The sequence below is a fragment of the Sciurus carolinensis genome, chromosome 3 (genome assembly GCF_902686445.1).
Source record: "Sciurus carolinensis chromosome 3, mSciCar1.2, whole genome shotgun sequence".
Lineage (NCBI taxonomy): Eukaryota > Metazoa > Chordata > Mammalia > Rodentia > Sciuridae > Sciurus > Sciurus carolinensis.
The window spans coordinates 137,120,394-137,408,751 of NC_062215.1; the positions used below are offsets into that span (position 1 = coordinate 137,120,394).

Sequence of the window (288,358 nt, forward strand, 5' to 3'; positions counted from 1 at the left end):
ATCCTGTTCCATCTCAAATCCCACCCATTTGCTCTTCCAACTTAAATCCTATGTTAATTTCACAGTCTTTCCTCTTCTCCTACCTCACTTTCAAATTACTGATCACTTCATAAATCTTAAAATCACACTACAATAAACTGACAACTTGGAGGTATATTAATATCCAACATATTATCAAGTCATTTTAGTATCTGCAGATCTAGCAGCAAAATAGTTAAGTAACCAGTTATCAGACAGTTGACTTCAAATAATAAAATTTGACTAACTCTCATTTTCTTAGGTTAGCATTTTATAATATGTCTTTTTTTCTCACATTTTGCTGCTTTCTTTCTTTCTTTGGCATGGGGATTGAACTCAGGGTCACTCCACCACTGAGTGACATCCCCAGCCCATTTTTATATTTCATTTAGAGTCAGGGTCTCATTGAGTTGCTTAGGGTCTCACTGCTTTCTTCAGTTAGGAAATAGTTGCTATAGTCCAAAATATCTTATGTAAACAGAACTAGAAGAAAAGTATTACTCTAAAATGTGATATGGAATATTTTAATTCAGACAAATAAAAATATCAAAGCTCAATAAAAAAAGTAAGAACATGTTCCTATGTAATTTTTTTTCTGTGTTTTAAAAATTGTTTTGGTGTAATGATTGTTTTGCTTTGTTTTTTTGAGTATGAATTTAAGTTTGCCGATGTGGCATGAGAGAGAAAGTTCTAGTTAGTAATGTAAGGAAGCTGCTCATCAGCACATTTATCTTAAGCATGAAAATCGAGTTTAGTTCTCTAACAATACCAGATGGTCTACTATCCTGCTACATGAGCTCATGATCTGAGGAGAATTGTAACACGTAGCAGACTCAGCAAAGAGATGGATTCCAAATCCTCAGCAGAGTTCTGAAAGATGGCAATAATATTTTTGACAAGGAAAAATGATACACATGGTCTTGGAGTCATTTTCGTAAGCTCAAACTTGTTCCACCCTTTTTCTTCATCTACATTTCCAGCATTGTTTCAAAGAGGTTGTTGCAGTTTTGAGAAAATCAAATAACAACAACAAAAAAGGGTCTCTTATCAGGCTACAAATCCATGGAGAAGCACTGCCCTCCTTGTCTGAGGCACCACTCCCAGTTCCCCGCAGACAGATAACTGGAAATATTTGCCTCTTTATCTTTGAAAGACACAGGCAGATAAGACATTTAGTCCAAGCTCAGGGAAATAAGAGGGGAGGCTAAGAATTTGTTTTTGAGTTGACTGAGAAGTCTGGAAGTATTAGAGGTACTGGGTATCCCAGAAAGCCTTATGTACCACTATACCAATACAAGTAACAATAAATGCTGGCAAGGATATGAGGGGAAAAGGTACACTCATACATTGCTGGTCTGACTTCAAATTGGTGCAAAAACCCTGGAAAGCAGTATGGAGGTTCCTCAGAAAACTTGAAATGGAACAATCATTTGACCCAGTTATTCCATTCTTCAGCATATACCCCAAGGACTTAAAAATCAGTATACTACAGTGACACAGTCACATCAATGTTTATAACAGCTCAATTCACAATAGCTAAGCTATGGAACCAGCCTAGGCACCCTTCAACAGATAAATGGATAAAGAAAATGTGGTATATAAACACAATGAATACTACGAGCCATAAAGAGAAATGAAATTATGGCATTTACTGGTAAATGGATGGAAATGGAGACTATCATGCTAAGTGAAATAAGCCAACCAAAAAACCAAAGGCTGAATGTTCTCTCTGATATACGGATATTAACTCACAATGGTGAGGGGTGGGGATAGGGAAGAATAAAAGTACTTTGGATTAGACAAAAGGGAAAGGGAATGGAAATAGGAAAGATAGTAGAATAAATCAGACATTACTTCCCTAGGTGCATACATGATTACACAACCAAGGAAATTCTACATGATGTACAACTAGAAGAATGGGAAGTTATACTTTATGTACATATAATATGTCAAAATACATTCTACTGTCATGTATAACTAATAAGAACAAATGTTTAAAGAGAAAGCTTTATGCAGGTAATTTTAGAACAATTGAGAACATGCCATAAACAGAACTAACCACTTGTGGACCAAGAGTTGATGCTACCTGAGAAAGTAAGCAACTGAACAGTGATTTGGATAATAAGTAATTAGGATAAAGATAGTGTAGAATTCCTTGGTTAAAACTCAGTCATACTGTGAGAACCTCTGAAACTTTTCACATACATTTCTACTCATGGAGTCATTCTTAGTCTCATGGTGAATACTAGGTGGCAGGGACTACATTCTGGCCTGCAGGGCATGTTCAGCACTCTCACTAAAACATAGTAAAAGTATTTTGTTTATCCATTTATTTATTCTGGTCCCGGGGATAAGATCCGGACCTTCCTCTGTGCTAGGTGAGCACTTTACTACTGAGCTACACCCCAAGCCCCAATTATGGTAAATGTATTGATCATATAATCTATGTGTATTCATAAAGATGACCTCTTATCTGACAGCAGCAAGGGAGAGATGTGCATGTTATTTACTATGTATTTATTTAGTTCCAGTTATGGGTTAAAGGGTATTTTGATTATTAAAATAAGAGAAGGACTTCATAACTTTTGAAATATCTTTGCTGAATTTTAGATATACTATTATTATCCTATTTAAACTTTCAGACAATTTATTTTCCTGGGTAACCTAAGCTTGTCATTTTTTAAGGATAGAATAAAGTTTCATTCCACAATCCCCACTTCTATGCATTCTTACACTTTCTCTCTTTCACTGTTGACAAATATCCAGCACAGCTGGCCCTCTGTATCCAAGGGTTCTACATCTGCAGATTCAGCCCACTGGGGAATTGAAAATATTTTAAAGAGTACATCTTTCCTGGATGTGTGCAGATTTTATCTTGTCATTATTCCTCTAACAATACAGTATAACAAGTATTTACATAGCATTTATGTTGCATTACATATTGCAAGCAATCTAGAAATGATTTAAAGTATACAGAATGGAGGTTTTTCAGTGGGTACAGTCAGGGGAGAAAGTTCTTATGTGCTCAGCACTATAGGAGGACTACACATAACAAACCAGTAACTATATACTTAAAAACTAGAAGAAATGATTCTTAATATTTTTGCTATAAAGATATGATAAAGGTATGAGGAAATAGATCTATTTAACCTTACTAAAATATTACATGATGTATGAAAAAATTACATAGTATCCCATTAATGTATATAGATTGTATGTTTTAATGTATCAGTTAAGAAAATAAATTTTTAAAATAATGTATACTGGAGAATATGCTTAGGTGATATACAAATACTACATAATTTTATATAAGGGAATTGAGTACTCCAGACTGGTTTTCACAGGGATCCTGGAATCAGTCTCCCATGGATAATGAGAGACAGTCCCACATACCATAAGCTACAGGTTATATAAGAAACTTTAGGAATCTGTATGTGAGCAAAACTAACCAACAGAATACCTGGAGTAATAATCACCTTAAATATCGCTTGATGACTGCTTTGAGAAAGTACAAGTACTAAGTAGGCACTTACTAGGAACAACTGACCTTTCTGTGCTTCAGGGAAAACTTCTCAGGGCAGGGCTATACTAACAAGGAAGGATGAATTAGAGTCAGTTTGCTCCAGTGGGTTCTGAGAAGAGTGTGTCAACAGGCAGTGATGATCACCAGGAAAAAACTGGGGAGTTAGAGGAATTAAAAGTAATTTAGAATGGTCAGAGTGAATCCTGGAGCTTTGGGAGTGAAGCAGGAAAGTGAGATAAGGAAGAATAAGGTAATCTTTCTTCAGGTGTAGGTTTTTTATCCTGAGAGTATGAAATGCCATTGACAATTTATAAGCTGGCAAATCAAATGGCAGGAGCAATTTTGGATTTTAAAACAAGTTCTCAAGAAAAGATACAGAAAATAATTGTAAAAAGAAGAAAGATTAGAATCAGGGCTAGAAACTCAGGATGTTACAAAAATCTAGGCAAGAGATGTACTGTAGTGATAATTTCTGGGGTAGAGATGTAGATGGATTTGAAATAATAAATAAAATTTTGACAACATAGAATTCAAAGTGCTTGGGACACAACTAAGTAGATGTATTCACTATGTCATTGGATATACTATTTGGCATTCAGGAACGAAATCAGAGAATTGGGTTTATTTAATCATACATTCATTTAAAAATGTTTTTTGATAATCTATCATGTTCAGTTCTTGGGACTGAGTACTAGGTGCCAGAGAGAGAGAGAGAAACAAATGGAAGTCCTGTCTGAGGTGGGACTTGTAACCCCGTTGTAGGAGTAGAAAACATAAAACGTTAGAAAATATGTGATATATCCGAGAATTATAAGTGATAGGAAGAAAATAAAGCAGGAAATAAAAGAATCAGTAATGATGTGCAAATTTTGTTTATTATTTTGTTAATTTTTAATTCATTTTAATTAGTGCATTATATATAATCGTGGGGTTCATGTTGACATATTCATCAATGCACAGAGCATAATTTGCTCCATTTCAATCCCTAATACTATCTTCACACTCCCCACCTCCACCATGCCTGAACGCCTCCCTCTACTCTATTGTTCTTCCTTCTCTTTATTTTTTATCAACGTGTTATAATTATACATAAAAGTGGAATTCATTGTGATATTTATTTATTTTCTTTATGATGCATTATAATTATACATAAAAGTGGAATTCATTGTGATATATTCATACATGCACATAGCATAGTTCCGTCAATATCATTTTGTAGTTCATCCCCTTTCCCATTCTTCCTCACCTTCAACCTTCTTCTCTACTCCACTATTTGCCCTTCTATTTTCATGAGATCCTCCTTTTAAAATTTCTTATTTTTCTCTCTGTACATGGAGAAAACTTTGAACCCTTGGCCTTCTGAGTCTGGCATACTTCACTTAGCATGATGCTCCAATTCTATCTACTTATCAAATGCCATCATTTCATAATGGAACTGTCCAAGAAATACTCACTAGGGTTGTATTTGAGTGAAGACCTGAAGAAGTTAAAGGAGAAAAATCACACACATATCAGGAAGGAATGATTCAGATGAAGGGTCTGGGAAGTGTAAAAGCCTCGGATAGGAAATGCTCACTGTGTACATCATGCTGGTAATTAAATCTGCAGGATATGCAAAAAAAACAATATGAAGAAGGAAGGAAGAAAGGAAAGAGAGGAGAGAGAAAGAAGGAAAGAAATGGAAAGGAAGTATCTGTTTACTTTAGGTATAGGATACCTCAAATCTTCAATTTTATGGTCTGTGATTTCAGTTATCCCTGTTCAACCATGATCTGAAAATACTAAATGATAAGTTCCAGAGAAACAATTGATAAATTTTAAATTGTGCTCTATTCTAGATCACATATTGAAATCTCAGACTGTTCTCTTCTGTCCTATTAAGGGCATGAATCATCCATTTTCTCCAGAATATCCATTCTGTGAATTCTAACCATCCACTAGTCACTTGGTAGCCCTCTCTCTCACCAGACTGACCACTATCAAATTGCCAAGTCAGAGTGCTTATTCTCAAGTAACCTTTATTGTACTTCACATTGGTTCTAACACACAAGATTAGTGTTTCTAGCTATTTGAATATACCAAAGAGATGCTCTAAAGTGCTTCCTTTAAACAAAAGAATAATAAATAGGGGAAAAATCGGTATGTTGAGGTCACTGAGATCTCTAGTAAGAACAGATCTGTCCATGAAATTAAGAAGAAAAGAAATCTATGCTAATTTTGCTGGCAGCAAAAGTAACAGTCACAGTTCATGATAAGCACTTAGTTAAGATGGGCAAAAAAAAGAATTAAATTCTTTGGTGAAGAAAACCTGTTTTAATTGATGGCAATGTGTTGCACCAGAAAACACTAGCCTACGCAAAGAACTCAGCAAGGGATTCTCTTATATGTGACATCTAACCATACATGGCAAGCAAGGAATGATTACACAGATTAAGGAATAGGTTTAGGCTGAACTATATTTAAAAAATTACTAGGAGACTTTTTCTACCAATGAAGAAATTGCTGTTGCATTTCCCAAAGAGTTTCATTTGACTAAAAAGAAAAGATATAATCTAAGGTAAGTCTCCAGGCTTTTCTGGAAGAAGATGCCCAATAGAATCTACATTCATAAAAGTGAAAAGGAAGAATCAGGGAATAGAACATGGAAGGACAGATTAACTATGGTACTATGTGATAACTACTGGGCATATGATAAAGCCAAGCATCGTGTGCACAACAAAGAAGACACATACTCTCAAAAACAGAAATAAAAATTATAGTGAGGAAGAAGACCATATTCATGTACTTTTATTTATACTATAGTATTATAATTACTATATTGTATTATTGGTTATTTGTAAGTCAAACTTTATCAAAGGTAGATATGCATAAGAAAAATATAACATATGTGGGGTCAATCAATACTCTGTAAAGTTTCATCCATCCACTAGTGCTCTTGAATGTATCTCCTCTTCAAGAAGGGGACCCTATTTTACTGCCAGAATAGACATTTAGATAAAACTCTGAAATGCAGGACAAAATTATCAGTCTTCTTAAATAACATCTCTGTATTACTGGAAAACATTGACAAAAATGTGGTATAGGATATGTTTAGCTTTTATAAAGTATATGCTCAAATTCTGAACAGTTTCAGATCTGTAGAATTAGGGATGGTTGAGAAAGCTATGGACCTTGTTCAACTATTTCAAATAATGTAGACAAAAACAAGGGTAGCAGGATTGTCATAGAGCAGGTTGAAGTTGGGATAACTGGACAAACACATTCTTTATGTGAGATAGACAGAAAATATGAGGTTCAATCTTATATACCACTTCCTCTGAAAGACCCATCTTGACCTTTATAGATTGAATCGTGTGCCTTTTATATGTTTGCAAACCACCTTTACCAGAACATTTATCACCCACTCTGAGTTGAAATTATTGTTTTGTCAGCCCTCCAGATAAGACTGTGGTCTTATGAAGGACATGAACTATGTTTAATCATTAAAGCCTGTTCTCAGCATGTATGCTTAGCATATGAGACACTCAATAAACAAATATTTAATATATTAACAAAAGCATAAGCCAGTTTGGCAGCTGTATTTTCCTGCTAGGATCAACTAAGACTTATCTACTATTTTTTTTGTTGCTTTGTTTGTTTTTTTCCTATCAACTACTATGTGGCCCTATTCTCTTCACCATATTCTTGTGAAATCAATATTTTACAAATGCTTTCCTTTTTATCTCTCACACAATTGCATTGTGTTAGTTAGTACTGGTCCACCACTATGAAATCCTAACATTTTTCTGTTATCTCTAATGCTCTCATGTAGCATGTAATATCTCCTACAAATTTGATAAGAATATCTGATATGTCTGTTATTCACTATGCTATATAAATATTAGGAAAAATGATTTCATAATCTTATTTTGATATCATCCCAATTGGAGATCTTAATTCATCTGTCAAGAATAACATGAGAGATCACCAAAAGTCAGTAATATTAACTGTAGTACCAGATAAATTGAGCACATCTGTGTAGCCACAAACATGTAATTATTCAACTGCAGGGTACTGATTTTGATATCTATGCCCTGTCAATTTAAGTGCATTCAGTCTCCTCTACACAAATAAAGGTTACATCATTGTCAGCACTTTTCTAAGTTAGTAAAGCACTTGGTTAAAAATGCCCAAAGATGCACTAAAAACCTTTTAAAGCTTTGCATAGTTTGAATATTGTATATCCCCTCCAAAGCTTGTGTTGAGGCTTGGTCCCCAAAGTAAGGGTGTTGAGATGTGGTGGGATTTTCAGAGGTGTTTGGGATAATCAGGCACCCAACTCACGAAGGGATTGTTTTTCTCTTGGTATTGGGTTACCTGTTGCAGGAGATCAACCTCTCGTCCCTGCATGTGTCCACCTGCTCTTCCGCTTCCTGCCATGAAACAACACCTGGCTATCAACCAAAACCCAGTAGAGACTATGTCCCTTGCTTTTGAAGTTCCACAAGTGTGAGCCCAAATAGCCCTCTTTCCTTTATAATTTTTCCTACCTCAGGTTTTTGTTATAGCAACAGAAAATAGAGCAAACTTTCTAAGGACAATATAAATGAGATTTGATTGCTGTGTCTAAAAAATACAAAATTTGACAGTTAGATGAAGAATATGCCTGCCATAACTCAACAAAGCCACCTGATCACCCTGCCCTTGGATTAAAATATTGGCAATTCTAATTTTTGTTAAGTGGCTACCATTATTTTTAAAAACCCTTCATATTCTCATGTGAATTTCATTGAATTCTTGTCATAAAAATATTATGTTGAAATGAGAAGGTAAGTTTCTTCTTTTTTGTTTTTCCCCACTTAAGTTTATTTCATTAAACCATAAAAAATGGAGGGGGTAATGAATGTTAGTCACCATTAAGGAAAGTCTATAAATATATAGCCATTCAAAATTACATCCTAGAACTTAATCATGTTACTCCAACAGGAAGTAAACCTGAACTTAGCATGATAAATAATGAATACAGAGCATTATAATCCTCTGCTTTTTTAAATTTTGGTTTTAAAAAACTACATATATGAGACCTACTCTCTCACACTTTCAAGTGTGAAGTCTTTAACTCTGCTAACTTTAAGCAAAAGGTCATACACCAGATCACTAGAACATTTTTCATTTCCCTTTTTTAAAAAAAAAATCTATCATGACTTTTAAGTGGAAAACATTCATATATCAGTTCCAGAATGAAAACAATAAAGTGATCTCATTTCAGTGACTTAACAACTGAGAAAACCCTTCATGTGCAATTTTTTAAAAGACCAACTTTGGGTCTCTTTATCTGTTTTAACATAATGTGCTCTGAGAAAAGGGATGGTACTATTTTCAACCCAGAAAACAGACATACCCATTTTTGTAGGTGCTGTTCAGAAAATTGAAATTTGATTACAGATAGAAAATACATTGCAGGAATAGGAAGAAAATTTGAGAAAATATGTGAAATTTTTATTCCAGGGGAAAATGCTTCTTGGAAAGTTTTTAGAATGTAATGGATATTTGAACTAGAATAAAATATATCAAATTACGTTGATGTTTTCACTTCATAAGTGTGAAAATTTGTACCAAGTGGCCAAATAAATTGCTCAATATTGAGTAGATTATGATCTGTTTAAGATTGGGAGTTGTGCATTACTTTTTTGTTTATACCCTGACAAACACAGTGTGATGCTTGGTACCAGAGATTGTGTTCTGTTCTTGGCTCTCATGTTCTTGCATGAGGAAACTTTAGACTTAGTAAAACTACAGAAAATTTGTTACAAGAAAAAGGAGAAAGGGAAAAAAGAAACTCTCAACAGAAAGAGTGGGTCCTCTCAGAGAGGAGAGCAGTGACATTTCCCCTTTGTTTTCCAGTTTTATTGTGGGTCTTAGAGATGTTTCCAGAGAGTCCTGCCTAGGTAGTACTTACCTGACAGTAGTTTTGTGCTAGATTTTTAAGTCCCTACTGAGCATGGTCTTTTCTACAATACTCAAGTGAAGAGGGAACTTTATGGTAACATGCTAAAGCTCTAAAGGCAACTCTGGGTCACCTGGCTAGGTTACAGGATTCTAAACAGAGCTTGCATTTCTATACATCATATGGTTGCTGAGCTTTGTTTTTAATTAAAATAGTTCTGCCGATGGAAGGTTGTTTGCTAAGAAATATAACATTCCCTATCAACTCAAGCCAGGGCAGAGTCAGAATGACCCTAGGTAAACTGATTTTTAAAAGAAAGCATGGAAAGAAAGTGATAAAGATCAAACTGAGAAATATTGAAAATTCTAGGAGATTGTTTTAATAGTAAGCCCAGTCTCTAAAATCATTCCCTTGACTTCATGTTCCTTCTGCTCACTTCCATCTGCTACCTGTCAGTGCCTTGTACACAGTTTGTATTAGAGTAACATAATTAACTGATTAAAACCTGTTTGAAACATAAATCAGATACCATTATCTACCTATAGGCATTACATGAATTGTTGGAAAGCGATTTGGAGGAAATATGAGAAACTGAAAAATGTCCTTAAAAACCCAGATCTAGGACTGGGGAGATAGCTTAGTTGGTAGAGTGCTTGCCTTGCAAGCACAAGGCCCTGGGTTCGATCCCCAGCACCACAAAAAAAAAAAAAAAAAAAAAAAAAAAAAAAAACAGATCTAAAAGTTGAGAGCAATGGCATCTCTCTCAAATGAGTAATGTCAAATAAATAAATAAATAAATAAATAAAAATTGAATAAGTGATCTTGATGTATTTAACTGCTAATAACCCTCAGGGTCCCCCTAGTCTTATTTTTTCATTTTCTTCAACTGCTTTGGCAATGAATAAAGATCTACCTCAAAAGAGTTATTTGAAGAAAAAAATTTTCTTTAAAGGAACTGGGGATTGATCAAGCTTACTTTTGAAAAAACTGATAAAGAGAGAGAGTGATAAAGAGAAGACCAAGCTGAGAAATGTTAAGAAGTCTAGGGAATTGGGTTTCAAAGAAAATCCTATGATCCTTTTGGAAATATTTGCCTAAGTGTGTCATTTCGGGACAGCTCCCTGCCACATATGTAAGTTTTGTTGGAAACTGTTCATTTCTGCACTGTCAGGATGGGATCATTTTGTACAGTTTACAACATGACAGGCCCTGAGGGGAGGGAAAGCCTAATTTTTCACTTTCTGCTTTTAGTTGACTAATTCAAGCTTAATATTGACTACAATAAAACTTGGATTATCCTCCCAGATTCTGAGAAAGACAAAAAAAGAGGATTAGAGTATGTAAGTTGGTAGACTGATATCTACTTACTTGGATAATGTCTATATTCCAATTTAAATTCTCACCATTTCCACTCAAGAAAATATATTTAAGGGATTCTTCCTTTGACTTTAAATCCTACACATACTGAGTTTTTCTCTTTTCTAATTATTTGCTTTTATTTTTACAAACAACAGAAAGAGTGCATCTTTGACTGAATCTCCTCATTGTTTTTTCATGAAACACTTTTGTATCTATTTGAATGGTAGCTTTTTAAATGCCTTTATGGTGATACAAGAAAATCAGGATCATTAATTTATATTCTCATTTTGTTTTTTGATACAGTGTTGCACAATTTGTTAATACTATTTATGCAATAGAAATGTCAACAATTTGTTTCTGGCATTTAAAGAAAATTAAGCTTACCCTTAATGGATCCACCAAGAGAAGCATTCAAATATTTGGGACAAATACATAACTGAGAATAAAATTGAACTAAGCATAATAAATAATTCTGAAAATTATTCCATTGAAGACAGAAACACTAATTGAATATATAGTTTCTGATATATTTAAAAGCATTTAGAATTACTAAATCCCACATAATATATGAGGATTAAAAGAATGAACTCTGAACCAGGCTTGTGGTACACACCTCTAATGCCAGCTATCCAGGAGGTTGAGGCAGGAGGATTGCAGGTTCAAGGACAACCTAGACTGTAAGGAGACCCTATCAGAAAACTTAATAAAAATGACCAGGGATGTAACTCTCAATGTTAGAGTAATCCTGGGTTCAATTCCCATTAGAATAAAAAAAAATGAATTCTGGAACCAGTCTTCCTGTTTATATACCTTGGCTCTGCTTTTACTAACTCTGTGATCTTAGACAAATCAGTTTACTCACCTATAAAACAGGTATAAAAGTAGTACCTGCTCACAAGATTGTGGTGTAGATTAAATGAAATATATATCATGTATATTAGAATTATATTATATATTACAAATTTCTATATTTCTAATACAGGACTATTTAAAATATGTATTTTAAGATATACTTCATGTGCATGTATGTTAGGACTTAATTGTGTGTGTGTGTAGTGTTTGCTATGTGCCAGCCCCATCCTAAGTTATATATATATGTATCCATCTACATATACATTTACAATAAAGGCATATATTTAAACTTAGAATAGGACTAAATAGTAAGTACTCCATAAAAATTTCTATTATTATAATTAAGAAAGGCTTTATTGTTTTAACTGTGGAAGTCATCTACAGTTATTTTTCTATGACAACAAATTTCATACTAATAAAATCAAAACATGTAACCACTACCTAATTCATTCATTAAATGGACATGCATTGAGTACCTTTCATTCCAGGAACTGCATCAGACATTAGATATTTAAATTTGTTTAGGTTCTCTGGGGGTGGGGGTGTTAGTTGAAGCTCCTTCAGTAACACTTTTTTAGGATTAATACTTATATGGCACAATCAAAAAAAAATCCTGACACTATTTTACATATGGGAGACTCTTTCCTCTTCCTCACTTAATCCCACTCTTTGTCTTTATTATGCAAAGTAACATTTTCTTAAAAGCTTCTGAGGAAAAAAAAATTATCTTTTGGATAGTGATCCAACATAAACAGTTCAAATAAGATATGCTTTGGGAAAAATGTTCATAAACTTGCTTCTGGCAAATTGAGTTTCCTTGTATTTCTTTCACTTGGCAGGGATTTTATTTTGATATTTAAGAATAAGGAATGAAGAAAAATGTCATGAGTCTTAAAGATAGATGCTCTTATTATAAAATGATGGTTTTCTCACAAAATTACTATTCAAGTTGAGAACTGGGAGTCCATTGAATTTAAATTTAAATTATTTAAATTAGACCAGAAAAATAATGAAATTGCCAGAAAACTTTGAATCATCAGTGTTCAACTAGGATCTGAGCATGTCCTCAGTGGGCAGGTCCTTTCTGAGTGCTTGCTCCATCAGAGGGTATGCTGTGTGCTAGAGAAGCAGTGACCCCAGAGCAGACACACCCTTTCCCCGTGGAACTTATGGTTGTGAAGAAAACACAAAGTAGCAATAATGAGTAACCAAGTAAATTGTCATAGGAAATAAATTAGAACATGTAAATAAGTCCCTTTGGGAATATGGTTATTCAATATGGTTCATATTTTGGTAGTCTTCCATTTTAAAAATCTTAAGATTTCTTTACCCCAAACTCTTGTTGCCCATTTCCTCTAAGTTCTAAGCTGTTAAGAGAAAGAAATGAGAAATGTAATCTTTCTTTCCTTCTCCCCACACCCACAAAGAGAAGAAAAATTGACTACACCAGTGTGGTTCTGTAATAAAAACCAAGCAAGCAAGCTAGCATGATGATGGATACACACAGACGACCCTACAACCCGAGGTGTTGATTAACTATCGTTATTACTGTTGTTTCCTCTGGTTCACTTGTCACCCTATCTTCTTAATAACAGCTAGTAAGAATTTTGCTAACTAGTGTAGTTGCAGTCATTAATGATTTGGTGAAATTCCAAAATCTACAACCCCTAGGAATTTTCCTGGATCCCCTACTTGGAGAAACATTGCAAGCAACTTACAGCACACTAAATCAGAAAGGTTGGCCTGGAAAACCATTTATGTAATTTCTCTGCTTTTGTTTTGGGGAATCTTCCAAAAGAAGTGTCTAGAGAATCAGATACAATTTGAGCAGGGTATGCTAACGTGGCTTCAACAATGACTTTACTTTTCTTGTAATTTTGTACTCGACAGTCATTTTTTCCAGTACTGTGTCATACTGTCCCAATTGACTGTCTGGCCATATTTTGCTCTGGTGTTTGCTGTAGCAAGAAAGTGCAGATATAAAATTACCCTCTCCAACTTAGTGTTAATTTCAGTGAACTCTCCCAAGATGCACCCCTTTCCTTTTTTCCCCCTCTAAATCCATATTATTTCAAAAGATCCATCAGTTCTTTAGTTTTGAATGAGAAATACTAACACTTAGGTATTTTAAACTAATTCAAAAGACTTATTTTAGCTATTTATTTCTCTTTAATTAGCTAGTCATCATAACAAATAGCTGGCAAACATACTTATTTTTTTCTTTTCTTCCCCTCCCCACCATAAAAGTGTGTTGCTTGTACCACGTTAAGTTGGGAGCTGGGAAAAGTCAGGGAATTCTCGCATAAGCCTCCCCAGTTTGATTACACATTGCATCCAACTGCAAGCCTTCAGCTGTTGACCTCCCGGTGCCAGCCACACCCAAATTAAAAGTTCAGCAGTGATCGTTTCAGCTGGATACCAGGCAGTCATCAGCCTGCCTGGTGACACAACCCTGATGCTGAATCTAGGTCAATGTGGCTGGTTACTCTGAAGCTAACCTTCCTTAACCATCAGAAACCAATCTAGAGACCTCTCTAGAGCAGTGTTACCTGACTTGCATGTGTCTTTGGCATACTCAACCAAACAGACTGAAGTTGCCACAATTCTCCAGGAAATTTAAACCAATAAATCAGGCAATAAAACAAAGCTTTAAACATTTGTCTTACATTATGTGTGGGGTGTCTGTATCTGTGGAAGGGTAAGAAAATTTCAATTTTGATTTGTTATTTCTATCAGTTTTCTCCTTTCAACAATATTAACTGTAAGGAAATTGGGTCAAGTGGTGTGCAAACAATTTGAATAAAAAGTGTAAGAATTCCTCTTTGAAGCAGGTTATTCTCATGATACTCCCTTATATATCATTTTATAAATTTTTACCTTCAAAATAAAGTTATGATGCATTTTAGTTCAATTTTTAATTCATCTTTAAATTAACTTCTGACAGTTCTGTCACATAATCCTCGGTGAATTATCTGGGTTTCTTACCATTTTACAAATCGCATCCCTTTTAGTGGTCTCTTACTTGTGATACTACGGTCAACAGAGTTTGACTGTTTTCCATTTGTTTGCTAATGTTTCTTTGTTTTTTTTTTTTTCTATTTTAGAAATAAATTTATAACATCTGGTGATTTTTAAAATTCATTATAAGTCCAAAGACTTCCTATGAGTGATCTTCCTTTTTCTTAGTGATGGAAATACTGGAAATAATTACTTTACTGACAATTACAAGAATTCTAAAGGATACAAAGAAAAAAAATCACTTTATATGTGTTTTGATGAATAAAGTGTTTAATATTTTAACCCACATGCCATTTGATATTTTTTAATGACCTATTATATGCAAGACCATGTAAAAGTTACTGTGGGTTAAAAATGATAGTAAAGACCAATCTTGCCCTACTTTCAGTTGCTTTCAGTCTAGTAAGGGATATCAAAAATTAAACTGAAAAAAATTAAGAGCCACGGGAAAAGTAAGGGTGATTCATTTTAATAGGATGAATCAGAAATATTTTAGAGATTAGGTGATTGGGAGCAGAGTTCTGAAAATACAGTATGATTTGAACACATAGAAATAAGGAAAGATCATTTGAGGCAGAAAGAAGAAAACAGGGCATGGAAATTCATAAATATAGATGGGGCATTGGAGGAAGAGTGTCATTACATTCATTAAGAAGACAGTGCCTGAATCAGAACGAATTGTACATGGGGTATTACCTAAAATTGTGTTTAGTATCTTGTTGAGATGGGAGTGAGAAATGGAAAGAATAGCTAGACATGAAAGAATAGAGTAATGATTTATTTAGTATAATCATCCAAACATTAGCATCTTGAATAATCAAGGTAGAATAATTTTTATGTGGAGACTTTCTACTTGGATTGATTCATTTTCATTAGTCAGGTATTTTGACTCAATCATTTCATGAAATACATCTAATATCTGTACAATGAAGAGGTGAGAGTAGAGACTGATTCAAAATCTTGATCCCATGATTTTTAAAGAAATACTTGCATTACTAAACATCAAAATATTTAAGATACTTCTATTTCAATCCGGTCATTCTCTTTTACATTTTGTCAGTGACCATACCAACAGGAACTGTGCCTACTGCTGTGCATGACTTTATAGGGGGAAATAATAAAGGCCTATAAGTGGTAATAAAATGAATACATAAATAAACAGATAAACAAGGCAAAGCTACCAAATTGAGCATTGCCTCATGAATGGTAAGACTCCAGACAGCAATGCCAATGTCCTTGGCACCAAAGAAGCAGTTTCTTTCCTCCAAGAGTCTAATGTTGCTATTATACCATGGACCAATAACATGCACAAATATAGAGCTTCTTTAAACATTATTTAACATAGAGACAAAAATGAACTCTTCATAGAATTAAGCAGAATATTTTTCACATGGGCAATAATATTAACTCAAAGAGGGGTAACTGTGGAAAATAATAATCATAATAAGGTAAATATGAAAAGGTCACATTTACTTCCATTTATTTTTGGAGACGCAGGCTGATGAGAATTTTAATTTCTGAGTTCTTAATTATGTGTTTTAGAAGACTCTGAACATGGGATCCCATTGAGTATCTAAATATAGAGAACATTGATAGGAATTAAAATCAATTTCTATTTAAAAGCATGCAAATTCAGTAAGTTTGGCTTTGCCTTATCTCATACTTCTATCAGAAGATCGTGATTTGGGACTTCTTTTATCTTCACACAGAATTGGCTACATTTGAAAAGCTATTGCAGCTGTGTTGGATACTGCTGAAAATTCCAAAGTCTGACTCAGATGACAAATTATATTTGATAGAGAGTCTAGTGGGATCTGCAGAGTGGAGCTTCAATCCCAAGAATAATTAAGTAAACTGAAGACCCCACAGGGAACTCCTGAGCTCCTACAAGACCTTGCATCCCATACTCTCTCACTCTTGCAAAATTTATAAAGTAATCACACCATTCAGAGATGAGTCATTGTGTTAGGTAGAAAGATGTATTTTAATTTTCTATGAATTTTCAAATATAATTAAAACAATAATGATGATGGCAAAGCCACCACTGAAACACAAGTATATAAAGACTTCATTTGGGAAAAACAAACTTCAAATTGAAACAATTCAAACTGCCTATCAGTTTTCCTTCCAGTGATCAAAAGTCGATCAAGTAAATAACAGGTTTCTATCCATATAAGAGGAAACTCAGATGTTTATCCTCTTCTGTGAAGGAAAGTTGACAAAACAAATACAATTGCATTGCAAGCATTTAAGACTATTTCCAAACATTTTATTTTCTCAATTTTAGTCAATCTTTAAAAGTATTTACATAAATATTTAGTTTATTATAGTATTTAAACACACATTCACCAACACACATAAACATGTATGCAAATTCTTTCACATTCCCTAAGATTGTACTCCATCATTAAGTATAAAGTCATGAGCATTTACTTGAGATTATTTAAATTTTACTTAAACACAACATTGACAATTATTAAAGATAAACATTAAGCTGGAAATCAGGAAAATGGGGAGCTTTTAAAAATTGACCATTAACTCTATACATTATGCTTTCTCTCCATTTTTTTTACAATACTCTGTAGATAAAAAAACTAAATTATGCGCCAAATTTATAGTCATCCAATTCTAAATTGTATAAAAAATATAATTACCACAATCAGTGACTAATCCAAGTGGAAAATATTGTAAAAAATATTTCTGGAAAGTGTGCTACTTAATTCCAATTCCAGTGAGTAATTCTGAGAGTCTCATAACCTCTTTGAACTTTCTATTCAATCTTGGGGTAATATTCAGCTGTCTAATACAAAGATAGAAATACAAAGCCTCAGGTTTAACAATCAAAAAATATAAAATGAACAGATAGGAATAGAGATATTTAGCATTTCCAAATGGACTGCTTTGTGGCACACAATTTTGTGGAAAGTCAAGGAAATGCGTGTCTTGTACAAAGAGAAATTTCTAGAGTAAAAATAAATGATTATTAATACAGTAATATAAAAGCAAAAATAATGGAACAATGAACTTTACCATGGGTACTAAGAGGAAAATAAAGAAAAGGATTTGGAAGATTTGGTCATGGTAATCATTCAAATACTCAACTATCATGTCCCACAAATTCTTGATGTCATGTCCCAAAGTCAGTTTCTCATTATCAGAAATATCTATAGTTTTATGTGTTCAAGTTCCTGAACTACATCATGATTATTTTTTCACTCATATATCTGGCTTCACTTTGCACATATTAGTATTTGTTTAAATTATTTTAAAATGAATACAGCTCTTCACTGGGCAAGGTGGTGCATGCCTGAAATCCCACCCAAAGGGGAGATTGAAGTAGGAGGATCACAAGTTCCAGACCAAACTGGGCAATTTAGGGAGACCCTGTCTCAAAATGAAAAATAAAAAGGATATGGGGAGGCAGCTCATTGTTAAAACGCCCCTGGATTCAATCTCCATCACAGCCAAACAAAAGGAATACAGTTCTCCAAATATGGTTCCACCCATGAAGACCCACCTCCCTAGGAATAACAACAACAACAACAAAAGACTTGCACTATATCCTATGATTGTGTTGGTAGTTAACTAATCTAGGCTGTAACTCTGCTATGAATTTGTATATTTTTAAGCGAATACAATCACAGGTACATTGTAAAAGGTAGTACAGTTATATGAAATATAGGAAGTGTCCATAAAATAAAGCATTCCCTTAACTTTTGGAAAAATTAAAAAAACAGACATAAAGCAGTCCAATGAAGGAGAGAGGCAGAGAGAGAAACTTCTGCTTCATGTGTTTTTCATAGTGGAGATAATTGATTTTCTTATTACTATTGTAGAGAGCACTGCTGACATTCACTGGCCTACTGAGTTCATCACAGCTGTGCTAATGCAGCTCTCCCAAACTCCACTTTCCACTGAGCTGGGAGACTTGAATTTTTGGTTGATAATCTGCCACACCCTTACTGTGCCTCATCTTTTCAGGCACTCTCTTTGTTGAAAAGAGAGCCAGATTAAGCAGTGCTTTGGTTGTTATAGATATTTAGATTTGTGTTAAAATTTCAGATGCAATCCAGAGATCAAAAATGACATGTTTATGAATCCTAGTTAACAGCAGTAAAGTCAGGGAGATATAGAAAAAATATCTGTCTAGATTACATCAGCTGCTGGATTGCAAAATAGGATTCACCAATGCTCCACCCAGTTTTAACACCAGCTCAGACCCACACCCATCAAACACTGTATTAAGAAACACTTTGACACAGGAGAAGGAATAGAATCTGGGATGCAGAATACAAAGAATCCCAATGTAGGACATCTAAATATGCTCAAGGTGGTAAAGAATGATAAATCAGAAAATCTGGAGAATGAGTTCTCCAGATCTCCACTGTAAACCATAAAAATCTAACAACGCTTCCATCTGCAAAGTATCAGTTAACTTTCCTTAATGAGCACATCCATCAGGAATTTTACTTATATGTATAAGACTTTTAGTTGAATGGCTAAACAAAGTAAGACATTTGGGAAAAACTAAAAGTGCAATAATAAGTTTACATGTCCTACCTGAAATAAAGCATAAAAGATATATTTTTAAAATAGTATTTATGATTTTTCACACTGGAAAATTATTCTAATGAAGAAATTCAATAAATTTCAATTTTCATTGGCCATCTAACCAATAAAGGGAAATCTCTTTAATATAGATATATGGCTTTTTTATGCAGATGGCAGACACCATAAGAAAAAGTAATCACATTTCTGAATTTGAACAGGAGAATTTTATAAAAGTATAGGATGAAGATGACTGGATGATGCATATGACAATTTTTTCTCCCAATATATCCACCATGACCCAGTAGAAGAGCTTACAGTCAAGACCATCTCAATAGTTACTATTTTTCCCCTCAAGCAGCAGCCCTCTCATGTAAAAACAGGACATGCACAAGAGTTTGGCCTTGTTCTAGATATCGCAATGTGAATGATGTCACCTACATTGGAATATCTTGGTTTGTGCTCCCCATGACTAAGATTATAAAGAAGCAAGTGTACTATTGCCCATGCTTACAAAATTTATGGTGTATGTATGTATGTATGTGTGTGTGTGTGTGTGTGTGTTGGGTGTGTGTTATAAATTGAGTAAATATCAAGTACCATGAATCAGGAGAAAGAGATATAAAAAGATTTAAAAGACATGGTTTCTCTAAGGAGGAAACTTTTGAGCTGGGTCATTGTAAACTGACTTCCCTTAGTTGGTAAAAGATAGGAAGAATTTCATGTGCTCATGCATGGAGATGGACATGGTTAAATTACCATGGAAAATAAATGCAGGTGACTGATGAGAATTGAAATGCCCAGGATAGATTATAGAGAAGAATTAAGGAATAATGAACTGAGTATTAGGGTGTCAAGAAATATCTTGATTAAGTAGAAATATCTTAATACTGTGAACAAGCACATTTTTTTCTGCAGAAATTTATTAATGACATATAAATGGTATTTACCCCCTTTTACAGTATGTTTCAGTAATTAATCCTTAGGTAGACAGAAATATATTTAAAAATCTATGTTATTAAGGACCCGGAAAATATAAATCTAGAAATATATATACTAAACTTTACACCAAGGCAGACAAAATGAGAATTTTTTTCTTGTACTCTTACTATTCCATGTGATAAACTCTTTCTCTTCCAGGTTTTTACAAAGTCAGAACATGAAAAGTCTGAATTTTTCTCTAGAAAAATTTGTTCTAGCTTTCCACAAACAGCATATAAATTGGAAATCTCACAAAGAAAGCACTCAGAGTTGCTAAAGAAATTTGTGAGAACTGGAAACAGCTATAGATTAGTATCTAACTGTTAGGATTCCTTTCAAACATAGTTCAGATACTTAGTCTTCTGACAGTGCATGAAATTTAACATCCTGGACCCAGGGTGGGTGGATAAGTGAAAAAAAGCAAACAGATGCATTTCTTCCAGCTAATCTCTTACAGTTCCCTATTTAAATTGACTTAGGGTAGATTCTGGCAAAATCTCAATATAAAAATCTTCTAGGAAGATAAAGTTTTTAAAATTATTCATGCCTGAGAATGTTTCAAGCAATTTCTCAAAATTATGCAGTTGTTAATGTTAAAAGGAGGAATAAACATACATTGAGAATTCTCATACTATAAACACAAAGCAAAGCATTTCCATATATGTTCATAAGTCCACAAACGTGTATGTAAGGCTAAAGTATGTAACAAACTCATACATAAGCAGATGCACACAAGCTCCAGATGTGCTATTTTCCTAACTCTGTGGGTTCTGTCCTCTATAAGGGAAAAAGAAATATTAATCATTTCTTTTACTGCTAAGGGGATGGGTGCTGCTCTCATATTTCAGAAAGGGGCTGGAAAGTGAGGGAAGCCAAACTTTTTCCTATTTAAGGCCAGAGCAAAGGAATCTCAGTGGCTGAGTTTTATGACGGGCCTGGTGCTGAAGGGCAGGGAACAACTGATGGTGCTACTTTGAACTGCTTTTCTTTTCTCCTTTTTGCACAAAGAGTCTCATGTCTGATATTTAGACATGATGAGCTTTGTGCAAAAGGGGACCTGGTTACTTCTCGCTCTACTTCATCCCACTGTCATTTTGGCGCAACAGGAGTTGGGTGAGTAGGTATTGATTCCAAGAAACTTTATGAGGCTTTTGTCTTTATTTTTTACAATGAGGTATAAAGCCTCCTGAAAGATTTCCCTAGGAACTCTCAATTGTGACATGTTAAACTGAGCATAATTTTGCTTTTTACATTTGTTCAAAAAGAACAATATCATGTTTGTTTTTAGAAGTTCTCTAGCTGCTTAAGATAAAGATTTTCTTGTACTAACTTGTTTTCATGTTTAAGGTACTGGAAACTTTTAAAAATGACTTTAAAAGGCTTCCCTCCTGGACTGTTAATGTCTTGGAATGCTTCCCTCTGCAGTCTGGAAGTTATTGGTTTCTTGAAATAATTTTATGTTCTCCTTGGTATGCTGGATTCTTTGTAAGGGTAGAAAATTGAGCATTGTTTCCTCAATAAGAGATTTTAAAAATAGCATGCATTAAGAATAGTCTAAAGGAAGGTATTATGAATCATTAGGATAGTTGTATATATTTCTATAAAGTGGCAACAACAGAATATTGATGTTCCTTAAATGGATTCCGAATGCTAAAAATGTTTTTTATTGTTTCAAGCACTTGAACAGTTGATCAATCCATATCTTCTAATAGTTTATGGTTACAGATCTAGTATTTCCTGCATGTTCTGCACTTTAGCTGCATTTACATTAATGAAGAGAATATTTTTAAAAAGTGTTTTCAACAGGAATGTTTTGACTTTTCTACAAACAAGGTAAAGACATTGTCTTCAAAAAACTGATTGTATTCGCCAATATTTGTATATAGTAAGTTTTTGTGTTTAAAACACTCATTATTTTACATGAAAATATTTTTGTAAATTCATATGCTACTTATAGCCATGAAAATATTGGACGAACTGATAGAAATAAATACTTAAATATTAAACTTAAAGAGAGCTAGAAGAAATCATTAGATAATTTTTTGCACATACACTTGTTTATATTTTAACCTATAGTTTTTGCAATTATTGTATGAGAAAAAATTTTTAGTTTGTGATATCAAATATGTTTGGCGTCCTCACAAATAATATATGCAAATGTGGGTGGAGGCAAATACCCAATGACAGTTCATTAGTTATAATCAACCATGGCCACAGAAGAAGAGAAACACCCATATTCCTTGTTCCTTAGTTTTCTCTCTCCCTTGATTCTTCTCTCCCTTCCTTTTCCCTCCTTCTTGTCTCTCCACCCCTTTTGGCCCCTTAAGACATCCCCTGCATTTTTCTTCCTCACTCATCACCCCACCTCCATCCTAGGCACGGCTGTCGATCTTCATGGCTGCCCTTCCTCTGTCACTCCTTCCCTATCCCCCATGTGAGCACCTCTACCTACACCTTTCTTCTTTCTCTCCCTTTGTCTCCTCACCCTTTCTCTCAAGCACTCCATTTACCTTCCTTTCTCTCTTCCCTTTCCCTCCCTATCCTGTCCCTCCTCAAAAATACTACAAGTCCCAGTCCTCCCCTAAGATAACCAAATAATACGCCCCACCCCCAATAAAGATTTTCAGCAATTTTCTAAAGTTCTTAATTTCTACTGATTTCTGGAAGGGAAACATCACGGAGTACTCACTTATTGACAAGACCACGAACTTGGATTTTAGTTCAAAAGATAGGTTAAGTGTTTGTAATTGCCTGGTGATGATAAGAACTTTGAGATGTAAGCACTGTCTATTTTCTTCTGAACTTTAGGGAGAAAAAGAGTGCTTGATACCTACGTTACCTTCACATCACATACGTTCTTTTGTTCGCCTCTTTACCTTTGTGTGCTCTTAAACTCAAAAGAAGACGAGACGGATCTTGTTTACTTCGTTGTTTATGTCATGAAAAAAAAAAGTTTAGATGCTTTTAAGACACTGTGTCTTATGTTTCCTATAGGTTATATAAGAAAATCCTGCTGATGGATAAGCTTTGGGGAGGATGCAGGAGGTGACTGAATACATAGCTCACTGGGAGTTATCCTGTAGTGCTGGGGTGGGAGTGTCTTGCAAATGCTCAGCAACTCCAGGCACAGTGTTGAAGCACACCAACTGTGGTCTACTCAGAGGAGGTTTTCGGAGCATTAAAACATGTCTTCACAAAGAATTTTGGTCTTTTTACAAATTTGTGAAAGTTTTATTTTATACATGTGCTTTATTCCAGCAATGGAAAAACGTGGTCTGTTTTATATTTCCTGTGGTTTATAAACATGCCAAACTTTAGGTGCAAACACACGCCACCTAGCGGCTGACGGAGACTCCACTTACATAACCAAAACCAGCATACAGGGAATTCAGTACCTTACAGTTAGATTTTAAAATATCATATTGCGAATTTTAAATATTAAGTGTTCTTTCCCAAATATATGAAATGTTACCAATAAAATGTTGCCAAGTACATACAATGATGACAATATTTAAAGACATTGGAAATAAAATCTGTTGAAGATTTTCAAATTTTTACACTTGACTTTATAAAAATATTACTGTGGAAAAATTTAGCAACTCAAAGAACACACTGAATTACAACTGTTTCTGTCCCTGCCTGAATGAAAGAGTTTTAGTTAGTAATATTTATCTATACTTCTATCTATCTAATAAGCAGTGAGTAAAATGCTTATGTCAAGTAAGAGTTACATCAAAGTCTTTGAAAGTCAAAAAATATTTTTATAAAATGAGCTGTGAACCTTTGTATGTTTTTAGATTTCAAAACTAGAGATTCATTTTCCCATGTCATGAGAGTCTATTTTCCATTATGCCTAAAGAAAAAAATTGTAACCTATCAGTTACCATTCAAGTTTTCTGACTTGTGCAGTCCCTATTATTAAACATACTGAACTAATGGAAAAACAGAATAGCATTAATTCTTAAGAAACGACTGTACCTTAAAAGGACCTCTTCTTTTACATTAGTGTTCACAAATCTGTGTCACTTATCTCACATGGATCTAGTACTTTTGTTGAGATTATGAAATTAGGAAAGGACAGAATTAAGACTAGAACCAAAATCCTGTTAGTCTTAGAGGACACAAAACATAAATTCAGAGCACCTGAATTCTCTTATTTTTGTAATTATTTGAAGAGTGATGCCAAAAAATGGCACACTGTCCTAAAAAATATGTGAGTTAATGTATTTATGAAGGTGAAAGGGATGGGTATTTTTCTGTTCAGTACTCAACTTTGAACTGTAAAACTGTTTTTTTTTTTTTGAACAAGAGACTTAGAGCTTATGCTTTAACCAGAAATTATCATCAGTCCTGAGAAAATGTACATTAGCAGTAAATAAGGAATTATTGAAAGAAAATTTTGTGAGTTTTACTCACAATACCTTGCATTTCCTTACTACCTCCAGAATACTCAACATCAGATGATCTGAAGGCCTATATATAGGTAAATATGTATCTTTGCTTCAATTCTAAACACATAAGACAAAAGATCAAAGCCTCTGAAACAATGCAGAGAAAGAAGGAAAGATTGAGAGTAAATGCCTTTTAACTAATTCAGATTCCTGGGTTGATGTCTTATTCATGGATTTATTTTTTAAAATCTTCAACTATTCTCTGTGATTTTACCAGAATTATAGTTAAGACTAAAAGGTAGTTCCTCATGAAAGCCACTGTCCCAACACCTACAGAGTCTTATGCCAGGTCTTAAACTGTCACTCAGAAGAGAGTTCCATGGTTTCCATTGTGGATGCTGCTGCTTCTGTGCAGAGTTCCAAAGATTATGTAGCCAGTTCTTTCATTTTGTTACCTCAAGTGATATCACCACCTTCAAGTGATTAAAGTAGATTACTTATGAGTTAAAACTTTAAAGATGAAAGACGTTATTGCTTTTGCTGGACAAGGGGAACATTTGTAAATTTTCCAGGTCTATGATAAGTTTCTGGAAAGATCTCAGTGAATTGTTTCTTATAAAACAGTTTCTCTAGGGGCTTTTTTTTTTTTTTTTTTAACTCAGTCCCATCATTTGCCACACTCAGAAAACTAAGTTGCATAGTATTTTTAAAAGTCCAGAACTTTCAAAAGGGAAACTTTGCCTGTTTCATGTCAACATGACAATGGAAAAAGTGAGTTAGCTATTCTTACACAAATCATTTTTGAACTGCAGTTTGGAGAATTATATTAACCACTAGAATTTCTGTCTGTGCCTAATGAAAACATAGCAGAAGTGGATTCCTTTCAGATTAGCTAATAAAAGCCCTGTTTTTTCCATGACTGAGGTCAAGCATTGCCATTTACAATGTAATCTTAATGAACAAAATGAAGAGTCCAAAGAGGACAAAAGACAAAGATGCCTAAAAGATATCACAAATAAAGGATCCAGAAATCCCTAAAAGTTAAATTTTCCTTGAAAACTAACCTTGAGAAATTGCTACTTTGGGAAAATGGCGTGTGTTTTTCTGAAACTCTTTTTGTTCCCCTTGTGGTATTTGGTTGTGGAGGATTACAAGCAGACACTACAGTTCTTAAGTAAATTAAAATCATAGAAACAGTCTTTGGAGTTGTATAGCATGTTTATAATGTCCAAATATCATTCAGAGGAGAATTCTGATAAAGTTAAATATTCATTAATGTGAACCACTTAATAACTATATTTTCTGAAAATCAGCATTTTAGTAAGACATCCTAAATGTTTTTGCATTAGATGCAGAGACCTTGTCTATTTGTTATCATTGTGATTGAAATCTTCCTTCTCTGTATGTAATAAAATGGATACTGTGCTCCTGAATCACATGTTGATCCTGTTGGTGGTCTGGATGCCATCAGGGTGGCCTTGGAGATATAACTCTTTTCATAAGGTCAAGAGAAATAAACAATAGAATTTAACTCCAGATGCTTGTTTTGGGACCAGAGAGAAAAGACATTTTGCAGAGAAATCTTATCCCTTAAAAAATCTGCTTTTTAGACTCTTATTTTAACCTTGCAGGGTTTATAAACCACATGGGACAGAGTTTTGAAGCTTGCCTCTGTAATGCTACCCAATCTTTGAAAGCAGAAAGGGAATAGAATGTAATGGCTAAGAGTATTGAATTTAAGAGAAAGTCTTCCTAGATTAAAATTGTAGCTTTACCCCCTGATGATGTAACCGTGGAAAAATTACTTAGCATTTGTCTCAGCTTCTTCATCTGTAATGTTAGGGTTATTGCAGGATTCATCTCATAGGGACTTGACAGGATTAAGTCAAATGGAAATAAACCTCTCAGAACAGTGCCTATGACATAGGAGGTACTATAATGTTCTGCTTGACAATTCCAGTAGAATTACTGGCAAGTAAAATGGCCTAAGAAAGTAAATACTTATTGACTTAGTGGTAATCAAATGTAATTTTTTTTTTGTTATCAAGGCATAAAATTTAAAGATATTTGTCAATTGTAACAGAACAAGTAGAATATTCTTCAATGTTTCCATATTTGACATTAAAATATATTACAGATACAATTGCTTTTAACTTTCTATTACCTATTTTTACTTTAGGCAAAATAAAAAATTAGTCAACTTATAAGAAATTTTTATTAGAAACACAAAATCATCTATCTATAAAAAATTTCTAGGAAATACCTAGAAATTATAATTCACAAAGTTTTCTTTCTTCTGATGGGAAAAAGAATAAGCAAAATCTACCTTGCCCATGAAAAATGGAATTTTTAGATTGAAATTATCCTTCTATATCATCTACAGACTTTTTCGTCAGAATTCTTGTTAACTCATCTAACATATGTAACTATAATATGTAAAATAAATATGTAAGTAGCAAAATAATTTCATAAAAATGTATGTTTCCCAACACTAGTAACATAATTTTAAAGACAAAGCAAACTTATTTCATTTAGAAGCTGTATGAACTTCAAATATCCACACTTATAAAATATTCAAAGTAATGGTAAAAATGTTATGGTAATTTACGTATCACATCTGTGATTTTTATTTTTCCAGATTGCAGAGCACCTTTTCTCAGATGAGAATTCAGTAAGAAGAGAAAAAAGAATCACTTGTTACTCAAGTTAACTATTTATTAAGATGCTTCAGGGAATTTTATTTTTGCTTCAAAATGGTATTGAGATAAGCATACATTGCATTATGTTTTAGTTCAGCAATTAGATTATTTCAAGTTAGCATGATTTAATGTTAGAAAAATGGGAACAAAAAAGAGGGAGCTTTAAGTATATTTAAATACCTAAAATTATGTTATTGACTTTATTTTTCTCTGAAGTTCCCAAATAGAACTAGGAAAGCAAAGAAAGTAGGAGTGAATTATGTCATGTGTTAGCCTCATTTTGTTTCATAATTTAGATCTCAGCAAGGAGATGATTTAGTATAGTGCATTGCTTGTGTGATTATAGGTAAATGTATTTGAGAACCTTACTGATCAAATGACATGAGAGGCAGAGTTTTAAATTAATTGCCCAATGGAACAGGAAGACTACCTTTAAATAACAGCAATAATGGAAGTAATTGCAAAATCTATTACCTTGTCCAGTAGTAAAAATGACAATGTTTACATTTTATTCACTATTTTTTTCAAAAATATTCAACTTATCCTTTATCAAAGCTGCTCTGAATATAACTAAGAAAAGAAAATGAAATGACTTACTTCTGAATCTTATTTTCTATTCTATTTTTAGAAGGTGTTAATAGTTACCAAAAGCATTTTATTCCACTTGAAGATAAAACACTCTTTTTCTTGGCTTTTCCATGATTTTCTCATGTATTGAGGGCATGAGACATCCATGTAAGAGGTTGAGCTTTGGTAGAACATATTGCTAACCATATATAGTCATGCACAGAATTGACAAATTAGAGGATCTGCACAAAACTCCATTCTTTTAGCAAAGCTTAATAGAAAAACAGAGAAAGGGTTGCTGTTCAACCACAAGTTTCTACATAAGACTTTTCAAGACATTGACTTCAAAGCGCCATCTTTGTTTCAAGTGGAAATGCAATAAGTTGTGGTAGCAAGCAAGACTACATCAATTCTTATGCTATTTTTTAAGCATTCCAAATTTCTTTTTTAACTTAGAACAACATGAATTTCTAAATCAAAACAAAACATATACACATCATGTTAACTGTCATGAGTAGATCAGAGGAAAAAGAGCAGAGAGTTGATCTCATAGAAGTTCAGAGTAGAATGGTGGTTTCCAGGAACTGGGAGAATCAGGGAGTGGATGTTGACTGATCCATGGGTACTAAGCTACAGTTAGATGCAGTCGGGTATCTATATATAACAATAGTGCACTGTACATTTCAAAAAAAACTAGAAAGGATTTTTAAAGTTTTCACCATAAAAAAATGATAAATGTTTGAGGTAATAAATATATTTAATTTAAATTAATCATTAAGCAATGTATACATGTATCAGAACATTACATGTACAATTTTATGCTTTAGTTATCAATTTTAAATAAATTTGAAAATATGTTAAAAGAAAAAAACAGTAAAAAGTATACTAAAATAATATTTATATTGAGACTTCTGTCTTTACAAGAAACTAAAGGTTTCTAATAAAATTTGGAAACAAGTGAAATAATAATTTCCATTTATATAACACTTGTTTTTAACCCAATTCTAACAAATACATTTAAATTTTTAGACAATATTTTGCTCTTTTATTTAATAGTTTTCAGAAAAAACAGAATATACTGTGTTTCTCCTAATGTGAAAATACACACAATGACACATAAACATAGGAGGATGGATACATAGGATAAAAAAATGATTTATGCTGATTTCAAGACAAATTAAGAACACAGAAAGAGAAGCTATTTAAAATATGAGCTGCTTAAACCCCTTTAGCCATTATCTTCATGTATCTTTAATATGCCATGGGTATTCAATAGCTATTTTGTATATCCCACTTACTGTACTAAATGCAGTAAGATATTTCTGATCCAGAGACAAAGAGCTGAAAGAATCCTTAGCACAATCTAGTCGTATGTGAAGGGAGTGGGGTGTGGCATGAAATTTGCTTTTTATTGGAAAGATTTTGAACTGAAACTAATCTGAAGGAATAGTTTATATAAAGTTGATACAGAGGTCTTAAAATCATCCATTTTAAGAAAGAGGAACCAATGCAAAGAAGGAAGAATCTTTAGATCTTTCCTCTCAAAACTTTCAGATTTTTTTTTCTGCAAACCAATGAATTTAGTTCTTTCAGTTCTGCTTAGAAAATAAATGAGTAAAATGTTTAGCCCCTCTTATGTTGTCAGTGATCATAAAATGAAAAAGATTGTCAGTCTTCTTTTAAATATGTTTTCCATAACATCATCCAATGGTCCTACTTTCCACTGGTAATAAGCATTTTGGCACTCAGCTCTTATAATCACTAAGAATAAAGAAATGTTTCTTTAAAAGCTTAGAAAATACACCTTTCCCATGTTCTCATGTATCTGTTTCAAATATGGAGAAGGAAATACAGTACCTTTTCTAAAAAGATCCTTTCTTCCTATGTAAAATTTCAATAAAACAATCATTGCTTTTTCATTTATTAACTCTAGTCCACTCTGGGAAGTTGTAACACAAAAAGACAAATGGGTTTTTAAACTTCTAGAATTGATCAAGTTTCAAGGTGTTTCACAAGATGACTAACTGTGTTTATGCACACATGCATGGAAATGAGAAATAGAAGCAATTTCAATTTCCATATCTGCAAACTCGCCACATCTCCATTTTGATGAATTTTTAGTTTAACCTCTAAACTCAAAGTATTTATGAATTTATTTATGAATCTAAATTATTATTACTTCAAAAAGGCAGATGATGCAGAAGATGCAAGAACTTGAAAAGGTGATCTTTGAAATTGTGTATAGTGTCAGGTGGTGAAATCTCAGGACCACTGAAAGCTCTTTTGGCCATTAGGCCACAATGCAACATGTAGTTTTTTTGTGTTTTTTTTTATTGTAAACAAATGGGATACATATTATTTCTCTGTACATGAAGTAGAGGCATACCATTTGTGTAATCATACATTTACATAGGGTAATGGTATTTGATTCATTCTTTTTTTCTTCCCCCCTCCCCTCCCACCCCTCTTTTCCCTCTATATAGTCCCTCCTTCTCCATTCTTGCCCCCCTCCCACCTACCATTATGTGTCATCATCCACTTATCAGCAAGATCATTCGTCCTTTGGTTTTATGAGATTGGCTTATCTCACTTAGCATGATATTCTCCAACTGCATCCATTTGCCTGCAATGCCATAATTTTATTATTCTTTATGGCTGAGTAATAGTTTTAAAATACTTGTCTCTTTTTCTGAACCATGCCTTCTTCAGACCACATTTAATGCCCTTGTCTTTAAGAAAATAAAAACTTCACTGTCTCAAAAAATGAAAAACTTCTCAACAGTATATTGTTTAAAAACACTTTTGCAGGTGTTTAGAAACTTATTATTATTTACTCAATTACTTGCAAACTATCATAGTAATCTTCAAGAACTGAAGCTGTAAGTAACCATAATCCCCAACTAATGCTCTAAGAATTGAGACCAGGTTTTATTTTGGCAGTCCCTGAGCTGATTCATTGTTAATAGCAACTGAATTCAGTATCTTGCATAGAATTAGGAACCAAGACTAAAATTTTGGTTGAGGCAAATTTTTTACCATTTTAAGCCACAAATACACATGGTCATGATTCATATTTTTCCCTTTTATTTTACTCATCCCTTGCCAATATTTATTGTAAAAACATCTCTCTGCCTCTCTCTCTCTCTCTCTCTGTCTCTCTCTCTCTCTCTCTCTCTCTCTCTCTCTTTCTACTTCCATTTGCTCTCCCTCTCTCTCTTTCCTCTGCTCTCTTCCTCTTCCTCTTCCTCCCCCTCCTCTAAAATCACCACCACCACCTCCTTTTTGTGAGTTGGAAACTTCTTTACAACCACATAGAGTATACAATATATTGTGTTATATAATGTTGACTGACTAATGCCCAACAGAGCTAGCAGTGACATACAGTGTATATAATAAATTTTGTTAAAAGTCTTCCAAGAAATTTTGAAAGAGTTTTATGCTGCCAAGATAAACTCTGCTTTCCTCTGAATTTCTCAACTAGGTTAATAAAATCTAGAAGTTCTTCTGAGTTAGTAACAAAATCATCTTCTTAGTTTAATGCTCCCATCTACTGTTAAACCCAAGAGTAGCAATTTGGGCTTATTTTCAACTGAACAATTAATGAATAAATAAATGTTTAAATGCTTGCAAAATATCCATTGATGTTAAATTTTTAATATAAATGAAATTTAAATATGTTATTTTAAAATTGACTATTTTAAGAAAAATTCCCTCTGTTGTGCCAATTTTATGTTAATTAGCAGATTTGGTATTTTAAGCACTCTCTCACAGCTTTAGCAAATTATGTAGGAAAAATATGATTGTCTAATGAAAGGGAGAAAGCATTTGTTCCAAACTCTCTCTACTTGGGGTCTTATAAATAGTCATGACTGCATAAAAAAAAATAACATTGCTCCCTGTAATCTATTCTCTCCCTGTAGAAGCAAGCTGCACCTATCTTGGTCAGTCCTATGCATCTCGAGATGTCTGGAAGCCAGAACCATGTCAAATATGCGTCTGCGACTCAGGAGCTGTTCTCTGCGATGACATAATATGTGATGACGAAGGTTTAGACTGCCCCAATCCAGAAATCCCTTTTGGAGAATGTTGTGCAGTTTGCCCACAGCCTGCAGGACCCGTGAGTTCCAAGACAATTTGTACATCTTCAAGATTCTTGTTTAAATATGTGAATAACTCCTATGTAGGAGTCTATAAAGAAATTCAAGTTGTCTTTCAAATAGCCATTCCGTTATTAGAAGTAAATAGCAAGCATTCCAATTTAAAGCTGAGGGATTGCATGTAATATGATTTAACAAATAAACATGTAAATTGTGACATAGTTCTTGGAAAAGTTTTTCTGTGACTTGTTAAATTGTATCTTTTCCACTTATTAGACTACTGTCCCTACTGCTGGTCAAGGACCTCAAGGCCCCAAGGGCGATCCAGTAAGTAAACATCCTTCAAATAAATTAATGTAATGATAGTTCTGGGAATAGTGGACTTTTTTTCTTTCCATATCCTTTTCAGATTTGAACTTTAATTATTCAGATATTTTTCTGTAGTATTCCATATTTGAATAATGACACCAAATGATAAACTAAGAATTCACAATTGTGCATGTCAAGATTCAAATTTTCCAAAATTTATGTCTTTTAATTATACATTTTAATTAAGTCTTTCACAAGTTTTGCATAAAAATGTATTTATTTACTAGAAAAGGTATCACTTGCATTGATTCCTGATGCTATAAAGTAGAAAAGCGAAAATGTAATAATGATTCTTAATCACTAGGATGTTTCATTCTTTTGTTTATTTTTACTCTGAATTTTTTTAGGGCCCTCCTGGTATTCCTGGGAGAAATGGTGACCCTGGTATTCCAGGACAACCAGGTTCCCCTGGTTCTCCTGGCCCCCCTGGAATCTGTGAATCATGTCCTACTGGTGGTCAGGTAATGAATTACAGGACTAAAGATTCTCCTTAAAACAGAACCAAGTTTAGGAAAAATTAGAAAGCGTATATAGACAAATCTTTATGAGTTTTAAAAAGTGCTTTCCAAAAAGCAATTCAGCAAGAAGCAAATAATATTGTCTAATGTATTCTTTTCCTGGTATCCAAATAGAACCTTTCTCTAGACTGGAACTAAAATTAAAATAAATTCCAAAAAATTCAATAAGTATATGATCATTCTAATAAGAATGCTTAATTTGGGATGCAACTATTATGCATGTTTAACCATAAGTCCAGAGATATAAATTCTCTTGTTTTGTTAACTGTTTAGAAAAGTAATTTTACCTATCCATTTTTCAGTACAAAATGAGAAGTTTGAATTTTATGATCTCAACACTCTCTGAGCTTCAAGTCTATGATTCTATGTAATGCTACAAATACTACTTAGTAATGATGGTTTGAATAAGAGTATATAAGATCAAATTTTGGGCATTAACCTTGAATCTGTATTTAACAATTTAGTTGAAATATTCATGCATTCTATAAGCAAGTATTTTGGTAATATCTAAAATTATAGAGATACAGGATAGGCATAATAATTAGTACCTATCACCTCTGACTTCCGTCAGTGAAGAGTAGCTGTTGCATGAACATCTTCAAAGTGCTTTTGAAAATAACTGTGATCTGTTAAATGAACATGTCTCTCTGTTTTTTTGGCTGCAGAACTATTCTCCCCAGTATGACTCTTATGATGTCAAGGCTGGAGGTTTAGGAGGAGGAGCTGGCTTTCCTGGTCCAGCTGTAAGTAGAAATATTTCTCAGCATTTTAGAGTATTGTTTAACCTTTCAGTTTCTTAAATTTTAAATAATGTTCAAAAGGTATAACATTTTTATGCCCTTGCACAAAATAGTTTATCCTCTATTAAGGTTGCAAAAGATGTTACATTATTTCTTCTCTCCTCATTTCTTCCTCATATCCCTTCCCATCATGCCTGTATTGCCACTTCCTATGTGACCACCTGAGTGGGTAGGGATTTCACCTACTTTCATGCTTGGGTCTCACACTTGTGTATTTTCTAATTTTAATCTAATGTCACATTTTACTTCCACTTTTCATCTTTCTCACCCAAGTTGTTTAGTCTTATATTTATATCTTTTATTCATTAAATCCTACTTTCTAGATAATAGTCCAAGTAACAACTGTTTAATAGCTTAATCTGCCTCACCTCCAATTCTCAAATCAAATAGAAATGTTTCCAGAATTCGTTGATTTTTTATCATCTACCTTAAATAATAACTATGTATTTTGTACCTGAAGGACTTTCCTCCATGTAAATGACTTAGAGTTTTCTGTTTTTGTTGTTTGAATTTTTTTTTATTGTTTTTTGTTTTGATTGAACTCAGGGGCACTTGGCCACTGAGCCACATCCCCAACCCTATTTTGTATTGTATTTAGAGACAGGATCTCACTGAGTTTCTTAGCACTTTGCTTTTGCTGAGGCTGGTTTTGAACTCATGATACTCCTGCCTCAGCCTCCTGAGTCCTTGGTTTTACAGAGGTGCACCATCGCACTCGACTAACTTAGAGTTTTTTGTTTTTTAATTTTTTTTAAGTTGTAGATGGACACAATGCCTTTATTTTATTTATTTTTATGTGGTGCCAAGGATCGAATCCAGTGCCTCACACGTGCTAGTCAAGTGCTCTACCACTGAACTGTAACCCCAGTTCTGACTTACAGAGTTTTGATAGAAGAAAATAGCAAAAAGCATTGAAACCTGGGCACCTATGCACAAAAAGTGATTAACATGATAATCCAAGAAAATGACCTTTGTTTTGGAACAGCCTTTCAGGAGGATCAGTAGTAGAGAAGGTTATGATTTCATTCCAAGTATCTGACACAGGAGTGTAAATGGAACATGGCACTGAATTCTCTGGAATTGTAGGGGACTGCTGCACAAATCACTGGACCTCATATTGTGACTTCCAAAACAAGAGAACCCAAACTTTTTACTGATCCAAAAGGTCTTTTAAAGAAAGGCCCTTGGAGTTGGTAGAAAGTAAATTGCAAAAAGAATTTTCTACAAATCTATAAAGTTTTAGGGGCTGTGATTCTTTTTTGTATATTTCAAAGCCACAAGGAGAATTTATGTGACACTGCATCTCAGTTATATTTGCATTATGAATCCTATTCTTTTAATCAGGACTGTATGATTCAATAAAACTACCACTTACTGACATTTCAGAAAATTGATTACAAGAAAAATTTTAATTGCATACTGTTGTTTTCTAAATCTATTATCATTATTTAGAAACAGCATACTACAGAACTGGTTTTCTAGTTTAGCTTTTATTTCTGAATGATGATGATCCATTTGTTATAATTTTATAAATTATTATTTTACCATGTGTGATGATGATTCTTATGTGCACATCTAAATCTCCATGTCAATGTAACTTGGTGATATCTCTATCAATAGATACTTACAAAGTTTGGGATTGATTTACACTATTTTTTTAGAAACTCAGATCATAGGATTTATAGTATGCAGATAAATATTTTCCCACACTGAGTTTGGCTACCAGACAAGAAACTGTATCCTTAACCACTGCAGAGTTAGTCAAACACTGCAGGGATTCTCATAACATTTTGTACTCATTTTTCTAACATTTTAATTCCTTTCTTCAAGGATGGGAGTTAACATTTTATATGATTTATTAATAATTTTTATGAATTCTGGGATAATTTCATTTGAAGTGATGTTTTCTTATTGAGATCTTCATTACATATCTTCTATGCATATAGATAAATGTATCTATATCAGTGAAGTTACCAGATAATGAGATACAGTTGTTTGAATTTTAAAAAGAACCAACATCATATCTAAATAGTCATCTCTCTGATGAAAAGGTACAGTATATTTCATAATAATTTACTTTATATTCACTTTCAAATTTATATTCCAGGGTCCTCCAGGCCCTCCTGGTCCCCCCGGTACATCTGGTCATCCTGGCGCCCCTGTAAGTATGGCACTGGGGTGTTCTCCATGGGTGTACAAATCAATGTAGATGCTGCTATCATTTAGCCATTTCAGCCTGCAAAATCCCAATTAAAGGAAGTTTCAACCAAGAAACTGATTATTTTTTTAAATGAAATTCCAGATTTCATTCCTTTACAATAATCACTCGCTATAAAAACTTGGTAAAATTAAATCATGTATTTAATTTGTTTATAATATGCCTTTGAGTTTAAAACAATTCAGTTTCAATGGAATGATATGAATGGAATGGAATATATGACCTTTATTCTAGTATGAAAAAATTTTTGGTTTCAATACTTATAAACTGGAATAAAATTTGTTGGACTGCATTCACAAATCCAGATTTCTTACTATCTTCAAAATGTAAATGGCTAATATGAAGATTTTGTTACTTTAAAAATATTTACATATTAATCTATTCACCAGGGTTCCCCAGGATACCAAGGTCCCCCTGGTGAACCAGGGCAAGCTGGTCCTGCAGTAAGTAACAACTAAAGCTATATTTAATAAATTGACAACTCAAGGTACACAATTCAACTTCTGTATGGAAAAATCTCTTCATTTTCTAAAACAGCCATAGATCCCTACAGAGTGGAGATTACATTTGTATCTACTCTACTGGTGTGCATGTACATATACATATTAATAGGAATTAGTATAGTCTTTCAGAAGGACATGCCATGTAAATAACCAAGAAGTGGAGCTATCTTAATATAATATTTCAAAATATTTAGAAATATATTTAGGTATATTCAGCATTGCAAAAATGTAAGATTACATTTTAATATATAAATACATACACATAGTATAAATATAGATACATGTGACTTAATTTTCACTAAAATAAATTTAATTAAAAGTAAAAATCGGATATAATAAATGTATAATATTAACTCAATAAATCTAAGTTTCATGATGAGAATCATTGAAAGTATTTTCAAAATGGAGGTCCCTTTCAGGATGCACATAATGTATTATAATAAAATGTAACAGAAAAGTTTACAAATGTAATTTTTACTTTCTTATTATTTCCTTATTTCAGGGCCCTCCAGGACCTCCTGGTGCTATAGGTCCATCTGGTCCTGCTGGAAAAGATGTAAGTTTTTAAGAAGTGAATGAAGATATAGCAAAATTCTATTTGGAATATTCTAAACAGCATATGCTATATAGCAGAATCTCAGAAGAAATGACATTATTAAAATTTTTTATGTCTTTTCACTTTTAGCTTATAAAAATGATTAAGAATTTGCACTGTATTTGCATAACTATATATACCATTTGTTGAATTCTAAACTAAATAAATTCCCAAAGGTACTCCTTGACTATGAAGAAGATTCATCCAGTGAATATATCATATATATCACTTAGCTAGAGGAGTTATAATTTTCTTGTGTGTGTCTCTTGTAATGAAAACAATTGATAACAGTACTTTATGAACTTCAGATTCACAAACACCCTTAATATTATGCCTCTTTCTTCTAATTTCTGGTGGTAAATTCTTCTCGATAGGTTCAGGCAAGGGCATGATTATCTCAGTGATGAGAGGCACCTGTATCATCTCTTTACAAGTTTATGTCAGGGTAGGAGAAGTCCTCCTCAATCCTTCTACTAATATAACTGATCTAAAAACTCTGTGTTTAATCCAACCATTTTAGTGAGTCCTTCATGAAAAACAAATTAATCAGGTCACTCATTGGTTACAGTGTATTTTCTCACACAGAACTCTTTTGTACTCTCTTTCTCCATCTAGGGAGAGTCAGGAAGACCCGGACGTCCTGGAGAGCGAGGATTGCCTGGACCTCCAGTAAGTCTGATAAATTAATCACAATTGCTTAGCTGGAAAATTATTCCATATCTAAATGGAATTAACTAAAAAATAGAAAATATTTTGCTGCTAGGCTGTGATTCTATTTGAAAGTTTGTTAATAATTTTTCCCATGCATTACTTTTAGGGTATGAAAGGCCCAGCTGGCATGCCTGGATTCCCTGGTATGAAAGGACACAGAGTAAGTAGAATTTCTAAATTACCTATGAGGTGCTCCATTTGGTTATGTTTACTTACTTGCCTAACCAATTTCATTTGGACAATTTAATTTGTACCAAAAATAGTTGATTCTGACAACTAGGTGTTTTGATGTTTACAAAATACTAACAAGATCATTTGTTAATCAAACTACTTTATGCAAAACAATCGAGTTGATTTAAAGTGTACGAAAATGCTTGGTAAAGAATAATTTACTTTTCTTACCCTCACTATCAGAAAAAAGTGAAATATATTATTACTTAGTCAATATAATTTATAAATTGAATTGAGCCTTTAACCTATGCATGCATTAAGTAGATTCAATCAAGTCTAAAATCTATGAACTAATGGAAATAAAATCTAGTGTTTTAGTCAATAGTAAAGGCAACAAACTAAAATCAGATGAAATGGTACTTTCTAGTTTCATATTTTTGACTGTAAAATCAAATATCTTTAACCTGTTTAAATATTTTATATTATTTAAATTAATGTTGTGAATAGTGCTATATAGAAAAAAGCTAATAATACAAATTCAATGTAAAGTTTAACAACCCTTCTGGATTGCACACAAATTTAATATGTTTACTATTTTTATATATTTTATAGGGCTTTGATGGACGAAATGGAGAAAAGGGTGAAACAGGTGCTCCCGGATTGAAGGTAAACCATATTTCCATATGATTATTTTCATTTGATCATAAGTAAATTTAAATTTTAAAGGCACATTTAAATTTTTTTTGTGGGGCTTAATTTTTTCCAACATTTATCATAATTTTATATGTTAGAAGCTGAATAATAGTGACTATTCCTGTTACTCTATTGAAGTGTCCATGAAACTGAGAGCTTGAAAAGTCTAGATTAAATTGGTTGAACATTCCAATGCAACTCGTCAATTACTTATGTTTAGTCTTTGTGCTTTTAAAATGCAGAAACTGAGCTTTCTGATAAAATGCTAATGAACATTTGATATCATTCAGATGCATCTTTGTATTAGGCTCATAGTATTTTCCATATCATAAATTTTTTAAATAAAATACTCTGTTGTATAAAATGGTAACATATTTTATATGCTTCTAGGGTGAAAACGGTCTTCCAGGTGAAAATGGAGCTCCTGGACCCATGGTAATTATGTTTCTTCATAAAATTCTCAGTATTACAGTCAACCTCCACCTAACCCCAAACTTGCTTTTGCTCCCTCCCAATTACTGTTACTCATTTCAAATTTAAAGTAAGATCATATTTCCTGTTTCACTCTGTAGGGTCCAAGAGGGGCTCCTGGTGAGAGAGGACGGCCAGGGCTTCCTGGAGCTGCAGTGAGTATCCCTACGAACACAACCCAGTTACATACCAGAGTGACAGATAAGGGTCTCAGGTAGTCAGATTGTGAAAATCTTCAGGAAAATGTCTTTTCTACAAAACTATATCAAAGTCAACTGAGTAAAATTCTGGCTATAATTATACAAACATGAATAAAATTTTGACCATTATTGTATCTGTTGATAGTATTTCTTTTCTTGACATATTGATTTAGCATATGTCTTGAGAATTTTATATCTGAATTCAGTTCTCAAAACCCAGAATTCAATACTTCTACATTTGATCAATGCTGTACATAACGGAATTTTAGCAATTTGATCATAAAAATATGTAATTAGTAAGTAGATTTTAATATAATAGAGGAAATTTCAACTATCTTGAACTTGAATTTTAATCAAATGTTATTGTCACCAGTCTTTCATGATGAAGAATATATTTGAATCAAACTTCTCTTTTTAGGGGGCTCGAGGTAATGATGGTGCTCGAGGTAGCGACGGTCAACCAGTAAGTAACTGTGCCTAAGCCTGATTTTTTCAAGGGTAATGATATATTCTGGACTGTAGAATATTTTATAATTTATATATTTATATATATGTGTGTGTGTGTGTGTGTGTGTGTGTGTGTATATATAAGATTAATGCACACATTAGATTCTAATTGGCTATTTTTATAATGTAATTAATTTTTTTGTAGACCCAATACTCAATATTATATATGTAATCATCTGATTCAAACTGACACCAAGCTCATAAACAAAATCTAGATTCTGACACTTCTGTTGTACTTAATGAATTGCTAACATCTGTATGGTCCTTACAATGTTGGCCAATATTCAATATGAGACACGACATTTGAAAGAGCCCTACCAAAATAGGTAATAATATTATGTTCATTTTGTAAATGAGAGCACCAGAGCTCAAGCCTAATTAACATGCACAAAGTCACAGAATTTATGGCAGAAGGGGGGAGAAATCCAGATTTCCTAACTCTTCAGATTTCCACTTCTTATTGTGCCATAATGTTTCTCTATAAAATATTCCTCCATGAATAATGAAAACTGTTTTTATTTGCATGTCTTCTGTATTTTATATGTGCTCACTTATTATTTACTTGGAATATTAGGTTTCATTTATTTGATTACGATCTCTTGAAATTTTTTTCAGGGCCCCCCTGGTCCTCCTGGAACTGCAGGATTCCCTGGATCCCCTGGTGCTAAGGTAAGCATGTATTTCTATAGAACATGAAAATATCTTGGAGACAACAAAAAGCATTGGACTGCTTCTTGGAAATGATTTAACTAGTCAAATGGATTGCTTTTGTCTATATAGAATTGTAAAGTTCTATTCATGATTATAAGAAAAGTATTACCCTTAGCATTCAGCTATCCTGATACCTCTTCTAATTCCTTTTCTCTTGTCCTGTACTCTTTCAGGGAAACAAAACACAGTCAAATATTTACCATTTTTCTCTTCTTTGTGATTAATGAGTCTTTGCTTTAACTACAGTATGTAGTCATAGTACTACAGCTTTGGGAAGATGGTTTTAAACAAGGTTGAAAGGTGAATTAAGCGATTAGGAATGGTGAACACAACTGACTACTTAGGGTTTTCTCTCTTAGGGTGAAGTTGGACCTGCAGGGTCCCCTGGTTCAAATGGCTCCCCTGGACAAAGAGGAGAACCCGGACCTCAGGGACATGCTGGTGCTCAAGGTCCTCCTGTAAGTAGTAAATATGGCCATTGAGAGGAAGAAGTCTTTCAATGTTGCTAACAATTAGGGGAAAAGTTGTTCAATTCTCTGCAGTGTTTCTACTGTGACAAATACTGATCTGATTCGTAGTGAAAATGGTAGTTTTGAGGTTTGTACTATTCTAGAATGCATGAATTTTAAGTTAGTATCACCCAGAATAGATGAGGATGGATAGGACAATTGTCTGAAACTTTGAAGAATGTGCCCTAAACTAATAATCAGAAAAATTCACAAAAGTAACAAAACCAAACACTTCTCCTACTTATGTATTATTTAATAATTTAGAAAAAGTATATATTATCTCTAATTTATTTAAATAACGATAATTCTTTTGCTTATATTTTATATTTTTTGATGCATTTTGGGGAATCACCTCATCTTAACAAATCTTACTGCCTGCCAATAAATATATTTAAAAAATAAATAAACAGGGCTGGGGATATAGCTCAGTTGGCACAGTGCTTACCTTGCATGCACAAGGCCCTACGTTCTAATCCTCAGCACCCAAAATAATAATAATAATAATAAATAAATAAATAATAAAAGACTCTAAATATATATGCACTATTTGCATTATTAATAATACGTTGCCTTTGGTGTGTCCCCTAGGGCCCTCCTGGGACTAGCGGGAGTCCTGGTGGTAAAGGTGAAATGGTAAGTTCCCTGACCCCAACATACACACAACTTGCTCTCAGCTCATACACATACAGGTTATATTTGTGATATTTAAGTGAAATATTCTGAAAGGAAAGTTCATATTTTGCTAATATTTATGTTCTTGCATTGTTCTTAGGGTCCTGCTGGCATTCCTGGAGCTCCTGGATTAATGGGAGCCCGGGGTCCTCCAGGACCACCTGGTACTAATGGTGCTCCTGGACTGCGAGGTACTGCGGTAAGTGGCCTTTTTTTTTTCCCTCTCCCTTGTTGCCGGAAAGTTGTGGCTTAATTCTCACAATAAAAATATTAATCATGATTTTTTTGTTTTGCTCCTATTCAGTTGAATAGATTTCACTTTGGTGAAACACTGAATCATGTGTTACTGGTAATGATTTTGTTAGTTGACTCTTTCCTGTTTCCCTAACCTAGATTTTGTATCACTTTAGGGTGAACCTGGTAAGAATGGTGCCAAAGGAGAACCAGGACCACGTGGTGAACGTGTAAGTACTACCAGAACAGATTTGGTTATTTCTTAGAGAATGAGCACATAATTAGAAAGTAAACAGATAAAAAATTTGCAATTGAATTTAGTCATAATTCCTTTACTTTGTCATTATTTTTTAGGGGGAAGCTGGTTCCCCAGGTATTCCAGGACCGAAGGGTGAAGATGGCAAAGATGGATCACCTGGTGAACCTGGTGCAAATGGAATACCAGGAGCTGCAGGAGAAAGGGTGGGTTATTCAGGCATCACCCATAAGAGGCAGCCACTATTTTTCTTATGTTGAATATTACGTTTAGAGCATTTTATAGCATGAGACTATCTATATTGCCACTCAGGAATTATGAAAAAGTTTTAATCTCTAAGACAAACATATTTGACTCATTATTTTCAGGGTGCACCTGGATTCCGAGGACCTGCTGGACCAAATGGAGTTCCAGGAGAAAAGGTAGATAACTTTAGTTTTTACCTTCCTAGAGGCTGGTACTACAAATAAGTATTTCTTCAATATAGCTTCCTATCAATGAAAGCCTAAATCTCTGAAAGGTATTGAATTTAAAATATTCCAATGTAAAACAAGTTCCTTCTTAGCCACTTTCCTGGCTTTGTAACTAAAGAATGTTATTTAATCTCTGTGGTAATCTTTTAACTTAACTGTGAGTTGCAAATCACTTATCTCAGCATCATTGCTAAACTGAGATTAACTAAACTACCTGAAAATCCTTTGAAAACTCTAAGTAATATGAAATGTAATTTCATACCTCCAAATATACGTGACTTTAAGTGTTCAGAAGTATATTGTTAAGCCAAATAAATACTGTTTGTTTGAAAGATGCGATGTTCTTCATATTTTTAAAAAAAATTTTTCATTATGGCAATTCATGCTAAAATGACTACTTTTCTAAAGAGGATGTCAGTAACACATTAGCTGTCTTTAGTAGGCCAAATAAATTCTATAGTTACAACTTAACTATTGTTGATGTCTAAGTCAATGCAGTCTCTTTCAAAGTTTTGTTTATTTATTTCACTATTTAGGGTCCTGCAGGCGAACGTGGTGGTCCAGGCCCTGCAGGTCCCAGAGGAGCCGCTGGAGAACCTGGTCGAGATGGTGCCCCAGGAAGTCCAGGAATGAGGGTATGGATTTGTTTGAATGACACTTTAACTTGATAAAAAGAAAGGCAAGATAAATGACTTTTTGTAAGCTCAAATCAGAACAAAGCAAAATTCTGTTAAGGAAATGAAGGCCAGGGCAGATTATGAAAGAATGAAACATAGAACACTTGACTAAGATACTTTACAGACAGAAAAAAATCAAAGTGTCAAATATGAGGTTACATATGTAGGTAGAAATATCTTAACTTGTATAAACAGGTTATGTTGTATTGTTTAAAAAGTTTAATTTAAATCGCCTGACAATTGACTTCTTTCATTTAGGGTATGCCTGGAAGTCCAGGAGGACCAGGCAATGATGGAAAACCAGGACCTCCCGTACGTACATTTTTTAAAAATCTTATTTTACAAGCCCAGTTAAAAAAAATGTATACTTTGACCTATCCTTGAAGATATACTTTTATATATTGGATGTTTTGATCAGGTATTTATCTAACTTTGATTAATAAAATTATTTATTTCATCAGGGAACACAAGGAGAAAGTGGTCGCCCTGGTCCTCCTGGGCCATCTGGTCCCCGAGGTCAGCCTGGTGTCATGGGTTTCCCTGGTCCTAAAGGAAATGATGTGAGTTCCTTAATTAATTTATTCAAAAATTATATGACAGAAGGCCTTTACTCTCCATCTGAGGGTGTAGAAATGGCCAAAACAGCCCTTCCCTCAAAGCATGGAAAAGTATATAAAAGTCAATTAGCATGTAGAAAGAGGGCTAAATATATAATTAGTTTTACGTGTGTGTGTGTGTGTGTGTGTGTGTGTGTGTGCTCGCTCATGTGTGTGTTACAGGTAGATCAAAAATAGGAGGGAACCATATTTATGTCATTGGTGATTTTTTTTAAATTGATAAATATTGGCCATTTTTTTTTCTTTAGGGTGCTCCTGGCAAGAATGGAGAACGAGGTGGCCCTGGAGGGCCTGGCCTTCCAGTAAGTAGCTTTCATCTACTTATATCTAGCCTCCTCACAGATGCATTCATGCCCACCTTTAGGACTTCTCTTTGTTATCTAATTAACTGTGCTCCTCTAACTTGTCTTTAGGGTCCTGCTGGAAAGAATGGTGAAACTGGACCTCAGGGTCCCCCAGGACCTACTGTAAGTTGACTCACATAAATTAGAGTTGGAAGTGGGATGGAGTTTGGGTAGGGGCAAGACTTTGGACACTCTCTGACACTGCATTATTTTTTTTTTTTGACACTGCATTATTATAATTTACCAAAGTAATTATGAAATTTGTTTAGTTATCTAGCTAAATGCTTACAATAAGTATGTATTGTAGTGGTCTTCTTTGGATTGCTTCCACAGCCCAGAAGACTCCTCTTCACACCCTTATATTTTAAATTAAGCTATGAGCCTGCTGAAATGTCAACTGTAGACTAAGATGAAATGGTATTTGTAATGGAGTGTATCATTATATTTTTCTACACAGGGGCCATCTGGTGACAAGGGAGACACAGGACCCCCTGGTCCCCAGGGGTTACAAGTAAGATCTTTTTCTTTAAATTTCATTGGGTACTTGCTTTTAGCAGACAATCCTATAAGTTGCTTTTATAGTTATTTTGTTGAGTGAATTGACTGTTCAAATTCTTTGTGAACCTAATAGATTATAATTTATCTGAAGTGTAATTTGTAATTTTGTCTTCTCTCCTGAAATGTTGGTCAATGTTAACAGGTTGACATATCATCAATACCTACTCCAGAATGTACACATTAAGTTACTATGAAAGAATTAAACTCATGTAACTCTATGTGTTCAGACTTATTTTTCCTCATAACATAAATCCACATAGCTAAATTCATCTCACCATTTTCATCAATTCATTTTTATATATAGCAGTAGGAAAGAGATTAACACAGACTTAGAAGATATTATCATTGCATCTCTTGTCATTGGATTTTGAGTAGTGCAAACTGTATATCTCTGAAAAGACTATGAAAACTTCTTTGAATACCTTGAAGAAATATGTTTACATGGAAAGCATTGTTTGAAGTGATCACATAATGCAAATATGTTCCTCTGTAGGGCTTACCTGGTACTGGTGGTCCTCCAGGAGAAAATGGAAAACCTGGTGAACCTGTAAGTGCCATTTCATTTTATAAACTAAGAAATAAATAGTAATCACTTATCAGTTACTAACTTTTACACTTTTTCATGCTATGGCATCTAAGTTTTGATATTTAGTTTTGAAATATGCATTATCAAACAAAAATGAATAAAGGTCGCCTAGAGTGTTTGAATCTTACTATAAAATGAAGGAACTTACTTCAATATTTCAACAATTGTACAATATAAACTAACAAATTGGATGTATTTACTTCTTATATTTGCATAATGCATTCTGATATAGACTTCATCCTGTAATCCCCACTTTCTAGGGTCCAAAGGGAGATGCTGGTTCTCCTGGAGCCCCCGGAGGAAAGGTAACATTTCAGTTTCTCTCTAACTTTTTCAGCATGTTATACAACAATTCATCTGTAATGCATTTTTAATATATTAAGCCAAAATAGCACTTCTTTAGAAAACCAACACTTCAAATGTTTGGTGAATCCATTTAGGGAAGCTCAGACATTTCCGATACATTGAATTTGCTTCATCTAGAGAATTCAGTTCTCCGACAGTAATAATAAACAGTATAGAATCAGTCACAGACTTGAAATCTCAAAAGGCAAATACTGGAAACACATTAATTCTCTACAGAAAAACTGTTTTTGTAGAACTTTAAAATTTGACCAAGTGAATACAATAATAATAACTATTTCAAAGACAACTAATACTTAGGACAGACCAAGAATCTGAGTTTCCTTCTTTAGACTCTTTAAGTTTTCAGTTTCTATACAACTGATCAATATTTTTTACAAATATAAAAATTTCCAAACTGCTCAAAAACATCTTAAAAACCTAGTGGCCTATATCAAAATTATATAATCTAAGGTGATTTTGTTTTGTTTTGGGCACTGGATTTTCTAACTTGGATATCACATTTTCCTATGACAGGGTGATGCTGGTGCCCCTGGGGAACGTGGACCTCCTGGGTTGGCAGGGGCCCCAGGTCTTAGAGGTGGAGCTGGTCCCCCTGGTCCTGAAGGAGGAAAGGTAACTCCATAGAATTCAATTCCCCTGTATTTTAGAAAACACATTTCATTTCTTTCTTTCCATTGACTATTTCTCCCACAATTTCAGGGTCCTGCTGGTCCCCCTGGGCCAGCTGGTGCTGCTGGTTCTCCTGGTCTGCAAGGTATGCCTGGAGAAAGAGGAGGCCCTGGAAGCCCTGGCCCAAAAGGTGAAAAGGTACTGACTCCTTTTCTCTTAATTATGTAATAAAACAGATGTAAATTAAAGACAAACCACACACTGGAAATAATCTATTTTCAAAATTAATGTTAACATTTTATACTAAGTAAAATTTGAGATGGATCAGAATGCCTCATATATATATATATATATAGCAACAAAGTCTAAGAGTTGCTCCTCTTCTTACTAGATTTCCACTGAGGATATTTGCAATCTGATGACGATGGATTTTATTTGACAGGGTGAACCAGGTGGTGCTGGTGCTGATGGTGCTCCAGGAAAAGATGGTCCAAGGGTGAGCATTCACATTTGGGAGTAACAGGCCTTATTCATGTGTGGTATGGGACAGTCCCTTAGTTCAACTCATAATAAATTTAGCCCATATTTAACCCTCTTCTGGGAAATAAAAGAACCCACATTACTCAATTATTTAAGTTACTAGTTCACTTCTATCACTACCTGATAGTTCTTTGATGACCTAAAAATGAAAACCTTCAAAAGTATGCTAAAGGTCACAAATCAACATCATAAAGAGACCCTAACATCCAAAATAATCAATATTACCAGTAAGAAACTTTTTATTTTAAAGAACATTATAATTCTATAGTACATTCATACCATGGAATGCTACTAGCAATAAATGGAATGAAATGTTGGTGTGCGCAACTTATACAAACCTCAAGGACATGGGACTGACTGAAGAAAAGCCACTGCAAAGGGTTACGTAGTGCATGTTCTCATTCTTGCTTGATAGTCATGAAATAACATAATTAAAGAGCTGGGGAATATGTTAGTTGTCACAAGGATTTAGGAATGAGAAGGAAGTGGATACGGTCTAAAAAGGTGGCACAAGAAAGCAATAGAGTGATTACACAGTGACTGACTGTGGGGGTAGTCATGCCAGGCAGCAAGTGATAAAATGATACAGAACTATACGCACATGGCACACACAAGACTACAGAGGTAACTCCTGAAATCTGGATGGAGGACGCCAATGTCAGTTTCTTGGTTTGATATCTTACTATAGTTCTGTAAGGTGTTAATTGTGGTGGACAGAACTTCTTCTTATACATTTGTTTGTATCCTTCTGAGAATCTGTGACTATTTCAAAATAAAAGTTAAAAACATACAAGAAATTGTAAAAATTCTATTCACATTAACAAGCATCTAGATTAGGCTGAAGCAAATATGTCATTTTATAGACATATTTACTAGAATCATCTTAAAGAAATTCATATACCCTTCAATTTGATAGACTAGATAAGATAAGCCATCGTTCAATTATTTTTTAATTGCCTAACCATTGATGTAATATGGGTAAAACTAATATTTGTAAGTTTCAAAATGTAATGGGAATGATGGTACTTTGAGTAAACATTTTAAATGATCAAGCAGTTTAATAAAGGAATGTAATTTTAAAAAGATATTATGGTAAGATCTCACATCACATCCTATTTATCTTCTACAACAGAGATAAAAATGATGAATGAATCAATAAATTGCTGCTGAATCCTATTGTCTTCTAGTATCATCCCCAGAGAATTTGCTATTTACTAAACTTTTCAGTCACTACAGTGATTAGTATAACATTCAAACCATGAAAGAAAGTATATTATCTAGTTTATTTAATGTATAGATATAAATATTCTCTTGGAATAATATTAAAAAATTAGATGTTTTATCTTCAAAATTAAAAGGTATATTTTTATGTTCCCCAGGGTCCTACTGGTCCTATTGGTCCCCCTGGCCCCGCTGGTCAGCCTGGAGATAAGGTAACCTATAACACTGTTTGGTATCAAGAATAAAATGCCTTAGACTTTTGGATGCAGGATGGAGATGATATTGTATTTGTTTACTCTCTTCTCAGGGTGAAGGTGGTGCCCCTGGACTTCCAGGTATAGCTGGACCTCGTGGTGGCCCTGTAAGTGTTAAAGACATTTTCAACCTATTTTCAAATCTCACACAGGAAATAGCTACTTGTTCTGCCCTTTTTAACAATTCTGCCCCAGTTACCCCAAGCTTCAGTTTGGGAGTTCTATCTCTTCCTAGAGACATAAAAGGGAATACAAGGGAATAGTAAAATTTTAAAATATAAAATCCATAAGAGACATTTATAAGCCACGCTTTCTTGCCCAAATAACTCTTGAAAAAATAAAAATTGCACAAGTAACATACATTTGTAAATGAATTTCTTAAACCTAAAATATCTTTGCCTGACTGTCTTTCTAGGTTAAAAATTCTCTACCTCCAGGTTTTAAGACTCAAGATAGATATCTAGTAGACATTTAATTAACTGACTTTTCATTTAATGAAATGTTTTTTAATGCAGAGATTTCTGGAAGTGATGTAATCAAATGTGCTAAATATTTCAACATTTTAAATGTTTTTGTTTTCTTACAAATAACACCATGGTCAGAGGCATACAGACTCAATAGTTGTGTTGTCTGCTCTTAATTTTGCTGAGAAGTGGTAAAGACTTCAGAAGTTAAACTCTGTGTTATCATTGCACATTTCCTGTTTAAAAGAAAGATAAGATGACACAGGGGACGGTGTGCATTGCCTGGGGAAAAGGTCTTTGCTGTGTCTAATGAGGTTATTTTTCTCTTCAGGGTGAGAGAGGTGAGCATGGGCCTCCAGGACCTGCTGGCTTCCCTGGTGCTCCTGTAAGTATGCATGTTTAAACATGCATGTCACACAGCTAAAAAAAATAGAAGTATAAGTTAATATTGGGTTTTAGTCTTTCTTCAGCCACTTATTCCCTGTGAAGATATTTTACCTCCATTTTCCTTTAATTTACATATATCCCCACTCTTTTAAAAGAAATAAAAACACCTGTCCTGCCTTTATGCCTGGGTAGTGAGGCTAGAACAATACCATAGACTTAAAAGCACTGAAAGTTTTTAAAAGTTCTTTCATTATCAGATGATGTTCATTAAAATTTTCTCTAAATTGATTTTTTTCTCAAAGGAATTATTTTCAAATGCATAAATCCTTGGAAAGACTTTCTCCCTATTGGCAAATTATATACACCTCACACTTTCTTAATAAATTGTTTCTATTGTGGGGATATTTTGATTGCCTTTACTTTGGCATGACTTCAGAGAGCTCTCTGTTCTTATTTTATTTCAACTTCTTTCATCTGAAGACTGATATATGCTGAAAAGAAATAAGGATACGCCAAGTGTATTGTTAAGGATGTCAGCCAACAGGCCTTTGTTTCTGCATGCAGGGACAGAATGGCGAGCCTGGTGCTAAAGGAGAAAGAGGTGCCCCTGGTGAGAAAGGTGAAGGAGGCCCCCCTGGAGTTGCAGGGCCCCCTGGAGGTGCAGGACCCGCAGTAAGTACTCTCTCTAAGCCTTCAACAGAAAATTCAGATTTATCAGGAATTTGATACTTCACACAGCATGCCATGGTGAAAAAGTATAATTTTCATAGAATAAAATTCTAAATTTGAATTGTGGCCCCAGCAGTCTAGATAGGACCACATTCAGGTTATTTTAATTTTCATGAGTTTACTGGTTATTGAAGGTTAAATGCTTCTCTCAAATTCTTATTTTGGTGCTATATTAAATAACCCTTTTTTCCTCCATTTATACAGGGTCCTCCTGGTCCTCAAGGTGTAAAGGGTGACCGTGGCAGTCCTGGTGGTCCTGTAAGTATTGATCCTCTTAACTTTTATTGGAAAGCATTGAGTGACATAAAAAACTACGTGAAAGACATTAGAGCCATAAATGAATATAGAAATTGTTAATCACTTATTTATGAGTTATAAGTAAATTTCAAGGAGATAAAGGTAACCATATATGACTTCAAGGTAGAATGTAGATGCCATCACGTTTATTATACTTTATATTTGTTTCCAGTGAATCATTACTTTTGAAATTTAAAAAAAAATTACTATTATTTCACAGGGTGCTGCTGGCTTTCCCGGTGCACGTGGTCTTCCTGGTCCTCCTGGCAATAACGTAAGTTTTTTGGAACTCTTTTTTTCATTATGTACTTCAGAAAGAGCATTCATATAGCTGTAAGACAAGAAACACTTATTGCTACATATCTCTTGATTCCCATACAAAATTACTTGAAAGAAGTTAAAAAAAAAAAAAGGAAAGAAAAAATTCACTTTTTCATTAATACTTAAATTTTCACATTTAAGTTTCAAACAATTCTTTGTAGGGTAACCCAGGGCCCCCAGGTGCCAGTGGTGCTCCAGGCAAGGATGGACCCCCAGGTCCTGCGGGTAGCAGTGGTTCTCCTGGCAACCCTGGAGTGGCTGGACCAAAAGGTGATGCTGGTCAACCAGGTGAGAAGGGACCACCTGGCGCCCAGGGCCCTCCGGTGAGTGGCTTCATTGCTTTATTGATTGACAGTACTATTTTGCTCTCCATCATAAATTCATAATAGAAGAAAACGTAGTCACATAAAGATGAACTGAGTCTTCATTATCTGTCACAACAGGGAGCTCCAGGCCCACTTGGAATTGCAGGGATTACCGGAGCACGGGGTCTTGCAGGACCACCAGGCATGCCAGGTCCTAGGGGAAGCCCTGGTCCTCAGGGAATCAAGGTGAGGGCAGTTATCTCTCCCTGAACTCTTGCTTTCTTGGACAGCATTCAGAGATCTTCGCATCATATCAAAAAAGTTTCATCTCATAGGTTCAAACTATCCAAGGGTTCACCTTTTTGTAGATTTGCAGAAACACAAATTTTATTAAGTGATCCCAGGACACAAAAACAGGCAAATAATTACCAAGTTTTAAATATAAACACAAACAAATTAATATCAAACAAAAATAATCTTGCCATCTCAAATACTTCTGTTAAGAAAGTTGTGAACATTCTTGAGCTTGTTGTCTGTCAGTCTTGAAGCGAGTAATACTATTAGTTTACAAACCTTTGAAAGTCTTTAATTGGTACCTATTATCTATCCACTCAAGTCATTTTGCAGTCTTCATTTTCTTTTATTAATATTACCATAGCATTCTAGTGCATAGCATTTAAAATATTCATTTGGTAATTAGGGTAATAAAATTCCATTTTTATTTGTGCTCACATTATGATACTGTAAGCACCTCTTTTAAAAATGTCAGGTAATATTGTCATTAGACTAAAATTTAACATTAAGTGTACTCAATTTATATAGTATAATCACTAAATGTATAGTGTTCATATAGCAACAAATAGTCAACGAAAGCTAGTCCTAACAGTCAACATAAGACTATAGTTCCATGATGACTCACCATTACATTTTCTTGCATTACTCATGTCTACTTATACATCTTACTTTAGAATGTACTTTGAATAAGGTAATCAGTGCAATTACACATTCTTTTGATATCCCAAGTCACTGGACAGGTGGGAAAATGCAAGAAGCTTGCTTTCTCTCCAACTTTTCCCCATGGTGGATACAGTGTAGGGAAAAGAACTTTAGTAGAAATTGAGTAAAACAAGATATTTCTGTGAGAAATAAAGAGCTATGATAGCATCATATTAATGGATTTATTGAGTAAAGATAAAATATCTTTTACTTATCTGTACACAGGGTGAAAGTGGGAAACCAGGAGCTAGTGGCCACAATGGTGAACGTGGTCCTCCTGGACCCCAAGGTCTCCCTGGTCTAGCTGGTGCAGCTGGTGAACCTGGAAGAGATGTGAGTAGCAATTCTCAGGAAATATTCAACAAGTTGGGTAGAATCTGGTCACTTACTTAAAGAGAGATACAACTGAGCCTTAGTATCTGAAGTGTAAATATGGCCAAGTTCTCTTTGCTTCTCTAACAACATATTCTGTCTATTGCAACTTAGAATAGACTTTAAGGGCTGTGATCCTTAATATTGACCCAATAAATAATCATAAGAAAGTATGATCTATAGCTAAATTAAGAAACAAGTTAGTAGAGAGAACCCCAATTTACAACATTTTTTTTTTTCTGGATGAAAATGTTCTGCAGTTATCTGTGATTAGTCCTTTTTTCTTTAGGTTTTTAAATTAATGTCTTAAATTGACAAATCTTAATTGTATATATGAATAAGTACAATGTGATATTTTTTATATATGTTTAAGATGTGGAATGATCAGTAGATTTCCATTATCAGTTTAGATCACTGTTTCTCAAACTTTTTTCCTAATCACATCTCCTCATTCCACCTTATAAAATTTTAGTATCACAGAAATACTTCATATCTGTTCAGGTATTAATGACTCTTTGAAGGGTCAAACTGCATTGTAATTTCTAAGATTTATTGCCCAAGACCTGATTTTCACACCTTGAGAACTATATTGCCCTGTTAGGAATGAGTGTTTTATATTGTATATGGTTTGAAGGAAATTGATTTGCTTTTTCTCTCTTTTTTCTTTTTTTCAGGGAAACCCTGGATCAGATGGTCTGCCAGGTCGAGACGGAGCTCCTGGTGGCAAGGTATAACGAACACATGAATCATAGGTATGTGTAATAAAAGCAAGTGATCATCTCATTTATTTTGGATCTGTGAATTTGTCTCCAGGGTGACCGTGGCGAAAATGGCTCTCCTGGTGCCCCCGGTGCTCCTGGTCATCCGGGCCCACCTGGTCCTGTTGGTCCAGCTGGAAAGAGTGGTGACAGAGGAGAAACTGTGAGTTCTAATGAGCACCATCTCTCTTTCCTTATCTATTCCCCTCAGTGAAAAAGATTTGCAAAATAGAAAATAGAATGTCAAATCTTCTGACCAAAAATATCTGTTCCGATTTTTGTTACAGTGCTTACACTAGTCATTCTTAGGCAAATGCAATAATCAAGATTTAACAGGAGTTTCTAGCATTAGTCAATGAAGAATTCACACCTAAAATCTGAAACAGTGTTAAGCAGAACAACTCTCTGTACGCTGAGTAAATGTAAAACTGAATTAATAGAACTCTAGTCTAGTTTTCCTGTTTAGAACCCCTTTGTAAAGATGCAAATAGGAAAAGAACCTTGAAGGACAAAGCAATTTTAAATTTTAATAATGCATACTATTGTTCCATCACAATGAAATTATTAACTTTTCAAAACAAAATTGTATTAAAGAATATAAACAATTCTATGTGTATTTGTTCATTTGTTTGTTTTTGTCCCAGGGCCCTGCTGGTCCTGCTGGTGCTCCTGGTCCTGCTGGTTCCCGAGGTGCTCCTGTAAGTTTTGTTCTGTTTTAACTCATCATACAGTGTAGGAAATATTCTGTTATTTGGCATGTTCAGGAAAAGAGAATAACAAAATATATAACTTTGGAACAAATATAAACTCCCCTTTGGTGATACAGAAAACAATTCAGGTTCTAAAAATTCCTTGAGGTCAAGGATATAAAGATCAGTTATTGGGACTCCATGCATTTAGTAGTGCAAAGTTAAAGTAACCACAAAAGCAATCTTTAACTATTTCCTGTATGTAGGAGGTGTCTGTTCATGTGGATTTCTAACTAGAATGCCATAAAATAGATTTAAATTCTATTTCTATAAATTCCAAAGTATATGTATGTAAATGGTCTTAATTTGAAATAAATTTCTAAAGGGTCCTCAAGGCCCACGTGGTGACAAAGGTGAAACTGGTGAACGTGGCTCTAATGGCATCAAAGGACATCGAGGATTCCCTGGCAATCCAGGCCCCCCAGGTTCTCCAGTAAGTACATTCATTGTTAGAAAATCTCCTTGGGTCCATTTTAACTAATGACTGGGGAAATTTTTTTGTTTTTGCAGTGCTGGGAATTAAACCCAGAGCCTTGTACTTACAGGGCAAGCACTCTACCAACTGAGCTATATCTCCAGCTCTTGCTGGGGAAATTTTTAAAGATGGAGAGTAGAAATGTTTCCATCTCTGAAAGTGTATGGGAGAAGAACTTGTTTGAAATAACACTGGGCATAAACCAGTGAGGAAATTGAAAAGAAAACCATATCTCATCATGATCACCATGGTTTTTTTGTTCTGATCATAAATGTACAGTTTCCTAAAAATTTTTAAGGATGTCACTTATATTTATCCTTCTTTTCTTTCTAGGGTCCTGCTGGTCACCAGGGTGCAATTGGTAGTCCAGGACCTGCAGGCCCCAGAGTAAGTACCACAGATATAGATTGGAAGATCCATATTTTTTAAATGTTTGCACTATAGAAAGTTATTCTAACTTTATGATCTCATGGTAATTTCTTAGGGACCTGTTGGACCTCATGGACCTCCTGGAAAAGATGGAACCAGTGGACATCCAGGTCCCATTGGACCACCAGGGCCTCGAGGTAACAGAGGTGAAAGAGGATCTGAGGTAAGATGTCACTTGAGCACATGTGTATTTAATATTTTGCGATCTTCACATTTTCAGAAATTCTATACAATATTTTTAAACAGTGAGTTAAATACAATGTAATAAATTTGATTTAAAAAATGAACAATGGCTCTAAGACATCCATGACTGTATTAAAACTTTTTCCACCAAACTATAAGAACCAGGGAAAAAAGGTTTTTATAGTTTGATACCTGGTATATGAAAATAATAATATCTGCTCATTTAACCAAATGAACCATGCCAGTGTTGATCTCATTCTCTAGACCTTACAACTGGGATAATCAAAACAATTTCATGTGTGTAGTCAATTTACTTCTAAACTTTCACTTTCATGATTCCTATTTTGCTACTGATACCATCTCCTAATACATTCATTATTATTTATAATGAAATAAAACCCATTATATCTACAAGTTATGCATGCAACAATGAAAACACAAATAAGTGATCAGCCCAAAGACTCCAGGCTAATGACAAAATTTTGTTCCCTCTGTGATGACAGTGTTAGAGTTGTATTCCATGGGCTGTCTGCTGATGTGCGATAGAGAAAAATATATTCTTAAATACTACTTATGCTTACACTATGGAATGATACATTTCTTGGTAGTGAATTATAGTTATTTAAGTTGATAATAACGTGACTATGAAAGCACTCAATTATTTGTTAAAATAAACGTATGAATTGTTTTCAATGCATTTTTCTGGACAAGTCATGTAATCTTTCAATGACCACTAAGCAATAACACTTCAATGATCCATGTTTTTACTTACTCTAGGGCTCCCCAGGACACCCAGGACAACCAGGCCCTCCAGGACCACCTGGTGCCCCTGGTCCTTGCTGTGGTGGTGGAGCTGCTGCAATTGCTGGGGTAGGGGGTGAAAAATCTGGTGGTTATGCACCATATTATGGAGATGAACCAATGGATTTCAAAATCAACACTGAAGAGATTATGTCTTCACTGAAATCTGTTAATGGACAAATAGAAAGCCTCATCAGTCCTGATGGTTCTCGTAAAAACCCTGCTAGGAACTGCAGAGATCTGAAATTCTGCCATCCTGAACTCAAGAGTGGTATGTTTGGGAGTCTTTAATACTCATGGTCATAGGACTAAAGACCAAGCTGCTTATTTTAGAATTTGACAGAGTAAATTTTCACTGTGAATGGAAAATATTTTGAGGACAAAATAGTAAATAGTATTAATTGAATTGAAAATGCTTGTGAGAGAAATATTTAAAGTACATTTTTGATAAAAAAATTACATTAAATAGTCATTCATCTTTAAAAAAAGAAGTGATTTTAACATGTCGAATACATCAATCAAAAGTTCTTGGCTTAGTATATCACCATTATTCAAAAAAACCACATTATATTTATTTCACTGTTTTCTATAAAGTTAACTTTTTACCTTGGTAATTTCATTCTAAATATTTTCTAGATGCTATATATAAAATACAAGACCATTAGCAGTTGACACTATTAAATATATCACCAATAAACAAACAAAAACATTGTTTCAAGTCTCATTACTGGATTTTATGGCCAATTCTTATTGTTCTTTTTTTTTTTTTTTAACTCTTCAGGAGAATATTGGGTTGATCCCAACCAAGGTTGCAAGATGGATGCTATTAAAGTATTCTGTAACATGGAAACTGGGGAAACATGCATAAATGCCAGTCCTTTGACTGTTCCACGAAAGAACTGGTGGACAGACTCTGGAGCTGAGAAGAAACATGTCTGGTTTGGAGAGTCCATGGATGGTGGTTTTCAGGTAAGAAAGGACATACCTTTTAAAGTAAGTCACCCTTACTTACCTGAGATATTCTGTTCCTCTATTGTTCATCACAAAGCTAAGTTTGTTAAGACATAGAGGAGTACAAATGATGTTGCATATTCAGATGACTATACTTTTAGGACTTTCCTCTTAATAAGAGCTAAACTAGGTTGAATTACTTTGCAGGTAAACCTCTTTCTTTCACTTCTTAAGAATGTTTTACTCTGGCATACCATATAAATATATTCATATTTATATATGAACACCTCATATTGAGTCTTCATGCTAATACTATATGAAGCTCTTACCTGAAGGTAAAACTATAATGTTTGATCATTTTTACTTATTCACTATTACAGTTTAGCTATGGCAATCCTGAACTTCCTGAAGATGTGCTTGATGTTCAGTTGGCATACCTCCGACTACTCTCCAGCCGGGCCTCCCAGAACATCACGTATCACTGCAAGAATAGCATTGCATACATGGATCAGGCCAGTGGGAATGTAAAGAAAGCCCTGAAGCTGATGGGGTCAAATGAAGGTGAATTCAAGGCTGAAGGAAATAGCAAATTCACATACACAGTTCTGGAAGATGGCTGCACTGTAAGTAATGAGTTTTATCTACATAGTTCATATTGCACCCAGCATTTCTTGATTAATCATGCTAGCTACTTTGAAACAAAAAAGAAAAGAAAAGAAAAAAAAAAAAAAACAGGGGCAAACAAAATTCATAATTCACACATTTGGTGTGAATTACATAGCTTCTACTGATACACTGCAGAGAATGTTACATACCATAAAAATAGATCTTAACTTCCAGGTGGAAAGCAGTTGAAGTTGAAATCTGTAATATGAATTTTACCAGATAATTGGGATGGTTCTGCATGATAGATATTATAGGAATTCAATGTACAATCTCTGCTCTTATAAAACTTTAAAGGTTAACTTCAAATCTATCCTGTATTATCTGTATTTATGAACAAAGGGAGATCTCACTGCAAATGTTAAGCAAGTTCCACTGGGGGTGAGCAATTTACTTTTTAGTAAACCAACTGTATGCCTGGTAACAAAGACCAGAACCTGGCCTCTGGAAAACAGGCAGGCCTGTGGCAATCTCCCTGCTGGGTTTACCCTCCAGTGCCATAAGACTTTTGACTAAGAGTCTTCTTTAGCAACTGGAGGATTACAATTTTAAAGAAAGCAGGTCTCATATGTATAGAAGATAACATAACATACTAAAACTTCCTTAGTAAAGAAAAGTTTTTTTCAACTTAGTCATAGGAAATGTCTAAGTAACTGTTACATCATGATCACTTATACTTTTTTGATCTTTTTTTTACAGAAACACACTGGGGAATGGAGCAAAACAGTCTTTGAATATAGAACACGCAAGGCCGTGAGACTACCTATCGTAGATATTGCACCCTATGATGTTGGTGGTCCTGATCAAGAATTTGGTGTGGACATTGGCCCTGTTTGCTTTCTATAAACCAAACTCTATCTGAAACTCCAGCAAAAAATTTCACATTCCATATGTGTTCCTTTTGTTCTAATCTTGTCAACCAGTACAAGTGGCCAACTAAATTCCAGTTATTTATTTCCAAAATTTTTGGAAAAAGTGTAATTTGACAAAAAAGGATACTTTTTTTTTTTTTTTTGCTGTTCTACCAAATACAGTTCAAATGCTTTTTGTTTTATTTTTTTACCAATTCCAATTTCAAAATGTCTCAATGGTGCTATAATAAATAAACTTCAACACTCTTACAATAACACTGTGTTACATTCTTGAATCCTAGCCCATCTGCAGAGCAATAACTGTGCTCACCAGTAAAAGATAATCTTTCTTTCTGAAACAGACATGAAATTAGAAATGACCTCCCTATTTAACTACCTCAACTGGTCAGAAACAGATAAATTCTTGGAGTCCCAGAAGACCAAATGATTTGTATAAAGTGACAAAATTTATGAATCTCTTTGATTGATTTCATAGAATATTGGTGAAAAATAGAGTGTAGTGCAAAAATTTAAGTAAATATTTTCTAAGCCACAGTTATCTATCAACTGCTATTCAAGGTGCTTCTCTTCTTGTCATTGCTGGTGAAGATGACAAACATATGGGAAGGCTTTAAAGACACATGTTATGGTGCTAATGAACTTTCACTTTCAGAACTCTACATTAGAATTGTTGACCTGCTTTAGACCATGAATGCACAATGTCTGTACCTGTCTCCCATCAGAAAGATTAATTGGCATGCCACAAGGAATGTCTCCCTTCATCCTGTAAAAGTCAACAACAAAAATCAAGTTATGGGGCTGCTTTTGTCACAATAACACAGAGAATGTTTTGAAATTTTCTTTTGTAAGCTTGTATGTGGTTGTTGATCTTTTTTTCTTACAGACACCCATAATAAAATATCATAATGAAACACTCCTGGTTTTTGTCACTTTTCACAGATCTAACAAATACATGTCTACACCCAGGAACTCTTATGATTTTCTTGAAAAATAGATTCTATTCTAATTTCTAATTTTCAAGCTTAATTACACAAGGATTTAAGAATACGAAATAACGTGTTCAGAATAGAATGCTCAGTAGGTAATCACGTAGATTTTTAGAGCATATTTAGTGAAGTGCTTGAAGCATATTGAAAACTGAGGGCATTGTGTTTGAAAGGATCAGACCCCAGAAATGATAACATAGTAAATTAGGGTGTCCTCAAAGTGGGAAAAATCAGGAAGGAGGATGCTGGTAATTCATCAGAGAGTTAGACAGGTCCAGCAAAACACTTTAATATTCCAAATAATGAACAAATATCATATAATTTCACCCATATGTAGAATCTAAAAAGTTGAACTCATAGAATAGTAGTAATCAGTTAGTAGGGTCTGTGGGAGGAACAAGCTTGGAAAGATGTTAGTCAAAGGAAAGAAATTAGAGTCAGATTATGGGAATAAACCCAAGAGATCTTTTGTACAACGCGATGACCATAGTTAGCAACAAGGAATTGGATTCCTGAAAAGAATAGATTTTAAGTGTTCTCACCAAAAAGAAAGAAGTAGATGAGGTAATGAATATGCTAATTAGCTTGATTTAGCCATTCCACAATGTATACCTATTTCAAAACATGTTGTATATGATAAATACACACAATTTTATTTGCCTATTAAAAATTTATCTAATACTGTTCTAAAAATGTTTAAAATAATTTCAAGACTAGGAATTTTCTACCATCTCTAAACATTGCCACCTTGACCTCTTGGGTTAGCCCCTCTCCACCATAAAATTCTTATTCTTGTAGTTACCATGAATAAAATTAGTATGGTCTTGAATACTTGGCTTTATAATTTGAGATTTGTTCACCCTATATCACTAAGAAAAACAATAATGCTTTCAAAATTGAAAATGTTATCGAACATCAAGACTCATTGTCTTCTTATCCTCCAACTTACAAGCAACCAATGTTTACAGTTTCTGATGCATCTTTCAAGAAATATTTTATTTACATGAAAATAGCATACATTTATTATGTATTATGTAATATATTCAAAAACATATCACAATGTTATGTATTATTTACATATAAAATTTTAATGCTTATAAATGTGTAAATATATACCCAGAGAGACAGTACACACAAGTCAGTTGTGCAAATTAGTAAGTTATATTTCTTCCTGTTTTATTTTAGACAAAAATAATCATATGAAATACAATGTTCCTTCTCCCTCATTTGTAATTAATTTATCTTCAAGAATAGTTTGTTTTACTACATACAGCTTTAGCACATTATATGCAATACATAATATTCAGATCAATTAAGACTTAAAATTATTATTTTTTGCTTATTCATTTATTTAGTTGTTACCAAGCATTTAAAGCCCTATCTTACCACAAGAAATTTGCAATCAATATTTTATTTGAGGTTAGAAGAAATTTGGCTTTTCCAGTCTTGCACTGTTTTAGTGTTTAGGCATTTGACCTGAGTTTGGTAAATCTGACAGATGCACCCATAAGTTTGAATCTGGAGATATTTGTATTAGCTTCAAATCGCTGCTGTAGCAAATTGACACAAAGTTGGTGACTTTCTAAATCACATTTTTTTTCACATTTTGGAGTCTAAATGTTTTACATTGCAAAAGTCTGAACTAGGTCTTATCTAAAATCAAGGTGCCTAGCAAGGCTGTGTTCCTTTTGAGAGACTCTAGGGAGAAACTATTTTCTTTCCCTCTCCCAGTTTGTAAAGGCTTCACAGAGTCCATGGTTCATGATCCATTTTCAACATTCAAAGCTAGCAATATTTGGCAAAGTCTTTCCCACATCACATCATTCTGGTATTGATGTTTGTGCCTTCCTCTCACCTATAGGACCTTTATGATAATGTGAAGCCCAATTAGATAACCCAGGATAATCTCCACATTTCAGGATCACCCCATGGCAGCCTTGATTCTAACGTGCAACCTTAATTCCTTCCTGACTCAGGCAATGAAAAATAGTCGCAGGTTCTAGGAATTCAAAGGTGAATTTATTTAGGGAGGTATCATTCCATCTAACATTGTAGTAACACAAAAAGTATGGAGAATAGAAAATCCTTTTTGGTGGTTGTCACAGATGTAATTGAGTCAGTAAGAGTCAGATTTCAAAAGGAGTTTGACCAATAGTGCTAGAAATGGCATCTAGTATCCAGCATTTATTCCAAAAGTACTAGGTGTTTCTGGAGTATTATTTTGAAAGTTCCCTTGAAGATAAGCACCCACTTCATTTCTGTACATTTTATAAATTTGGTTTCTACAGCTTTGTTTGAATTGCCCTGAATAAAATGCATTAATCACATATCAATATACATCAGTCAAAGTTGATTTAGGTTGTTTGCAGTTAAGAATCATAATGAGGTCAACAATTGGTAACTGCAGAGATGGCAAACAGCATAAATGCAAGAAAATGAAAATAGTTCAGGATCAAATATTTGTACTTGTTGGGCTAAAAGTAGAAAAACCCAGCTCACATTCAGGAAAGAGGACTTCAAGTCCATAGAAATAGGGTTATTCTTCTATGATCACACAAAGTGTTTTGCATTTTAAAGTCAGTGCTCATGGAGACAAGTGTTTCTACTACACAACAGTACATTTGATTTCATGTGAAATTTCAGGGCTGCATATGAATGTGGCTGTTTTTACTCAGTAATGTACAGAAAGAAAATGACAAGTTCAAATCCCTAACTTCTTGGCTCAAGGCACAGAAGTAAATCTCTGCCCTTCTTCTGACTATGCTAAAATAAAAGCATAAATATTTTTTAAAGGTTCATATCTTTGCCCAAGAGTTGCACTAATAAAAAGTCAAATATAAATTTTTATTCTGCAGATCACAAACTTCAACATAAATCTAAATTTTCTAATTCTCTAGTTGATTGCTCCATGTCTGGGAAGTAGCAGGACTCTTGAAGTTTGAATGAAGCTTATGGAAGAATTCTTTTGAAACATTTCTGTTTCACATTAAGTGTCTTTAGCTATAAGACCCCTATAAAATAGGACCCCTATTCCCTGTCTGGTAATATTTCTGCTGTTTTTTAAATGCAAGATGTCCATAAGAAAGGACCAATTCCCTTCATGTCTCATTCCACTCACTGTTAACTGTCTCCAGATTTATAACTAAAATCAGATTCCAGAATGAACTTTGAATTCCAAAACGTCAATCTTAGGAGGAGATTTTTATATGTATAAAGACTGGTAGATGAATACTTTGGCTTTGAAGAGGGAATGTAGATGGAACACCACATGATCAACTATAAGTTATTCCATGCTAAGCACTAGAGAGAAACACATGGTTGCTTCCCTTTAGAAATGTGTTGTCTAGAATAGATAAGTTGAACCCATATGAAATAGCACAAAAGCATTCAAGGCATACAACTAAGTGCTTCCTTTTGCTGGGCTAATCATAAGAGATAAAGGGGGTAGAACAGAAAAAGAGTTGGTCAGTGATAATTATATTGTCTGGACAGTCTTATTTAAGAAGAAAAAGGTTATGATAAAATAGGCATATTATTTAGTTAATTGGTAAAGAAAAGGAAGGCCACTTCAGAATAAGATACACAAAAAAGAGGGGAAATAGAAGCAGCAATGATTCCTATGTCCGTGAGTGAAGAATCCAGGCTACCTAAATTCATTCAATTCAGCAACATTATTGAATAATTACTAAAGGCAAGGTTTGTAACAAGATGCACAAGAAGATTGAAAGAGAATATGAGAGCATAAATTATAGCAAAAATATGATGACATGTACACTGTAACCATGTCACATGATTCAGTATGTGTTATATTAGAAAGATAGAATGGGTTAAGAAGGTACGAGGAAGAAACAATCACATTCATTTGGAAGCCCTCAAGAAAAATCCATGCAGTAGATGGCACATGAGCCAGACTTCCAGTGATAGAATGCTTTTGTTTAGAGAGAGGGAAACAAGGACCACAGAAAATACTGTAAGGAAAGGGGTTCAGATTTGGGAGGAATATTTGGCAATAATCCCAGTTTCAGATGGAGTATGGTTTTCATGGGATGGTATTATGAGTGATAAGGCTGGAAACAGAGTATGGACCAGAGAGTATAGAATAGCAGTGATTAAATTTTATTCCATCTGCTTCTCAATGCAGAGTCATGCAAAGATCTTGAATATCAGAAGGCTGTTGCTTCAGGTGAGCAGAAAGTCAAGGAAATATGGGAGCTGTGATCAGGCTTACAGGCAATGAAGAGATACTGTCTTTGTTTTCTATTGCTAATAATACAGACTGAGTGGGTCATAAAGAACAGAGGTTTCTTTTCACTCACAGTTCTGACTCAATGTCAAGGCCGTGCATCTGATGGCCAGTTCACTGACAGAGTCACATTGTGAGAGACAAGGAACAAGAGAGAGACTTAGCCAAATTGGCTTTTATAACAGAACCACTCTCTCAAGAAAACTGTTAATCTATTAATCCCATGGATAGGGATAGGTCTATGTCCTCTCCTCTTAAGGATCCTACCGGGTCTCACTTCTTAATAGCTTCCAGTGGAGATTTAACATGAGTTTTGAAGGGGACAAAACATACTCAAAACATAGTAGATATTTGCTGTGGAAGAAAGAAAAATGAAACTTAGAGAAGAAGATGAAACCAAAGAATCTTAACAAGTAGTACATGTTAAAAAGTAGTAGCATGTATTTAAGGACTAGACTGAAGAGTCCCAGAGTAGAAGGATGTGCTGGGAAATTAGGTTAAAGAGGGAAAATGGGGACAGCTGAAGAAGGACTTCAAAAATCATGCAAGAGAGGTTTCCTTTTAATAAGAACTAAGTGGAAAGTTACACAACTCCAGTATTTCTCACAGCTTCCTACGTGGCAGTTGGACACCACAGTGATTCATTTGGAAGGGTGGCTGAACATGATAAAATATGTGACTGATTAGAGAATACTAGGTCAGAGGCGGCTAACTAGATTTGGAAATCATCCTTATACAGATGGCCGATGAAATCATCTGGCTCCAAAAAGAAATCATTAGGGAGCAAAACTTTCAAAGGAAAGGGTAAAAGGACAGCATGGTGTGTATGTGGTGGAAAGGAGGATGTGGTAAAAGCATCACCAAGAGTTTGATTTGAGAGCCTGGAGCCTTGCATGAATTAGGAAAAGGAGGATTTAATTTGTAGGGCCAACATGGGCTATGAGGCCAGAGAGGAACTGTACAGGAGGGCATCATTAATGGGATTAACACAAATGACCTGGGCCTGATTTTCAAATTTTGTCTTGAATTTAACCTGCCTGGAAACTATGCTCGGTGGAGTCAGCAAGAACACAATTTAAAATAGTAAAGGCAATCACAGTCTCTAAGAACCCTCAAAACAGCGGTGTGCAGAGAAAGAAACATGTCAGATGTCTCAGGGAGGGGCTTGAACTTCAGCATCCTCTTGAATCTTTAAGGCTCAAATTCTGACTACAGATGTTTTCAATTTATGTTGCATTTTTTTTCTCATTAAATTGACTAAGGATTGTGATCATTCTGTATCTCCAGCTGCCTTTCATTATAAGATCTATCTCATAACAGTTTCAACTGCTGGGAAAATTGTTCTACTTCCCTGTATTTATTACAAGTTGAATCTCCCGTTTTTATTTTACATTATGTGGATGGGGACCAATTTCTTGCAATATTGATGACATTCAACCCTAATTGTTTATATGCCTATGTGTCTGGTATGTACCCCATAAATTTTGATGAGTCGTGTTCTCTGAAAAATATAAATACAGTCTTCAGAGTTGTTTAATTTGTAAGAAAGTCACATAAGATATTAATGGGAATTAGATATCATTTGAGAGTTTGGTTTATGTCTTCAAAATAAAACCCAGCAGAGAATTAATTGCAAGCTAGGATTGTGCTAAATTAGTACAATTTCATCTCTAATTTCCCTATTATAACAGTCTCACTGCTGTTTTTATCTAGTTCCATTTTCAACCAGAATTTTCATCTTCAACTCTATTTTTTTCTGTTTCATTGAGTTTAATCATGAAACTGTGAAAATGAGAATAAAAGATGCAGTGTAGCATCAGAGGTGGCTTCAAACTTTCAAAGTTCACAGTTACCTTTAACTACCAAGGTTCAGGATTCTATGATTGAAAGATAATGTTTCATCTCCTTTTACAACCACCATGAATTTCCCATCCACATCAAAAACCCCAACAACTACCCCACAGGATGGCACCCAGGTCTTTAAGTGTAACCCTGACCTACCTCCCAGTGGATGCTCCAGCAAACACAGCACATACATCCTCAGCCTGCCCCCTTATCCATTCTGTCTCAGTAAATGCCACCACCTTCCTTCTGGTTATCTAAATCAGAAACTTGTGAATTATCTTAAAATCACTGCTTCTTCAATTCCACTCTTTCATCAGATTCTTTGATTCTGCTACTTACAAATCTCCCAAATACATCTCTTTCTTGGTCTATAGTGACATTGATTTTTCATTCCCTGCTTCTTTTTCTCAAACATTGTTCTGATGAATCTCTTTGCTTTCGGTCTCATTCTTCCTGAGTATTGCTGTCAAGGTGATCTTTCTAACATGCAAATCACAACATGTGTCTTACTTGCTTAAAACAATTCAATATCTAATATCTTTCAGTAAAAGTTCTGTTGATTCTCTTTTTTTTTTTTTTTTTTTTTTTTTTGGTGTTTTGGATTTTGTTTGAAGATATTGGCCTGCGGGCAAGATATTCATCATCCTTGGCCCATCCATGAAATGTGTAAAATATTCCCCAATGTCACAAACACACTTCTCATCCTTTCCAAGGGCTCTCTACAGGATATGATTAGACTCTTTGTTGAAAATCACAGTTTTCTAAAACCACCTTCAGAATAATTTTCAATCTCTGTAACTTTATAAACAAGTTCCTTTATGGTAACTCTTCCCATTTTTGCATCTCCCACCAACCAATCCTTTGCATGCAATTAATTGCCTTGACAGCCCACCAAGGGCTCCCCATGAAAGCCAAGGTTTTCAAGAACTCCATGCCTTTATTTACTTTTATGTCTGGCATACTTTATTTCTCAAGACCCTGTCTTTATCCATCAAGATGCATTAAGAAAAAGCATCATCCAAGTAGACTTCCTTTGCTTCCTCTCCTCTCCAAATCCCAGTCTATTTTAGGTACACAGGTCCTATGTTTGCCCTGTACATTTCCCATTAATATCAGTTACATCACTTATTTATTTAGTTCAGCTGGTATGTTGGATGATTTTTTTACCCACTAAATGGGAGAGAGAGTATATAATGCATATCCTTCCCATAGCATCAGTTGGGTAATTATTCTACATTCCATAGCAAAATCACCAATATTTGCCATGAAATTCAAATGGAAAATGTGTATCTACAACAACTTCCCACCTGGAATCTAAATCAATTTGCTGCCATTGTATAATTGCTTTTGTCATGTGAGTTTTAAGTTCCACTCTATTTTAAACATCCATGTCTATGTACATACAATCTTTACCAGTGATGATTTAAGTTACTTGAATTTACAGGTAAAATTGATAGCTGTGAGATAACACTATTATCCACTGCTCTTTCTCCTATCTCCCCACTCATTTCCCACCCCAGGGCCTTCTTACATTTGTGAAAACTCTGGAAAAAGCAATTTGAGAAGATAACTTTATACTTCCATAGTTTAGTAGAAGAAACAGACAAAAATGTTGGTAAATATTTTGCTGCATCTTCTTTTATACTTAATTGTATAAAGCATTTTTGTATTTAACAAATTCTTTTTTAATTTTTACAGACTGCATTTTGATTTTTTGTACATAAGTGGGGTACAACTTTTTATTTCTCTGGTTGTGCACAATGTAGATTCATACTACTCATGTAATCATACGTGTACATGGGGTAATGATGTCTGTCTCATTCCACCATCTTTCATACCCCTGCCTCCTCCTTCCTTTCATTTCCTCTATATAATCTAAATTTCCTCCATTCTTCTCTTACCCCCTGCCCCCCACACCCCCATTATGTATCATCATCCACTTATCAGGGAAAACATTTGGCTTTTGGTTTTTTGGGATTGGTTTCACTTAGCATGATATTCTCCAATTCCATCCATTTATCTGCAAATGCCATAATATTATTATTCTTTATGGCTGAATAATATTCCATTGTGTATATATGCCACAGTTTCTTTATCCATTCATCTGTTGAAGAGCACCTAGGTTGTTTCCACAATCTAGCTATTGTGAATTAAGCTGCTATAAACATTGATGTGGCTGTATTACTGTAGTATGCTAATTTTAAGTCCTTTGGGTATAAACCAGGGAGTGGGATAACTGGGTCAAAAGGTGGGTCCATTTCAGGTTTTCTGAGGAATTTCCATACTGCTTTCCAGAGTGACTTCACCAATTTGCAACTCCACCAATAATGTATGTGTGCCTTTTTCCCCACATCTGTTCTTGATGATAGCCATTCCAATTGGAGTAAGATAAAATCTTAGAGTTGTTTTAATTTGCATTTCTCTAATTACTAGAGATCTTGAATTCTTTTTCATATATTTGTTTATCACCTGTATATCTTCTTCTATAAATTGTCCAGTTCCTTGACCCATTTATTGATTGAGTTCTTTGCATTTTTGGTGTAAAGTTTTGTAAGATCTTTATACTTTTTCTTCTATTTGGTCCAGGGTCTCTGGTCTAATTTCTAGGTTCTTGATCCATTTTGAGTTGAGTTTTGTGCAGGGTGAGATAGAGACTTAATTCCATTTTACTACATATGAATTTCCAGTTTTCCCAGCACCATTTGTTGAACAGGCTATCTTTCCTCCATTGTAAGTTTTCGGTTCCTTTGTCTAGTATGAGGTAACTGTATTTATGTGGGTTTGCCTCTGTGTCTTCTATTCTGTACCATTGGTCTGCCTGTCTATTTTGGTTCCAGTACCATGCCATTTTTGTTACTGTTCTTCTGTAGTGTAGTTTATTATTGTGATACTTCCTGCTTCACTTTTTCTGCTCAGGATTGCTTTGGTATTCAAGGTCTCTTATTCTTCCAGATGAAGTTCATAATTGCTTTCTCTATTTCTATGAGGAATGTCATTGGGATTTTAACTGGAATTGCATTGAATCTGTATAGCACTTTTGGTAGTATGGTCATTTTGACAATATTAATTCTGCCTATCCAAGATCATGGGAGATCTTTCCATCTGCTAAGGTTTCTTCAATTTCTTTCTTTAGCGTTCTGTAGTTTTCATTGTAGAGGTCTGTCACCTTGTATTTATCAAATTCTGAAAAATTAAATTTTACATATTATTGTTTCTCTGGATTTTTTATTTCTTGTGATATTAAATACATTTTATAGTTTAATGGACTTTTTGTACTATGACTTTTGTGAATTACTTATACAGAACGTTTTACATTGGGTATTTTTTTCCTGTTTTCTCTGCAAGTAAACTGTACTTAATTTTTTCTGTAATTTATATTACAAAATATACTTTATACATACTTGTTGAGACTTTTACAATACAGATTTAAAATGTATTTTGGGAGCTGCTATTTCAGCATTTCATTTTATTATTAAATATTTGTTGTCATTCCATTTCATGATTATTAAACTACTTGATAATTTTTATACTTAATGTGAGTGAGCATTCTCATATCAGAGAGAACATTAAGTCTTTGGTTTTTTGGGATTGACTTATTTCACATAGCATGATAGTCTACAATTCCATCCATTTACCAACAAATGCCATGATTTCATTTCCCTTTGTGGCTCAGTAGTATTCCATTGTGTATATATACCACATTTTCTTTGTCCATTCATCTGTCAAAGGGCATCTAGGTGGGTTCCATAGTTTAGCTATTGTGACTTGAGTTGCTTTAAACATTGATGTGGCCACATCACTATAGCATGCTGATTTTAAGTCCTATATGCTGAGGAGTTGGATAACTTGGTCAAATAGCGGTTCCATTCCAAGTTTTCTGAGTAATATCCATACTGCTTTCCAGAATGGTTCACCAATTTTCAGCACCACCAACAATGTATGAGCATACCTTTTTCTCCACATCTTTGTCAACATTAATTGTTATTTGTACTCTTGATAATTGCCATTCTGACTGGAGTGAGATGGAATCTCAGTGTAGTTTTAATTTGCATTTCTCTAATTGCTAGAAATGTTGAACATTTTTTCATATGTTTGTTGACTGTTTGCATCTCTTACTCTGTGAAGTGCCTGTTTAGTTCCTTTGCCCATTTATTGATTGAGTTATTTATTTCTTGATGTTAAGTTTTTTGAGTTCTTTGTATATCCTGGAGATTAATGCTCTATCTGAGGTGCAGGTGGCAAAGATTTTCTCCCATTCTGTAGGCTCTCTCTCTTCATGTTCTTGATTGTTTCCTTTGCTGTAAAGAAGTTTTTTAGTTTGGTACTATCCCATTTATTGATTCTCAATTTTACTTCTTGTTCTTTAGAAGTCTTATTGAGGAATTCAGTTCCTAAACTGACATGGTAGAGATTTAGACCTACTTTTCATTCCAGTAGGTGCAGGGTCTCTGGTCTAAGGCCTAGGTCCTTGATCCACTTGGAGTTGAGTTTTGCGAAGGGTGAGAGAAAGGGGTTTAATTTTGTTTTGCTATGAATGAATTTCTAGTTTTTGCAGCACCATTTGTTGAAGAGGCTATCTTTTCTCCAATGTATGTTTTTGGCACCTTTGTCAAGTGTGAAATACCTGCACTCATGTGTCTTTGTCTCAGTATCTTCTATTCTGTACCATTGGTCTGTGTGTCCATTTTGGTGCCAATACCATGCCATTTTTGTTACTATAGCTCTGTAGTATAATTTAAGGTTTGATATTGTGATACCTCCTGTTCACTTTTCTTGCTAAGGATTGCTTTGGCTATTCTGGGCTCTTGTTTTTCCAAATGAATTTTATGATTGCTTTTTCTATTTCTATAAAGAACATCACTGAAATTTTATTAGGAATTGCATTAAACCTGAATACTAGTTGGTAGTATGGTCATTTTGACATTTAGATAGGCTAATTCTGCCAATCCAAGAACATGGGAGTTATTTCCATCTTCTTCAATTTCTTTCTTTAGTGTTCCCTAGTTTTCATTGTAGAGGTCTTTTGCCTCTTTTTGTTACCCAAATATTTTTTAAGGCTATTGTGATTTGGATATTTTTCCTAATTTCTCTTTCAGTTGGCTCATTGCTGATGTATAGGAATGCAATTAATTTATTGGAATTAATTTTATTTCTTGCTACTTTGCTGCATTCATTTATGAGTTCTAGAAGTTTTCTAGTGGAGTTTTTTGGGTCATCTAAATATAGAATCATGTCATCAGCAAATAGGGATAGTTTGAGTTCTTCTTTTCCTATTCTTGTCCCTTTAATTTCTTTTTTCTGTCTGATTGCTCTGGCTAGAGTTTCAGGGACTATGTTGAAAAGAAGTGGTGAAAGAGGGCATTCCTGTGTTGTTCCAGTTATTAGAGGGAATGCTTTCAGTTTTTCTCCATTTAGAATCATGTTGCCACTGAAGCTTTTAAAGATAAGAGTATGTGTTTATGTGTGTGCATTGTGTTTATGGGTGGGGAGAGTGACAAGTCACAGATGCAGATTTGTGTTTCAAATTGACAATTCCAGCTATCATAGGAAGAATGGATCAGAAGAGGGCACAAATGGATGCCTGGAAATCTGTTGTAGTAAGATTTTACTACGTAAAGGCTAGAAAAGTGTCCAGGCAAGATATAGCAAAAATGTAAACTCTGATAGTGGTTAGAAATGAAGAGAAGAGTATAATATTAAAAAAAAATTTTAGGGTAATATTGAAAATATCATGTCTGTGGCTTGATCAGTGAGAAAGAGAGGTGATAAGAATGACTCAGAGGTCCCCAGTCCTCCTAAATGGTGGATGATGAAGTTGTTGCCTGAGAGAGGGGACACTGGAAAAAATCCTTTTTTGAGGTAGAAATATCACTAATTTGGTTTTGAATATATACAGTTGCACACCTCTGGAACCCAAATGAAGATTGTGAGTTCAACATTTACAAGTGCATTTCTCAAGCTCCAAGGGGGTGTTTGTGCTGGATACACACATTTAGAGTTGTTGACATATAGATGTTAATTAGTCATGGGCATAGATGAGGGCAGGTGATGACAGAATGTGGAGTATGAAGATTAAATGACCCCTAGGGAAGTGCCACAGTCACGTCACTGCAGGAAATGATGCCTTAACAAAGGCTAAAAAGAAAAGTTGATTTTTAATGAGCTGTCCATTTTGATTTTGAAAAAAGATCAACTTACTGGCCTGCCCCATGCGCTATAGGTTTGGGTGTGGTGTGGCTGGATCATATCTTGGTTTGCCACTGTTGGAGCTCAGTTCCAAAATTGACTTTTAAAGGAGTTATTCATCTCTCCTGAAACCTTCATAATTTCAAATTTTAAAAAAATTAAAAAGTTGTCTTGAGGTGTCCTTTTCATGGTGGGATAGGGACTCTGAGTGTGATATTTCCCATCATCGTTTTGTTGCCAGACATTTTGCAGTTGCTTTTTGACATATAAAACCATTTCCTTGAAACTATATGTAATGGAATTTGAAACAAATTACATTCATTACACAAGGCCAGAATTTATCAAAGTTCATGTTATGAATTTGAGACTTTTAAAGCATTGTTTGTGTTCTTTCCTTTGTGTTTTCTTCCTTTCTGTTAATTTTGGAAATATTTTATTTGTGTATTTTAATAAATTAATAATTAACACCACCTTCTACTCAAATGCTAAGCATTTCACTTTTGATTGTGTAATGTTTGAGGTGCCTATGGGATATGAAGGAGTCCAATAGTCTAATTGGACCAAGAAATCTACAAAGTAGGCAAGAAATCTGAGGGCTTTAGAATGGTCTGAATAGCCTTTTATTTGTACCATTCACGAGTTCCAAATAAGAATGGATATTTCTGTGGTTGAAAACTCTTAGCGTTTTTACTAAATATAATCACTACATATTTCTGGCTCACCTATCTGAATTTGTACAACTTGTGTACGTTGGACTTACAGAAAATCCAACAAAACTTTCAATTTTTTTCAGCTACACAAATATCCACATTCAAGATACAGAGCTTAAATACTAACCAATTTGGAAAAAAAAATATGTTGTGAAATAAATACTGAAAATAAAACTGAAACATTTAGGTTAAATTCATATGTGATACACATTGAGACATGCTTTATTAGCAGTCTGTTCAGCCATGCAGAATTCATTTCTTTCCCTTTTTTAATCAATAATGCTACTGTTACCAGTGCACAGGCAGGGGTCCTCCTGAACAAAGAATTAAGTGACATGTGAAAGGCTGGCAAGCAAAACAAAGGTTTATTAAAAGCAAAAGAATTCTCTGAGAGAAGAGAGTGGGCTGAACTGAGAAGTGTACCTCAAGGCCTGGTCTACACAGTGGAACTGGCTTTTATGGGGCTATGCAGGATCTACCCCTTCTCCCCTGAGTAGACCTGGGTTTGATTGACATCTTGATTGACAGCTGATTTTGACAAAATTTCTTCTCTACTGCTCTTCCATACATAGTTTCTTCCCCCCAACCCACAAATGCACCCTGGGGGAGCAAGCCACAAAGCTAATGATACTTTAACTAGCATGAAGTTAACTTTAGGTCAGTCCCTCCCAAGATAGGGGACTTTCCCTTTAGGGGCTTGAATTCCCCTTGTGCGTGACTAGCTTCCCCCTTTAACCCAGAGTGTTCAGTGGGTCGCAAGCATAGGGACATTTCCCTAACTTCCATTTTTTCTCTTTCTCCTTTCCCCATACCCTATCTCCTACCTAATACCACCTTGGCATTTTAAAAAGACTAGACATTGAAAATTAGTGCCCCATTGACTTTGTGGATAATTGTCGCAGATAGAGTTTCATTTATAAGCTAGTACATATGTGATGGAAGATTTTTGTCATATCTTTCAAACAAAGGGAAAATGCAGAATACCACAACACCTTACTTTTCACTATTGGAAATTGTATCGATCTATGTGTTTAAAGGAATTCCAAAAAACAAAAAAAGACTGACATGACAAAAGCGTGCATTTAATTCGATGCTTTGCAGAGATACATAACCAAAGTTGTGTGCATGGCTTGTCCTTTGGATGGCCCCGGTTGTTTATTTTTAAATAAGAAATAAAAATGGAGCCAACAAACGCAATTGAGAAAAAAAGTACCTCGAGACACAAGGGACCTACATGTCCTGGTCTAAGAAACATGCAAATGTTACAAAGCATTCCAGATACAGTATGACAGAGGAACAGCAAAAAGGCACTGGAACAATGCTCTTTCAGAAATGGGAAGTCTAACAGATACATTTTCACAAATGGCACTGATGAAACAGTATTGGTTTTTAAAGAATTTTGTAGAAAGAATTTTAGCACCATCATTAAAAGAAAAAAGAAAAATAATACTTTTTAGCCCTGCCTATCTCCAGTCTCGGAATAATAACAGAAGCATAGCACCTTTCGGTATCTAAAATATAAACAAGAATACTAAGTCCATCCCAGCTTCTAGAGATGAGGTAGCTCATGCTAAGAAAAGTTGGGTCTTTTTTCCTATGAAAGTTCAAAGGCCAAATAGTCTAATTCCAAACATCACATTTGATTAGAGTCGGCTCCACATCTCTGGGTTTCTAGAGCTTTTTCTTCATGATGCACTTCAGGATGATGAAATTGTATCTACGTGGAAGAGTCTCAACCTTGGGTCCTGGAAATGTGTTTATGAAGTTGTATGTGTAATTATTTCACATTCAGTGTCTTCTTAAATAAGAAGAAGGAAATGTATTAAGCGTTATACCTGTGTAACTTCTGTCAGTATTAATAGATTGCATCAAAAGGGAAAGGGACTTTAAAAATTGAATGAGAAATGAGTATACACATATCATATTTTGCAAAAATTTGAGAAGTTGAAGAAATTCAATTTTTCTCCTGAAATTGCATTGAATATGTTATTTAAAAATTCCATTTAAGACAGTGGTAAAATGGTATTTTTTTTAAAAGATCCTCTTTTGACATTAGTAATACTACATCAAGACACACATGTGGGTTTCAATCACAAGTTTAAACATCTGAATTTCATTTTTCTTTGATGTTTTGGGAATGAGGGATCCCAAACGTGTAACAAATTTCTAGTTTTCAAACTGTAGCAAAGCAAAATAAACATGTGTTGTAGTTTTATATACCCCACTCTTTAAGCTACCTGCCAGGAAGAATTTCCTCATAAATACTAAGCAACCTTTTTATTACATTGAAATAAATTGAAGAAAAGAGATATTTATTTATTTAATAAGTTTACTTTTTTTTTTAAAGGTGATCATTGTCATTGGTTGTCTTAATCCTAAACTGTGGTATTGAAAAATATTTTAAGTCAATTAAAACTTGAGGATTGTAAGTAAAATAAATATTTTGAAGGATAAGGAGGCCAGGCACTTAAGACCATATATACAGTGCTGATGTGTAATCAGCCATTTCTTCAAGAGTCTCAGGATCAACTTCAAACAGTCAAAGTTCTTGTGAACGGTGGTGGTCGTCATTGATGGTGGTGCTCACTGTCAATGTCTGGGCTTATGTTACATAAAACAGACTGGCCCAATTTCAATGCCAAATTCCTGGTCTGTGCCGCCAACATCCACAGGGGCAAGATCTATGATGGGCAAGCGTGCCACATTCTGTGTTCTATATTCAAAGACGGTCTTGCCCACATTTCCGTTTCGCTTCTAGAAGTAAATGGTGCAATGGATTAATAGTAGACACAATTTTTTTTCTAAGAATGTTAGACATAAACCTCCCCAGCCAACTTTTATAACATAAAAGCAATTATTTTTAGAACACTACTTAAATGCGAGAGCACTGGTAACATTAAGTGAAGTACCAGCACACGTGGCAAGTACTTCTTTCTATGTAAAAGTTCCTTTTATCTTTTGCAGTTTCCCAAATAGCAGCAATATAAATTGTAAAATAATTTGTTTTGCTTTTCACAAAAGAATTCATAACTTATCCTATAATATCCTCCTTATTTTATATCTAGGTATACCAGTGGGGAGACAATCAGTGATTGATTATACATTTTATAATCAAGGGACTCTATACATAGAACTGAGATTAGGAAGTTAAATGACTTGCAGAAGAACCAAACCCATTTGCAAAGAGTTGGATCCAATCTTAGGGTTCCAATTCTTTTTTTTTTTTTTTTTTTACTGTTTTATATTAACACTTCTATCATGCTTCATGTGCTAACACACATTCATGTTGACCCCACACAGCAACTCTATACAAAATGCAGCTGAGCTTATATATAAGGTAAAACTGACCTCACTTAAAGTACAAAGATAGTATTTTTTTAAGTAAATTTTATCAGTGTATATCAAAAAGTACTTACAGAGCAAGTATCTTGAAGAACTGTATACCTGAATCTCACATTCCCTTCTCCTTTGATTTCTAAGTCATTTGCTCCTTTAAGAACCACAGCTTTCTTGAGGCTTTTGGCTTGCTCATCCATATATCCTACACTGTTTTTACAGAGGTAAGTAATGTTCTGGGAAGCTTCTTTTGATAACAGGCGCAGGAAGGTCATCTGAGTGATGGCTGTATTAGGTGACAGGTGGTCTCCATATGCAAACTAGAAACAAAGATTTTATATGCAATACTGAAGGATTTCATAATGCATTACAGATAGACAAATTGATTTCAGCAAATCCTTAACTCTTACCATATAATAAGGTGGTCTAGCTATACAAATAAAATGATCTTGAAATTTCGAGCATATTTGCAAGTAAGAACCTTTATCCTTACTATCCTATTAATTAGAATAAGAATTAGGAATTAGCTGTTAGAATAAAATCTTTACTATTATACATTCATAGGAAATATGAATTTAAAACATTTCCACTAGTCAACAAATAATTGCCCACAAGTTCTTTTTTATTCATCTTCTACTTTAAGCTTTCTTTTTAATGCTCCCATTTGAGTTTTTTACATAATGTCACATAAGTTAAATTACATTTCCACCGTTTAGATTTTAAAATTTTGGGCTGGGGAGATAGCTCAGCTGGTAGAGTGCTCGCCTCGCAAGCACAAGGCCTTGAGTTCGATCCCCAGTACCGCAAAAAAAAAAAATAATAATAATAATAATAATAATAATAATAATAATAATAGATTTTAAAATTTCTTGCTCACTAAATAATGGTAGGTTCTAGTATATCTTGCACATACACTCAGGGGTCTTGCATTATGTTGATTCTGAGTTCTGGGGAAAGATTAGGAGCAGAAGTGAGAAGGAAATTTCAGAGTTTGACCATCAGAAGGAGATCTGGGATGAAATATTAAAATGAGAGTAGCAAGGCCTGGTGAAAGTTTGAATACTAGACCATGACAGGAACAGAGGGTAGATTGGAACTCAGAAAAATATCAGTCAAATTTATATGATTACACAAGTGCTTTAAGTTTTAAAAATACTACAAAGTTTATAGCATGAGTTCATTATTAGAGATTATCTAATGTTTATATATATATGTATCTCACCATATTCTAGACATTACTCTAAACACTTATATTCATATGGATACTCTGGGATCTGAATTATCAGTCTCACTTTAAGCTGGCAAAACTGAGGCTTCAAAAAGTTTAGTCACTTCAGAAGGCCCAACATCAGTAAAAGATCTAGCTAACAGTTACCCAGGTCTCCCGAAGCTGGACACAAGACTGTCATTCAATTGTGGCAAGATCCCTGCAAGTACACTCCACTGTCACTGCCGTATCAATTAGAGAAACCAATCCTAGAAATAATGACTTCTGTACATTTTATCAATGGCAAAATTATAATTCAAAATTTATGCTAATCTAATGCCCAGTAAAACTTGGTTTATGCCTTGGTATTGCAATTGTAACTAATGAGAATATGTCACTTTAAAATAAACCTGGTCAAAAAAATAATAGCATAGTTTTAAATAAATAAAAAATATATAATCTTGAATAAACAATTTAATTACCTGTGATCCTCTATTCATATCAAGACCGTACCAAACAGGTTTATTGTCAGGAGATTTGCTGGCCCACCAGGTTTTACGAGGCACACTGGATGGGTTTGCTGAAATACATGTTTCTCCCGTTTCCATATTGCAGTAAACTTTGATTGCATCTTCAGCAGATCCCTGGTTGGGATCAATCCAATATTCACCTATTTTCCAAAAGACAAATATCTATTAAGTAAAGAGAATCTCAAATATGTTTATGACTCTCCAAAATAATTAACACAGAATTTGAAAATATGAAATTATTGATGAAGGACTCTTTTAACAGAGAACATTCTTTAAAGAAGAAAATAATTGTTACACACATGGGGACCTTCTAAACACTTGTCACTGTTCTAAGGCATTTTGCTCAACTATGAACTTAAGGCTGAAAACCTGCATGTGAAAGAAAATTTATCCCACTTTACAGAAGAGAAAAAATAACAAAAACAGATGATATATTTTAAGTGGTTTTGCCTATATAGGTGTATTCTCAATAAATTTACAAAGCCAAATTTTTTTTTTTTTTTGCAGTACTGGGGATTAAACCTAGGGCCTCGTGCTTTTGCAAGGCAAGCACTCGACCAACTGAGCCATATCCCCAGCCCACAAAGCCAAAGTTTTAAAGAAAATTATAATTAGAATGTAATAATGTATTATTATAACTATGAATAAAGTAATTAAATGAGTTGAGTTACAATAGGATGTTATGAATCATCTCATCAGTCCTTTTTAAAATCAATCTGCTTATATATAAAATTTTTAAAGCAGAATATACCAAGACATATGCTTCACATATAATCAAATACACAAATACAGATTTGTGCATATATATTTGTGTACATATATATATATATATATGTAAACATGTGAAAATCAAGTTTTAAATAAAAAGAAAGGAGAGTGGTGGGATATAAAGTATACAATTAGAATAAAATTGCCTACTTTTGAAAGATCACACTTTTAACCATCCTTGTCAATGTCATTTCACAGTTAACTGAAATTCTTGACTATTTCTCAGCTCATTCCTATGGTCTAGGATCCCCCAGATCTTATTAGAACAAACAAAATAATAGAATAAGGCAAAGTTTAAGTATAGTTCACAGTTCAGAAACACTATTTCATTCCAAAATGCCTTATAACCTTACTATAACTTGTTCCTGCCTGCAAAAAATTCCAGACATATGATTTAGAACATTACATGAATGGATTTCCATATTCAAACAAATTTGGGAAATAATATATACTGAAGTTGACTCTCAATGATCCCACAATATGTGGTAACATATTAAAACTCTGAGAGTCATGCAGGTAAATAAATGTTTAATTGGGCTTCAGCAAGTATATTTTTATCGTATATATATATATTTATATATCATATATATGTGTGTGTGTATATACTGTATATAACTTTGAAATGATTTCTATTACCCAAAATTCCCACTGTTTTAGGACTTCTGGATGGAAATGGAACTATCATCATGAAATTAGATTATTAATAGAATATATGCTCCATTATAATACAAATCATCTTGCTCTATAATTTTTTATGTCATTTACTTTCTCCACAACAAAACTATAAGTTCTGTGGCATGTTTATTTCTTCATCTCTGTGTCTATCACTAATTAGAAAATCCATAAATTATTTTGGAATGCAGGTGAGAACATCATCATCAGAAACAACACCTTCTGCTCAAATGGGCCACTGTCCACTCACCACTTTGCTTTGTGGAGTGGCAAAGCTTTAAGTCATCACAGGTCCGGGCTGGGTGCTTCTTGGAGCCATCAGGGCTGCGCATGGTTTCAATCTGACTACTGAGTGACTTCAAGGTTGCATGGACCCCTGGATCAGTTTTGTTTTTGTCATCAGGAGCTGCCTGATCTTCAGTAAACTCTGGAAGTGGATCTGGCATGCTCTCATCATAGTGACCCATGATATCACCCAGGGCAGCTGTAAGGTGACCAGGGGGACCTGGAGGGCCTGGTGGTCCAGGTTCACCAGGAGGACCCTAATCAAAAAGAAATCAGAAATACGTTTAAACTGATGCTTTTATTTTTAATTTTCCAAATTAGTGGGGTGTGGTGCACAGAGTTATGATGTGACGCTCCAATTTGACAGTTCTGGGAAATCTGTCACTCATGCCCTTTTGTAAATAGATGGTGCTGCTAAACTATAGCTTTCCAAGGATGAGGAATGATGCCTGTTTTTCAGGCAACATATCTGCAAGTCAGCATCTGAGAAAAATAAAGATTACACCACAAAATATTTGCTTCAATGTCTACCTTGACGATACAATATATTTTATATTAAAAATATGCAGACATGTGCATCATTTCAAAATTATTTTGAGCAAGGTACAGCTGAAATTTTTTCCAAAGCATTTATGGATAGAAGATGAAGCAGGGCTGCAGGGGCACTGTGGGTGCTGGTTCAATAAAGCTGATGTCGTTACCAAGGAAATCCCCACAAGAAACACCCACAAGAGAATTTCCCCTACTTCCCAATTAAAGGGAAGCAAAGGAAGTCTTTTTATATGTATGAATTACTGTGCACATAAAGATTCTCTGTACTAAACAAAGTGGAAGAAAGTTCTCACTAGCCTTTTTTTTTTTTTTATAGATGCAAGTAGAGAGCTCTCCTACACTTTTGTCAAATGAGAACTATTAGATTAAAAGGAAGATAAGCACAAAAATGTGGCAGAGACTACAAAGGTCTTCTCTATTAATTTCCTTCTGCATTTCCCAAGGACAAACTCCACAGCTTGAAAGAAGCAGGCAAAAACCTGAAGAGACACACTCCCACCACATGGAAAGCACAGCCCTGGGCATCAGAAGGTTGGAGTCCTAACAATGGTTCTGCCACTTATTATGTAGCATCACAAAAGCTGCTTCAGTCCAATCCAAGTTCCAATGCTTTCTCATCCTCAAAAGGCTCTTACAAATAAATTCGCGGGTCATTATGAGTCCATGCATTCCTTTATGGTCAACTCAGGGAATAAGATGCATTTTTTATCTACCAAAGACCACTGAACAATAAATAAAATCACTCAAGAGTTACATAAATTCAGTGCATTCTAATTAGATAGCTGTTTTCTATTCACAGAGAAATAAGTAGGAAACATTCTTCTTGACCATAGAAAACATGAGCTTATTTGACCCACATAACGAATAATAAATATTTGGTATAATGGCATTGGCATTGAGAACAAAGACAAAATAAGGAGAAGAAGGTAAATTGGATTAAAGAAACACCCAGGAGAGAAGCATAAATTCATGTGCACACGTGCCCACTAGTAATTTGCACATGGAGACAAAAGATGTTCTCCAAAGGTCTGAGAAGGTAGAGATTAGCTAATGCAGTTTATAGCTATATATCATCCTCAAACCAATACTATAAGAATTTTTAATGAAAAAAATTAATTGAAATTCTCTCTGAATGTCATTTGCAATGTAAAAAACCTCAGTCTCATGTTAAGTGAGATAAGACAATCTCAAAAATTCAAAAGACGAATGATCTCACTGATAAGCGGATGATGACACGTAATGGGGGGTGGAGGGGGGCAAGAATGGAGGAAGGAGGGACTGTGTAGAGCGAAAAGAGAGGTGGGAGGGTGGGGGGGAAGGAAAAAAATAACGGAATGAATCAAACATCATTACTCTATGTAAATGTATGAATATGCAAATGATATGCTGTTACTCCATGTACAAACAGAAACAACATGTATCCCATTTGTTTACAATAAAAATAAATTTAAAAAAAAGCCTCAGTCTCATATACTTAATTTTCCAGCATTTTCATGACATAGTCACCACGGCCCACAGATAATTAAAATATGTAATTTATAGCAAAGCAACATAAATAGAATTATAACTTGCTATTTGCTTTAACTGGTAGCACATGAAATCAAAGTCTGGTTATCTTGGGCTCTGATGTTATATACTCTAAATTACCTACATTAAAATACTTGAAATAGTTACTTTGAAATTTGTTTTCAGGGTCCCCTTAAGTTCCTTGTTCAACAGGCTGCTGTTCTCAACAGCATTTCTTCCATGTAAACCCCTATGACTTTACCTCAGGTCCTGCTTCTCCTACACTGCCCCGCACACCAGGAGGTCCGATTGGCCCAAGTGGCCCAGGGTTTCCTTCTTTGCCTAAAGGACCAACTGGGCCTGGAGGACCCTGAAAGAAAACAATGACTGTTTAGATACTGTGAAAACTTTTTTTTTTTTACAATGCCCCTCTCTAATCAAAGAACTATTGTGCAGATGGAGCTATAACAATGATTTCTCAGATTCGTTTCCTTAAAGACTAATAAATGGCCTTCTGGCACTTTTCAGTCTTTACAATTTCATCAGACATGAATTGTCCTTCGTCCATGCATGGTAAAAGACCAGTATACATTAAAGACTTTAACAGACTAATCATCTACTTTTATTGGTAACAATTGTTTCATCAAATCTCAAATAAACTTAGTTGGGAATTCAATTAATTCAGAATAAGGAAATGACTAAAGTTGAAGGATTAGATATAAATTAATTTGGGGTGCTTATCCTGTAGAAGCCTAGTAATTTTATACTATTATTTCTGTTTATCTGATTTATTTATAATGTACTTAGATATAGTACAATTCATTTCTAACTAATTTTTCTAATTTTTTCTGAACTTCTTTTTCTATTTACCTAAATAATTACTGTGTCAATTGCATTATGACATTAGTGACTTATTACAGGCAGCATTAATATGAATATAGGCTTTCTAAAAGCTTCAAGTATTGGTTTAATTTTATGATTTGTTTCCAAATTAGCCTTATACAAACCATTTCTAAGAAACTATTATAATTACTTAAAGGACAAAATATATCCAGCTTCAAAATTTTTTTCCATTTCACGAGTAGGTCCAATTACATCACCTCAAAGAGTGCAAGCTTAATGGAAGTTTTAATTAACAAAAAGTAAGAAAATGAATAGATGATTATCTACAAATCCTCTGTAAGAGATTCCAAAGGGGGTCCATATTATGACATTTGTCATCTTAGAGGATATTTCTACTTTAAAGTAATTGTTAAATAGTTTGTCTAATATATTTGATGCTAACTTCAGAGAACATGAGCCAATCTCAGTTTCAATATCATGAAAATGAAACATGAGCATTATATCAACGAAGTTGTTATTATTTACATGTGCAACTTATTTATTTTTGTTACTTACTCTTGGGCCAAATGGACCAGGGATTCCAGCACTGCCTTGTTCACCATTTGGACCCTGAACAGGAATAAAATTAAAAATGTTATTCAAATATGTAGATCTTGCATTGTGCCATTGTCAGTTTTAAAAATATGTTGTCATTGACTTCAGCAGTATACACTACTAAGTCATCTATCTCTACAATGTCTCCATGAGTTGGCCAATATTAAAGACAACTCTCCATAGGAGTAAAAGTACAAATAACATTTTGCTTTATATCTACCCCACAAAATTGTAGCAATTATATTGCATAATAGGTAATTTTGAAATTAAAATGGGATTAAAAAAATTCATCTGTGTTAAAGTCAGAAAAACTTAAAGAATAACTTACAGGAGGTCCAGGGAGACCCTGAAGACCAGTGAAGCCTCTGTGGCCTTTCTGACCCCGGTCACCTCGGTCTCCACTATCACCTTTGTCACCACGGGGTCCTTGAGGTCCCTAGAATTATAGTCATGACATGGATGCCACTTCCCAAGACTACAATTTGCTGAAATTCTACTTTTGACAACTGCATTTACCATAACTTTGAACACTGTATTTTACATGAATGAACATGTTTACTTATCTAAAAAGCATTAGAAATAGGATTTTTGTCTATTATTTCCAAGGAATGATAGGTGATCAGTGATGCTTTTCTAAAACTTCAGTTTTTAAAAGTTTATCCCTTTTAAGCATAAAGGTTAATTCATACTTAAATGAGATATTTTAAGTTTGATCTAACCCATCTGAAAGAATTTCAAAAAATTACATTTTATATATTTATCTGATATAATAATATAAAAAAATTTCCCTGTAACTAGGTTCTTTGAAATTAAAACCTCAAAGTACTTTTTTTATTTGCCATGTTTCCTCTAAGGATAAAATGTTCATTAAATTTGCATATACAAATAAACTAAATGACAGCTGTGACTATATTAAGAAATGGGCAAAAATTTGAGCAAATGAAACCAAAGTATCATCAGTAAGTTATTCTTTTCTAAAGAAAATACAAAGAAATCCTATGTTATTCTCATCATCACTGCAATATCTGTAACCAGATCCTGAATTCCTGGTCCTGAAAAACGAAAGAAAAATCTATAGTGAGGAGATCTTATTTTGTCGTAGAAGAGGGACACCCAGGGAAGAGGTGAAAATTATCTCACTGATCTGAGCTACTTGGTTGTTACTTGGTTATTGTGGCTGTTTTGGTTTCTTTTTTTGTTTGTTTGTTTGTTTTTTAGGTTCTAAGGAATAAAAACAGGTCTAGGGGTTCAGTGGTTCACAGTAAACTGACAAGTGCCATAGGGTTCCCCGCTATGGAGTCAGCTTCTGCTGTCTTTAGAGTTCCCCTAAAAGAGAACTGGAATCCTGTTAATCTGCCTTTGGAAGATGGATGAAATCATCAAATCCACTGTTTGTCAGCTTAATGTTTTCCATTATTGGTTTCTTTGGTTTTATTTTGCATTTTGTTTTTAATTGTGATTACCTCATTGTTAGATAACATAGAAGCCTTTTTACAATAAAATCAAAACTAAATTTTAGTAACTTTTACATATTTTATATACCAATGTAAAGGTGAACATCAAAATTAGTCTGAATGTTTTCATAATGTTATAAAGGTTCCTTTATTTTGAAGTTTTCCCAAAATTTCATAATTTAAAATAAACTACAACAGAAAACATCTATTTAAATTAATTAAAATTCATTTTTTCATGAAAAACAAAGTTACAGTGTTTCTGTTACTGGTTAGAAACCATTCATCTGACACATAGTACAACTATGAAATCTTTACCAGTCAAGCTCAAATCAAAGTGGGGAACTTAAAAATATGATCATGGTTTTATGGATATAATGGTTCTTCATGAATAAAGACATTGAGGTATGGGTATAAGAAACATGATCTATTAGACTGCCATAAGTATAAACAATAGAACATCTGTATAATAATAATTAAAAATCAGTCAAAAGCAAACAGCATGAAGATCTGAATCCAGTCAAGACAGTAAAATTAAAAATAAAACATACTATATAAATGATGCTTTTCAAGTATCCAAAGAGATTGCAGATTTGCTTTCCTATGTGATTTTTGAGGACATCTTGGAGAGAAATACATTATTGTACCTATTATTCTAGGAGAAAATTTTAGTCTTATTGATAATTGAAAGAAGTATTAATGAGGTACTCTCTGATGTTTTGATACATGGACATATGATGTAATGTCTAAATTAGGATAAATATATCTATCTTATCAAACATTTATATTTCTTTTGTGGCAAAAACTTCAAAAATTCTTTCTTTTGATTTTGTGAAAAGTGCAGTATATTATTTTTATCTATAATCAGCCCACCATTCAATAGCACACCAAAACTTCTTGCTCCTATTCAACTATAACTTAGTACCCATTGAACAGCATTTCTCCATCCCTCCTATTTCTGAATCTTTAAATCATACTTCTTTGGAAACGTATGTTATGTAAGAAAGCATGCATTTGTTAAGAAAAACAGAGGACTTACATGTAAACCACGTTTTCCAGCTCGACCTGGTGGTCCTATAGGACCTCGAGAACCCTAGAAGAATATTTCCCACAGGTTGGTATTTTAAAAAAATACATATATTACATAGATATAGGATGTCAAAAACATATGTTTACAGTTCAGTGCTTGTGTGTGTGTATATGTACATTCTTATGGCTAATCCATTGAGTCTGGTGAACATCTGTGTGTAGGTAAGAACTTGCTAACACCAATAATATTTTTAAAGTCAATTTTATTAACTGATTTCACTAAATGAAGAATATCTTAGTTGATTATAAAAAGATATTACTTGCATAATCTGATGCATACTTATTACATTTCCTATAAATCAAAGCATTTTCAGTTTAGGAAAATCAATACATTAGGATCTTTGAACCTGTATTTGAAATCAAATGACTTTAAGACTAAAATATATATTATTTCATAATTGACTCCTTATCATTCTTTGTTCAGAGTCCTTAACCAAGTACACATGTGCAATTATTTCCATGCATATATGAAGTTTATAATACAGTGCTTAACTGTCAGTGAGAAACTGACTCCCTTCTTACCGGATCTCCTCTTTGTCCTGCATCTCCTGGGGCACCCACAGGGCCAGGAGTTCCAGGGGCACCCTGAGAGCCTGGAAGGCCTGCAGGCCCAGGGTCTCCACGGTCACCCTACATAAGAACAGTCACAATATTATTCTTTGAACACTTATTCTAAAGCAGCAGTATTCTATTTGTTCAAGCTCTTCACAATATGCAAATATATATATATATATATATATATGCCTTTTAAAACATTTTACTTCTTCTTTTACTTATATTTATTGTTTTGTTTTGTTTTGTTTTGTTTTTGGGTGCTGGGGATCGAACCCAGGGCCTTGTGCTTACAAGGCAAGCACTCTACCATCTGAGCTATCTCCCCAGCCCCCTTTTACTTATATTTATTAATTAATAAATTGAAGATAAATAAGTTTATTATTATTTCTGCCCAATTTCAGATTTCATCTTTCCCTTCACCTCTACCCTATTGCTCCCACAGAGAAGATTACTGACATATAGGAGGGGACACTTTCAGAATTTAACATCTTTTCTGGACAAGCTGTCTTCAAACTGGAGTGTCCAGACAGTTGAATACATAGTCTTTCCAAAGAGTATAAAAATAAAAATAAAATTTTAGGGAAACCACCTTCCAGATCTGCAATACCCTACATCATCTTTCAGAAAATTCATTTTTGAGCATCCTTTCCCACTTCCTCTTGAATAGTCATCCTTCTCCCATTTTATGAAAGAAAAGCAAACGTCAAACCATCTGAAAACTAATTATGGTACAATGTCCCAAAGAGTAAATATTTCTTGGCACCAAACTAACAGACATTTCCAGAATAGACCATATATTTGAAAATAAAGCTAAGATGGATTTGGGAAGGAATGGGCTGCTCCTTACTATATACAGATGACCCAGTTATGACAAGACTCCCAATAATGCCTCCTTAAAGTCAGAGGTGAGATGATTTTGACATGAACATATGTGAGCATAATTATTTGACTTGAAAAATTGAGCCATACTTTATTTTCCAACAGAAATTAAGTCTTATCTGACGGATTGATTTAGCAACCAAAATAAACTTTGGCAATTAGGTTAAAGAACAGACACATCATAAACAGAATGAGCTAAATCAGAAACCCCAAGAATTTCAAACATTTAAAGCAAGTTTACATTTAGAATTATCTCCACTACAACTATGTAAACTTGTGATTTTTTTAAAAAAAGGGGGTGGACAGCAACTTAAAATGTGAATAGGGGCTTATAGATTTTCAAAATTATTTCAGGAAGTGCTGCAGCAAGATCTTTAAAGGTTACTAGACTACATGTATATACTGACAAAGGGAGAAGCCACTTAAACCAAGAGAATATGCAAGCCCGAAGTTATGATAGATAAAAGGAGTCAGCACAAGGTTTCCCTAACTTCCCTATTTTTTCAACATGAGGATGTTCTTAAGTGCCAACCCTGTGCTAGTTTTTAAGCATGTTATTTAGCATAAAAGTACTTAATGGGGCTGGGGAGATAGCTCAGTCGGTAGAGTGCTTGCCTTGCAAGCACAAGGCCCTGGATTCGATCCCCAGCACCGCAAAAAAAGAAAAAAAAAAAAAAAAAAAGTACCTAATAACCTAGGTTTTAATCACATTTAAAGTATTTGACAACAGTGCAGAAAATTTTCTCAAGATCACATGGCTGGTTACTTTCAGAATCAAGCCTCCATATCAGGTCTGCCTGGCTCCACAGTACATTAGGCTAATGAGGAGACTTTCAGGTGAAAACCCATTACATCATAACACATTTTGGGGTAAGGAGTGATTTTTGCCTTCAGTGGCCCAATATTCTAAAACAACTATGCAACTTCCAAATGAGACTGAGCTTCAGATAAAGTCAAGGAAATTTTCAGGTCAGCCAGAGACTAATTTTAAAATAAATCATGCAATAGATAAAGCTTAGAAAGCTTATATCCTCATAAGTCATTCACTTTAGGGGGTGAGTAGAGAAATTTAAATGTCATGCAGCTCTATTTCAGCTTTTAGATTTTAATGAATCAGTTTGATATTTAGAACACTCCATACGTATCCTTGCCCAAAGTCTTTATGTTGCACCAAAGATGAAAGTAATTTGTTTTCCTGCTTTGAATTAAATATGCCATCTTAATTTGCCATGTATTTAAATGTCACTTCACTTACAAGATTTTCCAAAATTACAACCTTACAAAAAGGTTTGTTACTATCAGAAAAATCAGAGCTGCATTGGAGTTATGAGAATAAAGGGTGTTGTTTTTTTTTTAATGAACTAAAATTAAAAGGATTCAGGTTTATATGAGTCTTGATTGCTTTAATCAGTGACATTGTTCTTACACGTTCTCCAACAGCACCGTCCCGGCCTGGAGTACCATCGTTACCTGCTGGACCCTATGAGGAATCACATGTTAAAACCAATTAGCAGTAGTGAAAAAGAATCTCATCCTAATGTCAGAAAAATGACAGCATGTCTTACACCTCTCTTCTTTAAACTATAAATTAGCATTTATGGAAATCTCAGTAGAAGAAAGGTTTCTACCATTTTTTTACTACTTTGAATTGCTTGTAAAATTAACACTCTTACTTAATCTAAAATTGTTCCTGCCTAGTTCTTATTTTTAAAAAAGGAAAAAATTCTCAAATACCTTGAAATAAATAAACAATAACATGCTTGCTGTTTTATGTTTGTTTGCATTACCAATGAATGGTTTTTCTTCTTACTTTTTGAGTTTATCCAAATAATATTCTTAGGGTTTTAAAACCAAATGACTTATTTAGATGATGCTACATTGCATTTGAAAGTAGATAGTCTACTCTCCCTCTTATATTTTGATTTTCTTCAGGACCATAGCTTTGTTATTTGATTTTGAAAAATAGCTCAAAAAGTCCTTGATTTCTTTCAAGAAAATGTGACTGATGAGTCACTCACTAAAGTGCTGAACAGAGGATATTCCAACTTTAACTTCTCAAGTTGCCTGTTTGAAACTTATTTCCTCTCAAAAGAGCCTAAGGAACATGACATCAATAGTGTTACTTTATAGTGATGTTTAAGCAAAGTGATCTCTACTTACTTTGCCCTTTTAACATGATGTAGAAGCTATATTAATCCTATCACCATAAAACTTGGCAATCCCATTACAAAATGAAATAATAACAAGGGGAAAGATGAATAGCTGTGTCCTTTCACCTTGAAAACAATTTAGCAAAAGCTAAATCAAATGAAGCACCCAGCTCCAGACTAGCCCAAGGTCAGTGCAGACACTAATTTTGTTCCTTCTTCTTTATCCAATCATTTAACCAACTCTCTGGGGAAGTGGAGTACCTCAAAATAACATTACTGACCAGCTTCCTTAAGGTCATATGTGCAATCAGTTTCTAAATGATACAATTTTCATCATGCCCAGATAACAAAGGAGAGCGATGTTCGCTGTGGCACTCACTTCTGGTCCAGGTTCACCTACGGGACCGTTTGAGCCAGGGGGTCCCACAGGTCCAGGGGGACCTTTATCTCCTGTTGCACCAGTTGGTCCTACTTTTCCTGGTGTGCCCTGAAATTGAAGTATAAATATGTCAACCACCTCTGAAGACACTGAAGAATTCCAATTCCTATAAAGACTCCATTTACTGAAATGGTGCCTTAGTTCCTTCTTCTATAGCAATAATTGTCCATTATCCTACAATACCCACATTGCTATAATGCATGCTTAGCTACATACCCACTTCTTCTCACATTCCTCCTGACATACTAAAGGGACTAAAACACATTCTTTGCCAGCAGCTCAGGAGTGCCTTTTGGTTTTGAATCACATGTAGTTAATTCTGGCTGCCCTTCTAGCATCTGTATCACTAGTAACATAAACTCATTCCATTTCACTCTCTCCTTTTCTGCCCCATATCATACTGTTTTCTGGTATTTTAGTCTCACTTATCAAGGAATTTTACTTTCAGGTCCTTGGTCCAATTCTGAGAATAATAAGATATTCCTTAAATCCTAATTGACTGGTTTGAGATTTCTACCCATATGTCTTAATTCCAAGATCCCAGCAGTACACCTCTCCATCCACGTTCCATATAAAAACATTATTAATTTTTTCTCAAGTACTGTAAACTTTCAGTGGTAAAATTCAGTCTCTTCGAAGCTAATACTGAATCAAACTTTCATCCATACTTCAAAGAATATGAGATTCTTAAACCCCCTCCAGGGAACAGGAGATTGTCTTCAGAGGCCTTCTTGATAATTCACCCACATCCACCTCTAACATTACTTCAGCTCAACTACTTCTTCCCTTTGATAGTTTACTGTGAAATATGGATGTTTTGTTAAGCATGTTTATTTAAAAAGACGCTACCTACTCACCAGGAGATTATCCCCCTTCTCTAGCTCCATGGATCTCTTTTAATCTTTGAAGAAAGATTTAAGAGTCACCAAAAATCCAAATCCTTATTGCCTACTTCTTTAGCCCCAGGGTTAAACAAATACATTTTTCAAAGACTTTGAAAGGTAGTTAAGCATTTGACACTTAAGATCAAATGGTTCTTGAGATAACTCAGATTTATGTCCATTCAAGACTGTTTAACTCTATTCATTAAGAAAAAAATCAATTTTCTCTGCACAAGTTATTTTGCATACTTGACAACTACAGAGACTCACCGCTGGGCCTGGCAGGCCGGGCATGCCTCGTTCCCCACGTTGTCCAGGCATGCCAACAATCCCTCTCTGCCCAGTTGTTCCAGCTGGACCAGGAGGACCATCTGGACCCTAATATCGAGGATAAATTCTAATTAAAAATTCTGCAGAGTAAAAACCATATCCAGGGAATTTATAATTCAGTGATTACAGATTTATAGGTTTATGGTATGAAAAAAGTTCTGCCTCACAAAACCATACTATACATGAGCAGTCATAAATTATAATCCACAGCCTCCAACTCTATTTAAAGGTGAAAACAGCACATCAGTTGAAAATGACCTTAAAAAATGTGAATATTGATTGAAAAAAAGAGAGAACTATTTGAAAAAAATTTTTTTTCTTTTAAAAGGACAGAAAGAAATTTAAAAAGTAGAGAAATAGTATCTAACTAAACACATTAATATTTAGAAGCAGTTGGTTGTTAGTACAATAATATATGTATGTGTGTATATATTTAAATGAAAAATAATTTTCTGATTTAGTTTTTGAAAACTATGTCCATTAATTTCTGTATATTTATACAGATACTTTTAGAGAAGAGAATTTTAAATTTAAAAAAATCTATAGAGCTTTATGCACTTAAATGTGTACAGAATAGCATTTAAGTATTAAATATTTCTTTGTGGCCATGATTATTAAGGGTTTCTATCTGCAATATCTCAACTGGAGGTAGTCAGAAACAAAGATGTCAAACTTACAGGTTGCCCATCTTCTCCTGGGTCCCCTTTGTCTCCTGGGCCACCAGGTGGGCCAGCTGGTCCACGATCTCCCACTCGCCCATGAGAGCCAGGGTCCCCACGAAGACCCGGAGGTCCTTCCTTCCCGGGCTCCCCTATGGGCCCAGCAGGTCCTGGAGCTCCCTAGTACAACACAGAAAGGAAGAGCCGGAGGGCAGAGCAGAAGCCAAGTCAGAGGGATTGGTTCAGTGGGCTCTGTTTCAAATGCAGATGGCTAAGCCTTGCAGGTTGGTCTTCCTGTTAATCATTAAGTATACTTAAATAAAATAAAACAATAGAAAGCACAACTGCACATTCATTTCATTTCCCAGGAGAAAAATCTAAATATCATTTGCAGACAAGTCCCTTTGAATCATTAATAAAAGAGTGGTGAAATTATTTTGAAATTTTTTTCACACTTAAGTCTCTGTTCTAGTTATGAATATTTAATATTTTATTCTGTCTGACCTGCTCTTATAATGACAGAATAACATTTATTACAGAAAGTTTCATAGATTCTTCTGAACTGAAGAAAATGATAAGTACATAATACTATTAGTATTTAGTACTCAAATGGAATAATTGTGAAACTTTAGGGCTAAAAATGACTCACAAATAAGCCCCTCCAAGAAATATTGGTTTATTAAATATGAGTTTGCTTTGATGAAACACTTATGAATTATTGCAATAGGAAGGGTTAAACTAATAAACGAGTCAGTAAGGAATTAAATAGAAATAAAACTCAACTGTATCAAGTGTCTATGTGTAACTACAATATTACCAATGACTTGAATCACTAAGTTGACTTACAGCAGGGCCTGGAGGTCCAACTCTGCCAGCAGAACCAGGAAAGCCTGTAGCACCCTAAGAAATAATATTATATGATCAATTGTTACATAATATTAATTAGTTATACATATTTTCCTGAGATCCGTTTTTTTTCAAGGAAGACGTTGGCCTTTAGATTCCCTTCCATGTTGTGATCATGTATTTTTTCTTCTCATGAATCATACATTTTTGAGAAATAACCTAGATGAATTGTTGGATAGGGCACTGTTTTTCCTTTCAACTTTTCTTTTATCTTGAACATACATAGGTAGGGCAAAAAACACAGAAATATTTTATATAATCAAATTTTATTAAGTGCTTCGACATGATTCATTTACCCCTTTACTTGGGTAATATATTATTCACTTGGGTAATATATTATTTATGTTTACATTGAAGCAGCTGGGTCTCCAAGATTACAAGATTTATTTTAACCCAGATCTCCATCTTAGTCAAGTATGTTTTGCTCTACATAATAGCTGATACCTGGAATAACTTACTACAGTTTCTGATGAAGACTAACTTTTACATGGTCAAACAGTACAAGATAACTGGAACTAGCTATACATAATTCCTAGAGTATCAAAATAACTTACAGGTGGACCCTGGGTTCCTCGTCCACCTTTCAGTCCAGGAACACCATTAGGGCCCTAAGTTGGAAAGAAACAAAAGATTACTGTAGTAAAGTGCAATTAATTTAACGATCACAGAAAACATTAAGTATTGGATTCAAGTTATGCATTTTTGGTTTTGATTTTGTTTTTCTTTGTCTTGTTCTTTAACGTACATGAGGACCAGGGGATCCTGCTAGCCCTTGTGGTCCAGGGGATCCAGCATCTCCTTTCTGTCCTGGCTCTCCAGGTTCACCTTTTACTCCAGGCTGCCCATCAGGACCCTATATGCAATTGCACAAATGAGCAACTGATTATAAGATTTATGGACAAAGTATTTAATGTTAATTGATACAAACATATTATTTAGTCATATATTGTGAAATAGTGCTTTGTGTACAGTATTAAATTACAGTAGAACAAAAATAAAAAACTTAATGAAATATTTGAAGACAGTTAAAAAAATAAACTATAAATTATTGAAATTACAGTTATATAAGTAAACTGAAATGTGGCAAATCATCAACTTCTGTGACAGTTTATGAATAGCTGTATTGAAAATGGGAATCAGGGGTGGGGGGAGGGGAAAAATATAATAAACATCATTACCCTATGTAAACGTAAAAAAAAATAAATAAATAAATAAAAAAAAAACCTTAAAAAAAAAAGAAAATGGGAATCAACCTGAAAAAAAATACTATATACTTCTCAAAATTTTAATATACTTTCAAAAATATGACAATGACATTTTAACTCATTGCTATAACAAGAGGAGTGTTAATTTATAAATTGGGGATATTTGAAAATTATACCTGGGGTCCTGCAAAACCAACAGCCCCAGTTGGGCCATTTTCACCACGAGAACCCTAAAAAAAAGAGAAAGATTTACTGAAGCTCCACACATACTTTAAGCAAGTACAATATTTTTAAATAGGGTTTAATAAATTCAGTGTACTTTGAAGCATATATATATAAAGAAATTAGACATATTGCTGGAGGAAGATTTTTAAGGGTAGCACAAAGATGGTGGTCATAGAACAAAATTCTCAACATATAGTCTCGAAATTTCTTAGTAAACAACGTGCCTACCTAGACTTACAAGATTGTGTAGAGATAAATTTTCAAAGTTTAATTAGAAAAGTAAATGTTATAAGTAGCCTAACCCTGTAGGTATGGAAATCTCTATAAGTATACATAGATAATAGATAGATAGATAAATAGATAGGAAATGATAAGTTGTTTTAATGCTCAATCATATAATAAAAAGCTTCAAAATATTGTTACTTACAGGATTGCCACGGGAGCCAGGAGGGCCAACTAAACCTCTAGGACCAGGTTCACCCTAGAAAGCAGATTTGAGACAGTGATTGTCCAAAGCAAAACATAATACAATTGTAGAATGTTGGGCAACATGTGTGGGTAGATAGTGGGTGACAACTACGAGATCTTCTTTCTCAAAAGTTCATGAAACAGCCAACATTCAGACCTTTAAAAAAAAATGATGCATAATAATCATACAGAATAGTGGGTTTCACTGTGGCATATTTGTACATCTGTATAAAATAACCTGAGGAATTTCACTCCTAAATACCTCCCATCTTCCTTTCTTCCTCCTTTCCTCTACCCTACTGGTCTCCTTTCTATTTTCACAAGATCCTTTTTTTTTTTTTTTTTTTTTTTTAATGCTTCTGAGTGCACAAAACAACAATTCATGACTTACCTTTTCTCCAGTGGGACCTGCAGGACCTGGAGGACCCAAGGGACCTGGAAGACCCTGTCAATTAATAGAACATAGGCATATTGACCAAAGAAATGCACAGAAATCTCCATAATTCAGTAAGGAAACAAAGAAAGATTATATTTACTTTTTTTAAATTATCATCTACAATACATGACATAATCTGTATATTTTCAAAGTTTTTCTGTCTGCCTCATTACCATTTCCACCAGATAATCCAAACAAAAAGTTTCAATCTTTTTCACCCAACTCAACTTATACACACATAAACTATCTTTAAACATTAGTTCTAAATTAATGTTACTTTCAAGAATGTTTCTATGTTTCTTATCCTCTTTCATTTTGCTAGTATTTATTCTGAAGATTGAGTTAGATTGGAAAAAGGCTTTTCTTCTTTCATAATATATTCCTAAATTATAATTACAAAAATAGCTAACATTTAATTTTCTACCTGCTTTTGAAGTGAAAAAGAGGGTCACTACCCAGCTACACTGAAGCTAATGTGGCACTTTACACTTGGAGTGTGGGAATTCTTCCTAAAACAAGGTCACTACCCATATTTGTGTATTGTCTCTTCATATGCAGCTCAAATATTCTTTCATCATTTAATTTCTGTATGTATTGATGAAGAAAGTTAGGGCACAAAAATGACTTTTAATTTCATATTTTTGACAAGAACATGAGAAAACTGTGTTCTTACATTCTTCCATTAATTTGCCTAATGTAGTTCTTTAAAAGATTTGATTAAATACAAAGTTTGCCTCAATACTTATATTCACAGATGCTTTGTTCATACAGAGAACACTCTTGCTATTAATTTTTCCTTTATTTGAGATTCTAGTAAATGTTCTGTTCTGCCTCTTTCCTAAATCAACATACAGCCTTCGCTACAACTAAAGCAGTCATTGCTTATGTGCCAAGGCTACCATTTGGCAATTCACAGGCCCAGCAGATATATACTTCAGATTTAAACTGTCAATGTAACATTCCTTCAAACAGTCCTGCATTATTACTATACATTACATAATACTTTTGATGTAGGATACAAACAATATTCTAGATTTACTTAAATTGCTTTTGAAATATTAAATCAAACATTAGTTTTAACTAAAACAGCTTGTGTTTGTAATGCACCAAGTTTTTCATAAGAAGGATAAAGGGATAATAACCCTAAGGTAAAACTTTTCTCTATTTTACTTAATTGGAAGTACCAAACAGTGACTCAGTGTGATCTTTTTTTAATGGTACAATTGCTATTGTCGGAGTACAACATAACTAACAGCAAATCATGTCTTTCTGACACAGGAGAAATTCACAAAATATCAGGAACTATTACAGAAAATGCTGAGCATTTGAGCCACTGTGATAAACCACTCTTCCATGAGGAAATCGTTCATGCCTGAAAATATATTGTCCTACTACTTTGTCCTTGGAACTGAAAGTATATTCTAATTCTGAAGACCTAAACTTTGTTAAATGTCAATTTTTGACATGACATTAAACAATGCTTTGGTGTCAGTCATTCTTCATGACTTGACATTCCACTTATTCAGCCTCTTTATTGATAAAAGCATTCGTGATGAGTCACTGTGCAGTAATTTTCTCACGGTATATTGAGAAATACTTAACACATTTGGTCGCTATAAAATCCTACTTGCCTGTACTGGAATGAGGTCTAGACCAGCTCTTTAGATCCGCATTGTAACAGAAATAGACATTGCACACAAAATAAAAAGATGACAGAGAAAAATAAAGAGGGACCCCACTCCCTTAAATCACCATTCCACAGACACAATACATTTGTGTTTTATTTCATTTTTTCAGCAATGACTACCTCTTGGCTTTCAGTAATTCAGGGTAAGCAAATAATTACCCGTGACTGATCCACATCACATTTCAAATACCATCATTCTCTAAAGCCCGACGACCAATGAAACGTGATAAACTTTATTTTGAAAAATTAAGGCGTATTCACATGTTGGTTCCTCACCCTGCTACAAAAATATGCTTTCACTTACTCTTGCTCCATCGTTTCCAGCTGTACCTTCAGCACCTTTCTCTCCAATGCCGCCCTGGAAAAGCAAACAAAATACTTTATCCATTTAATTATCTCTTTCCCACACCTGTGAGTAAGTTCCATGAGTCCAAGGGCTTAACTGACTTTTAGCTATGTCCCTTGAGCCTAGAACAGTACCTGGCACTGTGCATTTTCTTAATAAATATTTATTAGAAGAATAAATGAAAAAGTGACCTGAGACTCAGAATGGTAGAAGGAAAAGTCTGCTTAAGAAATCATTATTAGTATAATATCTAAAGAAATAAAGTGGAATAAATAGATAAATGAGCCAGACAGACTTACTCGATCACCCTTGGGACCAGGAGTACCAGCAATTCCTCTTTCTCCTGGCATACCCTGAAGACCTGGTGGACCTGTGTCTCCAACAGTCCCCGTCGGACCTGGACTGCCCTAAAATGGGCAAACAAGAAGCGACCATGTTAAGACTGAACATGTGAAATTGCTGTTTCAGTAGGTCCATAGTAGTTAAATGTCAGCAATTTCACATAGTTCAACTTAATGTTTACATTTTTCATTTGGGAAAGTTGTCTTCCACTTGGTTTATGTGAAATTGAATCAGATTTGATTTTTAACTTTTGGTTTATGCTTCCAGCTTTTTTCTTTAGTGAAAATTAAATACCAATTAAAATAAAATAAACTAGAATTGCCTTTTTCTCTTTTTCCTTTATTGGCAACATCATAGGGATATTAATAAAGATGAGATTACATTTAGAGGAAAGAAATGTTGATTTCATTCTCTCTTTAGAAAACCTGTGTTACTAAGTTTTTCTTTTATCAGTTAATTTAGTGGTTAAATTAAAGTCAACCTTATTCAATCACTCTGTACCCTGAAGATGATAAGGGCTCTCATGCTACACCACAAGTGTACTTCAATTGTGCATACTGAAGCTAGCTGCATTATCTTTTACCAATGGCACTTAAAAGGAAAGGGTGATGATTTTTCCCTTATAATGTATTCTATCTTCAAACTTCAAAAATGACATATTTTCACATGTGTAGAAAGAACTGTATAATGAGAGACAAGGAAAATGGAGCATATGATTAGGAATAGCTTTTTTAAAAAATGTGATTTTCTATTTCTCTCCTCTACTTATGCATGGAAGCGCTTAATAAAATGTGTCTAAATAAAGCATTAGGAATGTGCTTGTGCATGAATGTACCATCATATGTCCTGGGCCATCATCTCCCTCACAGAAAAGTCTTTTGAGCTCACTCTTTATTTGCCAGGAAAAAGCCTAGTAGGCACTCATTAAATATTTGTTGAAGAAGAAAATGATAAAGTCAAGTCATCTTGCAAAACAAGTGAAACTCGTTCTAGTACCATCCAGTACCTGCTGGGCAGTATAGAGCTGTTTAAAGTATGGAGGTCAATGTGGTACTTACTTTTGGACCATCAGGACCATGTCCTCCAGCCATTCCCTTCTCACCAGGGAGTCCAGTTATTCCAGGTTCACCTCTTTCACCAGGATTTCCTCTTTCTCCCTATGATAACATTAGAATGTCAAATTATCTCAATAATGGATCTAAAAATGGTTTTAAAATGTTTCTATAAATGGCCTCTACTGGAGAAAAATTTAGAAATAGCCACTTTCATGGTTCAAGCTTTCTAATTTGGTGCTTAAAGTAAAACTCCTTTTAAGATGAAAGATGCTTTTAAAACATTGAAGCTAACAGGAAGCAAAATTAATCAAGAAACAGAAAATATACTTACTCTAGGTCCTAACGGGCCAACTGCTCCAGGGTCTCCAGGAACACCCTATAAATACAATTTTTAAAAACAGAAGGAAAACTTTGAGATAGTTCTAAGGCATTAGTAGAAATCTTTTCAGATCATACATCCAATTTATTCCTGAGTACCATTTGAAGGCTGAATAAGCCCATAATATTGAAGAACAAAAACTACATATACTTTTAAAATAAAAGACTATCACATATATTGGACTGGAACATTTTTCCAGAAAAAATTAAATTGTACCTGAATGTTTGATTTTTTTGGCAATGAAAAAAATGCAAGATATTCTTGCACAAAATCAGTATGTTCTATTCTTTAGCAAGAGAATATATCCAAAAGTCTTTTACATCCCAAAGGAACATAAAAAAAAAGTTTACATAAAGGGAAGTAATATGAAAAACATTGAAGAGTTGATCTTCTAAATAGTACCAATTCAATTCTACTTAATTTAGCAAATACGTTTTGGGCTTATGATTTGGACAAAGCCCTACAAGGAATTATGAGTTCTTCTGAAACAGCTTGTCCTCACTGTGGCATGATCTTCCTAAAACCCAATTTGATAGTATTATTTCCTACAGAAAAGTCCCCCATTTGTTTCCTGGTACTCTAATGACGAAGAAAAATTTGGATCCAAATTGAGCTTGAACCCCTCTCCAGGCTCCTCTCCACCTTCTCAAGTTGTACTATGCACTCCTTGCTTACTGGACATTTTCAGTGCTTCAAATTGGTCAGTAAGCCTTTGTACCTGCTATTTCCATTTCCAGGAATATTTTCTTACTTTCCCTCCTCTGTCTTTGGCCTCATTCATCCTTCAGATTTCATACAAGATACGACATTGTCTCAGAAACTTTTCCTAGACTCACATGTCTGAATTAGGTGCATCTTTCACGTTTTCATACCTATTGTATCTCCCCTATTACTGCTTAGGACATGCTGTATTGTAATTGTTTTCTTCTTTTCTCCATCTCCTACTAATCTTTTTTGGGGGTGGATGAATGCTGGGGATTGAACTCAGGGGCACTTAGTCACTGAGTCACATCCCCAGCCCTATTTTGTATTTTATTTAGAGACAGGGTCTCACTGAGTTGCTTAGAGCCTCGCTTTTGCTGAGATTGGCTTTGAATTCACTGTCCTCCTGCCTCAGCCTCTAGAGCTGCTGAGATTACAGGCATGCACCATGGCCCCCGGCTCCTTTTCTTAATACAAGGGAAAGATCCATATCCATTTTGTTGTTCTGGGGAAGAACGGTGCTCAGTAGAGCCAAATACAAGAAATGTTCAGCAAATACTTGTTGAATGGTAAGCAACAAATGAATCACTCAAAGAAAAATAAATTAATCTATGTCCAATAAAATGACCAAAATAAAATCGTTATATGTGTTTGTAACCATTCATAAATCCTCCAGTAAAACTCTAGGTCTGTGGTAAGGTATATTTATTGGTTAAGAGCACAGTCTTGGAAAGCAGAAAACCTTGGTTCAAATACTATCAGCTGTGTGATTTTAGGAACGGTGTCTAACATCTCTGTACTTCACTATCCTCATATGTAGAATGGAGATAATAATAGTAGGTGCTTCATAGGATTCTTTTGAAGATTCACAGACATAATTTATGTTAAAAAAATAAGAAGAGATCCCTTACTCATAAAAAGTAATAGCATGAGCCAGTCATTTATATTGTTGATATTTTTGTTATTTTAAAACTCACCTGATCTCCTGGCTTTCCACCTTCCCCAGGAGGACCTGGAGGCCCAGGAAGCCCCTAAAATGGAAATAAGGAAATAAAATTTTGAATCTGTGAAAATATATAGGCTACCAATGTTAATAATTCACCTTTTACAATTCATGGATTATATACCCAGCAAAAGATATTGTATAGACACATTAAGCAAAACTTATGTACAATATATGTAGATAAATCATGAAAATTTGTCCAAACAAATTTTAGTGACTATGCCCATAAAAATTATAAGTCTTTAAATAGTTTAATGAGCCTTGTTCAGAAATCAGGAACATTTTTTAAAATTTTTCAATAGTTTTGTGTTTAATCAGTTTTTCAGGAATTCCATTCCTTATCTTTGAACAAAAGTGTTTGATTTTATCCAAATGTCTATCCTATCTACTCAAAGAGGGATGACTTCTTTGAAAATCTGAGAATTTCACATCATTCAACCTTATTTTTTTACATCTAAAAACCATTCAATGGAGGAACAGAAACCTGAATTAGTGCATACCTGAAAGCCAGTGGGACCTGGGGGTCCCTGTTCTCCTCTTTCCCCAGCTAGACCCTAAATCATGAAGGAAAGAAAGTCATGAAGACAGCTAGATTTGTCAGCTTCTTGTTTATGTAAACTCCTTACTTCCAGTATTTCTTCTAACCACATGTTTTTCACTTTAGCCAGATAACAGACTAGTATTAAAAATCATCAAATGGTATTATTTGAAGTTTCTGCTGGTGAGAAAATATCTTCTAAAGCCAGTGAAGAGACTGATGGCATGTATTTCTTTTTTCATCCAGACAGAAAATGTCTGGAGTCAATTTTCAAATTAGGAGGAAATTGGGTAAATTGAGCATGGAAAAAAAACATTATTTTCACATATCTAATCTAAAAGGATAATATTTTCTCTTGTTTATTTCTAGGGGTTACAAGAATTATTAATCACAACTTCAAAACTAGAATAACTAAAGAAAGCACAGCTGACATTTTAGAAAGACAATTAAACTGTCCCATACCAAAACAAGCAAATATGCCAAAGTATTTCTGATAAACACAATTTTAAAAGCCTAGAATAAAAACATAATCTCAAAGAATATATATTATCTATTTTTTTATCCTTTCAAAAAAAAAAAGTCAGCTAAAGTAAATTTTATAAGATATGTTATTGGAAGAAGGTTGGTATAATCAGTATTTAAAATTTTAATAAAATATAATATAAAATATTTGTCAAACTCGACCATTACTCATAAAGATAATAAGGTAGTCTTTATAATCAGATTTTTAAAAAAATTTTTAAATGAAAAAACTAATCATTTTATTGTCAAAAGATGGAAGACACCAGATCCCAAGGAATCAGGTGATAAGATATAACTGAAATTCTTCAATCCCACACTTTCTTATTCTCTTCTGAAACTTATTCAATAAGTATTCATAAATCCTGGACAAACATCACTAAGAAATGCAATTTATAAATATGATCACTAGAAGATCACATACCGGAGGGCCCACAGGACCAGAAGGACCAACTTCACCATCTTTTCCAGGAGCTCCCTAGACACACACAAATAATTCATGAGATGAGACCATGGGAATTGAAATAGTTTCATATTTATTTCTTTAGCAGAAAATGGATAGTTACCCTTTGCCCAGGAACTCCAGCATTTCCTGCTTCTCCAGGTTTTCCAGGGTCACCCTAAAGAATAAATTGAAGTTATTCTAAAATTCAATCAGTTTCCTAAAAAACATACCCTGGTCTTCCAATGAATATTCTGCTGAGGTGGCAAATAGTATACACTGTACTCACACTGCTACCTTTCGGGCCAGGAAGACCCATACTCCCAGGCTGCCCTCTGATGCCTATGGAGCCTGGAGGACCTGGTCGGCCATCTTCCCCTGGAGCACCCTGTGGGATAGACAGGAACCATGTAAGTTGTATGTAAGTTCTCTCTCAACGTGCCATTCCAAAATTGCCATTTTCCTTTGCTTACTATAAAAGCTGCATAAATCATAAATTACCCTATGGCTTTTTTTAATGAATCAGAAAAGTTGGATGGTTTTTAGAAAACCTCTTAATTATTTAGAGTAATTAGAGCACAGATTCTATTCTTACTGTATGCATAAGCCTTGTCCTCACATTTCCTGAAACATTCATATTAATAAGAAGAATCCTTCTTTCTTCTTTCTTTTACTCTAGTTTGTGGTAATGAAAATTCAGGACTTTATTTTACATTGCAATATAAGGTAAGGGCTGAGAATATATCACCTCTTAAGAGTCATAGTTACTCATCTTTTAAATATATAAAATCAGAAGAACATCAGGAATGAGAACATTGCTAATAGACAAATTTCACTACTATCAAACAGCATCATTTCAACACTCTTCACTTATGGAATTACAATCTCCATCATTGATTCCAATGAAATTTGATCTGGATTTTGCTCAATTTGAAAATAAATAGGACCTTAAGAATTCACTACCAGCAGGGCATTGAAACATGAAAACATAACATCCATGGGATCAAAATATTAACTTTAAATAAATGTCATTTAAATTGCATTTCTATTTAAAAATATCAAAGTGATAGATTTTTGTTTAAAATACTTACCAAGGGTCCAAGTTTTCCTTCAGGACCTTGGACACCAGGATTTCCTGTCAGACCCTGAAAACAAAAAGTAACTATCAATTTGTTGCTAAACTGATATTTAAGATTCTAGACAGGAAAAATAGTGTTGCATTGTTGATGATTGAATAGACGGGCAATTCTCGTGTCTAAATATTTCCAGTGATATTTTGTTAAAATGAAATTTATCAGGAACTCTGTACTAAAGTATAAACAAGTTGATTTTTTAGCAAGTAATGAAAACATAAAAATTTACAAGCAGGATTTTTTTTTCTCATGTCAAGTGGTAAAGTTATTAATACATACTCCTTTAAGAGAGGAAGGTTACAAGTTAATGTGTTGTCTATAAGTGAAAAAAATAACAAACCAGTATTTAAAACAATCAATCAGATAAATGCCATGAAAACAAATTGCTCTAAGTTGAGTAATCAAGCAACACAAAAACAAAAGCAAAAAAACCTTCAATGAATACCCAGGAGGATTTATTTTGGGTTCATATACCAAATAACTCCAGGTTCTTACCCGAGCACCTGGAAGCCCAGGTTCCCCTGGACGTCCTGGGTCCCCCTGGCCTCCTTTAGGTCCTGAAGAACCTACAGGACCCCGCTCTCCTTGAGCACCCTGTTCCAAAGCAAAACAGACAAGTTAGAGGAAGAAAGGAGTTCCGGGAAACAAAAGCAGAGAGAGGTTAAATTCTTATTTTCCAAATCCACACTAATATTCAACTATTTTGTCAAAGATGTTACAAAGACTTCTTTGAAACAATGTTACTAAACATTTTGCTCTAACTTGTAAACTTTCCCTTATCCCTGTAAAATAGTGGTTTTTCCATCATTAACTTATCAAAGGTGTGTTTAGAACCTCGCTCTAATAATTCAAATTTTTCTTAAATATAATCTTAAAAGATCTAAATTTCTGAATAAAAGATATATCAGCTAAAGTAAAAGTCTATAACTTTTTCTTTTCAGAAATGTGCCTGGAAAGCCTGAAAACTAACTCCCACAATCTTCAAACCATCCTCCTCCTGAATTAGACCTCTTAAAGCAAAACTATTACATAAGATGGGTTTGGGGACAGGTCTGATTCTGCATCCACCTCTTTCTGAATCTGGATTCATGCCAGATTCCTCACCACACTGTACATGGACTCTTAAAAACCACCCTCGTGAGCATCAGCAATGTGGCGTAATCTCACCTTTGGTCCAGGTAAACCATCAGAGCCTGGAAAACCACGATTGCCAGGAGCACCCTGCAAAGGATGAAAATGTAATCTTTACTTGTTATCCACAGTTTTGTAATATAACAATTAGTTTTCATTTTAATTACTATAAAGTTTTAGGAACTATGATGAAGCTAACACAGCAATAAATAAGGAAAACTATCTGATCAGAAAGAATCAATTTTATATTTTGAAGACTTTATAAACACTAAGCCAAAAAATTCTTCAAATCAAGAAATACTCTAGCCAGATGCTATGGCGTACATCTGTAATCCCAGCAGCTGGGGAGCCTGAGGCAGGAGGACTGCAAGTTCAAAGTCAGTCTCAGCAAAAAGTGAGGCACTAGGAAACTCAGTGAGACACTGTTTCTAAATAAAATACAAAATAGGGCTGGGGATGTGGCTCAGTGGTTGAGTGTCTCTGAGTTCAATCCCAGGTACTCCCCCCAAAATAAAATAAAATAATAAAAAGGGCTGGGGATGTAGTTCTGTGGTATAGCACCCCTGAGCTCAGTCCTCAGTACTGAAGAGAGAGACGGAGAGGGAGAGAGACGGAAAGAAGGAAGGGAGGAAAGAAAGGAGGGAAGAGTCCTCCTCTAATAATTCATTATAAAATAAACAGAGAAAAACTAGGATGTAGACATAGGGACAAAATCACCATCTACAGAGATCAAAATATCAACAATAATAAGCATTAAAGTAACAATAAATCCCACTATTATGTACAATTATTATGCAAAAATAAAAATATTGAAAAACTTAATAAACTTAAAAAATTATTTGACCATATTGAAAATAAAAACAATAACAGCATGAGCACTGTTTTAAACAAGAAGTCATTGACATTTCTGAGCTCTGTACAGATTTGAGATTATTGTTGCCCCTTTCAGATCTGTTTCATTATATTCCAGTCACAACAGCCTCTTCTAGTCTTTAAAATGACCAAATTCTTTCTGGTCTTCTGGCTTAGCAGTTGCTTTTTCCTCTACTAAGAATGTTCTTTCTTAGGTCTCAGGCAAAATTCTATCTTCTTGGAGGACCCTATTTCCTAAGAATCTAATCTAACATTACATCACTGTCATCTACTCAGTTAACTCTCCCCCGTGCCATCCCATTAGATAATAAGTGAATGTGTAAGTATGTTTTTATGTACCACTGACTTCTTAATTGTATCTCCCCCTCAAAGTAAACTAGTGTCCACACAAGGATTGAGACCATAGGCTTCTGCCCACTAATTTTACCCAAGCACCAAAAGCTCAGATTGGCATTCAGTAATAATTCGATCAATATTTGTTGCACAAATGAACAAAGATTCGTTAAGCAATTGGCTCTTTTTCTACACGACAACCATATTAAACTGCATCTCTTAATTGCTTTAGTTTTCCTGATTATCCCAAAACTTACTCATGCAGTTCCCCCATAACCATAAGAATGTATTTTATTATTCAAATTCACCCTTTCTCCCATTGGGCCTGGAGGTCCAACTGTTCCTGGATCACCTCGAGGACCTCGTTTGCCTTCCTCACCAGGTGGGCCTATTGGGCCCTGAATACCATGTGGCCCCTGTTAAAACAGAAGGAAGTTACCAGGAGGAGCTCTTTCCAGAGTGGGTATAGGTAGAAGACTCATTTAATGAAGTCAGTCACAAATTCTAAAACATAATTTAAAAAGTATTTTCATCCAAAGCTATTATTATTCCCATTATTTTTTAATCTCTTGAGGATTTTGAGTTACACACTTCTAGATAATATTTATACTCTTCTATTCATAAAAAAAATTAAAAAAAAAAAAAGTGAAGGCTTACCGGTTCCCCTTTTGGGCCAGCTTCTCCTTTGAAACCTGGAACTCCTGGATCACCCTAAAATACAATATCAATTGTTGTAAAAGCCAGGACATTTAGCCAGTCCAACCTGCTCTAGTCCATTACCATGAATAGGCCCTAAATTTTTTTCAGTAGCTGAATCTATATTTAATTAGTAATATAATCATTTTTAAACTTGGCAAGTATTATAAAATATATCTGAATTTTCACCAAATCCAGGATAATTGTTATCAACAATCTTCAGGAGTTTGAGTTTTAATATCATTTTTTTTCAAACATACGAAAATACCTAAAATTATTCCACTACTTTTCAAATTTGATCCTTAAAATTATAATTACCTATAATAACTTCTATAAGTAACTTTACTTAGGGTTTATATAGACTTGTTTACTCAAAATCAAAACCATTTTGTTTATCTCTTATTTCTTGAGAATTTGGCAACTCCAAGTAGGGTGTTTCATTTTTGGAAAGCTCTGGGGGGGTGTGTATATGTATCTTTAAATATCAATTGTAGTTTATATCAAAGGAACCAAACTGCTAAATTGAGAACACAGTAAAATACATTGTGGCATATCATCAACACTCATATTTTAATAAATCTTTCACCAGCAATTAAAAAAAAGTTTATCAACATGACCACACTGTTTGTAACACAATCAAAAATATTTGTTTTAAGTGGTACTGGGAAAGAAAACATATTTTCCCTATCAAGGTAAAAGCTATAAAAGCACAAGTTCTCAATGTGTTTATTTCTTAAGGACTCATCACAAATATATTTCCTAATAATTTCTGCAAACTCGTTCAATAGAAACAGCATGTTGGACTCATTCTTCAAGAATAACTCTCAAGAAATATATGTTGAACCTAATTTTAACCGAATCATCACATAAATCCCTATTAAGCCTCATATTTCTTCTCACTGGCTTGTAAAATATTTCCATAACATTTATTATTTAACTAATCATAAAATTCTATGAGGTGAACTATGAAGTGATGACCTTATTAAGTTTTTAAAAAACGAAATTTAACTTAGGGCAGTAATGTTTAACTTAGAATTTAAACACATGGATTGCACATTAACATTTGGCTTTCGGAGATTGCAAAGATTCCAGACTTCATTTCCCTCACTTGGACAAATCACATTGTCTGCTTTAAGGCTTCATGTTACATGTTATTTCTCTAGGCACTCTTAGTTTGATAAGGCTAAGGAATGACAGCTTTTTCAAAAGAAAATACCGGTTGTCCTCGAATTCCCTGAGGTCCAGTGCTACCCTGAGGGCCGGGAGATCCAGGGGGTCCTGACAAGCCAGGAGGACCTGAGGTACCTGCAGAGCCCTGTCAGATAGCAAAAGTGGCATGATGAGCAGAGGCCTACGTAGTATTCTAGGGTCAATATCCAAAGGATTAGAACTATTTGAACTTCACCTGATATAAACACACTTACTTACCGTGGGGCCTTTGGCACCAGGTGTCCCATCAGTTCCCATTGCACCCTAAAAGGCACATAAAAAGTATGAAATGTTAAGCTATATCTTGGCACATCTGGGGTGGCATTCAGATGTCCAATCATCTTCCCAAAAGAGAAAGAAAAAAATGCAAAAAATTATATCATCCACCATTACATCATAAGAATACTGTTATGACTAATTGCCTTTTCCACAAATTAAGCAAAAGATGCAGAGTCAATATGGGAAATTTTTTTTTTCATGAGTTTTTAGCACTCATTCAGAATTCAAAAAGAATATATTAAGACAGGTTGCATTTGTTCTGATGCTATAATCAACGCCCATCTTTCTGGGCTAGTTCTTAGATACACCAGGAACTTACAGGAAGACCTTGAGAACCAACTGGACCTGGTGGCCCAGTTTCACCTCTCTGACCCTGAGGACCTTCAGGACCTCGTGCCCCAGTAGGACCTGCTTCTCCCTAAAGGGATACAAAGGGAAATGTTAATTTAAGAAAAATATAACAGTGTCATGGTACAAAGTTAATCGCAAGTTTGTAGTTTTTCATTTTAAACCCAAATATTTCAGGGGCCAAGAACACAAAGAGATTTATCAGGGATGTGGGCCTAACCTAGGTTAAGGAATGGACTTACATTTCCACCTGCCTCTTATGTGATTATGCTGGGGACCTCTTCTATGAGAATATTCTCCATATCCTAATTTCCAGCTACAGGAATCTGACACATCTGTCTATCAGGGTCAACTTAAGTTGCCCTTCTCAGAACCTCCACAAAATTTGGAATTTTTTTACCACATTTATCGGATTTTTTTTTTACTTATTATATTTAACATTTAACATAATCTAGATTCATAATCAAAAACTGGGAACAACCCTATACCAAGTAGCACCAAACTCTAAGAATGAGAGTAGATATTCTAACTCCCGCACAGTTTGTTTCTAATTTGTTCTTATATATTCAGATGCTTCAAGAGTACTCCTGAGAAAACAGAAGCACATCCAGACTCTAAAACACATCAATCAAGGAGAAAAATTGAACAGATGCACTGTGTTTGCATAAGTTGTTTCTGTTTAATGTAAACCTGGACATTTGAAGTCCAACAAGGTACCACACAATTAAAGTTTGATTTGTCATCCAAAAATAAACCAAACTCTCTCTTAATATCTTTAAAACAACCCAAGATCAGCTAAAATGTGCTGCAGGACCCAGACAATAGTTTTCCAATTGACAGAAAATCACAGTTAAAAAAAAAAAAAAGTCTGTATAAAAGTTCCTATCATCATTAGAGGGCAAGACATTGTTTCCTTGTTATATAAGCAACATAGAAAAATTTGTTTCTTAGTGTAACTGTTACTCAATTTATAAAAATTCAATTCTATTAAACTTCAAGAAATCATTAATTCAGTAAAATGTACAACATCAGGGTTACAAATGTCTAATGAGCTTGACAACTTTTGGCAACACAAAAACAAACCAATACTTGTCAAACACACACACATACACACACACACACATTCTTTGACATGAATTAGGTTTTTTTTGAAAAATAGCATTAAGAGCAGAACTAAGTTTTCAACATAATGGTCCAGATAGCAGTAAAACTCAGGAAGCCTAGCTAGCTTTTATTCAGATAAACAAACAACTTTTAGTATAAGTTTTTCCCATGCCATATTTACAACATACCTATATTAAAAATGTATACTTTGTTTATCTGAAACTCACACTTAGTTCCTGTATTTTATTATATACCTATGTAGTCTATTCCTAGATTAGAAAACCAAAATTAAGTGGCTCATTATTATCAATTAAATATATTAAAACTCTTTTATTCTTTATTGGAATGTAAAGAATTGGATGCACAAGTTTATTGATCCAGAGCATCAGAGACCATAGGAGAACCTTACAAGAATAGCAGAATTCTGACCCAAAACAAATATCCAGGAATTTTTATAGTGGGGGAGGGTGTGGGAAGCAAAGACAGAGAAACAATTTCTTAGAGAAACAGGTTTGCTAGCTGTTTGAGTTTTATTAAGTAGCATTCCATAACTGACAATCAGTCTTACAAAAATCTGGGAGGAGAGGGGAGTATCCAGAGTGATTGCCTATAAAAAGTGCAATTGCTAGTGGAGTTGAAACTGCTGCAATAGGAGCAGAAACCCCTTTCTGCTAATCCAAAGACTTTGGCCCTGTAAGTATTCTTTCCTTCTTACCCAACCCAGTGCTCAGTTTCAGGGTAGAGGGTCTCATGTGAAGAATGAAGGAATATTGGGTGTTTTCATAGGGATATAGAGGAGGTTAGGGCAAGAGTCAATTGTATTAAGATACAGACTTCAGAGCTGGTGATAGCTTAGCATGTGTCGCACTGGATCCCATCCCCAGAACCACAAAAGGAAAACATTTGGACATCAGGAAGCAGATCAGAGTCAGAAGGGAACACAAAGGTGCTCAGGGAAATCAGGGACTGGTTAGCGAAATGACTTAGAACAACATCTAAAGGCAGTTCCATCTCTGTGGCACAGAATTCAAAAAGCGCATTAGAGAGAGGCTGCAGAATCATTTGACTGATGATCCTGATATTTCAATGAGTATCTGAAATGTCAGATCTTTTTGCTCTAACTTGAAATCCCATTTAAGTAGCTCTATGCCCTACTAAAAAGAGATGTGAACCTATATTGAAGGAGGTCCAATATGCTAAAGACTTATAGAAATTATCTCACTTAATTCTAGACAAAATTCCATGAGAAGCAAGGATTAGGGGGTCAAGTACCTGCACTTACCATAGTCCTTTTTGTAAGACTAAACCTTGTGAGTAAATCTATTCTTCAAGATGTAAGTTTTTGCCATGATTTCTTAGGGTGGGGGGCAATCAAATATGTTGCTTACCATTTGAAAATAGTGTTCTGAATTTATTCACAAGTTCAGCTAATAAAATCTTAATGCACTCTGCTAGGTTTAACCAAATGGTGACTGGTCTGTGGGATCTGGAAGATTTCACTGAGTCCAAGCACAAAGCAAAGATGAAAATTATTCACTTCCCAAGGGAGGAAAGGGTTCAGACCCCACAGGCAGCATCAAGCGCAAATGGTGAGGGCGGGAGGCTTATAAGCAGGTCTAAGAGCAGAACAGAGTCAGGTTGCTTTTATTTATTTATTTTTCCCTGCAGTTTTGGCTCTTGTCTGGGCCAGGAAAGTGACCTGGGGACTTTCTAGTTTTCAGGCAGAACATGGGAGGGCTTGTGGTTCTTCTCTGACTAGCTTTCAGATAACTGAACAGCTGACTTGGAAGACAACACAAAAGGTGGAGCAACAGCTTCTACAGACAGGATGGAGTGAGATCCCAAAGTGAAGTCACTTATGTCAAGGGTCAAGTTTGGTTTGAGCTTACACCCTCCTACTGTAATCCTTGCATTTCTCCCAAAATACAAGAAAGAACAGACTATGACTCATTACAAATGTAAGTCATCCCAGCAGAATACTTCAGTCCATTCCCACATTGAGAGCCAAATATTCTCCCTGCCCACTCCTCCAATGGCTGCAAGTGGGGTGATGGAGTGATGACCAGTATTGTGTGAAAGAAGGGCCTTTTCTAACAAGTTATGATTTGTTTTAACCTTCTATTGTGCATTCTGCTGTTTATGACTCCCTGGTGCTCTATCCAAGAACAGAATTCCAGTTCAGTTCAAAACTCCTTCTTATTCCATATAGCTGTTAGGCTAGAGCCCTAAAAGGATAGATTCTTTGAATTATAATTGTATGGTTATAAGTAATTATTCCTTATTACATTTTATAGAGTTACTTTCATTTTTAAATTTTATTTCCCTATCATAATGGACAATGAACATACTACTCTAGGCTCTTCACTTAATTGAGAAGAACTTCCATACTCTTCAGTCATTCTTTACTTTTGTCATTCTTTACTTTGGGACTCATGTAATCAAGTAGAGTTAAATGTATCAATTATCTTACCTTCATTCCAGGATTTCCTGGAAAACCAGAAGAGCCAGGTATCCCAAGAGGACCCTATTAAAAGAAACCAGAAAACTCATCAACTAGGTATCTGACACCTAACTACGTGAATTTTTTCATTCTCTGATAACAATATGTATTTTGACACATAATACAGGAATAATCTGTTTTGTGTTTTAAAACCACAAAGGTGATAATGTAATTTTATTACAAGTATCTTCTAACATTAATCTAAAATAATTTTAGGAAACAAACCCAAAAAATATTAATGATAGTTGGATTTCTTTACTGTGCCACATAAGATTCAGTCTCAGTTGCAAACGATTCTGAAACATTGCCTCTTGAGATGTACTTTCTCAGGATTAACCAAGAGCAAAGATAGTTTTAAAAAAGTTATAATTTGTACCAAAATCTAGAATGTCATTCTATAAAAATAATGCTTAAGAATAATCTGGATATTTTAGAGAGATTTCTTGAAGAAATAATAAGTGAATATTTATCACTATCCTACATACATAGAGTTTAACCATTGATTTAAAAGCTAAATTTAAAGAAATTTGGGTAAAGAAAAATTCTATTCTAAGTTATCCTGGTTCTTCTTGAGCACTGAATTTTAATTACATCAATGTTGAATTAATGAAAGCCCTTTCAAAGTATACTTATTTATTGTCCTACATTTTGTTTCCTTTTCACAAGTAACAAGGGAGTAATTATTCTCAGGGCAAATAAATTACAAAATAGTAGAATTTCTGTTCTACTTTTGGCATATGGAAAAACTGAAAACTTTACAATTTTCTGATTGATCAGGAATACCACACACACACACTTTCTCTCTCTTTCTCTAATTTTCTTTCCATGGAGTTGTATTAGCACAATTTACCTTGTGGAACTTGACTCAACTTTTTCTGTTTCAACGAGATAAAATTGTACAATGGACACCACTATTTTCTAATTTGTTTGGAAGAGCTTACATTTTTAAACATTTATAATTTTTTTTACATTTATTATTGCATGTTAATTACCCAGAACAGTGGGTTTCATTATGGCACAGTATACCTGCAGGATTTTGATCATTTCTCTCCTCTATTATCCCCCATTACCACCCTTTCTTTCTCTTCCCCCTTCCCTGATCCCTATCACTATAAAAGTCATGTTATTTGATGAGAAAAACACATGTATGAATCAATTATTCTATGGTTTAGAAAAGAACTTCATATTTTTAGGCTATTTGAAAATGCTAATTTAGTTTGGTTTTGCTTGTAAAGTTATAATTTAAGTATCCTTAACAAAATAAAAATAAAGACTCTGATCCACTGGCTACCACTACATTCTGTGTTATCTCCATAAATCTCTTGAGATCCTGTATGCCTCTGGGACCCTCAGCAGATAATGAGCAGCAATTGAGGCTATCTATACAAGTAAGGAAAATAATTATTAAAATGCATAATATGTTAAAAATTTGTGAAAATACCAATTTTGCTTTTGCTTATATTTTACTACCCATAGCCAAATAAATGCTCAGATTTTCATCTTCTAATGTGAGTTAAAGATTCATAATTTCAAAGGGCACCTATGAAATAGTATAAACCCATCTAAAGCAAAATGCCATAGCATTATCAATACTAGACACAGAAAACACTCTGTGTGAAATATTAGCACTCCCTGAAACCTTTTCATTTCTCATTCTACATTACACTTCTATTCCTATGGCTTTACTTATTACCGCTATGCTAAAAATTCCCAAATCTACATTTGCAATTCAAATCTCTACCCTGAGTTCCACTCTTGCATGTCCAATCTCAAAACTGGACAGATTTCTTTTCATCCTAAACCCAAACTCACAAGCTGTAGCCTGTTGCTCTTCCTGTATTTTGAATCTCAGATAAATTTTATCTTCTACCAAACTCCTCAAACCAGTAACCAATAAGCTGTGGCATGTAGTCTTTTTTAGCTCATAGATATGCAGTCTGCATCCACTACTGGTAATAACTTCAGTCCATATCTTTATAATTTCTCCCTAGGGTTATATATGTCATATTGAACTCAGACTTTTGTCTCAGTCATCTTCATGTTATCTCCACATTACCAGCAGGTGATCTCAGGTCTTGACACTGCTGTGTTTAAAATTCTACAATGGTCTTTCAGTAACTCCTATAAGGAAAACTTCAAAAACTCTTTAATAGAGTAAATGTAGCTTTTCATGATCTAGCTTCTGCCTCCCAATCTAATTTTACCCTCTCAGCATTTTCCTGAGCTCGCCATGTTTTTCGATCAGTTGTATAGAATGAACTATATTCTTGTCTATTTTATGTACTCATCTTTCAAGACTTTGCTTGAAAACTACTCCTTTTAAGTCTTCCTTTACTTCCTTCTTCTACTGTATGTTTAGGTAATTCCTCCACTATCCCCTATACTTCATGTTATATTCTTTATTACAGCAGTTAGCAATAGTATTATACAATTACATTTGTTAATATATCCAGTTTTCAAGAATACAAACTGTGTGTTTTTCATCTTTTATTTTAAGTGTGTGGAACAGTGAATATTCTGTTAATGTTTATAAATATATAAATGGAATAATTAATAAATGAAGAATAAATGAATGAATATTAACGTACTACAACTCACCATTGGCCCAGGTTTTCCAGGCATACCATGAGCACCTCGTTGTCCCTAATTAGAATGAAAAGGCAAGGTAAGATCATATTATTTTACTTAGAATAATTTTTTATCTTTTTCCACTTTCCACATAAGGTTACATTTTAAAGTATTTTATCATAATTCATTTGCTTTATAAATAATTTTGATGTTAAAAATTGAAGAGTAAATATTAAGATAACCAACAACAACTGTCCCTGGGTAAACAGTAATAAAAATACACATCTACAAAAAGCTGATAAGGTAGTAATACATACACTATCCTTATAGCAATAAGAAATAAAAATCAAAACTGAGAAGAATGAAACTGAGTAAAATTTATTCTTTTTACTTTAATGTATCACATTCTATCACATAAGCTTTGGGATAATGAAAATTTGAACTTCTTATCCTTCTTAACAGACAGATTAACTTAAGGAAGGATTAACTCCTTAGAAAAACAAACAAACCACCACTTTAAAATGTCACATGTGCACACAAATTAAGTTGTGACGGAGTCTGGTCTTCACCCAGATTCCCTTCAGGACCGAAGTACAATTCCATCAGCTAGAAGTACTGAGGGTTGGTTTATGGTTACTCTCCCCAGGAACTGTCCTCAGTAAAAGGAGTTGGCTTTCTCAAAGTCTTGCCCTTAACTTGGTCAATGTAGGGGTACAAATGATTGACTTCTATTCAAGACAAGTCTGAAGAGCTCCACAATTCTCCTGAGATTTGCCAAGGTCTCTGTTGCAATTGCAACAAAATTCAATTTCTCCCTCTCACAAACCCAGCTTCTTTTACTCAATCCTCCACAAGTATAATTTCTAAGAGCAATCCCCAATGAATTTCCTGTCTACAATTGACTCCTTTGAAGCTGCTTCCTAAGAAACCTGACCTAACACCGTATGGCCAGAAGTGTTTTTTTTTTAAAAAAAAAAAAAAAGCATACTCTAAATTGAGTTTTTTAGCTAGATTCCCCACTGGACAGCTGGTGATAAATAGAGTAGGAATCAATGGCACACTTCAGGAGTACTGGAGAATATATTTTCTCCAAGAGTGAACTGAAATAGGACACAAGTATAAGGGAATGTGCTAAGGATGCAACATCTCAGGCATTTGAGAAGGTTTAAAAGGGAAAGCAACCATAAATTTTAAGGAATTTCATGGACTGTGTTGAATGTTTCTATTGGAAGATATCATAAGGATGATGGTGATCGAACCTGGGTAGGAGGGAATGTTCTAACAATTTTCTTCACAGTTCTTGGATTGTCAGGCTATGTAGACTAATATTTCAAACTTGGAGTTTATTCCAAATTTTTTAAAAATTATTCCAAAATAAAAAGAAAGAAAAAAAAAGATGACCTACTGGAAATTCCTCATTTAAAAGATATATTCAATAAAGCAAACCAGAAAAAGAGTTGAAATGCACATCTCAGCAGTATGGATAAAAGCAGGCATACTTACAGGAGCACCCTGGGGCCCAAGTCTCCCTCTCTCCCCTGGCATTCCTCTTGGACCCTGTAGATGAGACAGAGAAAACATATATTAGAGTCTAAATTGAATTCTAGGCTGGGGACTACCTATTCCATCCAACGGAGATTTAATATAATTAGTTGCCAAATAGCAGTGTTTCCAGGAGTCATTTTAAGTGTGAAAATACCTGTGGAGACACCTATCCTACCACCTCTTATATAAGCAGAATTCACTTAACCTAGCTTTAACAGGCCTAGTACATAATACTGATTTGTTCATTGTGATTAGAAAAAGATGAGGTCATTTTACACCCAAGAAAAACAGTAAAATGAAGGAAGAGTCTTTTTCCTTCCAAAGGGCCCAATTTTTTTTTTTTTTTTTTTTTTTTTGTGGTCTGTCAGCAACTAATCAAGATTATGTCACTGACTAATGGACATTCTTTTTATGTTTTTATTTTTTTCTCTTAAACATTCTCTTAAGGTAATCTTGAAAAAAAAAAAATAACAAAACTGATACATACCAGAGGTCCCATGGCACCCATTGGACCGGTAGGGCCAGCTTCACCCTAAAGCAAAATTGAGATTGCCCAGTATGAGAAACCTAAGTCAAGATTAACATTACATTATTCCATATATGTATGATTTTAAAGAGCACATTTACTTTCACATTTTATAATCTTTCAATGAAGGATCTCAAAAGTTTGTTTCATTGCTTTTCTGTAAAATTAAGTGAAAATTTGATTTCACAGAAATAAGTCTAAGATAAAATTGGGGATTTAAACAAGACGGACAGAAACTATCACACCTAGTAATAAAGTAACTATATGTCAATTTCTGGCATACCTCAAGCATAATTTTACGAAGCTAAAATTAACTCATATTCTCTGAAGATCTATTATAGAAAACTTAGAAATAAAACTTTAAAACCAAATGCTTTCTTATGATTATATCTCATGATTCCTCCCATTAAAACTTATTCTGTTCTTCCTTGATATTTTCTCTCCATATGGAAATAAATAAATTTGGGGAATAAGCAAGGCTATAAGACCCTGAAATTAAAAGGGCGTCAAACAACAGAGTACACATTATTTACCTAACTATTCATTTATTTAAATCCCTCTTTTCTCCAGAATTAGTTAAGGAGGTTCTGAAAATTATGTAGGTACTCAAAGAAGAACAGAAGAACTACAGTGATGGCAGTTTTGGTTTTGTACAATTACCTTAGCACCAGTTGCTCCAACTTCACCTTTAGGGCCTTCAAGACCTTTGTGTCCCTGAGAAGAAAAATATAAATATGTATATGTATGCTGGGTTTTTGTTTTTTTTCAATTTTTGAAACATAAAAGAAGCATAAAAAATATGTTCAGGGCTGGGGAGATAGCTCAGTTGGTAGAGTGCTTGCCTTGCGTACACAAGACCCTGGGTTCGATCCCCAGTACCGCAAAAAAAAAAAAAAAAAAAATGTTCATAGAAAGTGCCTTACGAATCCCAGCAGCTCAGGAGGCTGAGGCAGAATGATTGCAAGTTCAAAGCTGGCCTCAGTAACTTAGCAAGATTATCTCAAAATAAAAAATAAAAAGGACTGGGGATGTGACTCAGTGGCTAAGTGCCCTTGGGTTCAATCCCTGGTTACCCCTGCTACTGCCCCACCCACAGCAAAAAAAAACAAAAGAAACAAAAAAAAACTGTCTTATGAAAAAAACCTGCAATTTTAAGTTATCACTCAAAATATCTCCTAATTCTCAAACTTTTCTGGAAGTTTATTCAAAGAAAATTAAAGTAGGGTTTTCTTATTTTAAAACTATGTTCAACATTCAGTGTTATCAATTGTCGAACATTCATGACTTTATAGAAATTTAATCTACAGTTACAACTAAAAATTTACATTAGCCTTAGAGGACACACAAAATTATAAAGTCCACATAGTTACAAAATATGAGTTATATTCAGGAGTGATAAACAAAATACAATTGATCTTCTGAATACACAGATTCTACATTCATGTCTTTAACCAACCAGGAATCAAAAATTTTCAAAGGAAAACCAACTTCTCTTGTTGTGACATATACTCTGCCATTAGCCCTACAACGGTCGCAACCGTACTAAACACATATAGATGTTTTTCTTATCATTTTTCTATATTTTTGTATATAAAGGGCTTGAGCATCTATGGATTTTGATATCATGTGCAGGGGGTGGGGGGATACAAGGGGGACTGGAGTTGCTCTCCAGTGGATATAGAGGTACAACTGTATTTAATAACGAGACCAGCAGCACCAATCATCCTAATAGAAACCAGCTACTCAAAACAGAGACTAGTCAGTGTATTAGCTTTGCTTTCAGATAAATAGCTAGACCGATTCTCTTGTGTACATAACATAATAGTTACATATTAATTCTCTTGGGCTATGAAAGAAGCATTCTATTGCCTTCCAAATCTGGGTTGGCTGACCCCTCTGGTTATCAATTGTCAAACATTTGACGTGAAGTAAAGTCCTTCAGCTCTGCACACCAAGTAGTGCATTCTCTACTCAAGTCATGTCACTTATTCCACTATTTACTAATTGCTTATTTCCTTAGGCAATTACTATTTCTTAACTATATCTTTTATGAGCTAAACCTACAAGCCAAAGAATTTTCTTATTCATCACTGTGTCCTCTTTTGTATCACGGTACCAGGTATGTAGTAGAATTTTTTTTTTTTTTTTTTTTTTTTTTTAGAATCAAATGAAATTTGAAGGAAATGTAAAAGAGAATTGTGATTTCAGTAACTGCAGATGAATATTGCAATCACAGCCAGTTAAAGAAAACTGACAAGCGGAACTGTGAAGATTTAGAAGGCAGTGTTCCCCACATCCTACTGGGTGGTAACACATAGTATCAGAGAGGATTGAACTTACTCGGTGACCCTTCAGACCTGGAAGACCAGGAGCCCCAGGAAAGCCTCGTGCTCCCTGGGGAAAAAAAAGAAAGTGTTTCAGAGTCATTAGTACAAATAGGAAATTGTTTAATATGCTTCTTTTTCAAAAAAGAAAATCTAAATGACAGTTTTCACTGACACACTAAAGCAGAAAGAAAAGACCAGTATATTTTATCTGTCAAAATATATCTGGGTGATCAAAAATTAACAAAACAAATGCACTGTTAGAAGTGGAAACATGACTTCCAGACATGGAGTAATGCCAAGTATTCATTCGATGACGTTTGCAAAGTTTCACATGATATCACTATATTTTAAGTAGTAGCAAGAAAAAAGAACGACGAGAAGAAAATACAAATGAACCAATGTGTTTAATGTCTGAATTGACTTTGTCAAAGCATAAAGAAAAAAATCAGGAAAAGAATTTAAAGGAAAACATGCTTTTCCTCCTTAATTTTGTATTTTATTTGTGGTAGACAAATAAATACATTCATAGTTAGCCAATGCTTTTTTAAAAATTTTTTTCTGAACTTGTGAACATGGGCAGCAGAATATGATGGGAAATATAGTATTACAATGTGGTTGGTAATTTTTTTAATGAAGTATTCACTGCAATCTTTGTAGATGTATGATTGCTTAAAAAATAAATGAGGAAATGAAATATCTAACAAAAAGAAAGATCAGGAAATGTGAGAATGGTTTGGTGTTTTTATTTAATAATTTATACATTTCCACTATTTCTATGCATACTCAACCAAAGCACATTAAATTTTAAAAACAATAAAAATACAACAGAAAATCAGATCCAATGATATGACTATTTTGGAGTGATGCTTGAAACTTTTTTCTCGTTCTCTTAAAATCGATAATGACCCTGTTGACTTGGCTTGCTCTTGTTGCCTACATTAATTTGGTTTTGCATTGACTTGCCATTATCACTGCCATCCGCACATTTGCACCTTGATTACATAGGTAGATGTGATTAGTATTAATTTTCTATTACTACTATTATTATTAATCTTCATAATCCTGGCACTTATGACTTCACTCATGACTGGTTAGTGGGATAATCAGTGAACAATCATTGGACAACAACTGAAGAAATGGTTTAATATTTCAAGTTCTCACAGCACTTGACCTAAACCTTTCCTAAGGAATTTCTCTGTCTTAGCACCATCTTACATTTGTAGTAAAATCCTTCAACTCTGCACACCATAGGCTTCATTCGCTATTACTAAACGAATGAAGAGGCTGCTCAATAAATAAAATTCACATGATCAGATCAAAGCAATAATTCCTCTGTGACATCTTGCAGTGAAAATATTTCTTTAGTGTTTGGAGGATATCACAGTAAGGGTGCATCAAATCGTGCTCTCTGAACAAATGAAGTCTCAGTAATTCTGTTTACACAACCCCGCTTAGGAATTCCTTCACATCAAGAACTCCCTTTAAGTTTTTTGATTGAAGTCCTCCTTTACCAAGATTTGCCTCCCTTCCATCTGGAACAAGCAACTCAGTGCACAGGCATCTGAGCCCAGAGGAGAATTACTGAGCGATGTTATTTCAAACAATTAATTCACTTCAGTTTTTATGGTCTGTGAGGAGAATCCTCATGTGATTACATATCCCAAATATAACAAGAAAGTGGAGCAGATGTACTAATGCTCATAAAGAATTCCCGTTCTGCTGACCTAGGCCTGTCATCACAGCACAGTCACACGTTGTAACACTGAGCTTGCAGAGAGCATCTGTGGTGTGCTGGCAGGGCACCTTTCCTCCCCACAGAGGGCTGTGCTGTGAGGGTGTGCAAGAGTGCAGCAGGCCACGGAGGGTCGAGCAGGGATGGGGGGAAAGGACATCTGTGCTAATGACTAAACCTCATGCCTTTGTCTGCATTTACTTCCTGGGCAGATGGAGGGGCAAAGGAAAGACAACAGGGAGGTAGGAGAGTGGTTGTAAATTTGAAACTAAATAATCCTTAGAGTCCTGTAAATCTCTGTTAAAGATCAGCATTCTTTTTTTTTTTTTTAAATAACATACTAGCATTGAACTTCCTCAAGAAAATAAACAGTAATGTAGCACTGTTACTTGCACTGAGTGGTAGAAACATTAGGAAATTATAAAAAACATAATATGTAGTTGACTGGATCTGTTTAGGGGATGTTGAGTGGGAAAAACCACAAGAAGGATGTTCCAGGAGGATTTTTACTTTCTTATCATTTCGCAATTTTCCTCCTTCCTGTGTAACTCAGGAGAACCTAGCAAAGCAATGTGAGGAGGACAGAAAGGTGGGTTCAGAGAATGTTCTAGTGGCCCAGGTCCTGGAATCTGATGGAGTAAATTGCCATGGTTCCTTCGATGAGTTGTGGGGGAAGAAAACAGCTTTGTTAGAATGTCTGGCAATTGTACATTAACTTGTCATGAAATTTCAGGGTCCAGAATATTAATCAAGAATTTCAGCCAACATTAGGATTTGGGGAGCAGCCAAAGAAACATCCTGTCCACATTTATTGCCCTAGCCCATAAAATAACAGTCAACAAACTCTTGCAGGCTATTCTTTTAGACATATGGGCTAATAGAAAATGAAAAAGGTTTTAAAGATAAGCAGGATTCAAGTGTCATAAACTGTAAATAAGTCAGACCAGATTCCTCTGGAAAAAAAAATGTTCTCTTTTTCTGAAAATTTGATATTCAATTTGGAGAGTATCCATGTGAGGTTATGACATAATTCTCTGGCTCCAGGAGAGTTATTCATATGGTTCCCATGCAAAGCTGGGAACTGGAATTAGCTGTAATTCTAGCAAAATGTCCTGTGACAATTTACTTTTAGATAGAAAGGAACATTACTAGATTGTCTGCATTAACTTAGTATCTAATGCACATGCATACAATGAATTGCAAGTCAGTGTTCCTTATGTTTTGAATTTTGTCTATATGTTACTATATTGGTAAGTGTAAACTTACCGGCGATCCTGTAAATCCCACTTCACCAGTATTTCCATTTCTACCAGGTTCACCCTATATGGAAAATAAATAAATAAATAAAACAGCAAGAGGTGGGGGAGGTGTAAAGGGATTTGAGTGTTCTCTGAGACTAGATGACAAATAAATTGCAGATAAAATGTCTTCTTTAGAAAGTTCACGTGTGAGTATCTAAGCAGCATAAAATAAAGGAAACCTAGATTCTTTTTCTGAGAGCCAGTTATGCTACAATTGATTTTGTAGAACTTTCATAGATTTACAGAAGAAATGGATATGAATTATCCTAGTCTGTCCTAATTCACAATTTTATGAATTTCAATTATTACGTGCATGACCATATATCTCTGAATTAAAACATTGCTTCTTCAAATACTACTAACCATTTCTTTTCTTGTGACAAAATGAAACAACCAGAGATATTTTCTTTATGGCCAAATTCAGTGTAATATGCTTAAATGTATATCACAGTTCACAAAGAGAAAATATAATACTAAACTTAATTTTGTGTCACATAGAAATTAATGGCCTGCCCTAATCTTATCCTCAACTTTGTTACAACTAAGAAAAGAATCTAGCAAATCAAATCTGTTTTTGCATAATTCATTGATCACACATTACTTATGTTAAAATTTATAGTTACATCACCTTTAATTAAAAATTCAATTGAAAAAATTACTTTTAAAGCTTTGGGGAGCCATATTGGCACTATACTACTAACGCAATTTGAAAATTTCACTTATTAAGAATTCATAATGATACACTGCCACCAAAACCATATAGTTTCTTCTTTTAGATTATGTCAGTGATTCTACCAGAAAAGGTTATAGTTATTGTGAGAATAATTCTAATATCTCATGGAGAAATCTGAATGGAAATCCTGAGGAATGCAGGAGAGAGACAGTACCTAATAATATTATACAATCAAACTTGAGAACTCCTTTAGATTTTTGTAAAAGTTTATTCTCAGTTCTCAAGTTTAGATGGAATGTAATGGAGGACAAAAGCATTGGAAAAAGTGAAATTTATTATTACAGGACATTCTTGTTAACATTCTAGTTCCTTCTTAGGCTCTTTAGAACTTAAAAGCAAAATGGAAAACAGAAGCTTACATCTTCACCAGGCTTGCCAGGAGGGCCCTCTGGTCCACGTGCACCAATTGGACCCTATTACAAAGCAACACAGAAGGGGGGAAGAAAGAATATTTACTTCTAACTGCCAATAATATAATCCAAAATTTCTTGAAACAATGAAAATATATCAGAAAAAATATTTTTATTACAATTTAACTCTTATAGCCCTCAGATCATGTACTCAAAGGTTCATTACACAAATACACATATCTCAGCATTGTCTACTGTACCTATCCCTTTGAATTTAAATACTCTGCCATAAAGAACATACAGCTTAAATACCCCATGATAAAGTGCTTCCAAACTAAATTTTCACTTCTTACTTCTTTAGAGAAGATGTGGAAAAATAACTGACTACATCATTATCAGGGTGGACCAGCATGTAACTGAGTATACATGCTTACTTGACATTTACCATTGGTCCAGGTTCACCAGGTTCACCAGGAGGTCCTGTTGGTCCTACACCACCCTAAAATTGAGGGGAAAAATGATTATATACAAACCAAAGGAAAACAGAACACCAAATTGTCTACTCTATGTGACTATTCAGATGGCTGGTCACTTTACAGCTCTATCATTTTGGGCAAGTCACTTAATCTGTCTATAACTTAATTTCCTAATCTACAAAATGAGAAGAGCAATAGAACTTACCCATCAAGCCATTTAGATCAAAATGCATGTTAATGACCTTGAACATTGCTAGCAGAGTCAGCTAACTTTGACTGAGCTAAATTTTTTTCTTTCTTTCTTTGCAGAAGTCTCTTCCTGATGGGTACAGTGTCACATCAGTTCAAGACCACTCAGGCAACATAGTGAGACCTTGTCTCAAAATAAAAAGTAAAGAGGACTGGGGCTTAGGGATGTAGTTCAGTGATAGAGCACCCCTGGGTTGAATCCCAAGTCTGCCCCCACAAAAAAAAGAAAAGAAACTATTTCCTAATTCTTGTGAAATCATTACAACAAATAAAATAGCTCTATACACAATTTTATTGGTATTTTCTAGGCATTGAAAAAAAGCATTTAGTACTATGTTCTTTTTAAAGATTCCATTGAATGATCACTTTGACTTTTATTTATAAAAGACCCCATGGTAATGACCTGATATAATCTGTTTTCATAGTCTCAGAGTAGGTACATAATCAATTATGAAAATTTTCATTGCAACCTGAGATAATGATTTGTTATTTCAGGAGCAAAGACACATAACCTCTGGTATTGGAGGGAAGTCACATAAAGAAATCAGATGATAAAAATTTAGTACAATGAAGAAACTTTGAAAAAATACTGCACATATTTTAAGTGAGTTCAAATTATTATTAGTAATCTAAAGTGATCATTAGAATTATGCACTGTAAAGGCCTTCCCAAAACAGTCATCTCACAGAGAGCTTATTTTCACATATTTCTTTACTGTACCATACAATTTAATTATAAAAAGACTTACTTGTTGTCCTTGTAAACCTTGAGGTCCCCTTGGGCCAACAGGACCCTTAAAAACAAATGAGAAAAAAAGTTGCATAGTATTCATAATGATTAATATTTTTTAAATGTTGACTTGGCTTTAGAATCTGGAAAAGTGAAACTTTGACAGGGTTAGGATGACATTATTCACCTGCTCTCATCTGGAAGGCAGACAAATTCCAGGAAATAGAAGATTGAACAACACTTGGGACAATTTTATATACACCCTCAGTGTCATAAAGAGAAATAAGCATTATGCCTGCACCCAGTGTCTTTAGGAGAAGAACACCTGCTTGTATAAACCAGAACATCTGAAGAGGAAAAGCTTGGCAGGTATGAAATTTTCACACTGTCTGTTTAGTTCTTCAACTTTTCTACAGAAGATAGTTTTTATAATGTAAATGCACAAGTCAAATAAAACTTTATCAGGTCAACAATATTGAAGACATTATTTTCAATGTCAGTTTAAAATTATTCAGGGAACTGAATTTTCCAGATTATTTCTTTATCTCACAACATAACATTGAAAGGATCAGCATAGGCATTTCTCACTTAAACTTGAAATGATTACACTGAGACATAGCAAAGGGAAGTGAAGTGTAATCTAAGAAAATTTAATACTATAAAAGACTACACAGTCTTCTAAATGTAAGACAGTATAAAGTCAAACTGATTCAACTAAAATCAAGTTTGTTCTTATGGCCAAAAAACTGAAACTTTAATTTGAATTGATCAGATATTTTAGGAAGTAAGAAAATAAAATCCCCTTTAAGAAATAAACACTTACATAATTTAATCTTCCAAAGATATATGGATCCTAATTCACATGGGATGGGGGACTGGGGAAGAACAGAGTTACTTTTGATTAGGTAGAGGGTATTGAAAGGAGGGGAGGAGTATGGGGATAAGAAGGATAATAGAATAAATCAGACGTTACCTATGTACATATGTAACTATATGGCCAGTGAGATTCTACATCATGTATAACCAGAAGAATGAAAAATTATACTCCATTATATATGATGTATCAAAGTGCTTTCTAGTCATGTGTAACTAAAACAAATTTTTAAAAGTTTAAAAAATTCATATGTATTGGGAAAAAATCCCAAGTGAGAAAGAAATCAGGAAGACAATTCCATTCACAATAGTTACAAAAATAAAATAAAATATTTAGGAATATATGTAACCAAAAAGGTGAAAGACCTCTGCCAGGAAAATTACAAAATGTTGAAAAAAGAAATTGAAGAGAACACCAGAAGATGGTAAGATGACACCAGAGATGGCTCCATATTCATTGATAGGCAGAATTAATGTTGTTAAAATGGTCATACAATTATATTCTTCACAGGACTAGTCAAAACAATCCTAAAATCCACATGAATGAACAAATGACTGGGACAGTCAAAGCAATTCTGAGCAAAAAGAACAAAGATGGAGGCATCACAGTACATCACTTCCAAGTATACGACAGAGCCTTGGTAATAAAAACAGCATGGTACTGGCATAAAAAGACACTTAGGCCAATGGAACAAAATAGAAGACACAGAGACACACAGCCCAAGTCATTCTTCACAAAGGTGCCAATAACGTTGGAAAAAACAAAACCTCTTAAACAAGTGGTGCTGAAAAATCTGGATATCCATAAGTAGAATAATGGAACCAGATTCCTTTCACACTGTACAAAAGTCATCTCCAAATGGATCAAAGACCTAAATATAAGACCTGAAGTTTTAAAACTGTTAGAAGAAAAAGTGGGGAAAACACTTCAACATACAGGTTCCAGGCAAAGACTTCCTAAATAGGTGGTCCCATACACCTCAGGAAAAATAAGAAAGAATCAATAAATGGGACAGCAACAAGTTAAAAACTTGCATAGCAAGGAAACAGAGTGAAGAAGGAACCTACAGAATACAAGAAAACCTTTGTTAGCTCATCTTCTCACAGAAGACTAATATTCAGAATATATTAAAATCTCAGAAAAGTAAACATTATGAAAACAAATAACCCAATCAATAAATGAACAAATGAACTGAACAGACACTTCTCAAAAGAAGAAGTACAAATGGTCAGCAATTACATGAAAAGATGCTCAACATCTTCAGCCACCAGGGAAATGCAAATCAAAACTACATTGATATTTTATCTCACTGAAGTTAGAAGAGCAATCATCAAGAATACAAATAACAATAAATGCTGGTAAGGATGCAAGAAGAGGAAACTATTATACACTGTTGTTGGGAAGGTAAATCAGTTCAGCCACTATGGAAATCTTCCCCCCAAAGCTAAAAATAGACCTACCTTATGACTAGCTCTACCATTCTTCCTCAGTATTTTCCAAAAGAATTAACCAGCATACTTTAGAAACAAACATTTCGATGTTTAATAGCAGCACAATTAATAGCCAAATTAGGGAACCAAGTAGGTATCCATCAACAGATGAATGGATAAGGAAAATGTGATATATATACACAATGGAGTTCTATTCAGTCATAGAAAAGAACAAAATAATGTCATTTGCAGAAAAATAGGTGAAACTGGATTTTGAGTGAAATAAGTCAGACTCAGAAATATCATATCTTTTCTTTCATATGTGTAAGCTAGAGGGGAAAAAAAATCAGAAAATAAAAGAGATTCCACAAAAGTAGAGGGACACTATTAGAGTAAAGGAAGGGAATCAGGGAGAGGAAGGAGGGCAAGATAGTGGAGGTATTAGGGAGTAAAATTGGTCAACTTATATTGTTATGTATGTATAAATATGCTGCCATCAAACCCAACATTCTATACAATAGCATGCACAAATAGAAAAAGAAAAGAAAATCTTAGGATAATCATTGAATAACACCACGTATACTAGCAATTTTAAAAGTGTGCAAAAAACATTTAAGGTATCAGTAATGCTGGCCTTAGAGGTGTGATTATCTATGAGGTTTGACTCTACATTTCTTATTGCCTGGAATTCCACTAATCTGGAATGATTTTGAATTATGTTATGATCAAAAAAGTATGGTATAGTTGGTTTGAAAATTGTTAACTCATTCAATGAGGTTTCATTGCTTCAAATACCTGTGTCAAAGTACTTGCCCAGAAAACAAGAGAATCCTTTGAATAGCTGACAAAATTCAAAAGTGCACAGGGATAATGAGAAGGCCCAGCAAGAAAACCATAGATTATTAGAGTAATAAAACCAGAAAAATATCAAAATAAGTAGGAAATAAAAGAAATGAAAGTGGCAAAATATCTCTAATTTCAAAATTGTGCCAAATTAATGTTTCTAATAGCATCATAAAAGATTTTTTGTTTAAATGATAAAGGAAATATTTTGTTGTGACAGGTAGTTATATGTCTTAAAATCTGTTTTGTTCAAGTGTGAGATGAAGTATACAGACAGTTCTTCCTTAATTACCACAAATGCTTCGCATGTTTATGGATGGAACACCACTGGGCTTTTAGCTGATACTTAGTAACCTTTGATAAATGATTAAATGGAAAGATGGATGGATGGATTTCAGAAGAGCCATGCTACTTCTTGAGTAGTTAACTCATGCCTTTGTTTTTTATTATTATCTTTTCTACAAGTACTTTGATGATCAGTAAAATGTAAGCTTACCACAGAGCCAGGCATCAATCCTACTTGACTCCCAAGTCCAGATTTTTCATCCAACCCAGCCATCTGAGCTGAAAACGGCTGTAAAAGCAATGTGTTGACATTATTTCCACAGTAAAAGATATACATGGACATTCTTTTTAAATTGAGAAATGCACTCTCTATAATTCTTATAGAATGGTGCTTCTAAGAATCATTTTAAACTTTGACTTTAAAGCATGGAGAAAGATTGGAGCTGCTTTCCATTGTATGTGCCCTCATCGGCATTCTTCTCCAGAGAATTTCACAGGTACGCTGCTTCAGAGCAGCTGCAACAGGACACCCGTCTGATATCTGGCAAGTCATGGATCGTGCTGATAAGTACTTAGTCTAATTGATTTCAGGTTTAAACCTCTTTATCTGATTTCCTCCTGTGGGTTAGAGAATGCCAAGTACCCAAACAAAGCCTGAAAGAGGACTTGAAAACATTTGTCCTGAAGATGCCAGAATCCACTTCAGAGTATTTTATGCAGATGGCATTCTTCTTTCTTTGTTCATAGAAAGTAAACTTTTAATTGCATTTGTGTAATCTGAAAAAAATTATAATCCTTTTAGTGAATCTCAGAATTTCCCCAAAACTAGGAACAGTTCTACCTACTGTCTTTCACGGTTTAAAAAGCTCTGGTAATCAAATTGACCAAAATTCTTCCTTTATATTCCAGCAGTTATATTAATTTTGAGATTTTAGTGGGAAAAAGTTGCATGTATTTTTGAAAAAAAACAAATTGGGGCTGGGGAGATAGTTCAGTTGGTAGAGTGCTTGCCTTGCATGCACAAGGCCCTCGGTTCAATCCCCAGCACCACAAAAAAAAAAAAAAAAAAAAAAAAAAAAAAAAAAAAATTGGCCATCCCTTCTACCATCAGTTGAGAGCAGATGTATGAACTGTTAAGAAATAAAAATGTTTTTCAGACTCCATATGTTCCCTTGTTATGCTATGCAGTCTATTGCTAATTCACTATGCTAGCCTCAAAGAATTCAAAGAGAGACACGCACACACATTTTATTGTACTTCAGGCAGGAAACTAAAACTTGAGAAATAATTAGGCAACATTTTTAGTGTTAACTCAACAGTCTTATATTAGTCATCATAGAAGTGTCTCCTCTCTTGGTGGGAGGACATTGGGCAGATTTTGTCAGCTTTCTGAGCCTGGAGAACAGCAAAAGGATAAAGATAGAACTCTTCTTTAGTTCATAGGGGGAACAATGCTAGTGGTCCTTTAGAATCAATGGGAACAACAAAGTTCATAGAGTCCAGAACTTATATCAAGTAAAATAATCTGAAGTAGCACTTTAAAAGATGCTACTTTGGGTTTCCCAATTGTGACTTAATTAGTTTCATTGTGGTTCAGAGCAATGCTACGTTTGCTTAACAGTTCTCATGGTCCATCATCAGTGTCTGAACTGACACAATCTAAAATCATAATGGTAAATTAGTAATTTAATATATTACCCAAATATGACATTGACTCACCCTGCTCATGCCATCAGGTCCTGGGTGAGATGGATGGCCAGGAGGCCCTGGAGCACCAGGCTGACCGGGAACACCTGGCTCTCCATCAATTCCCTGAGGACCACGAGGACCCTAGAAAAATAAACCAGTGGACATTAGAACCCACCACCACACATGTACTTAGCATAAAGTTAAAGGCACAAATGCCTTGGTGGCAATTGTGTTCATTATTCTTTTTTTAAATCAGTGGCAACCTAGCCATTTACAGTAATTTCATCAGCTATGTCTACACTGTTGATTTCAGTACTGGTCGGAGCTTCAACCACTGGGACATAGTCTGGGTAAGAATTGTACTTGATGTGTTAAACCCCAAGTAATTAGTCTTCTTGGAATAATTATAAAATTTTTTTCAGTTCAACAGCATTCTAGAATGAGATTTTTTTCTTTTTAATTTCGTTGAGTTTGGTTGCTCAAGGTTATTTAATCATCAATTTCTAAATTCATTCTTCTGTCTTAGATTACAGTTAAGTATGTATGTGCCTGCTTAACTTCTTTTCCACCCCACCCCTCAAAAATGTGAGGGCCCCTTCATTGGAATTTGTGGGTTTTTTTCATCTAATTGTTTAATGCTTTACATAGTTTCCAGTGTATAGTAGACACTCGATACATGTGAAATACATTTTCACATGTCAGTCTTCTTTAGCAATTCAGTTCTGGCACATTTTATTTTCCCTTCCCACTGAGAGACTAGACTACACCAATGAGAAAGTATAGGCAAAGGCACTGTGATCAGGCCAAGTTCAGTCCTCAGAGCAGTGTGCAATGACTTCTAGCTGCCAAATTCCACCCTTCTAACCCACATTCTGAAGGCAGCTTGGGGAACAGCCACATCCTCAGCTCTGGAAAAACTCCACCCACTAACCTCAGCAGTCTCAGCAGTCTTGTTAAGTTTTTTTCTGGTTTGTAATCTTAAGAATCTTAACCAGCTTTAAAAGGATAGGAAGGAGCAAAGAAGTTATGACAGTGTGCTTTTTATCATTAAAAGCAGGGATTGAGAAAAATATGGAAAGTGAGTTAGAATTTAATAGGAAAAGAAGTTTCCCATACTTGAATAAGAGAGTAACTACTGGCCCACAGGGAGCAATTCATACATGACCTGATAATGCAGTCAGAGAGAGTACAGGACAAGCTGAGGTGGTGGCCAGGGCAGTTCCCAAAGGATGACTTTGGGGAAGGGTGGTGTAAAAGCTACTCATAAAGTAGATTAAGCTATTCGAATATATCCAAGTATTCATACAGACCTGTTCATTTCTTGGAATAGTAAGATAAATAAACACATTTATATTTTCAAGTAAAAGTAGAAAAGATAGCCTGAAAATTTTGCATTTTAAGAAATAATTTCTTGGAAAATTATTCTCATATTTTACACATCAAATCCCTTCTGACTCCTTAACTGCAGATAATGCACTTCACTCTTTTCCTTACACATAATAGAGGCTGGTTTTGATTGTTATCTAGGATTCCTTCACCATATGCATATGGAAACTTTTGAAGTGTGTAACCTCAGTGGTGGCACCAAGTGTGATGTTCTCAGTGTGGAAGACTCTTACTGTGCTTTTGCAATATTCAACTGCTGAATGATAACCAACTTTTAAAATATACAAAAAGTGACCTAAAACATAATCTCTGTTCCCAATGACTTTTCCAAAGGCAAAATGTAAAATTACATTTAGTGTCCATGCAAATAATCAGAAGTTTGGGCAATATTAGTTCTCAAGATAGCTTGTGCATTTCTCCAATTTCCGATGATTAATACTGAAAGCCTCATCTGAAAACAACCCACATTTTCATTGATGGTTCATCTGTTTCTTCATGGAATTCACTTTAAATAGCATACATGTATTAATTTTATACAATTTGAAATAAAAGCTAATAAAAACCTGATAGTGAAAGTTATCCAAAGTTAGGTGAATATAAACAAGGTTGCAAGTGAAAATAAGAGAAAATATATAATATTGAGCATTTTACTGATAAATATTGCAAATAAGTTACAATTTGGGAATCTATTAAAAACAAATTTTATATTTCAGAATGAACCGAATCACATAATTCTTTTAGTAAGGTAAATGTTCTGAACATTTTCTCCCATCCCCCAGGAGACTCTAATGTAGCTCTGGCAGCCATCTATAATAAAAAGTACTTGTAGACGGCCACTAGGTGGCGGCCTTTAAACGTTCACAAGGAGAAAAGATACTAACGACCTAGAATCATCAATTTTATTTGCGGCTGGTTAATAGTATCACACACAAATGTATGCATGTGCACATTCACACATTTACATACACACACACACACACACACACACACACACTATAGAAAGTTGATCTGGTAGCTAGCACATTTCCCAATTTACAAATGAGAAAACTGTTATCTATAGAGGTTAAGTGTCACATGCGATTGGAACTCAGTATACCATTGACTATCTCCTGATAGTTTGCTAGTTTGTCACTGTGGGCTGACCTGGACCGTATACTGAAAACTAAAGGCTTGTGATGAGAGACATGGTGATAGTTGGCTAGTGCTAAAGGCTCCACCAGAGTGTCTCAATACCAGTAGTTCTTGACCTAGAGCAATTTTGTCTGGATCTGGCAACATCAAGAGACATTTTTTTAGTTGTCTCAATTTGATGGGGTTGGGGGTTGCTACTGGCATCTAGTGGGTAAAGCTGCAAAATATTCTGCCATGAATAAGGAGTCACCTGGCCCAAAATATCTATAGTGTTGAGGTTGAGAAACTGTACTGCACATCATTAGCCTTCTGAACTGTTTGATGATATGGAAGTAGGAGGAGAAAAACGGAATTCATGATTCTTTTTTTTTTTTTCTTTTAACTGGCTATTATTGTTTATTGGTACATCATATCTATATATGATAGTGGAACTCATGATGCCTTATTTGCATGTGCACATAACATAATCTGATCCATCTCATTCCCCAGTACCTTCCTTTCTTTCTCCTCTTCCTCCCCCAATTCACTTGCTCTCCTCTATTGAACTCCCCTCTGTTATTGTGATTGTTGTTTTACTTAGTGCATTATAATTACATGGTTCATTGTGGATATTCGTACATAGACCTAGCATCATTTGGCAGACCTCAGTCTCCAGTGCTTCCCCATATCCTCCCTTCCTTTTTCCTTCTATAACCCCTTCCTCTACTCTATTGGTCTCCCTTCTGTTTTCATTTATTTTATATTTATTTTCCCCCTTTTCTCACTAGCTTTCAGATCTGAGAGAAAACATTCAATCCTTGATTTTCTGAGTGTGCCTTATTTCACTTAACATGGTGTTCTCAAATTCCATCCACTTTCCCACAAATGACATAATTTCATTTTTCTTTATGACCGAGTAAAACTCCATAGTGTGTATATACTATACTTTTGTTTATCCATTCATCTGTTGATGAGTGCCTTGGCCAGTTCTTTAATTTGGCTATTGTGACTTGTACTGCTATAAACAGTGCAGGTATTGCTATAATATAATAATTTTAGATCATTTGGATAAATTCCAAGGAGTGGAATACCTGGGTCACATGATGAATCCATTCGTAGTCCTTTAAGGAATCACTATACTGCTTTCCAAAATGGTTATACTAATTTGCATTCCCACTGCCTATGTATAAGTGTAGCTTTTCCCCCCACATCTTCATCAGCAATTAAAGGTCTGGGAATGTAGCTCAGTGGTAGAGCCCCCCTGGATTTGATCTCCATTACTATTTAAAAAATTAGGGAATTTGTGATTCTAATAACACTTTATACTGTCACAGTGATAACTTCAATTCAGCTAATCAGTTCCTAGAAGATTTAGGACCTGAAGCAAAACACTCTGCCTATCAGTTTTCTGTGATATGCTAGTGGCTGGAAATCAGTTTGGATAAGACTATTTACACCAGGAAAATCAGCAAAAGGCACAAACAAAAAAGAAAAATTTAATTTTAAAGAAAGCTAATGGTTTAACCCTTGCCATCACCACACTGCCTGCTAGGATTAAAAGAGGAAGAGACAGGTACTTGGGTACCTGTCAGGATTGTCTTGCTTCCTCGTAAATAACTACTCTCCACTCCTTCACACTCAAAAATACACACACACACACACACACACACACTCTTACCCAATTAGCATTAACAGTCTCAGGCCTAACCAAGAAAGAAAATGAACTGCATCACATACAAAAGGAGAAATAGAAGAAAAGCAAGACGGTTGGGGAGTAGACCCACTGGATACTAACAAGGAATTCTAAAAGTCTGACCACTATTCTCATAGCAATTTCCACCCACAGGTGGACATGTGTAGAAGCCTAAAACAGTAACACAGATGAAGCCAGCAGCAAAAGTGTCCAGAGACATGATATAAAATACATTTTGTCCTCATTCATATATTCAAAGTTGGTTGTTGCTTCCCATTTCAATTTGGGTAAATACATACTTAAATGAACAAGAACACATTGAGAGTTAAGTTCTAGTAGATACCATCAGAGAAAAAAAATTAAGCAGCACATTTTTTTTTCTGATGGAAATATGGGATAATGATAGCAATACATAAATTCAGTTATTCAATATGTAAAAGACATTATTAGGGGTAACATATAAAAAAGAAAAAGAATAGTACTCCTAAGACTTGAGAATAATAAATATTCTGCATAGATTGGTAATGAGAGAAAAAAATTGGTAATATACAATACTCTCATGTTTTATCTCAATGGTAAAGAGGCAATTATTTTAATTTAAAAGTATCCCCATTTTCTGGCAATAGAACTGTTGATTTTTTAAATTATTCCTTGATATCCTTGGAGCAGCTAGTCAATAAAAAAAGGCAGAGTGCTACATGGGAAGGAATTTTTTGTGCAAACACTCAAAGGTGCATTTTATCCTTTCACAATTCTTTTCCTCCATCCAGTTTCATTATTCTTACAGCAATGATAGATCACAAAATTTGACTATTTTATCTCAACAGTACATTATTAGCATTATTTACTCATGATTGACAATTTCTGAAAACAACATGATATGTTCAATTGTGTTTCCTTAAATTTTATTTTAATTTGACTTCATAAAGGACATAAAATATAATTCACATTATCTATTAAGATAAGAAGCAATTATTAATGCACAATAATTTCCTTTGAATTAGGAGAGCTACACAATCACTTCTTGACTTGAGTTTTTTGCAATTTTTAATGAAGGTGACAGAGGAAAGGTGCCCTTGCTACCCTCAAGGAGCATGGCATAGAGGGACCTGCTTAGAACATGTAAAGGAAGGTTCTTGTCAACTCACAGGTCTTCCTTTGGGGCCTCGCTCTCCTCTTGGACCTTGGGATCCTGGAGGTCCCTGAAACAGAAATGATGATTAGGTACGTAAACATTTATACTCTGAATGTCTTTGCTTTAAAGACTTTTTTTTTTTGCTAAAATGAGATTGGAAAACGGAAATATCACATTTTTAATTCACAAGACTGGCAAACAAAGCCATGGATCTGTGGAAGTTCTGTATCCACAGAAGGACTGTTTATCTTAGCAGTGAAGTTGAAGTCTTTAGGGAATTAGTGCCACATTCCGGCATCAGGGAGTTCAACAAGCTCAATACATTAGCTTGACTGGTAATTGCAAATTTTTAAAGATCATTTTTGCTATCTTCTACTAAGTAAAGCTTTTGCCGTTAAATTCTGGGCACAAAAATTTACAGTTCAGATTTGAAGGAATGATCAATTATGTGGGGGAATGTATGAACTCAAAATGGTATATGATACCCAAAACTTTATCACTCCTGAGGCTGCTGTGATTGCTTTATATACATCGACATCATTCTTTCACTTAACTTTAAATATTATATCATTTCCATTGTATATTTAAGACATACTTATAATTTTCCAAAGCATAATTGCCATCATTTCTCCCTTAAAATGATAAATTACTATTATATTTCAAAAGTGGTCTTATTATACTAATACCTTAAAATAGTTGGGTTTTTTGCTGTTGTTGTTGTTGTTGTTGTTGTTGTTGTTGTTGTTTTTTCAGGGAAATGGTAATTGCCAGGGGTTTTTAATTTCTCTTCAAAAGATAATTTGAATTGAGTTCTAAAGATTCCGCATTTACCTAATTTACCAAACAGCTTTTTTTTGTTGTTGTTTTCATCATTGTTTTTGTTTTGTTTTGTTTTGTTTTTTTGAGAGAGAGAGAGGGTCTTGCTATGATGCCCAGGCTGGTTCCAAACTCCTTAGTTCAAACAATCCAGCTGTGTAAGTATCTGAATATAAGTACATGCCACCATGCCTGATTCAACAGTATGTCCAGAAGCAAAAGTTTCTGAAGGATTATAGATGGATGTTAAAGCTGTATTAATATTTTATTTAAAATATTACATGGGGTATGTATTTTACTTAATATTTACATGGGATGTGTGAGGAGGGGAATGTTACCTATCTAGTTAACGCCATATACACTGGTAATCCAACACTGAAATAGTCTTTTATGCAAAATCAAAAATATAGTATTTGGATATATAATTTGTCAAATTCTACAGCCATATATGATTTAAGTGGGTAAAAGTAGTCCGCACTGATGACGGTTCAACAACAGACAAGTATGCCCTTGTTTCAGTGAACGAGGTCAATCTAAAATTAACAATGTTAATAGATTGTCTTTCACATAACCAGTAAGCAACACTAACACATGAGAAGACATCAACTTCAACAATTTTAGAATTAAATTTTATCCTATGAGAAGGAATGCCTAAACTTGAAGATGGTTCAAGGCACACTGTTTCAAGAAACCAAACATCATTGTTTACATCCTTCCATCTTCTTGTGGACATCAATCGTATCTGTAAAGATTTTCAGTATCTCAAATTTTGATCTTTTCTTGGGCTGGTGCTATGTGGTATGATACCCTCTGATGATGCTGGACAGCGGCAGTCAGCAACGTGATCACAAGGGGAACATCGGACACTCCACAGCAAACTGTGCTACTAAGCTGGGGTGCTCAGTAAGCCAGTATAGTAAATACATTTTTCAACTTATGATATTTTCAATATATGCATCATGCATTTATGAAGACATAACCCCTTGCACATTGAGGAGCATCTGCACTAGTAAAGACATTTAACCATGTTGTGGTTTGCCAGGAGATTGCCATCATTACCTTACAGTCCACAAATTCTCCTCAAAAGATGATGATTATTTGTGGCTTACTTCCTTGTATATGTCATAAAAGCTTGTGGGACACAGGAGCTTAATGATTACTTAAAAACACTGTCTGAGACAATGAGTAAAACTAATAAGATCTGTCACATTTACCTTTGAAAATAATTTGAATGTTAACAAAATCATCTCAAAGAGCACAATAGTATCATGAAGACTAAAGGAAACTACTTACTGCAGGCCCAGGACGACCTCGTATGCCTGTTACCTAAATAACAAATAAGAAAGTCTGTAAAGTTTCTACTGAGATTCAGAAAAGTCAGTAGTCATAAACAGGAATAACAACAAAAGTGTAAAAGCACCATAAGTTTTATGTAAACAAATCGATGTTATCAATTGATACCATTTCCTCCTAGCCTTATCAGTTGAGATATTATCTAATTTAAATTTTGATATAGGGAGGCAGTACTGATACAGTGGTTAAGAGTACCAGTGGTTAAGAGTACCAGTGCTTGAGCCAAGAGAGCTGGGTTCAAATCCTGACACAGCTCCTTATCATCTGGACTGAACTTGGACTATTACTTATCTTTTCAACACCTAAGTTTCCTTAAATGCATCTTAAATATAAAATGGCAATTATGAAAAGACCCCTTCACAGAATTGAGTAGATAAATAAATGTTTGTAGAAGATTTGGCACCAAAGACAGTAAATACATGCAAGTGCAAAAACAATGTGAATGATTATTTTTAGGTAATCACTGTGAAAAATTAAGAGTTAAAAGCAAAGCAAAAATGCAAACACTGCCAAATAAATCAGTGTGTATAAATTTTGTCCTGACAGATAATAACTCCTTTAAAATCAGTAAGAATGGTGATTGAATAACTTTTATCCTACTCAATAATATACTTTTTGATCATCTGTAAAAGAATAGGTAAGAATTCTTACATAAAATGGAATTTCAATCAAGATCAAAGCATTACATATTTCCCAAAGTGTTGAATATTAAACTACTATAGTAATACCAATATTAACTATCAATGTATATATACATGTAATACACTGCACTGTGCAAAACTATGATTTTATACCTTTAGTCATAGGATTATAAAAGGTAGAAATTCAGATCATTAATTACCACATTAAATGATCTATTTTGGCTTGCTTGTGTAATACTAAAAGCATAGTTATAAACAATTAATTTCCTTTTTTGAGAAAAAGAAATAATACACAACTATATTATAGTTATGTTTGAAAACAATGTATGTACATATACTTACAACAGGCACTAATCCTGGTTCTCCTTTTTGTCCCTAAGAAGTGGGGGGGGGAAAGTTCAGTCAGTAAACTATAATGTCTTGTTGGATGTGAACATATCATACCAGAATACGCCATGAACACTCTGGATTTCTAAGAAATGTAAAGAATGAGAAAAGATGAAAAACTGATGTTTCAGATATTTAATAAGACATTATTCATGAAAACATTACTACTCATCAAGGACATGAAAAAATTAATACAATATGTTTGAAAGGTATAAAGTTGGTTCGCTTCAGTTTTTATAAGGATCAAATACCAAAGAGTTAACTAGAGTGTGAAATAGTTGGATAAAAATGTAAAGACAAAGAACCATTGAACAAACTACCCAAAGATGAAAGATATTAAGAAAAATGCAGAAATGTTTGTATATTTCAATTTCACTCTCTTACTATATGGCCTGTGGTTTTCAGTAACTTGTGAGATACCACTCCTGACCCGCTTGCTTTCCTTTTGTAGAACTCACGGGAAAATATTAAAAACTGCAAGAGGTAAGTGTACTAACTTGATAAAAGAAAAATGCAAAAATTCTAGTTATGTAATTCTCAGTATGTGAAAAAAATGTTAAGAAACATCAATTAAATAGGAAAATAAAAATAACATGAGATTATCATAACTTAAATTACATAAAGTCTAGTCAGTTTATTTGCTTTCATAACAGATGTAACAAATACAATAGATACAATGGAATTTCTTTTCATTCCGAGAATTATACATCCAAAATATCTCTACATTTTGAGCTCCAGTGAGCTCACACATGAGCTCTAATGTGTTCAATTTCTTCCTTTCACATATGTTATTCTTTTATCTTATTATAAAAATAATATGTGTTCATAATAGGGAATTTTTAAAGTAGAGAAAATATATGATAAAAACTAGACATCCTCCTCAACACCCGGAAGATAACCACTGTTAATATCCTGGCATTCTTAGTTTTCCATATATAGATGGTAGGAGATTTCTTTGAAATGCTGAAAATTTTATTTGCTTAGAAAAGGTACATTAATTTGTACCCAATGAATGAAGAACTTTATGAGAACGATATTGAAGAAAAAAAAATGCTCCTTCTGAAATAAGTCTAGAAAAAAACAAATAAAAAGGGGGAAAGTTATTTCAGTCAAAATGAGAGAAGTGGAATAACCTGAAAAGATAGTGGTAAAATTTCCATTCTGTGAAACCCACAAACAAATTGCAGATTTTACTCTAGCTTTGTATTTAGGAGTATGGAATTCTCTGATAAATATTTCTTAAGTAAATTGTAGGCTTTTTGATATCTTATACGTGCATTCCAAAATAAGATTAAGTGTTCAATAATATATTTTTGATAATAAACTTCCCATGATTGCATGATACCTCTTGTTTTGGATATATGCCACAGAGACAAATATTCATTTTCACTGCTTTCATTAATATGGGTTTTACATACATTACTATATTTGAAATGAGGATTGTCTAAAGTTTTACAGAATGTAATTTTCATATTTACTGAGAAACATGAAGTTTATGTACTCTGATTTCAGATGAGAATTACACTTACTGATAAGTTAATGCCATGTAGACATATTTCATAATCATCATAGGATGGCTTCACCATGGAGGCAAACAGTGTTTTTCCCACCCTTGCATCATCTGTATTATTTGCCTCAAAGACATTTTAAAAGACTCAGTAATTACTTGGGGGTTAACTTGAATGAGTGAATGAGAGTCATACGTGAAAATCAGTGTGGACCTAAACCAAGAACAAACTGAATTTTTAGAGCATTGCTGTGCTCTGATGTTTCTGATCATTCCTGATAATAAATGAAAACAAGCAAGCCAGACAGTGGTACATAATGTGAGTACAGTGAATTGGCTGCTACTTTGAGCATATCCTTCACCCAGCAGTCCCACGTGGCCCTTAGGGAAAGGTGTGAATAACTCAGCCTATTGGATGCCTCTTGAAAGTTGGGTAATTGCTACCAGAACAAAACTGATTATTTAGTTATTTTTTTCCCATTTCATAGATAGATCTATCTATCTATCATTTATCTATCTATCCATCTATCTTTGATCTATTTATTTAGCTTCCTTAAGGCCTATATCAATCTTTTAAATTTCACTTTATTCTCACTTTTATGTATAAATTAGAGTTAGTATTTGGAGTCCCTCTTCTCCAATAAATATTCAATATAAATAACTTTATTTGCATTTATTCCAAGTAAGATACATTTATGGTATTTCCCTCTGAACCAAAAAGTGTTAAATTGGCCAGCATCTGCCCCAAACAGTATCATTCTCATTTATCATGAAGCTATAGCATTACTGATTATCTGAGTAAATCACTTGAAGTTCCATTCTATGCAAAAGCAAATAAAATTTAAAATAGCTGGTCATCTGTCTAATATCTGCTGTGAAAATTGGATTCAGCCAGGTACAGTGGCACACTCCTGTATTCCCAGTGGCTAAGGAGGCTGAGGCAGGAGGATCTTGAGTTCAAAGCCAGCCTCAGCAAAAGCAAGATGCTAAGCAAGTAAGTGAGACCTGTCTCTAAATAAAATACAAAATAGGGCTGGTGATGTGGCTCAGTGGTCGAGTACCCCTGAGTTTAATCCCTAGTAGCCCCCTACCTCCTCCAAAAGAAAAAGAAAATTGGATTCATTTCTCATTTCTATGTTCTTGATCCTGGGATAGTCATATTTGGATAAGATCCAAGCAAATACCATAACTTCTAAGAAAATTAGGAAGCTGAGAGAATGACAAAGGGAGACGATTTTGATGAGATGGTGTCCTGATGACAGTGGCTATGCTGGTCAGGGTCAGGAGTGTCTCCCACCTTGGTCTGCATGACTGCGAAGCTTCTCTCTGAGATTGTAGTTTATGTAACCTCCCTGAAGACAGGAAGGGCAGAAGAGAGTAAGCTATGTGTTTTAGTAAACTTTTCAACTTAATACTCAAACAATAAAAGAGAAACCACAACTCCACCAGAGTAGAGCTGACATTCTTTATTCCTTCCTTCTGTCAAATGGGTATTGAGCTTCTCATATGTGTAAACTGTACAGTAAGACCAATGATAAGGAAAAAAGTACAAAGCTTGATAAGACACATTCTTGGTGCCTCTAGAGTCCACAACTTTCTGACAGAAACACATATAAGAACAAAAATTAACTGTAACAGAAGCATTTGTAGTCTACAAGCACAGTAGCTGGACTGTGCTCATTTATTTTTCACAATGAATTCGCATGGTTCTTTGTACTTTACAAAAGGTTTTCACACATTTCAGAGTACACTTCTGTGTGGATAGCATTAGAAAGAATTCTGCTTATGAAAAAGAAACTATGCAGAGTAAAACTTACCTTTCTTCCTCTGGCTATAAAAAGAAAAGAAAAGAAATACATTATTTTGTGGAGAAACACTCATTATGAACATGCTCAATATTTAATAGGATTCTTGTGCATTCAGAATTCAATGTAAACGGATTGTGATATCACCAGTAGGCAGTACTCAAAACCTGCTATGAATCAGTATTTCCATCAAAAGCAAAATGATTCATCTTGTTGGAAAATTCTGACATGATGTTGATACTCTTCACATCACTTATATGACATTTAATCGAATTGGAAAATTACTTATAAAGTTATTATGAATTATTTATAATCACTGTTCTCTATTGTTTTCAATCTATTTAATGAATAAGGTTATTCATTCATGTTTTAAACACAAAATGTATTAAAGGTGTACAGTTACACAGTGAAAAATCTTCTGTTCTGCCATCTCTTCTCTATCTCTGATTTGCCCCCCATTAGAAGCAGTCACTTTTTTTGTATATTGTTTTCAAGTTTCTTCTTGCATGTATAAAAGTTTCTTCTAGTTTCCAATCCTGTCTTTCACTTGTCTGTATATCTCATAGCTCCTAAAATCTTAGAGATATTTGCAGATAAATAAATGGTTTCCCTGCTATTTTTTTATTAAAAAATTTTCAGGATTCCATTGTACGAATCTAATACAAACTATTTAATGGACATTCCCTTAGTATGTCATGATGGATATTTGTGTTGTTTCTAACCTTTTGCTAATTTATTACTCAACTAGGACTGTTTGAAGTATGAAAGTGAGAACTATTATTTACTATGCCAGGAAAGCTGGTATAATCTGGGGTTTTCATAGGCAAGCTAGGATGGATAATCATTCTTTTATAAATAATGCTATAACAAATAATGGTTATACACATGGCTACATGCAAGTATATTTGTAGGATAAGCTTCCCAATGCTTTTTTGAGTCCAAGGGCATAAGACTTTGTAATTAGATATATTACCAATATTCCTTTTATAGAGGTTGACTACTTTGCACTCCTACAGTCAATGCACATATTTCCCCATGGGCATTACCCAGTTACCATTGCCCAATCAAAAAGCAAACATTTTGATTTTGGTCAATCTGATATGTAAAATATAATTTATAATTATTTGATTATAAGGAATTTAGGCCATTGTCATTTTGAAAAAACAATGCATTTCCTTTTTTCTTTTTATTGTTAGATATCTTCTTGTCCTATGTTTACAGGTTTTTTCTTTTTAATTTGAGTGTCTGGGATCAAACCCAAGGTCCCACATATTCTAGGCCTGTGTTCTTCTCCTGAGCTACACCCCCAAACCCTTCATGGTCTACTTTTAAAAGCACACTGAGACTAGGGATATAGCTAGAGGAAAATATCATTGATATTTTAATTATTTACATCTAGAACTTCTTTATATGTAAAGACCATTCTTCAACTGATCTATGGTATCATACTTACCAGTGTGTTCTTATTCCCATGGATTTAACTGAATTCGATTTTCTTTTTACTCATAGTTTATTTCTATAAAACTGTTGTCAGGAGCTTTTCATCATTCATCTTAGAACTCATTACACTTTTATAGAGACCAGCTATTTTCAGGAAGTTGTATGTTTTGCTGATTTCTGATATTTCCTACCATTGTTCCCATTTACTCTTCGCTTATCATAACCCACAGGTTTAATGTTACTTCATTCCTGGGCTTGTTTGAAGATCATATCTGCTTCAAGTAGCCCAAATATGTCTTGTTTTTAACTTTTTCCTATGATTTTTTTATCACAGTGCTGAAAATTGAGTTTAGGCATTTTTTCAAGGTAAGCTTTTACTACGGGATGATAACCAAGAGGAGAAGAGGTAAATTTAATATCAATCTTACCTAGTTCATGAAAGAAAACACATACCACCTGCTAAAACACAGATACATTTTCTTCAAAAATATGTTTTAAACCAGAAATTTATATTGTTCTTTTCTTCTGGAAATTCATTCCATTCTCTTATTTTTAGCAACATTAAAAAAAAGCAGTCTCATTTATGGGTTCAATGTAATAAAAGGTGCTCTGGCACTTAATTACATTAGGAAAAATTATTCTATTTCCTAGAGAAGCACTGGTACCTGGGAAGATAAAGCTGTTTTTTTAGGTCTCCTCTTCGGCATTAGAGGATTTCACAGAAAACCAAACACTTGCCGGGTGCAGTGGTGTATGCCTATAATCCCAGACTCTCGGGAGGCTGAGGCAGGAGGATCTTGTGTTCAGAGTCAGCCTCAGCAATTTAGGGAGGTTCTAAGCAACTTAGCAAGAGCCTGTCTCTAAATAAAATATTTTTAAAAAGGGCTCAGTGGTCAAGCATCCCTGGGTCTAATCCTCAGTACTAAAAGAAAGAAAAAAAGAAAATCAAACACTTTCTTAGAGGGACCCACTGTGAATATGGTAACAAATGTCCATCTTAAGAGGTGCAAGGAATTCTTAATTTAGACATAATCACTCAAAATTCAGCAAAAAAATTCTTCTGCATATTTACGAAGACAGGAATTACTCTCTGCTTCTACATAACATAAAGGTAGGCAAGCAAAATCATTCACCCCAGAAGCCACTGAATAAATTACTTTAGTTATGCTCTTGAATTGTTGAACCCTGAGAGCAAAGAACACTGAAACTAGAAAGGTGATTCATGGGCTCAATTCTCAATTGGCCCTGAGCGTTCTTACCAACATTGGTGTTTCCACCTCCAGATACCCCTGGACAGGCAGGACAGCACTCCCCAGGGGGAATCACAGCATCAGCACAAGGAAGATCTTCTTCACACTGTATCTTGTCACAGAGAATGGCTCCTCTGTCACAGACACAGATATCACAAGGAGCAGGCTTCCAAATGTCCTTGTTTAAGTAGATATGGCCATTTTGATTACAGGTCTCTTCATAACCACCTTCATCTAAAATAAGAAGAAAAAAAAAAAAAGGAGGTTAGTTATCTGAAATTTGGGAAATATTTAAGATGAGTCATTTTTGGAATTCTAAAAAATTCTGAACTAAGAATTTAATCCTAATCCTTCTAAGGATACAAAACAGAGATAAACTTACTCTACTTAGTAGTTACATCAGATGGAGTAATTCATTACCAAATGATGATAATACTTACATCCTCCCATGACAGAAGAAAAAAAATGATCCCAAGTAGGTATGATTCTTAATGAGATAATGCTTTCAACAGATTGTATTTTTAATGATTTAAATGATCAAATATTAGATTAGGGAAGAGGGATGAAAACAAACCACTTGTAAAGGGAGAGAAAAAATAATATTTCAAAAGAGAATATGGAATTTTAGTTTTTGGTGAACTCTATATGACCTTCAACTCAAATTTTAGATTAGTAAACTCTAAATCAGGAGATGATACGTTTGCATGGACCAAGGGAAAAAAATTCCAAAAAAGGTATACAGGCTTATTAAAATTATTTCAAACATAAAGTAAAAAAAAAAAAGAATAGTCACTTCCTATTTCATGGACTAGATTTCCATTAGTTATCCTAAACTAAAGGTATTTAATAAATTGTAACAGAAATGCAAAGTTTACACAGATAATGAATCAAGTATCTTTGCATTGAAATTAATTATGGAAAGTTATAATCAAAACAAAATAGTGTGTTATTATGTAATATCTGCCCATACTTTTCTATATTTAAATAGAAGTTAAAGAAAGATTGGGAAAATATATACACATATGCACACACAGGAGAAATAGCTGTTATACATGAACATTAATATCAAGTAAATACATACATTACATCTTTAACTGTGTGATTTTTAAGAGAAACCAAACAGCAGTATTTTAACACATAAAGTTGCTCATGTCATCCTTGCTTACATCATTTAGGAGCTTACCATTTATTTAAACTCAAAACTCTTCTGTCAAGGTGAAGGCCTTCCTTTCCTGTCCTTGTACAGATGGATCTGTTGCCTGGTACGACTTATTTCTCCTTCCTCCCATGGACAACTGTCATGACTTGCTTGTCACCTTTCCCCCACATACTTTCCTCACTCTCCAATATGAATGAGGCTTTCCTTACTGCATTGATATGCTTCCCATAACTCTTGAAGGAATGCATTCATTCATCCACTCATTTGCTCTTGCATATACATGCAAAGTAACTGAAGAGTTACTAAAATGTGAACAGATAGGCAACCATCACTGCCCTATTGAAACTTATTACAATTAGAATGATCTAAATTATATTCACTTTATTTTTTTATGTCCTCCACTAGAGAGTGAACACCATATAGTTATGAACCAGGTGTACATTGTTGCTCATGGCATTTCCAATGCTTGACTCCACACCTCCACTCAACACTTGTCAAATAGAAATGGGAGGAAGGAATCTAAATTGTGGTTCTCTGTTTTTTATAATCAGGCTTTTGTTTTGTTTCCTATGTTTTTTTATTTATTGGTCCTTTTTAGTTATACATGACAGTAGAATCCATTTTGATATAATCATACACTCATGGAATACATCCTATTATAGTTAGAATCCCATTCTTATGGAGGTACATGATGGTGGGATTCACTGTGTAGTTTTCATATAGGTACATAGGAAAATTATGTCAGTGGAATGATTCTGATATAATGGTTCACTAACTTAATCACATGTCATTAACTTTGGACTTTGAAAAAGTGAAATTTAAATATATATTTGTGAGCCATTTTGAAAGATATCATTGGGAACACAAATACACTCAAATGATAATCAGAACTAAATGAGGATAGCCACGTTAACTCAAGAACATACCTTCTAGGATTTGTATTTATCAATTATATTTCAACAGAACCAGTAAAAAAATTTTCTCACTGCTTTATGGAATACTTCACTTCATACATTTGGTCTGTTATGAGAGATATTTAGCAAATAGAAAAATCATTTTGGAGAACAATACTACAGACACAGGGTTTGTGAGCTATTTTATAAGAAGGATGCTCTTTCTAATCTGTTTCATCTTCATCAAAAGACTTTTACCACTTAGTACAAGACTCGTCAACAAAATATTGGCTTCATATACATAAAGCTATCATAAGCTTTCAAAACCAAGAGGAAAAGAGGACTAATGTTTTCATCTGCTTTTCTGCAAGGCTATTATGAAGAACAGTAAGAAATGTAAATATCAAAAAATAGCATGACAATTACATGAATAATAAACAATGTAGTTCCATAACGAGTATTTCCAAAAATATGACCTGGATTAAAAACAAAAAGCAGGGGTGGGGGCTTATACCCATAGTTATTTGAATAGTTATAATTAAGCAAATAAGAAATAAGTTAAAAATAACTTTGTTTATTCAGTTTTATGTTTGAGAAGGAAATAACCATTCAGAAGTGTTAAATACCATTGTCTGAAAAATGCAATACACTGTAAGTACAGTTAGCTTGTTTCTCCCTTCCACACCCTGGGTGACAGCAGGTGTGGGGAAAAAGTGGTTAACGTTCAAACGCATTTATGGAGGAGTAAGTGGGTAAGTGCCTAGAAGTGAAGGTACAAAATATTGAAAGCAAATGTGTTAGGTCCTCAAAAATATGTATTACCATTGTGGAATGTAATGTGTGAAACATATTATACATAACATAGTAATATATGCCCTATATAACATCATGGTATTACATTTGTTTACATTAAAAATAAAAATAATATATAAATTATATATTTATAAATATTAACTAGAATCAACATACTTTTAGAATTATAAAATAAAATGTTATTATAATAAAATGTAATATCATTGGAGACATATGTAGACTTATGCTCTATCACTGATGAAATAGATATTAGGGATAGAGAATACACAAAAACTATATGGCATGAAATAAGGTTGTCAAGTAGATATCATTAAGAAGCGTGAGAAACTTTTCAGTGAGTGACTTAATGCTGTTCTTCATGGCTCCTTCCAGGTTGAAATAAAAAGACACACTCTCTCTGTCCTGTGCTAACACATAGAAGGGCAGTGTCTTCTGGGAAATTTAGGACAAGGTGACCTCAACCCAAGGGGCAAAGAAATAGGTCACTGTATTACTTTCTTTAAATGGAAATGCTAAAAGGTAGTTTTATAGTCTGATTCATCCCTTGTCTCTCTCCCCTGAGAATTTATAATTAAATTTAAGATGATGTGGAAATTTAATTCGAATGCCTTTCAATGGCAAGGAGATGAAAAGCCACATTCACTGCCTTCTCTTGACCTGCACAAGAATCCACACACATCACAGAGGGCTCGAAAACTCAGCAAACTCTCACTGTTCATGTCTGAATGAAAGATATATGCAAAGAAACAGTGCTTAGAAAATATAAGGTGTCCAGTAGTTTTCATGTTTCCACGTGGTAGTTTTGTACCATATGATTAGATCATCCCTTTGGTTTTCTACACAGACGTTTATTTAAATGAAAAGTAAAATAGAAAACTAAATCGCAGCCAATTTGTTGAGAAAAAATTACAGTGAACTTGTAGCGACATAATTATTCACTATCACACTATTACTATTTCACAGTAAATAAAAATAACTAAGAAATTTCACATAATATTCTCAGAATTTCAAGGCTGTCCTCTTGGCTCCTCTATCCAAATCATAAAATTAATCCACGCTGGCATCTAAAGACTTGATCTAAGGTCCAGAACTTAAAAAAAAAAAATACACACTACAGATTAAAATATTTGAATAAGCAAATATTTTATATAGTGCAAAAAAGAGCTCCAAAACTGTAATTTTCTGCTATTTGTATATTTTGCTATTTCTGGTTAACTTTCCCAAAGTTCAGAAGGACAGGTAGAAATCTGATAGTATTTTCTCTGTTTTGTAGATTCTGTGGTTATACTTGCACATTTTATCTTCCAAGCTACAAGATTCTTTTCCCCTAACAACATTCCAACAAATTGAATCCATTGTGACTTCATCTCCATGAAAGTCCTGGCACTGATATCTCAGAAAAGATGTATTTTATTTGACATTATTTTATTTGAAAGCAACCCAATTGTCCTACACGTCTCATATTCTCATAGACTTGTCTTTCGTATATCTTATGCGCTTTTAAATTTAATCATCAAAATTCAGTTCTTAATCACTAGATGGCAGACCAAATCCACCATCATATTATAATAGACAATTGGAAAGTTCTCCAAAAGGCTGCTTGCCAGCTATGGGATACGCCCTGCCTCCCCATTCCTTCATATACAGTACTTATATGTATGCAGAAAATCCTATATAAACATGGCCACATTGAGACCTTCTGACTGACCCAGAGATAGGTGATTCTAAATTTCATGGTTAAAGTTCTCACTTGCAGAAACAAAAGGAAAAATTTGTATATCTCTGTTCATAGCACAATTATGCATTATAACTAAAATGTGGAAGCATCCCACGTGCTATTAGCTTTTAAAAGTTAACTAAAATTCTTCCTTGCACACATAATGTAAAGTGCTTGTGTGTTACAAGAATGTTAAATCTCTTGCACAGATAAGAGTGTATTCAAATAGCGTCCCCCCCCCCGCCCGCCCCCAAATGGGACTGTGAGTTCCTTGGGAGCCAGAGCAGTGCTCACCTCAGCAAGCTTTACACTTGATATCTTTGATATATGCTTTTGTAGCATGGATGAATGCATAAGGGAATGAAGGAAGAAAATAACTATTTCATCCATATGTTTATTAAAAAGTTAGCACTTTTAGCTTTATTTCATGAACTTCCTACAAAGGATGCGCATTTTGGGCCCTTATTTAGAGTAAAAAGGAAATGGGTCACATGGTGGTTCTTGCCAAGCATGTTTCTGATGTCCAGACCTCTGTGGCCAGAAAAGAGGAAGACTGTCAGTCATAACAGCTCATATTTTAAACAATCAATTACCTTCCTGACCCAGCTGACCTATGTCCCTTCTGGATTGTGAAGGTCTGGATTGACATTTTTTTTTTTAAATTTCTACTCTTGTTTTTATTGAATTTCTCATAGTAACACTTTTTTTTTTTAACCAAAGTACGACATGTTACATGCAATTTATTTTTCCTTATCCAATTAGGATTTTGCTCTATCTCATCATAACCTAAACAAGAAATGTGTGCTTTTTAAATAATAGTTTTAGTTACAAATATATAAATGAAAGAAACAGAACTAGTCTGGTTCAATCTGTTCCCTTTAAAAAGAAACAATAAACCCATGGACCAGGCTGTTTGTCCCTCTGGAGATGGCCAGCACTCTGCCTGGAATGTGTCTCTGCTTTCCTAAAGAAAACCTTTGTATCCATCCTGTACATGTATGATTACACAAATGGTGTGACTCTACTTTGTGTACAACCAGAGAAATGAAAGTTGTACCCCAATATTGCACAAATGAATCAAAAAAAAAAGTGGACCTTTAAAAAAAATTATGATACGTAGTCTAAACAATTAGGTGCCTTTCAGTTGCAAGTAATCTAAAAGACAATCTTGGTAAAAATATAACCTTGGTTATGGTATATATTAGAATGATTTATTCAATATATTTATCTCAAGAACTGCCTCCTTTTGAGGCCAATGATGTTTGCTGCTAAATGAAGTTGACTGAAAAGATGAAGTGATAGGAACAGTAAATATTACCATTATTCTCAATTTTATGTTGATATGCATTAAATGTTTATTTATGTAAGAAACCATGTAAAAGGAAACTTGGAAATATTTGACCTTGAGGAAAAGAACACATTTCATAGTGAACTGAATGCCCAGAGACTACCAAGGGGAAGAAGAAGGATGAGGAAGAGGAAGACAGGTCAGGCCAGGCCAGGAGGATTAGAGCATGTAGTTTGGCCCAATGGGGTGTTTTAGTTCTTAATAGGCTACTGAAACCTCATCAGCCATGTTACATGTTTTACATGGAAAATAAAATTGCAGGGATAATACAGATGTGTGTTCTATAAGGCCATCACAAAATCATTTCTAAATCATCACCTTAATCTTATTTATTTAAAAAAGGTTGCCATTTAGAGAGACATTACTTTTCACTAATGTTTATATTCACTAACTTACATGGGCACAATACACAAGAATTCCTTTACAAAGCCATCTTGGAGACTGAGATTTTTGGTGTGGAAAGCTACTTGAGGGGTACCCTTGAGATCAACAACTTTGAGATGGGATTCAGGAAATGCTGGCCCCACGTCTGGCGCCTTGGTGTATAGAACATTTTAAACAGAGAACATTTGAGAAGTGGCAGGAAGTACTCTTTGATCTGACCCTCCCCTTCGCCCTGAAACAAGGTTTAAGGCCTTCATGTTAGAGGTACCTTCCTTATACCTGGAGGAAAGGAAGTTCCTTGCCTTGGAAGACAGGGGGTCATTGAGGAATCTGAACCAACGGCCCTGGATGAAGTTCCCCAGTTTACTTGACTCTTCTGTCCCACCATATTCTCTCCTGTCTTTTCCATTCTTCTTCAAACAAAGCTTAAAACATTCAGTCTTAACAATTTCTTTGATTCCTCATTTCTTTAAGGAGGCTCCCAGGACATGTAAAACTTACATTAAATCTGTACCTTTTTTTCCCATTATTCTGTCTTTCATTACTGGAACTTAAAAGAACGTAAAAGTTTAGATGGAAAGATTTTTTTTTTTTCCCCTGCAGCTTCAAGAAGCTGATGAAAATAAGATAGGGCTCATCCACCTTTCCAGCATCTGTGGGAGGCTGTGCCTGGAGTAAAGGGTGAATCCGGAAGGCCTTCTTCTACCATTTTTTTTTTTTTTTTGGATTGACTTATTTAAAGCTTCCCTGACTGCAAGTCGTGAAGGACCCACCCACTATCACAAAGGAGGCAGCAACAAAGCATCCCATGTATGACTCTGGACCGCCACAGTCTGCCTTCAGCAATGTACAGGAAAGCTCCAGCTGCTGGGTGAGTTCCAGAGACTCTTCCAAGGAAATCTCTCCCTTCCTTCTGCTCTGGAGCAGTGTTGGGCTTCATAAGGGAAAAGCAATGAGGGAGAACATTGTACAAATGACAAGGATTCTGCCTCCATTATTTTTTTATCTAATCCTCAAAACTTTTAAAAGTTAGAAACATATGAAACAACCAGTTGAGAGGGTCAGCTACATATTTTGATAATTTCTTTCCCGCCAAACCTGAAGGTCTGTGGGATGGTAGGAGCTAAGTGGGTAGACCTGTGGAGTTTTTATCTTCTGTTCTTCAATCTACTCCATAGATTTAATTTCTAATGAGTACCCCATATTCCATCTATTTCCAGGCTACTTATCCAAATTATTACTTTTTAATGTTCTCCTTCTTTCATTGTATCAACTCAGTAACAGCAGGTATTCAATGATTATTTGAGCTGAAATAAATTTCTGTTCCACTAGGGGAAATCATATTTTGCATTATAAGACAGTAATAACGATTAACTTTGTTTGTTTGTGTGGTATGAGGGATTGAACCCAGGCACACCCTACCACAGAGTTGCATCCCTAGCCTGTTTTTTTGTTTTGTTTTGTTTTGAAACAAGGTCTCTCTACATTACTGAAGCTGGCCTTGAACTTGCTATCCTCCCACCTCAGTGTCCAAAATAGCTGGGATTACAGGCATGTGCCATTGTGTCTGGTGTATTACCAATTAACTTTTAAACATTTTTTTTAAATCAAAGAAAGTAAAAAGAAGACAAGTCACAACATTTCAGTGCACCATACACATATAGCAAGTTTAAATAAATTATGAAGATGGTAGTTTCTTGAAAGAAGTCATTAAATGCTTTTCAATCTCATATCCAAAGGCTTTTCAGTGAAACTGCTGTTTTTACTTTACTTAAAATAGAAAATATAAAAAGGGAAAAAAACTCATATTAGGGACTGCTTTAGTTTCTTTCCATGTATTATTGGGAAATCTAAATATGGTCAAAATGTGAGACTAAAACTACAGATATTGCACGTGCAATCTTGTCTACAATTCTGTCTGGAAGAGCAAATTTCAAGCTGCTAATGCATTTGACATAGATTTTTTTTTGTCCCCCAAACACATGGCCAGAACTCCTGCATAGCTGCAAAAAACACCACAAAGAGAACTGGATCCACCTTCTATTCTACACACTAGAAATCTCAGTAGTAACAACTATAGCAAACCCTAGTCTCAAACTTAAATGTAATCCTCAAAGAATAAGTCAGTGCATGTGCTATGACAAAAGTGTGCGCCCACCTAAATACATGAACAACTTTGAGTTGTTTTGAATGAAGTTTGTTTAATCTCTCTCCACCATGATATTGCTTGAAACAAAAAGGAGAACTGAAAATCCGTTTAACTATTTCAAGTATCAAGGCTTCCATGGAGTCCTTGATAAATTACATAAGTAACAAACTCAGCATTGTATAATATCCACATTTCAGATTTCCTTTATTTCCTGTAAGTCTTAGCTCCAATGTTACTTTCTCCATAGAGCCTACTTTGACAATTTTACAAAAAGTGGCAAATACACACACACACACACAAAACCACCAATTCTTAGTCTTTTTCTCTTCCTCTCTCTCTGTCTCTCTCTCACTCTCTTTTTCTTTCTTTTTTTTTTTTTTTTTCTGGTACCAGCAGTTGAACCCAGGGGCACTCAACCACTGAACCACATCCCTAGCCCTTTTTGTATTTTATTTAGAGACAGGGTCTCACTAAATTGCTGAGGCTAACTTTGAACTAGAAATCCTCCTGCCTCAACCTTCAGAACCACTGGGATTACAGACATGTGCCACTAATCCTAACAGTCTTTTTCTCTCTTATTTCTTCTTTTTTTCTTTTAATGTAGTAGTTATCACTATTACATTATTTGTAGTATTTGATTCATTGTATTTATTGTTTGTCTCTTCATGATGGAATCAAAACTCAGTAAAGACAGATCTAATTTACTGTTTTCCTTCACTGATGTCCTGATAACTTAGAAATAGTGTCAGGATTATAGTAAATACTCATTGAATTAATTTAGTGAATATTAGTTGTTGCTCAATACATTTTAGGTGGTAGAGTCATTTTGTAAAACTCTTTGCTAAATAAAAAGGGACTTCCATATCTAAAGAAAATTGTAAGAATACTAAGGAAAAGATTCAGACCAAATTGGATGCAAAATGATTTGCTTCAGTCCTGGACTATTACATGTTTTTTAAAGGAAATCTTGTTTTTGGCTGCTTATTTGGATGAGGGCCATACCTAGAGGAATATGAAATACCTTGAATTGTGAGATGACTTATTAATATTACAGATATTTTATCCCAAGGTGAACACAGAGTTTTACTCATTTTTATAACTTAGAAGTACTATTGTGTTTTAAGATACTATTCAGTATGGGATACACACATGTCAAATGTTTTTAATGATAAGACATCATCAACTCAGTATCTCATGATTTCTTCACAGTTTCATTTTGCCATCTTTTCCCACCCTCCCTGTCAGGGAAGAGCTGGGTCTCTAGAGAAGACTAAATATTGTAGTCAGTTTATTTCTTCCAGTCCATTTCTTGTTCATCTATTCCTTATTCAGTGCCCTTGCCTTTACCAAATCAAAATTTCTTTTGCAATCAACTAAACATTCTACAGTTCTTAATGGCTTTTTGATCCCATTCATTTCACAACTGACGGTCCTGAAATATTTTCAAGGAAATTTCTAAAGAGCACTCAAAGGACTGTCTTTCTTCACCATCCACCTGGAAATGTGTTCTGGTGGGGTGGGGTGGGGGGACAGGGAGCTGCAGCACTAGTATTTCCATCTGGAAGGTGTAACTGCTAATTTTATCCACCTGGATACAACTAATACCCAATTTTGTTCTGATCTACATAGATGCAATTTAAATCTATTTTGTAACTATTAAAAATTAGGCAGTCAGTGAAGAATTGTTTTAGGCAGTGTTTTCACTGCTGCAACCAAAAAACCTGATAAGAACAATTGTAGAGGAAGAGGAAAAGTTTATCTGGCCCTCCTGGTGTCAGAGGTCTTACCCATATAGATGGCCGACTTCATTGCTCTAGACCCAAAGTGAGGCAGAACAAAATGGTGGAAGGGTATGGTGGATGAAAGCATCTCAGAACACCGCATCAGGAAGGAGATAAGAGAAACTTCTCCCATCACAGACAAAATATAAAGCCCAAAGGCGTGCCTCCAGTGACCCACCTCCTCCAGCCACACCCGACCTGCTCACAGTCGCCACCCAATTAATCCACTCAAGTGGATTAATGCACTGGTTTAAGTTAAGGCTATCATAACCCAGTCATTTCGCATCTTAATTTTCTTGCCTTGTTTCACACGTGAGCTTTTAGGGGCCATCCTATATCTAAACCTTAACAAGAAGAAAAAATAAAAATGGATGTTTACCCTTCTTTCTGATATTTCCAAGTCACTTTCACAGAAGATAACGGACTCTACGTCACACTATAATCACTCCAGAACCTAACTCTACCTTTCGATCTTCATATTTAATGTGTCCTTATAAGGAATATTTACAATGGTTAAAATTCAACTTATATATTGTAGGTTTAATACTTAATGTGTACTGAATCTTAAAATCAGTTGAATGTCATAGCAAAATTTGATAAGAGAAAGAGAAATCGTTGCCTTTACTAGAAAATTATGTTAGTAACTTTCTAGATATACCGCAAAGATCTTCATTGGGAAATTTCGTGTTTGTAGGGTGAATAACAGACAAGAAAATTGAAGGGAAGAGGGAGAGAGATAAGGGAAGGAGACCAAAAAAGACCAACAACCAAAATATTTTCTTCCTTTATAACTCCACTATATGGATGAAGATTTAGAAGTTTCTTTAGCAAACAATAGAATTCAATTTGAGATATTTCCTTATCCTATGGTTTGCTAGGAAAAGTACAAATAATGAAATCCAAAATTTTGACTACAAATTCATGTGCTTATGAAGAGTTCTATTTTCCTTAATAAATAAATGGAGACAAAATTAAAACTATTACCAAGATGAAATGTGAATATAGATAAATTCATAATTTCAAAAGCTTTAGGTTATGAATAATTAATGTTATTCCTTTTAGGATTTTTAAATTTCAAATTTAATTACTATCATTTAATTCATATTTTAATTTTGTAATTTTCTTTACATATTTGTGGGATGATTTAGAGTTTTCAAAAACTTGTAATAATTTGTTTATCCCAACTGCAAAACATGTTACTTGTGCTAACATGGTGGTTAGCAAGTATTGACATCAGAGAAGAATATGCATCATTTGTTAAACTGAGAACAAAACAAAAAGACATATTAACTAGATTGTTTGCCAGCTAACTACTCATTACTAAATTAATAAAGTAAAAGTATGAGTCAGTTTCTCTACTGATTAACATATAGGAAAAGATAAAATTCACGAGCCTTCATTTTTTGGGAAAAAGAAATGTTCAAAGGTATCACAAATAAATTTGCCATAAAGTCCTGCTGCAAGTTAATCTCAATAAATTGACAATCTGGCAAAAGAAATAGAAGCTTTGCTTAATTTATTTAGTCAATATTTATCTCTCCAGCAAATTTTAGCATATACTTGTCTACTACAAGAGCTTGGATCAAGCAATTAGCCATTAGGAATCCATCTTCCTTGTCAGAAACAAACAGTATACACAAAAGGTGCAAAGGTAATGAAATGTTTGGATAAAAAAATAATTTTGCACATATTCATATTTCAGTAGTACATTCTAGAAACTTTACATACACATTGATATTCACAAACTCATTTTTTTTTTCTTAGCTGAACAAAAACAGAAATTTATTTTTACCATTCTGGAGACAGTGTATTCAGGTAGTCTGGTTTATAGACAGGAAATTCTTGCTGTATCCCCATCTGGTTGAAAGGGTAAACAAGTTTCTTTGCACATATTTTATAAGGTCACTAATCCCATCCATGAGGACTGTGACCTCTTGAGCTGATCACCTCCCCGAAGCCCCTACTTCCCAATGTCATCACCTTGGGGATTAAAATGTTGGCATGTGAAATTTTTTTCCCATTTTTATATTTGTTCTTATAGTTATACATGACAGTAGAGTGTATTTTGACATATTACACATACATGGAGTTAACTTCCCATTCTTCTAGTTGTACATGATGTGGAGTTACACTGGTCATGTATTCATTCATAAACATAGGAAAGTTATGTCTGATTCATTCTACTGCCTTTCCTATTCCTGTCCCCACTCCCTTCCCTTCATTCCTTTTTGTCTAATACAATGAACTTCTATTCTTCCCTCCACCCAATTATCGTGTGTTAGCATCCACATATCAGAGAGAACATTTGGTCTTTGGTTTTTGGGGATTGGTTTATTTCACTTATGATAGTCTCTAGTTCCATCCATTTACCAACAAATACCATAATTTCATTCTTTATGAGTGAGTAGTATTCCACTGTGTATTTTATACCACATTTTCTTTATCCATTCATCTGTTGAATGGCACCTAGGTTCGTTATATAGCTTGGTTATTTGTGAAATGAGCTGCTATAAATGTTGATATAGCCGTGTCACTACAGTACACTGATTCATAAATTCAGTGCTATTTTCTCATTAACCTCTATGTCTATGGGGATTTTCAAATTAGTGGTCTTTATTCTGGCAATCGTTCTCTGTGTTTTGAGAGCTCTTTACCTATCGCTGTTTATTTTCATTATTTACAACTGAGTCTTAAGAACACCAGTATGAAGATTTCCTAAACTCCAAAACAAAAATAACCTTCAATTGTTTTAGGAATAAAGATCTTTCATAAAAATAAAGATCTTGACAAATAAGTTAGGAGTGAAAGAAATAAAGAATTCTGAATGACACTAAATTATTGTAAGACCATGTCAGCTATTTAATTGTCCTTCAGTGTCCTTGTTCATAATGGAACATATTTTAAACTGTTAGGAACTTGACAATCTGGGTATATAGCTAGGAGAGAGGCGAAACCCCCAAAAGCACATCATCCAGTGAGCCCTCAGGATATAGCTGCCAGAATGTCTAAGACCCCTCTGTGAGTTTAGTTCTCTCTGGATGTTTTAGTCTTCCCATGTCTTTGGTATTAAGAATGTTTCCAAATTATGAAATAAATGCACTTACTCTTGAAACAAACATCAAAATAATATAATGCATGCATTTTGATAACATCATTGCTTTTATTCAATACTTGTTATCGATCTGTTACCTTGCCAAGCACTGAGAACACGGAACTAAGGTAATGAATTCCTTCCTACCTGTAAGGAGCTTAAAGACTGGAAAGGACGCCAGGGCAGTAATAAATCATTGAACACCATTCTTCATGTATAAAACTGGAGGCAAACCCAGAGTATTAAGGAACTTAGGACAGGCATCTTCTCTGTCAAGAGTCGTATGATTCAAGTTTTGTCATTTCCTTATTTTCTTTCTTTAATTTATTGTTTTGAGGGTTACTCTTTTTTTAAATGAGAAAATTAAAATCCACAGTGATTTCTTCCAAAAATTCACTTCCAAGCAGTATAATATTGTTATCCTTGGCTCACTCCTAGTAACTGGCATGGATTCCTTTTCACTGCCAACTGAAGAAACACGGTACTTCCTTAAACCCATGACTCCTATTTCAATTTCTTTACCATTTCTCCCCTTGCCTGAGGGTAAAACAATGGCACTTTTGTTTCTAAATCAGTCAATGTGTCCAGGGTAGGTGCCTTGGGAGAAGAGCAGTGTGGCCCTGGCCAGCCTTCCAGAAGCCATGACAGCCAAGCCCAGTAAGAAGGGAAGGATCATTTGTTGCCAGTGACGAACTCGGGCAACACTAGGATAAACTGTAAACGTGTTTTTCCAAGTCCAGGTCCACTGCCATATTTTAAGTTGAGGTACAGAATTCTGGATTGTACTGCCTTGACATGTTATTTAAACAAAAAAGAATAATGTATAATTATTATAATAATGTTTGAAAGTAGCTGAGTTTCACCCTTGGATGTTAGTTTATAATTTAGTAAATACTAATAAGAAAAAGGATATCAAATACCTGTACTTTTATACTTAGAAAATCCATTCATACCCATTTGAGAGACTACTTAAGTACTTATTAAGAGTCTAATTACTATATTCTTAATTATATCCCAGGTCTGAGAGATTCTAAAGTAAAAGATATACAGTCTATTCCAGAAGGGGTTTTATTGAGAAAATAAAAGGAAAATATTTAAAACTTAAGCTTTTAATAAATACTCACTAAGAATTTTCCAAATGTATTTTCTTTCCAGTTATTTTCCTATTGATTACAATAAATAAAGGCAGAATATAGTTTGGATAAAATACTAGGTTTGAGGAAATTTGTATAAGAAATCTGAAAAGATGAGATCACTATAAGCTGAAATTGTCCTTGGAGGGGTGAACAGAATTGGGTTCTTGAGCAGGCCTTGAAAAAGACGAGGAATTTGAGATGAAGATGAGGAGACAGGGAACCACATCACAGAGGCAGGGAGAGAATGGAAACCACGTCATATAGGCAAGAAGGTTTTTATGACTTGCCACCTGGAACTTGACCTTGATCTCACCTTGTCCACACACCCAACAAAGTGCCTGTGACATTCTAGGATACTTGTTTATTTTCATATAATCTCTACTGGGCTGTATATTTATTGAGAAAGAGAACATTTAATTTCTTTGTATATCATATGTAGAATAATGCCAGATTCATTGGATGTTGAAGTCATCTAATAAATGCTTATTGAATCAATGAATAAAATTAATAGAAGAATGTGCAAGTGGCTTTCAGGAACATTAATAATGAAATCAATGACAGATTGGAAGCAGATGACACCAAAGGCCACTAGTTAAAATGTTATACTGGAGTTAAGAGAAATAGTAATTCTAGGAATAAAGAGACACAATAGGTAGAAAATAAACAGAAATTGGTTAACAATGTGAGTGATAAGTTACAAGAAATTTTCAAAAATAATTTTGGAGTTCCAGGAATGAATGGGGGAAGTCATATTTATATATTGAAGTGTGTCCCCCAAAAAAGATATGTTGAAGTCATAACTCCCAGTATCTCAGAAGGTAACCTCTTTTGGAAATAAGATCTTTAAAGATAAAATTAGTTAACGTGAGGTTTTACTGCAGTATGGTAGGCCCTTAACCCAGTAAAGCTGGTGTGCTTATTAGGAGAGGAAAGAAGAGACCCAGAGAACTGAATGTATATTTTTGCCATTTTAAGTCCCCCGGTTTGTGGCATTTTGTTATAAAACAGCCCTAGGAAACCAATACAGATATCTAGAGCATGGGAGTATGTTCTAGAGATTAAATAAAATAAAAGTTTTGGAAAGATAAATAAATTTGATCATAAAAATTCTAAATACTATTTAAGACATTAAGGAAGAACAATTAACTGGAAATATTCATAGCTGCTATTTACTGTGTTCTAAGAGTTATATTAATGCCTTCTGAAAATTTTAATCCCAATAAGCATCTTGGGAGACTCAGTGTCAACTAAGATCACAAAGCTTGAAAGAGACAGAGCCAATTGCTGAGCAGTCATGCAGTCTTAAGTCTCACAACTCTATCTTGACAATCAGACATCTATTTTAGCAAGAAATTAAAGCAAAGATGATCTTGCATAGATACAATTTTAAAGCCAGATACTGTGTGGATTTGAATAAGTGAATGTGATAAACTAAAAGAGCCTATATGAAGGATATTGAGCAACAGAGTCTGTATTGATTTCAAAGGGAAAAAAAACAGGTGGAACATGGTTTACTTTAGAGATAAGAAAAGGGAGAGATTAAGATGAATTTTGCAAAAATGAATTCATAATCAAAGGGAAGCAACTGAAACATACTAAGAATATGAACTCCATTCTTTCTATTGAGCTCCCAACTCTTAATGGTCAACATTTCATTTCCTGATGCTTTGCTGTGTAGCCACCAAATGTTACCATCCAATATCCGGTGAAAATTCCCCTAGCTTTCCTGAGGCCTTGCAGGATATTGATGGGGGGAAACCATCTCTATGACATAAATAAACCTTCAAGCATTTTAATGAGTATGGGTTGCATACCAACTATTATTTTATTCTTTTTTAGATTAGTTTATAGGACACAGGAAATGAAATTTTCCCCAGAATATTCAGTTTACACTATAATAAACATGACTTCCTTCATAGCAAATGATACATGTTATTTTATTTTAATTAAGCAGGTGATGCTGACAACATCACTGGGGAAAAAATTCAATAAAATTCAACGCTGAAAGATCAATTTAAAGTAAATCATTAACGATCCACTTTTTAAAAGTACATTACATTCAAGTCTCCATTTTCTTTCATTTTTCTGAAGTCTGAACTAGTCTAGAAAAGTTCCCAACTGTATTTCCTTTGTTTTGTTTTTTAATTTACTCTTTACTAAAGGATTCAAAAACAGAAACATTCTCCAAGGACCAAGCTACAATTTTAATTTTTTCTCTTTAATAACTGTCAGGTTAGTCACAATACATTTGACTGGTTATAAGGATTAGAAATAAAAGGAAAAACTGGACTAAGTGTAATTGCACATTTTGTCTTATAATAATAAAAATGGCATGTGATCTAATAAAAATCTTAATCTGATAATATGAATATTGATATAACAGAAGATAATTGGGCATATTTAAATGTTTTTATGGTATTAGTGGAATTAGCAATGATTGAGTTCCCTAATGGAATTTTACTGGCTAATTGCCATGTATAAATGCATGGGATTTATTATAAGCTCAACAAAACTCATAACTATACTATCTTATCAAATGATATTAAAAAAATGTGCCAAATACAAACAGAAACTTATGTCTCCATCAACACTTCTCTGATGTTGTGGAGGTTCAACCATAGGGGAATAAAGTCATTTGCATGATTTAAATTGCCAGCAGAGCAGTAGACTTGAAGGCTTTATTTGCCTACATTTACCAGCGATGTTTCTAGGAGTTAGAAATTCTAAGAAATAGACAATTTTTCATATCCATATCAAATTGCTAGTATAGTGCTATGCATATTTATTCAGCATTATTCTACTTTATCTCATAAAATTAAAAGAGAATTGTTTATCTCTTTTGAGCTCTGGGCTTTGGATTCCTTAGACTCTCTATTGAGTGAGTGAAGAGGATAACCAGAACCTAAAGGAATGTGAAATATGTGCTAACCAGGGGCCTTGAAAATGCTGTGGTAGAGTCTGGGGTCTCCAAAGAACTATCCGTAGGAATACACCAACGAATTCTAAGGCCATGAGCAAAGAGACTAGAGGGTCTTTAGCCAACTAACAAATACTGAACACCTACTAAGGTCATGACTTTACTCCAGCCTATGTATGATGAATTATAAACTCCATTATATAAAGTTTTCTTGAAAGTCATTAACTTAAAAATTGATTCTTTTATAAGAATTAGTTTAGACTTGAATTCATTCTGGTTTGATTGAACTAATAATCATTGAGCTCATCTCTCTTTTTTTTTCCAACAAAACTGCAGTTTAATTTCAGAAAATGTGTTAAAATATATATTTATACATCAATTTCTGACATACACTTAATGTGTTAGTATATACAAAATGATGCTTTCTCTTGAAACTGTATTTATGAAATGTACATTTTAATTTAAATACTCAGTATACACTGCACTTAATCTGCATGTTGCATTTATTAAATACATTAAAATCTGCAATGTAACAAAATGTTTTCTACATACAAAATTCAAAACACCATTTTAAATGAACAAAAGATGGCTCATTTCATTTGCTTTTGTACAACTGGTGTACTGCACACCAGCTCAGCTCCACCACACTACCTGTTCATTCGTTTTTATTTGACATTGTTCACAGACTAGTACATATTACAATAAGAGTGCTGGATAAAAACATGAGGTACGAAAGTAGTTCAAAGATTATAGGTCATGCAGATCATGCTAGACAGCAAAGAAAATTGTGACCGAGAAAACACTAAATAAAAATACATAAAGAATGTGCATTATTAAAAAAAAAAAAAAACAAAGAGTTCATCTCTCTTTAAAGCAAGTTCAAAGCCAGACTAAGCAACTTAGTGAGGCCCTAAGCAACTTAGTGAGACCCCATCTCAAAATAAAAAATAAAAGGTCTGAAGGTCTGGGAATGTAGCTCAGTGGTTAAGTGGTCCTGGGTTCAATCTAAGGTACCAAAAAAAAAAAAAAAAAGCTAAGATTACTAGTACTAGTAAGAAGAAAGTCAGTGGAATAATAAGTTTAAAAAATGCATGTTATCTAAGTAAGTACATGCAGACTATTTACAATGATAGTATTTCACATAATGGGAAGAATTCAAAGAAAACTTCTAGTAGATATGATTATTAACACCAAATTTGTGCTTTGTATTTTAAAATATTGTTAATATTTTATTAAAAATGTATTCCTCTTCCTTAAAATTTAAAGTCATAAAATTTTATTTCTTTCCATGTTGCTAAATAAGAGTGAATTTCAAGAAAATAATGTAGCACTTAGAAGACATCAAGTAGAATATCCTGCAGAATGTCTGAAGAAGAAAGAGGAAATTAGTTCTTTGCCTTCCAAAACTTAAGAGGAAAAAGTTGTTTCCTAGAATGAAAGTCAAATCTAATATCCCTTAGAGAGGTAGCATTAAAATAGGACAATTTTTAAACTAAAGGACTGATAACAGCAATAACAGAAATAGCTATATTTAACAAATGAATTGTTTAACTTAAAATTGATTCTTTTATAAGAAGTAATTTAGACTTGAATTCTAAACTACTAGGGTGCCATTTAGGGGCCCACCCCTTGGCAGAATTGGGGAATAGATGAGGGTCTCCAAAGAACTATCCTCAGGAATACTCCAAGAAATGCTATAACAAGGAGCAGAGAGAGGAGAAGGCCTGTATCCATGTGAAAAGTATTGAGTACCTACTGTATGCCATTTCTCCAGTAGGTACTAAAAATGAACAACAACAACAAAAAGACATCATTCTAATTCCATGTAGCCCCATGTAGCCATAGTCTAAAGAGGAAGACAGATAATCAAGCAATTAAAGTACATAATGACAAGTATACAATTAAATACAGGATGCAAAGGGAGCATACCAACATTGTTTAAGGCATTTTGTGAGAGGGTGAGGTTAGCCTTTCTGGTAGAAGCAATGAGTCAACTAGGAATTGAGAAAGAAGTTGAATTTATCCAGCAACCATATGTAATTCACTCTATGTAATTCACTGCGATTAGAAGGAAGACGGAGAAATAAAAAAAAAAGAAGAAGAAAAAGAAGAGGAAAGAGAAATTGATTGGTGGGGAAAGGAGCAGGGAATGGCAGCCTCAGGTATATGCACCAGAAATTTCTGATGCATTTTGGTGCTTTTTCTTCCATTCTGTCTTTAGTGTGAGTAGGACTCTGCCAATCCATACCAAGAGAATCAAGAATGGAGAGAGAGCAAATTTGCAACTCTAATTGATAAGCCTTCCAGATATATGTCTGACTATTAAACTGGTCACTGGGAAATCCTAAAGAGGTAAAATGAGGTAGGGGGAATGGAAATTAAGGAATAGAGGAAGCCTAGTTTTTTGTGTTATTTTGCTTTTTACCCTGGCACTGAAAATAGCTTGCTATGGCAAATGACTTTCTTGAGCATCAAATTTTTTCATCTTAAAAATAGGAATAATATATACCTCTCCCAAGATTGTTCTCAAAATCAAATAGATGTGAATGGTCTTTGAAAAAATGAATATGTACTATTCAAACACAAAATCTTATTACTTGACATAAAGTTTCCCAGAGTGTTTTGCCTGCCTCGACCTCATTTACCTATAGGTATATCAAGTACAGATTCATGTTCACCTCTCTCCCCTTCCCAGGAGCCTATCAGAATCTGGAGTAGAATGAGGAAGAAGAGAAAAATCATACATTACATTATATTGGCAGAAACCCATTCACACTGGACTATGATCACAATAGAGGAATCCTGCTTCTTCAAGTCTGCTCATGTAAATAATATCACAAAACAAAAGACTTCAAAAATGACAGTGCTAAGAATAGGGAACAAGAGAAATGTGTTCTGGAGGGCAAGAGAATTTTTTCTGATTTTAGCATATGATATCCAACAAAGCCGTTGTAGCAATTAATTGATCCTGTTAATGCCACAATACCTTGAGTACCTGCCGGAAGCAATACACCTGTGTTTAATTTAATAACAGATGGAGTTCTGAAGCCAATTATACTGCACTGTGACAAGAGGCTTTTAAGTCAAAGAAGAATATTTTGTGACTTCTGCCAACATGACCCATATTTTGTCAGTTATAATTTTAAAAAGTAGGTGGCATTGTGCTTGCAAGATTGTCTTTCAGAGCCATGTAAAGTTTCAGGTTATTTTTAAAACTATATATTTATGATCTTTCAGTTCTTCTTTAATTCAAAGATTTTACCCAAAATCCATCCCATAAAAATTATGTGTTTTGTGATTTTAAATACTGTGTATCCCTCAAATTGAGGGTTTGAAATTTTGTTTTAAATTTCAGCCTTGATTTTGTTTTAAGTTGATGCTTCTGAAACCTAACTTTGCATCATAATCACCAGAGGATTTTTTTTAAAATGCTGATTCTTAGACTCCATCTCTAGGGATTCTGATTTTGCTTTGAAACTGAAAATCAATATTTCTTGGAAGCATCTCTAGTATTTTGTTGCCACAGTCAGGAGTAATTACTCTTAACCTTACAATAAGCACTTCCAATAATGCACTATCTTCTTTAAATGGAAGAAACAAGAAAATCATCATTCCTTGTGTCCAGTTGGGACCTTTCCTTCCTTATGTCCAGATGTTAGAGAAAATGTATTTTCTGCCTGTTCTTCATAAAAACAGAGCTAAGTGGTATTTTTTCTTCACAGGAAAATTTACCACTGAGATCTACTATAAACCTGAACTCTCAATAATCATCTTTTAAGGTGTAAACACATTTAAGTTAAAATCATTTTAATCATTAAGACCCCTTGGTATATTAGGAATGAATCTCCCTGAATGGAAAAAGATCCAATTTAGAACAGTTCAGTGAGATTTGTGTGTGACTATAAAGAAGTACCAAACCCCCCTCCAGAATCCAGTTGTGCCTTTATGGTCCCATGTGAATTTTATCACTGGGAAGAATTCACAGACCAAAAAAAGAAACCTCAAGAAAAACAGTTCACACAGAGTCTTTAACAAGAAAATACAACTACCTTATAGAAAACAGATGGCTATAGTTACTAAAGCTGAAAGGTTATCAACTAAGTCCTCAACCTGTTTTTCTATGTCTTTATAAACTGGCAGAAAAAAAAAAAAAAGAAAAAAGAAATTCTTTGCATTTTACCAAAAGGATTCCATTCCATACCTGGCCTGCTAAAGTCTGAAAAAAGTGTGTTAAGTATAAAATATGTATGATGACTGAAGGATATTTTTTGTTCCTTTTGAGAAATAATTCTGACATATTCCTTAAAGTATACAAGAAGAGACAAAGAGGGAAAAAAGGTGTAGATGAAATAATAGTTTAATGCCAAAAATATTTTCTCATTTTAAAAAACTTTCATCTTTATTTTACATGCAAAAATACTAGGTGAGGACTGGGGCTGTAGGTCAGCGGTAGAAGCGCTTGCCTCACACGTGGGTTTGATCCTCAGCACCACATAAAAATGAATAAATTAAATAAAGGTATTGTGTCCATCTACAACTAAAAAAAGACTTGAAAAAAAATACTAGGTGATAGGTGATGTTCACTTTCATACATTGTCTACAATACCTAATTTCAAAATGGACAACTTATATAGTACATAGTCTAGGAAATTATTTTCAAATTAGGAATCAAAGAGAAAATTAACTGTATTACATATTCATTCAAACTCTGTTTCTGCTAAGATTTAGGGGAAGACATTGGATTACAATTTCAATATTTATCAATTAAACATTATTATTAAAAGACAAAATGTCATCTTTAAGTACTGTAACTATAAAAGTGATTTCAAATTCTTTGAGTGGTTATAGCAAATGACTGACAGCCAAGTGAATTATAAAGTTCATGTAATGGGGCAATGACTGCTTTGACTATGAGGTTTTCCATCAAATAGCACACAAAAAAAGGCATTAAAAAGGATTCCTTTTTGCCCTTTAAAAATGTTTCCCTTCATTTAAATTTTTTTCACAAAAATAAGGCAATTCAGTGAGAAAATTTTACTTTTGCTTACAGAGTTCTTGGCTATATTTTTAAAATTAATGAATTAGATTGTCCTAAGATAACAAGTTAGATAATCTTGGAATCATTTATTGAACAAAAGGCTTAGGGTCAAAGATGGGCTTTGAACTGCCATTAGATACTGAGGATATCTGCTGAGCAAAACCAGCAACAAGTACTGGAGCTCTTAACAAGACAGTCTATCTGCACCAGACCACCAGGAGAGAGAATGTCTAGGGTGATTTTTTCATGCAATTAGGCTCCAAGAAACACAATTTTATCCAAAAAGATACAAATCCAGCAACCAGCAACATTAATGGTGAAATGTACATTAAAGAATTGAATCGTTAACAAAAATTCTTTGGTGTGAGGATAAAAAATTTAGATTATAAGGTATCCATTCATTCAGAAGTTCATATTTTGATTGTCATATATTAAAATGTCTGTTATTTGAAAAAAATAAGTCATGGAGATGTACAGACTTTTGATTAAACATGCTCATGGCAAAGTTATCTGACCTCGAGAGGCCAGAATAGCCACGTTTGGCATCTATTTTTATGATATATAATCATGGCCTAGTTTCTAGAGACATAAGTAGAAGTTTCCTACCACATCAACATTCCAAAATAACAGTATCATCTTGGTACAGACAACTTCATAAAAATCAGAGAAGAAAAGGGAACTTGTTTTTGGAAGATTATAAACCTAATTTCATATTCTTTTAAAAACCCATCTTTCTATTGGTGAATTTAGTGCACTTAAAGAAATTGAAAAATAACCTTACTATCCTGTTGGGGTTTCTAGAGCCCCTGGCCTTAGACATGGTCAAGATGGCGCCTGACGCTGAGCCAAAAGCAGCCAGCTATACAGTAAACAACCAGCGAATTCCAATGATTGGCTAGTTAACGATGTGATTAGAGCATGCCCCCCTCGTGTACCCATCCTGTGCCTGCAGCTGTCTGCGTTTATCTCGTGTACTCTCCCCTGATTGGTTGAAGTGTATATAAGCCTGGTGGGTGGGAGAGTAGGGGGCAGAAGCTGAGGAAGGGACGGAAGAAGCTGCGGCGACGGTGGCGGCTACGGCGGCGACGGCGGCCGCGGCAGCAGCGGGAGCGAAGCTGGAAGGAGGGAGTACGCGGGAGTGGAAGGAGCTGGGAAAAGGGAAGCTGAGAGTGCGCAGAAGCTAGGGGTAAGAGAAGCGCAGGAAAGAACCTGTGCACAATAAACTTCCAAAGCTTCAGACGTTTGCCGTGTCTCTCTCTGCGGCAGAGGGGACGCGACACTATCCATGGCTTCAAATATTAAGTAATAATTGGTATTTCCATTTAAACCAAATACCATTAATATTTTTATAAGAGTAATAGTAAAAAAAAAATGAGTGAAATCAAATAAAGTACAAGGGGAAAAATGCATTTCAAATCATTTCTAACCATTCATTTAATTTATTGTTGAAATCAATAGAACAATATTAATTGAATGTTCACTGCCTATGAATCCCTGGTTGGGGTTTTGGAAGGACAAAGAAATTGAAGATGAGATGTGCCTGCACAGCAGTTTAGACATTAGTCTGCCCCATTCTGAGTATGCTATTTAGGGAAATAAGTGGAAGAAATGCCAGAAATTGTCAGCAGCCTCCAATCATACAAATCCTGAACACCAACCAATAGCGCTGCATTTGACTTGGTTGATGGTGATGTGATGGCATTGAAGTCTTTTCCTTTGTGGATCTGCAGAATGAAAAGAAGAATGAAACTCCTGAGATTCAGGAGTAAACTGAACCAGAGAGGTAGAAGAAATTCCAGGGAGCAAATCAGTTAGGAGGCTTCATATGAATTGAAGAGGGTCCAGAGGACCCTAAGGACAGAGGAGAAGAAAAGAAAGAAGATAGAGAAACCAGATTACCATCCAACCATTGATGACAGAATCAGGGAAGTTCAGAAACTATGTTTCATATGTTTTTGGAGCACCTTGTCCTGCCTTGAAGAGTGGAGTGATGATTTCTCTGTTTTCTTTCAGGTGTCTCTTTCTGAGCAAGGAAGTAGAGAGAGAAAAATGCACTCACTGCCCCGTCTTACAGTCTATCAAAGTCACAGCCATACAGAATCACTTCACCTTTCCCAAAAGATCTTTTTTTTCTTTTTTTCCTAATAAAAATGAAAAAATACACCAAAATCACATACTATCCAATGTTCTCTGGAATCAAGACGGGCTGCTATACCTGGCACCTCATTCACAGCATTCTGAGAGTTACTAGCACTCCGCTGTTAGTACCACATCATCCTCTCACCAGCCAGGTAGCCTTCACTGAGGTGACAGCAACTACAACTAAAACCTGAAAATTCCTGGTAGTTGACAATAGAAACATAACTTCTTAGCTATTTGCTCTACCATATTGAAGTACATAATTTTCAATAGTTTTGCATAAAGCAAATGTACATTTTTTTTTAAAAGGCTACATAAAAACACTTTTCTGGAATTTCAGAATTACCAAACACCAACTCAATGGCAAATTCTGGGAAAATGAAACAAATCATATCATAAATTGCAAGAAAAAATGTTCTAAGTACATCTCTTAAGGCTGGCTTTGAAAAAAAATGGAGATGGGATGAATAATCAGCTTGAAGGCTTACAAAATGAAATCCTCCTAATCCCAATTAATTTATTAGTAATAACACTAACTCCTGCATGCCTTATTAACCACATAAAATGAATAGACTGAGAAGTTATGAGAATTGTTAGCTGCAAAGCTTTGGGAAGTATCTGTACCTCCTGCCCCACAAACTTGGGTTAAGTGGGATATTTATAATGTATATACTAAATCTTCAGCTCAAGACAGAGTTTTTCATAGTGTTGTCTTTCTATTTCAATTCGGGAATTTCAGCTTATAATTATGGTTACAGGCAATGAATAAAGGACCAGCTTCATTGAAAAACATCTCAATTCTAATGCAGACCAACCAAAAGAAAAACCGAAAAACAGCCCAGCATGGATGGTCATGATCTACTATACTATTACCTCAACCCTTTTAGCAATTTTTTTCTTCTCTGACCAGAATATTTAAATAATATGTAATTTATGGTGGAAATAGTTTATGACAAAATCTTGCTGCACAGGTAATTGGGTGTTTTTAATATTAATATAAAGGCTTTGGATGACGCTGCAGGGTACCTACCTGGTAAGAGAAATACTAAGCTTGCAAATGAGGTACTGCAATGACTTCTAACAAACTGTACCCTTTTGTGTTACAAATGTTGGTTGCAGTGAAGTGAAAAGCAAAAGCTAGTGCTCTACTTGGCAATTAACTATTAACAATAGGTAGATTAATGTCTTTCAAATGTTTCGGCATCAGCTGCAAAGACTATGGACATATCTACACACTTGAGAAATCTTCAGATTAATAACAAAGAACTTGTGATTTAGGATGCTGCTGTTTTTTATTCTATTTTATAAAAGATATTAAGATAATTCAGCTTACAAGGACTGTGTTTAAATTGGTGGTTGTCATAGTGGTAATTGTAGAGGTAGCAATTAGACATGTTTGTTAAATATTTAACAGGCCAAATGCTAAGTATTGTACTGTAACATTCTTGATCCACTTAATCCTCAACAAACACAGTATCATCCCCATAAGGTAAATGACAGGAGCTCAGAGTAATTCCTATAGCTTTTAAGTGATAGACCCTGGACAGGCAAACAGTATTAGTGAAGGTGAAAATTTTTCATCAGTAATGAAGAATATCAGAGAAACAGGTTCCTCAGTCATATTCATTCACTGATGGGCCTTAGCCACATAGGGTAGTAGTGACTTGAGTTCTGTTTTCTTAGCTCTGAAAGTGCAGAAACTTTCTATTCAACCTATATTCATCAGATTTATTTTTTCAAATGCTAATCTACTCCTGCATATGTTCATAGGGAATTAAAAGTCTAACATATTGTTCTATAGGCCAGAAGTATTCAGAGTGTTAACCTGCATCTTCTAATGTAAAAATATTTTGTTAAAAATGTATAAATTTGTATATTTATGTGTGTATATACATATAAAACAGCATTTTCTGTGTGATTATGGTTGTAAATATTTTATGTAGTACTCATATTGGGCAGTTGTAGATTTTTTCTTTTTTATAAATAAGTATATGTATTAAAAAAACCATACTTGTATAAATATGGTGAAATTTTTGTTTGTATATTTTCATATACAGACAAATACACACAATCACTGTGAAATCCTATGATGCACTGATATGGGGGGTTCAGAAGGTGGAGAGAGTCAAATTTCCAAACCTGATTTATTCTTTATATTTTTCAATGTTATTTTATACAATATTTATTGATTTTTACATCATACTATATTAATTTTTATACTTGAAATTTGAACTAAATTTGCCCTTATTAAGGTAATTTCAATTCATTTCTTCTGCCCACTTGCCACAAATCCATTGTCTTGCCAAATATATTTGATTTGGTTCAGTCAGTAAAATACAGAAAGCAGCAAGCTTGCTTCATTCCCAGAAATTTACAATCTGGATTTTGTTTTCATTTTAACTGCTGATGACCTAAACTTTTTATTTTCTAATAATATTCATCGTTTTGAAAACCAGAAGTCAAATGTCTAATAAAATGTTGGATTTCTATTTCATATCTTTAGCATACTGGAATTCTCTATTCTAAAATTAATAAAACTTTTCTTTATTTCTCTCCCTTCTGAATAAAACTAATTGGACTGATTTCCACAAGTAAAAACACACTCACAGTGCTTTAAATATAGAAGTAGAATGTATACTACTGATCATGACTAAATTATTTTTCATTTGTCTTTTACTAAAAACAAAACAAAAAATTGGTTCAAGATGTATTTAAAAAAATTGCCTGAGAAAAAAATCCTATTCTTACATTGAAGATGTCTTCTAAAATTTTTAAATCTAGGCCATACAGTAACAGCATATTCATCAAAATCCAAATTTTATATTACTTCATATTACTTAATGAAGTCATTTTGTTAGAAGTGGCAGGAAAGCTGATTTATGTTCTGATCACCACTGGAAAACCAAGGATTAGGGCAGAAGTCCAAATTTAGTGGGCTGGGTTTATTTTTCCCTGGAATGTTAAGTAGTATTATTTTAATGTAGTCATAGTTTGTGTGTTAAACAAATGGGGACATTTTTTACATTTACACATGGGAAAATGCTCTATCTCATTTTCCAAATTTGCTAGCCATGGGTTCAAGAAATATTTTCCTTCCCTGTTTCCTAGAGGAACAACAACAGTCCATGTGGGATGGAGCCTGAGATGGCTCCCCTGTGTCCAGAATACAGAAAGTCTGGGTGGGGATGAGTAAATGGGCTAAAACTGGAGCTTACGCAATCCTTGTCAAGGTTTGCACCACCATTTAGAGCAAGAAAACTGGTGCAAAAGTACCTGACAAATTTTTTTTAAAAAAATCTAGAAATCAATATTTGCATTTGCCATCTCTTGACTTTTCATGCTAGTGACATAATTCAAATAGTTTTAAAAGTCCTCTGCGAGCCAAACAAAATATGTATGCAGACCTAATTCAGCCTGAGGACTTCAGTTAGGGACCTCTGGTTTACAGTATACTTTAAAGATATTATTTCCAACCTCTACCTGGCTCTACTCTTATTCTATTTATTAATCTATCTTCATCGTCCTCTATTTTGTATGACATTCCATATATAGAAAGTATGAGGAAAAGTGCTATAAAAATGAAGGTTACTATTCTATGCCTGCTTCCAAAATGTAAATAATCAGAAATTTCATTGAAATATTTATACATATATGTATATATACATCTCTTTGCACATACATGTATTTCCTTGCAGTCAGCTGAGAGGATTTGAAAGCACAGACTCCTCAGGATTTACAAAAACATCTTGGTTTCAGATTGTAGTTTCTGATACCATTCTCTAACAAAGGTTCTTCAGAGAAATGGTTGATTCTAAGACTAGAGTAGGAAATATATCAGATGAGCCTGGAGCATCTTATTTACAGTGTCTGAAAGTAAGAATTTGTTAAAGACAAAAGAAAAACAAAACATAATGGTATATCAAAGGGATAGAAGAGCCAATTTAAAGAGCTTCCAATGGTCAAAACAACTAGAAAAATCTAACCAACTAAATAAGCAAAGCAGTATTGGATTGTAACCAAAAGTATAAAATAAATATCTGAGTGTCCATACTGATGTAAATAAATAAATGAATATATAGATAAATAAATAAGTGAAATAGATAAATCTCCTGTGCAACATTGCAAATAATTTATGTAGATACTCCAACCTCAAGAAGATAGAGAATAACTCCCCATAGTGACTTTCTTCTACAGAAAAGAAAAGCAATACTACAGCAAAGATTCCTGTCACACACTGCTTCAGCAAAGGGATCAAGTTTAGTATCACTGGTGATAAATCATGTTGATAATTGGGAATGGCACTTCCATTGAGAGCTGCTTTTCAAACACCCATAACCCCATTCTAAACATGAAACACACACACACACACACACACACACACACACACACACACATGTTCTAATTATGGGACATTCTACAAAATACCTGATCACTACTTCTCAAAACTCAAGATCATGAAAAGCAAAGGAAATTTGGGAAAAGGGTCCCAAGGAGACATGACAACTCAAAGTAATATAGTATCCCCCATGGGATTCTGGAAAAGAAAAAGGTCACCAGATAAGTCAAGAAAATTAGAATAAAGTATGTCCTTCAATGAGCAATAAAGTATTAATATTGGTTCATTAATTGGGAATGAAAGAAGTTAATAAGAGGGGGAACTGACTCTGGAGTATATGGAAACTTGTGTACTGCCTTCATAATTTTTCTATAAATCTGAAACTTCTAAAATAAAAAAAAAATTTTTTTTTCAAAAATGAACAGATGTTAAAGTATGGTCAAAGCACAATTAGTTAGCATTTTAGTACTGCCCAGCTATTAAACATCAAGGGCAAAAATAAGCATCAAAGATTAAAAATTCATTTATACCAAAGAATATTTCTGACTTTAACATGTATATACTCCATAAAACACAGAATTTCCAATATTTTTAAAACAACATGGTGGAGGTTTCCAGGCTAAACAGAAAGAATCCTTTGATTCCTACCGGAGAGCCCTTTCCTAGAGATTATGGTGTCTTTTTTTCCTTTGTTCTATCTTAAATAGGATAGAGAACTTTTCTGAACCTTAATACATTTTAAGCCTAAAGGCACAGTTGGTTCTTTATTGTGAAACAACGTATGTTTACAGAACAGGAAGCTAAAAGAGATACTACTGTGCATCAACAAAGTTAATAATAAGGATACAGAAAATATGTAGATTTATACAGAAAAGGAGAGAAATTGAGGAAGTTTATCTTTGCTCAAAATGTATAATGCCATAGTCAGAGCTTTAAATTCAAGCTACTCTCCTTTTAGGTTTTCATCTTTACTCCCTCCCCTTCTTTTTTATTCAGTACATTTCTCATTGACATACACTAGGATAAACTGTTTCTGGCATCAGAAAACCCAACTCTAGTAACTACCATTAGGGAGACCCTGAGTAAGTCATTTATTTTCTAAGGCTCACTTCTTCCAATGGGGTTGGGAGGGGGGACAGTTTTCTTATGTCACATGAAATGAGATAAATTACATGAAAAAAAGCATTTTAAACTATTAAGTACTACACAAATAGTTCTTGTTATTTGATCTGAATTCAAATAGTCTAGAATGTACTAAAAGTTATACCTTTGCCATTTGGAATTTTAAAATATTTTAAAAATAAATCACCATTATTTTATTAAAAAGAGCTATAGCACAGACTTAGGTTATTTCCTTTTAGAGACATGTGCCACAAGTGAGCTTTTCTGGGAAGTAAAACCAGGACTTTGACAGGCAGAGGTGGGACATGGGTAATACTGATTCCAAATAATCTGGTATGGAGCTGGGTATACACACAGTAGACCAGTAAAATGTACATGCAGCATACCACTGGTGAATCCAGATAAACGAGGTCATCTGTAATACTAATAAGAAAAGTTTATTAAATGTTTACTTTATACAAGTCAGTTTGGGGATGTTATCTGACTATCTATGAACATTCAAAGCAGCAATTATTTTCCTATTTTGCTATTTTAAGATAAAGTGATTGAGATTCATAGAGGCAAATTGATTTTGCTAAGTTAATGAAGAGTCAATTTCCAATCTTTTATATGACCACCACAGAACATGTTGTTGCTATCACTTTGACCAAAGACTATGTTGTTGATATATAGTAGAGTATCCATCTGACTGGGATGATTTATTTGTGTCTATATTTAAAGATCCCCTCTCACCCAATAAAATATACAGTCACAAAGGTTGGATGATAAAAGCAAACTTTAAAGTTAGCATACTCATCTTTCCTTCAATTCTTAAAATTTAGTACTACTACATCAGAACAGTAAAATGCACTTTAAATTTTCCCTTGAATTTTCAGGTGTATTCTGACCTGTAAATAAAGTTAACTGTCCAGTTAATGAGATCAAAGAGATTGTACAGCTTAGTGGTTCAGTTATCTCTTTTACACTTGAAGAAATCCAGTCATCCAATATATTTCACTTGGTAAATTACATAATTAAGTTTTATCAAAGATCAAAGACCAAAAGTTGAGCCTCATCAAACTAAGAAAAATTATTGAGATGTTTTATGGATGGTCATTTTATAGATACTTTCAAATCCTTTTCTGGAATCGCCAACATCAATGCTGAGATAATACGCAGTTGATATAATTAAAAGTGAGTTTGTTTCATATTATATGTAAATATTGCAAATACTGCATAAATATAAGCCATAAATGGATGGTGTACAGACTATTCTAAAATATTTGAGCTAAAATTACACATTTTGATGTTATGATTGACATAATTTTAAACAAAAAATTATTTAAAATACTAAAATCCTTTCTAGTCTGAAAGTTTTCCCTTCGAACTAGATATATCTAAACATCCAAAATTTCTCCCCAAATCCTTTTGTTTTATGATACATGCTTAATATTTATGATATATGTATACTGTATATTAGTATTTCTATTCATTCAACTAACTCACCACAATTGTAAAATTTTCATATCTATGTACATCACTGTTATTTATGTGCATTTTCATTAATATTATTGTTTCCTCCTTCATTTTGTATTCCTCAGTTCTAAATAACCTCATATTTGAGAAGCTACATAGTTTTCCCTAATTAAACAGAAAATTTGCAAACATATACGGATGTGTGCTAGCTGAAATTATTTGTGTACCAATAGTGACTAATGTCCTATACTTTGGGAAATACTCTCACAATTCACAGAATTTCAGTCTGTGGGTAAATTTTAAAATTGGTTTCTGCCAATTCACAGATAGATTACAAATTGAGGAAATTGATTTATCCTATAAAAATATTGTTAACGCTACCTTAACAATATATACGTGCTTTATAAGAATGTATAGTACATAGGCTTAATCACTGAATGTTCTTAGAAACTCAATAAATGGTAATCTAAAAATAATAATTATTTTTACATTAATGCAGATCTATGAAAGAATAATAATTTATAATATCATCCATTTCATCTCTTCATCTTTTAGACCATTCTTCCCCAGATTTTTTTGCTCCCATAGGGTCAAAAAAAATTTCTCTGCCTATTTTACCTCAATCATTCCCCTTTCATTCTCTTCAATACCACAAGCATCTAGATTTCTTTCTGCTATTACTGACCTGCAACTCATTTTATTTATTTTTTTTATTTTTATAGTCTGCATTTTGATTAGCTAGATTGTGGAACCAACCTAGATGCCCTTCAGCAGGTGAATGGATTTAAAAAACTGGTATATATACACAATGGAATATTATTCAGCCATAAAGAAGAATAATACTATGGCATTTGCAGATAAATGGATGGAATTGGAGAATATCATGCAACTCATTTTAAATGGAGCAACTAAAACGGTCTTCTAAAGTGGCAGTTCAACCATGTCACTTTCCTAAAATCTCAGCTTGCACTCAGTTACACTCTACCCCAATAAGAAATTGAAACCCTGTCCATGAAAATTGTGTCAGTTTCTTTACTCTGATTGGTATTCACACCTTATAAGCCTCATCTACTTCTTCCTTGCCTACCTGGTCAATCTCTGATCTATTCATTCTCTTTCATATTATTTTCTTGTGCCAATTAAACACCTGCATACACCTCAGCCATAAGACTCACATCTAGTTACCATTTGTTTCACATAGAATCTGTAGGTGGTTGGCCTGCAGCTCCATGCCACACAGAGTATGTAATATTAGCCATCTCCTAGCCACCAAGCCTCCTTTACTTGCATGCCCTATCTGTATCAGTATTTGGAGGCATCCGGTACATTCTTTGAAGTTTATACACATCACAAAATCTCTTGTTGAAGGTGCCAGTGGCAGCTGATATTCAATCCAAGTTGTCTTTTATGCCTCCTATCTTGGGGCTGCACCTATTGGAGGAAAGGATGCCTGCTTGGTTTTTGTTTTGGGAGGTGGGGACAAGGGTCTTATCCACTTATCTAGGGTCACCTAAGGTGGCATTAAAAGTCCTACCCTTGTGTTATAATTCAGGTTAATATTTTCCACTGAAGAATTTTTCCTGACTAAATCCCATCCAAATATAGTCTTTTCCACATTCCCTAGTAGAAAGAGTCCTCTTCAATAACATTAAGCTTGTATTTATTCAACAACTAAGTCCTGAATATCCATTGAATACCTGATACTGGGACTACAAAACAAAGCACAAAGAACTCTGTTATCAGACAACTGACATTCTGATTGGAAAATCAAACACATATGTGAAACATTTAAACAAATATGCACCTTGATGTGGTATGAAGGCAAGTGTTCTCGGTAATGAAAGAGATGCATGAAGGGTAGACTAACTAGAAAAGACTTCATAGAGGAAGCAGATATTAATCCGAACTTTGAAAAAGGAATAAGACATAGCTAGACTGCAAGAAATAATGAGGACAGTATAGCCCCGTGGAAAAATGTCCTATAGGTAGTTTATCATAGGTGCTGTGTGTTCATTCTTTTAAAAATAGATGTAGAACCTAATTCTTGAATAACTTGACAACGTTATGAAGATTAATATGTTAGGATCACTGTCATAGAACTTTAAGTCCAATCTGTTTCTCAGATCTGTAAGGGGGAAAAACAACCTAAAGCCTTTGTCATCTGCAAACCAGATGGTTATGGAAAGGGGTGTGGACACTCAAAGACATTCTTCCCCTTCAAGAACCCATGTTGCTTAAATGCAAGACTTCAGCCTCTAAAAGCAGTGAACACAAAAGCACTTGAGAGTTTTCCTGACAGTTCAAGAAACCAAAAGAGAAAAAGATGCAGTTTGATGCATACTAGGAATAAGAATCTCGTTATAGTAAGCAAGCACAGAGTTTGTTTAGCTTTAGCTAGTTGGAAGAGCAAAAGTTTGGAGTAAGAATCTTCTCAAAGGAGAGAGTAGAAAAACAAATAATTGGGGCTTGTTTATTATAAATTTCAAATTAGAAAACCAGACTAATGTTTTTTATAATGATATATTTTAGTCTCATCAAGATACAGCAGTAGGCTGTGATAGACTTTTTGTAATCACATAATACTCAAAAAGTAGGATCAAACAAAACTATATGTGCACATATACATGCACACATGTCGTATGTGCATGATGTGTGATAACCTCTTCAAATATTTTCAAATAATCTGATTTAAAAATCCATTAGCCATCATGCTAAGTTTATACACACATACACACTTTTATCAGCTTTATAAAATCCAATGAAAATGGGAAAATGGCGGGTGCTCATAATTCCAACAAACAATGTGAAACACCAGGTTCACTAACTAGTCTGTTTGAGTAGAATGTGAGCAGAACATGGAGCCTGCGAGGCCCGACTTGCCAGTGTAGATGAAGCAGTCTCCATTTGGTTCTGAGTGGGAACAGATGCCTCATATCTTTTATAAAGGAAATTACATTCTGCAAAAGAGGAACTCAGCACTGCCAAATTAATAAGATAAGAGATTTCATCATCTTCTGGAATACATTAGAATGTGATTTTCCTCTTATTACAATGATCCTTTCTGACTAGCCCTTCTTTGAATTTGGAACCTCTTGGAAAACTGAATTTACCTAGTCCACCACCAGATTGCTTTCAGAGGATTTCGTGAGGTATTTTCTTAATTCCTACATTGTGGAATAGTGGAAGCTATGAGTGATTCCATGTTCTCATGAAAACTTCCTTACCTCAGGCTCTGAATAAGTGGAATGTGAGGAGGACATAAGGATTCCTGCATTCAGAAAGGGTCAGCAATATGACATGACAACTATGAATCTATTAGAAATCTTAACGAGAAATCACTTATATCAGGAATTTAGAACAATTTATTTCTTGAGCATCTTTTCCATGTTTATTTTTTTACCTGGCTACAAGGCTGCATTTACTGAATTTCCTATTTAAAAAGTGAAATACAGTAATATAAGTACATTAGAGGTTACTAAAATAATGCAATTAAGCTAAGCATATAAAAGATTCATTCACAAAACCCAAAATATCTTTTTAATATCTATTACAGCTGAACATACTATGTGCAGGTGCTGTATTTGACTTCAGGAAGATGAAGGGAAATAAGACGATGGCCCTCTGAGAACTGACAGTGTAGTAGAGAAAACTCACAAATAATACATTATAATTATGCATGTTTATGTGTGGGAATAAAAGTATGTACTGGAAGCTATGGTGGTATACAGCAATGACATCCAAATCAAACTGGGGATCCAAATCAGATAATTTTTGTGTTGCTGGTTGGATCACACACTAAATTAAAATTTCACGAAAACATTATCTGCAATTTCCTACTATAAACTAGTGTCTATTGTGTTGCCTACATCTTTATGGGCACTTTAAAAATTGTTGTCAGGTAACAAACTGAAGATTTTATTCAATAGGATTTCTATTGTGCAAGTACAATAATCTAAAGGAAAAAATATACTTTTGAAAAGCTGCTTCAAATAAAGGAGAAAGCCTATATGAAACGTAGTCAGACTACAGAAGTGTATGATATAAGGAAAGATGTTTTCCTCTGAGAGGAAAGTAAAAGGAGGTTGGTGGATACGCAGGGAGGAAAGAGAGAAAGAAATGGAGACCCTAGTCCTTAATAACTGGACTCTTCCTTAGAACATTATTCTTCAACTAAATAAATTCCTAAAGACTTGCTAGGAGTGGACTTTGTTGTGTGCATGAGCAAGGTAGTGGCTCTCACATCTGGACTCACAGAGCAAGACAGAATTACATAGAAGACGAAGGACCATGGATTTGGGAGAAGTTACTTACTGAAGAATGTCCTACAGTTACCATCTTGATTATAGTAAAGACATCTGGATGACATTTGAATGGATGAACAATGAAGCTATGGAAGTATATTCCAGAAAGATCTATAAAAAGTTATAGACTCATGAAATGATATCATTTATGAAGAACTATATTGCAAAAGAAGTGAAACAGTTTATGTGGGAAGGAAGTGAAGATAAGATAATTAAGAACCAAATGATGAAAGGGCTTGATTATTAAACTAAAGAATAGAAATCTTATTTTTCATACCGCAGGGAACCTTTTAAAGCAAAATCATTTGAATAGTATACAACAATTAAGAACGTGAAAACATTTGATAAAGTAATAATGTGTACTGTACTTTATTGTCATTTCCTCATAAGCAAATAGAATGCATATTCAAATGCAAAAATAAAGAAGATTACAGACATCTGTTTGCTAAAATTGGATTTCAGAGTCTAGACAAATTTGAGTAGGGATTGATGCAGGTCATGTCCTGGGTGCCCATTTCCGTCTATTCACTATTCACAACAATTAGGCCAAGCATTTGGCAGAAGAAGGAATGCCATATAAAATAATTTAATTTTAGGAATGAAAGCTTTGGAAAATGTGGCCATTATTTTTTAAAAAGTAAAAAGGAATAGTTTAAAATAAAATAAACCACAGACGGTCTGGAGTCTATTTTAAAATACACCATTAGAAGCCCAAGATGAATTTTTTGTCATGAATCATAAAAACAAGCCAGATGCAAAAAAAAAAAAAAAAAAAAAAAAAAAAAAAAAAAATGCTTTCACAGCAAATGGTTACAGTAAAAGCTGCCTTCATGGAGAGAAATAAGCATAACATGGAAAGCTTGCCAAATCAAGGGGGGAAATGGGGAAGCTTCTAAAATGTGACAGATCAGATACAACTAGAAACTAAACAGACCAGAAAAATATTTGTGAAACTATCTTATAAGGAACTTCAAAGCCAATAATGAGAAGACCCTTAAATTTTTCAAAAACAAGAAGGAATCCAACCACATCCAAGGGAATCTTAAATATAAAATGGTATATTTGGAGAATACTCAAAAAATGGTTAGTTCTTTCCTGTTTTGATGTATTTCCTTGATGATTTCAACACTTAAACTATATATTGAAGTCAGAAGACTAGACAAATTATCAAAAACACATTGTTTTACTTATTGGAAAGTTTAACACAGATAAATACCTGAGGCAATATAACATACACAAAAATGATGAAAGCACTTAAGGGTGAAATGTCAAACAGGGAGCCAATGCGCTACCTGTCACACATTAACGAATTAACCAAGCCCGGAAGACACACTGCCTACATGATCCCCATTCATAAACACAGAATCCTGGTGAAGAAACTGGAAATCCGAGACTTACTTCCACCCAGGCAATCCCGTGGAATTCCTTAAAAAGGGGAAGACAACCATGTACTTGATACAACAGAACATGTAGAGGAAGGCAAAGTGATAACATGAATAACTTACTCAAGTTGTCGTGTTAAGTGAACATGTGGACAGAAGGAAAACTGATGGATGTAGTTTACATTTTCAGAAGGCAGAGGAGAAGGGTCATACCAATCTACTTGAATATTGAGTCACCATGGGATTTAGAAAGATGTTTTGACATCTGTAAAGAAGCTGCTTACAGTCAGTCAAACAACAAGTAGGGCCCCTGAGACCACTTCTTCAGGTATCGAGGTTCAAACACAGGACCTTCCAAGAACTGGTGTGCTATGAATGAAAAAAAAAATGCTCCAAGAGGTCTCTGGGCTATACACATATATCAGTTTGGTGCTACCTAGGACTGATATTGATATATATATATATATAATATATATATATAATTTTTTTTTTTACCTTGGAATCCACCTATATGCAGGATAATGATGAGGAGGAGAGGACAAAAGAGAAACCTGATCTTTTCTCTGTTATTCCTCTGCTATTCTCTAGGCCTCTATCAAATAAGTTAATGATGAATTTCTTCAGCATTTTACCCAAACCCTTAGAACCACATATGGATAATCCTAAACTACTCTGGGGTTTAAAACACTAAATTTGGGCTGATTATGATTAGAAAACCCTGTAGTGCTCATAGTAGAGAGATAAAGGACTAGTGAATTTCTTTTCTTTGTGGAAAATATATTTGCATTCACAGGCAAATATGATTCAACTCACTGGTGAAGGAAACTCCAAGTTCCACTTAGATGACAAAATATATTAGGAAAGGAAAGACATGGAGAAATAACCTGAGTCTTGCACAGTCCTCCCTGATGATAGTCCCAATAAGATGATCATTTTAAAAGTCAACATATTTTTTAGGAGGAAAAAAATATACAAATAAGGAAGCTGGCACTTAGGCCTAGCTGCTTGGCTAGGTCTGGAATATGTCATCTGGTATAGGTTGTCACATTTAAAGAAGGATACAGAGAGGTGGAAAGAGTCCAGCCAAAGGAAGCACAGATCCAGAGAAGGGACGACACTGATGAGTTCATACAGAAGACATGGGGCTTCCAGGCCAAGAAGATAAAGGAGCAAAGAAGAGTGTGGTAGGTTCATGATGTCTATCAGGCATGAAGCGTGTGAAGTGTGACTTCAAAGTGAGAGATGTAAATACAGGATTAAGAAGAAGAACACTATACAGTCGGTAACAAATGTAAAATCCATATTGCTCTTCATTATGGTGTCAGACCATGATGGAACATTGCAACAATCCAATGACTTAGCTAATGCATTAATATTTGACAAATAGCTGAAAATTTTGGCCTTCCACAATCTAAAAGAAATATTAGTAAATAAATGTAATATTGGATCTAAATTCTACTAATTTCTGAATGTCTACAATTCTTTTAATAATCAGTTAGAGTGCAATTTCATTTGCAGAGGTCTTGTGATTGCATTATATTAAAAAAAATACATTATTAACCCCTAAAAATCACATATTACAAAGATTAGTTATAAAAGTAAATTGGACTTGAAGAATGAGGAACTTAATAAGTGCATTAAAACATGGCTGATCCTTGCAGTGGGTTGAGGTCTAAGTTCTATATTTCCACTTTCTTTCCTAATTATTTAGTGACTTCAAGACAGTTTGGAAATCTGGCGTTAGAAATTTCTATCATTACATCATCAACCTCCACAATAAAAACATGGCCTTCCATACTGGCATTCCACTTTCTTAGCCAAATATTTCTACAGATAAATTTTATGGCAATGTTAATTAAAACAGAACCTTTTATTTAGTGTTCTTTGTACAGTCTTAGTAGGAACTTGAAACACAGTTTTCAAAAATGATATATGTGCTATATGGCTATGTAATTTCAAGCTCAGTGCAATATAACGACTTTAAAGTTTTATGTGTACTCTCAGTTGTTATGGTTTGCTTTAATTTATGTAATTATGTATGAGGTCAATATGGAAAACTAGCCCTCACTCATGACTGGTAAACATTCCTGAACAATGTGTATGCCTTCAGGAGTCAAGCTAACAGGCTCACAGTCCACAAGGTCAAATGAAAGCAATCAATTGTTCAGCCACAAAACAGTTGTGATTGTTTCCTATATTACAGTTATACTTTGGAGATAGTTTAACAGGCAATAAATTATACCAGAATGCTCTCAGTTGATAAGAAGCTGAGCACAGGAAGCAAACAGAGTTCATACTATTTGTCACATATCAGAGCATAAACACAACTCTTGTTCTGTCACATCATTATAAAAACCCTTGGGATACAGTGCTTAGAAAGGATTTCTACTTGAAATTCAATCAATTAGCATTCTTGTGGACTCAAATTGTTTTTCAGGATGTAAAATGTGCTTAAAGACTAAAATATTAGTGTGAATTGGCAGTGTCTCTGTGGGTTACCATTATTTTTTAATCTTTATAAGAAAATTAGTCTAAACCAGTCTTGGATTTGTTCACCCACTTTTTTTTAAAATCCTTGAAAGATGAAAAGTTTTCTGTGTACAATAAATGCTCCCTTATACTCATCGGAGCCTCTATTCTTCTCAGGCCCTTGTCCTGAAATGAACTTAGGGAGCTTATCTTTGGTTCTTTGAACACAAAATTCATTACACAGAGCATCACAAGAGTACGAGCTGTTTAGTCCAACTTCTTAGGAATTCCTTCTATAAGCATCTGTAAGTGGCAATAAAGCTTCTACATGGTTATTTCCAGAAATGGAGAATCTATCACCTCAAATACCCCATATGTTCAGTTATGTCAACACAGAGAATCCCTTGTGGCACATTAAAGAGTGTTTCTACGTATAAATATGGGGTAAAGTGGCCAGAGCAGTCTTTAATGCAATTCAATAAACCTATCATGGATTACCTGGCAGCCCAAAATGAACTACCTATACTTTCTAACATTTAGTATTACCTTAGCCTGTTGAAGTTAAGGAAAATAAATCTCATTTATTCTCCATTTGTCACCATTTGCACACAGATAATACTTTTCAACATTTTAAGACACTGAATAACACCTCGCTCTTTATTCTTTTTTTTTATATTTATTTATTTTTTTACGTTTACATAGGGTAATGATGTTTATTATATTTTTCCCCTCCCCCCCACCCCTCCCACCCCTCTTTTCCCTCTACACAGTCCTTCTTTCCTATCTTCTGTGAGATGAATTCAATGCCCCTATCAATGCCTCTACCCTTTCCATTACAACAGAATTACCACATTCTTCCCTGGACATACTAACAAAATGTACCTTCTTTAAAGTACAGTAACCTCCAGATAATGTTATCATTGGTTGCAAAGTGGTTTTACATTTTATATTTAGTAAGTACACAATGACAAGTGATCATCAGAGTGAAGACACTTGTAACCTAGATAATAGATTTTCTCAAGAAAATCAATAGAGCAAATAACTGGGTTTTTGTTTTTGTTCTTGTTTGTTTTTTTACAGCCTAGGGCTTGAACCCAGGGCTTGTGCTTGCAAGGCAAGTACTCTATGAACTGAGCTATATCCCCAGCCCCATAACTGGATTTTGACCATCATATTTTCTATTGTTTCCATGACTGGAAACATAGATGAATGTTAGGTACTTAAAAAGAATGATGTCTGGATAATCTGCAAATTAAATAAATATTTGACACACAACTACTGCTTCTCAAATTCCATTTCAGTTAACTTACTCACCTTTGATGATGGGTTACAAAGTGTATTTAAATTAAAATCGAAGCCACACTATAAAAGCATTTCTCTGTAATTCTTTTTCTCAATTCTTAAGTACAAAAACCATCAGAGTACCTTCACTAATTTTCTTATCTATAATTATTTAAAGTTCTGGTATGGTTGAGATGCTTCACTGATCACACATACCTTATATAGTTCTAAATAGCTTCAGTAAAACCATGCCTTAATAAGAAATTACATAAAAGCCATTTTGGTTGTAAAAGTCACTTTACCTTTTTTTAAAAAAATCACATAACTATGGAGTTCACATCAAGTTGTATTATTGAGTCTAAGACCCTAATAGTTGTATTAGAAACAGAATTGTGGTTTTCCTTTGTTTACTTAAAGGCATAAAAAGAAATAAAATTATCTCTATACCTGAATCAATAAGAGGGAAGAATCAAATAACTACAATAGAATGTGCACAGAATTTTTTTAACTCTTAGTAGAATATTATCTACTCTAAGTACATCAATACACATGATTTCATTCATTCCCCACCACTGCAAAGTAGTCCTATATGTGTTAACAGAAGCAGAATCTGAAATGTAGTTGTAGGGTTTAAAATACAAGATCATACAGCTAACAGCTGGGATTTAAGCTGAAAGTTTCTAGCTCTAAGTGCAATAAGAAGTAAGGTCAGTACCCTGTGACTTCCAGGCTACAAGGCATGATTCAAAATATTTTGAATTGTACCTATGATGTTTGTTCAGAGAAATTAGGGCGTCAGAGAGTAAGGACACTCTCTGATATGTGGATGCTAACATACAATAAAAGTGGGGGGAGGGAAGAATAGAAGTTCATGGATTAGACAAATAGGAGTGAAGGGAAGAGAGGAGGATGGGAATAGAAAAAACAGTAGAATGAATCAGACATAACTTTCCTATGTTCATATATGAATACATGACCAGTGTAACTCCACACCTTGTACGACCACTAGAATGGGAAGTTATACTCTGTGTATATATAATATGTCAAAATATACTCTACTGTCATGTACATCTGAAAAGAACAAATTTTAAAAAGTAATCATAAAAAAGACAGGAAGGACAGTAGGACAGTTAATATGGTAACGTGAAGTGGCAAAAAGGCCAACACACAATGTAGCTCAATTCAAAACATAGACTCTGAAAATTTCTCCAGCAAATTCACAGTGGAACACAGCCAGGTGTCCAGGTGTGGACTGAACTAGTTCCCCACAGGGACCTCTTCCTGTTATCCTGGCTCCTGCTGCTCCACCCCTTGGGAAAATAGCTGGAGCAGGAATCAGTTTTTAAGTTCCAACTCCTATAGAGGCTGGCTTTTTGGAAGAGCCTGGCTTTTTCTGGCCCACAAACAGGCTTAACACAGAGATTGGAAAAAATGTCTACTTCAGAAAGAAGACAAAGTGAAGAGCTTTGAGGAGGGAAGGGGGAAATCAAAGCAATTTAGAAATGAAGGTCCAAGATCTTACCAAGATATGGAGGCAGATGAGGAATTGTACTCATCTTGAACTGTTTGCAACTGGTTAACTACTCTGGGATAAAAATTAATAAGCTACATTTTTAAATTGACACATAGGTTTTTAAATATTGAAGGCAAAGAAGCACTATAGTATTCCATATATAAAAGGAATATTTAATAGAGAATGGAATTTTATTTTGGTATTTTCTTCACCTTTTAGGAAACAATTCCAAGAGAGTACCTGATTTGTAGACAGAATAATTAGTTGTCTGTGGGATTCTATTCTAAAATCTTCCAGAAAGTCAACCTGACTAAAAGCATTTATTTTCTGCGACTCTGCCAACGTTCCATTAAATTTTCACGTGTCTTCTGATAATGTGCTTTTTCTTTACTGGACAGAAACTTAATGTTAATTCTGGTTATTGGGTGTAGGTGGTTAGAGAAAGAAACTCATGCATGCATGTGCTTCACATACTTTGTTTCATTTGATTGTCACAGCAAGCCTTTCAGCAATGATGTTATAACCTCCACTCTGTAAAGGAAGAAACTGAACTGTCCAGAGGATAAGCAACTCAGTCAAGAAGACCTTGGTCATAAATAATGAGTTCAGGATTTGAAGACAAATTCGCTTAACGCAAATCATGCATGTTTCTCTAACTTTATGCCAGCTAACAAACATATTAGCTAGGAAGAATTTCTCTGATCAACATATTGACATCAGTAGTTAATGGGAAGATGACGAAGATGTTATAAGGAATTGTGAGTGAGGTGCACAGCAATGATAAACTGGAGGGTGCATCTTAATACGGAGGCAGAGCTGTTCTCAATGCATGTAATTACTGGGGCTCCAAATTTTGCTTTCTTGACTCAACTATCTCCCCACTGTATCTATACTCTGGATTCTGCTTGCCTTGCTTCCTGTGTGCCTGATTTCCCTTAGATCCATACTTCACACCACTTTTGGTTATTCTGGAAACACATGTTTCAGTTTTCTGTAGCAGTTGCCAAAACAAGCATTTGAACATCTGGAAAGCATCCTCCATCACTTTCACCGATAGATGCATTTGCCTTAAAAGGTAGTTCTCATAGAGACGCCTGAGATTCCACATTACCTTTGAGTAACAGCTTTCCAATATTGAAAAATTGCGACTTACTGACTGCAAACTCTGGCACTTTCCACCATGTTAATAATAACATATTGTATGAATCAACATTGTAGTATACTGAAGTAATATATTTAAAAAGGGAAATTAATCCAAATGATCAAGCAAACACACACACACAAACACACACACCACACACAAATATACACTGGATTCCTCAAGAAGATAACTATATCAGAATCTCTATTTTTGAGACATGAAATCTAATATCATTAACACACACAAAAAAAATGAATGTATAGCAGAAACAACAACAAAAACACACGACCAAGACAAAGTTTCTAGTTCAAGACTTAGCAGCAGAACTTAAAGTTTAAAAAGATGCTGCTCATTTGCTGGGGGAGCCATAATTCATGACTTCCACTTGTACTTCTTCCACTGACATTATGTGCATTGATGCCAGGGTTGAATCAGTTCCATGGAATGATCGGGAAAATGTGCTTGGTACTTGACAATTGGGAAGTCCCTGGTATAGCAGAATCTTGCCACTTCCCTATTCCCTATTCCCTCATCCTCCCTAGCATCATACAATATTGCAAATTAACTCTCCACTTGAAGAATTAATGGCCTCTGAAGTCATTAAAGTGAACCATCATTCTTTTCAAGGAGAATTCTACCAGGCTCTGAGTTCCATGAATTTAGAATCTCTGTCATATTCATATGTATGTCAGGCATAAAACCCAACATAAAACTAGGCTGTCAGTAAATGCTTGATGAATGAATGAATAAGCAGTTATATGAACCTCAAAATAAAATAATAATCATGACCCAGAAGCAGTCTACAGGACCTCAAAGTGCACTATATCACATCTACATTTTTCATCTATTTTATCTTACATATTGCTCCACGTTTTGCTCCTTCAAAGTGGGTTGCCTTTCCCTAGACCTTTCACATCCTTCTCAGTCAGATTGTCACTCCCACTGAATCTGTCACATGTGCTTTTGGGCCTGTTTTCAGAACAGCACTGCCAAGACAGCTTTTCATGATCGTAGAAGCCTTCTGATATCTATACTGTGCAGTACAGCAGTTACTAGCCATACCAGTTGCACTTAGGTTTTAATGAATTTAAATTTAAGTAGCAGCATGTGACTAGAGGATGTTACACTAAACAGCACAGTTTCAGAATCCTAACCCAGTTTCAATTCCCTTATGGCACTTATCTGAAAATATCTCTTCTTTAAAAATATGCATTTTGTTCCTTTATTGTCTTATCTCTCTGTATTAGCTCCTGATTGCTATAATTACAAAATAGCACAAATTGAGTAACTTAAAACATCAAAATTTATTTTTAGGAAAATAATTTTTGACTATGTATATTGAGGATTTTGGAACTTTAAAGATCTTATGTTTATATTATATTTGAGAATAAACCAACTTATAATTTTCTATATATTGTCCTTTCATAAGGACTTTTCAGAACTTGGAAGTTTCAAATATGCTGTTTTCTGATATATTTTAATGATCTCTTCTTCATACACTCACATAAAAAAAAGTCTGATTATCCTGCTCTGTTGGAGACAATGCCCCAATGAGACATAGGCTTACATAGACAGAATGTTTCTGCAAATAGATGCTTTAATAGTTAAAAGTTGGTTATTTTTGTTTATCTCAAAATAAATACTGATACGTTTCAACTACATTTTTTTGTTTAATATTTACCTAAGGCTAAATTCCATTAAATTCATGATGTAAAATCACATCATCTTCTGAAACTTCTAAAATAGCACAAAATCCCTTATTGACTCACACTGGGGAATACAATAAGCATATGTCTCTTAAGTTACTCTAATAATTTGCAATCAAACAGTGGAAGTATGACTGAATATTAGTTGCCATAGTGGCTGAAAAATATTATCTGTTAACAAAATTAAAAATTCAGCTTAGACAACTGATAATGTAATTAGGTAATAGTTCTTTTAACTACCTGTCTGCATTTTTTACACATCTCCTGAGTGGACAGCACTCAGGCCATACTGAAGCAAGTAGTTCAACACTTTGCAGTGTGATGAAATTACCCATTGTGTTTATATTTGTGTGTGTGTGTGTGTGTGTGTGTGTGTGTGTGTGTGCGCATGTGTATGCGTATATATATATATGTGTGTGTGTTGTATTATAATTGCCCTATTTTATTTTTTTATTTTTTTTATTGTAAACAAATGGGATACATGATGTTTCTCTGTTTGTACATAGCGTAAAGGCATACCATTTGTGTAATCATAAATTTACATAGGGTAATGTTGTTTGATTCATTCTGTTATTTTTTTCCCTTTCCCCCCACCCCTCCCACCCCTCTTTTCCCTCTATACAGTCCTTCCTTCCTCCATTCTTGCCCCCCTCCCTAACCCTAACTCTAACCCTACCACTAACCCCTCCCACCCCCCATTATGTGTCATCATTCACTTATTAGCGATATCATTCGTCCTTTGGTTTTTTGAGACTGGCTTATCTCACTTAGCATGATATTCTCCAGTTTCATCCATTTGCCTGCAAATGCCACAATTTTATCATTCTTTATGGCTGAGTAATATTCCATTGTATATATATACCACAGTTTCTTTATCCATTCATCAATTGAAGGACATCTAGGTTGGTTCCACAATCTGGCTATTGTGAACTGAGCAGCTATGAACATTGATGTGACTGTATCTCTGTAATACGCTGATTTTAAGTCCTTTGGGTATAGGCCAAGGAGTGGGATAGCTGGGTCAAATGGTGGTTCCATTCCAAGTTTTCTAAGGAGTCTCCACACTGCTTTCCAGAGTGGCTGCACTAATTTGCAGCCCCACCAGCAATGTATGAGTGTACCTTTCTCCCCACATCCTCGCCAACACCTGTTGTTGCTTGTATTCTTGATAATCGCCATTCTAATTGGGGTAAGATGGAATCTTAGGGTGGTTTTGATTTGCATTTCTCTTATTACTAGAGATGTTGAACATTTTTCCATATGTTTGTTGATTGCTTGTAGATCTTCTTCTTTGAAGTGTCTATTCATTTCCTTAGCCCATTTGTCGATTGGATTATTTGCATTCTTGGTGTAGAGTTTTTTGAGTTCTTTATAGATTCTGGAGATTAGCGCTCTATCTGAAGTATGATTGGCAAAGATTTTCTCCCACTCTGTCGGCTCTTTCTTCACATTGCTGATAGTTTCCTTTGCTGAGAGAAAGCTTTTTAGTTTGAATCTATCCCAGTTATTGATTCTTGCTTTTATTTCTTGTGCTATGGGAGTCCTGTTGAGGAAGTCTGGTCCTAAGTCGACATGTTGAAGCTCTGGACCTACTTTTTCTTCTATAAGATACAAGGTCTCTGGTCTGATTCCGAGATCCTTAATCCATTTTGAGTTTAGTTTCATGCACGGTGAGAGATATGGTTTTAGTTTCATTCTGTTGCATATGGATTTCCAATTCTCCCAGCACCATTTGTTGAAGAGGCTATCTTTTCTCCATTGCATATTTTTGGCCCCTTTGTCTAGTATGAGAAAATTGTATTTATTTGGGTTTGTGTCCGTGTCCTCTATTCTGTACCATTGATCCACCTTTCTATTTTGGTACCAATACCATGCCGTTTTTGTTACTATTGCTTTGTAGTAGAGTTGAAGATCTGGTATTGCGATACCCCCTGCTTCACTCTTTCTGCCAAGGATTGCTTTAGCTATTCTGGGTTTTTTATTCTTCCAGATGAATTTCATAATTGCTTGCTCTATTTCTGTAAGGTACATCATTGGGATTTTAATTGGAATTGCATTGTAATTGCCCTATTTTAAAGTTAGCTGATTAGCAGTCGTGTGTCAACTATGAACTAAAATCTTCATTATCCTTTTCTATATATGATAATATACCCACACTTTGCAGAAATTTGAGCATGAAGATATTTACATATATTCTAAGTAAGCTTTGTGAGATAGAAGAAGCTCCAAATGAAACTAATGACAAAAATAGTGGATCACACCAAAAGTGAAAGCTGCATACATTCACTATTTCTAAATAGTGTATTAAAACATGTACAAATAATAACACACATGAAAGTTTAGCCTAAAACAAAAGCAGAAGTGATAAAATAGTAATACAGAAGAAACTAAAACGTTCATTGAATTAACAGAACATGTTAAGAACATTTAAATAAAGAGATCTAAAAAGAACAATATAATTTTATTATATATCTTCAACAATAATCACAAACACATGATTCCACCATCTCCTAGAGGAGGTGGTACTTGCATTACTTTGCAAACCTGACTGGCCTACATGGAATCTCAACCAAGACTGCTGTCTACTTCAGAGTGTTTTCACACATACCAGCAAAAGAGAGACTGGAATGCAATGTGCTTTGGGCGAAAAAAAAAAAAAAAATGTGGGCTGATTTTTCAGTGGAACTAAATGTTTTGTGGTATTCTTATTTGAAGTAAAACTTTGCCAAGGGTTTGGTCAAAATGCCCTATTCCCTCTGGTATGTCCTGGTTTGAAGAAACAACTTAATATTTTTACCATCAATGAAATCACTGAAATAATAAAATTTTAAATGTGATATTAGTCATACATATATCACTTTTTTCTTAATCTAAATTGGAAAAAAATTGACAAGTCTTTTTTAAATCATTACCATTCTATATATTTATTTCTCTTTCTCTCAAAATTACAAGTTGGATGAAGGTAGGAACTGTCTTATACACTGTGGTATCCATTTAGTCTATCTAGAACAATATCTGGATCATAGTACTATCCAATAAATATTTGCTGAATTTTATTATAAAGTCAAAGTTTCAAGATAATCATTCAGTAATCAGTAGATGAGTTACTAAAAATCACCATAGAAATACCTGAAGATAAGTTCAATGATTAACACCATAGTAATAACTTTATTGAGTAATATATGGAAATTTGCATTTTATGATAACAGTTATTACATGTCAATTAAATATTATTATCAAGCCAAGGATTTTGTTCAAGTTTTATTAAATCCATTGCACACAGTCCTCTCCCTTTTTTCTCTTACTCTCACTACAAACAGTTCTTAGAACTAAAGCATATTTACACAGTGCGAACACCTACAGATCACACTCAGCATTTCACTACTATTCAAGAAATACTCAGAATGAGAAAACAATAGATAATGAAAGGCAATTAGCTAAGTAGAATTTTTTTTCTGACATATCGTATTTTTTCACAAAGCAATCTGATCATATATGGTCCAAGAAAACACAAACAATAAATCAAATATAATCAGATGTTAAAGATTGGTCTTCAAATGTTTTATGCCACGCTTGCCTGTGATCTCTCCAATATAAAACCATTTCCACACTTCAGTGGCCACCAAACCGTTCAGCACAGCTTCCTTAACTGTGAGCTGTTTGAAGCTACCAGTCAGAGTACTATTGACTTTTTTCAGGTTCTGAATAGCTGTAGGGAGCTCAGCAGGGGTTGGAGGACCGAGCTCAACCTTGACATAATGCCAAAATGCGGCCAATCAAGCTTCCCAGTGGGTCACAGCAGCATTCACCAGCACTGGGGCCTTCTCTGTGAGGTTACACAGGACCTGGGCCATCGTTCTAGGGTCCATGGCCCAGAAAGGCCGGCTGAATGTCACCCCCCCTCCAACAGTAGAATTTCAGTCAAATATGCAACCTTAAACACCATTATATGAAATTAGTTTCAAAACCAATATAGTGCAATACATAAGAAATTTTACTTCTGAAAATTCTATTTAGATTCTTATTTTTATGGGCGACTACTTTCTCATTAGAAACTCCACACTGCCAGATCCAGCACTTTCCCACCATCCTTCTTCCCTTGGAGCTCTGTGACATAGGTTCCACCCATCTCTTCTTAGAACCTTTCTGATGGCTTCCACCACATTATATTTTCCTGCTTACTTCCTCTCTGAAAACTTCACACACTTCCTAACAACTCCAGCTGATCTTCCTCTTTCCTGAGTTGACCCTAGGATTATTCCCAAAAGTCTAACATCTTTTTTGTCCAGTGCTTGTATTAGTCCATTTTTCACTGCTATTACAAGAAAAGAAAAGAAAAAAAAACTAACAACACAACAACAACAAAACTAATGTAGAGAAACTTTATAAAGAGAAGTTTATTTATTCACAGTTTTGAAGGTTGAAAGTACAAACAGCATGGCACAGCCCCTGGCGAGGGCCCCCCTCCTGACTGTGTCACTTCATGGCAGATGGTAGTAACAGAAGCACATGTGTCAATGAGACATTACATCTCAAACCAAGCCCAAGAGAGAATCAGGAGTTGAACTTGCTCTTATAAGAACACACTCTTGCAAGAACTATCTTAATTCCTTCCAAGGGCAGTGTCTTCAGCAGTAAGGACCTCCTAACAGACTGCACCTTTTAAAGGTCCCACCACCTCCCAATACTACCATCCTGGGGTCCAACTTTGAAATAAATGTCCTTTGTGGGGAGGACATGTTTAAATTTTATCCAAACCACAGTGGTGCTTATATATCCAATTTCTTAGCCTCTTCCTAAGGTCAGGAACCAAGAATTCTACTTCAAATTTATCAATAAATATATATACTGAGAGCATCATAGCACTTGGCATGGTAAATAGAAATCAAATATTTGTTATCAACAGAATGATTATAAATAAGCATGGTTCACCCAAAATGTTAACACACTGCTGCTGGACAAATTTTTAACTCATTTATAACTCACTTCGTGGAAACTTGAACAGATGTGTTGATCAAAAATGTCACCACAGCAGAAAGAAAATTATTTTCTTAGCAAATACACAGTGTCATTAGAAGTCATCCTATTAAAAACATTTGTCTGTTTTCTGCTTAAGCTATTCTGTTTCTGTGCTGTTATATATCCATCAGTTCTCTTTACAAAAATCTTCAGGTAGCTGTATCTTTCATATTGGCATCATTTCTACTTTTTCTGCTTCCAGTGTCTAACATGGCACTTATAAGGCAGGGATATTTGGTCAATTAGGGATATGTTACTAAAGCTAAACATGCATTATTTTTTTTCCTCCCAAAAATCATTTTTGGCTCTTTCCCTGTCACACAGTCATAAGACTCTGAGTCAAAATAAATCTGAAGGCATAGGGACACAAAAATGATTAACACACTGAAACCATGAACCAAAATAAATCTTTCCTCCTCTCAGTTGCGCTTGTCAGGTATTTTGATCACAGTGATGAGAAGCTGATTATTACCAATAAAAAAAATGATACTGATAATTTTCATGAAATATTAGAATAGAGAAATAGTGTAGAACAGTTGCTCTTAAAAGGCATCCCAGCATACCTAATTTAATATAATTGATGGATTAAAATAATTGAGGCAATAAAAATAGTTGATGTACATAGGCATGAATTATCACAATCTCCCATTGCACCTTTATAACATAAATATATCACCTTTGTCTGAGCCTACCTGCCTCTTTGATTCTTTGTTCTAGTATCAAATACATAATATCTAGCATCCTCCTTAAGGCTAATCCCATACCTTTACACCAAACTTTTTGCCATACTATAAAATAATCAATTTCCATCCTCCATTGTCTATCCTCAACATGGTGCTCTTTCCTGAAGCCTATAAACATCTCACTGTGCTACCTGATAACACACTAAAACAAAAATCCTCCTTTGACTCTACATCCTGTTCTAACTATGATCCAATCTCTTCTTCCTTTCATACTTCAGCTTCTTTATGAATAGGGAAAGAAAAAAATAGCCTACACTTTCTACCTCCACTACTAAAACATACTGAGTTTATAATCAATTGATAAATTGTCAAAAACTCAAAATAATAACTAATATTATTCTACTTTCCACTTCACACGCCAAGGCACTAGAGCAGTTGTAGTTCTTTGCAAAACAAGGCTAACTAATGTTTCTGAGAACTTCTTCATGTTTTTTTTTTTCTATCTAGATGTCATCCACTTGCTACTCTTGTCTCATTTCTGCTGGTGGCTGCACATCCATCATTTATGCTCTGGGTCCATCTCCTACAGGAAATCAAGCTAATTTCTCATGGTGGGTTAGACACTTTTCCAATGCCATCCTTTTCATTACATTTATTGCACTGTGGGGCAGTCATTGTCTTACATGGATTCTTTAAATATGGCATAGTGTGTTAATCATTTTTGTGTCCCTATGCCTTGACTAGAATCACAGTAAACAAAATGCAGGCAGGGGGAGAGATGATCAAATAGGTACTAAGCTGCACTTAGATGGGAGTAAGAAGTTCTGCTGTGCTATTGTGCAGTAGGGTGACTATGGATGGCAAAAAGCTATAAACCAGGTGCAGTGGTGCACACTGGTAACCCAGCTACTGGGGAGGGTAAAGCAGGAAGACCACAAGTTTAAGGCCTGCCTAAGTAACTTAGCCTCACTGTGTATCAAAATCAAAATCAAAAGGACACAGTGTAGCTCAACAGTACAGCCTAGCATGTTGGAGTCCCTGGATTCCAACCCCAGTACCACCATTATCACCCCCCACCAAAAAAGAAAAGGACAAAAATTATTTTGAATGTTTTTTGCCACAAAGAAGTAGTAAATATTTGTTCTGATTACATCATATATTCATGCTTCAATTAATACATGGTACCCCATTAATATGTACCATCTTGTGACTTTATGTATGAGTTTAAAATAAATTTAATTTTAAAAATAAAATAGGAAAGTTAAAAAATTAACTTTTCCTCTTCATTAGTAATGAATTGAATATTTTGAAGAATGATTTCTTTTTTGGTGCTTTAGTCAAAAAGACACTAGATACAATTAACCTATATGAAAGTCGATTCCATATTTTAGATTTGTTACTGCATATATAAAAATTCAGGCAAGGCTGAATAATGTCATTAGGCAATGAACTAACAATTAACAAAAAGAAGTCACTAGTTTTTGGACCATCAAGATCAAAAGAAATATATTTTGCTTGAACTATCATTCATAAACATGTATAATCCATCTATATGCTTAGTACTGGATCTGGATCCAACTTTCTTGATTTGAGAGTCTTTTTCCTCAATTGTCATATTATATAACTAAGAGTTAATGGTATCTATCGTGTAAGCGAAGCTACAACAATGGACAATGGGTGGAAGGACTTAGTAAGCACTAAATGTACTAGAAGAGAAAGTGTTTTTATGATTGAGAGGGGGAAAAAAAAGAACAAAGGTGTATGGGATATTCCAAAAGATTTCAAAGCAGATGCACATAAGTCTTGGAAGACTTAAAGGATTTCCACGTAAAGGAGAGAATGGACTAAGACAAGGGAAATAACAGAGTTAATGCACAGAAATGAGTCCACTCAGGTGCCCCCTCTGCAGAGCCTTCCCTGAGCTCCCAGTCCAGCCCTTCACCTGAGGCAGTATGTGATAGAGACATCTTCCAAAGCCCCACCTCCATCACAGCACAAACCTCAACTGCTTGTGCTGGCCTTATTTGTCTCACCTCTAATAGGTGATTAATTTCTTGGGAGAAAGGGTTAAATATTTCTTTCTGCATCTTCCAGAACAGTGCCTAATAAACAGTATGTGTTTGTGGAATTAATGAATAAATGAAAGTAACCATCCCACAGGGTGCGGGGCAGGGGTGCCGGGAAATACCCCTCTGTAGAAAAAAGCAAGTTGAAGTCACCATCATTTGAGATACAGCATCATTTCTTTGAAAAAAATGTCAAATTCTTAAGAATAATTCAAAGAAATTCTAATGTACTGACACAACTCTTATAATGACTTTTGATGACAGAAAGGGATGTATGTTCCCCAAAGAAAGAAATTTCTGTTGAGTGCTTTACAATGACCAAGTATATCTCACTTCATGAAGAGTACATTTAGCCAGAACCTGGCAGTTTTTGCCCATTGGAATCTCTGATTTCATGTGGATGTGCACATTTTGGGGTATGTTTTGTTTTTAATATCATCAGACTTTTAATCCAAATATTTCATACACTTGAATTAGACACACACACACTACTTATAAAGATGTTTTTAAGAGAGGGGAATACAGAGTCTTGTTTTCTGCTCAGAATTCTTGGAAGTGAAATTCTAGCAGGACTTGGGAACATAAATGTTTACAGGAATCAGTCAGTATTAGCCAAGGAGGGAAATGGGAGAAAGAAACACAGAAATGGAGTCTCACCTTCCCTGAAGGAAAAGGAGGACAAGCAGCACACTCCTAAAAGTTCTGTGCTCAAGAAAGGCCAATGGAATAAATCAAATCTTCTAAATATTCATTCTACATATGCATCCCCCAACAGATTTCACTGTAATGAAAAGCAAGGAACAAATGCAAAATAAGGTATCAAGAGAGTATGGGAGCTCCATGGTCTACTCCTCAGGCAAAGCCCATGACCACTTGATCATAATTCTTCTTCCTTGGCTCCTTTTCCTCCTCCTCTTCGAGCTCTTATGTCATTATTATTTTTTATTACTGATGGTGAAATTAAGTTTAGTGGATTCACCTTCAGGAATAGACTGAAGAGGTGAGATCGAGGTAAGTTACGAAGGCCTTGAAGGAACTCTGTAGTAAAGGAAGTGTCAAATGTCTTGATTGTGATGATCTTTACCAGCCTATACAGACTTATCAAGAGCAGCTAAAAAGGGGGTTTTAATAAGTGCAAACTATACCTCAATAAACACCAATTTAAAAATGAAAAAAAAAAGAAGTTGTTTAAGGGGTTCATTAGATTATTGGGGAAAATAAGTAGTGTTTCCACGCAAAGACAAATTCCTTAACTATAAGGACAAGGATGCATATATTGAACTTTAAACACCCTACTACTCTAAAAACCATTTCGGGATTTTAAGTTTTATGGTTATAATTGTGTAACATGTGATATATGTACATATTTTCTTTCTGACTTGAAAATTCAATCTTGATCTGAAATCTATAAAATTAGATATCAGATTATTTTGGATTTTTTTCCCATAACCTATGTTACCTAGAAACATTGTATGGAGCCACTTGCTGAAAAGCAGATCATTTTATAAGGTTATGAATTGGGAGTTATGTTCCTTAAGTAATCTATATTTAGGGAAATAACTATGAACGTGGATCAAAACTTTAAATCCTAATTGAAAAGTGCATAAATATATTACCCACAGACATTATGAATGATTCCTCCAACTACCAAACTAGGTAACATGAGACTCTCCATAGCATTATAACACAAATCTGATCTATGTGAAGTACATTTATGTAAATATTCCATAGTCATAGACTTTCAGAGCTTAAAGTGGCCCTGGATACTATATCATAGGTTTTACAAAGGAAGAAACTGAGGCCCAGAGAATTGAAGTCACTTCCCCCAAATCACCAAGTTAGTCCATGACAAAGCTGCAATTAGAATGCAGATTTCCTGTGTCCTGGGCCAGTTTTAATTTAGAAGCTTTTCATTAAAATTATTTCAACAATTCATTCATGAAAGAAAGTAACAGTATATTTACTTGAAGCCCTCATCTCTTTAACTGCATGTTTCTCTCTGTCCAAGTAGAGAGTCTTAAAATATACCAGAAAGTAGACAGGCCTGAGAGACGATGGGCCCTTTGTCTAAACACCTGGCTCAGATTGCTGGGGACATTTGTCACCAGTTTCAACTTCTTGCTCCAAGTCACCTTCTGACCCAAGGAAAAGAGATACAATGCCACAAACAGCACTGGTCTTTGATTTTGAGACAGGTTTCCTGAGGAGAGATGAATAAGGAAAAAGTAATAACAATAGTGGATTCAGTCTTCTGCCAGGAAGCTACATTTTTGCTCATAGAGAAACTTTGTCCAGTTATATTAGAAAAATACATTTTGTTTTTTCATCTGTTTTGTTTATCCTCAAGTCAAAGCCTCTATTCTTACTTTTTCTGATTAAATCCTGTTTTGGGATCTGGGGAGGTATTCTAGGAGGTTGTGTAAGAAGGCCATCTTAATTTCCTCAATTCAAGGTTTTAAACTTTTAAAAAATCAAGAGCTTTATTTCTTTAATTACTATGATGAATCTTATGTTCCTTTGAATTATTCACATGATTATTTACTTCAAAGAACAAATTTATTTTGCAACATCCTAGCAATGGATGCTAAAATAATAACAGTATTCTTATGTAGGGCTTTACACCTGACAAATAAAACTATTTGAACTTAGAAGATAGAAAACTATGAAGTATTATAAGTGAGAGAATTAAGGCTGCAGTACATTATACTTACAGCAGTTTACAAGGGAAGAGTCAGGACTTCATTCCAGGCGTCTGACTCAGGTCCATGCTACCAGAGTCTCTTGCCATGTTGAGTTAGTGAGGCCAAGTGAGCTCACACAGCTGCCTACTCCTCACTGGCCGATCAGGGAAGGTGCACGCCATCCCTCACAAGGCATTGCCTGCGGGCTCAAGTAAGTCTAGCATGACATCCGTAATAAGCTCAGAAAAGTAAACAGAGGTTTTATGTATTGGGCACGGTTCCACCTTTTTCAAACAACTCTGTCTGAGTCAAAGTGCAAACAATTGACCAAAAAATCTTTATATCAAAAATAATAATAATTAAATTAAATGAGTATACATAATGCCAAGTTTGTGAAACGTATCCTAATACCAAAGTGTAACTTTTCAGGAATTTTGCAGGTTTGCTTTTTCTGACTTGCTTTGTGAGTAATCAAGAGTTTAGCACAGGTTTGTCCCAAAGGAAAAACAGGCGATTAATAAAAATTCATTATCACTATTTCAAATTTCCTAGTTATACCCCTTGCACACATTTCCCCCTGGTTTTGCCCAAGTAGCTGGGATTCACTGCACCCCTGTCTTTCCTCTTATCAAACCTAGTAACTGGGAATGGTCTTATGGAAATTCAGTTATGAAAGAAACTATCAATAATGGCCCAATCAGGGAACCCATCCTTAATGTACTAACAACGTCAACATTTCTTGGTGCCCACAAAGTACAAAGCATTTAAAGTATGAAGCATGTTAAATTCTTCCATATGAAGACAAAGAAACTGAATCTCAAAGATGATAGTAATTTGCTCAAGGTCACAAATTTAGAAGGATAAACTCAGGACCCAATTGTGAGACTCCAAAGACACTGGCTTTGTCAACTGTTTTTTAGAAAGTAGATGGAAAAGAAGTACTAAATGAAGGAATTGTTAAAAAAAATAAATAAATAAAAAAACCCAAGAAAGAAAATGAAAAAAATTGCAAATACTTTTTTAAATGGCAATGATTGGAAACTCAAGGAATTTCCCAGGGTCAAAGGAAATCTCACTGCTGAGTCAACATCCTGCTCCCCACTGTCCATAGACCTAATTAACAGTATCTTTGCTGCTGGCCCCCCAAAAATAGAGATGTATTATTTTGGCATGTTTTATTTAATTTAAAATGACTATCTTTTCGGTAGAATTTAAATGATAGAAGTCAAAGAGTGAAAATTGAGAGATACCAAATTCCTTGAAATTCTCTGATAAATCTCACAAGATATCATAAAGGCAGGGTCATAACAAATTAGCAGAAAGCTCACATTTTAGGGTATTTCAGTGAGGCTATGGGAGCCAGTCATCCGCTGGAAATGTCTACATACTCTCACTTACTGCTTTTTATGCCCTCTCTCCTATCTTCCACATCCTGCTGATTGCCACAGAGGCATGAGGTTTTACTCAAGCAAAACTTGACATTTGCTGTTAAAAGATCCTTAGAAAGAAAAATACAAATTTAAAACTTTTTAAGTCACCTAAGCAGGAAAGGGAGACATCGACCTTGCAGGTAGGGAGAGAAGAGGTGGAATAAGGTGGAATGTAAGTAGCAGTTCTGAAATGGTTCCAGGGAATTTGTCAATTGGGAACAACTCCTTAAAGGTCAGTTGGCCATGATAGGTGTCTTTGATTGCCACAGATGATGTGGCGATTGTAGGATTCTATCCTCTTCAGAAACAGTGGGAATCTGGTGAGCAAATTTCAATTTTGAATATACTAGGCAACTTTCAGTTTCTATTAGAATAGAATTGAAGGGATTGTCATGTTTCGATTGTGGAATCCTCCAGGGACAAGTGTATAGCATCTATGACTGTGGAATTTCATCCTCCTGCAGGTGAGCTGAGCACCCCTGGGATACTGGAGTTTTCACCCAGAGCCAGGTCAGCTCATGCTGATGCCAGAGAATATTGAGGAAAAGATCCTGAAAGGCAAATTACCATAAAATGAGCTCACATTTCAAGGAAGTAATGTTATTAAAACCGTGCACGGAGCAATAATTACAGAGGGCATGTGGAGTACATTAGCTACCTATGGAGTAGGAAAGAAGTGGATACCAAATAAGTACTTTTTCACAGGTTAGGCAAGAAGGAAAAGTCTGTAATTTGATGCAAAATTTGAGAAGGTGACATCCAGATGGAGCAGCAGCAGCATGTGACCCTAGAAAGCCAAGGATGGCCTCAGAATCCTGAATGCCTTTCCCTCAAACAGAAAAGAGGTTACATTTCAAGATTACTTCCCTAGAACTGGCCGTTCGCAAGAGGCAGCTCCTATGTGCAAGTGTATGAAACATAATATTTATATTTATATATTGAATATACTACAATATTATAAAATATGCTAATTTAATTTTAGTTCGTCATCCTCCAGATACTCAAACATAAGCGCTCACAGTGGCCCCTGCCATGTATTTTTTCATTTAACATTTTAGAACTAATTGTTTCAATTTGGTCTCTTGTAAATGAAAATTCTTACATCAGAATCTCTCACTTGCCCTCTTGCCCTCACAAAGCAAACAGAAGTCTTCTTTGCTGAAATATCAGAGGTTTTGTGTTTACAACCAGAACAGAAAACTAAAAACTTCTGTGCTATTTATCTTCCCATGGTAGACAGTTAGCCTTATCTCCACCAATCCACCCTACCAGAAATTCTAGCTGAAAATTTAATACTAGCATGAGAAACATGATTTGGTAATAGCACAAGAAACTTGATGCTATGAATTAAACTGTAATTTGTCATTTCTTCAATAGAAAGCTCTGGAAAGAATGAAAAAGAAAAAGCTTAAAAATACTTTCAAACTAGCATAAATGAATCTGATACATTCTTTCTCTTCAGGAGAAATTAAGCATATAATGGTTCTTGAGATAAATGAAAATACTAAATCTCTAAATAAGTTGTATTTGCTATGGAAACGGTCCATATTTTCAGAATTCCAAATGTAAGGATGAGGACCTTGGAATGGTCATATTGAATATCAAAGATTTAATTTTAAATGTCATGGTTACAAGTATCTGGTAAAATTATCCCTGCATCTCTCCTCCCATGTTAAACCCACCATTGTTTTTTTAAATTGCAAAATCTAAAAAGAAAGCAAAGTGCTGCAAAGTAAGGAAAGTGTATAAATCATGAGGCTACGTGCTACACCATTTTCTGCTTTCTGGAGTCAATTCACAAGAATCTCCTGGGAGTAGAGAGAGTGAAGTAAATTAACAGCGTTTGGAAAATGAAGAGATTTGCTGCAGAGCCTGGGAAAAGATGGTCACCCCCACTACTGTATCCAAATAGTCCTGGGAGCTGCCTTGTAAATCCCTGTGCAGTGAAGCAATTCCTCTTATTCTGAATGCAGCCCAGAGCAGGGCAGAGTGGAAAATAAGCCTCCAATTTTTAATAGAGACTTTTATGACTATCATATTTTCATAAAATAAACTCTGAAACAGAGTGGTAGACAGGTGTGAGGTAGCACTGGGACATGGAGTGGGTCATGCTTGGCTTGCACACATTCTGGGAACAGTCATAGGGAACTAAAAGGCATGTGGGGCGTGAAATAGGAGAGACTGTGATGCTTCAAAGCACAGGGACATTAAAAGTGTCCAAGAGGAATAGGGCTCTGCTTTTACTTTCTTTTTTTCTTTTCAGTAGTAAACCAAGACAATACAATATATCCCTTCTATCCAAACAGCAAAAATTTTAAGTAGATTAAAAAGAACTTATATTGATACACCATCAAAATAAATAGTAGATAAAATTTCCATTTGAGCTCTACACTAGACTTTAATCTCTTTGAGAACAAAAGTTGTTGCTTTACTTCTTCTATAATATCTAACACCTTGGTTCTCATAATGAACCCAATGAGCATTTGTTATATCTGCTATTATTATTAAAAAGTAATGTAACAATACGTAGTACCATTGACTAAACCCATCCTTTTGTTGGGAGTCATGCTACCATGAAGATGGTTTATACACAGAAGTCGCCATAATCGACATTTGAGGTAAATATTATTAATACAATTTTATGGAGGAAGAAGTCAAGACACAGTGAAGTCCAGACAGTGAGGTCAAGAAAAATGTCCAAGAATATGCAAATAAAATTTGCAAAACCTGAAACTGAATTGTGTTCACTCACACTTGAATGATAGGAATTGTGGAGAAGATTTTTCTCAGATTTTCACAAATAATAGTCAGTTGGCATAAATGCAGGGAATAGCTAAACAGCATAAATTTATGGCATGGTCCTTATCTCCCAAGAAACAGCATCTGTTAACACCAGCGCACATTAAACCCTTTAACATACACTGAAAGGAAAGGGGATATTTACTACAAACTAGAACCCTCTAATTTATTAGGGAATACGCGATTCAGAATACAACTTGAAGGAAAATGTCAAGAGGCCGAAAGAAGATGAAGTTAGAAGCACAGGGGTAACTAATTGCAAAAATTAGATGTGGAAACAGTAAAAAAAGAAAAATAGCTCTGATCTAAGAAAAGATTCTACATGGTGTACAACCATTAACAGTGCTAAGTAACCATAATAACTATAATAATAGTTATTGAGATAAGAGTGAAGAAGATCACAAAAAGCCTTGAAAGTCAGCTGGATGATTTTGGCATACTTAGGTTGTTAAAAAAAAGACACCCAAAGAGTTCATGTCAACATGATGTACTAAGTGTGATGCAATAGAAAAGTCAGATTAAATTATTAAACTGGGGAGTGACATGATAAAAATAGGACTTAGAAAGACGAATCTGGCAGGAACATGTAAAATGGATTCATGGAAAGAAAGCATTCTCAGCAGCATATGGTTTATGTAGTAAGGAAATGTACTGAGTTTTGCAAGATGGCAAACAAGGAACAAGTAGGTCAACTCATGAGAGTGTTAGTTCTGAGTAGGATCTGGAGAGAGACATTTTAAAAAGCAAAAGTGTGTGTTTGTGTGTGTGCGCGCGTGCGTGTGTTGGGAGGTGAGCACTATAAAAAAATTCTGTACTTGGAGGCAGAGAATGACAACCAATGATGTAACTATAATTCTAGAAATGGGCCACATCAAGGACGGTCATTTATGCCATATTAAGATGCTGGGACATTATTGTTTTGTAAAGTTATGGGAGCAAGGGAAGGGCTTAAGGAAGGTAAAGACACGATCAGATTTCAGCTATATATTACACTAGCAGCAGATGGAATCTGGGTATGTGCAGATGGGAAGTGGCCACATAAGAGGCAAGGAGGTAAATTCATATGTGTGATTGATGAAGAGGGCCTGAATGCACTGTAGTCGAAATGAAGTAAAGGGGTCTCAGAAATGTTTATCACGTAAAACTGTAGAGCTGAGTGGTGAGAATTTTACTGATTGAACGTCCAGATAGGATGATGTTGCCATTTACTGATACAGGTATACATAAGAAAAATGACTCGGGCTTGGAGGGAAGACTAGTAATTGAGTTTGGGATAGACTAAACTTGATCTGATTCTGGATTCTTTGATATATTCTTGTGAAATTCATGTTAACAATCAGAACTGGAGAGATTTGATGTTTATCTGCATTTAGCTGTTAAGCAAGACTCCTACAGTGTATGAGATTCCAGGATGGCTTAGGAAAAGCCTATCTAGAGAGAACCAATGAAACTATGAACCAATGAATCCTCCGAGAATAGCAAAGTGCTGAGGGAAGAAAGAGGATAAGGAACCCATGGAAGAAACTGAGAGGGAAGGGTCAGGGATGGGCGGAAGAATCCTTGGCAAACAGCGTTTCAAGAAGGTTGGACCAGTCAATGCTGCCAAATAGAGGAGAAAGGCCTGAGAAGATAAGGAGAAAGGGGACCACGGGAGGTGCACACATGCTAACCCTCACCTTACTGGACCAACTTGAATGGAGGATCCGAAGCCAGAGAACAAGAGTGAGAGTGAGGGCAGGGAAGCAGAGACAGATGGCTATAACGCTCCTTTAAAGCAGGTGGACTGAAAAAAAAGATAGGTGGGAGCTACATACAGGCCCTGGCAGAGAGCAGATTTTTAGCAGTTGAAGCGGGGACAGTCAATGAAAAGAGAGCATTTGAAGTTACAGAGAAAAGAGAGCACGATTGGGCACCAAGTTCCCCAATGAGATGGAGCACGGAAGAACAAATCCAGAAGGTGCTTCAGAACAATTCGAAAATTTGTTAAAAATTAAAAAAAAAAAAGTACCACTAGGGTTTATATCAATGATGACTGAAATAAATTGCCCTATCACTTTCTGTGTTTGGGTTACTCTCAAATATCCTTTGGGTAAATCTCCCAAATGATCCTCCATGAGATTGACACGAATGTGTGCTATTTCCTTACAATTTCAACCTGAGCCAGGCACAGTGGCACAGGCCTATAATCCCAGAGGCTCGGGAGGCTGAGGCAGGAGGATCACAAGTACAAAGCCAGCCTCAGCAACTTAAAGAACAAGGCAACTTAGCAAGGCCCTGCCTCAAAATAAAAAATAAAAAAGGCTGGGGATGTGACTCTGTGGTTTAGTGACCCTGGGTTCAATCCCTGGTACCAAAAAAATTGTTTTTCGATGTGAGGATACAAAGGCCCAGTGAGGCTAAAAGACTGCAGGTTGCAAAGCTTTTAAATAGAAAATGACCAGAACCCAGGTGTTTTCTTCTGTGAAGTTTGGACCAAGGCTTTCTGTACCTGTGAAACTATGTAGACTACAAGGCTGTGGTCCTGCATTGAAAGCTGTGTTTCCATAATTTATCATTATCTTAAAACTGAATTCACAATTCTGATTAAATAGACATCCCAAATAGAGAAGAAAAAAAAGAAAGAAGATGAGACTCTTCTTTCCAAACCTAAACTTTAAAAGAAAGGTAAGTAGTTTTTGCTTTAATATCAAAAAGTTATAGGACCAAGTTCCATTCATTTATTAAGGTTAATTTATTAACATTGCTAACATTACTATTTTCTCTGTAGAAGGCAAGATATAGATAGGAGAAACAATGCTTTATTGGAATTTCCCTGACACATTATTCCTTAGACAATTTTTTCATTATAAAATGGAACCATCTTGGGGCTGGGGTTGTGGCTTAGTGATAGAGCACATGCCTAGCATGTGTGAGGCACTGGGTTCGATTCTCAGCACCACATATAAATAAATGAATAAAATAAAGGACTGTCAACATCTAAAAAAATTTTTTTTAAATGGAACCATCTTGATTTCTTTTGAAGGTTTAGTTGTGGATGTATCAATAAAATAAAATTAAAAACCCAAGGCCAAGCCAGGCACACTGAGTGTGCGCACGCCTATAATCCCAGCAGTTCAAGAGACTGAGACAGGAGGATTGCGAGTTTAAAGCCAGCCTCAGCTGAAGTGAGGCGCTAAGCAACTCAGTGAGACCCTATCTCTAAATAAAATACAAAGTAGGACTGGGGATGTGGCTCAGTGGTGGAGTGCCCTTGAGTTCGATCCCTGGTACTCCCCAAAAAACACAAAAAAACCAAGGTTGCCAAAATATAGGTCATACCTGTAAAGCAAACATTTCCACTGAATTGACTATTCCCCCTATACAAATACCAAGAATAAATAGCCTTGTAAATATAGAATATGATGCCTCATCCATCTAATGTGAAATTTAGATGAAATATACATGAAATTTACATGGACAGAAACATAAAGGAAAACTAATGTCGGTATCTTCCTAACAATCCCATTCCAGCTCAGAAAACTTTTTCAAGCTGTAACTTTTATAGTTAAAAAAAATTTTCAAATACCTAACATTTATCAGTAATTGAGAATGTCCCATGTCATATCTTTGAGGAAGCTTCCAATTTCAGGGTTTAGATCATGTAGAAGATGATGCCACAGAATATCATGTCATTTAACTCTATTAAGATAGACTTGTTTTATATAACCCTATGCAACTTGCCTAAATGTATACCTTAGATTAATTAATTATTAACGATTCTAATATTTTCCCCTACCATTACTATAGCTCTCAAATGTAAACCTAAACTTTTCAATGTTGTGATCTCAGAGCAAAACACATCAGTTCAAAAAGTTGGTGGTCCCTGTTCCAACCTCTGACAAAGGCCACAGAAAGCCCAGTGATGACACTTGAGTGATCCTTCCATCTGGGTCAGGCTGAATGCTTAAGAGAGATTTCATTCTGTGATCATATATGCATGATTCCAAACTTGTAAGTCCCAGCTTTCCCAAATCTTCCTCCTTCATTCTGCACTGTGCGCATGTCTCAAAAGACCATCACCATGAACGGCAGGACTGTCTGACAGCGCTGAAGGTGTGAAGAGGAGGAAGAGACAGGAAAGGCTGAAAGCAAAAAGTATACATGCACCTGGAAATACACTTGGTAATATGCCTCCTTTGCAGAGTAGAAAGGTAAACCTAATCCACCACGAGGGGCATTTGGGCGTTGAGTTGTTTCTCCTGAAATGATGGTGAATTTGCAACGGTTACCTACACACTGCAGTCACCCTTATAAGTAAAATGAAAAACCAGTAAGCGAGACATCACCAGGATCTCAGTGCGTAGCTTTGGAACATAGAAGCCTGGGGGTCTACCTCCAGAGCAAAAGAATATTAGCCAGAGATTTAATATGGTGGTTCCCAGTGGGAGTCAGAGCTACCTGTAGAGCTTTGAAAATATGCAGATTCTTAGCCCACATATGAACCTACTAAATCAGGATATTTAGACAGAAACTATATTAGTAACAAGAACTTATATTGGTAACAAGATCTCCAGTTATGCAGTCAACTCAACACTGATCTGTGGCTTGCTTACCAACCAACCTGAGTCATGGTTAGAGCATACTATGCATTGTTCAATACAAAGAATTCCACTAACTCTATCAATCTACAAGTCTGCATATGTATACTCTTCAAAATAAAGTTTCACTTTAGTTTGGATAAAAGTTCTAAATACATCTAAATTTATCTGAAGAGAAGTAGGAAGCAGAGAAAAGGCAACCTATAATTCAAGCACCGATGCTTTGGCTTTGTAGTCCACTCAGTAATGAATAATAACCAGAGAGCTTCTGTCCACTCAACTATATTCTGTTCATTAAAACCACAAGATCTATTCCAATAAAAGTGGACAACAACACATATATATGCTCATGGGCAGAATTAGAGTTGCCTCCTAATAAATATTCTTCCTTACTTCCTGTATAGCAGAATTCTATTTAGAGGCCTACGTTGCCAATTCCACCCAGCTAAAAGACTTTATTTCCTAGACTATCTTACAGCTTTTTGTGACCATAGGATTAAATTCTGGCCAACTATAAGTTTAAAAAGACTTAAGAGTATCGATTTTTAAAAAGGAGGAATCACAGTCTTTAGCTCTTCTCCTCTATTCCTCTATTCAGATCCTTGGAAAGTACATGTAATGGCTGGAGCTTTAGCAGCCATCTACAGCCAAAATATTAAAGACTACACCCTAGGGACAGAAGATTAGAAAGAGAAAAGTTTGAGTTCCTGATGATTTTGTGGAACCAACGTACTAGCCTTTTATTGATTGTTTAAACGCTTATTTCACAAAAGAAAATACTTCATATATTCATATACTTTGGGGGGTGGGTTTAAACTACTACATTGATAGATACAGCTGGAATCAAATTAGAACACCCATTGTACATGTCTGTATATCCCACATGATCTACAATATCTACTTCAACACACATGAACTTAAAATAATTTATGAGTATGTTAAGCTATGTATTCATATATTATACTTCCTTTAAAATGATACCATTCAAGCACTCCTGAGTATTAAGCGTCTGCTTCTTCATAATGGGATAAATGACAGATACAACACCATAAAAATGCAAGAGACCATAATATAGAAAGGTCTGTGGGCTGCTCTTCTCTTAGTACTCAGAAGTTGACTTGGGAACAGAATCAGTGTAGGGTTGCAACTTGGGTGTTGTGAATTTATGGTCCATGAGCCAAATTTGGCACACAGATGTATTTTATTTGGCTTATGCAAACTTTCTGAAAACATTAATTTTGAATGTTTAAAATGGACAAGCATCTTCAATTCTTCACAAGCTCCATCATCCTCTATTAATGTACAAATACTTGCTTCACTTGTTTATATTGCCTGCCTGGTCACTGGAAGCACTGAAGTTTACAATAATGGAAATACAATTATGTCTCTGCACCATCCCTTTCCATAGCTCACCCGATGTTGAATGCAATGATCTAAGATTATTTTCTAAGATTAAGTATACCTACTTCTAATAAGAATGTATATAGTTCCCTAGATATTAGACTTTTATTTTCATTATAAACACTCTGGAATTTGCTCTTACAAAAAAACAAATGTGGAACCTTCCAAAGCCTCCCTATACACACACACACACACACACACACACACACACACACTTGAAAGTTGATTTTGTCATCTTGACACCCTTATTTTTGCTACTCAATAGTTTCAACTAAAGTTAGCCCAACTTTTAAACTTTTTCTTCTTAGTTTTTATGACTTAAACAAAAATAAAATCAGTTCTTAAATTTTAGTGAAAAGTTAGTCCACCTTGGCCTAAAATGCCTAAAACTTATTTATTTACTTCTATGTCATTCATATGTCTTTCTATCAGGCAGGCATTGTACTTGTTTTACATTTCTGGGAAATAAGCACAGTAAAATATACCTTCAAGTCATAAAAATAAAAGCTTATAAACATGCACTTACAAACAATGAGAGTTCTCTACATTTCCAAGGAAACATATTTGTACACAAAGTCAATACTATGACATAGTTATAAGCTAAACTCTGAAAAAACACACTAGTTTGGCAGGCATACCTTAGATCTCTATTTTATTTAAAGTATTTACCTAGTTTTCTCTTCCTTAAACTCAAAAGTCACATGGAGTTTCTAAATTCTGACACTTTTATTAAGCTTGTAACATGCATGAACAGGGAAAATAAAGTATTGCAATAGGCATTAAAATATGCATGGTAAGTACATACAATATAAGTTAAACAGTTTGGAATACACTGGACTCCAGAGTTTTTATTTTCTGTATTATCTTTAATTAAAACCATAAGTATTCTTTTTGCTATTGATTCTTTATCATGTATATTAACATAAGTCGATTACCAAAACAGAGGCATTTGTTACTTACAATACATAAGCAAGAAATCACCCCTTCTCTATAAAATCTGATGTTTGGAATTCCAGTTTCTGTGCTGTTTGATTATGCTGGGGGAGAGGGGTAGTTCAGCATTGGGGACTTCACTGTACCAAGCATCAACATTCCTAACACCTATTTAAGTTATAATTAAGGAAAAATAAACTCTCCCTCTTTTTCAGAAACACCTACAGAGTAATTGCAATTATTTAGGAAGTTTTTTTAACATATGGCCTATCTTATATGCTTTTTGAAACATTTATTTATTCACATTCTCAATTATTTCCAGATCTTATAAATGTGATTAATTTTAATATAAATTAAGAAAGAAAGCTGTATTGAAAGTTTTTAATTAAAGTTGGTTACTTTGGTGAGGGATTTCACAATCAGATTTCTATTTTCTATATTTGTTTGACCTTTTCCTAACTTCTAGTTTCTTTTTCAATTACCTTCCCCATCCCTGCAAATAACACGTTTTTCATGCCTTTACAAAGAAACTCAAGCATTTTTACTTTTTATAAATTGCCTCATTTTTTGAATCATAAAAAGCAACATAAAAAAGTTCCAAGATTTTAGAAAAGTGCCCCCTCTATGGGACTCCTGGCAGATTGTTGAGTAGTCATCTTCAGATTTTTATTTTCATTTTTTAAAACTTTCTTAGAACTTACAGTCTCTAACACATTTTACAAACATCTTCTGAGCAAAAGTACCCAGGAGTGAACAGTAAGAAAGAATACATATCTTTCTATCTATCTATCTATCTATATACATATGTATATGCACACACACATACATGTACACACACATACATATGAATATGGAGATTATGAAAGACAGTAACAGGAAAGGATGATGCGTGTGCTGTTTTAAAAGCTCGAGTTTGATGTTCATGGTCATAAAACTCTATAAGGGCCTATTAGAAGAGTATTGCATGTATTTGAAACTTCAGGGTTTAATAATCAATCAAACCAGTTTAAAGTTGTTCTTATCTTCTGTGTTAGCCATGCAGTTTTGTTTGACCATATATCCCAACCCTAACGTATGCAAATCACATGGAGGGGAAAAAATTCAGTAACCAGGCAAGCAGATTTGTCTTTAAAAGAAAATGAAAAGCAAAACAAAACAAAAGCTTGAGTCTGAGGGGGAAATGCCCCTAGAGGTACTCCACACCAAATAAGCTATATGTAAGGCAGGCTGATTTCCTGCCTTCCGCCTTCCAACCGGGAACCACCGCTGTCCTGCTAATCAAGTCAGTGGGGTGGGAAAATACCACTGTTTAAGAAATCTGGCTTCTATCAGCCTCTATCGTGGAGAAATAAAGGAGACTCCCTCTCAGTATGCAAGAGTGACTTTAAGATCACAAGCAAAACCGGGAAAGAAGTTAAGTCTGTAAAGAGAAAAGAATGGGGAGCCAAAGACAAAGAAATATCAGAGCTATCGGAGTTCCCGCAGGGGTTTTTCTAAACAAAGAATTTTATGAAGCAGCTGAAGTTCCGTACCAGAAAGACTCCACCCTGCCCAGCTTCTGCTGCGACTTTTGCTCGCGCTGAAAGCTCCAGCCCACAGAACAGACCTCTGCAAACCAAAGTGCCCTTAGCGCCCCGATTGAAGAACCGTCTTTTAAACTTCCCACTCCCACACTCGAGCTAACGAGCCGATTCCAGGCTTTCCCCCGAAGGAGTTGGCAGTGTCCCCTCCGAGGGCAGGTATAGTTGCTCCGGATTTACAAACATCCCCTTTCCCAGGTGCAAATCCGACAGCCCCCTTCTCAAACTTCAAACCAAGTCTCCTCTTCATGCTCTTCCTGAGGCTTAAAATTCCACCTCTGTTCCCAAACCGAGCAATAAACACCGCAAGCAAAGCAAAAGGCAAACTCACCATCTTCGCCTTCTTCCTGGGCTTTTATTGAGACAAATTGCCCTAATAAAACAGTAAGAATGAGGAGAGGTCTTGCTTCCACCCAGTTTGCCATCATATCTAAATATTAGACATGTGGGTACTTCTGGGAGCGAAAAGTAGATTCTGGGGTTATTGTAGCACCATGAAGGCAGCTGTGGGCTCTTCTTTCAGCACCAGCCCCAGGGCAGCCTCAGCAAACCCCCTTTTTCAGCACCAGCTCCAGCACAGTCTGTGAAAACTTTTTTCAAGCGATGCAGCTTTAAATAGGAAGAATGCTGCCTCCACTTCTTTTCCTGCCCCTTTCAGCTTGTTCAGGCTCATAACCATCCAGTGTCTGCCAAGCAACCGTCTGATTGATGGTAAACAACCGAATCAGAACACGCCTCTTGGTGCCTTGAACTGTCCCTATTTCATGTATGTTTTAAGCACAGATGGAGCGAAATAACAGACACAAACTTTTATTTCTCTTTCCTTTTATTTTTAAAGAAAGCCTGTTAAAGGGAAAGAATCCTATTCTCCCCTCCCTAACTTTCCCCGGACTCACATCCCTTAATTTTTCCACTATATGTTGAAAAAGGACACAGAGAGGAAATACCACATTTTAGCCTAGTTTTTGACATGTAGGTAATCCAGGACCCTCTTCTCCACCTTAAGCCTTTAAAGAGGTGCATTTTAACCCTTTATTTTGACTAAATAAAAAGGACTCTTGTCTCCTTCTCAGATTCTGTTTCTTTTCCCATACTCTGGAAGGGGAATGTTAGAATGAAGTCCCAGTACAATCCAGGTGAAAAAAATACACATATTTTAGGCAAATGAATTTGAAATACATCATTCTTCAAATTAAGTTCTTTCCATTTCTCTTAAGGGGCCATATCTGCAGGTTCCTCTATCCCAGACAGTTTTATTGTGCAGAAAAATAATCTACTGAGCTCATGCAGAGGAATGGGAAGAACGCTGCCTTTGGATGCAGAAAAGCTGAGTTCAAACACCAGATCTGCCACTCACCAATTTTGTAAACGTACACATAGTCCTTTATCTCTGTGCACTCCAATTTTCTCGTTTGAAAAAAGGGCTTTGCCCTGACTAGTGTTCAGGGTTCAGTGACACTAAAATGAGCAATATATTATTAACTAAGTTCCAAATTGCAAAGAGCTACATAAAAGTAGATGGTGGTGTTATTAACCCTGGCCCAGCTTTTCAGGGAATATGGTAGAACCAGTTGCATATGACTTTTAAGAGCAAGATATGTGAACCTTTATGGCAACCTCAGGCCTGTCAAGATCTTAGTGACCTCAGTGTGTTCTTTATAAACTAATATGTAGCAAGACCCTTAGAATCAGAATGGATGTCCCACACAGTACAGGGTAATCAGCTATTAAGTAATGACCAGACCCCTTGCATACTACCAAGCAGTGGAAGAAGAGGAAATAAAAACACACAGAGAAAATAAAAAAGCATGCCCAATCACCTTCAAGGGATATATGTAGATGCTGAGAAAATAAATTTGCATAAAACAAATCAATATAAGCCAGAGCATATAAATATGTGCCAGATGCATTAAGCACAGTAGAAATATGGAGAAATGAGAGATTATCAAATGAGATTAGACAAGTAAGGCATTACTCTCATTTTTCTTAACAAAAGAAATCCAAGAATCTTGCCATTTAACTTTGAAGTGTATCTCTAAAGAAGCGTTCCAGAGGAGGTCAACTTCCCAAGCAGCATCCACCTTTCTAACCCTGTACACATCAGTACAGCTTGTCACTGAGTTGTGTCTCACTTCAATGACTGCTATCGGCACAATTTCCAGGCATCTTGTGTGGAATCTTTACTGAGGTGCACAGATTACAGACTTTCATAGAGAATCTGCAACTCTCAGAAACTATTCTCCACTCTGAGGGTACAAGATGATAATGTCACAAGATCTGAGCAGTTGGTGTATGTAACACTCAGTGCCTGCTCAGATCAGCATCTTACTATCTGTTATTTAAACAGTTATTATCACTTATTAATACCGTTATTTTAAATTTAACTGCAATCACAGTTTATAAAGGAAACATTAAAACACAATGCAACCTCTCACAGCTCTCCCCAGTTTCTGCCACCTCTTTCCATTATGGTATGATAAGGGTATAGTAAATATTTTCATGAGAGCTGAGATAAATTAGCGTTCTATAACGTCCTCCTTTTGACATCTATTGCAGTCAAGGCATAAGTAGGGAAGTATTTTGCCACTTGAGTTTTCTTCCATGTTGATTTTAGGGTCCTACTTTATAATTTGGAAAAGACTAAAATGTACACAGGTGTTGACCAGGTGTGCATACTTAATCGATGTAGTTGAATTTCTAATAGAGGATCATGTTATTTCTTAGTCCTTGAAGAACTGATTCTAGCCCTCAGTGCTAGATTAAGGAACTCAGAAATCTATTCCAATTCCAATGAACCCATCTCAACAATTCACAAATTATGTGTTTGAGTTAATATTTTTACCCATTTTCACAATGACCCTAAAAGATAGGGTTTTGTTTTTCAAATTATATTTAAATTTTTTTGAATCACAGAAGCATACATGCTCGAGTTTGCTCAGCTAGTAAGTGTTGAATTTACAATTCTATATCAGTAATGTCTGATCCCAAAGTGAATGTTCTCATTTGCTTCCTTAGACTACCAGACACCATACTTCCCGGCTCTGGAGAAAAGAAGGCTCAGCATTTTCTCACAGTTGATCCCTCTCTCGATTCTTCATTCCATCCCTTCAATTCCCTGAGGACATTGCTTTCTCTACCTTTCACATCTCTTCCTCTACTAGTACACATTCTGCAACCTACAAACCTACTCCCTTCCTGTATGTAGCTTAACTTTCTTTGAAGAGGAGGTGCGGGGAGGGAAGGATTTCCCTCAATCTCACATCTTCCTCAGTCTAATTTTTCCTCCCACTCCTTCACCTCCCACTCACTTCCACCCTCTCCATAGGATCCCATCACCAGCACTGCCAGAGACATCAACAACTCTTTGCTAATAAGCCCAGAGATTGTTCTTCTTTCCTCCCCACAGTGTTTGATATTCTGACCACTCACTCTTACTGAAGCCCTTTCCTCCCTTGGCTTCCCTGGTCCCATGTATTCCTCTGTGCTACCTCCTCTTAAAAGTCATTTATGTTTGCCAGTGAGTACCATCAGTTCTTTCCCTTCATCACCCATTGTCTTGGGTTGTATTAACTATTAGATCCCTTAACTTCATTTCCATTTCTCAGGGCATCCTTTGAACATCTTTCTCTGATCAGATTCATGATATTCACAAAACAGAACCATTATCTCCCACCGTTCTTCATGCCACTTATCACTACTACCATCCTCCTAGCCCCAAAGATGAGCAACATGGAGGAGACCCTTCCTTCTCCCCCAACTCACCTCCAACTGGTCACCAAGTCCTTTTGATTTTGTCGTGCAGTCCCTCTGTCAATTATTCCCACTTTCTATAAAACCAAATTTCAAGTACTTATAGGCTATAACATGATATTTTAAAATAATAATATTAAATGCCTACTTCTTGGTTCCCATCTCCTTCTGCTTTCCTTTTGTCTCATCTATAAGAACAGATCTTCCCCAGTCACACAAAGCAGTTTCACACCACAGAACTTTACTTAGGCTCTGACCTTCACCTAAAAATAGTCACCTCCCTGTCTAATTAATTCCCTCATTTAATAAATATTTATTGATCATCTATTATCTGCCAGGTTCTATTCAAGACACTGAGAATATAGCTGTGGGAAACACAATGTCCTTGATATCATGGAGTTTACAACTCTGGGGGAAAAAAACAATTAATAAGGAAGAAAATATGTGAATGAGATTATTTCAGACAATAATATGCCATAAAGAAAAGAAACATTCTGTTGTTTTAGAGTTGCTCAAGGGTTAGTGGCAGGATGAATGCAGCAGATGAGGTCATGAGGAAACATTTAAGGAGGTAGCAATGAAACTGAGACCTAAAATGTGAAAAAGATTTATCATTGAAGAACTCAAGAAAAAAAGGCATTCCAGGTAATGGAAACAGCAAGTAAAGGCCTCATATGGTATATTAGTTTTCTGTTACTGCTGCAAAGATTACTATTGACTCTGTAGCATAAACAACACAAATGGATAATCTTAGGTTCTATAGGTTCAAAATCTGACATGGATCTAATTGGGTTGAAACCAGTGTCAGCAGGGCTGTGATGCTTTTAAGAGACACAGAGGGAGAATCTGTGTCCCTGTTTTGTGAGCTTCTAGAGGTTATCCTCACTCCTTGTCTTGTGGCCTTTTCCTACATCTTCACAACCAGAACCACGGCATCTCCTTGACACAACTTTTATTGTCAACATCTTCTTCTCTGACCACCACCTGGAAAGATTCTCTGCTTTTAAGGACCCACGTGACTATACTGAGCCTACCTGGATAATCCAAGATAATTTCCCCCATTGCAAGACCCTTAATCACATCTGCAATATCCTTTTTTGATATGTTAATAAAATTAAATTCACAGGTTCCAGGTATTATGACTTGGGCATCTTTGGGGGCCCTTATTCCTCCTACTGAAGACAGAAATAAGCTTTGAATGTACAAAAAGTAGAGAGAGTCATATGACTAGCATGATACAAGGTTGGATACAAAGCTTCTCATTAAAACCTTATAGATAATGGGGGAAAGATTGAATTTTTTTTTCTAATTGCAATGAGAAACCATCAATGGGTTTAAACAGAAAAATGACATACTTCAACTTACTGATTTTATAGAAACTGGATTGCATGTGAGAAATGTGTCACAACAAGGTAAAAATGAAAGTGGAAAAAGCACCCATTACATAGTGTAATTCAATAAGATGATGATGGCTTGGACTAGGGAAATATGGTGGAAGCAGAAGTGGGGGATTCAGGACAAATTTTGGAAGTAAAAATGCTGATGAATACAAGTGCTAGAAAAAGGGAAAAACTAAAGATGATATTTCGGCCAACTCAGTGAATGATACGGCCAGCAAATCTCAGGCATCTTCTCACCCAGCAAACTCCTCTGCTTCTTCAAGAATTGGCCAATATGCTCTGTGTAGACCTCACATCACGCTAGATGTTCAGATTTGCTTCTACTGTGCTGAAAGCTCCTTGATATTAAGGACATTGATTACTTATGCCTAGTAGTTACATGTTGAATGCACATTGTTTGAGAATCAGAACAAGATGATTGTATGGCCATGAGAGAAGTGGCAATTAGCACATATAAAGATGATCCCAAGATGTCAACCCTAGAGGATGAGGAATGTGATAGTCCTAGGGAAAGAAATATCTATGCAAGGAAGATGAACTGGTAATTGAGCAGAAGGAGACCACATAACTGGTTAGGGGCATCTGTTCGTGCTATGAAATAGCAAACCACAATCCTTGACCAGAAAAAGCCTGCACAATGAGAATATGCTCTCTTTCTGACTGAAAGGCACTGTGAGAATAATAATGATAACAATAACATGGCTAGAATGTGTAAAACACTTCACCTGTCCAATACTGTGTGAGCGCTTCATATCTATCAACTAAATCCGTAAATCACAGTGCTGTTATTTTTCTTTTTTACAGGTGAGGAAGGAAATTGAGATTCATAGACGTTAAATAACTTTCGTCGAGTTACATATCAAGGAATGACTAGATCCAGGTTTGAAACCCCGGATCCCCAATGTTTTTTCTCTTCATAAGAAATTAGGTTCAAAGATATTATATAATGTTTATTTTCTTAGATTAAATTCCATCACTATTTTTTTTTAAACAAGTGACAACAATAGAAGAATTACTCAAAATGTCTTTGGCACAGCATCATTTCAAGTAAATAAATATATGCACCAATTAATTTGATTATAAATTCAGTCTACACCCACCTTTTATAAATAAGTTATCTCTATCTGAATATTTCTACTGAAAATCTATCTTTATACATGTAAGCATTTATACATTTAGAAATATTTTCCATTTTGTATTAGAAATATTAACTTCATTCTGACATTCTGACAATGTGAATTTTAAATTTAATTTGAGTAATTATACTTTAACTAAGTCACATTTAAAAAAAATTTTTGCAGTTTACATTTTAAAAGATTGTGTTCTCTCTTAAGACAATAGACACCAAAAATACAAATGACCCAATCAATAAATGGGCTAAGGAACTGAGCAGACACTTCACAGAAGAAGATATACAAGTGATCAACAGATATATGAAAAAATGTTCGACCTCCCTAGTAATAAAAGAAATGCAAATCAAAACTACCCTGAAATCTCACTCCAATTAGAATGCTATTATCAAGAATACAAGCAACAATAGGTGTTGGAGAGGATTTGAGGAAAAAGGTACACTCCAAATTGGTGCAGTCACTCTGGAAAGCAATATAGAGATTCCTTAGAAAAGTTGGAATGGACCCACCTTTTGACCCACTATCCCACTCCTCAGTTTATACCCAAAGGACTTAAAATCAGCGTACTGCAATGACGCAACCACATCAATGTTTATAGCAGCTCAATTCACAATAGCTAGATTGTGGAACCAACCTAGATGCCCTTCAATAGATGAATGGATATATATACACAATGAAGTATTACTCAGCCATAAAGAAGAATAAAATTATGGCATTTGCAGGTAAATGGATGGAATTGGAGAATATCATGCTAAGTGAAATAAACCAATCAAAAAAACCAAAGGCCAAATGTTTTCTCTGATAAGTGGATGGGGGGGTGAGGAAGAATGAAGGAATGTCCAATTGTGTAGAGGGAAATGAGGGGTGGGAAGGGTGGGGAGGAAGGAAAGATAATGGAATGAGACAAACATCATTACGCTATGTACAAGTATGATTATACAAATGGTGTGACTCTACATTGTGCACAACCAGAGATATGAAAAGTTGTACCCCATTGTGTACAATGAATCAAAAAAACTAAATTAAAAAAAGACAATAGTCACGTTTAGAAGTTTTGAAGAGTTTTGTGAAACAAAGTCAAAATCGAATTGTAGCATCTGACTCTTTACATTCTATCCAAGTTCACACATACTCTTTGAGGCTCATGATAACCCAGTGGAATGGTATGAGATCAATGATTATTCTTATTGGGATTCAGAGAAATTAAACAAATTGTCCAAAGTCACACAATACAAAGAACGTTCTCTAATATAGGTTTCCAAGTCCAAGTACTCTATCCACTGCACCCTGATAACTAAAATATAGTTCAAATTTTAGGGATGTAACTGCAAAATGCTGTCTCTACCAGCGGGTGATTCTAGAAAAACAACATGTCTTCTCTTTGACTCAATTTCCTCATCTGCAAAATGGACATAATATCACCTATCTTGTTGGGTTGTTATAAGTATTAAGTAAGTTAAACTTTGTAACATTCTTTGAAAATGTTTTGGCATAGAGGCAATATTAGTGCTGATTAAGTAAGAATAAGTGTGTTTGTGCTTCTTTTCAAAAACTCATCACTTATCATCAGTTTAACATTTAGTTATTAAAAACTACTTGAGGACCAAAAACCAGGGTATCAAGAATGAAGTTTAATCACCCACCATACATGCTCTGTCACTCCCTCATTCTGTTTTTTTTTAAAATAAAATTATGTATATTATGTATATTGTTGACATAGAGCAAAATTCATATTATTGGGTGTACATTTCTTTGAGTTCTGAGGAATGTGGACAATCATAAGATCACCACCACAATCTAGGATATTATCTTTACCTCCAGAAACTTTCTCCATTTGGAGTCAACCTTTTCCTCCTCTCCAACCCTGGCACCATTGATCTGATTTCCATTCCTGTGGTTTGCCTTTCCAGAGTCTTAGATAAACAAGAATCACACTGTACACCATCTTCTGTGTCTGATTCCAAGATTCATCCATGCTGTTCTATGTATAAAAAGTTGATTTTTTTTAACTTTTATGTTTATATTTTTAAAATGTCTTCTTTTATTCTTAGCCATTAGTCTATTATTTAGTTTTAAGCCTAAGAAACCTTCAAACACAGATGATTATTTGTATTGGAATAGATATTCTCTGTAGCTAAAATGAGAGTCCATGAGTCAGGGCTTCCCCGAGGGAAACTTTTTAGATGGCAGGACTAGGTACAGGGTACAAAGGAGAACTTGTCCAGAAGCTCACTGACACCAAAGGCCATTTACACAAATAAGTGTGTTATGCTCCACATCTGCTTAAAAGAAATTAAAGTATCAAAAGTCTTAAGTTGTTTCTGAACAAAGTAAGGAGTCATTCAGTCCATCAGGCTCTGAGCTCTTGCATTGTTCAATTGACAATTATGTGGCGGCCAAAGGTCTGGGGAATGTGCCTTTTCTTGGTATGGAGAGGGCAGCAGAGGGCAGGGAAACCATGGGGTGCATTTATCACATCTCATAAGTCTATTGGCACTTTGTTGAATATTTTAATATTTCCTGGATGTATTGGGAGAAACTGCCCTTTCAGCCTCTTTAGTAACTTCAGTTCTGTTTTGCAAATCTCTGGAATTTTCTCTCTGACAGGAGAGTCAAGGAGTTATTATAAAATGGCCCCTGAGAAAGAATAGAATTTTATACAAATCTGTCATTTTAAATGTGATTTATGTTGTACTTTTGTTTTATATTTTGTATTTGTGTCTAGTGTTTGAATGCCCCCAAACAGAAATTTCTCCTCAGAATCCCTACCAATACAATTCTCTGTAGTATGTAAGACCTCTGATAATCATGAACAAGCTAAAATGTGTTATTGACCTAAAATGTAAGATGCATTTGAATTATAATTTCTATTTAAATATCTTCAGGTAATCAAGCGAACTCAATGTGATATAAATATACAACTCTTCATTGAAATAGGCTTGGATCATAGTAATTGAAGTCCAATTTATATAGTAACAGGCATCCACTATGTGCCCAGGTTTTTCAATATTCTAAACACCATGAGGAGAGTGGTTCATTGATTAGACTATTTAGAAATCAAGAACATTCTGTATATTCAGCCCTAATTACTATTTAATTAAAACACTTAACCATCCATACACAAAAACATGCATGTATACGAAAAGGATTGGTTAAAGAGCAATTCATAAACTTGACTCAAAGTATGTTCTTAAATTATTGCTGCCTCCTAAATCTGAGTCCTCCTTGACACCTAAGAATAAAATAATCAAAGTCCCATGGGATCTCTTGAAACAAAAAGACATATGTTATTACTAGTATGTTGAAACTTCTAACACAGTTTTCACTTACCAGTTGGAGAATGTAGTATTTAATTTTTTTGTATGTGAGTGATATCTCATGAGATTTGGAGGAACACATGGACCTCATTTTGCTGTTTTACAGAGACTTACTTTTGTTTTCTCTGGAATAATTGCAATCATAAGATATTATTGTATGAGTGAGATTTTATAAATGTGCCTTGTCTTTCCTTTCAGCATCATCTCCATTTCCGTGATTTTGGAATGAGAAGAATCTTGAAAACTATTCCTGAAACATCTGAAATCTCTTTTCTATAAATACAATGCATAGCTAAAACAATCAATGTATTTTTTGAACATTTGACAATTTCTCTTCTTAAAAGTCTACTAAAGTTAAATTTATATCTATTTGTAAGAAAAGAACTTTCAGTTATTTGTGTCTTAACAGTCAAACTTGGGAGCTGGTTCGCAAAGACATAACATGCTAATTTCCTATATTAATTCTAGATTAATTAGCAGTGGAAAATGGGGTAGGGTAAAAGGGCTTGGAGTCACAAGAAAACCGGAAAGAGTTACTGAATGCAACAGAATTTGAATGGAACTTCAGAAAATGGACTTTATTGCAACAAATATTGATTGAAGGAAAGCCAAAAAGGAAAACAGTGACTTTAGGAAATTTTTAATAGTCTAGCACAGTTAAATCATAGGCCCCTCCCCATAACACAACGGGGAAACAAAAACCTAATATTTTAAGTCTAAAAGCATAAAAGATAGGAAGAATGACCAGGAAAAAAATTAACAACCCACCTCAATAAATCCCAAACTTAACAATGTCTTCTTCTTTTAATGGTCTAACCAATGTTTTAAGATAATTTCTATATTAATTATTATATTTCAGAGCACTGGTATTTTATTATTTCGGTAAGTTAATAGGTTATTGAACTAGCATCTCTGGAATGCTCTTCTATCAGGGAAGCACAGGAAGACATCAATAACATCCCACATCTTTACTTTTGTAGAAAAAAATGTGTTTCTATTGCTCTGCATGGTTTTGTTTCTTGTAGAACCACACCCATATCTTTGCTTCCAAACGAAGACATAACTCAAAAAAAATGTGGTTGAATCAGCAACCATACATAGATTTAAATTTTGTTTTTCACATAGCAACCTCACTTCATCTTTCAGGCTCACTCCAAAGTGGTCATCTTTGTCAGCAGCTTAAGTCAACATCATAAAGTGAAAAGGAAAACATATGTGTAGTTCCTTCTCCTAAGCCTCAGGGTATTACTAGCACTTTAAAATATTTAGATAAACTATAGTTCCAAATTAGAAATTCCAAAGAAGGCAGATGAATACCTAATGTGATCAAAGTAATTTTAAGTGGAAAAAAATAATGAAATGAAGACTTGTGTCATTAAGAACTTGAAGTATGCTTTCTCAAAATGAATTATTCTGCAGAATATTATATCTGGCCGTAGGGCCATGGAAGACATGAGATCTGGTCCCAGAACAGTTCTCAGTAACTACTTTACATGATGAAGACCCTATATACCTACAGAGTCAATTCCTTATTTGTAAAATAGGATGGTGGAAGCCCCTTTATGTATATCTAAATATTGTAGCAGGAGCTATTCATGAATGAGTTCTGTAAATTCTAATAACCAACAAAAGACAAACTATCAGTCTTATTTTTTTTTTTTTACTAATATATGGTATGAATAGTTTGAGAACGTTATTCAATTCATGCTTAAGAAAGGACAATGTGGAGTTCTGAAGTTATTTTTAGTCATTAAAAGTGCAATTTCACTGGGTAAAAGGACAAGAGCAGTGAGCGATGCAATTTTCTTGGTTTGGCAGAGTTTCCTTCACACTGCCTAAACTCAAAAAGAACTTCCAAAGTGAACTCTGATCTAAAGGGACGAGCAAAAAAGGGAGCTAGAATTTGGAGGCAACGGGTGAGAAAGAATAATGAGGAACATAGTCTGATATCCTGCTGGGAAGAAAAAAAACTGGACTTTCCATTTGCTTAAAAGTAATACACAGGATTAAAATAGAATTCTTATACCATTTATGAAATGAGAGCATTTTATTAAATGTGGAAAATACAAAAACGATCACTGCATCCCAAGTCTGTTTAGGTACTAAAACTTTCATAATACCCCACTGCATATTCTCAACCACCCAGAGAGACATGAACCTCCTTTTACAGCCAATTAACATTTGATTTGGAAAGATTAAGTGACATACAAAAATTACACAACTCATGAGTAAGCCACTCAGAACTCAAACTCAGATCTGCCTTCCAGTTCCTCTACTTCACAGAAGGGTCTGAGCAGTTCTGGCTGCCCTCAAGGCTTTCTTTTGGGGGACAGGGTAAGAAGTCTATAAAGTTTTCCATTTTCCAACTGTATATGTATGAGGCCAGATTTTCTCATATACTTTAACCATAACAACATATGGCAACAAATTGAAATCAGATGCAAATCTGAGAATTCTGCTGTATGCTATTAAGCCAGACTTTAAAGAGATTTTAAAAAAATGTAAAGTAACACCACTCTTCTTATTATTATTTTTGTTTTGGTGAATATATTTATTTTCATAAAAATGCATTATTTATGTTAACATATTATGGTCATATTACTGTTATTTCAAATTCATGACTTTTTAAAAAATTCACAATATTAATTTCAAAAACAATAAATATTAATAAATAAAATCTATATAAATGTATTTAGAGTAATTAATGGTTATTAGAGTACAAAGAGTTCCTGAGACCCAAATCAAAAGTTTGACAAATGCTGCTTTACATCATGATAAGCATGACCATTTCTCATCTACATTTTTAATACAGTATTTAGTTATTCAACTTTATGAAAGTACCACATGCTTTTCCCTCCACCCCTAGAAAAAGGAAAATGTAGAAAATACAAGAAAATAATTTCATTGGTAAGTCCCCATGTAATCATTGTTTAATAATTTTTTTATCTTCAAAGTTTTTTTAATGTTTTTATTTTATTTGTTCTAATTATTTACACATGACAGTAGAATGCATTTATACATTTTGATACATTATATATAAATGGAGTATAATCTCTCATTTTTCTGATTATATGTATTGTAGGATCACATCAGTCATGCAGGCATACATGTACATGAGGTAATAATTCTGTTTCATTCTACTATCATTCCATCTCCCATTCCACTTCCTCTCTCCTCACTCCCCTCTACCTATATAAAGTAACTCTATTCTTCCCTATCCTCCCCACACTTATTGTGAATTAGCATCAGCATATCAGAGAAAACTTTTGGCCTTTGGTTTTGGGGGTTTGGCTTATTTCACTTAACACAATATTCTCTAACTCCATCCATTTACCAACAGATGCCAGAATTTCATTCTTCTTTAAAGTTCAGTAATATTCCATCATGTATATATATATACCACATTTTCTTTATCCATTCATCTGTTGAAGGGCATCTAGGCTGGTTCCATAGTTTGGCTATTGTGAATTGAGCTGATAAACATTGATGGGGCTGGGTCACTGTAGTAGGCTGATTTTAAGTCCTTTGGGTATAAACCAAGGAGTGGGATAACTGGGTTGAATGGTGGTTCCATTCCAAGTTTTCTAAGGAATCTCCATACTGCTTTCCATAATGGTTCTACCAGTTTGCATTTCCACCAGCAATGTATGCGTGTACCCTTTTCCCCAATTAAGAGACCTAGAATAGCCAAAGCAATCCTTAGGAAGAAAAGTGAAGCAGGAGGCATCACAATACCAGACCTCAAACTATACTACAAATCTACAGTAATAAAAACGGCATGGTATTGGCACCAAAACAGACATGTAGACCAATGGTACAAAATAGAAGACACAGAGACAAACCTACATAAATACAGGTCTTTCGCACTAGACAAAGGTACCTGGAGAAAAGATAGCTTATTCAACAGATGGTGCTGGGAAAAATGGAACGCCACATGTAACAAAGGATTTTTAAATTTCAGAATATATTTTACACATAATGTCTTACTTGATGTACTGCTTTTTCCTCCAATTAACCCTATTAGATCAGCATTTAATGTATGTTGCCATAAAGTCTATGTAATGGTGGCCTAATATTCTGCCATGTGTCCAATCTCTAACTTACTTAGCCATTCCTTGTTGTTAAATTCTTAACTGTTTCCCAATATACAATATTGTAAATAGAATAAGGTAGAGAGAATTCTTTGAAAGATTTAATGTCTGGGTGGTAGATAGAGGCATCTGAAATAACTCAGATGTGGTTAGGAATTGGTATGGTTAAACTGTTGAATTGACTTTAAAAGAGTTTTTAGGTTTATTTATTTATTTTACTACTGATGTTCATCTTTAACTGGGTGAAATAGGAACAGCAAATTGTTAATTCAAGTTAAGTTCTCATATATTATATACTGATGTATACTATTATTTATCCTTTCATATGACTTTTCTTTAGCCCATGGCTCCTTAACAGAAAGAAAATGAGCTGGATTCCCATGAGTGAGTTAGTATTGAGACACATTATTAAGAAAGTAAACAACGGAAACTTTTTAAATTCTATTGTTGTTCAGTAAATAATTATAAAATCTACCCATAAATATTATTAAAAACTTAAATGTAAAGGCATCTTATTTTTGCTAATAAGGGAAATGAGCAATATCATAATCATATTGCAAGATTTATTAGGGAGGTATTTAATAGTTTGTTTCTCTTTTAAAATCTAGGACAGCTATGAAGTTACGTTTGTTTCAACTTCATCCAATCATCAAGCTATGCAATGGCTAATCAAAACATAAAGTAATATGCCAGAACCCTAGAAATTCAGTTGATAAAAATCTGTTAAATTTTGTACAAGCATAGCTAAATAGGATTTTCCACAGGTAAAATATTTGTCCTGGTATCATATACTCCCAAGGGAGCAATACAGATATTCTTGGGTTTCTCTTTTTTCCTCACCAGCTTTATTCTCCATCTTTCTGCACACATCTCTATGCCCCAAGAGACAGGTCTCATTAACAGACAGCCTTGTCCTATGACCAATAGAAAGCACAGTAGGAGATGAGAAGGAAAGAAGATAATGTGTTCAGGATATTTATTCCCCTTGTACCACCCAACCAGACTATAGTTAGAGAGGCTGAATTCCAGTTGAAGAGGTTTTTCCTACAGGTATATCACCCTACATTTCAATAACTGCTCTCTTCCTGTGTTCCTTCAAGTCTAGGTATCTTAAAATGAGACCCTTGGTGCTTCACCATTTGTTGATCCTACTTTGATGGCACATGTAATAAATCTGTGGTATAAATAAGACATTTAAATAATTCAAATTAAGGAGTTAAAGAAGAGAATAGAAAAAAAAAGATAAAATGTACCTTTTCATATCTTTCATGGCTCAAAGTCATTAGATACTACTTTAAAATAATTATAGAATTAGAGGGTTCTACATTTCTGATGGGAAGATTAAAAAAAAAAAAACTCATTGCTCCCACTGTAACAATAAGCAAATGCCAAATAATTTTCAAAATCATATTTTTTAACCTAGCACAAAAATGAAGTTCCAAAGCAGTTAAGTAAAAAATATGAGAAGCTAGACCTATAACACAAATGGAAAGAGAAGAGAGAATAGGACAGAATAAATATTTGAAAATATAAGGGCCAACAGTTTCCCCCAAATAATAAAATATACCTCAGGTGCTAATTCGAGTAGCTTAGAAAACTCCAAGCAGTATAAATATCAAAGGCAAAATACCTGGACACATCGTCTTTAAACTCTTTAAACTCTAAAGCAAAACAAAACAAAAAAAGAAAATCTTTAAGGCAGTCAGAATGACACCAGATTTCTCATCAGAAACACTGCAAGACAGAAGACAAATGAAATGCCATTTTTGAAGTGCTGGGCAGGGGGGAAATGTTAACCAAGATTACACAGAAAAAATACCTTTGAAATAAAGACACACTTTTCTCAGACAAACAATAACTGAGATTATTCATTACTGGAAACCTGCACTGCAATAAATGTTAAAGTTCTTCAGCCAAAAGGCTGAAAACAAAATCTATACAAAGAAACGAAATTCCTGAAAATCATTAAAATGAAGGTAGATATTTTACTTTAAAAATAAAATGAACCTTACTTATTAGTTCTACTCTCATATGTAATTGAATATCTACTGCAACACTAATAACAATCATGGCATGTTAAAAAGTAAATTATGTGGTAAAGGTAGCAAAATGATATGAAAAAGGAATTGGAAAAATACTTTTGTAAGATTTAATGATATGTGTAGTGGCAGACTTTGGTTTAAAATGCATATTATAAACCCTATAGCAACCACTAATAAAGTACCAATAATGAGTCCATAATGGGGATAAAATGGAACCACACAAAGTAGTTCATCCAAAAGCAGGCAAACTAGACAAAGTGAAAGAGAGAATTGGTAAACTGAAATCTGGAACGTTAGAAAATATCCAGAATACAATATAGAAAACAAGATAAGAAGTAAGAAAGAGACATAAAGAAATGCAGAGATCAGAGTGCAATCTCTGTCATACATCTAAGTACAGTTTCAGAAGGGGGTGATCAAGAGTATTGGAAATAGGCAATAATAATAAAGATTTGGCTAAGATTTTTCAAAGTTGAAAATTATCCTAATTCTTCTTAGTTAGAAAAATGTGAAAAACCTAAGAAAGGTATTTTTTAGTTCATTAATAGGCACATTGTATTGAAACAAAATACATCAAAGACAAAATATTATAAAGATGGCATGAAGAAAAACAAATTGCTTTCAAAGGAAGTCAAATAGTTAAGAGTTAATATCTTAACAATAATAGAAATCAGAAGACTGACATTTTCAAGGAATAGACTTTAGGAAGAGAGCAAGTCACCTCACAAAAAATATCTGAGATAGAAAAAGGAAAATAGATGTAAAGGTGAATGTTATGCATATGGTAAATCTAAATAATCATTTACCTTATAAAATATTTTTTAAAAAGCCAATGTGAATAAAATATATAAAATAAAAATTGTATGTAATATCAGTTTATATTATACATATTATGTGATATATAACATGCATATAGATAATAAATATACAGTATATGTAACATATACATGCATAGGATTTGGAGAATTAGGAATTTTAAACTATTTTAGTTGATAAGAGGTTAAATATACTAATTTTAGACTAAATTTTACTACATTTTAACATATCTCTTAATAATTAAAATAATGGAAATTAAATGCATAAAGTGCAATGCAGTGATCACTTAAGAGGAGTAGAAATGTGAATAAAAACCAAAACATACTAAAACCCTCCCTGAAAAGGAAGTTAAAAACAGAAAATGGAAAAAGCAGAACAAAGAAAAAGAATAAAACACAATGTTAAAAAAGTCAGTTTACAGTAAATGTAAATCAACTGAATTATGCTGTCAAAAAAAAAACAAAATCATCAAATCATATCTTGAGAAAATGTAGAATTTGGAATGAACAGAAGACAAAGAAAGGTGAGAGAAGAATAAGTGTGAAGGACAGAATGACCTTGACTTACTGAAGTGGACAGATAAAGCAAAGGACTCAAATTCTGAAGTAGTGGGAACTAACCTCTGCAGGTCTTGAATTCATGTGGTAGAAAATTAAGAGCTACTGAGCAAAAGAAAGACATGGCAGAGCTAGTACTGAGGTGTGTAGGATGAATTGACAGAGAGAGTTTCCCTTGTCAGATTCCACAATTCTCTGTAAGGAAGGTGATATGCTTACTGTGTGCACTGTGAATTCGAGGATCACTAAAATAATTATCTTTGTTGGGAGATTTGGCCAGACCATAGGTATGAGGAAATGGGGACAGGAAAATGGGACCAGAGACAAAGCTCTACCACCAACCTTTTCTATGTGCCATCACTCATATTTCACTACTCGTTGATTTAAACTTACTAATCTTAAAGTGAAATTCTTTAAAGAGTTTTTCTTAGCCTAATTTCCAGAACAATATTATCACTAATATACTTAAAACCTTTCACATGCTAGGGATGGGGATACAGCTCACTTGGAAGAGTGCTTGTTGTATATATGCAAGGCCCAGGGCTCAATCCCCAGCACCACACACACAAAAAATACCCTTTCATATGCTAGGTGTTTTTTTCTCCAGAAGCATAGAAATGCATTAAAATGCTAAAAATAAAATGCAAGTTCAGTAACTTCCCACTGGTTCACATAAAATATAAATCTGTAATAGAGTTTCTTTTAATGCATAGTTTGGAAATAAGAGAAAGGGTAAGTACTTCAAACATAGGTATAGGTCAAGGAAATATAATGAGGATATATCATGACCATAATATAATTGTCCTGTCTTATTTCTTTGCACCCTCCCAAATCTAAAAGTGGCATTGCTTTCAAGTTCTTACCAAAAAAACATAGAATGAACTTAAGTACAATGTAGTCAAGAACCAAACAACAGAACTCTAGCTTATAATCAACACACCCATCCCATAAATACAGGAGAAACTCTGGTGGATGGTAGAATTACAGGGAGCAGACCAGTATTTGCTTTGGCAGATGTGGAGTCTGTGCAAGTGGGAACACAGCTGTATGCAGAATATTTTAGTGTTTGTAAAACTGCTGAATTAGACATAAAGGAATATCCAAAGTTGCAATGTATCAGCAAGCTTAGAGAAGAGGGTGCCGTTCTAATATTTTAAAAGAATTTTATAGAGCAAGTGATCTGTATGAAGCACTTTTGTCGGAAAACTTCAGCATCATTATCAAGGTCATATCTTTCTTACATGACTACAATTCTTTCCTCTTCTTGGGTACTTTACTATTTTCCACAAGCTCCTGGAGCTGGTTACCCTTTTGCCTGAAAAGAGTGAATTAAATATATAATTAGTTACATATGTGTGGGAATCTTAATAAAACAAAAATATTCCACACTTCAGTTTAGGAAAGTAATGCTAGAAAATTATAAAGAATAAAATTAAAGAACTTAGTCCATGACTCTTCCTATCCAATACTGAGGAATTTTCACATTTCCCAATTTAGTAAAATATGTTATTTAATGGAAAAATTGAGGTCTCTTTAGGCTTTCAAAAATGAAATGAAATGAAACGGAAGCACCATGACATACACTAAGTGGGCTTTGCCCAAAGATGTTTATTGAATGAATAATGACTGAATACCTGTTAGTGTCTTACTTCTACCACTCTTAGAAATTTTAGGACTTCTTTCTGGGCCAAGCTGCTGCAAGGTACCCTGTTTCAAAATTATGAGCTCACATCTCTTTAACTTCCCCACTGATTCAAAGCCTTTGACCTACTTGTATTTCAATAATTTTTTAATTGACTTAGACTTACTTTTACACTTTCAAATCTGTTTCATCTTTAAACTTAACTTTTCACACACTGAAATACCACTCTAATTCATTTTCCATTTAGATTTCAATCCCAAAACTATGGTAACAAGTGAACACCTAATCCAAGACTACCTATAGGTTCTATTCTGCAGGCTAGCTCCTGACTGATTCATAGGGGCTGTCTGGAGAATTGAACTGGGAAGAGCGTGAGGATACGTCTGCCTTGCGTTGGATGAGTTATGTCTGCTATGGACTTAGAACGATGGAGGGAGCCTGGTGGAATACTTACCATGAATTTCTGAGCCCAGGTCTCAGGATCTTCTTACTGGTAGACCAGTGTTTTATCTCATAGAACTCTAAACTAGTTAACACCACCACACATTTTTCTGCAGCAGTCTCTGTTTTGCTCCAGTTTTTCACGCCATGAAACATGGAAGAAGAGTCCTCACACGGTAGTCCTAACAACAGTGACCCCATCTTACTTGGTTGAAACGTTTTACCGATGGTCATCTCTGTTATGGGCTAAGCTGTACAAGCAATGACCAAACAGACTCCATTTTACCCTGAGACTCCATGTCACGTAAGAAATGTTTCTCCCGTGAGAAAACTCCACCTCTGCCATCCTGATCCTGTTTAGCACACCTTGCTTAGAAAGGCAAGTGTTTCTGTTCTTATACCATGTGAAATTGTTCTGTTTTGGTTCCCATTTTTCTTGCGCAATATACTCCACTCTCTAAATAGGACAATGACTCCCACTAGAGAATGATATTCTAGATGTTAGTAACCATTTCTTAAATGTACTCAACTAGGGTTGTTTTGACCCACTTTCCCTTCTGCTCATGATTTTGGTTTATGGTCTTGGAATCATAGCAACAGCCACTTATGATTAATGTACCGACATGCTTTAAAAGATTCGCTCTAACCCCTGGAGGGATTCGAAGGGTATAGATTTGCAGCCTGCCCCTCTGTCCCACCAGCTGGTGAATCTGGACCTCCAGCTGGTGAACAAAGATGGTTCTGTCTCCTGCTTTAAGATCAACTGGGTGATTTATTGCAATCTCGCCATAACAACTCCACCTCCCACCTTCATGTTGAAGCATCTATAAAGAAGCGAGGAAACGCAATTCCTTCTCACAGAAATAAGTAGACTTTTGCCTTTAAAACACTGCTTGTTATGGTTCCTATTCTGTTAGCCAAAAGAGAAAAAAAATATTTTTTAAGGCAAAATGTCTTAATTAATGAAAGAACAATAATTTTTCTATTAGATATATATAGTTATGGTGCTAAGAGCTTCACATGGATTATCTCGGCACAGACATTCAATCTTGCTGATGTTAAATAACATTTTCAGGGCCCCAGTGCTAGTTAGTAGCCATAGCAGAGAAGAGCTATGAACCCAGGACATCAAATTTCAAGTCCCATGTTCTTAATTACAATGGGACAATGACTCCGTAGTAAAATAATTGAACTGAATGTTAATGTTCAGGACCAGCAAAATTTGTATTTGGCCTTAGGATTAATTCCTGTACTCATGTCAGCAAATGGCTCTCCATGAGCCATTTCCCCCTTGTATATAAAATGGAGATAATGAGCCTTAACTGATGGAAATATGAGGATTGGGAAAATATTTATAGACATTTTAATTGCTTATGATTCCTATAAGTAATCAGATCTTTAATTTTTTAAGCCATAATTCACTAGAGAACCAAAAGTAATGAACATTCCTTATAAAGTAGAAACTTGTATAACAGAAGAATCATTATGTCACGTTTACCGGAAAGATTGGTAGAAGTTTTAAGTAATTACAGGGCCATTTTCTTACTACTTCAGCACAATCCTTTTTTCCTAAAATGAACTGTTTAAAGTAGAAGGGCAATTAACCCCCTCCCCACTCAACAAACTGCTCCCATCATCTGTTGGGTTTACAATAACCTTTTTAATGATTACTAGGTGTGTATGTCACATCATAGCCTTGGAGTGGAAGCTGAGCAGGGAACAGGAAACTACAGAGAAACAGCTAGTTTAAGTGAGATCAAGCTTATTGGTGGACTCCAGGAGAGTCCCCGACTGTAACCACATAAACAAATGGCAAGAGAAAGAGCAGTTAACCAACCAAATGCTGAAAGGAGTTGTGTGGGCAGGAAGGATTCAACAAAGAAATACAGACACAATGGCCCAGACCAAATTCCACATCATCTGTTACAACACTCTCAGAATCCTAAACACAGAAGCCCTACACTCAGAAGTAAATAGAGGGCACATGTGCTTTGACGTTGAATGTGCATGCCTTCTAGACCAGCAGCCTACAAAAATAGAAATGGTAGCTACCCACATAATGGAATTGGAAAGGGAAGAGGTTATTTCTCCAAAACCTATCCTGTGATTAATAAAAGTCCTTCAAGCTGAGTAAGAAGTAGCCCTCTGTTAAAGCCAGGAAGTACTAGAACCCAGTATGAATAACCACCTGGGGGGGAGAAAAGTCCACCAATCTGTATCTGTCATATACAACGTACTGAAAAAAGGTATTGGCTCAACCTACTCACACTGACAGCAATTTTGAGGATACTGTTGGAAATCAATAGAATGTGGGAGGCAGAGAAGGTCTGAAGAGCCACAGAGGACAGTAGGGCTGTGAAAGGTGACATTGAAGGACTCTGACAAAATGTCATGTATTAGGTATAGAATTGGACCCAAGGTCCTCGAATATTTGCTCATCAAGCATGATGAGCAGCTATTAAGTATCTAAGCTACATTTAGATACTTTTGAACTTTGTAGTCTAAATTAGCCTCTTGATTTATCTTGCAGATTATTATTGATTAATATTGAAGATTATTTTTACAAACCATCTAAATGTATACTTTTAAACATAGCGAGTATGATTTTGTAAACATGGATTTTATGTGTAAAAAACTGAAAAATTGCCACGTTTGCTCTTAAAAGATTGTATGCACACTTTAAAAGAAACTAGCAATGATGCAAATCAAAGGAAAGCTTAATTTTCTGCTTATATACACATATATGACTAAAACTAGAATTAAACTAGGGTACACATTACTTTTCAAACTTAAGAGGAATATGGATGAGAGTTTTGAAAGTTTTTTTAATGGTATTTTCAAAAGTCAGACATACTTTTTCATTAATTCCTCTAACTTCCTTTTCTGGCTTTTCATATATAAAATATCTCTGCATTATTGAAACACATCTTCCAAAATAAGCCAAAAATATCTCAGGAAAAAAAAAACAAACATTTTATCTTCCATTCTATTAAAACTAAGTCATAAAGACCTTGTTCTATTATTTTATTTCAATTAATCTCCAAGTTTCATTGGTCATACAACTCCTTTATCAATGTCCACCAAGCCAGTTTTAAGACTAAGTGCTAAGGCTACAAAGATCAATATGCTGCCTGCAGGACATGCACATGCTAGATACTTGGAAAACTGATAAATGCATATAATACAATGAAATAAGTGCCCCAGGTCACTTCTTCCAGCAAAATTTCTCATGCGAGTTCCCTATATTAGCTCTCTCCATTTTACTCCCTCATTCTTCACCATTCTCCATGTGCCAGGGCCGTCCTTCACTGAGACAGAAGTTCCTACATTCACTAGTGAGGTCACTAAATCCAGTGTAAAAATCTGTAAACTTATCTTACACAACCTCAGCAGCATTCAATATGTTGCTACTCCTCCACTCTTTTGACATTTTTTTTCCCCTCACTGGTTCTGTTTCTCTTTGAATACTTCTTTTTACATCTGGGGTCATCCTGAAAATTTAACCATAGTCTTCTTTCCTTTACTATCTCCCCAGGACTTTGATTAGAATGTGCAAGCTTGACAATACATTTGGAAAAAAAGGAATTTCTTTAATTAGCCTTACTTTTGAGCTATAAACTCAATTGCACAACAGTCCTTTTAATTCCCCTTTTACATGTGTCCAAGGAATATAAAACTTAACTTGTCCAAAACTAAACCGCCCAACTTGTCCAAAACCAAATTCATTACTGTGCTCCAACCCACCTTCCTATTGCTCCTTGTTACCTCCAGGCCCGGTTCAGAAAACAAGTCCTCAGAAAACTCCACTTAGTGAAGACCAAGGATATTTTGATCATCTTTTTAGGTGCAGTGCTTTGTACAATGCCTCTTACATAATTGATTTGAATGAATGAGCCATTTATGTTAGTTCAGAGGAAAGGTCATTTATTTTGCCTAAACCCTCAGTTTAATGGAAGAACCAGCTCTTAAAGGATGAGCAGGATTTTGTCAAAAGATAAAGGGAGGCAAAAGAGGCAACAGAGAAAAACAATGGAGATATTAAATGTTTGGGGCGCATGACCCAAGAACTGCAAAGGAAAGGGCATGGAACAGCAGGGTCAGGAAGTTAGGAGGCAAGGTGGGGGCAGTGATAAGGGAACAAAGGGAGGAACTGAAGAAAAAAAAACTACAGAGAGAGAGATTTCTACCAGAGTTTGAGGAATCTGAACTTCATCCCATAGGAATGAAGAACCACTTGATGTTTCCTAATGAAGGAAGAGCACAGACATTCTAAAATACACGGTTTTAGAAAGCAAGCTGTATTGGTTATCTCATTTCCTATCCATTCTCTTATATTCTGTTCTGAGGAGCTGCAAATTGCCTTCTTTTATCATTGGTTCTCTATTAGATATTGCCAATAGCAGACTATAAAGGGAAAGTGGAAGAATGCTAGAGGGAAAAGAGATGCCCTCTTGCTGTCAGTTTCCTGTTCTTGTTGACATCACTCTACGGTAGCATTTGAGCCTCCTTTGGCCCTCCCATAACCATCCTCATCTGGCCCCCTGGAAATACCAATAACATCTAGACAATGTCCCTTCCTCCAAATTCCAGTCCTGCCTCATAGCCTTCATTTTAACCTTCTAGTTTCTGAAATCCCAGCCTCCTGCTGCCTTCCTTCTGCTCTGGCAGTGGATGAGGCTTCTGCAGTTAATCCTCTGGTTATTCCTCTTGGTTTTTTCAGTTCTATAAGAATTGACTACCAATATACCATCAAGACACCATCAATTCTCCATATTGAAATACCCAGCATGACTTTTGCTGTTCTGACTGTACCGATTGGCATAAGTCCTTCGCTGTGGATTAGAAATGGGACGATAAGAACTGATGTTAGAAGACCAGTTAAAGGCTTTCCCAATACCTAAGCAGAGAGAAAGTAAGTCAATGCTATGTGAGTAAAAATAATAATGGTAAATAATAACAGCTAACACTTATATTAGCACTGTTCTAAGTCCACAATCCCTCTAAGGTAGGTTCTATATTAGTTCCATTTTATAGACAAGGAAACTGAGGCCCAGAGAGGTTCAAGTAATGGGTCCCAGGCCACAAAGATAGTAATGGTAGACACAGATTTTAAACTAAATTCATCTTCTGGTTCCAAAATCCTCCCTTTGAACAATTTAAAAGGGGTTGAATTCTTGTGTTATTTCTGAGAAAGAAGCAATAGTGTTTGGCCCCTAATTCAACAGAAAAATCATGGAGGAGGAGAAGTTTAAAAAAAAAAAAAAAACAGAAACTCCTGGATTAGTTTTGATGACTGATAAAATGAAGGAGTTTTTAATTACAATGGGAAAAAAATCAGGTATGTGTATCTGAAGGAAAAATTAAACTTCAAATATCTTTAATTCAAAATGCTTACATGTAAGGAGTGATGTTAGTTGAAAGCTGAATTTTAGTTGGGGCCTTCAAACGGGTTGACCTTAGAGATAAAGATTCAGGCCCTCAGAATCAGATGGTAGATAGATAAAACCATGCAAGCACGTGGTGGTAACTCCTGCCCTCAGAGGGAGGCTGGGGTGAGCAGGGTTTTCAAGCTGTTAAATATAAATCTTTGTGGTTCATTTTTTTCCCCATAAAGAAGAGCAAATAGTTTTTAGAAAAAAATATATATATTAAGCAGAGAATGGAGACATGAGGGATTAAAAGAAATGTATGTGATGTGACACGCACAAGAAAAATATGAAACTATTCCAGAGTTTTGTTTTTTTTTTTTTTTTTTTAATGGAAGGAAACAAAAAAGAGGAGGAAAAGACAGATAAAAAGAGTTTAGAACAAAATGCCTTAGTTCCTAACTGAAGGCAGGATTGCCTAGATTGATTATACTCCTTAGAAGTGTTTGGCCTTGGAGACTGGGATGACATCAGCAAACCAATCCCTAGCTGAGAAGAATGAGTCACATTTTCGTCTGTTTTCACTTGATTAAAATATTTTACATTTGCTGGGCTTGGGGGAAAAAAAAAAAAAAAAAAGACAGAGGAAGCCATTGAAAGTGGAAAACTGAAAGTCCAAAGATGGTGAGTTTCTGAATCACCAGAATTGCAGCATCGTGGATGCTTAATAACTTTGATTTAAAGTTTAAAAAAAAAAATCCTGTTCAAGAAATAATTCTCCAAGTTGCATAGGACTTTAGGCCTTTCCAAAACTTTTAATACCACACAGAGGTCATTTTTAAAAAGCGTCATCTTCTATAATATCTTTTAAATATAAAGACCTGACAGCTATAAGAAAAGTGGGTAAGATTTTAACTCTATCTAGTATATATGACTTGTTTTGTTCAGATTAGTATGAACCGCTTATTTTGATGGTTCAAATGTATCCAAACATTTGCTCCTTTGGAGCAGAGCAGGCAGGAAAAGCAGAATGAAGGGATGGGAACAGAGGTTTGCTTCTTTATAGAATCTGTGCCAAGTAATCTGCAAACAATCCATTTCCTGGCAAATGTCTGCCAGCTGATTTGGCCATAATTTTTTTTTTTTTTTTTTTTTTTTATGTGGCTGCTAACACTGACCTTCAGGTTCCCTAGCAATGAGAGAGATTTAGAATTAGGCAATCTCACTTGGAAAAGGAATCCATGACTGCTGACTTCGGCAGTTACTTTTCTAAGTTTGAGAATTAGCGTGAGGCTCAAATCACATAAGTGAAGGAAGTCTGTAAATGTCAGTCCCTTTGTAAACTTTAGATATTGTGGTTTTAACAGGCTGGAGATATAGAGATCAACTACAAATAGGAGTGACACTATTCAGCTCTTTTCAATTCAAGAAAGCATGCTGCTTTCCAAGTTTTCATTGTTTTTTGTTTTTTTTTTTTTTTTATCCTGTAATGATGTTAACTAAATATTGTTCATTGCTAAAACTTACCAAACTCTTCAACAACGACTAGCTGGGTCTCTCTCTAAATATAACCAAAATGCATTTAATTTTTTTTTTTAATTCATTCACTCGAAGTTTAAAACTATGTAATCTTAAAAATAAATTTGGAAGAAAAATACCACATTGTGAAAAATCATTATCATTATTATTGCTATAACATATAGGCAAAAAGGTTAATTTTTATGCCTATATAAATAATAATTCTTGTATATCATTAAGAACAAGGTTAAGACTCCAACAAGGAAAAAAAAAACATGCGAAACTAAGAATAGGTCATATGTAAAAGAAAATACAAATGACTGAAAATAAATAAATAGAAACAAATAGAAAAAAAGATCAAGAAATGAAAATTGAAAAACAATGAGATGCCATTTCTTACGTTTCAGATTGACAAAGATTAAAAAGGAAAATACCAGAGGGCGAGTTGGCACATATCTGTAATCCCAGCGGCTCTGGATGCTATAGGATCCCAAGTTCAAAATCAGCCTCAGCAAAAGAGAGGTGCTAAGCAACTCAGGGAGACCCAGTCTCTAAATAAAATATAAAATAGGACTGAGGTTGTGGTTCAGTAGTTGAGTGCTCCTGAGATCAATCCCTGGTACCCTGCCTCCGGCAAAAAAAAAAAAAAAAAAAAAAACTGGGACAGGTGGCCTCCAGAGTAGTCCTGCTAAAATGAATTAACTGTGTAATTAACAAAAGGAAGTGTGAATTTATCCCTCCCTATTTTAACAAAAATCTGGGGCAGCACAGGGCAAGGCAAGGCAGCAGAGGGCAGATGGACCCCTGGCGATCTCAAAGCCTGAGGAACCATTGAGGTTGGCATGTTTCCCCTAAGATCATTTCCAGCAGTTGCAAAGTTTCAGATCTTAATCCTAGCTTTTTGCTCCATCCTGAGTTGACTTTGGTAAGAGATAGGGCTCTGGTTTAAATTTTTTACATACGGATATCCAGTTTTCCCAGCACTATTTGTTCAAGAAACTGTCTTTTCTCCAAGGTAGGTTTCTTGGCACATTTGTCCAGAATCTACTGTAGCTGTGTGGGTTTGTCTCTGTGCCTCCTCTCCTGTTCCATTGGTCTGTGCTTCCATTTGTGCTCCAAGCTGTTACTCTTTTAGCTCAGAATTGCTGGGTCTCTTGTTTTTTCACATGATTTTAGTATTGTTTTTCTAGTTCTGAGAAGAAGATCATTGGTATGTTGATAGGGATTGCAATGGATCTGTAAATCACTTTGGTAATATGGGCATTTTAACAGACTGTTGGTGGGAATATAAATTAATACAGTCACTGTGGAAATTAGTATGGGACCCCTCAGAAAACTAAAACTGATCAGTTATACTACTCCTCAAATCTATCCAGAAGAATTAAAGATAGCATACTTTAGTGATACTTGTGTTCCCATGTTTATAGCAGCCTAGGTGTCCATCAAGAGATGAATGGATAAAGAAAATGTGGCCTATATATACAATAGAATTTTATTCAATCATAAAGAAGAATGAAATTATGTCATTTGTAGGAAAATAGATGAACCTGGAGAGCAAGAAAGCCAAGTGCTATAGATTTCTTTCATATGTGGAAGCTTAAAAAAAAAAAAAAAAAAGCAGATGGGAAGGGAAATCTCATGAAAACAGAAGGGAGATCATTAGGCTGGAGGAAGTGGATTGGGGGAGGAAGGAAAAAAAAGCCAGGGGAGGTACTGGGAAATGAAACTGATAAATTATCCTTATATGCATTACAAATGTGCCACAGTGAAACATACCATTCTGTATAACTAGTAGGCACGAATTTAAAAAAAAAAAAAATTGTAACTCTTGACTAACCAATATAGTTAATTCTCAAAAATGAATGTGTAGATTCCTTGGAATTTTGTCAAAGGTGCTTTTTCTATTATAAGCATAATATAAAGAGCACCTTTAGATATATCTTATGCTTGACATCTGTGTTACCTAACACCTATTATTTTCACCTTTTGCCAGGACAAGATATGGATATGTTTTCCTGTGCAATTTTATTATAATCCTCAAGAACTTTCTGTGAGCTAAATCCTATTATCTTCACCTTAATACTGTAATATAAACTCAGGCTCAGAAAACCTAAGACAATTTCTTATTGACACCTGGTTAATAAACAGTAGATCTTGGACTTACACTTAGGTCTTCTGAGTCAATCACAATTGAGCATTTGAAGCTACAGGGGAAACATTATATATATATATATATATATATATATATATATATATATATATATATTACACACACTAAATATATGTAATATATATATACACACACACACATACACATTATATATATACGTAGATATATATATATATATGGCTATGAAGATTTCCTGAGGAATTTTCCCCTCCTCCAACTCAGGAGAGTGCCTGAAATTCAAATACTACTCCAGTATAACTGGCGTAGCAATGAGCTTATGAGTTTGGACTTTTCTTCTTTCCTCCACCCTCAATTACTCAGCTTACCTGGGTAGCAATAAATAAAACATGGTATTGGACTTTGAGAGAATCTCATTCCTCCAACAAAATATAAAATAGTTATTTTAAGGTGTGCAAATCTCATAACAAGCACTTCTCTGGCCACATTTTTAGCAAGTAGAGAAAGCAAGTCAAATTAATTGTGATAGCACCAATATTTTCATTTGCAAAATGAAAACAACCTTTTTTCTTCTTATGACTGGTACTACACAAATACAGAGCTGTGTAAGATAACTTGAGGCATCGCCCTGATTTCCCAAGTCTCCATCTGCTCCGCTGGATGTCCCGTTTTAGTCTGGAATCATCATCTAGAAATTCATTCCTTTGTGTTAAGTCACTAATCTCTACTGGCTACTGCTAGATTCATTCGACAGCTCACTAACTCATTCATTTACTAATATTCTTTTCTCTAGGAACTGGGTGATGAGAATTCAAACATGAAAAATCTAAGTACCTGCTGCTTTAAGATCTTGCTTGAGATTTAATCTTCAAGTTTTAGGATATGTCTGCCCTAGCAATATGTTCACATAATCATAATTTTTTATAAAATCTTAAAATTAAGATATTTTAACTGAAATAAATTAAAATCATCCAACTTCCTCTTTGTCACACTTTTGGAGTAGCAGCAGGTGTTTCAGGGATCCAGCTAAGAAATCAAGTTGGGAGTATATTATTTTGATTTAGTGGGATGTTGGGGGCATAGGTCCACATCCATTCCACATGTAGTTGAATTATTGCTAGTATACCAAGTATAGAAATAATTTCTAGAAATATTCCTACCTATTGTAGGACTAACCTGGTATTGTACTACAAAAATTCAGGACTAGGATTTATATATTAACATGAACATATCCTATGGCACCTTGCAATGAAAATATATGAGTAGTGGAGAAAACGCAAGGTGTAAGATGTAAAACACATGTAACTAGTGTGGACAATTCTTCCAATCCTCATCTCTATACAGCTGAATTCAAGCATTAAGTTCTCACTGATGGGGCTGGGGAGATAGTTCAGTTGGTAGAGTGCTTGCCTTGCAAGCACAAGGCCCTGGGTTCGATCCCCAGCACCGCAAAAAAAAAAAAAAAAAAGTTCTCACTGATGCTTCATCAACACTGAAATTTTCTTCTGGTAGCAGTATCTTTGATAATTCAGTGTTTACATCGATAAATGCATCATACGTTCTTATGAGGGGGTTGTGTGTATGTGTGTGTGTGGGTGGGGGAAGAACAGAAATGGAATTTCTCACATATCTTTATTTATAGGATACAAACACACAGAAGTAGTAATAACAGAAAGTATCTCAGTGCAAGAAAATGCTTGTTTTTTACATTTTGTTGTATTAGATTATATTGGATATATTGCATTATATCTGATTTATCTTGTCCTAACAAAGTCTGGTGCTTTCAGAACCAACAATGTGCAAAATTGCCACTGATGAAACACATTTCTTGAAAAAGCTAGTGATCCAATTACAAAACTACTACACATATGCATAAGTGATGTACAATACAAAGGAGCAGCCATACAAAAATAAGTTTAAATTTCCTGGTTAAGCCTTAATTTTCGGTTAAGTTTGTATATTTTTCATTCTCATTGATTATACCAAAATTCAAATATAATAGAAAGAATTCTAGTAGACACCAAAAACTTTAACATAAGAAAAATTATTTAAAACTAAGTAAAAAAATTATTCAATATTAATGGTATTTGTCAGGTTTTTATATTCAAATTTAGTGTTTTCTCATTCTAAATAAATATTCACTTGTACCAAATTTACATTGTAATTTCATAGTCTTTTGCTTCTCACAAAATCTAGAATCTGCAGTGGCAAAAAGTAAATAAATGGATAAAATTATCACATTCATTATGATATAGGTGGGCAGGTGGAGAAATGCTGTAAAATATTTGAATATAACTTAGAAAAACAGTGATTGATACCAAGAGTTGCTCGTGTTATGGTACTGAAAGCTCTAAGTGAATATGAAAAGTATGTAGTTTAATTTTTTATTATAATATACTTGAAATATAGAAAAGTAACGAGTAGGAAAAAAGTAGGTTTAGAAACCAGGTTGAAGTGCAGTGTAAGCCTGGCAAATGTTCAGTCAAGTACCTTGGGACTTTGGAGCCAGTCAGCTTCACAGACATTCGACCTATGCATTCAGAGGCCCAGCTCTTAGAAGCACTCCTTGCTGGGTTAAAAATCTACTGTCACCTTCTTGAAACTCTTAATAAATTTGAACAAAGAGGCCCAAATTTTCATTTTGCACTGAGCTCTACAAACCATGCTGCCAGTCTGTATGGAACCCATAGTAGCCCAGTACAGTGTTTCTTGTTGAATTGGAATGAGGGCTTTATGTCCACCTGGCTGTCACCAGATACAAATTCCACAAAAGGGCCATGAACTCAGGTGAAAAAAAAACTGTAGCTGAGATCCATGTGGAAGTTGCTGACAGCTTGGAAATCAGGCAACATATTGCCGTGTCCACAACAGGTTTAATGCTCATTTACTCCATGTGCGTTAAGCTTACTAGAGTATTTTGATGATTATTTCAGTTGCCCGAGTATCTCCTTTATCACCATAAGTATGTAAGGATTCCTAGAGAGTTTAAATCATTTTCCATCAATTCCTTAGTGAGAAAATTCTTTAGAAAACTCAAATTTGTTTGAGAATTACTTCTTCAAAATTATTTTAATTACATGCTAAATTGACAGTTCTAATAAGTTCACTATATCAAAATATGATAAGTTTTTTCTCCATGGGTTTTAATAGGCCAATCACTCCCATACTAACCAATACAAAGAGAAAAATTTTGGTCTGATTTTTTTCAATCAAATGTCACTTGGATACACATTCCAAATACAGGCATATTTTAGGAAGATCTTGAATTTAGGGGAAACTGGAAACACATTGGTAGTGTGGGTTATAAATTAGGAAATAAACCATTAGCAGTCACAATACATAAAGTGAAAGGACCAAAGCAAACAGTATTTTAGCATCCCAGTGCCATTTCAGATGCTCCACAGTCTGTGAGCATAGTCTAAAACAGGATGACCATGAGCCAGCCCTCCCCACCCCCTTGCCAGGATCATTTACTTTCCATAGCACTTATTTATTTCTAACTTACTAATGTCACTTGTTATTTTTATTCTCTGACTCTTGCCTGCCCCAACATAAGCTCTGTTAGAGAAGGGCTTTTAGTTGGCTTTGTTTATTGTCCAATCTCCAATACAAAGAAAAGTAGCTGACCTATAATGAGTGCTCAAAAATCAGTTATTGAATAAATGAGTAAATCTAAAGAAATTTATTAAAACTTTCCTAGAATTGTGACTAAACATATGCCATCTATAACCTCACATTTGCATATTAGCAAAGGCCAGGAGTTGTATGGAACAGGGAAGGCGACGCTTATACTTTCAAGCACTGCAAATTTTGAAAAATTGTTACAGCAAAAACTAGTCTGTACTTTGGCTTCTGTTTGTGATGATTCAATCTTCTCACAGTCATGTTTTTGTTGCAATTCAAAGGCTATCTTACAAAGTTGAGGTAAGCATAGGAAAGGTCTTCGAATTCTTTTTTTTTTTTTTTTGATGGAGAAAAATCTAGAGAATAATTCCATGTGCTAGTAATAAAGCTTTGTTTCTATTTTGCTTCAGATATAATTAAGCTGCAATCCGGAGGCCTGTGGCATATTTGGACATGGAGAGATCAGAGATCAAAGACACTGCCTGACTAACCTGGAAGGCATGTTGTACACTATCCTTGTGCAGGACAGGGGCCACATCTCTCCTGGGTGGCAGAGGACAGAGAAGGGAATCATTTTTGCTCTGTACTACTTGGGTCAGCAGCTGTGGGAGTTGATGCTTGGTAAACTCAAGCTGGGCCCAAAGGATGGGTCTAGCAAACCCACACTGTATGGCATAGAGAGTTCCTAAGAAACCAAAAGAGGGTCAGATGTGGTAAGGGGTTTACACAGGAGAATACAGGCCACTGAAATCCACCCAGTCCCGTCCTCCCCCTCCAGTTCAGGCACTCACAGGACCTACTGGTAGGGTCATGCCCAGATTGGAATTTGAGAGAGAGGGGATAAGAGAGATTGAGTTTGGAGACTGAACCCAAGACTAGGAAATGCAGAGTCCGTGAGTGAAGGGAGCAAAGAATTGCTCCTCCACCAAAGGGTCTCCCAGCATAGATTGGCAATTCTGGGCCCTGAAGGAGTGCTGATTTAAAATATTCAGGTCAATCACTACTCAACAAAGAACCTGGAGCCTACTCAGGCCTAAACCCCACCATTAGGAACTCTGCATATGGGATCTCCTCTCACATTCCAGTAACCTCATCCAGACGGTGGAACAGATATCACATTCCAGTCCACCCCACTAAACATTGATGAGAAGGGAACCAAGAATTTTTTGAACTCCAGTGGAAACTTCTTTAACTTTTCATTGAGAACTTGTCCTCCTCCTCTTAATCCTCCTCTTCTACTCTTCTTATTTTTCGTCTACTACTACTACTTCTTGTACTTCTTCATCTTCCTCCTCCTCCTCTGTCTTCTCCTCTTCTCCTCCTCTTCTTCTCTCTGATTAGTTGTGAGCTGAAATGTTCATGGATGGACACTTGTACATAAGCATATTAGTCTCTTTTTTTTCTCATTTCTAGCATTTTTTGAAGGCAGTTATCTTCCATAACTCAGCCTTTTGAGAGTCAGGATATTTGATTAGTATATTTTGTAGTTTTTTATTTTATTTATCTTTATTATATATGTGTGTGTGTGTGTGTGTGTGTGTGTGTGTGTGTGTGTATGTATGTATGGAGAGAGAGAGAGAGAGAGAGAGAGAGAATTTTCCTTTTTCTCTCACTTATCTGTTTCTCTGTATCCTTTCTCTCTTACTTCTGCTAACTGCCAATCTCTGTTTCACTCTTACTTTAATTTTTTATGTATATTTTCTCTCCTCCTCCCTCATAATCATCACATCCTACATCTCTTCTGTTCTCTCCCAGTTCAACATTCAAAATTGTAAAACCTTTTGCAAAATTAGTGTTTTTAATGTGGGCATTAACTGATTACATGATTTCTGTTCATTGTGACAACTAACATTGTAGATGTCATAGCAGAAACTATTTGGTTTAATGCTGTATATTGTTTGCATTGGTTGTTCATATTATTTGTCTCCCCCTAAACTGTGAGGAACAGGAAACCTTCAGGGACACTACAAGTCTACAGGGTATAAACTCTACTGTCTCAGAGCCAGACTGTAAGAAGGGTAGACATTACAAAAGAACAAACCTTCACAAACAAACCAAAATACTTCAATCACAGAATCCATCCATACCACAGTGGAAGAAATGTCAGAGAAGGAGTTTAAAAAGTTCATAGTTAAACTGATTCATGAGGTTAAGGACTGACATCAGAGAGAAAAATACAGGAAGTGAAATATCACTTCAATAAGGGGATACAGAGCCTGAAAAAAATAAAAAAGCAGAAATCCTCAAAATGAAGGAATTGATAACCAAATTAAAAATTCAATGGAAAGCATCACCAGGAGACTAGACCCTTGGAAGATAGAGATTCAGGCAAAGAAGACAAAATATATAATTGTAAAAATAAAGTAGACCATGGAGAAAAGATGTTAAGAGGCCATGAACAGAACTTCCAAGAAATATGGGATAACATGAAAAGACCAAATAAAAGATTTATCAGGATAGATGAAGGTTTGGAGATACAAACCAAAGGAATGCACAATCTTTTCAATGAAATAACATCAGAAAATCCCCCACACCTTAAGAATGAAATGTAAAATCAAATACAAGAGGCTTACAGAACCCCAAATATACAAAATTACAACAGACCCATATCAAGGCACATTATTATGAAAATACCTAAAATACTGAATGACAGAATTGTAAAGGCTACCAGAGAATATGACTGGTTACATTTAGAGGTAAACCAATCTGAATCTCAGCTGATTTCTCAGCCCAGATCCTCGAAACTAGGAAGTCTTGGAGTAATACATACCAAGCTCTGAAAAAAAAAAAAAGATGGATGATGCCAGTCAAGAATACTATTCCCAGTAAAATTAAGCTTCAAAAATGACAAGGAAATAAAAACCTTTCATGATAAACAAAAGTTAAAAGAACTCACAACTAGAAATCCTGCACTACAGAACATACTCAATAAAAATATTTCATGAAGAAGACATGAAAAAACAAAAGTGAAAACCAGGAAAGGCAGGAACTACACTAGAATAGTTAATGACAGGAGAAAATAATTCAAATTAAAAGTCAGAAAAAAATCAAAATGACATGGAATAAAAATCATTTTTTCAATAATAACATTGAATGTAAATGAACTAAATTCATCCATCAAAAGATGTAGACTGGAATACTGAATTAAAAACAAGACCCAACAATATGCTGTCTGCAAGAGATTTACCTCATAGCCAAAGACATCCACAGACTTAAGGTAAAAGAAGGGGAAAAAGCATATCATTCCTATCAATCTCATAAACAAGCAGGGGTTTCTATTCTCATATCAGATAAAGTGTACTTCAAGCCAAAGTTGATCAGAAGAAATAAAGAAGGTCATTTCATACTGCTTAAAGGAATTATATATATCAATAAGATATAACATTCATAAATATTTATACCCCAAACAATTGAGCATCTACATACAACAAACAAGTCCTTCCCAATTTCAAGAATAAACAGATTACAAAACAATAATACTGGGTGAATTTAACACATTTTTTCATCACTGATATATACTCCAAACAAAAACAAAATAAGCTATACAATTAAAAAAATCAATCATTATTTAGACTTAACAGACATGTAAAGAATATTCATCCATCAACAGCTGAATACACTTCCCACTCAGAAGCATATGTATCCTTCCTAAAATATACCATATTGTAGGCCAAAAAACAATTCTTAGAAAATACAAAAGAGAGAGAGAGAGAGAGAGAGAATACTTGCATTCTATCACATCATAATGAACTAAACTAGAAATCAACAATAAAATGAAAAATAGAAGCCACTCTAACAGTTGGACACTAAATAGTACTCTATTGAAGAACCAATAGATAACAGAAGAAATCAGGAATGAGACAAAATAATACTTATAGGTAAATGAGAATAGCAATACAACATACCAAAATCTCTGGGACACCATGAAGGTGTTTCTAAGAGAATAGTTCATTGCATTGAGCTCAGTCATTAAAAGAATAGAAAGTCACCAAGTAAATAATCTAACATTACATTTCAAGGCCCTAAAACAAGAACAAACCAATACCAAAAGCAGTAGAAGACAGGAAATAAGGAAAATCAGAGCCAACATCAATGAAATTGAAACAAATAAGCAATTCAAAAAATTGATGGTTCTTTGAAAAAATAAATACAATTTTTAAACCCTTAGTCAAGCTAACCAACAGAATTAGGGAAAAACACAAATTACTAAAATCTGTGATGAAAAAGGAAATATCACTGTGGATAGTACTGAAATACAGATGATAATCAGAAATTGTTTGATAATTTATACTCCAATAAATAGAAAATCTGGAAGACATTGACAAACTTCTAGAGACATACAACCTACCCAGATTGAATCAGGAGAACATAGAACATAGAAAATTTAAACAGATCAATTTCAAGCAACAAAATTGAAGACACCATCAAAAGTCTACTGACAAAGAAAAGCCCAGATGCCTTCTCAGCCAAGTTCTATCAGACCTTCAAAGAATGACTTACACCAATACTACTCAAATTATTTCAAGAAATAGAAAAGGAGGGAACCCTTCCAAACTCATTCTATGAAGCTAGTATTACCCTGACACCAAAACCAGACAAAGACACATCAAGGAAAGGAAACTTAAGACCAATATCCCTGATGAACATAGATGCAATAAATAAAATACTGGCAAATAAAATACGGCAAATTGCATATTTTATACAAAATACAAAAGCATATTTAAAAGATAGTGCACCATGAACAAGTGGGGTTCATCCCAGGGATGCAAGGGTTGGTTCAACACACAGAAATCAATAAATGTAATTCACCATAATAATGAACTTTAAGACAAGAATCATATGATTATTTCAATAGATGCAGAAAAACCATTTGACAATGTACTGCATGCATTTGTGGTCAAAATACTAGAAAAAATTAGGGATAGTAGGAACATACATCAACATTGTAAAAGCCATCCACATTAAGCCCACAGTCAACATCATTCTAAATGGAGAAAAACTGAAAGCATTCCCTCTAAAAACTGGAACAAGAGAGGGATGCCCTCTTCCACCACTTGAACATAGTCCTTGAAACTCTTGCCAAAGCAATTAGGCAAAAGAAAGAAATTAAAGGGATACAAATGGGGGGGGGGTTCAAACTCTCCTTATTTGCAGATAACCTAATACTATATTTAGAAGACCTAAAAAACTACTACACCAGAAAACTTCAAGAACTCAAACAAATTGAGCAAAGTAGCAGGATATAAAATTAGCACCCATAAATCAATTGCATTCCTATATACCAAATGAAAGAGAAATTAGGAAAACTAAATTTAGTTTAGTTTTAATTTAGTTAGGCTATTCACAAGAGCCTCAAAAAAATAAAATAAATTATTTGAGAATCAACATTAAAAAAAAGAGGTAAAAGACCTCTACAATGAAAACTTACAGAGCACTAAAGAAAGAAATTGAAGAAGACCTTAGAAAATGGAAAGATCTCCCATGTTCTTGGATAGGCAGAACTAATAGTGTCAAAATGGCCACACTACCAAAAGTGCTATACATATTTAATGCAATTCCTGTTAAAGTTCCAATGACATTCTTCATAGAAATAGAAAAAGCAATCATGAAATTCATTTGGACAAATAAGAGGCCCAGAATAGCTTAAGCAATCCTCAGACAGAAAAGTGAAATGGGAGGCATCACAACACCAAAACTTAAATTATACTACAGAGCAATATAACAAAACAGCATAGTATTAACACCAAAACAGACATGAAGATCAATAGAACAGAATAGAAGACACAGAGACAAACCCATATAAATACAGATATCTCATACTAAGCAAAGACGCCATAAACACACATTGTATGAAAGATAGCCTCTACAACAAATGGTTCTGGGAAAACTGGAAATGCACACGTAGCAGGAAGAAATTTAACCCTTATCTTTCATCCTTCACAAAACTCAACTCAGAGTGGATCAAGGACCTAGGCATTATCCAAAGACCCTGTACCTACAAAAAGAAAGTATAGGCCCAATTCTCCATCATGTCAGCTTATGAACTGATTTCCTCAATAAAACTTCTAAAGCTGAAGAAGTAAAATTGAGAATCAACAAAGGGATGGTATCAAACTAAAAATTTTCTTCACAACAAACAAAAAAATCATGAACATGAACAGAGAGCCTAGAGAATGGGAGAGAATCTTTGCCACCTGCACCTCTGATAGAGCATCAATCTCCAGGATATATAAAGAACTCAAAAAACTTAACACCAAAATAATAACAATAATAACCTAATCAATAAATTGGCAAAGGAACTGAACAGACACTTCAGAGAAGAAATACAAATGGTCAACAAATATGTAAAAAATGTACAACATCTCTAGCGGTTAGAGAAATACAAATTAAAACTACACTGAATGTCAGAATGACAATTATCAAGAATACAAGCAACAACAACTGTTGTCAAGGATGTTGGGGAAAAGGTACATTCATACATTGCTTGTTTGACTGCAAATTGTTGCAACCACTATGGAAAGCAGTATGGAAAGGAAACTTAAGATTTTTGAGATTCCTCAAAAAACTTGTGATGGAGCCACCATCTGACCCAGTTATCCCACTTGTTGGTATATATCAAAGAATTTAAAATCAACATACTATTGTGATGCAGCTACATCAATGTTTATAGCATCACAATTCATAATATCTAAGGTATGGAGTCAATCTAAGTGCCCTTCAACAGATGAATGGAGAAAGAAAATATGGTATATATACACAAGGGAATATTACTTAGCTATATAAAAGAATGACTTTATGACTTTGGTCAGTAAATGAATGTATCTGGAGACTATCATGTTAAGTGAAATAAACCAATCCCCAAAAAAACAGAGGTCAAATGTTCTCTTGAATATGAAGATGCTAGCCGACAACAAGGGTGTGGGGAAGAACAGTAGAAGTTTAGTGGATTAGACGAAGGGGAATGAAGGGAAGGGGGAGGGAATGGGAAAAGAAAAGACAGTGAAATGAATTGGACATAACTTTCCGATCTTCATATGTGAAGACACTACCAGTGAAACTCCACATCACAAGAACGGGATCATAATTAGAATAAATTATACTCTGTGTATTTATAATATGTCAAAATATACTCTACTATTATGTATATCTAAAAAGAAAAAAAAATGTTTAAAAAAAGATGATATCATTCTCTGAGACATAGAAACTTCAGTCTTTCAGGGAGAGAGCAATATGGTAGAACTTATAAAAAGAAAAAATAGTCATGCTAACATTAACACTGAAAGTACATGTTTAGGTGAAGTCTACATCCAAACATTTTACCTTCTTTACTAACATGTATTTATTAAAGAAATGCAATCTAGACAAGCGTAACTTTTAAAGAAAAAGAAAAAGGCACAAAGAGCTTACATAGGAGTTTTTGACTCTCAGTGATTGGTAGTGTACCTAAGAAAAATTCATTCACTTTTTTTCATACTCTTCTCTCCTAATCTGCCCCTCATGGTAACAAGGGTGAAAAATAATGCATGGCAATGTGATAAAAGTTGGACTAAAATTTAATGAATGAATGATGCACTGTTTGTGTAGAATAGAGTTTTCTGTAATGTGGGTCTATTCAAGACTCAGAACTAAGGACATTTATCTTCTGAAACATGAATGTGTTTATGAGATAGTTTCACCATCTCCTCAATCCATTCTGTCATCCATAGACCTTGAGGTCTGAAAATTCTAGGTTATTACTACCATGAATCACATCAAATAATGCTTAACTTCATTTCAACTGATTCAGATAAGCCACTATCATTTTGTTGCTAAATTTCCTCTTGTTCTTGCTTCTTTTTTTTTTTTTTTTTTTTTTTTTTCTTTCTTTATTCAAGGCTGAAATTCAAACTCAGGGACTTGCCTATGCTAGGAAATTGCTCTGCTACTGAGCTAAAACCCCAACCCCTTTCCTTTTAGTCTCAAATGGCTAAGTAGTAAATTTAACAAAGTGTACCCTAAGCCAGATGTTCATAAAGGTTAGTGTACCTCAGAATCATGTAAAATGACTTATAGAAATGAAAATTTTTAGGCCCTTCCCCAGAGATTTAGATTCAGTAGGACTAGGGGTATGGTCCACATGTTAAGAAATATCAAACTCATTACTATGAATTTAAAATTTTTGTTAGTGTTAGAAATACTATTAGAAATAATGTTATGTAGCACGGATAATAAACATGTAATAAAAAATCTATTATGAAGTATGATTTTTTCATCACATAGTCTCCAACCTCTGCAGGTCAATGAAAAGTATTTTCTCTCTCTTACTAGTTGTCTGCTCTTAACCAGGAAAGGTGCCAGTTCAAGTTCATTCTCTTGCAGAATTGAAAGAAACAGCTGTGTACTCACAAATGCCAGAACAGAAATGATTGGATAATTTCCTTCCTAGGCTACCAAAGACGGATCCTCAAAGAAACTAGTCTGGACACTTGAAAAAGCACTTAAGGGCTTGACTCTGGTCCACTGGACTTTGGCCAAGGCAAACCTGACTGCTTTCCTCCTCAGAAGGGGCAGTTGTGTTTGTAGTTTAGGAAAGGAAATCACTTATGCCCAGTAGAAAGCCTCCCAGAATCCCAAAAGTACAATTCTGTTACAGGCCAAGCACAGAACATCGCTGAGCATATGAAAAATGGGTCTCAGGACCAAAGTCAGTCAGCCTTGATCCAGTGAATGATTTCACACGACATTGGTCTAGTCTATGCTGACAAATTCCCATTTACCCACTACACATATTTCTAGGATGTATGTCAGAACAATTCACTGATAATGTTTAGGGACTAAAAATAAATAAATTCTAAATTTCTTTTGTAAAAGCCAAGTATCTGGGTTTTGTTTAAGTCAGCCTAGCTAAAAATATTTTTTTATGTAAATTAATTATATACCAAAATATCTTATTATGTTGTATGCATTATACATTTCTCCAAATGACTTAATATACAAGAAACTTTCACCAAAATAATTACTAAGTGAAGCCATCATGGAAAATGTATTTTTCCCATTCATATTTAAAGGTGTTTTCTCTTCCAAATTATCTCACTCACAAGATTTAGTGTAACAAAACCATATGCTTGGACAGTACTTTATGCAAGTAACCAGTCGACCTATACTCATCTAATCCGTAATTCATTGCTGTTTTTTCAAAATTCAGATCATTTTCTCCATTCAGTGAGTCTCGGTGAATACCAGACCAAACTAAGCAAACTGAAAGTTCAAAAATAAACCAGGAAGTCCAGAAAAAGTGAATCAGATTATAAGGAATCTTTGTCTGTGTTCATGAAAAGACACATACAAGAATATTCATAGCAGAACTATAAAAGCCCTAAACTAGCAACCATTCAAATGTGCACTGATAACATAATGATAAATAAATTTGTGGTTTTATTCATATAGCAATTACCATAGATGATCCATAATTATACTCAATTATGCAAAAATCCTTCAAATATAATACTTCAAATATAAAAATTATACATAACCAGTACTATGTTGTTGTTCTGTACTGCATATTTCTAATCACATAAAGTGAAAAATTTTTAGTGCTATAAATCAGAATAATAATTAAAAGTTAGAAGAGATGGTAGTGCTTGGAGATGACTATGAGGGGAGGCACAGAAGATTCTGTTTATCTGGGTCCTCGTAACAGGGGTCTGTTCACACAGAGAAAAGTTATTACATCTGTTGCACACAAATGATATGCACTTTTCTGTATGTATATGGCACATAAATAAAAAGTTAATTTTAAAATATTCTGTCACATTGTAATACCTGTGAGAAAAAAATAATATGAACATAGGTTAAATGAGAACATGAGAGATAACAGCAGGGAAAGGGAGTAGTGGTCCCAGAAGAAGCCAAGAGAAAGGAACAGATGAAGGAAATTTCTTATTAAATAACTGCCTGTCTCTTCGTGGAGGAAAGGAAAGAAACTGAGGATAAAATCTAAACCAAAATCCTTGGGTAACTTGAAAGATCAAAGCAAAACAGAAAACCACCACCAAAAATTTTCTCCATAATGAAAAACTGTCAAAAATCAGTGGAACGTAAAACAATAGATGGCCTCTGGGTTCTTAATTACTCTTTAAAAAAAAAAAAAAAGGTAGTTCCCTATCTCACACCATATTATCTCCCCAGAAATTACTTGCTCTTCCAATTTAAAGAAGATAGATGAAATGTGAAGGAGGATATACATAAAATATGAAAGAGAAGTTCATTTTTAAAAAAACCAAAAAGTAAAATTTTGAAGCATTAATAGTAATTCTAACAATTTTTTCAACTTGACAAAAAGTTCTATGTATTCAAAAAGTAATAAATGGAAGAGAGAACATTTGAAAGAGACTTGGGTTCTTGATCATAGCCATTCTAATTGGAGTAAGATGAAATCTTAGAGTTGCTTTTATTTGCATTTCTCTAATTACTAGAGATGTCGAATGCTTTTCATATATTTATTAATTGCCTGTATATCTTCTTCTGCAGTGTCTGTCCAGTTCCTTGGTCCATTTATTTATTGGGTTCTTTGTATTTTTGGTGTAAAGTTTTGTAATTTCTTTATAAATTTTGGAGATTAGTGTTCAAATTAGTGCAGCCACTCTGGAAAGCAGTATGGAGAGTCCTCAGAAAACTTGGAATGGACCCACATTTTGATCCAGTTACTCCACTCCTCAGTTGATACCCAAAAGACTTAAAATTAGCATACTATAGTAATACAGCCACATCAATGTTTATAGCAGCTCAATTCACAATAGCCAGATTGTGGAACCAACCTAGATGCCTTTCAACAGATGAATGGATAAAGAAACTGTGGTATATATACACAATGGGATGTTACTCAGTCATAGAGAATAATAATATTATGGCTTTTGCAGATATATAGATGGAATTGTAGAATACTATGCTAAGTGAAATAAACCAAATCCCAAAATCCAAAGGCTGAATGTTTTCCCTGTAAGTGGACAATGATATATAATGGCGCTGGGGGGTGGAGGGTAAGAGAAGAATGGAGGAACTTTAGATTATGTGGAGGGAAATGAGAGGGAGGGGTATAAGAAAAATGGTGGAATGAGACAGACATCATTACTCTATGTACATGTATGATTACACAAATGGTATGAATCTGCATCATGCACAACCAGAGAAATGAAAAGTTGTACCCCATTTGTGTACAATGAATCTCAATGCAGTCTGTAAAAATAAAAAATAAATAAATAAAAAATTTTAAAAATTAAAAGAGACTTGGGAAAACATTTGCAACTTACTTGAAAAGCAAATAGTTCATACACTTGATCAGCTAAGAAATTTTTTAAGATCAATAAAAACATTTTAACAGAAAAGCAGACATATCACCAGACACCCTGATGTATGCCTCTAATCCCAGAGGCTTGGGAGGCTGAGACAGGAGGATCTCGAGTTCAAAGCCAGACTCAACAAAAGCAAGACACTAAGCAACTCAGTGAGGCCCTGTCGCTAAATAAAATACAAAATAGGGCTGGGGGTGTGGCCAAGTGGGTCCTAAGTGCCCCTGAGTTCAATCCCTAGTGCTCATAAAACAGAAAGAAAAAAAAAAAAAAAAAAAACCCAGATGTATCACAAAAGAAAGTGAAAAATGAATCAACCTCAATTCATATCAAAATGAGACAATTTTGAGATTATAAAATTTATAAGGATTATATTAATAAGCAGTGTTGTATAAAAAAGAATATAATGGGGGTACAAATATTAAAAGTATCTTGGAAGACAACTGGTCCTACTGAACCAAAACACTCTATAGTGTAGGTGCCCTAGGGGATTCAGCTCAGCCCTCCACAGTCTTCATAAGAGGCTAAGGAAGAGGCAGTTGTATGGAACCAGTGATAACAGCGTCTCTGACACCCCCAGAATTGCTAGGGCTGCTGCTGGATACAGCACAGATGAATGAGCAAATGTTTGGACTAGTGAGGACCTTTGCTATAACAGGAGTTCATCCACAATGAGGTCAAAAATAAAAGAAAATATTCATGACCTAGATGGACTAGCTACAATATGGTAATCACCTTACCAATCTTGAAAACAGTGCCTATGGTTATTTTGTACTTAGAAAACTTGCCACAGCTAAACTATCACAGTCAGACTCTCAGAGAATCCTGCATTCAAATTTGGAAAAATGTCAATTTTGTTAAAGGAAAACTTTGGTAAAAGTGTTTTGTTTTTGTCCAGTTAAAACAAAACAAAAAAATATAATCCATGTTTTGGGAAAAAAAATTGTTTAAGCAAAAATGGATACTTTCAACTATGAAAAATAAAAAGAAGCAACTCCTCAAAACCAAAACTACCAAAAAAAAAAATACCACTTTTACAAATATGTTCTAAGTTGAACATTGATCTTAGGAGATTTTATATTTTTTAATTTTTAAAATTTTTATGTGGTTGTGCCATTTTGTTGTTTTTTCCCTATACTTTTAAAAATTAGAGCTGTATAGCTATGCATAGTAGTTGAGTTCATCCCAACAAATGCATACTTGCATGGAAATCAATATCAGTTCATGAGCCCCCATTTTTCCTTCTATCCTCCCCGCTCCCTTTCTCCTTCCTCTGCTACTGGACTTCCTTTTGTGCATTTATTAATTTACATTTGGTTGGTTTTTTAATGTTATTCTATCCTTCTATCCCCCTTTTCTTTATTTTACTCCAGCTTCCACCTAGGAGAGAAAACATGCAACCTTTGAGTTTCTGAGTTTGGCTGAATTTACTTAGCATGATATTTTCCATTTCCATCCATTTGCTGTCAAATGCCATAATTTCATTCATTTTTATGGCTGAGTAGAACTCCATTGTGTGTGTGTGTGTGTATAACAATTTCTTAACCCACTCATCTATTGATGGGAACTAAGGTTGATTCCATAATTTAGCTATTATGATCATGCTTCTATAAACACTGATGTGGTTTTGTTGCTATAGTATGCCAATTCTAGGTCATTTGGGAAAATACTAAGGAGTAGGATAGCTGGACCATAAGGTGGTTCCATCCCTAGTTTTTTGAGGAATCTCTATACTGCTTTCCAGGGTGGGTTTTAGTCCACAGACCCCCAACAATATACCTTTTTTCCACACAGTCTCACCAGTATTTATTGTTGTTCCTATTCTTGATCATTGCCATTATGATGGGAGTGAAATGACATTTTAGTGTAGTTTTGATTTGCATTTCCTTGACTGCTAGAGATGTGGGACATTTTTCCTTACATTTATTGGCTTCTGCATTTCTTCTTTTGAGAAGTTTCTGTTTAGTTCTTTTGTCCATTTTTGACTGGGTTGTGTGTGTGTGTGTGTGTGTGTGTGTGTGTGTGTGTGTGTGTGGTTTGAATTCTTTGTATATTCTGGATGTTAATCCTCTGTCAGAGTAGCAGCTAAACAAGAATTTCTTCCATTCTGTAGACTCTCTCTTCATGATCTTAATCATTTCCTTTACTGTGCAGAAGCTTTTTAGTTTGATGGCATCCCACTTTTGATTCTTGGTTTTATTTCTTGTGCTTTGGGGGTCTCGTTAAGGGAAGTCGATACCAGCACCTATATGATAGGGTGTTGATCCTATGTTTTCTCTAGCAGTCGTAAAATTTCTGGTACAATTCCTAACTCTTTGACCTATTTCAATTTGATTTTTTTGCAAGTGAGAGAGAGGGATCTAGTTTCATTTCTCCAATTTCTCCAGCACCATTTATTAAAAAGGCTGTCTTTTCTCCAAGATATATTTTTGGCATCTTTGTCAAATACCAGACAACTATAGGTATGTAGATTTGTCTCTGTTTTATTTCATTAGTCTAAATGTCTATTTTGATTCCAATACCATGCTGTTTTTGTTACTATAGCTCTGTTATATAATTTCAGATCAGGTATTGTATGTAATATTTCCTGCTTTGCTTTTCTTGCTTAATATTGCTTTGACTATTCTGGGTTTCTTATTCGTCCAACAATTCAAGAATTGCTTTTTTTTCCCCTAATTTTTTGAAAGATGTCATTTGTATTTCAATGAAGTTGCATTGAATCTGTATATTGCTTTTGATAGTATGGCCACTTTTGACAGTATTGATTCTGCCTATCCAAGAATATTGGATGTGTTTCCATCTTCTAAGGTCTTCTTCAATTTCTTTCTTCAGTATTCTATAATTTTCACTATAGAGCTCTTTTACATCCTTGGTTAGATTAATCCTCAAGTATTTAATTTTTTTGAGGTTATTGTGAATGGGATGATTTTCCTGATTTTTTTTCCTCAGCTGAATCACTTTTGGCATATATAGTAATGCTAATGATTTATGGGTGCTGATCTTATATCCTGCTATTTTGCTAAACCTATAAGCTTTAAAAGTCTCCTGGTAGAGATTTTCAGGTCCTCTAAATACAGAATCATATCATCAGCAGAGATAGCTTGATTTCTTCTTCTCCTATTTGTACCCCTTTGATTTCCTTTTCTTACCTGATCACTCTGACTAATGTTTTAAGAACTCTACTAAATAGAAGTGGTGAGAGTGGGCAGCCTTGTCTTAGACCTGATTTTAGATGAAATGCTTCTAGTTTTTCTCTGTTTAGTATGATGTTGGCTTTGGGTTTGTCATAAATGGGCTTTACAATGTTGAGGTAAGTTCTGCCAATCCCTAGCTTCTCTAGTATTTATAACATAAAGAGGTATTGGATTTTATCAAAGGCATTTCCTGCATCTATTGAGATGATCATGTAATTTTTAATCCTTAATTCTGTTTAAGTGGTGAATTACATTTATTGATTTGTATATGTTGAACCAAATTTGCATCCCTGTAATGAAACCAACTTGATTATGGTGTATTATCTTTTTCATGTGTTTTAAATGTGGTGTGATAATATTTTTCTTAAATATTTTTACATCTATGTTCATCAGGAATATTGGACTATAGTTTTCATTCCTTAATGCATATTTGTCTGTTTTTGATATCGGGATTATACTGACTTCTTTTCCTTTACTTTTTTTACTTCCAGAACAATCACTGAATTAAATTACATGGGCATAGAGTTGCTGGGTACTCTTTTGGGCTCATAGGCACAGGCCCTGCAGTTAAACGTCTGGATTTAATTCCCAGGTTTATTAATAAGCTGCACGGAAAAAAAAAAAGAAAAAGAAAGCTGCACGATGTTGGGCAAATTACATATTCTTCCAGTGATTTAGTTTTTATCCTCTCTAAACTTGAAAAATAAATATACAAAATGTTTTTTTCAAAATTAAATACCATGGATGAGTACATTTGCTTAATAAATTGTATCTTTGATTATATCTACAACTATTTTCTCTACTACAGATACCATTCCTAGAATATGATATGTTAGTGATCACACTCCCAAGAACTCAGAACACAAAATAATATGTAAGTAGCAAGATCTAATACTAAATAGAAGAATGATGGAGGAGTGATATAATCAAGATGGAAGAATAAGTAGCCCAGACCTTCCTTCCTTCCTTCCAGAGAAACACCAATTCAACAACAATTCATGGACCATTCCCTTTATGAGAAATTCAAAAACAGGTAAGAGCTTCCTGCATCCCATACCAAAGCAGGTACTAAAATTTGTAATACCCTTTCACTACAGTTCCTCAGCCTAGAGCAGCTCATGTAATTGGGAGGAAATTCCCAGCTCCCCATTTCTCCATGAGGAAGGAATGGTAAGCCTGGATCACATGTCGTATGTTTGGACTTTTCAGAGACTTCTGTCTTGCCTGTCTTGGACCACTGATACTCTAATTAATAAGAAGTATTGTCTAATACAGAGATATAGTGGAAGTATAAACACAAACTATCTGGGGAAGACAACTGGTCCCACTGAATCGAAACACTATAGTCTGATTCCTGCAAGCTACTGAAGACACAGAATTGCTGAAGTGTTTGCTGCTGCTCCAGAGCCCATGGTACCACAGGCAGGGACATGGTACCACAGTGCAGTTCAGGGACCTCTCCCCAGGGAGAGGAAAAGAAAAATGGAACAGATGTCCAACAGTCCTACTTTTTAGGGGGCTACCATAAAAAAGAAAAAACAAACCCCTCTACTTAGGAATTTGCATGCATAAGCCCAGAGAAGATACATCCACTGATAAAAGTTTCAGAAGCCCTGCAGAATCTCTTCCTGGGCTGACTAGTAAAGGTTTTTCCAATTGTACAAAGCTAGCTTGTGCCATGCGGAGACATGTAGGCCTGTAATCTCAGCAATTTAGGAAACTGAGGCAGGAACTCATTAGGTTATCACCACCACCTATTGTTCAGATATACTATTTAGAATAAACAGAGTATGGATGCATGCCTATAATCTCGCCAACTTAAGAGGCTGAGGCCAGAGCATCACAAATTCAAGGCAAAATAAAAAAGAAAAAGAATTGGAGACCTGGCTCAGCAGTAGAGCACCCCTAGGCTCAAACCCCACTACCAGGAAAAAAGAAAAAGTTAGTTTATAAAGACTTGGAGAAGTGGTTGTTTCTCCAGACATGAGGATACTAACACAAGGTTGTGATGACATTAAGAAGCAGGGAAAAAAGAAAAAGTTGTCCAATCAAAAGAACAAAATAAATTTCTAGAAACCAACATGAAGTAAGAAAATGGAGGCATATATGAATTACCTGACAAAAAAATTTAAAATAACCCTCATAAAGAAACTCAATAAGGTCAGGAAACTGATGCATGAACAAATTAACATAAAATAAGTTCTTCTCTAACAGTAATTACTCTAAATGTAAATGGTTAAATTTCTCAATCAAAAGACAGAATGGCTGTTTTAAAATATAAACAAAATTCAACTATGTATAGTCTAAAAGAGACTTGCTTTTGAGTTAAGGACACACACAGGTTAAAAGTGAGAGGATAGAAAAAGATATTCCATGCAAATTATAACCAAAAAGAAGAGGGATGACCATGCTTCTTCTCAACATTATTAAGTAACAAAGGGCAAAAAAAAAAAAAAAAAAAAAAAAAAAAAAAAAAAAAAAAAAAAAAAAAAAAAAAAAAAAAAAACAGTAACAAAGGGAAAAAAAAAAGAAAAGAAAAGAAAAAAGAAAAAGAAAAAGAAAGAAAAGGCATTTTGTAATGATAAACATTTAATTTCCTGGGAAAACATAACAATTATAAATATATATGCAACCAAAAATCAAAGCACCTAAATATATAACACAAACATTGACAGAATTGAAGGGGGAAAATAGCAATATAATCAAGTGGAGATTTTAATAACCCACTTTAAAAAATAGTAAATCAAGATAAAAGACCAGGGGAAATAGAGGACTTGAACAACACTGTAGACCAAATGGACCTAAACGACATATCTTGGACATGGATTCCTGGAAACTACTGAGAACAAACAGGAGCTGGACTTCATGCAGAGGCTGAGACACCAAAATACATGTTCTTCTTACACACAGAGAACACTCCATAGGATAGATCACATATTAACCCACAAAACAAATCTTAGCAAATTTAATAAGATAGAAATCATATAAAGTTCTTCTGATCACAACAGAATGAAACTAGAAATCAACAGCATAAAAAGAACTAGAAAATTCACTAAACAGCATACACCCCTTGAACAAGCAGAGTCAAATAAGAAATCAAAAGGGGAAATATAAAGTGTTTTGAGACAAATGAAAATGAAAACATACATTGTTACAGGATGCAGGAAAAGAAGTTCAAAGAAACAAATGCCTATATTATAAAAGATCTCAAATAAGCAGCACAGTTCTACACTTCAAAGAACTAGGAAAAGAAAGAAGGCTAAGCCCAAAATCAACAAAAAGAATGAAATAAAAAAGAATGAGCAGAAGTAAATGAAATACGGAATAGAAAAACAATTGAAAAGTCAAGAAAATGAATTAGTGTTTTGAAAAGATCTTTGAACCTGACAAACTAATTAAACTAAAAAAAAAAAAAAGAGAGAGAAAGCTCAAAAAATAAAACCAAAAATTAAAGCAAAGACAAAATAACTTGTGCCACAGAGAGAATTAGAAGAAACTGCTATGACCCATTATAAGTCAATGAATCAGATAATCTAGAAGAAACAGATGAAATTCCAAGACTGAATCATGAAGAAATAGAAAATCTGAACTGACCTATAACTAGTAAGAAGATTAAATCAGTAATCAAAAACTTCCCCAAAAAAGTAAAGCTCAGGACCAGATGGCTGCAGTGGTGAAATTTCTGAAATATTTTAAGAATTAGTACCAGTCCTTTTCAAAGTCTTCCAACAAATTTGAAGAGGAGTAAACATTTTCAGACTCATTTTCTGAGGTCAGCATAGCCTGATACTAGAGCCAAGAGTGACATCACAAGAAAAGTATAGGTCAATATCTCTGATAATTATAAATGCAGAAATCCTCAGAAAAATGAGCAAACCAAATTCACCAGCACATTAGTTTATCATCATTGAGAATGCTGTTAGCTGTGGAATTTTCATACATGGTTTTGCTTATGTAGAGGAGCATACAAAATAATCAAGTGCATTTATCCCTAGTATGCAATGGATTAATAAATATCAATCAATATAATTCACCATATTAACACACAAAAAGGATACAAATCACAGAATAATTGCATGTTGCACATAAAAAGCATTTGACAAAATTGAGCACCCTGTCATGAAAAAGCATTCAACCAACTAGGAACAAAAGAAAATTACCTCAATATAAGCAAGACCGTAAATGAGAAACCCACAGATACCGTAATACTTATTGATGAAAAACTGATAGTTTTTCTCTCAGGTCAGGAGCAGAATGACTTTTATGCAACATAATATTGAAAGTCTTAGCTAGAGTGATTAAGCAGAGATGAAAGAAAGGGGGAGGGGAGAAGGGGAGAAGGAGGAAAAAAAGAGGGGGGAAGCAGAGAAAAGGGAAGGAAGGAAGGAAGGAAGGTAGGAAGGAAGGAAGAGAGGGAGGAAGGGAAGCAAAGAGAAAAGAGAAAAAACAAAGAAAAGACATTCAAATCACCACAAAAAAAGGAAGTGTTAGGTTTGATAGCTATCATAGATGACATGATTTATATATAGAAACCCCTAAATTTCTACACCCAAAAAAGTATTGTTAGAATTATTAGATAAATTCAGTAAAGTTTCAGACACAAAATCAACATGCAAAAGTTAGTTGTTTCTAAACACTAGCAATAAATACTTCTAAATAAAATTAGGAAAACAATCCCATTTAAAACAGCATCAAAAAGAATAGCATCCTTAGGAATAAACTTAACCAAGGAGGCAAAAGACTTTTACTCTAAAAACAACAAAACACTGATGAAGAAAATGAGGTAAGTCACAAATAAATGGAAAGACATTCTGTGTTCATGGACTGTAAACATTAAAACCATAAAATGTTCATACTACTTAAAGCAATGCACTGATTCATCACAAGTTCCCATCAAAATATCAACTGCAAAAATCCTACAAATTATATAGAACCATGGAGGATCCCAAATAGTCAAAAGGATATTGAGAAAGAGGAGAGCTGAAGAGTTCACACTTCCTGATTTCAAAACATTACAAATCCACAGTAATCAAAACAGTACGGCACTGCCATTAAGACAGATATATGGACCAATAGAATGCAATAAATAAAGAGCTCTAAAATCAAATCCTGCATATTTGATCAAATCATCCTTGAGAAGAGCGCCAAGAGCATACAACTGGATGAGGCTAGTGCCTTCAACATGGTGCCAAGAAAACTGGGTATCAAATGCAGGAAAAAAAAAATCAACAAAACTGAAATAAAAACTTAAAACATAGACCAGGAATCAGGCCTTCACCAAACTCTAAATCCCAGCCTCAAAAAATATTAGAAATTCTTTTATATAAGCTACTCAGTCTGTGACACTTTTATTGCAGTTGTCTGAATGGACTTGGACACTTTATTTGAAGTTCAAATTTAACTGGAGGCTCTATATTCTATTTGGTAGCACTAACCCTCTCTCTCTTAAGAAATAGCTTATCTATGATGGAAGTGTTAGTTAAGGGGACAGAGTTTGGTTCAAGGAGAAGGCTATGAACTGAAGGAAGAAGTGGTTTTGAGTATCATGGTGCCTATCCAGACATGTCCTAGCAGACTACAACCTACATCTACAGAGGATGAGTTGCAGCACAATGCTGTAAACCACCCCAGGGCATCAGAAAACAAGACAGCAGCAGTATTGGTGCCAACAGCAGAGATGGGAGATGGAGCCACTGACCTTGATAGAAGTGACTGCGAACATCTTCCACATATATCCACAGCATTATCCTGAGTTAGCATGAGTAACAAGCTTCCTTGTTTGAAAGACAGGAAATCTTACCATAATGAGGTAAAGCAGGAGAGAAAAGAATAGCTGATGCCTGACAGGTGATAGTGGGATGCATGCCTGGAATAAGAGAAAAACACCTACTGAGAATAGGAGGCTAAGGTGGAGGAGCACTGGCAGTGTGGAATCACACCTGAGCAAGAGGCTTTCTATTGTAACTAATGTGGAGACATAGTTTACGCCCAAGGCTGTTCTAGCCTCAGAATACTAATATATCAATAAAATTTAAGAGAATAAATGAACTTCTAGTACACTGAGTTTTCTATTTCAGATTTGTCTCAAAACATAGCAAGACAATTTCAGTCAAAAGCAAGCATGTAGTAATAATAGTCTCAGCACCAGGAATACATATGGTTATTATACTGAGTACAAATCACTGTTTTCTTGTTGGCATCTGGACATTTCTCTGACTGTCTTCATTTTGTTTCTAGGTAATTGGAGACTGAGATTCAGGAAAGATAAACAATGTTTTAAATACTTCCATTAAAGAATAAAGTTATTATTGCTTTCTAAAACAAAGCTACATATAGCCACAAGTTGGGATAAATGGGATAATTCCAAATAAAACAGCATTCATAATTCATGTGGCCATTTATCAATGGCTATAAACATTTTAAATAGTCACTAGGATCTGAGACCCTAAGAACTCTGAAAAACCAGAGACGCATATGGAGTTAGATATCTTGTGATCATTAAAAACAACTTGGCTAGCACAACTTTTCTTTTGATATTTACAAAATAGAGTCAAATGGAAAATGTGTCTATTAATTTTTCTACTCTTAATATATTTTCTTTAAATTCCTTTTATTTTAATTGAGTTTAGTCTACATTTTTATTGTTAGAAGGACTGTATCTTACCTTCTTTAATCTTCTAATTTTAAAGTTTGTTTTATTTGTTTTTTGGCTGTTTTCTATATTTTATATTTTCTATAATACCTCCTCTAAGCATGGTGTAAAGCATATGTTGTGTTTGTAGTTTGTAGTGTTTACATTAGCATATTTCAATGGCATCAATTAAGCACATGGTTATCACTTTATCAAATTCAAGAATGAAATAGCCATCCACTTCCTCCTATGAATCACAAAGACACCGGACACAGTGGTGCATGCCTGTAATCCCAGTGGCTCTGGAGGCTGAGGCAGGAGGATCACGAGTTCAAAGCCAGCCTCAGCAAAAGCGAGGTGCCAAGCAACTCAGTGAGACCTTATCTCTAAATGAAATAAAAAATAGGGCTAGGGATGTGGCTCAGTGGTCGAGTGCCCCTGAGTTCAATTCCTGGTAACCCCATTCCCCACAAAAAAAAAAAAAAGAAAGAAAGAAAAAAAGAAAAAGAAAAAGAAAAAGAATCACAAAGAACTTCCTCGACCTAGTCCCATCCTCTGACAGACATCCTAGCTTTTATCTGTATTCTTTACAATCTTGAAATCACTCTATTGCTATGTTATTTTCATTCATGAGTTTCATGCTCAAAACACTAGAAAAAATTGGGGTAATGGGAACATTCCTAAACATTATAAAAGCCATCTATGCTAAGCCCATGGCTAATATCATTCTAAATGGTGAAAAACTGAAAGCGTTCCCCCTAAAAACTGGAACAAGGCAGGGATGCCCTCTTTCACCGCTTCTATTCAACATCGTCCTTGAAACTCTAGCCAGAGCAATCAGACAAACCAAAGAAATTAAAGGGATACGAATAGGAAAAGAAGAACTCAAACTATCCCTGTTCGCTGATGACATGATTATATATTTAGAGGAACCTGGAAATTCCACCAGAAAACTTTTAGAACTCATAAGTGAATTCAGTAAAGTAGCAGGTTACAAGATCAATGCTCATAAATCCAATGCATTTTTATACATAAGTGATGAATCTTCAGAAAGAGAAATTAGGAAAACTACCCCATTCACAATAGCATCGAAGAAAATAAAATACTTGGGAATCAATCTCACAAAAGAGGTGAAAGACCTCTACAATGAGAACTACAGAACACTAAAGAAAGAAATTCAAGAAAACCTTAGAAGATGGAAAGATCTCCCATGTTCCTGGATAGGCAGAATTAATATTGTCAAAATGGCTATACTACCTAAAGTTCTATACAGATTCAATGCAATTCCAATTAAAATCCCAATGATGTACCTCGCAGAAATAGAGCAAGCAATTATGAAATTCATCTGGAAGAATAAAAAACCTAGAATAGCTAAAGCAATCCTCAGTAGCAAGAGCGAAGCAGGGGGTATTGCAATACCAGATCTTCAACTCTACTACAAAGCAATAGTAACAAAAACGGCATGGTATTGGTACCAAAATAGACAGGTAGATCAATGGTACAGAATAGAGGACATGGACACAAACCCAAATAAATACAATTTTCTCATACTAGACAAAGGTTCCAACAATATGCAATGGAGAAAAGATAGCCTCTTCAACAAATGGTGCTGGGAAAACTGGAAAACTATATGCAATAGAATGAAACTAAACCCCTATCTCTCACCCTACACAAAACTCAACTCAAAATGGATCAAGGACCTCGGAATCAGACCAGAGACCCTGCATCTTATAGAAGAAAAAGTAGGTCCAAATCTTCAACTTGTTGGCTCAGGATCAGATTTCCTTAACAGGACTCCCATAGCACAAGAAATAAAAGCAAGAATAAACAACTGGGATAGATTCAAACTAAAAAGCTTTCTCTCAGCAAAGGAAACTATCAGAAATGTGAAGAGAGAGCCTACAGAGTGGGAGAATATCTTTGCCAACCATACCTCAGATAGAGTGCTAATTTCCAGAATCTATAAAGAACTCAAAAAACTCTACACGAAGAATACAAATAATCCAATCAACAAATGGGCTAAGGAAATGAACAGACACTTCACAGAAGAAGATGTACAAGTAATCACCAGATATATGAAAAAATGTTCAACATCCCTAGTAATAAGGGAAATGCAAATCAAAACTACCCTAAGATTTCATCTCACCCCAATTAGAATGGCGATTATCAAGAATACAAGCAACAATAGGTGTTGGCGAGGATGTGGTGAAAAAGGAACACTCATACATTGCTGGTGGGGTTGCAAATTAGTGCAACCACTCTGGAAAGCAGTGTGGAGATTCCTCAGAAAGCTTGGAATGGAAACACCATTTGACCCAGCTATCCCACTCCTTGGCCTATACCCAAAGGACTTAAAATCAGCATACTACAGAGATACAGCCACATCAATGTTCATTGCTGCTCAATTCACCATAGCCAGATTGTGGAACCAACCTAGATGCCCTTCAGTTGATGAATGGATAAAGAAACTGTGGCATATTTATACAATGGAATATTACTCCGCAATGAAGAATGATAAAATTATGGCATTTGTAGGCAAATGGTCGAAATTGGAGAATATCATGCTAAGTGAGATAAGCCAATCTCAGAAAACGAAAGGACGAATGATCTCGCTGATAAGCGGATGAGGACATATAATGGGGGGTGGGACGGGCTAGCATTAGGTTTAGGGTTAGGTTTAGAGTTAGGCTAAGGAGAGCAGTAAGAATGAAGGAAAGAAGGACTGTGTAGAGGGAAAAGAGGGGTGGGAGGGGTGGGAGGGGTGGGGGGGAGGGGAAAAATATAATAAACATCATTACCCTATGTAAACGTAAAAAAAAATAAATAAATAAATAAATTAAAAAAAAAAAAAAGAAATAATGATGTTTCTCCTATATTTCTATTGACTCAATTCTATGTTTGCATAGATTCAAAACTCATCAATAGCGCTTTTGCACCATGGAATACTTCAAGGATACTTTAGTTTCCTCATAGATTGGTTGAATTACATATTTAAATAGAAATTTTGGCAGGATAGATACAGATGTAATTTTTTTTCCAAACCTATGGATACATAAGAAAGTTTTTCTATTTAATTTGCATGAGGTTCAGAACTCAGTTAGATAGAATTCATTCTCTGAAAATCTAGTAGATGATGTTCTTTTGTCATCTGAAAGTTAGAGCAGGAGGTGAAAGGCACAGGACCTAAAGTCATACATATGTTTGACTTTAGCTGTGCTAATGACTGGCTAGGAGACCTTTGCAAATTACATAATACATGCTTTTTCTTTGTTTTCTAAATCTCAGTGTCTTTATCTGTACAATGGGTCTAATGCCTCTCCAGTTTGATATAAGGAATTAATGATATGATCTACATTAGTGCTATTGGAAATGTGAGCTACATATAAAGTTTTAATAGCTTTAATTTTCTGTTAGTCAAATTAAGAAGGTAAAATATAGTTTAAATAATATGTTTTACTTAATATGTTCAAAAAACATGTGTTATCCCAACATGTAAAATTAATCCAATACTGAGATGTTTTCTGGTATTCTTCTTTTAATACTAAGTATTCTGGTGTATATTTTACACTTATAGCCAAAAGCTATAGCATGCACATATAATGTAACAACGTGGAGCTGCCACCTTTCAAGTGTTTAATAGCCACATGTGTGCAGTGGCTCCTGTACTGTACAGGACTGGGCTAAATAACACTAGTCAGTAGAGTTCTGTCATAAGCATTCACTAAATTGCCCATATTTTATTGTTTTATTTTAATGACATAGAACAGCCAGAAAAATCTCTGCTTTATTTTATTTCCAAATAATCAGTTTCTTCTGCCTAACTTTAAGCCACAGTCTTTATTATTTTTCTGGGTTAAAAAAATTTATAAGTAAGCTTTTATTGAAATCTAAAACAGAAAAGACCACAAATAATAAGTAGTTGGCCCAAAAAATATTTACTGATTGAATATGTAACCAATGCTCAGATCCAATAAACTCTCCAAGTAACTTCAAACACTATTTTTAATTTTACATATGTCTGAACTTACTACAAACAAAAACATGCACTATGGATTCCTATGTCTTGCTTCCTTAGGTCAGCTTTATATTTCATCTGTATTGTTGCATATGAATTTTGGATTATAATATTCCTATTGTATAGAAACCTATCGTATGAGCATATCAGACTTTATCCATTCTTCCATTATACTGTTGATAGGTTTGAATAATAGTTATGCATTACCTATCAATGGATATACAATCTGAGGAATATATCACTAGGCAATTTTGGTATTGATTGTACTTACACAAGTCTAGATGGTGTGGATCAACCACAGGAAGTGGTCTTGTAATGTGAGTTGTAGAGGCTGCTGAAAATAATAACAGAATTCTGTTTTACAGTGGACTTTCTTATTATAAGGAGTAAACTTTAAAATAATGATTAAAAGTATAGCATCATACATAAAACAGTGATGTAGTTGTTAATAATTATCAAGCATTATGTACTGTACATGATTGAAATGGGTCTGCTATACTTTAATATGCTGGCAGGGTGGTAGATTTGTTTCAAATCACCGAAAACGTGTGTGGCAGTAGGACAGTAGGACACCCATGACATCACTGGGCAATAGGAACTTTTCAGCTCCATTATAATCTTAAGGAACCACCATTATATGTACAGTCTGTCATTGGCTAAAAACATTATTATACAGTTCATGACTGCAATTCTAGTTAGGAGCTTGTGCAGAAAAGATTCACTAAGAGAGCATGCCTGTCTTTACACAGGCCTGCATATACTGTTGGCCCTTGGATGACACGTGGGAACTTGGGTTTCATTGTAACCAACTGGTATAAGTGGTTACCGCTTGTAAAAATAATATGGTTTATGCTGAACACCTGCTTTCCCTCTTGGAATCTGGAATTTCAGGACGTGCCAAACAGCCTGCATACTTGACCTTTGCCCACTAAAAACCCTCTGAGCACTAAATCTCTAGCAAATTTCCCTGGTCGACAGCATTTCCCACACGTTGTCACAACCTGATGCCGGGGGAATTATGTCCTGTGTGATTCCATTGGGAAACTACTCTGGGAAATTATACCAGTTTTCCTCTGGACTTGGCCCCTTGAGCCTTTTCCCTGTGCTGACTTTGTGCAGTTCATTGTAATAGATCATACCCATGAACATGACTCATGTCATATTGAGTCCTGAGAATCCTCCTGTGAATCATTAAAACAAGGGGATTGGCAATCCCTGACACAGAGCTACTGCAGATAGTGAAGATGTTCTTGTACATGCCCATTGGAACACACGGTGAATATACACTGAGGAGTGGAACTGTTGATTACAGACTATGAATATGTTCAATGCTACTAAACATTGGCAAATATCCAAAGTGGTTGTAGGAATTTGCAACTCCCACCAAGAACTAATGAAAGTTCTAGTTGCTCCACATCCTCTCCAACATTTGGCATTGTCATGTGAGCCAATCTGGTGCATATAGAGTGACATTTCATCTTGGGTTTAATTTATAATTTCCCTGATAACTAAAGTTGAGATTCATTTTGTAGTTCATAAGTCACTTGAATATTTTTATGAAGTGATTATTCAAGTCATTTGTCAATTTTTCTACTGGGTCGTCAATTTTTTTCTTATTGATCAATAGGTATTTTGTATGTATCATGGATATAAAACATTCATCTTATATATGGGTCAGTGGGTGTTTGTATGTGTGAGTGTATGTGTGTGTGTGTGGGGGGGGGGGGTGTATGTGACAAATATATTCTCCCATTCTCTTAATGTTAACCTGTGATAAGCTGAAGTTCTTTATTTTCATGTAATTCAATATATCAATTTTTCCTTTATAACTAAAAGTTACTATCTCTTCCTTAAACAATATTTACTATCCTAATACCATAAAGATATTCTCTTGTGCTATAAATCTTTGCCATTTATTTATTTACTTATTTATTTTTGTTTTGAGCATTTTTATTGTGTTTTGAATTTTTTTTTCCTCGTTAACATAATGCATTCTCATTGTTGAAAACTGGAAAGTTCAGAACAGTCTAAGGTTGAGAACTGGTCCACTAAGACACCACTGCTTCCCCAGACACAAGATGTGGCTGTCACCACCACCACCATACTTGTGTTGAGTCCCCAAAACTGAGCTGAAATACTACCCAGAAGTGAACACTAGAAATCAAAAAAGCAATTGTGAAATTCATTTGGAAAAACAAGAGGCCCAGAATAGCAAAAACAATCCTTAGTGAGGAAAGCGAAGCAAGAGTCATCACAATACAAGACTTTAAATTATACTATAGAACTACAGGAACAAAAATGGTATGGTATTGGCACCAAAATAGACATGAAGACCAATGGAACAGAATAGAAGGCACAGAGTCAAACCCACATAAATACAGTTATCTAATACTAGAAAAAGGAGCCATAAACAAACATTGGATAAAAGACAGCCTCTACAATAAATGGTCCTGGGAAAACTGTAAATCCATATGTAGCAGAATGAAATTGAACCCCTATCTCTCACCCTGCACAAAACTCAATTCAAAGTGGATCAAAGACCTAGGCGTTAGACCAGAGACCCTGCCTTTTAAATTAGATCTTAAATTAGATCAGAGAACTCTCTGAAAACAACTTTTTGTATATTGTGAGGTCTTTCATTTTACTAAAAGTCAAATAATTTCATCAGGATACAATTCACAGTTGATCATTACCATTAACTTTTTTTAAAAAAAATTGCTGGTGTACTCTTCTAGTGTACTGGTTTACTATTTATATCAGTTCGAGAAAATTTTTCTTCTTAATGACATACCTCAGTGTTTCCCAATTCTACTTATTTTGTTTTTCACTTCAGAACAACTCTTTCCTACACTGTATATATTCTACTTGTGAACTTACTTATGAACATTTCTTTAGAAATTTCATATTTAATTCTCTTTTATCATTCTCTCAGCTTTGTCTCTTATTGTATAGAGTTCACAAAAGAGAATGAGAATAAAGTCATTAGAAATAATCATTGCAAGATAATAACACACAAAGAAAGCTGGGCTCAAGATAATGAATATGTCAATATTGCTGATGAGAAAGACTTTGTTAAATTGTATATAAAATGATACACATACTAAATTGCATTGGAATTCAAAGGAATAAGTAATCACATTGATCTAGGGTTATAAAGGAATGTAACTCAAGAAGTTGATGACTTTGATGTTATAATGAGAACATTATTGTCTTAAAAACGGAAATATGCATAATTGCTGGTATTTTACTTACCTGACACTTACCTGACAATGTATCTAATTACTATGAACCAAACAAATTTGCAATGACAGACTACAGAGGTGTAGTCAAATATATATTCTTATTTGGCACAGATTTTCCATTTGATCATGGAAATTTATAAAAGTTAAAAAAAATAATTAAATGTGAACAAGTAGTTATAACTCTACTATTGATTCACTGAAATCGAGTACATCAAGGTCCAGTTTTAAGTACAATAAATTTCAACATCACCATGTTACTCAAGGTTACATAAATCCATTGTTCTAAAGCTTTCATTGGACTAAGTGAAAAAAAATAACTAGTCTTGATCAGGCTTTTGCAGAACAAAATATTTCCAACATTACTGAAATTATCAGTGGGATGCAGGAATAAAATAAACTTTCTTTGTAAGCTATTCCCATTCAAAGTCAAATACATATGCATATAATAAAAATTCATTCTAATTTTTCAGAACATTTTCAGTTACATTTGTCCTCTTCCTGTTTGAGTTTCACATTGCTCTAATCAGATCCCTTCAGCTTCCCTGTTATAAATGTGATCATAGTATGTTTTTTTCTTTTAATGATGGTGCTTCAAAATGCAAACGAGATAATCAGCAAGACCTCTTCAAAGAGGTCTCCATGAATATCACCATTTCAGCAACATGATAACAACAGGAACCAGGCCTTCATTTTGTAGATTCAGAGACCTGGTTTTTTTTTCCTCCTGTACATTGAAAATGGATCTTGAACCTAAATTTCGAATTCAAATTTCAAATGGATAAAAAGGTCAGTAAGAAATAAGATTCTAAACAAAAAATAAATCTCTCCACACCTCTGCTCCTGTTTAAAACTACCATTTCATCTTCACTTCTTTACTCTTGCTCTGTTTAAGGAATGTTTAAGGAATTGTGACTAATATGGAGTTAAAGCAACCACCCTGTTTTAATCACAGACCAAAAAAAAATTCTGACGTGAATTCTTCAATTGGTATGTTCTAAATAGAACAGCACTTTGTGACTAAATGTACAACCTGCTTGGTAATGGTATGAATGCTGACCACTAACCACGTGCAAATTGGGAGTCTTGATGCCTAGCTCACTGGGTTCCCCTGAGGATTACATGTGATCAAGTATGAGTAAATAACCCCCACAAACTGATGTTGTAACAATAAATAAATAGGAAATAATTGTTGAATATGAAATTATATTATAAAAGAAAAAATATTCTTTAATAGCAGTGAACAAGGACCATTTGACAGCCTTATTAAATGTTCACAAATCAGTGGGGCATACGTTAATAGACGTGTTAAAAGTGCCATGTACCCCATTCTCTCTCCAAAAGCAGTCACATGTTTAAATAGGATTGTGAAACATGTGTTCATAGTCTCCCTTTAAGACTCAGAACACATAGTAGAATCTGAAAAACTCCAAGTAGAGAACCCCAGTCCTATGGGACACTTTTATATACAATAAACCCACTGACACACAAGGAGCAGAGTACACAGCACACCACATTAGGAACACTATTTCAAATCTTTTTTAAGTTTTTAAACTGCCACGACACAGCAAAAAACTCAACATATTGAGCCAAGATAGATTCTGAAGAAATATTTAAAGCTTTATTCCATAAACAAATGTGTATTATATAAATATATTACATAACATTTATTAATATGGAAAACAACATTTAGTGAATATTATACTTCATCATGATTTTGTGTTTATAAAACTCTGTATACATACTCATAGAATATATTGAAAAACATATGGATTGAAAATCCATACATATTCTAATTTTTCTAGGAGTAAAAGTAATTATTTTAATTCATTTGGAAATATCCTACTCCCCAAAATAAGAAACACTTTGACAAACACAGTTTTTACTACTGGCTCTAAAATACTATAAAAAAGCAATGTAGATATTCAATCTACAAAATGTCACAGTTACTATCATAACAGCATGTACTTTTTTCAATGTCAGAGATTAATAGTTTTCATTCTCAAGATATAGTTGGGTATGCCATAATTTATATCTGTACAACAATGTTTGGCATTTTAGAGAAGTTTCCCTTATCTACAGTTATTCCATGTTTTAAAATATCAGAAGAGAAACAGATGTTGAATTGCAAAATATATTTTAAACTATTTCAGAAATATTTGGCAGGAGTTACAGGAGTGTTGGTGGAAGAACTGCTCTGTAAAAGGGGCAAGTTTATTTTTCATGTACTTTCTTGAAAGAAAAATAATTTAAAGTGAGATGAAGAAGTATTATTAAATGTGTATTATATAAATATATTACATAACATTTATTAATATGGAAAACAACATTTAGTGAATATTATACTTCATCATGATTTTGTGTTTATAAAACTCTGTATACATACTCATAGAATATATTGAAAAACAAGTTCATTCTGCTTTTTATAATCTATGACTTAAATTACTTTTGATGATTTCTACCCTTTTTCCTACCTTTTTTATATCAATCATAGCTTTCGAACTAACTTAAATTTGAGAAAATATATTTATTCATGACTCACTATTCTTCTAAATAATTTCTGAAAGATTCTTGTCATTTGAGTAACAGTGAACGTTTCTGGACATATCTTGTCATTTTGCAGAATATGTATGTCCATTTTATTCTTGCTCAAGATATGCTTCTACATCATTAAAATAACTTTAAATTATCCCTACAGTTATTATGGTGTACAATGTAAGAGACAATTTCAATTAAAAAGCAGGATGTTATACTATTTGAAAGGATTTAGAAAAAAATCACTAGTTGGCTTAACTCAAAATTATACTATAATTTCTTTTCTTTTGTTTTATACCATTTGTAACAAGGGTAGCCAATTCCACAATTTTCTTTGGCAAACTTAAAAAGGTTTTATTAGAGCAAACTTTCAGGAAATGAAGTTGGCAATATAAGGTAGGAATTATTATCTCAGGATTATTTTTTCTTTGCTAAAATTCTCCAACATGGCTGCTGAAATTTCATACTAGTAATTCAAACAACATGGACATTGCTCAATCACAAATTGTCAACAGGATTGTGACCAGTGTGATTATCTTTGTATCACACCATGAAAATGGGTATTGTTGAAAAAAGTAGGAAAGAATACTATGTTTCACTTCTGATATCCTGGTAAGCCATTATCTTCCAATGAAAATATATACTCTAAGAAAAGGATGAACAATATTTAAGATAAGTAAGGTGTTGGAAACTGGAACATATCCAGCAGCAGTTCGCACTTGTAGAGGCTTTCTGTGTACACAGGATCATTCCTAGAGCTTTGGATATATTAATGCATTTAATTTGCATTGCAAATCTAATGGGGTACTGTATTACCCCATTAATAGATGAGGACTAAAGGACTAAGGGATTAAATAGAGGAGACAGGATTAGGACCCAGACAATTAGACTTCATAACCCATTCTCTTAACCAAGTAACAAAGTTTAACCAGGTTCTTTTGCTTCTCTAGAGAGTAATACTTAGCCATCGCCTTACATTTTCTATGACCAAACAATTTGTAATCACTTTACCTAGAAACTGAAAGAGGAGCATTTACTGACAGTATTTCCTGCAACTATCATCCTTCCTCTGCTTGAAAAATTATCTTAGAGTTCTCCCATTTCCTTTACTTTCTTCCTACGTTGGGGAATAAGTATCCCTTTTCCATTCCAAGACTAACTAAAGCTTTAGTTCATCAATTAATTCCATCTCCTACCATATCCTTCCCATGATCCTGACTCATAACAGTCCTCACATTCCTGCATAGTATGTCTTTTTTTGCCCAAATATATTTGCATCCTTCAAGAAAGTAAGTCTCTCCATAATCTGTTCCTCTCAGAGCAAAGGTCCCATCTTTACTACTTTACCTTTGCTATTTTTAAGGAATGCTGACCATCCATGGTAGCATGGAGACAGAATAGTCATCATGTTTTAGCAAGAGACCAAAAGGGAATTGTGATGTGAATCCATCAACTGGTGTGTTGTAAAGAAAAGAGCACTTTAGGACTAGAAGTTCACCCTGATTATTGGCAAGAATTCTGGGCACAAATCAGCTGCAAATTGGGAGTAATGATGCCTCACTGGGTGAGGATTACATGCCATCAAGTATGAATAAATCCTCCAAACTGATCTTGCAACATTAAATAGGAAAAAATTTGTTGAATATGAATTACAATAATTACAACATAAAATAAAAAATATCCTTTAATAACCAATGAGACAAGAGGTCAGAATGAATGAAAAAGAAAGGGTTCATATATGTGAAGACAGAAATGGAGATCAAAAGGGAAAGAAAAAACATAATGTAAACACAAATCACTCAAGGTGTTCTGGAAGTCATTCACTCAGGAAATATTTACATATGTAAATATGCAGGTTCATGGCACCTGGGATTCATAGTGAACTAAGCAGACACAACCTCTCTACCATTTGATTTTGCCCACTAAAACAGATTAATCATTCAAATACCCACCATGACAGAGGGTTTCCCTTGTTCAAAAGTCTTCAAAAGTTATTCCATGACTACCTAATATCTTTCAATGCCACTAACCAGTCATTCAATGTCATTTTCATTTTTTTTGAACTCCATTCTATTTTTTCAACTGAAATTCTTACTATTTCAACTTGTTCCTTACATGAACTCTCAAGAAATATTTAAAAAGGTGACATTTTAAAGAAACTCTAGAACTCCTCTAGAGTTTTTGAATTGTTATATATTTGAGAGCAGCTGGAACATCTAGAAGGCTTGAGGGAAAAGGAGAGTTGTAAGACATGGTGGTGAAGGATAGTTGGACTGCAGTCAGACTATAAAAGACAATATGTGTCACACTAAGAATGTCAGAACTATTTCCTAAAGGTAAAAGGACATTCTGTTTTAACAAGGAAGAGTAGTGACCAGGTCTGTGTTCTTTAAAAAGTAATTCAGGAGGTACTTGTCAGCTGGATTTGAAGAGAAAATGTCTGGTAGCATGAAGGGTAATTGAGAGAACATTGCCATAAGGATGAGACATGTCACAGCTAAACGAGTAATGTAGGGGAGCTGATGACGTAAAATACCTCATTCCTAACAAATATTTCAGCATTCCTAACAAATATTTCAGAATTATGACAATAAGCTCAAGAACAAGTTAACATGGTTCTGTGGCTCTGAAATCATGTCATGTTTTCCTTTCCTTTTCTTTTTTTCTTAAGTGCAAGGTCTCACATGTGCTAAGCAAGTGCTCGACCACTGAGCTACATCCCTAACTCTAGTGGCTCTGAAATCAGACTGCCCTTGACCCAGATTCTTTTTTCCCCACTTACTAGTTTAGGACTTCATTTGAGTTACCAACTTCGGTTGAGGTACCATAACTTCCCTGGATTTATATTCTCATCTGTAAAGTAGGGATGACCATCCTCTACAGAGGTACAATTAGAGCCAACAATCCATTCCAAGTGCTTGGCACCAATGCTCACTTAAGAAGTGCTCCATAAATGTCAGCCTTCAATCGAATCCCCAACAAGTAGAGTCAGACACACTGTTCACACTTAGGGCCTCCCTCATGGCTTTGTGTGTCCTCTGATTTGTTAAACGTTCCCTGTACTCTACACATACTGCATTTTCACCTCTCTTGGATCACCTTTTCATGCCATCTCTTTCCAGTTTCCATTGGTCAAAATCCAACATAATTGCTGAGTCCATAAGTTAGTCATATGTGAATTTTCAGCACTTAGCACATTTTAGATCTTAATCAAATTTGATCTAAGTTTTCTGAACACTTTACCAAACATAATTTTTTCTGCCTCCAAACTTTCATAGGACTCTGACTTATTAACACCTCATCTTACATATTTGGTGTATGTAAACAAATTCTACTTATTTCTCCATGAGTCATTTTTCCCATTGAAACTCTTCTGGTGCTTTATTCTTGATCAAATTTGTATCTTCAAAGAGCAAATTCAATGCCTAACTATCTGACAGTTCATTCTCTCACTCACTGACAAATATAATTCAAAGAAAAGCCACCAAGTGATAAATATCTTATTGCCATAAACCAACTGTCCTTGAAGTTAATACTCACTTCTAATGTTTCATCATTCTGGAACCTCTTGCCTGGGAAGCAGTCTGGAAGGTGCTCATCAAATATTCTGAAGTTTATACAATTTGCTCCTCTGTTGATTTCTATGGACTATGTTATTTTATACTCACAAAATTTTTCCAAAAATATAACTCAAAATCTCCTCACTTAATGCAATTTTAAGAACATGTTCTGCTATAACTTAACAGAGGTGATAATTGTTTATCCTGTTCGAGTTCCATTAGGCTTTATTATATGGACAGGTATCCCAATGTTCCACATAATTATGAAAATTATGAGAGGTGTAAATAACATAGTTTACAAGCCTAAGGTAGCTTGGCCAATAATCCCAAGCAGGACCCATAGCCCCACTAGGTGATCTTGGGTAGGACTTTAAAATGTCTTGGGAGGGCAGCCAGAAAAATGCATGTGCCAAACAGATTCCCAGTACTTAATGGAAGTGATGGGGGAAATGACAGGGAGTGCTCTGTCTGAGCATGCTCTGGACTGACAGCAGTCAGATGGCCACTTCTGTGTTTCACTGTGGTGTGGTACTCCTTCCTGCCTAGCCCACTGGCTGGCAACTGTACCACACTAACTTCAGCCATTCCAGGCCTATGGCACAGAGCAGTCCCTCTGACATTATACCAGAACCTGGCTGCCTCTACCTGTCACTAGGAGCCAAAAGACAGTTTTCTGCTGAGGGATGCCAGGAAAACTAAGAATCTGAGGCCAACTGGGAAAGTAAACCACTTTACAGATTCTGACTCAACCTAAGAACAAACTTCTATCTTTCGAAGGCATCAGGACACACATCTTTCATTCCAAAGACACCAAAATCTTTCTATTTCATAATACCAGAACTGCTACCCACAAATGTCCTATCCATTCATCAACTACACATAAAGAGTGTCTGCACATGCTATAATACAACTCTTCCCAAGGGACATGACTGATGGGTCAGAGAGAGCAAAAGCGATGGATAAGTCTCCTTCCATCAAACAGAAAACAGTCAAGCCAGGGTCTTCCCCACCTAATGAAAATATGTCTCTGATTCAAAGATTTTGAGTTGATGTGAGTCTCAGAATTCAAACATAAATCCAAATGTTGATTCATAGAATGTGTGATTAATGTAAAAATAAACAATTCAAATCCAAACACATTAAAACTCTTGTTCCAGGAAGCCAACCAGAACACATTCTGCAAAGAGGAGGGTCATTGGAGAGGAAAATGTACCTGATGCTTCAAAAGGAAGTCACACATGGTCAGCAAGACCTTGACCCATCCTGGCAAATGACACAACTGGTAGAAGGCCAAAGGAGCCAAGAGGCTTCTCACAAGTTCCCAAGAGTGATCTCTGAGGACTCTCAGCTTAACCTAAGAATAGGTAAGAACAAGGTCAGTTTTGACCAACTTGGTCTTAAACCTCTGGCAAGAGAGTACAACCAAAGTACAGTCTTGCATGGGACATTTAAAAGAAAAGATAATTTTTTTTTAATGTAACTTAAGATGTATGCTTCTGTCAGCCCTACCAAAAGTAAGTACAGTTGAAAGCAGTAAAGGAAGGGTTCTTGGTGTGAGTGCCTAAAAATAAATATCACAAAGGGCTCTAGATTCACAAGTTTGTCCTAAGTCAATTTGAGCCTAATCTCATAGTCGTGCAGTTATTCCTAACATCCTACATAGATAAACTTGATCTTTTTCACTGGTATGATTATATAAAACCCTGATATTTAACCCTCCGATTGGTCTACAAGATGCAATGTGGCACCCAAAAGCCTTAACTAACTTTACCAAGATATCCCTAAATGACACAGTCAAAAGGGATCTCTCTCCTAAACACAGAGGTAATGCTAATGAGAAAGCTATTTTACAGAAATTAGATGACATTAGACACCTTAACTACAGCTCGAGGAGATGCCTGTTCCACTGTAAAAACTAAATATTGTATATGTTTTTAATAATTCTGCTAATGTTTCTAAGGCCTTAAATTGCCTCCACTTACAAATTAGTAGCATATTGAATCCCACCTTAAGCTTTAATGAGTTATTTTCTTCACATCTTTCAGAGACTGACTGAAATACTGATTTTGTGCTAATTGTTTACAAAGAAGTGTTGCTTTGCTGTCTTGTTTATTGTTGTCCCATCATGATCCCTGCCCTATGTATGCCTTGTTCAGTCACCTGCCAATTGTCACCATGGACCTCTGGACTGCCCTGATGCTAAATACCTTTAATTGTCCATGTTTCCCCTGATAGAAGACAAGGACTTCAGGACACTTCTCCCAACTTCATTCTCTCTCAGCAGGAAGCAACTTGGAGATGTCATTGCCCATTTTTTTCACAGAAATTTAATGTAGAAATTGACAGTGGGGAAATGTAACAGTGGTCCACTTTATGCTTTGACTATAGTCCTTGCTACTCTGCCATAGCAACTTATTTTTTAAATGGACATGTTTCTTTCTCTTCTTCTCTCCTTAACCCCTCCTAATCCCTCCTCCTCTAATCTGGGTGGGGGCCGGGGGAGATTACCTTTCTTCCCCATCTAGGCAGAGCTACTTGTCCTTGAGCATACATCCTTAACAGGAAGGAAGTAATTTGGACTTGGGGATGGTACCAGAAGATCTAAGAAATTTCCCAAATTAACAAGTGAATTACAACTCTAGACAGAGAACACATGAAATGCAGCCTTTGAATCACCTCTCTAAAAAGTCCCTGGGTTCCCTAATAGGCAGAATCACAGCCTCTAGGACAGGAGTCCCCTGTGTCTCCTTTGCTAGCAAAGCAATAAAACTTTTTTTTTCCTTTTCCCAAATAAAATCCAAAAATACAAAAACAAAAAATTCTTCTTGTTCTAATCTGAATCCCATAAAAATCAAAAATTTCACTCGTCAACTCATTATTAAAACAATAAAATGTGAGTAGTCATTCAATGTTCTTTCCAATGTACAGTAATATTTATAGAGTAATCTTAAGATAGCATCTGTACCATCCAAATGGTCTCTTCTCTTCCCCAAACCCAATACCCAAAATCTCTCTGGATGGAACTTTTTTTTTTGAAACCCACTATCATTTGGACAACTGTTTGGAAAATGGTGATATTCTCATAAAATAAACTAAAGTCATATTGCTCATGCCAAAATATCTATGCATCCAAAGATTCACTGCCATCTCAATTAATATTTTTTTAAATTTGGGCACAATTCAATTTTATAAATATTTATTGATTCTTACTATAGCTCCTTCTTGCAGGGACTTATTTATTTCACACCAATTACAAGCATATCTCTGGCATACAGCCTGATGGGTAAAAGACACATGAAAATAACTAACTTTAACATAAGGGGGGATGATGTAAAAGCCAGAGAGAATCTCTAACAGGCTTTGAAGGTAAAGTGGGAGAACTACGCATATTCATGGAAGGATCAGAGAATGTTTCATAAAGGAAGTGGCACTCCAGTACCTGAAAGATGAGCAAGATTGTGACAGGATAGAGACAGGAGAACACTACTGGAACATCTTGCCTTAAAAGTACAAGGAGGATGCAATGACACAAACGCAGGAAATGCTGCCCTCCATGCAGGGCAGGAGAGGAGGCCAGGTTCAGAAACCACCAGGGAATTATTATGACCTTCAACACTGGTACATCACTTATTGACTATACATGCGGGTGAATCTCTGTGTGCCTGTTACATCCCAGGAAGAGGATGCCATACTGAAGATTTAACGAGGACGGAGATTCAGTCTTACCTTCCAGTCTAGAAAGTCCAGAAGGTGAATTTAACATTTCATTTCTGTAGGCATCCAAGAAAGTTCTTGTGGAAAGAAATAGAATGAATGAGCCTGTGTTTTCAGACACCGTTTTTGATGTGTTAAACAGGTTGGAGGGACAAATGGTTAGAACTAGGAAGACAGGGTGTGCCTGGGAGGGCACTCATCCTGCCCCCTCCCGATCCTGCTTCCTTCCTGACAGAATGAGGGTCACTAGCAGTACTACCCACAGCTTCTCTTCTCACTCTGAGGCAGAGAAATGACTACCAAGATGCAAATTCCAAGGGAAACCAGACATGTGGGTGCTACTCATTTCTCCTTCCTGCTCTACTGGGAGAGCACTGGACCTTGGAGATTGTCCATTCTCCAGGTTGCAAGTTTTATGCAGCTGACTATAACTGGGTGGATAAGTTTGGCTAATTCAAGAGTACATCCTAGGAAGAATTTGGACATCTTTGCAAATCAAAAACAAATGCCCTTTATATTTACTTAAATACACTATTATTCTTGGAAATACATTATTTGCAAACTTCTGTATTATAATTTACATATAATTATAGTTTAATATTATAATAAATATTATAACATATATGTAATTTTTCTATTATAAACAATACTGCTATTAATGCCTTATATGTACCTCATTTTACAATGCATCCATTCATCCGTAGACTAAGAACCTAGAATAAAAGGAGATACATATGTCTACATATTTTCATAATTATAGTATATATTGCTAACTTGTCCTCCAAAGGGTTGTACTATTTAAGCATAGCCACAAATGAGAGGGGATATTTTTCCTCATAGTACTCAACTCTGTGTTTATATATTTATGTAAATTTCCTTATTTTTAGAACAACTCTTTCATTGGGTATTTTCTAATCCTGGAACATGGTGAAATTTTAACTTATTATCATGTGATGATTACCTTCTTAAATAATTCATAAGGTTCTGAAAAATAACAGTTTTCTAAACATCAGAGTATATTCCCTATTTGATTGTATTACTTTATCCTAAGATATATTTTCTATTTCAGTATATAGAAAATATAATCTGAGGCCCAAAAGAGTCGAATGTATTCTTAGTACATACCTATTAAACGGACTTTGCCTTTCTGATTTGGAATTTGAAATGCAATATATATATATATATATATATATATACATTCTATATAAATATATATGTATAAAACTTTTAGGTAAAATATTCATTACTTCAGATGCAGTAACACATGTCATCATTATCAATTAAATACCTTCAATATATTTGACATACAGAGAAATGGACCAGATCCTTGGGATAGAAAAACATCATAAGTTATCCTTGCCCTCAACAATAACCATACATTTGTAACTTCCCTAAAATATATTTCAAAAGTAAAATTTCCAAGTATAATATAACCCCAAATGGATATGTCTGCATTCTACCTTACTCAATGGAAAAATTTTTAGCTATATAATACTATCTCTTATTAAAACACATCTGATTCCCTTTTATGTAAAATAAGTATATTTAAGTTGCTTGTGAAAGTAGTTTTTTTTTGGGGGGGGGTACTGGGGATCGAACTCAGGGCCTTGTGCTTGTGAGGCAAGCACTCTACCAGCTGAGCTATCTCCCCAGCCCGCTTGTGAAAGTATATTCAATTGAGGCAACTCCTGTTACTTTCATTGTAAAGTTAATTTCTGTCAGTGCAAAACTATGGCTTCAAATTATTAAATTGATAATGCCACAACTATCACAAAGTAATCTCTGCCTCAAATTTTCTTCCATTGGTCCACAAAACCTAAAATATTTGAGTTAATAATTAACCCATGGTATCAAATTTTATATTTAAAATAATCAACGACCATCTTTGCCTTACTCCATAATTTTAAACGACTATTATTTTCCAGACACACATCTTACCCAAGGACACCTGATTATTTTACTGGAACAGGAAATGATAAACTGAGCACAAAGTGAAAGTATATATATTTCCTTAACATAATAGTTTTGGCCCATTATGGCTGAAAAGTACAGTATGCAGTTTCATAACTAAAACCTACCCTCAAAATGAAAGATTATAAGGAATGTGATATGTGTGTGAATCTGCATGTAAAAAGAAAAATTTAGAATGTTAGTTTTCTTTTCATCCATATTTGGGACTTTGTTGTTTTGTCTGAAAGAATTGGAAGCCAAACCTTCCCAGGAAAAAGCCAACTGGTCAAGAGTGATAAGGTGAAAGAGTATGAAAGAGTAAGAACCTGTATCCAGAAACCAGGAGAACTTGAGTGTCTATCCTCAACTCTGAGAGTCAAAAGACCAGGGCAAATCACCTGACAAACTTTGACCCATTTACTCAGCTGAAAAACTTAACCAGATGGTCTCCAAGACTCCTTCCAGGTTCAATATCTTTGAATATATTCTGAAAATATATATCTTGTACCTTATCCTGTATCTTTTCTTTCCAACATCCCGACAGAGATCATCAGAGAAGTGAATTGAATCTGAGTATAACAGGAGTAATTTGTGAATTCACTCCCCTTTTGCACACCCTAGTCAAGTAATCTGTAAAGAACCCTTGGTGCAATCTAGCCTATAATTAACTTTGATGACAGAACAGTTGCTATTCAAAGAAAACAGTGCATTCAGAGAAAAACCATAAAAAATGTATTAGTTTCCCTTTGAAAATGTGACTGAGTTCTTTATGCCGTTCTAAAAGTTTCCATTTAAAGACACTTGTAGCAATACTCATTCAAGTTCTAATTTTCCAAAATTATTTTTAACCCCATACAGTAACAGTATATGATTATACTACTTCACTATGGTTACCACATCATTGATTTTCCAAGGCAACCTCAATTCCAATTGTTTTGTCCCAAATTTAGAATCAGTGTCAGACTTGATCCTTCTTTGAAGTTTAGGGAATATGATTTATTATATATTCAATTATTCCCTGTCTGTCTTTTTTCCCTGATTCCCAAAAACAAATTTGACATGAAAAGTCTAAAGATAAATCCAGATTTTCAACGTTTACATGTTTGTATTTGGCAAATGATCTCACAAGCTATCATGGTGACAAAAGAAGCCAGAACCTGACATAAGATTTGCACACTAAGTAGAGTTTCCCAAAGCTTTCTGGGAAGGGTGGGCTAATGTCCAAGAAAGGACTATGAATATCAGCAAGCAGTGCAGGAAGTGAGGGCATTGGAGAAGGAGCCCGTAGCCATCCAGCCCCTCGGAGCCAGCTTTTATTTTGCAGCCAGCCCATCCCTCCAACGGGAACCCTCTCCCTTGCCCACACGGGACGCCTCAGCCTAATGGAATGTGTGTGGGCGGCCACGGGGAAGCAATACTTTTGCGACTACTGTGACCACCCTTTCCATGACAATCTCCACAATTGAAAGAAGCACCTGATTGGGCTGCAGCACCTCAAAGCCAAGAAGGTGTGGTAGGCATGTTCCAAGAAGCAGCTGCCATTGTGCCAGATGAGCAGAACAAGCGGCCCTGCAGGAAGCTCCCGCTGACAGGCCAGTGTGATTTTGGCTCCAGCTGCAGATTTTCCCAATTTCAGAGCAGACCTTCAGGAGCTGAGCATCCAGGTGGAGGAGGAGAGGCAGGCCAGGGAGTGGCCTCTGGACGCCATCAAGCTCCCTGAGGGCCACCTGGAGGGCTGGCTGGAGAAGAGAGCCAAGTGACTGAGCTCAATCCCCAGCAGCAGGGCTGAACCCATCAGAGTCACTGTCTTCCAGTACCCCATTGACTGGCCACCAGTCCAGGAGCTGCCTCCATCCCTGAGGGCACACCTACCTGGGGGGTGGCCCCTGCAGCCCAGAGTCCAGTGGGATTGAGCCCCACACCCCTGCTTATCTCTTACCTGGTCAGCTCTGTTCTGCCCTACTGGACAACTGCTCCTACTGGGGAGACCGAGCCCTCTACCTGTTATCCCACAGAGCCTCTGAGGCTGTAGGCCTTATGTCCCCGAGGCTCAAAATTCCCCAGTACCAGCTGCAGCCCTGGTCCCAGTCTGTGCTGGGCAGCTTCACCCTCTACTTTACCCACCCTCCCTCCTGGGATGTCTTGAAAAGATGGATGAGAAAACTTGCAGATGTATATAAAGAAAGCCTCCCTTGGTGGTTTGGCCGTACTTCCCTTAAAAGAAAAAGAAAAAGTAGACATAGGTACCAGGAGATATTTGCTTATGTAACTGACTACACACAATTTAGAAAACCTGGAAAGCAAAGTCAGGATGGCTCTATTGTTAATGTCATTTTCAAGTGAAGATATTAGAGTTCCTATCAGAGGACAGGAACAAACCAATTCTAGGAAGCCAGAAGGTCATCTTCCACGTAGAACATACAAGGGCCTGAAGTCCCAACTGCCACCTGGGAATCCACATGGGAAAGAGAACAGGACCCAGAAGATTCCAGTATGGGACATGAGAACATATATGGAAGAAATGCTAGTGTTTACTTCTTAATTTAATTTGTATTGGCCATAGACCTCTTGATATTGTACTCGTAATCCTTCAGTACACATCTCTAAAATGTAAGCTGTTTTTTTTAAGTTTGGTTGCATTAGATTCCTCTTTGAGGAACTGTTGAAAGCTATATTGTCTCTGAGGAAAAAACACATATACACACAATATTTTAGTACATTCAGGAGAATTACATCTTTTCAGAAAATCAAAGATAGACATCAACTCACAACCTTTAGCAAAAAGAGATGATGTCTTTATAGGGTAACCTAGTGGTGCAGTGGCCAGCAAATTCCAAGTCTGGTTGACCACTAAGACAATTTGGATAGCCCAGTGACCAGAAGAGGCCCCAGTTTCTAGAATTGAGAGAATAATGCATAGATTTCGCTTCTTTGGGGAGTCAAAGATGTTTATTATGACCTTTTGAGTGTCCTGTTTTATCTAGAAAGTGACTCAGGGCTCAGACTTGTGCCATGAAAATCAATAGACATAGCTCTTGGGAGTTGAATCTAGTCAAGGCCAGAAAATTATATATGTAATGTGACTGAGAAAAACAAAGAATCCACTGCTTGTGCACTATGCCCTAAAACACAGGCAAAATTAAAGTGGGACGTTTTTAAGGGTCAGACTTGAATAGTAAAGGTCAGAGGAGAAGGTTCTGCTAATGGCATTTGGCAAAAGGTAAAAGAAAGAAAGATGGGGAACAGATGTTCTCTCTTTAGAATCTGTAAAAGGGAAATTACAGTAGTAGGAATTCAGGTTATATAAAAAGAAAATCTTCCATCCAATGAACTTTGTAAAGTAAGGTAGTTACTGATGGACATTGTTATTCTCCTTCCATGAAATATTTAAAAATAGAACATATATCTGTGTGTTTTCAGTTATTTGAGTATAAGTTTGACAGAAATAAGAGTTCAGATCAGACATAGATGGAGACACTCAAATTCTTTGGAAGACTGACATAGCTATATACTTGAGCTTTATTTCATTATAAGAATTTTATAATTATTTTTTAAATCTACTGAATTCTTCTAATTCGATGCGTCACCCAAACTTTTCTATATAAAATCACTGAGGATAAAAATATGCTTGATAAAATTTACAACATAATCACACATAATTAATTCAGCATTTTAAGTAGTCATTAATTTCTAACTCATTTGTATTAATAAGCATTAAGATGTTTAGGTGTGCCTAACTGAAATTATATTTTAAGCAAAATGACTCTAGTATCTACATATATATGTTGAAAATAATATCTAAAGTACATTCTGGAAAACTATAAAGAAAATAAGGGTAAAGTAAACATAAAAGAAGTTCTGGAAAGACTGTTAGAAAAGTAATGAGATTTACAGATTGACTAAAAACACCAGGAAAACCTCCAAAGGATATTTGACATTTGGTCAGTCAGTCAGAAAAGAGCTGGCAGATGGTCAGGAGAAAATATGACTCATAAGAGCCTCTCTCCTCTCTCATACAATGCATATGAATCAGATGTCTGCTGGTTACTTCTTGGTCTCAATTCTAAGAGTCAGGAACTACTTGTATATTTGGCTTCATGACCCAGCTTAGATTTCCTTTTCTTTCAACTTGTAATGCGTGTAGCTCAAACTCACACAGAATTTGGGAAGATTGTAATGATCCTCCCATCCATTCACATCATCCTTTACTTTGGCCAGTTGCTGGGGCAAAATTGCCATGTCTATCACCTACAGCGGAAGTTTGACCTTGCAGCCAAATGTTAGGAAGCACAGTAGTGACTGCTATAGCAACAGACTAAACAGACTATCTAAAAGGCAGAGTTAGAAGAAGTAAGCAATTCCAAATACAGGAAGGTATAAAGTAAAAACTTTCCAACATGACCACAAAGCATGAAAACCAAAAGCATACACATCCTAGTTAATGGCAATCCTAACGCAAACATAAATCTTTGTTTTATATTATTGTTTTACCAATATTACTTTTAAAGAATGTATTAAGTTGTTGAACTTAAATTTGCAATGAACAACAAATTCAAAGAACAGCATCAAAATGAGAATTCTTATCCAAAGTTTTTAAGTAATACAAATACCTTGAAACTATTCCATTCCTTTAAAGATGTTTCCATTTAGCCTCCCAGTTGAAAAGGAAAATATTAGCAGCACCAAGTGTAAATCACAAAGGAAAAATAGACAGCACCTGTCCAAACCCTGCCTCCAGATTTTCAGGTTTTCTCTCAAAGTTTTTCTTTAAACCTTCTACTATAATCTTCCTTTCTCTCTCTGTCTCTGTCTCTGTCTCTGTCTCTGTCTCTCTCTCTCTCTCTCTCTCTCTCTGTCTCACACACACACACACACACACACAAACACACACACACACACACACACACAAACACACACATCTTGCCATTCTCTTATTAGGAAAACATCTTTTTTAAAAAATCATTTTGTACAAAAGAATAAGATCATTGCCAATCTCAGCCCACTTTTTTTGTGAAATCAAGTAAAACTTTAAAAATGGAGAAAGCCATTTATGGTCCATCAACTATTTATGTTTTTTAGATT

General features: G+C 34.8%; 2 protein-coding genes and 2 pseudogenes across 2 annotated transcripts; 2 read left to right on the top strand and 2 right to left on the bottom strand.

Annotated features, from left to right (window-relative positions):
* Window positions 1-21,146: 21,146 nt before the first annotated feature.
* Col3a1 (collagen type III alpha 1 chain) lies at window positions 21,147-59,027 on the top strand. The gene is made up of 51 exons (XM_047544252.1): window positions 21,147-21,338; window positions 31,803-31,999; window positions 32,256-32,306; window positions 32,696-32,809; window positions 33,532-33,609; window positions 35,774-35,827; window positions 36,274-36,327; window positions 36,890-36,943; window positions 37,598-37,651; window positions 37,800-37,853; window positions 38,477-38,530; window positions 38,948-38,992; window positions 39,130-39,183; window positions 39,647-39,691; window positions 40,351-40,404; window positions 40,806-40,904; window positions 41,544-41,588; window positions 41,728-41,826; window positions 42,038-42,091; window positions 42,216-42,323; window positions 42,486-42,539; window positions 43,127-43,225; window positions 43,526-43,579; window positions 43,729-43,827; window positions 44,133-44,186; window positions 44,298-44,351; window positions 44,686-44,739; window positions 45,280-45,333; window positions 45,633-45,677; window positions 46,252-46,350; window positions 46,438-46,545; window positions 46,790-46,843; window positions 48,267-48,320; window positions 48,416-48,469; window positions 49,158-49,211; window positions 49,778-49,885; window positions 50,147-50,200; window positions 50,460-50,513; window positions 50,722-50,883; window positions 51,004-51,111; window positions 52,087-52,194; window positions 52,908-52,961; window positions 53,047-53,154; window positions 53,636-53,689; window positions 54,066-54,173; window positions 54,549-54,602; window positions 54,700-54,807; window positions 55,605-55,899; window positions 56,410-56,597; window positions 56,960-57,202; window positions 57,942-59,027. The coding sequence occupies exons 1-51, from the start codon at window positions 21,257-21,259 to the stop codon at window positions 58,086-58,088; spliced, it is 4,392 nt and encodes a 1,463-aa protein (XP_047400208.1). The 5' UTR covers window positions 21,147-21,256; the 3' UTR covers window positions 58,089-59,027.
* Window positions 59,028-73,145: 14,118 nt separating this feature from the next.
* On the bottom strand, window positions 73,146-211,929 carry Col5a2 (collagen type V alpha 2 chain). The gene is made up of 54 exons (XM_047544589.1): window positions 211,621-211,929; window positions 142,859-143,083; window positions 140,172-140,185; window positions 136,803-136,835; window positions 135,760-135,792; window positions 133,664-133,717; window positions 128,357-128,467; window positions 126,849-126,926; window positions 123,225-123,269; window positions 122,197-122,250; window positions 121,761-121,814; window positions 120,634-120,687; window positions 117,649-117,702; window positions 115,969-116,022; window positions 115,270-115,314; window positions 114,741-114,794; window positions 113,268-113,312; window positions 110,640-110,693; window positions 107,037-107,135; window positions 106,658-106,702; window positions 106,446-106,544; window positions 105,191-105,244; window positions 104,842-104,949; window positions 103,364-103,417; window positions 102,692-102,790; window positions 102,155-102,208; window positions 101,353-101,451; window positions 101,188-101,241; window positions 101,046-101,099; window positions 100,065-100,118; window positions 99,539-99,592; window positions 97,812-97,856; window positions 97,484-97,582; window positions 96,383-96,490; window positions 96,042-96,095; window positions 94,006-94,059; window positions 93,574-93,627; window positions 93,098-93,151; window positions 92,462-92,569; window positions 92,271-92,324; window positions 91,657-91,710; window positions 90,829-90,990; window positions 90,092-90,199; window positions 88,881-88,988; window positions 87,778-87,831; window positions 85,440-85,547; window positions 84,868-84,921; window positions 82,706-82,813; window positions 82,339-82,392; window positions 81,203-81,310; window positions 78,848-79,139; window positions 77,110-77,297; window positions 75,501-75,740; window positions 73,146-74,838 (listed from the first exon to the last, which is right to left on the bottom strand). The coding sequence occupies exons 1-54, from the start codon at window positions 211,715-211,717 to the stop codon at window positions 74,692-74,694; spliced, it is 4,500 nt and encodes a 1,499-aa protein (XP_047400545.1). The 5' UTR covers window positions 211,718-211,929; the 3' UTR covers window positions 73,146-74,691.
* On the bottom strand, window positions 191,660-191,974 carry LOC124981307 (ATP synthase subunit g, mitochondrial-like; annotated as a pseudogene).
* Window positions 211,930-284,658: 72,729 nt separating the features above from the next.
* Window positions 284,659-285,189, top strand: LOC124979498 (zinc finger matrin-type protein 5-like; annotated as a pseudogene).
* Window positions 285,190-288,358: the final 3,169 nt, after the last annotated feature.

Bases quoted from the DNA above. Each gene is read 5' to 3' on its own strand.
- Col3a1 (XM_047544252.1), top strand. From the start codon at position 21,257: ATGATGAGCTTTGTGCAAAAGGGGACCTGGTTACTTCTCGCTCTACTT. The intron at 33,610-35,773 runs GTAAGTAGAAAT...TTTATATTCCAG, and splicing joins CTGGCTTTCCTGGTCCAGCT to GGTCCTCCAGGCCCTCCTGG. The intron at 54,174-54,548 runs GTAAGTACATTC...TTTTCTTTCTAG, and splicing joins CAGGCCCCCCAGGTTCTCCA to GGTCCTGCTGGTCACCAGGG.
- Col5a2 (XM_047544589.1), bottom strand. From the start codon at position 211,717: ATGATGGCAAACTGGGTGGAAGCAAGACCTCTCCTCATTCTTACTGTT. The intron at 120,688-121,760 runs GTAAGCTTCTGT...TTTTCCATATAG, and splicing joins CTGGCAAGCCTGGTGAAGAT to GGTGAACCTGGTAGAAATGG. The intron at 105,245-106,445 runs GTATTTTCTTTT...ATTGTATTTTAG, and splicing joins AGGGAATTCGAGGACAACCG to GGTGATCCAGGAGTTCCAGG.